The sequence below is a fragment of the Sciurus vulgaris genome (genome assembly GCF_902686455.1).
Source record: "Sciurus vulgaris genome assembly, chromosome: 9".
In the NCBI taxonomy this organism is placed as follows: domain Eukaryota; kingdom Metazoa; phylum Chordata; class Mammalia; order Rodentia; family Sciuridae; genus Sciurus; species Sciurus vulgaris.
In genome coordinates, this window is record NC_136469.1 from 133,298,997 (window position 1) to 133,587,354 (window position 288,358).

At 43.9% G+C, this 288,358-nt stretch overlaps 5 protein-coding genes and 1 long non-coding RNA gene across 11 annotated transcripts; 3 read left to right on the forward strand and 3 right to left on the reverse strand.

The window, feature by feature from the left end:
• Nucleotides 1–503: 503 nt before the first annotated feature.
• On the forward strand, nt 504–136,096 carry FAM184B (family with sequence similarity 184 member B). 2 transcript variants are annotated; one of them, XM_079154253.1, is made up of 18 exons: nt 504–5,935; nt 66,681–67,439; nt 68,154–68,289; nt 69,555–69,682; nt 70,199–70,405; nt 93,273–93,383; nt 94,898–95,005; nt 111,848–111,951; nt 117,177–117,306; nt 118,587–118,799; nt 122,941–123,094; nt 124,316–124,479; nt 125,527–125,699; nt 127,927–128,073; nt 129,781–129,898; nt 131,056–131,160; nt 132,058–132,257; nt 133,770–136,096. In XM_079154253.1, exons 1-18 carry the CDS (start codon nt 5,789–5,791, stop codon nt 133,861–133,863), a joined length of 3,198 nt encoding a protein of 1,065 aa, XP_079010379.1. In that variant the 5' UTR covers nt 504–5,788; the 3' UTR covers nt 133,864–136,096. The 2 variants fall into 2 exon arrangements, with proteins under 2 accessions (XP_079010379.1, XP_079010380.1); XM_079154254.1 differs by lacking the exon at nt 118,587–118,799.
• MED28 (mediator complex subunit 28) lies at nt 67,258–143,038 on the reverse strand. Of its 5 annotated transcripts, XR_013766275.1 has the most exons (6): nt 142,837–143,038; nt 141,819–141,885; nt 140,512–140,624; nt 138,791–139,007; nt 120,347–121,029; nt 118,807–120,064 (listed from the first exon to the last, which is right to left on the reverse strand). XR_013766275.1 is itself a non-coding variant. In XM_079154270.1 (5 exons), the coding sequence occupies exons 1-4, from the start codon at nt 142,993–142,995 to the stop codon at nt 138,810–138,812; spliced, it is 537 nt and encodes a 178-aa protein (XP_079010396.1). In that variant the 5' UTR covers nt 142,996–143,038; the 3' UTR covers nt 67,258–67,370; nt 138,791–138,809. The 5 variants fall into 5 exon arrangements, 4 of the variants coding, with proteins under 4 accessions (XP_079010396.1, XP_079010397.1, XP_079010394.1 ...); XM_079154270.1 differs by lacking the exons at nt 118,807–120,064; nt 120,347–121,029 and adding an exon at nt 67,258–67,370; XM_079154271.1 differs by lacking the exon at nt 120,347–121,029.
• A 14,441-nt stretch (nt 143,039–157,479) lies between these two features.
• Nucleotides 157,480–181,879, reverse strand: LAP3 (leucine aminopeptidase 3). Its single transcript, XM_079154568.1, has 13 exons — nt 181,720–181,879; nt 178,510–178,622; nt 177,168–177,222; nt 176,542–176,647; nt 174,904–175,063; nt 173,494–173,658; nt 170,769–170,927; nt 166,086–166,210; nt 164,659–164,747; nt 163,428–163,530; nt 160,524–160,603; nt 158,438–158,547; nt 157,480–158,024 (listed from the first exon to the last, which is right to left on the reverse strand). The coding sequence occupies exons 1-13, from the start codon at nt 181,819–181,821 to the stop codon at nt 157,835–157,837; spliced, it is 1,557 nt and encodes a 518-aa protein (XP_079010694.1). The 5' UTR covers nt 181,822–181,879; the 3' UTR covers nt 157,480–157,834.
• Nucleotides 181,880–226,989: 45,110 nt separating this feature from the next.
• Nucleotides 226,990–237,794, reverse strand: CLRN2 (clarin 2). Its single transcript, XM_079153069.1, has 3 exons — nt 237,292–237,794; nt 231,450–231,629; nt 226,990–229,209 (listed from the first exon to the last, which is right to left on the reverse strand). The coding sequence occupies exons 1-3, from the start codon at nt 237,542–237,544 to the stop codon at nt 228,944–228,946; spliced, it is 699 nt and encodes a 232-aa protein (XP_079009195.1). The 5' UTR covers nt 237,545–237,794; the 3' UTR covers nt 226,990–228,943.
• A 3,100-nt stretch (nt 237,795–240,894) lies between these two features.
• QDPR (quinoid dihydropteridine reductase) lies at nt 240,895–261,743 on the forward strand. The gene is made up of 7 exons (XM_079154091.1): nt 240,895–241,093; nt 243,592–243,684; nt 247,288–247,384; nt 249,936–250,076; nt 255,987–256,095; nt 258,213–258,296; nt 261,050–261,743. Exons 1-7 carry the CDS (start codon nt 240,995–240,997, stop codon nt 261,153–261,155), a joined length of 729 nt encoding a protein of 242 aa, XP_079010217.1. The 5' UTR covers nt 240,895–240,994; the 3' UTR covers nt 261,156–261,743.
• Nucleotides 261,744–265,899: 4,156 nt separating this feature from the next.
• Nucleotides 265,900–269,535, forward strand: LOC306669480. Its single transcript, XR_013766130.1, has 2 exons — nt 265,900–268,882; nt 269,380–269,535. It is a non-coding gene; the product is annotated as an uncharacterized lncRNA (long non-coding RNA).
• Nucleotides 269,536–288,358: the final 18,823 nt, after the last annotated feature.

Below are 288,358 nucleotides of genomic sequence, written 5' to 3' on the forward strand. Positions count from 1 at the left end.
TGGTGCTGGGGATCTGAACCCAGGGCCTTATGCTTCCAAGGCAAGCACTCTACCAACTGAGCTATCTCCCAGCCCTATTTACTCTTAAGATGAAGTCAAATGTGCTTTTCAAATTGGTTGTGTTTCTGGTATTGGAAAGGTACTTGTGCCATTGACTGCTCTTCACCCACGTGCCTCTTTTTCTCTCAATCCCTGTGTTCCACACCTTTGTTACCCTTAACGCAATCTTAAGATATGAAGCTGAAAACAGTGACAACCAGTCCTGAATCCTTTAAAGTCATATTGCCCACAGGCTGTTTTCAAAATAATTTGTGGAGCTTATAGTGATCTTATTAATATTTAATATAGCCTGTTTTGCCACAAAACATTTCTATTCTAAAATGTCATGGTCCATGATATTATGTTGATATGCTGAAATCTCAGTGGATATGTTGCCATTTTGTGACGAGGGTTTTTTTTTTTTTTTTATTTTGGATGTGAGATAGTACCTTTAACGTTACCCTTAATGATATAAATACCTTTAATAAAACTCTGGTATTAGTTAATATATGGTAGGATAATAGTAAAGTCATAATGCCATTTTAAGCTGCATGTTCTTGCATTCTTCACTCAAAAATGGGAACATTTGACCAAAAAAAGTTTTAAAAATATAATGACATCAGTACTACTCAAAAGCAGAGAGCCATGGGAACATGCTTTAGGGACATGCAAACTGGTCTGCAACAACAGGGATGATCTTCCTGAGGAAGACACACTCAGGCTATGTTAGTCAGCTTTTCATCACTGTGACCAAAATACCTAACAAGAGCAACTTAGAGAAGAAAAAGTTTATTTTGAGCTCATGATTTTAGAGATTCACTCTATGGTTGACTGGCTCCATTGCTCTGTGCCCAAGGTGCGATAGACCATCATGGCAGAAAGGCATGGCATAGGAAGGCTGCTCCATTCATGGCAGCCAGGAAACAGGACACTGTGAGGAACCTGAGACAAGATATGATCCAAGGGCACACATCCAATGACCACTTTATCCAATCATGCCCCCTTGCCCACAGTTACCACTCAGTAAGTCCATTCAGATTATTAATCCATCAAATTGAATCCACTGATGAGTTTATCCCTCTTATAATCTAGTCATTTTACCTCTGAACATTCCTGCATTGGATATCATGCATTCAAAAGGAGCTTTTCAGGAGCCATTTCTAGATATAGACCATGATGGAGACTGACATCTGAATGATGAGTAGGAGTGAGTCCAGCAGAGTAGGAAATATGGCCTTCTAGCTAAAGACCAGTGAAATACTCAAGAATTTGAACTTGTTTTTAGATGAGTGGTGGAAGTGTATGATGAGTAATGATAATAGTAGAGTTACCTGTGCTACTTAACTAAAGAAAATTGCTAAGCAGAATCACTAACCTAAGTCAACTTACCTATGTAAATTTCTACTTAAAAAGTCACCTAAGGTTTCACTTAGATTATCAGTTTATGGTAAGGATTAATTATCCAATAACTGTTGAGACAACCATTTACCCATCCAAGAAAATCTAAGTCTAGGTCCTTACTACATATCATATATCAACATAAATCCTAGCTAGATTTTAAAATTGTAAACATTTTTAAATGAAATCATAAAAGTGTCAGAAGAAACTATGTGTTGTAACTTTTTTATCAGCTGGAGTAGAGGTGGCCTTTCTAAATATGAGGCAAAATCAGATTACATAAGGGAAAAGATCAATAGATATGCCAATATAAAATATTTATAAAGCATAAGAAAGCTGGAAGAAATGGGGGAAAGGGTTTGTAATATGTATGGCAAGCCATGTACCAAAAGCCCCTACTAAGGGAGAGGGTTTTTTAATCTGGAAAAAAATTCAGGCAAAAACATTGCACAAAAGTATTAATAACACTGACTGATCAATTGGTGTTCAGTTATACTGGTTACCAAACAAATGGCATAGGGGGAATATTTCTGTGGAAATACTTTCACACTATGCAAACTCATGTACAATGATATCATGTAAGAATTACCTTAATGCAATGTTAACTTCCAAATGCACTATTAGGCAGGCTATCCCAGATATCATGGACAGGAATCCTCAGATCCCAAATTAAGATGCTCATATCACATGAGCATTACTTAAAACAAAAAAAAAAGTTGGAAAGTTGTAGTGAAGGTTAATAAATTTAAGACAGGGTCCAGCACAGTCAGAGGACAACATTACCTGAATTCTGTGTTACACAGTGTTGTTATGTCCTTATGTCTTTTGCTACATTAACTCTCACCTCTGACAGTTTGGTCATGAGGACCACAGTTGAAATTGAAAAGGGGAAGAAGGGCTTAGCAGTGCTTAGAGTCAATACATACTTGCTGTGTCAGAAATATGCAGGGAAAAGTATGCCTCATTAATGGCCTACTGAGAGCCATGTTTTTAAACTGTGTTTCTGAGGCAGAACACACATGGATACAGAATGGATATCAGTAATGAATACATTTTAGGGATGATAATAGCTGTTAGCAAGAAGGTAGCATCATATGTACCTCCTCACTTGGCCTTTCTCATCCTGTTGGTAAGACTCTCGTTTGTCCATCCTTTTCACATATGATCCCTTGGCTCTCTTTGTCATATCTATACCTATCATACCTTAAGAATTCTGCCTATCTCACAAGCTACTTGTTTATCCATTATACTTAACACATGAATTTCATACATCTTGTTTTTCTTTAGAACAAAATTGAATATTCTTCTAAGACAGTACACATGAAATACTTTGCTTGAAGTTTAAAAAAGAACTATCCAATATAGGATAAATTATTGTATATAATGGAATATGGACTGTTAGAATAGATAGTTCTTTGTATATACAGAGTATTGTCTAGAAGGATCTTCTCCAGAATATTAATATAATTTTCTGTGAATGAACATTTAGGGTTTTTGCTTCTTATTTTTTACAGGTGAGGTTGGGGGATACTATAAGAAGCTGTTGCATTTATAATTTAAAGAAAAGACAATTATGGTTTTAAAATTTTCAGATTGCCAACATTGTTCTATGGAGAGAATATAACCTTTGAAATCAGAGAGACCCAAATCCATTTACTAGTGGTATAAAATTGTGTACTTAGCCAGCCCTACCTTCAGTTTCCTATTCCAGAGAGCAAAGACAGTAAGTGCCTTAGAGGAGGCAAGAACTTGTGCAAAGAATTTAGCATAGTGCCAAGATCATATTAGTGGTCTGGTAAATGTTCTTGTACCCCCATATTTGATACAGTACCCGATTCTCTCCTGCCCTGTATTTCATTCCTGATGGCAAAAAAAGGACATGCAGATCACAGTGCTGGTAAATCCTAGGAGTTGAAAGAACTCTTTCCCAAGGCATTTCAGCTCAAGTTACCTTGATTAGAGTGACGTGGTCTAACAAAGCTGATAAGGGAATCTGATTTTCCCACTGTGTTCCATTATAACGTTGAAAGTATAAAATGCTATTGGAAAATATTTGGGTTCCAGGACTTAATAAAATCATATTTCAGTTATTAAAACTTGGGATTAGATTGCACTTTCACAAACTTGAATGTGTATAAGATCATCTAAGGCAGTGGTTCTCAAGTCTATTCAGACCCAACATCATCTTTTTCATAACATCCATGTTGCTATCTTGAAATTTATAGATCACATACTCTATTTACACACATTTCTTTAAATTGGTATACTCTTGTGACAGTAATGTAAAAGACAAATGCAAAGGAAGTAATTACAATTAAATAATATGTACTTCAATATCTAGATGGTCTGGAATGACTAACTTTATAACAGTATAGTACTCAGAGGCTTGCACACTTAATTGTGCTTATTGACAACCAAATACCAGGAGTTACCTGGCCATTGATGATGTGTTTCTAAAATGGTGAACAACTTTTAGTAAAATTCTGTTCCACAAAGGCTAATTTTCCTGTGGTTTACACAGTGGGAAAATTACTGTAGAATTTGGTGTATATTGATTCTACAGAAAATATTCAAAATATACAATTTGGAATTAATCAGGGAACTTGTTTAAAATGTAGATTCCTGCCCCCCCACCCCCATGCCCAGAGGTTTTTGCCTGAAGGGTACAGAATCTGGCCCTAAAATCTTTTGGTGATTCCGAGTCAGACATTCTGTTTTCTAAAGCAACTCTGGGAAGAAGGTTGTCCTAAAGAGGAGGACCTAAGATGAAAAACTAGAAACCCAAAACCCAGGTTTGCCATCAGTTCTCCTGCAGTGTCATCATTAGTGAAGGGAAAATAACTAATCTAGAAAGGAAAATCTCATTCTGTTTCAGACAATTATTTCTAATTGCCTTGACTTGGTATAAATTTTCTGGGTCAGTTTTCCTCATCTATAAAAATGGGTATTGTTACCGGCAGTATGGAGGGGTGGGACTGTGCTTGAGACCCATTGAAGCTTGATTTGTTTGTAAAGATTATTAAAATTCTCAATAAAAGGCAAGTTTGCAAAATGTATAAACCATATCAGTTCTTTATTACGGTAATGGCATTTTCACTTGTTAGAAAAATCTAATCAGGGTTCAGTCACTTTCCTGAAAGTCCACTGTTTAAAACCAGAGAAAACCATGCGAGGAAAACTTTAGCCTGTTAATCCCTCCCCTCCAAACAAACCAGAAAGGCACGAGCTTTGAAAACCTGACAGGATTCTAGCTCCAGTCGATCCGAGGCAATACCGTGGACTTAGACGGATCCCTTCGCCATCACTGGACTCGATTCACTTCTACTTTTCAGCTCCCTCTGTTACTCTCCTTCTCCAACCCCCCAGGCGCCCTCCTCTCCCACACCTGACACCATCCTTTCTACCTCTGATGACGTTTTCCCTGCGTTCTTACCACATCCTGCACTGTGCGCGTCCTGCGCGCTCTCGTCCCAGATTTCGGTCACTCGCCCCGCTGCTACCCCTTTGGTTTATGCCCTTCGTAGGGGGAATCTCCAGCAATCCTCCCGCGACGTCCCGGCTCCACTCGAGGAGGACTCCCGGTCCAGCTGTGCGCTCCCGCAGTTCTGGCACTGGCGGACACTGCGCCACAGACCCCACCACCTCTTCGCATCCGGGTTGCCGCTCTCCTAGCGTCCCCCCCCCCCCCCCCACACACACACACACACTCCACAAGCCTGTAACCTAAGCTCGGGGATATTGGCACTGGGTTCCTCACCACTATCCCCAGCCGCCCCACCCCACCCCACCCCCCTGCACACTGCCGCGGAGTCCTTTCCATACTTGTCTGGCTGTCGGAGGCCAAGGCCAGCTCTTCCTCCTTGCCCTGGGATGCCCATCTCGGGCTGGGTCCTTCGCCTCCAAGCCCGGAGCCCTGCACCACCCACGTGTACAAGAGCGCAGTGCCAGACCAACAACGCAAGACCGAAGGACCGCGGCTCCTGGCCGCAGAAGCTTTCCGGTTGTAGGAGAAACCTCGAACCCTCCCGCAAGCCGCGCGCAGATAGCGAGCTGCATGTGCTGGGCGCCGGCGCCTCGCCGCAGGGTGCGGGTGCCCGCAGAGCCGCAAGCGAGCGAGCGCGAGCGGACGGAGGGTGGGTGCGCGAATCGAGGAAGGGTGGGCGCATTGGTGGGCCTGGGAAGCAGACACCTCCGGAAAGCGGGCGCTACGCGGCTGTACTGGCGATAGGACTGCAGTGCCACCTCTCCCGAGAAAGCCCGCAAGCTCACACGCCCGCGCGCGTACGCACGTGCACACGGTGGGCAGGCAAAGCACGAGCGAGAGCATTTAAGTGCTGGGCGCCTTGTAGCTATGGCATCTGCCCTCAACAGCAAAATACACCCGCCCGGGACTTGCCCGAGCTCCAAAGCCGATTCCCGCGGTGCCACTGGCTGGAGAATGGACTGTGATCCCGAGATGCACATCAAAATGTGCAAGAAGATCGCCCAGCTCACCAAGGTAAGGTAGGGCGCTGAAGCTGGCGAGCTGCGCGCCCGGGGCTCCTGGAGCCCGGGAGGGAGAGCAGACGCGCCTCCCGGGAGGCCCGTGCCAAATCCGGACAAACTTTGTCTCTGAAGCCAACAGGGAAGGGAAGTAGTGCTCAATCTGGGTGGCTTGACCTTCTGGAGGCAGTATTCTGAAACATTAGAGAGAGAACCTTTGCCAAGGAAACTCCCGCAGCCTGCCTGCTGAGCAGGTGGGCTGTGCTTTCCCAAAGGAGGGGACGTGAATGAATCTGTGTGTGTGTGTGTGTGTGTGTGTGTGTGTGTGTGTGTGTGTATTTTCGTTTGCCATCTATGCTTAAGTGATCGTGCCTGGAATGTTGTGATTTTTTTCAACGCCGTACTTATAGCTGGGAGGTCATGTGAGCACTATTTAAATACTTGATTCATTTATTCCTTCCATTCAACAAACATTTGTCATTTGTTGACAAATGCCAGCAGCTTGTGGCATTGCACTAACACTGGAAGGCAGCCCAGGGGACTTACTATCAAACTGGCTGCAGATGTGTGTAGGAGTGTAAATGGGGAAGAGTACAATTCACTATATAATTATGGGATTAGAAAGGACCTTGGGAGGTCAGCCAGCCCTTCTCTCTTCTTCATCTCAGAGTTCTGGCTGAACCTGCTTGAACTGTGTGCTACTCATGAAGACCAGCAAGAAGATGTCACCGGTGCAGGCTGTTAACCCTCTTCAGCTTCCCGATTAAGGAGCTGCTTGTCTTAAGTTCCCCTCAGGTGCCGTCCATGGGGAACACCATTTCTCCCTGTCTTTTGCACAGGGTTTGGAGCAGTATGCATCTAGCTGTTTGTGTACTGTTTCCTTTTGATCTCCTAATAAACTTCTTAGAGCATGCCTGGCAGTGGAAGGTGGGGGCCAGGTTCTGTCCAGAAGTGTATAGAACATAGTCTTTCCTCGCTATCTCTTCCTCACTTCCCACACCCACTTTTTTGTGGGATCATGAGGATTCTCCCCACCACACACAGTATTTTACAGAAAGGAATAAAGCACAGAGGCTTGGAACAGAACTCTACTAGCTACTTCTCCTGCCCCTCTAGTACACTTCCCCACATTCTTGCACATAAGACTATCTCCAAGCAGTGATTTCTAGTCAAGGGCTGGAAACAGGAGTGGAGATAACCTGGAGGAGGCCTTGGCATGTATGACTGGTACTTTGGATCTAAGCTACATTCATCTAATTAGTGACATCAATCAAAACATTTATGCTGCCTGTAATCCCAGTGACTGGGGAGGCTGAGACAGGAAGATTCCAAGTTCAAGATCAGCCTCAGCAACTTAAGTGAGGCCCTAAGCAACTTAGCAAGTACCTATTTCAAAATAAAAAAGGGATAGGGAAGTGACTCGGTGGTTAAGTACCCCTGGGCCCAATCCCCAATACCAAAAAAAAAAAAATTATTCAAGTACCTGGAAAGGCACTTGGCACAATGTTAGACATCTTCTCTATCTTCAAAGAATCTAAAATATTTTTCAAGAAAAAGTCTTGAATATGGAGAACTAAAAGACATTGCTATATCATCAGTTACTAAGTTGGGTACTTCAGATTGAGTGCTGTAGAAGTAGAAGCAAAAGCCTATATCCTTTGAATATATCCAAATGGGTAGGATATGGCCTATGGACAGGAATAGTTAGGTGAGACTCTGGAAGAAAATTATCCATGAATTTGGTGTTAATTTGTGAAGTGCCTACCTAATATGTGCCAGGCACTATGTTGAATATTGATTCCATAAAACTTAATAAGATAGCTCCTGCTTTTGTGGTATGTCAGCACATAAATAGATCATTCCATATTACATTAATTTAATCATTCCATATTAATTAATGAGTGATTATTCCACTCATTAATATTTATGGTTTAGTTATTATGTGCCAAGCAATGAAGATATAGCAATAAAGAAGGCAGACATGATCCCTGGCACACAGTAGGCTGTGTTTCTTAACTACAGGTTGTGGTTGGGTGTCATGTCATGCCTCTGTTTATCATTTTCTCATACAATTGCTTAAATTAGAAATTTTTGTATTGATAAGCCATCTTTCTTTGTACAGCACACATTTTTCATATCTGCATATTTAATCCCTCCATGAGTTTTATTTTATGTCTCTCATAAGTGAAATTAATCCAGGTGCATTTATTGTGATTATTAATATACCTGGGCTTCTTATTCCATCATTTTTTATTTTCTTCATTACCATTCTTTCTCTTTGCTACCTTTTTCTCCATTCCTGCTTTCTATTGGATTAATAATGCATTCTATATTCCATTAATGAATTAAGAGCTCTGAGTTTTATTTTCATTCTTCTCAGAATTGTCTTCTTCAACATAGATTTTTAAATTTAATGTTTCCTAACAAAGCCATCACCTGATTTTTTCCTACAAAGCAGCTTTGCATACTCTACCCACTTAACAGTCTTCCCCTTTCTCATCTTGACATCAATGACTAGTTATAGTTTTACCTTTTAAATTTAAAATGTTTTTATACTCAAAAGTTCATTGAATTTACTGACATTTTATCAGTTTATCTGCTATCTTTTTTTCTCTTGGATCCAAAGTGTTTATTTATTTGTATTAAATACAAAATAAATAGTGTATTTATTTTGCTTTCATTGTAATATGACAATTTATTTGGATATAAAATTCTACTGGATAGTTACCCATAGCACATTAACGGTAGTACTCTGTTGTGTTCTGGTACAAATCGTTGCTAATTGTTATGTGTGGTTAAAAATTCTGCTGCTAATCTAAATTTGATTTCTTTGTAGATAATCTACTTCTTGCTTCTTAATGGCACTTCAAATTTTTGTTGTTGTTTATCTTCAATGTTTAGCAGTTTCACTAGAACTGTGTTGGTGTTTATCCCCTGCAGACATAGAAGAGTACTTTGTATGAGGATTCATATGCCATCTTTAATTCTGGAAAATTATCAGTGAATTTCTTTTGAAATATCGTTTCCCTTCTATTGCCTCCATTCTCTTTTCTGAAAATGCCATTAGGTTGTATGAGGAAGCTTCCCCACCTAGCCCCTGAGAGGATTTTTTTTTAATTTGTTCTTTTTAGTTATACATAACAGTAGAATGTATTTTGACATATCATACATACATGGGGTATAACTTCCCATTCTTGTAGTAGTGCATGATGTGGAGTTACACTGGTTGTGTATTCATATATAAGCACAGGAAGGTTATCTCAGATTCATTCTACTGTCTGCCTTCCTTCCCCCCATTTCCCCTTGTCCAATCTCATGAACCTCCACTACCTCCCCACCTCTCCCCCTGCTGCCTATTGTGAGTCAGCATTCACATATCAGAGAGAACATCAGGCCTTTGTTTTTTTGGGATTGGCTTATTTCACTTAGCATGATAGCCTCCAGTTCCCTCCATTTACTGGCAAATGCCGTAATTTCATTCTTCTTTATGGCTGAGTAAGATTCCATTGTGTATATGTGCCACATTTTCTTTATGCATTCATCTCTTGAAGAGTACCTGGTTGGTTCCATAGCTTAGCTATTATGAATTGAGCTGTTAGGGCAGTGTCACTAAAATATACTGATTTTAAGTCCTTTGGGTACATGCCAAGGAGTGGGATAACTGGGTCAAATGGTGGTTCCATTCCATGTTTTCTCAGGAATCTCCATACTTCTTTCCAGAGTGGTTGCACCAGTGTGCAGTCCCACCAGCAATGTATGAGTGCACCTTTTTCCCCACATCCTCATCAACATTTATTGTTACTTGTATTCTTGATAATTGTCATTCTGACTGAGGTGAGATGAAATCCCTGAGAGATTATTTTAAAAAATGTTTTTGTCTCTCCATTGCTTCCTGGTGTATTCCTTAATCCTGCCTTCCAGTTTTCCAATCTTATGAATAATTTGCTCCAGACTTTCTCCCATCTGTTAAGTATTAGAATTTTAATGACTGTATTTTCCATTTCTAAGATCATTGTTCCTATTGTGCCTGTTATGATTGATAATTTCCTGTTTAATTTTTATAGCTTAATTTGGGTATAATTTCCATATCATAAAATTAACCTGTTTTAAGTGTGCAGTTCAACATATTTTATTAAATTTATAGTCACTGAGCCATAACTATGACCCAATTTTAGAATGGTTTATTGACTCCAAAGAAACCCATCCCTCATGCCCATTTGTGCCCAGTCCTTGTTCATATTCTCAGCCCTCATCAACCTTTAATTTACTTTTTGTCTCTTTAGATTTGTCTTTTATGGAAATTTCACATCAATGAAATCATGCAATATTTGATCCTTCTCATCTGGCTTTTTTCCTTCTTTTTTTTTACTTAATCACTAAATCTTAGCATAATATTTTTGAGTATCATTCATGTTGTAGCACACATCATTAATTCATTCCCTTCTTGCTCACTTTTTTTATCTCTTGTACAGATAAGCCATGTTTTGTTTAGCTGTTCACCAATTGACCAATATTTGAGTTCCCACTTTTTTGGTCACTTTTTTGAAAAAAAAAAAAAAAAAACCTCACTTTTGTGATCTCAAATGTCAATTAATTGTTAATATGTATTAATTACTTTTTCTTATCCATCTTCTTCAGTAGTTTACACAGTGTCTGGTACATAGTTGACCCAAAATAAATTTATTAAAATTCAATTAAAGTTTCCTTCCACACATTGGCTAAGATTTCTTTCATGATACTTCTTCCTAACATATTATATTTGATTTGTGTATAGTAGGTCTCTTAAAGTAATAAATGCCTTAGTTTTATTTTTAATACTTGACGACTAACAGGCACTCAATGGTAATCTAGTCAGGAAATATTTACAGCAATCCAAAGTCCAGGATGTACATTAAATCACCTGCAGAGCTTTAAAAACACACACCAGTTACAGACTTGACAAGGAAATGCAGTGTCTGATCTTAGACTGGATTCTATCTTAGTGGGGAAAAACACGCTACAGTGTTTGTCCAATGAGATAGTTGGGCCAATTGATAAAATTGAAATACTGATGGTAGAAAAAAATAAAGGCATCTGGAATTGACAACTATATTACATCTCTGCAGGAAAACATTCTCGGGAAATGCACATTGAAATATGTCTTACTTTTGAAAAAAATGTGATGCCTTACAAAGCATTTTATGTGAAAATAAAATGTAGACTATAAAATATAAGCATAGAATAAATGATAAATGGGGCACAATGTGTAAAAATTAGGTGATTCTGAGTAAAGGGAATGTGGATGTTCTGTGTACTATTCTTCTTCTATCCAGTTTTTCCTATGTTTGAGATTATTTCTAAGCACAAAATTTAAAAGCAAAGAAATGAAAAGCATTGGTGCATTCGGGTGCCATTTACAAGGAACAGAGGTAGTGGGGGCAGGTATTGGCATTTTTGTCAAAGCCCTTCAAGAGTGTCCAATATCCAGACAGGGTTGAGAACCACTGATTTGGAGCAATTGAAAGTTTAAGCAATAGAGAGTCTATAGAGGAATTATTTGGGAGCGTAGGAAGATTCAAATCCATTCCCCACTAAAGCCACTGGGAAGATTTCAGTCTTGGGAGCATCAGGCAGGATTGCCCGGCCTGTTCCTGAGCCTGTGGGTGTCTTTGTTTCCCCTTCCATCAGTCTCCATGTGGAGCTCTCACCATAACCTCAGCCCCAGGAGAGGCGGACTCTCTCCTACCCAAAGAATCCCCAGTTCCAACATTTGAGGAGAGAATGTCTTGCCCCAGATACAAAACTCAATGAAGACCTTTTGTCTTAAAACAAGAAAATGAGTGGGAGAGCATGTGGTCCTCCCATGAACCCATCCTGAAGGCCAAAGGTCGACTCTCGGAAACCCAGACCACAGCAGAAGAGGTGAGCACAGCTGTGGCAGTACCTCTCATCTGGAGCAATGAAAGGAAAACTTCCTGGGAGGGAATGAGCAAGCTTCTTAGTGCCAGAAACCATCAAACTCAAAGTAGGAGTAAAATGGGACCCTCTTGGTCACCCTTGTTTCAGATCTCTGCCAGTTTTTTGGAAGACCCTTGTTCTAGAACGACCCAGTCCTAACATGTGACAACTTGCCCCAAGGTGCCATGAGATCAAAGAAAAGGAAGCGAACAGCTCTGGATTGCACAGAGTGCAATTTATCAGGGGACTTGACTGAGGAAAGCATAGTCCCGGGTGGCAATCAGACCTGTTAAATCCATGCAATTTTGGTCAGAAATAGGGGCCTACTTACTGGTTAGGACAAAAGTGACCTCATTCTGGATGTAATGTACCTGGTTTATCTTAAGATAATATCAAAGAGTCAAGCACATCCCTGGACCCAGCATCCATTTATAAAGCCCACATATGACTCTAATGGCTTTATCTATTATGGTTTGCTGAGAAATTATGCAAGAGAAGCCAGTTAGGTTACTCAGGGGCAATTGTAACTCAAGGTGGCTATGGTTATATGGAGCTGAATCCATACAATGCTGCAAGAGCAAAGGTTCAGTCAAGTGCCCACAACTTTTCCTCCTTAATAATATCTTTGGTCCTTATCTTTGTGTACTTTTCAAAGCCTTTATGATACTCCTCATATACATAGCAAATCTGCATCTCAGGGAAGGAAGCATGGTCTCTAATTGATAGAGAATCCAAGGTGCAGGTGCAGGGTGTGGGCTCAGCATTCCTGCCCAATGTCATGTTAGTGTATATTGACAGAGCTAGGACATCCAGACACGGTGTTGTGGGGTTGGCAGGGCTGGGGGGTGTTTCTCTCCTTATGTTTTCATTGCCTCTCTCAGTCATCTTTACTACTTTTCCCATGCAAGGGAGGTGGATATATCTAATTAGTGATGTTGGCGAAGGATCTGGGCCTGTGGAGCTCTTATGCCTGCTCCCTTCTTCTTCACGTAGCAATCTGCCCACAGAAGCACATATTCTACTCTACCCATCAGTTCTACAAGGATAGGTGCAGTGCTGGGGGAGAAGCTGTCCTGGACTAACATTGTGAATGGATTGGTAAGTATCTGAATTCATCTGGCCAGGTACATATAACACAATCTCCAATATTAATCTTATTGGTAATAAGGTGATGTTTTGGTTTCAAACAGCCTCGTGCCTTGGCCTGATATTTCAGTTAGCTCAGTGGGACAGAGAGATTTTATTTTGGGTCTTTCCTAAAAACCCAACAGATAGATCTTAAGATGAGGCCAGTTTTAAGGAATATGGTAAAATATGGTAGTTCAAACTAATTCCTTCATTTGGGAATGCATCCTAACCTGCAGGTGAGGAACTTCTGAATTGCAGTGTAGTATTTGTCTATAGATACACATTCCTTACAAAGTCATGGAGGTCAAAGTCACCACTTCATGCACAGTAGACACAACAAGAGCATGGGGACTGGGTCTCTCCTTGTCCTATGACTCAAACATGGTCTGTGAAAACAGATTAGCAGAGATAGTGATATTGGGTGTGGGGTACAGTAAGAGGTGGGTGGTATAGGGAAGGGGCAGATAACAGAGAATAGCGCCTGCATATAAATCAGAGATATTAAGGGAAAGAAAATTACAACTTCTACTTAATTTTTGTTTGTTTGTATGTTTGTACCAAGAATTGAACTCAGGGACATTTAACCACTGAGTCACCTCCCGAGGCCTTTATGTTTTTTATTTTGAGACAGGATGTCACTAAGTTTCTTAGTTATCTTTTAAAGTTACGTAAATTTGATTCTTTCTTAAGAGAGCTACTTTTTACTCATATGTTTATATTTATAAATTCATATTTATGAATATTAATTTAAAAAGAATAAGAATGCAGGCATCTGGAGAGTGATGAACTGTTTGGGCTAAACTTGGTGTGTTCTTCCTGATCCTAGCATGGCTGGTGTCCACTGAGATGCATCATCTGGGGCCTGCCTGCCAATCCAAAGGGAACAGCTTTCCTCAGTGGGAGCGGGAGTTGGACTTTCTTCCTTGGTTATTGGTCCTGAGGCTTTCTAAGATGGAAGGGCAGAGATGTGCAGGTCATAACCAGTGCCGAGTAGATCTTAAGCTTGACAGATATTCAATTCCCTTATGTCCTAAGCTGGAGAGACTGCAGAGGGTAAGGACTTCTTTCTACCCAGTGGTCACACCAGTAATCTGAGGCAAAGCCAGCCCTTGTCTGGGATGGAAAGGCCAGAGCAGTGTCATAGGGGGTAGGAAGGTCTGTTGCCACAGATATCCTCAACAACAGGCTACCACTGGAACCCTGGGTTTCCGTGATTTAAAGGTATGGAAGTTTTATTACACCCACTGACTCCTTTGCTTCTCCAAAAATATCCTCCTACTTGCAGGAGCATGTTTGGGGACAGATGTGTAAGCATTTCTGTGCCAGTCTGCTTTAGTACTCTAGATTTGAAATCTGCAGATCTGTTTTAACAAGCCCTCTCCATTGGAATCTTAATTTTAAGAATGTAATGCATTGAGTAAGGGAAGTTATCTCTCATGAATCTTTGTTTCATACCATGAAACAGTATGAAGTGTTCCTCTAGTTGAGTGTCCTTGAACCCTACTGACGCCTTTTGCGTAATCATTCTTATCTGTTCATGAACCCAACCCCAACCCCAGCCTTCCTCCAGTCTTCTCTCCACACAGCCAGAATGATCTCAAACCTTCATACCTGGGTGGTAGGAATATAAAATGGTGCAGCCACTTTGGAAAATAGTCTTAATAGTTCCTCTAATGGTTAAACAAGGAGTTATATGATGCTGCCACTCTTTGGCATGCACCCTAGAGAAATGACAACTTATGTCCACACAAACATTTGTACAGGAATGTTCATAAAAACATTGTTCATAATAACTGGAGAATGGAAAGAAACTAAATGTCTATCAACTGAAGAATGGAAAAATAGGTGTGCAAAATACAGTGAGGGGGTACCATCTAAGGGATGTAGGGTTTCTTTGAGGGGATGGTGAGTTCTAAGGTTGATTGTAGTGATAGTTGCATCTCTCCGATATCCAAGAGCCACTGTATTGTACACTTTATAGGTGAGTTGTCTGATATACTAATTATATCTCAATAAAGTTGTTAGTGTTTCTTGTTTTAATTTTGAGTCCTATCTCCTGTTTCGATCTAGTTCTGAAAGAAGTCTCGGTGACTTCACACCATCAACACATAATGAGTCAGTTCACCTCCATTCTCCATTTCTGCCTCCATCCTAGTCCAAGCCACCTTCACCTGTGGCCCCCAGCTCTTGCCATGGCTTCCTAACTGGCCTTGTGGTTCACTCCTGATCCCTCACGTGTGGCAAGAATTATCTATTAAATGCAAACCGGAGCATCATTTTTCTATTTAGAACTCACCAATGGCTTCCCTTGGGATTAAGTTCCAGTTCCCTTGGAATAAAATATGTTCACCTATAATAAATTCTTTATCATGGTCCCTTGAGGTGGCTCTAATCTACCTCTCAATGTCTTCCCCTCCAGCACAAACACCTTCTTTCAAGTCTTCAAATGTAAGGTCACCTACCCCTAATGCATCTGTATTTTTCCCATTTTGATGTCTTTCAAGTGGAGAGTGAGAATCTAAAACACAAGTAAAATGATATAGTTCAGAATCATTCTAAACCATTAAAACTGGTTCCCCTGTCTTCACTTCTCTGTCACACCTAATTTGATACCAGTTTTTTTTTCTTTAGCTACTTACCTTTATTGGGTCCAAAACATTCAACCCAGTTTTCATAGGAACAGCAACTTTCTTTCCACCTGTATATATGATTGATGTACTATGGTGTTTGGTTACATAATTACAATAACAACTACAACTAACCTAAACAGGTGAGAGTGTAAGTAAAGAAAAGATGATGGTTGAATGGGTACTTGTGAAAGATTTTCTGCTTTCTTATACAAAAGTTTAAATTACAATGTTGCCATGATAATAAGCAAGAACTTTGTAAACCTTGAACAATCTGAAGGATCAAGGATGCTGCCTTGAGATAGTCCCTCATTGTCAGCCATTTTGGTTGATTCCAGTTGGTCATTATAATAATCAATATTGTGGTGGTTCCTCTTTTGACTCTGTTCCTACACATGTGCTGGATTATTTCCTGGAGATAATCCTAAAGATTCCTGTGAGCAAAACCCACCTTTGTTACTGGTAGATTCCTATGAAAGACTATGAAGAAGATTGGAAGAGAAAGCAACTGAGAAAAAGAATTATTTAGTGGTTAGTTAAAAAGCAATCAAATAGACAAGATGTGCTGAGGTCCTGACTTGCTAACTGCAGAGCTTGCCTTTGTAGAAGGCATTTATTACAGCTGTCTTCTCCCACAGTCCAAACACTGGAATAGTACCAGAGGGAGCAGCTTTCATAGTTACAGAAACAATGGCATAACACTTTCAAACTACATTGATGTAATCACAGCCCAAACTGTTTGTTCGCATTCTGCTTAATGGACCTGTTTGAAGTTCTTAGCCTCTATGGAAAGAGAATGTTCCTGGAAAATGTCCCCAGGTAGCTCAAGATATCAGAGAAAGGAATACCTTTCTCATAGCTCAGGGGTCCAGTAGAACCAAACATACCAGCAATTCTCTCAGGCACAAGACACTGCCCCTGGTTTCCTAAGAAAGCCTTTTTCTTAGCTGTGGAAACTTCAGGAAGAAGACCCACTTGTGAACGTTTGATATGAACATTAGGAATGATGCTGCTCTCAGACTCCTGAGGCACAGTAAGTATTAAGCAGGTGTTCTTAAAAGGTTATGGCCCTTGCTTGCTTTGGCAGTGCATGTACTAAAATTGGAACAATACAGAGAAGATTAGCAAGGCTTCTGAGCAAGAGTGATTTGCAAATTCGTGAAGCACTTCATACTTTTCTGGGAGTGTTTGCTGTGCTGAGAGCTGTTCTCTCAGCCTGTGGGATGGACTATAAAGTCTCTGAGTCAGAGAAAGGGACTAGGGCTTTCTCCTACAACCTTGTCCCATGGTACCTGACTGAAGGCTGAGCCAGTGACCTAGTTTTTCCTCACTGTGACAAAATACCTGAGAAAAATGATTTAAAAAGAGGAAACATTAATTTTGAGTCATAGTTTCAGAGGTTTCAATCTGTGACCAATTAGACATATTGCTTTCGGCCTCTGGTAAGGCAGAACATTGTCATGGGAGAATGTGGTGGAGCAAAGCTGCCAAGAATCAGAGAACAGGGGCAACAATGGGGGCAGGGGACCAATGGCCTACTTCCTCCAACTAGGCTCCACCTCCTAAAGTTTCTACCACCTTCCAGTAGCTCATTTAGTTATAAATTCTGTATGAACTCTCATAATCCACTTGTGAGATCAAAGACATTATGCTCTAACCACCTGTCAGAGGTCCCACCTCTGAACACTGCTACACTGGGTACCAAGCCTCCCACACATGAACTTTTGGGGGACATGTAAGGTACAAACCATAACAAGAGACATGAGAAGATTGCCTGGCTCTGTGGAATCAATGCAGGCACTGGGGTCAAATAATTTTGAATTCAAATCCATTCTTCTCTTAACCTCTATGTCACTATGGACCAGATACCAAACCCTGCAAGCCTTGAAGTTCATGCTCATTCAGCAGTGTTTATTGAGCATCTTCTATATGCATGTCTTTGTGCTATAAACCAATTGGATATAGTGAATCTCTGTTCCATAATGAAATAAGACTATTTCAGCCTTGAGGCCAGTGGATCAACTTAGTGAAACAGAAGATGAGACAGTATGTGACACATAGTAGCACTCAATTAACATCTATTTTGTTCTCCTTTCCTTTCTTCTTCACCACAGTCTCTGGATTATCAGCTCTTCAAATGCCAAAGGAGGGTCTGAGAAGCCCATGTTGACTTGAATAGAAAATGCTAAACTCAGCTTGGCATGTGCTCTATTTTGCTCTCTTTTATGCCTCCTTCTCTCCCCCTCAGATTCTGATTGCTTTCTGGGGGAATTCTTTACTTTCAGAGCCTATGTTCTACTTTTTCATTTTGATTCTCTGTGATGCATCCTGAGCAATCATCCTGGATGATTTTCCAGTTCACTATGTCTAGTCTGCTGTGTGATCCACACACTGTGGGTCCCTGGTGCTCTTGGATGGCTCCATATGAGTTTGGAAGTACCATTTGTCCTTTCCATATTTTGACAATAGAAAAATCTAATAGGAGTCAGACTCAAGTCAAATTCAAAATGAGTGAAATATCCATCTGTCTAGGTACTTTAGAAAAGTCCTCTGGTGATTGTTTAGAAGAAAGGCCAGTGATCTTTGGGGGAGCAAGGAGCCTACTGATGTACATGATGGGGGACTGGACTAAACTATTAAATGTATTTAATCAGCCTTTCTGAATAGATATGTCTGTTGCAACCATTTCTTACAGGGATACCTGGAAGGTGGTGTGACTCAACACCTGTGTGAGTCTGACCCAGGTACAGGGTTTGGGGGAATGAGGACTTTGGAACCATGGTTCAAGAGGAGGGCCTCAGCAGAATTATTCAACTTTCCTGAGCCTGTTTCTTCATCTGCAAAATGAAAACAAGAACACCCAGCTCCTAGTGTGACCTCGATTGATCTGACCTGTCTGGCTTTCCATTCACTCCTGATCCTTCACTGGAATCCCAGGCTCAGGCCTTCTTGTACCTCCATCCCTTGAAGCTCATTCCTGCTAGGTGAACAGTATTCACAGACTTATTCCAGTGAGTCACTCCCCAGCCACGCAGACCCACAATAATGAAAATCATGTTTGACACGGATTACAACCCATACAATACCTGGGTGTCTTTGGTAACCAGAAAATTTGTTGAGGTGATGGCTGCATATCTGATGCTGCAGCACCAGACAACGTGGGGAGGCAAGCTGCACCTTCTGAATCAAGCCTGTGCATCCAAAGGTTGCAACTTGCCCATCTCCCACAGGTCCTTCCACTTTCATTCCCCCCAAAAAAGAGGAGTTCTAGTGAGCCTGTCCTTTGCGCCTTCTCCTTGGCTTCTGTGTGTCAGCTGCCTGATGAGGACAAGCATTCAGGAAAAAGAGAGGTAAGAGAGCCAGCTTGCTTCCCTTCCCCTCTGCAGTCTGTAGGTGAGAGCACCTCCCCCAGCATGTCCCTGCACCAACCCCAGTCCCTGGACAAGCAGCAGTGGGAGAGCAGAAAGTCCTTGCAGGGTACATCATCAGAAGAAAACTTTCTCTCCACCATGTTGGAAGGACAGCCCATACCCAGGACAACAGCAAGGGCTGGAAGGGGGCTACCAAGAGAATTGCCACCTATACTTCACCAATATGCTGCTGCACGCCATGTCGCTGCCTGCCAACCCCAAAGACAAGCCCTGGAATCAGAAACAAAGTGACTCCCAAGTCTACAGGGGAGACAGACAAAGCCAGTGGACATCCAGAGGACCATAGCCCTGTGAGACTTGGGGCAAGAGTTAAATTGCTCAAGTCAGTACAAGGATTTCCCGGGAGCAGTTCTCCATCTTTCTCCACCTTTTGTGTTCTTTCTCTTAAACAGGCATTACCAAGTACAGGGTTGAAGGCTGTTTGCCTGCTGTTTACACAAGTGTCTTGATCTAGTTGTGCACTCTGCTGATGATGTTATTGTGATTAGGAAGGCAGAAATATTTATAGGTGATGGCAGGGAAGAAACGTGTAGTTAGGTGTTGGGGAAAGAGGAGTTTGGGGAGTAATCTATTCACATTTTGAAGACTTAGTTTGTGTAGTTCATGGTTTTGGTAAGGACAAACCAGAACTAAGGAAATGAAAAAAGAACCTTTTTCTGATTTTTCTTCATTTTCCTGCCAGGGCAGTCTGCCCTTGAAAAAGTATGCCCCTCAAACATCTGCTCTTCCTTGCACTTGCAAACTCATTAATGGCATTTTCCCAGAGACCCAGAAATAGCAAATTCCATTAAAAGGCTTATCATTAAATACAATGCAGCTCTTTATGTGGGAGAAGGATAGCCTCTGAATAAGAGTCCATTAGGGCTGTGGGCTGGAAAAAACGGGTCAGCTTTCTTTTAAGGGAGAAATTAATACAGCAGGCAAGAACCAGCAACACTGCCAACGTTCATCTTGCAAAGCTTTCCCTCTTCTTGCTGCCAAAGTGCATTCATCCAGACTTGCTATTCCTGTCCTCAGCCCCCTGGAGCAAGGCCCATTTGTCCTGAGGAAGACTATCAAATTATCTGGCGACAGCCTAAATAAATATGAGAGGGAAGATTAGAACTGAGTGTTCTGTGTGTGTGTGTGTGTGTGCGCGCGCGCACGCGCATGTGCATTTGCTCATGTATACTGAATGTAATCTAAACCAAGTCACAAAAAGCAAAGCTAATCAGTAACTCATTTGCTGACCTGTCTTTCTTTCGGTGAGTCCTAATATCACTTTCATGAGATGTGCATGACTCATTGCCAAATCCAGGAAGTGCTATCCCCAGGAAGAGCCAATATAGAGAAACTGGTTTTTGATGTAGGAGGTTACTGTTCACAAGGTCTGTCTAATGTCCATTTTCCTCACTGTGACTTAGGCAAGCTGAAGCACAGTACTTGGGGGGACCTTGGTAGCCAAGGTTGACAGGCAGGGGAAAAACTAGCACTGAACAAAATGGGAGCTGGGAAATAAATTGAGAGGAGCCATGGACAGTGTCCAAAAAGCATAAATAACAGAGGACTGAGTAGGGCACATGCCTATCCTGGGAGAGCTGTCCAGCTGTGCAGGGTAGGGCAGAGAGGGTTCCCCCCATATGGAATTGTTCTGAAGCCAGGGGAGTTGGCAGTTGGCGGTACGTGTTCTGTCCAAATTCAGCAGCATCCCCTACCGGCAAAACTGATGCCACAGGAGGGAGTGGGCAGACTGCCAGATTCTTAGCAAACAACCGAAAATGTAAGGAGCCTGTGAAAGGTTCACGAAGATGACTTATAGGAAATTTGATGAGTAGTTGTGCTAGTTTGGATGTTTGGATGTCTAGCAAATATTTGTTTGCTCCTGTCATCCTCTTTAACCCTATGGGCAAAGATTGCTTCCACATCCCATTGATGATGGGCTTCTCTTTGAGACTTTCTTTGGTCTATGGAATATTAAAGGAAGTGAACACAAGAAGAGGCCTTAAATGAGCTGGTGCAGTTTGGTGATTGCATGAGAAGTGTATGCAAGTGGCCACTGTCCTATATCCAGGCCCTAACAGAGCAGACCAGCATCCAGCTTCTAGACTGATCCAGACCTAAATGACCTGACACTTGAAGCCTAGAGCAGATCCATTCAACTGAGCTCAGTTAGGATTACTCAGGTCAGCCACTGTTAAACTCCGTAAGAATAAACGCTTCTGACCAGGTGACTGAGTCGGGGTGGAGGTTTAGTTTCGACGTAGCATTCTTGTGGCATTCAGTCTACTACTGCAGTAGATCTGAAACCCAGAAAAGATGTCTAGACGAGAGACCGTTCTAAGAATCATCACTCATGGGGAGAGTTTGTTTATTCATTACTCAGCAAATATTTAGTACAAACTTAACTCTGTGCTGAGTACCTTCATTTATTAATACGGAGGATACTGTTCAAGATCCTTATAGAAACAGGTCTCTTGGCAGGTTTCCTAGAGAGAATTTTCAGAGTGAGACGAGAAGGCCATCAAAATGGAACCTCAGGGATTGCCAGCCCATGAAGGAAACTTCAGAGAGGTTAAGAGGAGACTCAAGGAAGTGCTTCAGAAACCCAGGGCAGAGAGTCATCTGTCTTTACTGAGAGAAGAGTGTTTATCAGGGACAGGTGGTGTGGAGAGGTGAGACGGATTGAAGTCTGAATTAGTCATTGTTGGTCTGGGTGCCACAACAGTGGTGGACCAGGGTTGGGAGCCTGGTGCAGAGAGCTTGGTGCAGATGTGTATGAGTCTGCACAGGCTGCCATAAGAGAAAACCACAGACAACATGGCTTAAACAACCCTGTGTTTATTTCTCACCCTTCTGGAGACTGGAAGTCCCAGGTCAGGGCGTGGTAGGGCTGAGGAGGGTTTCTTCCTGCCTTGCAGACTTCCCACCGTGTCTTCACGTAGTCTTTTCTTCTGTGCACACGTGGAGAGAGAAAGAACTCTGGGGTCTCTTCCTCTTCTTATAAAGGATACCAATCCTTTTCAGTTTGAGCCCCACCCTTATGGCTTTACTGAACTTGAATTACCTCCTTAGGGTAACCACATGTGAATTTGTAAACCTTTTCTATCTCCTTACTGCTGTTCCTGGGGTCCTCCTTGGGAAGAGGGGCTCCTCGGCTGCATCTGCTTACTATTCCTAGAGTGAGCAGCCTAGAAGGGGAAGACACCTCTCCCTTCTGGCTTCCAGCTCTCCCACTGAGAGTCCTAAGGGCCCTATCAGGCTTTCAGTTTCCTTAGAGTCTCTTCTCTGGGAGAATAAGATGCTTATTTCTGAGGTTTCTGAGCACCTAGGCCAGACAACACATGAGGGCCACCATCCTGAGCCAGTGCTAACAGTGAACCAGGGCCCAGCTGAGGTATTACCTTAGGCCCAGGGCAAAACTTCTCAGTCTGGCCACTATTAGCATTTGGGATCAAAGAATTCCTGACTGTAGGGACTTCCCTGTGCAGTGTAGGATATTTAGCAGTATCCCTGGCCTCAACTCACTAATACTAATGGCCTCTTCAAGTTGTAGCAGCCAAAAATGTCTCCAGATTAAATGCCAGATCTCTCCTGGTCAGGGAGAGGGCTTCCCTCTCAATAGTCACCTGTTAAGAACTGCTGACTTAGGGTGAGGTCCTTGATCATTCAGAGCTGAAGCAGTCTTTGGCATTGACTTTGAAGAGCCTTCAGTTTACTATGGCCAGACTCAACAGGAAATTCCAGAGTCCTCTGGAGAAAGGACATTTGTTCCAGGAAGCCCAATTGGCTCTTATGCAAATATGCTACACTGTAGTGGCCCTTTCTGGTAAGGCGGATTTTCTGAGAAGAGAAGACTCTAAGGATTAGACTCCTATTTTTCCAGGGGTCTTTTAAAATTCAAGTGCTCTGAAAATTAACAGGACATTTCACATGTAACAAGCAACACCAAACAATGCTACATGCATAGCCTGTGTAATAATAATGAATAATAAATTATTTGATGAGAGAGAGAAAAAAGAAAGACAGAGAATGAGAATGGGAATGGGGGCCACCAGAGGGACTTGGTGTCAGAGGCCTGGATTTGAGCATTGGATTGATCTTGAACCTTCATTTCTCTAGAACTTCAGTTTTTCATACAGTATTGATTAACTTATTAATTTAGAAATGGAAGTATTAATCTCCACCTCTTCCATGTGTTGTTTCTAGGCTCAGGTGAGAATTTATACATGAATTATTAACAAAGTGAGCATTTCATGAAATGGTAAGTTGTTTAGGGAACTCCGCATGATGTAGAGAAAGAACCCAGCTGTGCAATAATACCTGAGTCGCATCAGTGTCTGCCACAGCCTTTATGGATCCTTCAAAAGTTGCCTTACAGATTATTTAGATCCTCACTTTTCAGATAATAGAACCAATGTCTGCCCTGGCGTGTAGAGATGGTAACTAAATATTGTGGTGAATGGTTGTAAATTACTGATGGAAATGGCTGAAGATTCTCTTAAATGATCTTTGAGAACCCAGAGCCCAGTATATCCAAGTGTAAGCTGCTTGGTGAGCTGTGATGCTTTGCATGTAAACCTCCACCAGTGTTTCAGGAAAGTCTTCTGCTCCAGACTCCTAGGAAGGTGGTCTTTGAATCCTGGAACCCGTAGCTCTGATCTTTAGGTGGGGCAAATCCCATCCTGAGACGCCTCCTGGAGACTGGAAGCTCATTGTCAGGTACCTCTCATGCCTCAGGCTACTGAAGACTGGGAGGTTTGAATAGTATATGACTGATATAGTGTAGATTTTCTTTTCTCTCCTTATTGAAAAATTTTAAGTTTTTATTTCTTTACTTTTCTTACTCTCTTTTCCTTTTGTTTACCTGTTCCTTCAGAGTCTCTTTCTCCCTTTTCGCGTGCTAACAACCAACTTCTTTTCATTACACTCTCACTCTATTATCTAGAACTTCTATGTATTCTTTTCTTATCCCATTAACAGCTACATCCTACACCCCTCCACATCCTCTTTGTCCTTCATTAGAAACTACAGACCTTATTGCAATCTATATGTTATACTGAAGATAATAATTGAACTCATTCTGTTTATTATGACAATATTGTTAATGTCCTCATAGGGGATATTTGGTATAGGGCTGCATACTGTCTGAACTGGGCACTGCTAATATTGATCTCCCCCTTAAAGAAAAGGTTTTGGAAACCTATAGGGTCACTATAAGCCTATAGGGAGGAAACTGCAATACCCCAGATCTGCGCTGCTAGAGGGGAAGATACATGAACAACACGCAAAAAACAAGGGAAGAAAATGATCCAAACAAACCTAGATTCTACATTAATAGAATCCAGTGACAGTATGGCAGGAGAAATGTCAGAAAAGGACTTCAGATTATACATGATTAAGATGACTCGTGAAGCATAGGATGAGTTAAGAGAGCACATGCAGGCAATGAATGATAATACCAATAAGCAGTTGAAAGAGCATCTGCAGGAAGCAAAAGATCATTTCAACAAAGCAATAGAGATTCTCGAAAAAACAAACAAAAAAAATGGAAATCCTTGAAATGAAGGAAACAATAAAACAAATAAAAAACTCAATGGAAAGCATCACCAACAGATTAGACCACTTGGAAGACAGAATCTCAGACAATGAAGACAAAATATTTAATCTTGAAAATAAAGTTGCCCAAAAAGAGAAGATGGTAAGAAATCATGAACAAAATCTCCAAGAACTATGGGACATCATGAAAAGTCCAAATTTAAGAATTATTAGGATTGAGGAAGGCACAGAGATACAAACCAAAGGAATGAACAACCTATTCAATGAAATAATAGCAGAAAATTTCCCAAGCCTGAAGAATGAAATGGAAAATCAAATACAAGAGGCTTACAGAACACCAAATGCACAGAATCACAGTAGATCCACACCAAGGCACGTTATGATGAAAATGCCTAACATTCAAAATAAAGATAGGAAGGTGGTCTTTAAGAGCATAGTATCTGGACAGTGTCCACCATAGGACAGCATTAGCAGAAGGCAGTACGTTGAAACAATGAACTAATCAGTAAAGCAAAGCAAGAAGGTGGCACTAGAAGGGACTGAAGAGAACAGAAGCCAAAAGACCAATGCTCTGCAACCAGGTAAACCACCTGAGCAGAGACAGAAAATTAAGTCAAATAGTCAGATGCCATGATCCATGTGCCAGTGTTTCTTAACTGTGGAGTCCTATGGAAAGAAATATGTTGTTGTGATCCCTGAGCAGTGTGCAGCTGTCACTCAGGCCTCCCTCCTGCTAAGTGCCATTTAACAGCCTCCAAGAATCTTATTTATCACCCCTTTCACTTCTCTGTGGGAGCACCGTCACTTATGCAATAAAAATGACAACACAGCCTTCTGCAGATGCTTCAGTAGGCACTAGAGGTCAAACCATCTCTTCCTCTTGCCTTGGAAAAAATTGCAGCTGTCACATTTCTAAAACAGATACAAAAGCCAGGGCCAGAGAAAGCCAGCCGTCTAAATTATCTCCCCAGCACAGACAGCTCCTTGGCTATTGCTCCAGGAAGGCAGGCAGGTGGTTGGTTGTGTGGCTGGTTTGCCCCAGGACTCACAAGCCCGTATTGAAAGCAACTGTGGGCTGTTTGAACTTGCTACCAAGGCTGAATAAATGATCACTGGTGGCTAAAGTGACACCAATATCTCTCATGAAGCATTGCTGCTTCTAAAAATATACAGCTACATTCCTTTTAAGGTGGCCTATTTTAGAAACAAATATATAATTAAGTTAGTGCTAACAAAAGGGAACAAGGTTTAGTCCTTTGTGTTTCTTGGGCTGGAAATAACACAGAAATAGTTCAGTCATTCTGACAGTTTACAGAATGGAGACTAGAGAGGCTCAGAGATTTCCCTGAGGTCACCCAGCAGGTTAATAGAAAAGGTTTAGTGGGGGTGGGGAGATGTCGGTAGTTTTGGTTTGGGCTTGCTATGAGACATCCAAGTTTAAAAGTCAAGGAGGCAGTGGGATATTTTTCATAGTCCTTCAAGTGAAAGGTCAGTTTGAGTTATAAATTTAAGAGTGGACACTATTGATTATCTAACACACACATATTTCAAACCTGATTACAGAGTGTGCTGCAGAGACTGAAAAGAAAATTATATTTCCCAGAATTCCTTGCAGCTAAATTTCCTGGTGTGATTTTGGTATACAAATCATGTGCTCTCGAACAATATATTTGTTGTTGTTCATACAACATTTTGCTATGACATTTAAAATATATATAACATTAGAGAGAACTGTTGCTGAGCCTCCAAAATCACAAACGCATGGGAATCCTGCTTCATTTAGACCAGTATCTACTCCCTCATCCAATTATTTTATAGCACTCTCAAAAGTATTTTCATCCATAAGTATTTCCGTGTATATCTCTGAAAGATAAGCATTTTTTTTAAAGCACATCTACAATACCATTGGCACAGTGAAAAAAATAATAGAACCCTAACATCATAAAATATCTGGTCAGTGTTTTATTTAACCCACGTTCTCTTCTAGTACTTGCATCTTTTCTTGATCTTGTCTCACAATGTTTTTGTAGGGTTTTTTTCAAATCAGAATTTAAATAAGAATTTATATGTTCCAATTGGTTGATAGGTCAGTATTTAGTGTATTTTAGGTGTCTCTAATCTATAGTTTTATATACATACATACTCCCTTTTTTTCTTTGGCTTATTTAAGAAACTGGGTTGTTTGTACTGTAGAGTTTCCAGAAGTTTGGATTTTGCTAGTTGTACACTTAAATGCTCTTTAATACATTGTTTTGTATTTCCTGCAAGTTGGTAGTTATAGCTAGGAAACTGGTTAGATTTGAGTTCAAATTTTCAGCAAGAGAACTTCATAGGAACTGTTGTAAACATGCATCAGGAGGAACATATTATCTGATTTTGTGTGTGTGTGTGTGTGTGTGTGTGTGTGTGTGTTGTGTGAGTGTGTGTGTATGTGGTTAGTAGTTGTTTTAATCAGTTTTTTTTTTGTCCCTGTAACCTAAAGATCTGAAAACAACAACATATAGAAGAAAAACCTTATTTTAGCTCACAGTTTCAGAGGTTCAGTCCATGGTTGGCCAACTCCATAGCTCTGCATTCAAGATGACACAGAACATCATGGCAGAGGGGTATGGTAGAAGAAAGGAGCTCAGGACATGGCAACCAGGAAGCAGAGAGAGGGTTCCTCTCACCAGGGACAAAATATAAACTCCAAAAGCATACTCTGAGTGACCTACTTCCTCTAGCCACACACTACCTGCCTATAATTACCACCCAGTTAATCCATCAGTGGATTAACCCACTGATTAGGTTGAGGCTCTCATACTCTAATCATTTCACCTCTAAACATTCCTGCATTGTCTCACATGTGAGCTTTTGAAAAACCAGTAACTGCAAATAGACATCACTGGGTGTAATGCACTGGGGGTAATGGAGTCCTGTGTGGAGTGCAGTGAAGCATAAAGGAGGGGGATCAATTTGGTGGGTAGAGGGATGACAGAATTTCAGGGCAGGGGTCAAACAGATTTGAGAGGGAACTCCATGAAAAACCCAGCTACGGAAGTTGAAAGGCCATTTCAGCATTGCAGACTGAAGCTTGTGCAAGCAAGCTAAAACACCACAGATAAATTAGAAATAAGTGCTACTTTCAAGGGCAAAGGCAAAGGGCTGAAGTTAAGAGAGGAAGGTTGGTGTCGATCACACTGCATTTCAGTTGAGAAATATGTTCACTGCCTGAGTCTTTGGTGTTCTTTTAATTTTAACAAGTGCAGAGCTATCTTGGATTTGGTGCAGGCCAAAGTTGTTTTTTTTTTTTTGGTGATAATATTAGATGTATGAGTGCAGTCATATATCATTCTGGAAATTCATTTGCAGTTCTCATTTACATATCTGACTTGTGGAGGGTATCTTTCTGTCCTTTTTAAAAAAAAAATAGCATATTCAAGTCTGTATGGCAGACTGGTGCAATGCCCTGATACATCTTCTGTATACAGAAGAATACAGGGATGCACCTGTATTCTCAATCCTAGAAATAGGGCTTACACTTAAAAAGGCAAGGTAGCCTGTTGAGATCTTTAGTGGTTCCTTCCCACTTTGAGAACACAACTCCCTGTGATAACAGAAAAACTCAGAACATTGTTATTACTCATTTGTTCATCTATCTATTAACCCATTGCTCTTTAATCCATCCATCCTACCCACTCACCCAAACATCCATCCTTTTCATTACCTCCTGTGCCCATCCAACCTTCTTACCTATCACTCCTCTATCTTTCCTCTTGCCCAACTACGCATCTTCTTATTTCCTTACTCATGCATTATCCCATTAAACCCAGTTCCAAAACACTGGTTTTTTCCCCTCGTACTATCAAACTGTCTTCAAGGTATGACAGCACTAGCCCCATCAGTCCTACCTGTTATAGCTCCTCTGAGATACTAGTACAATAAAAGCTTCCAACCTCAGTCCTCCCCATTGAAAATACAGTCAGTCATTGTATACCAGCAGCCATTGTTACTGTCCATAATGGGCTTGGAATCCATGTTGCCAGGAGCTCCTGTCCCCCAAGCTGCAGATACTATCCCACCACACTTCCACTTGTCTGAACTTGCTTGATTCTTTAGGACCAGTTCTAGGCTAACCTCCTTCTTCAACTGGCTGGACCTCCCTGGAGCCACATCTCTGCTCAGAGATGATCCAACCTGTTGCTCAGCCTTGAATGTTGCTACCAGCCAGGCAACCTACAGCCAGCAACAAAGAATTATTCCATTCCAGATGTCAACAGTGATGAGGGTGAAACACTGCATTAAACTATAAGAACATGAAGCATGATGAATCAAAAGAATACATCTTGTATGAATGTCTGTAAAACGGTTTAGTCTATTTTTTGCATATATGTGACACTGACTTTTAATGTCTTACTAGTGTCCCTAGAATCAAGGTTTGTAAGATTAAAACAGAATCATAAGCATTCAATCAATATTTTTTCCAATAGGTATGATTAAAGAATAAGATACACAATGATGGTGAGGGTATGGGAAAGCAAACACTATTTTAAGCTGTTGGTGAGATGAAACAGTATGACTATTTTCAAAAGCAGTTTGACAATATGTGTGATGACTCTTAAAGATGTTTATACCCATACCCCTTCAATTTCTGCTTTGGAGAATCTGTTCTAAGAGAAAAATCTAAACTATAAATAAAGGTTTAATGCAGATCTTTTTTCTAAACATCATTATTTATAAGACAACATTGAAAATAACATTTCCAACAATAGGTATAAATAGCAATAAAATATTATTGAGGTATATTATGTAATTTTATATCAGTATTAAGTGTGATGTTTATGAAGGAAAGACACTTATATTAATTACAATGGTAAATGCAAAATTGGGGAAATATAATAGAAGACAAACCATGATCATAGATATGAAAATAAATACCTTAAATAAATAACACCTTAAAATACATACCTTTTTGTACCTTATATGTACAAAAGCAACCTGGCAGGAGACACACCAGAATGTTGGTATGACTATTCCTTCATTCTAGTGGGATTAGAGGTGGGTTGTTTTATTCTACTTTTGATTTCTTGAAGGCAATGCACCCATGCTTACCTTTTAAGACAATGAAACTAAATTTTTAAGGATATACAATGATGTTAAGTTTATTATGTTGAAGGCAACAAATGAGAACATATAGCTCATACTAACAATTCAACTTTATATCCATTTCCATTCACAGTTCTTTCCTTTCTGATCTCTTCTGGTGTCCTTTTTCTTTTCTTTTTTTTTTTTTTATTGTAAACAAATGGGACACATGCTGTTTCTCTGTTTGTACATGGCGCAAAGGCATACCATTAGTGTAATCATAAATTTACATAGAGTAATGTTTGATTCATTCTGTTATTTTTTCCCTTCCCCCCACCACTCCCACCCCTCTTTACCCTCTATACAGTGCTTCCTTCCTCCATACTTGCCCCCCTCCCTAACCCTAACTCTAACCCTAACACTAACCCTTCCCTCCCCCCCATTATGTGTCATCCTCCATTTATTAGCGATATCATTCGTCCTTTGGCTTTTTGAGATTGGCTTATCTCACTTAGCATGATATTCTCCAATTTCATCCATTTGCCTGCAAATGCCATAATTTTATCATTCTTTATGGCTGAGTAATATTCCATTGTATATATATACCACAGTTTCTTTATCCACTCATCAATTGAAGGGCATCTAGGTTGGTTCCACAGTCTGGCTATTGTGAATTGAGCAGCTATGAACATTGATGTGGCTGTATCTCTGTAGTATGCTGATTTTAAGTCCTTTGGGTATAGGCCAAGGAGTGGAATAGCTGGGTCAAATGGAGGGTCCATTCCAAGTTTTCTAAGGAATCTCCACACTGCTTTCCAGAGTGGCTGCACTAATTTGCAGTCCCACCAGCAATGTATGAGTGTACCTTTCTCCCCACATCCTCGCCAACACCTGTTGTTGCTCGTATTCTTGATAATCGCCATTCTAATTGGGGTGAGATGGAATCTTAGGGTGGTTTTGATTTGCATTTCTCTTATTACTAGAGATGTTGAACATTTTTCCATATGTTTGTTGATTGCTTGTAGATCTTCTTCTGTGAAGTGTCTATTCATTTCCTTAGCCCATTTGTCGACTGGATTATTTGAATTCTTGGAGTAGAGTTTTTTGAGTTCTTTATAGATTCTGGAGATTAGTGCTCTATCTGAAGTATGATTGGCAAAGATATTCTCCCACTCTGTAGGCTCTTTCTTCGCATTGCTGATAGTTTCCTTTGCTGAGAGAAAGCTTTTTAGTTTGAATCTATCCCAGTGGTTGATTCTAGCTTTTATTTCTTGTGCTATGGGAGTCCTGTTAAGGAAGTCTGATCCTAGACCAACAAGGTGAAGATTTGGACCTACTTTTTCTTCTAATTTGGACCTACTTTTTCTTCTATAATCTGCAGGGTCTCTGGTCTGATTCCGAGGTCCTTAATCCATTTTGAATTTAGTTTCGTGCATGGTGAGAGATATGGGTTTAGTTTCATTCTGTTGCATATGGATTTCCAATTCTCCCAGCACCATTTGTTGAAGAGGCTATCTTTTCTCCATTGCATATTTTTGGCCCCTTTGTCTAGTATGAGAAAATTGTATTTATTTGGGTTTGTGTCCGTGTCCTCTATTCTGTACCATTGATCTACCTTTCTATTTTGGTACCAATACCATGCCGTTTTTGTTACTATTGCTTTGTAGTAGAGTTGAAGATCTGGTATTGCAATACCCCCTGTTTCACTCTTCCTGCTAAGGATTGCTTTAGCTATTCTGGGTTTCTTATTCTTCCAGATGAATTTCATAATTGCTTGCTCTATTTCTGTAAGGTACACAATTGGGATTTTAATTGGAATTGCATTGAATTTATATAGCACTTTAGGTAGTATGGCCATTTTGACAATATTAATTCTTCCTATCCAAGAACATGGAAGATCTTTCCATCTTCTAAGGTGTTCTTTAATTTCTTTCTTTAGTGTTGTATAGTTCTCATTGTAGAGGTCTTTCACCTCTTTTGTGAGATTGATTTCCAAGTATTTTATTTTTTTCGAGGCTATTTTGAATGGGGTAGTTTTCCTAATTTCTCTTTCTGAAGATTCATCACTTATGTATAAAAATGCATTGGATTTATGGGCATTGATCTTGTAACCTGCTACTTTACTGAATTCACTTATGAGTTCTAAGAGTTTTCTGGTGGAATTTCCAGGTTCCTCTAAATATATAATCATGTCATCAGCGAACAGGGATAGTTTGAGTTCTTCTTTTCCAATTCGTATCCCTTTAATTTCTTTGGTTTGTCTAATTGCTCTGGCCAGAGTCTCAAGAACGATGTTGAATAGAAGTGGTGAAAGAGGGCATCCCTGCCTTGTTCCAGTTTTTAGGGGGAATGCTTTCAGTTTTTCACCATTTAGAATGATATTAGCCATGGGCTTAGCATAAATGGCCTTTACAATGTTAAGGAATGTTCCCACTATCCCTATTTTTTCTAGTGTTTTGAGCATGAAGGGGTGTTGTATTTTATCAAATGCTTTTTCTGCATCTATTGAAATAATCATGTGATTCTTAACTTTTAGTCTATTAATATGGTGAATTACGTTTATTGATTTCCTGATGTTGAACCAACCTTGCATACCTGGGATGAAGCCCACTTGATCATGGTGCACTATCTTTTTAATATGTTTTTGTATGCGATTTGCTAAAATTTTGTTGAGAATTTTTGCGTCGATGTTCATTAAGGATATTGGTCTGAAATTTTCTTTCCTTGATGAGTCTCTGTCTGGTTTAGGTATCAGTGTGATATTGGCTTCATAGAATGAGTTTGGGAGGGTTCCCTCCTCTTCTATTTTATGGAATACTTTGAGAAGTATTGGAATGAGCTCTTCCTTAAAGGTTTTGTAGAACTCGGCTGAGAACCCATCTGGTCCTGGACTTTTCTTTGTTGGTAGGCTTTTGATGACTTCTTCTATTTCATTACTTGAAATTGGTCTATTTAAATTGTTTATGTCCTCCTCGTTCAGTTTAGGCAATTCATATGTCTCTAGAAACCTGTTGATGTCTTCGGAATTTTCTATTTTGTTGGAGTATAGATTTTCAAAATAGCTTCTAATTATGTTTTGTATTTCAATCCTGTCTGTTGTGATATTTCCTTGTTCATTCCGAATTTTAGTGATTTGGGTTTTCTCTCGTCTTCTCTTTGTTAGTGTGGCTAAAGGTTTATCGATTTTGTTTATTTTTTCGAAGAACCAACTATTTATTTTGTCAATTTTTTGTATTGTTTCTTTTGTTTCAATTTCATTGATTTCAGCTCTGAGTTTAACTATTTCCTGTCTTCTACTACTTTTGGTGCTGTTCTGTTCTTCTTTTTCTAGGGCTTTGAGCTGTAGTGTTAGGTCGTTTATTTTTTGAGTTTTACTTCTTTTATTAAATGCGCTCCATGAAATAAATTTCCCTCTAAGTACTGCTTTCATAGTGTCCCAGAGATTTTGATATGATGTTTCTTTGTTCTCATTTACCTCTAAGAATTTTTTAATTTCCTTCCTAATATCTTCTGTTATCCATTCATCATATAATAGCATATTGTTTAATCTCCAAATGTTGGAATAGTTTCTGTGTTTTACTCTTTCATTTATCTCTAACTTCAATCCATTATGATCTGATAGAATATATGGTAGTGTCGCTATCTTCTTGTATTTGCTAACATTAGCTTTGTGGCATAATATATGGTCTATTTTAGAGAAGGATCCATGTGCTGCTGAGAAGAAAGTGTATTCGCTCTTGGTTGGATGGTATATTCTATAAATGTCCGTTAAGTCTAAATTATTGATTGTGTTATTGAGATCTATGGTTTCTTTGTTCAATTTTTGTCTGGAAGATCTGTCCAGTGGTGAGAGAGGCGTGTTAAAATCACCTAGTATTATTGTGTTATGGTCTATTTGGTTTCTGAAATTGAGAAGGATTTGTTTGACATACATGGATGAGCCACTGTTTGGGGCACAGATGTTTATGATTGTTATATCTTGCTGATTTATGCTTCCCTTAAGCAGTATGAAATGACCTTCTTTATCCCTTCTGACAAACTTTGGCTTGAAGTCCACATTATCGGAAATGAGGATGGATACTCCAGCTTTTTTGCTGAGTCCATGTGCATGGTATGTTTTTCCCCATCCTTTCACCTTTAGTCTATGGGTATCTTTTTCTATGAGGTGAGTCTCTTGCAGGCAACATATTGTTGGATCTTTCTTTTTAATCCATTCTGCCAGTCTATGTCTTTTGATTGATGAATTCAGGCCATTAACATTCAGGGTTATTATAGAGATATGATTTGGTTTCCCGGTCATTTGGTTCATTTTTTAAATTTTATTTATTTATTTGTTTGACACAACTTGTTTCCTCCTTTATTTGACGATTCCTTTACGATAATTCCTCCCTTTGCTGATTTGCTTCTTTGTTTTTCATCTCTTCCTCATGGAATATTTTGCTGAGAATGTTCTGCAATGCTGGCTTTCTTTTTGTAAATTCTTTTAGCTTTTGTTTATCATGGAAGGATTTTATTTCATCGTCAAATTTGAAGGTAAGTTTTGCTGGGTATAAGATTCTTGGTTGGCATCCATTTTCTTTCAGGGCTTGGTAAATGTTGTTCCAGGCCCTTCTAGCTTTTAGGGTCTGGATTGAAAAGTCTGCTGATATCCGTATTGGTTTCCCCCTGAATGTAATTTGGTTCTTTTCTCTCCCAGCCTTTAAAATTCTGTCTTTATTTTGTATGTTAGGTATTTTCATAATAATGTGCCTTGGTGTGGGTCTGTTGTAATTTTGTATATTTGGAGTCCTATAAGCCTCTTGAACTTGATTTTCCATTTCATTCTTCAGATTTGGGAAATTTTCTGATATTATTTCATTGAATAAATTGTTCATTCCTTTGGCTTGTTTCTCTAGGCCTTCCTCAATCCCAATAATTCTTAAATTTGGCCTTTTCATGATATCCCATAGTTCTTGTAGATTCTGTTCATGATTTCTTACCATCTTCTCTGTTTGTTCAACTTTGTTTTCAAGGTTAAATATTTTGTCTTCAATGTCTGAGGTTCTGTCTTCCAGGTGTTCTATCCTATTGGATATGCTTTCTATGGAGTTCTTAATTTGGTTTATTGTTTCCTTCATGTCAATGATTTCTGTTTGATTTTTTTTCAATATCTCTAACTCTTTATTGAAATGATCTTTTGCTTCCTGTATTTGCTCTTTTAATTGTCGATTGGTGCGATCATTCAATGCTTGCATTTGCTCTTTCATCTCATCGTTTGCTTCTCTGATCATTTTAATTATGTATATTCTGAACTCCTTTTCTGTCATTTCTTCTGCCATGCTGTCATTGGGTTTTATTGATGTAACATCTAGATTTGTTTGCAGCATTTTCTTTCCTTGTTTTCTCATATTGTTCAGGTATCAGTGGACTGCTGAGATATTGCAGATTTCCTCTATTGACTTACAATGTCCCTGAAGATTTCTATATATATCCCCCCTTAGCCTTCAGTAGCCTGAAGTCTTGGAGGAAGTTGATAATGCGGTGCTCCACAAGGAAGCTGCCTCTCTAGGAGTGGTGGCCTTCAGGTGGGGTATATTCCCTGCTAGTGGGCAGAGGTGCCTCCACTTGTTGACCAATGGTCATCCAAAGGGGACCTAGGCTGTGGGCTGAGGCAAGGCCTGTTTGGGCCTGAGTCTCTAGTTTTACCGTCCTTGTGGGGAAACCTCACCCGGCAGGGAAGACTCACCTGGTGGGGAGGTCTCGCTGGTCAGTTCCCTCCTAGAGGTTCCCCTCAATTTACTGCTACCGCCTGGGCTGGGCTGCCTTCCTCTGCAAAGTTTCCAGGGGCCCGGCCCTACCTCCTGGGCCTGGGAGCCTCACCCTTCGCAGATGAATCTCCTTAGGCTGCCCCTCCTCAGAGAATCTGCCCGCAGGCCTGGAACCTTCGCTCCGCCCTAAGCCTGTGTCTGTACGGCTCTTTCACCCAGAAGCCTCCTAGATCCTGGGACCCTACTCTGCACCTAATCGCCTGGCTATGCGGCCCCTCCTCTGAGCAGCCACCTGGGGCCCCATACAATCGCTCTGAGACCCAGAGACCCGCCACACGCCTCTTCCTCCAGACAGCCGCCCAGTATTCCAGTGCGGTCACTAGGAGTCCAAGAAACTCACTGTGTGCCTCCACCTCCCACCAACCACCCGTAGCCCTGGGCAATCAATCACTCCGAGTCGAAGTGACCCTCCCCGTTCCTCCTCCTTCTCCAGTTAACCCCCCAAGTGTTCAGGAGCGGTCGCTCTGAGTGGCTCTGAATCCACGTGACCCGCAGCACGGGTCCTCTAGGCAACTGCCCGGAGCTCTGGTGCGGCCACTCAAGATCAAGCGACCCACCACGCTTCTCCTCCAGGCAGCCCCCCTGTGTTCAGGCGCTATCACTTTAAGTCCAAACAACTCACCACTCGCCTTCTCCTCTGAGCAGCCGCCTGGAGCGCTAATGCAGTCACTGCGAGTCCAAACGACCCGCCGCGCTCCTCCTCCTCCTCCTCCTCCTCCTCCTCCTCCTCCGGGCAGGCCCCGGTGCTCAGAAGTGGTCCGAGTCCAAACAGCTCGTCGCGCGGCTTCTCCTCTGGCAACCGCCTGTAGCTCTGGTGTAGTCACTCCGAATCCAAGCGGCCCCGCTCCTTCTCCTCCTCGTCCTCAGGGCAGGCCCCGGTGTTCAGAAGCGTCGTTCTGAGTCCAAACAGCTCGCCGCGGAGCCCCTCCTCTGGCAACCGCCTGTAGTTCTGGTGCAGTCACTCCGAAGCCAAGCGGCCACGCTCCTCCTCCTCCTCCTCAGGGCAGACCCCGGTGTCCTGAGTCCACACAGCTCTCCTCGCCTCTCCTCCCCTGGGCAGCCGCCGGAGCCCCAGTGGTGGCTCCGAGTCCCAGCGCTGTGCCGAGCGGCCTCCTTTTCAGCACTCCCAGTTGTCCGAGTTCACTGCTCCAGCGAGGGGAGGGGCGTCTCGCCGGCAGCTCTACTTCACAAAGTTTCCTGCTTTCCGGGACCACCGTCCCATCCAGGACGCCTTCCCAACGGGTGAGAGTCACCCGGCTGCTTTGAGTTGGTCCCAAGTGTCTCAATATCTCCTCTTTTGAATCCTGAGTCCTGGAGCAACATGAAATGCAGCCACCCTCTAGGCCGCCATCTTGAAACCTGTCCTTTTTCTTTATCCTATGAATTCCTATGAGTCCACAGACATTAAGATATTAGAGATGCACTTCAGAAGGTCCTTAACCACCTAACGTTTAAAAAAATAATAAGAATGTTTTAATTGAGAACAATTTTTATTGTAATTCTCTTTATTTATTTTTATCTAGCTCATATATTACTTTTATAGTGAAAAATAGAATGATCCTAAAAAAATTATACAGAAAGACTGAAGGAACAAAGTCATATGTCAAATCCAAGGTCAGCTGTGGATCAACTCTGAGAACTGAAAGTGGACAAAGGATTCTGAACCCTTCTGAGGATGCTCCAACTGATACCTGGATCTTCTGGGCCAGGTTAACTTTGGGAGGCAGACAATTTAGGTGGTTCTAATTAGGTAGGCAGTTGCCAAAGGCCAGTTAGTTATTTGTACCCTCCTGGGTCTGTGAGAGTTATAATAAAGCACACCCCAAAGGAGCAAGAGTGGACACGCCACAATGTCACAGAGAGGTTCCTACTGAGAGGCATCTTAAATACTGGCACATATTGTGCTGGGGGAGAGAAAAACAGATAGCATTTGTACTTCTAACTCACCCTCAACTTCTTTTTTACCTTATGTTTTACTTCATTTAAAAAAAAAAAAAAAAACAAAACTGCTCCCTGAACTCCTGAAGTGACATTCCCTGCCCACATTACAGATCTCTAAAATAAAGAACTGTAGATGAGTAGAGGTCCACATGGCCTCCCATAGGCTTCTCTTCCATGGCTGACCAACTCCAGACTCCTCAGCTTCACAGATGTTGTCTAAACATGGAGAATATCTTCACCACATCGCTACCTGTGAAACAAATCTCTTCTCATTTTTTATGACCTGCTGTAATGTTACCAGCTACAAGAAATCACCTTGGCACATCCTGCCCTCTACCCTGCATAATCAATGACTCCCATGGCTTCCCACACCCGTTATAGATAACCAGAAAATGACTTTTATAAAAATTAAGGAAAATTTCAATTGTGAGTCAACATTTCACAGAGTTTATTCTATGTACTACCTGTATCAGAGACATAGGGGTGTTTCAAAAAAGTCGAAGTCTCAGGAGCCACCCTCCTCTTCAGAAAAATTCTCAGATGGTTGGATTCAGGATGTGTCTTTTCCAAAGAGTTCTGAAGGGAAAATTCTGTATGCTGAATTATAAGAACCATTGGCTGTGGCTCACATCACGTATAGAGACTCCAGTCATGAAGGAACTATTTATTGCCATTTGGAACTATGTGCAGAATTACTTACTTTACCTAAGAGGATGTCACCAACACTGAGGTTCTTTACAGTGACAAAAGCCAAGTCTGACAAAGGATCATAGGACCCAAAGGGCTTTGGATCAGAGATCTAAATATACTTTCCTATTTTTTCTCTTTGATAGAATGTGGATAATCTTCTACAATCTTAAAAACAGTTGGAATTTTTGAGGAAGAAGGGACCCCAGAAATTCAGTCCAATAACCTCAATGCTACAGATGAGAGTTTAAAAAAGGATTCCACTTGTGTCAGTTTCAGTCATCCCAAAATTGGAAACCCAGATGAATCTAGATGTGCAAGAGGTTTATGGGGAGAAATGCCTCTAAAACATAATATTGGCGGGAATAGAAGGAGGCAGAAAGTTCCACTGACGGTGATTCAGTCCTCTCACACCTGCGAGAGCAGAGGGAAGGAGGGGATCCCATAGGTGTGATGCTTGGGTCTGAAATGACGTACACAGCAACTCATGGCTGGGCGACACAACAGTGTCCAGAGTTGGGACTTTAAAGGATGATCTGATCATGAGGACTCCAACCTCATCAAAGGGCTAATCCACCAGGCAGATTACAATCTGAATGAACTGCCCGATGGTAACAGTAGACATTGGAACATGACTGGAGTAAGTCGGTCACTGGGGGTGTGTCCTTGGGGACTATATCTGTCCTGGTCTTTTTCTCTCTCTCTGTCTCTGTCTCTAGCTATCTCTGTTTCCTGGCTACCATGGTTGAACAGTTTTCCTCCCTCATGCCCTCTGCCATGATGTTGTGCCTCACCTCAGGTCCAAAGAAGTGGAGCCAGTTGACCCGGTACTGAGACCTCAGAATCCATGAGCCCAAATAAATCTTTCCTCCTCTAACTCATTCTTGTTTGGTATTTGGTCGCAGAGATGCAAAGCTAACTAATACAAGAGGAGAATCCTCAGACTGCCGTATACCCCTGAGGCAGTCTTGTCTAGGCCAATGAGGAGTTCCTGAGCAAAGACTGAAGATTAGAGGAGACACGATGGGCAGAAATAGCCCAGCCCTGCTGCCCAACAGGCTTAGTTGTTGGCTAGAAGCAGCTTAGGGGGAGTCATTACCTTGGTGTGAATATCTCAGTGGATCAAAAGGTGTGAAAGATAGAAGCTGTCAACTCACCATACTCCCTACGTCAGGTTTTCTTAAGGGGAACTCTGAGCAGCTTATCTCCTCCCTTTCCAAGAGACTCACAAAGGGTCCTCCATCTTAGTGCTGTACTTCCAGTCTTGCCATCTCAGTCATGACTTAAGCTGGCCTAACTAGACTCTTTGGATTAAATTTCAAATATTAGAAGAAAGAAATTTTCTTCTTACTTTAACAGCAAAACTATAATAATAAGTTAGGGTAGTGGGTTGCTGTCTTTCTTGTTACATGAGAGGAGCAACACTTCAGAATGAAGAGAAGTAGAATCCAGCAGCACTGAGAGGTGAGGTTGGGGGGGAGAAAGTGTGTGTGTGTGCGTGTGTCATGGGCACACGGACTCCTAGTCCTAGTCCCTAAGACCCTGCCTGGCACCACAAGTTCTTCCTTCAGCACTGGGAGCTTCCTCAGACACATGGGTTAGTGGATTCCCTTTTACTTGGTGTAGTAGGCAGATTTCTCAGATGATCCAAATTCCTAGCCCCTGGATCATACACCTTCTGCCAGTTATTGCATCAAACACTAATTCAGGTATTGCAGTAAGGGATTTTGCACTTGTAATCAAGGTCCCACATAAAATGACTCTAAGAGAGGGAGATTATTCAGGTGAACCTGACTTAATCACATGAACCCATAAAACTGAATCTACGGATTAAAGATAAATCAGATTTGAAGTAAGAACAGCTCAGTGAGGGAGATGGAGAGGCTATAGATGTAAAAATGAAGAGATCCTCTAGTTGCTGAGAGAAGTCCCCTAATGGCAGTTTCACAACCAGAGAACTTAATTTCTTGGAAACAGGTTTATCCCCAGGGTCTTCAGACTTGAGCTCAGTCAGAACAACTACTTGGTTTCATGCAGTCCCTGAGATTGTAAGCAAAGAAGTCAACTGTGCTATACTTAGGCTTCTGATATATAGGACGTATTTTAAGTGACTAAGTTTGTGGCAATGTGTTTACTAGCAATAGAAAGTGAGTTTGTTTATTTTACACTTGAAGAAGTCCCGACTAACCAGTGAGGAGAACATAGCCTCACTTTTACTCCCCCATCAAGATTCTAGAATCTACTGTTCTTTGCTGTTTTACTTGGACATGAATCTGCTTACAGTAGTATCTGTTATTGACTATCTAGTGTGATTAAAGAATCAAAAAACTGCATTTGAATGGGGCCAGAGGGAACCAGAATAGTTCTTGGTTCTAAGGTAAGCTGGGGACACTGAAGGAATGCAGAGGAGAATGGGAGGAAATGGCTGGCAGGAGATGGTGTCTGGGGATCCAAAAGAGAAAGGTCTCCTGACTCGTCTTCCAGCTTCACCTATTTCACCACAGCAGACAGAGTGGTGTTTCTTTTTTTTTTTTTTTTTATAATTTTTTTTATTATTTATTTTAATTAAAAATCGTAAATTTACATAGGGCAATCTTGTTTGATTCATTCTGTTTTTTTCCCCTCCCCCCACCCCTCCCACCCTCTTTTCCCTCTATACAGTCCTTCCTTCCTCCATTCTTATCACCCTCCTATCCCTAACCCTAAACCTAACCCTAACCCTAACGCTAACCCCTCCTACCCCCCCTTATATGTCCTCATCCGCTTATCAGCGAGATCATTCATCCTTTAGTTTTTTGAGATTGGCTTATCTCACTTAGCATGATATCCTCCAATTTCATCCATTTGCCTGCAAATGCCAAAATTTTGTCATTCTTCATGGTGGAGTAATATTCCATTGTATATATATGCCACAGTTTCCTTATCCATTCATCAACTGAAGGGCATCTAGGTTGGTTCCACAATCTGGCTATAGTGAATTGAGCAGCTATGAACATTGATGTGGCTGTATCTCTGTAGTATGCTGATTTTAAGTCCTTTGGGTATAAGCCAAGGAGTGGGATAGCTGGGTCAAATGGTGGTTCCATTCCAAGCTTTCTGAGGAATCTCCATACTGCTTTCCAGAGTGGCTGCACTAATTTGGAACCCCACTAGCAATGTGTGAGTGTACCTTTTTCCCCACATCCTCGCCAACACCTATTGTTGCTTGTGTTCTTCATAATCACCATTCTAATTGGGGTGAGATGAAATCTTAGGGTAGTTTTGATTTGCATTTCTCTTATTACTAGAGATGTTGAACATTTTTTCATAAATCTGTTGATTGCTTGTACATCTTCTTCTGTGAAGTGTCTCTTCATTTCCTTAGCCCATTTGTTGATTGGATTATTTGTATTCTTGGTGTAGAGTTTTTTGAGTTCTTTATAGATTCTGGAAATTAGTGCTCTATCTGAAGTATGAGTGGCAAAGATATTCTCCCACTCTGTAGGCTTTCTCTTCACATTACTGATAGTTTCCTTTGCTGAGAGAAAGCTTTTTAGTTTGAATCTATCCCAGTGGTTGATTCTAGATTTTATTTCTTGTGCTATGGGAGTCCTGTTAAGGAAGTCTGCTCCTAAGCCAACAAGTTGAAGGTTTGGACCTACTTTTTCTTCTAGAAGATACAGGATCTTTGGTCTAATTCCGAGGTCCTTGATCCATTTTGAGTTGAGTTTTGTGCAGGGTGAGAGATAGGGATTTAGTATCATTCTGTTGCATATGGATTTCCAGTTTTCTCAGCACCATTTGTTGAAGAGGCTATCTTTTCTCCATTGCATATTTTTGGCACCTTTGTCTAATATGAGAAAATTGTATTAATTTGGGTTTGTGTCCATGTCCTCTATTCTGTACCATTGATCTACCTGTCTATTTTGGTACCAATACCATGCCATTTTTGTTACTATTGTTTTGTAATAGAGTTGAAGATCTGGTATTGCGATACCCCCTGTTTCGCTCTTTCTACTGAGAATTGCTTTAGCTATTCTGGGTTTCTTATTCTTCCAGATGAATTTCATAATTGCTTGCTCTATTTCTGTAAGGTACACCATTGGGATTTTAATTGGAATTGCATTGAATCTGTGTAGCACTTTTGGTAGTATGGCCATTTTGACAATATTAATTCTGCCTATCCAAGAACATGGGAGATCTTTCCGTCTTCTAAAGTTATCTTTAAATTCTTTCTTTAGTGTTCTGTAGTTCTCATTGTAGAGGTCTTTCACCTCTTTTGTGAGATTGATTCCCAAGTATTTTATTTTTTTCGATGCTATTGTGAATGGGGTAGTTTTCCTAATTTCTATTTCTGAAGATTCATCACTTATGTATAAAAATGCATTGGATTTATGAGCATTGATCTTGTAACTTGCTACTTTACTGAATTCACTTATGAGTTCTAAGAGTTTTCTGGTGGAATTTCCAGGTTCCTCTAAATATATAATCATGTCATCAGCGAACAGGGATAGTTTGAGTTCCTCTTTTCCAATTCGTATCCCTTTAATTTCTTTGGTTTGTCTAATTGCTCTGGCTAGAGTCTCAAGAATGATATTGAATAGAAGTGGTGAAAGAGGGCATCCCTGCCTTGTTCCAGTTTTTAGGGGAAATGCTTTCAGTTTTTCACCATTTAGAATGATATTGGCCATGGGCTTAGCATAGATGGCCTTTACAATGTTAAGGAATGTTCCCACTACCCCAATTTTCTCTAGTGTTTTGAGCATGAAGGGATGCTGTATTTTATCAGATGCTTTTTCTGCATCTATTGAAATTATCATGTGATTCTTAACTTTTAGTCTGTTGATATGGTGAATGACATTTATTGATTTCCTGATGTTGAACCAACCTTGCATCACTGGGATAAAACCCACTTGATCGTGGTGCACTATCTTTTTAATATATTTTTGTATGCGATTTGCTAAAATTTTGTTGAGAATTTTTGCATCGATGTTCATTAAGGATATTGGTCTGAAATTTTCTTTCCTTGATGAGTCTCTGTCTGGTTTAGGTATCAGTGTGATATTGGCTTCATAGAATGAGTTTGGGAGGGTTCCCTCCTCTTCTATTTTATGGAATACTTTGAGAAGTATTGGAATGAGCTCTTCCTTAAAGGTTTTGTAGAACTCGGCTGAGAACCCATCTGGTCCCGGACTTTTCTTTGTTGGTAGGCTTTTGATGAACTCTTCTATTTCATTGCTTAAAATTGATTTATTTAAGTTGTGTATGTCCTCCTCGTTCAGTTTAGGTAATTCATATGTCTCTAGAAACTTGTTGATGTCTTTGAGGTTTTCTGTTTTGCTGGAGTATAGATTTTCAAAATAGCTTCTAATTATGTTTTGTATTTCACTCGTGTCTGTTGTGATATTTCCTTGTTCATTCCGAATTTTAGTAATTTGAGTTTTCTCCCTCTTTCTCTTTTTTAGTGTGGCTAAGGGTTTATCAATTTTGTTTATTTTTTCAAAGAACCAACTATTTATTTTGTTAATTTTTCCAATTGTTTCTTTTGTTTCAATTTCGTTGATTTTAGCTCTGATTTTAACTATTTCCTGTCTTCTACTACTTTTGATGTTGGTCTGTTCTTCTTTTTCTAGGGCTTTGAGCTGTAGTGTTAAGTCGTTTATTTGTTGATTTCTACTTCTTTTGTTGAATGCACCCCGTGAAATAAATCTTCCTCTAAGTACTGCTTTCATAGTGTCCCAGAGATTTTGATATGATGTGTCTTTGTTCTCGTTTACTTCTAAAAATTTTTTTAATACCCTCCTGATGTCTTCTGTTATCCATTCATCATATAATAGTGTATTATTTAATCTCCAAGTATTGGAGAAGTTTCTGTTTTTTATTCTGTCATTTATTTCTAATTTCAATCCATTATGGTCTGATAGAGTACAAGGTAGTATCTCTATCTTCTTGTATTTGCTAACAGTAGCTTTGTGGCATAAGACATGGTCTATTTTAGAGAAGGATCCATGTGCTGCTGAGAAGAAAGTGTATTCGTTCTTTGTTGGATGGTATATTCTATATAAGTCGGTTAAGTCTAAATTGTTGATTGTGTTATTGAGATCTATGGTTTCTTTATTCAATTTTTGTTTGGACGATCTATCCAGCGGTGAGAGAGGTGTGTTAAAAATCGCCTAGTATTATTGTGTTGTAGTCTATTTGATTTCTGGAATTGAGAAGGATTTGTTTGACGTACATGGATGAGCCAATGTTCGGGGCATAGATATTTATGATTGTTATGGCTTGCTGATTTATGCTTCCCTTAAGCAGTATGTAATGTCCTTCTTTATCCCTTCCGACTAGTTTTGGCTTGAAGTCCACATTAACTGAAATGAGGATGGATACTCCAGCTTTTTTGCTGTGTCCATGTGCATGGTATGTTTTTTCCCATCCTTTCACCTTTAGTCTATGGGTATCTCTTTCTATGAGATGAGTCTCTTGCAGGCAGCAAATTGTTGGATTTTTCTTTTTAATCCATTCTGCCAGTCTATGTCTTTTGATTGGTGAGTTCAGGCCATTAACATTTAGGGTTATTATTGTGATATGATTTGTATTCCCAGTCATTTGACTAATTTTTGTTTTTTGACATGATTTGGTTTCCCCTTTATTTGGCTATTCCTTTAGGCTAGTTCCTCCCGTTGCTGATTTGCATCGTAGTTTTTCATCTCTTTCTCAAGGAATATTTTGCTGAGAATGTTCTGCAATAGTGGCTTTCTTTTTGTAAATTCCTTTAGCTTTTGTTTATCATGGAAGGATCTTATTTTATTGTCAAATCTGAAAGTAAGTTTTGCTGGGTATAAGATTCTTGATTGGCATCCATTTTCTTTCAGGGCTTGGTAAATGTTGTTCCAGGCCCTTCTAGCTTTTAGGGTCTGGATTGAAAAATCTGCTGATATTCTTATTGGTTCCCCCCTGAATGTAATTTGATTCTTTTCTCTCATGGCCTTTAAAATTCTGTCTTTATTTTGTATGTTAGGTATTTTCATAATAATATGCCTTGGTGTGGGTCTGTTGTAATTTTGTGTATTTGGAGTCCTATAAACCTCTTGTACTTGGTTTTCCATTTCATTCTTCAGATTTGGGAAATTTTCTGATATTATTTCATTGAATAGATTGTTCATTCCTTTGGTTTGTTTCTCTAAGCCTTCCTCAATCCCAATAATTCTTAAATTTGGCCTTTTCATGATATCCCATAGTTCTTGTAGATTCTGTTCATGATTTCTTACCAGCTTTTCTGTTTGGTCAACTTTGTTTTCAAGATTAAATATTTTTTCTTCAATATCTGAGGTTCTGTCTTCCAGGTGTTCTATCCTATTGGTTATGCTTTCTATGGAGTTTTTAACTTGCTTTATTGTTTCCTTCATTTCAAGGAGTTCTGTTAAAAATATGGAATGCTTCATGAATTTGTGTGTCATCCTTGCGCAGGGGCCAGAGTGGTGTTTCTATAATGTGAGTCAGATCCTGTCACCCTGCTCAAACCTCTCCAGGCTTTCTTGTATCACAAGGGATGAAATGAAGTTCTTCATTGACCTAAAGGACCTTTGCCACCTGGAACATCCCCCTGTCTTCTCATTGCCCCCTCTTCCCCATCCACACTGACCTCCTTGCGAAGCCATCAACCCCACATGTTGCCTATGCCTTTAGGGCTTGATCTTTAAAAAAATGATTCCAGTAAGGACACTTAATGGGCTGGGGTTGTGGCTCAGTGGTAGCGTGCTTGCCTCGCATGTGTGAGGCACTGGATTCGATTCTCAGCACCACATATAAATAAGTAAATAAAGGTCCATCAACAACTAATAAAAATACTTAAAAAAAGAACACTTAACAAGGATATTCACACTTAGCAAAAGTTTAAATGTACAACACTTATTGCTGATTGTAGGTACAATATTATGCCACCATTCTCTAGAACTTACTCATCTTGCTTGACTAAAACTTTGTACCCATTGAGCAACTCCTCATTTCCCCCTTGTCCCAGCTCCCTGGTAACCACCATAGCACTCTTTGATTCTATCAATGTGTCAATTCTTTATGCAAGTCAAGTCATGCCTTATTTGTCTTTCTGTGACTGGCTTATTCCATGTAGCAAAATGTCCTCCAGATCCATCCATATTGTCTAGGGCTTGGCTCTTGAATTCTTGATCACTCCAGAAGTGATCATCCTTTAAAAACCTCACTGCTCACTTTTTCATCTTTGCCAGATCTTTGCTCAAATGTTACTTTTTCAAAGATGCCTCCCTTGACCACCCTGTGTAAAGTCCTAACTCCATGCCCTGAAATAGTCCTTCCTTACTTATATTCTTTTCTTTAGCACTTGTCACTATCTAACAAATTGTTTATTTTACTTATTTAACATTTAGTTATTTTCTGACTCCCCCACTAGAATGTTAGCTTTGTGCACACAAGGACTTGAGTTTGTTTTAAGCCTGCCGTGCCCCAATACCAAGAGCGGTGCTTGGTGCATAGCAGACACTCCATAAATGTTTGCTAAATGACTAATCAAAAGGGAGACATGTGCATAGGGAGAGATATTCCATTATCTTCCAAGGGTAACATTTCTTCTTATGAAGAATTTGGTGGTGAGTATATTCTTTAAGAAAAAATAGTGAGTTAGCTGCTTATTCCCACTGGCTAGAAGAATCCAGGACAGGAACAATAAGGTTTCACAACTTGCTTTTCATGTGGAGCTGACGGTGAAGACTACTGTGAGAGAAAAAGAAATACATGGTATAAAACACGAACCCCCCGGGGCCTGGAGGTTGGCTCTTGATGACAGTTATCTTTTATAAATATTAAGTAAGTGTAATCTCAAAACCACTCACTCATCTCTCCCCGCCTGCTTCCAACTAGGCAGCTGCCACTCTTGTCTGTCTTTTGTGACCTGAACAATGAAACCAACCTGGCAATAGCACTCTTTCCAAAGCAAGATTATGTGCTTTATTTCAAGAATGGAAGAGTGTAAGAACAGCCCACTGGGTCTTAAAAGCTACAGTGAGGACAGGGATTGTAGCTCAGTGGTAAAGTGCTTGCCTAACACACATGGGGTACTTAGTTCCATCTTCAGCACCCCGTAAAAATAAATAAATAAAATAAAGGTATTGTGTTCATCTACAACTAAAAATATTTTTTCAGACAATCTACAGTGAAACATTCCTAACTCTCCCCAAAATATTCTCAGAACTAGAAATATCTACTTAGGTTTATATATGTATGCATATGTATTCATTTTATATTATCCCTGTGGTGTGAATGAACCATTTGATATACACCCATTTATTTGATTCAGCAGGTTTTTGTTTTTGTTTTTTGTTATTGTTTTTTATGAGCTTGTTTTGTGCCAGACACCAGGCAGAGTGCAGGAGAAACAAAAGTGAGAAAGACAAAGGGACTTAGGTTTAGATTTGGCTACACCTAGTGGAACCCCCACCCCCAGTAACAGCAGCTGTAACCCGTACAAAGTTTTTATCTCCTTTATATAAAAGCCCAGAGGTGGGCGAAGCTTGGTGTAAAGTAAACCTGGTGCTGGGAGTCAGGCTCTTTTTATCTTCTTGCTTTGCCATACTGCCCTGCCCTAGAACGCTTCTCCCAGAGGTCTGCTGCCTGGCTACCCTTACATCTCCCTGGAACCTAGAATAACGGATACCTGTGGAGATGTCGTGCTGGTTTCCTAAGTGCTGGTCTTCTTCCTTGGATGGAGGAGGGAGTTGAGGAGGCAGACTCTAATGCTCACCATGGGAAGCTGTACTGCAGACTCCTCTGCCTGGAGGGTGAACTCCACCCGTGGTCATTAGGGGAAGGAAGCCTGGGCCAGGCACCAACACAGAGATGAAGCACCCAGAATCAAATCCAGTATGAATATTTGAACCTAGTTCGGTACAGGAGACTCAAGCCACTTGACCTAAATCAGAGGGTGGATCCTTGCAGGCACAGGGCCATATGATGCCGGGGAAGAATTCAGATTTCAGAGCCAGACAAATTTAGGTTCATGGCCAAGTTCTTTCACTAGCTGTGTGACATGTAACAAATTATTTGTCCTCTTTGTTTTCTCAGTTTAATCCTCTGTAAGGGAGGATAATACTGCTATTATTTATTAATATTACTATTACTAGCATTACTCAGTGAGATGATATCAAGTACCTGCATTTTAAATAGGCACTGTTCCTAGCAAAAGGTAAATATTATAAGCATTAATGATGATGTTGATGATGATGATGATGATGATGATGATGATGATGATGATGATGATGATGTGGTGGTGGCAGGGGCGGTGGTGGAACAAGATCTGGCTACTAGCTGCTGGGAGGCACATATCTAACTCTCCTGCTCACATCTCCAGTGGTCAGCCTGGGCGTCATTCTTCCTACTAATAACAGGCTTTTCCATGTGATAGAGAACAGGTCACAGGTCACTGAATTTGCATATCTCTAACCCTCAGACCAATAAGGAGAAGAGAGATTCTCTCACCAGAGGGCATAACTCCCAGGAGGGGCTTTGCCTGGCCAGTGCCAGTCACTATGGTCAGAGGGTTGGATTCTATCATCAGCCCAGCCTGGGACACTTATTCACACCTGTCACTTATTCACACCAGGGACAAGGGTCAGCTGGATCCTGAGAGTTATTATGTTTTCTGGGAAAATAAATAAAATAGTTGTCATTTCATATACAGCTGTTATGTCCTTTTGTGTAACTATGTGGCTAATTGTTTTTATCAATTTTTTGCTAAATTAAAAATTCCTGGAGGCAGGGACCATGACTTCTGTGTCTTCACATCCCTGAGCATCTAACATGGTACTTGATAAAGGAAGGACTTCTATAAATGGAGGCTACTGAACTGGAACTGACTGGTTTATGAATGAGAGTCAGACCAGAAAATAACAGATTCCATAGACAATGCCCCAGGAGATAAATTGAGGTTTCCTGGGAGTTTTATTTTATTCTTCTCATGAAGAATTTCAAGGCCAGTAGAAAGAACACTGAAAACCAAGAGATAAAGGTGTAGTCATGGCACTTCTATGCAAGTTGTATGATTCCAGAAATCAGTGAATTCTTGAAGCTAAAATTGCTTTATTTATGGAATAAGAATGATTGTGGTGATGACTTCCTCCCAGGCTCAAAATTCTATAAACATATTTATCTTTTTTTTTCCAGCTACTTTTGAACCTCTATTCAATATCTTAGCAATGTTATAATCAAGGTTTTCATTTGTTTAAAGGTAACTGTGTTTACTGGGTACAACTTAGACATTTCATGATCTCTTTTTCAATTGAATCTGAGGACTCTATTTAGAACGGAAAAAAAAGAACACTAGACTAAAAATTAGAAAACAGACTATAGATTCAGTTCTCCCCTGATAAGATGAGGGATATTGGCTTCAACTCTCTGAGCCTCAGATTCCTCGTTTGTACACAACACAGCTAGTGTAGGTTTGGAAAAAACTGAGATTTAACTAACATTGTAAGGTACAGGCACAGAGGAAACAAACTATCTCCCCTTTTTTTCTTTTGGTAATTGGACCATCTTTAGCTTTTGCTGGACACTAGGCAGCCCAGTCAGGGATGGCATTTCCCAGCCTCTTTCTGGCTGAGTGTAGCCATAGGATTAAGTGAAGGCCAGAGGGAGGTGAGCAGAGGTGATGTATGCACCTTCCAGTTCATCCCCAACCTAAGCACAAGCTGCCCACCCGAGCTGCCTCTACTTCCCCTTCTCACCAGACACGAAGGGTGACAACCACAGCAGTGGCCTTGGACCCTGATAACAGAAGATGCATGTTGAAAATTCACAAAGGTGGAGGATGGCAGAACTGAGTGGTCACTAAACTGGTCCACCCAGTTCTGACCACCACACCCTTGGGACTATTAAGAGAATGAATTTCTATGTTGTTTAACCCTCTATATTTGGGGGGGTCTTCTTATAGTAGCTTAGCCTGTACCCTATCAATCACTTTTACTCAAGATCCTACCAACTACAGAATTCAGATTCATTTAGGTGACACTTCTGCTTTCTTCCAGTGTTTTATGTAGTGGTGAAGAACACAGGCTCTGAAATCTGAACAGAATAGAATAATGGTCTGGTTGCTTTCTAGTCATATAACTTCAAGCACTTTACTCACTTCTCTGTGTCTTGGTTTGCCTCTCTATAAAACTGGAGTAATGATGAGATTTATCCACTGGGGTGGTTAAAAGGATCTAATGGAAGAAGGTGTATAAAAATGTTACCACAGGGCCCTGAAAACCCTCAGGTGGTGTTAGTTGTTAATACAATTTTTAACTCTATTATCAGAATCATCATTGCTATGTCACCATTATCATGTACTGATGTAAAACTGGGTTGCTGAGTAACCCAGGGTTGGGGAACCCAATATGACTGGTCACCTATCCTTCATCCAGCACTCTGGGATTCTCTGAGCATCTGTTAGACTTAGTGCATGTATGGTCCATGTTCTAAAGAGGCCTGCTGCCTTTTCGTTCTTTCTGGTTGTGATGTTGTCTGCAGTGTGACTGAACATACCATGAGCTGTGTCGTGGTCTTGCACATTCAGCATTCTCTTAGGAGCCAGAACATCTGAAGTGAGGTAGGGAGCAACAAGGAAAAACGGAAGGCAGAGTAGGGAATGGTTTATTTTTTTCATAATTGTCATCCTTATATTTGCTTCTTGATTATTAAAAAAAAGTCAGTGACAAGAGTCTAACAAAGAAGACTAAAAGTTACCATTAATGAGAAAAACTTTCCCTTTTAATCAAATGTAATATAGGACAGAGAAAAAAGCTTCATAGTTAATTGGTTCATTTAAATTTGGAATCTTAAAATAGTTTTAAATTTTCCTTTCATCATTTTAATTAAACCCATAATATGTATGTTGTAGGGAGTTATGAAAGGCAATGAACAAAATTTTTAAAAATTGAAATCTCCAGCTGTACACCATGACACATGCCTGTTATCCCAACAACTCAAGAGGCTGAGGCAGGAGGGTCACAAGTTTGAGGCCAGCCTCAGCAACTTAGCAAGGGCCTATCTCAAAATAAAAAGGGCTAGCTTTTTCTTTTATTATCATCAAAAGCACCCTGGATTCAAGAGCAGTACCAATAATAATAATAATAATAATAATAATAATAATTCTAAAAAATTAAAATTGAAATCCCCCACTACCTTGAGAAAACTACTACTAGCATGCTGAGATACCTCCTTTGAGTCTTATCTCAGCCCTCATCCTACCTTTCCAGGAATGGCACTTGCTCCCTTCCATACTTCCATGTAGATTCTGTCCCCAGAGCTCTTCCTTGCTGCTGTCCTTGAATTCCCACTGAGGACACTGGCTGTCACTGCAGTACCTGCACTGATTCGTCCAGAGAAAGGGGACCAGCAAATCAATAAGCACTTCTAATATTTGATCTCATGTGCCTTTAACACTAATGAACAGAGGTCCAAACTTAAGGACTTAAAGCACTCTATGAGGATATTAGTTGGAATAATAATGATTATTGCTATGATAACAAAAGAACTCAATGGCTGGGGTGAAGAGTACTAGACAAGTGTGTTTTAACAGAGCTGCAAACACTCCCATTTTGACCATGGACTCACATCCACTCCCCTTGGGAAATGCCAGTTTAGTGTTACCATTTCCTTTATTAAGAGAGGAAACATCATTTTCTAGAGAGGTTAAGGGACTTGCCTAAGGTCACAGTGCTTGAAATGGCAGAACTGAGCCTCAGAACTTGGGTCCTGTGTTGACTGCCCTGTGCCTCCCACCAGCACTCACAGGCCTTCAGCCTGCACCGTCTTTCCGGTTGGATGTTCTGCTCGATCCTGTCGCGTGCTCATGTGCTTCTCATGTTTTGTGTCACAGTAGGAACTAAGTCCTAATTTCTCGTCCTAACTCCTGCAGTTCTGATGTCGATGCCAATGAACCTGGATACTGGATTCACTTAGAAGGCTCATGAACACCAGCTGTGTGAACACCTCTTCTTGCTGACACAGCACCCATTCTTCTGGAACCAGATTTCTAATTTCCTTTGAAATACTGGCCATATATAGCCTCAATCTTCAGACCATGTTGTTGAAGCAGATCAATCCCATTGTTCTGGTTCCCACATGACATGAAAGTAGCCAGGCAATGCATTCTACTCCATTGGCCACAAGAATCCATCAGCATTAAACACGTGACCATGGTCAGGTCCATAGAGTTAGCTGTAAGGCTTGTGTTGGAACTCTTGACAGATACAAGTTCTCTTTCCTAAAATATGCTAAGCTGGTCAAATCTAATCTGAAAGCTGCCTGTGACTATTTTGTTCTACCAAGGAATGAAGGCAGTACAGAGGAATGGTTTTACTTTGACACAGAAAGAGATGGGAGTTAAGATGACGTCCTTTAAGAGCTTGTACCTGATGCTAACAATGGCTCTGGGCTTTTCCCACGCATGAACATTCCTTCAACTCAAACTAGTAGATGCGTGTTTCTGTTTCTGTACCTAGAAGAGTCCTGATTAGTAAATCTGCATATACTAGGATTCAGCTGCTAAAAAAGTAATGATTTTAAAGGAGATTTCACACGTTTTTAATGGACAAAAAAAGATCTGCCAAGACATGCTGCAAAGGCATTATTTCATAACCCTTGGATCTTTTTTCCCTTTTCAGAAATAATGAAGGGCTCTTCAGGAGCACATACTAAAATCCATTTTCTACCCTCCAGCCCTGACAGACGGTATAAGACTAACTCAGGGAACTCATCCAAGAGAAAGAAGACTGTCACCATTTGTGAAAATGGAGATGACTTTACACATAACTCTATTATCCAGCGCCACCTTGGCAACCTTCCAGCTCTTCACCTTCAGAATGTGTTAATAGGACTTCACGTAACCTCTCAGACAGCTATCAGATCTGAACTGAGTGAAAAGAGCTCTGGACTCAGGGTGCATATTTGGTGCTCACTGAATTCTCATTGAAGAACAGTTTCTACTGATTTCTCACTTTACCTTCTGGGATGTGTAAAATACCCAAATTGCATTTTTTTTAACCAGCTAGATAGAAGTAGTAGTGACATGCCTTTTCACCTGGGCAGCTCTGAATGATTCCATCTCCTCATAACACATCCGAATGGTGTCTCCTGTCTGGCATTCAGAATTCTTCTTTTGCTTTTTCACCATTCACTCATTCACTCACTTGCCATCTGTTGAATTCTGGGCTAGGGGGTTTTCCAGGTACTGAGGATATAGTGATGAGTAATGAACATCCCTACTAGCACCTCTTACTGAGGACCTATTGTGTGCCTACTAGTTATCTGGCCCAGTGTTTGCCATTTGGACAAAAGTTGCATCTGTCATGATTCTGCCTCACAAAGCCAGCAGGCTTTGCAGTGGTGAATCTCCCATTGACCATGTCCTACCCTCAGGTATGCCAAGGCAGATTAGGGCCAAGAACCATTGGTGTGGTTGGTGAGGAGCCTTCTGGGAGTACTAAACAGCGCTGTCTAGAGTCAGTCCCTGGATTTAGAAGGAACACTCTAGAGAAGCAAGGACTATAAGTGACATAAAGTAGAATAGTTATAGAAAGGATAATCTGGAGGAAATTATCTCAGAACTTTCTAGGCAGCCTAGACAGTGGTCTTCGTATCAAATGTCCTTCGATGCTGTCACAGTGTTTTCCTAAAGAGTCTTATGCAAGATTGAGTTTCAAAGATCATTTCTGAAGGTACAGACTAACCATAGCCAACACGGGCTCTGTTCCTGACCTGTGACCTGAGGTTAGGGAGTACTCGCACACCTCGTTACAGTCTCAGCAGCAGGACTAGCTTAAATGCTTCTCCATGAAACAGAGGCCCTTAGTGCAAAAGAAAACACATTTGCAGTAACTAGGCTGCTCAGACTAAAACAGGCCAATTCCTATTTCTCCTCAGTCAGATGGAGGCAGCAGAGCCAAGCCAAAGCCTCCAGGGAGGCCTCGGGATCTGTTTCTCCTTCCAGGCCATGTCTCATCTGATGCACTTGAGGATTTACTGATGCAGAACCTTCTGAAGGTATCCTCCCTAGTCTTTAAAAAAAATAAAAAACCACAAAAACTAGAGTTGTTCTGATTATATCTGAGATACACACCCATCAAGAAAAGTTGGAAATCACAGAAACCAAAAACGGAGTGGGGGAACTGATCACCCTTAATCTTACTGGTCATGTTTTGGTACCTTCTTGACACTTTTCTTTGTCAATGTGTATTAATGTGTGTATGTAATTTTTTAAAAATTTATTTTTATTGTACACAAATGGGATGCATACTATTTTGTATGTAATTTTAAAACAAACTCGAATCTATCAATTTTATATATTTTTATCTTAACTTCTTCCTAGTTTTTTGAGATCCTTGCCATGGCGTCTGTCATGGATTGTGTATTCCTATATATTCTCCTGGCAGCACAAGTCAGGAATAAAAGACTGGTTGTGAACTATACTCAGTGTGGAGTTGAGTTCCTTTCATTTCTGAAGTTCAGGTTAAGTGGGCAGCATCTGCCCCATCACTGATAAATTAAAAATCTGACAGAGTATTCAGCAAAACTCCCTGCCACTGCCCCAGAGGCTACATGCAGTCAGAACACAGAAATTCAGCCATGTCTGAGAAAACCATCAGCGAAGATAACCTGGGATCATAAATGGATGTTTGGATTTTAAGGTGTTGTTTGCAGGGGATATTTAGCTTGAAACATACTGTTTATTGACACTTTGTAAATGGTACAGTAAATAGATTGGAAAATATTACAAGAGTTTTTTCTCCCCAGGGAATGTATAGATAATAAAAATTCATTTAGGATGGGCATTCAATGCATTTATATTTATCATGCTGTGGGATTTACCTTGTAAAGCTGCTTTGTGAACTGAAAAGTGCTATGTAAAAATAATGTTAGCACTCATTATTATATAATTTATATGGAAAATGGATATGTACATCTATGTCAGTGAGCACACGAAGTCTGCTTTTAGAATTTAAATATAAGAAATTGTAATCTAAGTGGGTGAATTTGCAGAACTATTATGTCTGCTTTTGCAATTCACACAGTTCTATTTCTATGCATATGGTTATAGGTTTTGATGTTCCTACTTGGATTGCTTGTCTGTCAAAATATTTACAAGGAGAGGTATTAACTTTTCTTTGTTCTTATTCATAAAAAGTATCATGGTTTGAATATGAGGTGTCCCCCAAAAGTTCCTGTGTTAATGCAAGAATAGTCAGAGGCAAAATGATTAGATTATGAGAGCTGTAAACTAATCAATTCATCCTAGTTCATCACTGTAGGCAGGTGGGGTGTGGCTGGAGGAGGTGGGTCACTGGGTATGTGCCCTGGAAGGATTCATCTTCCCTGTGGCCTTTCCTCTTTATTTTCTGTTTCCTGGCTGCCATGTATGGAGAAGTACTCCTCCACCATGCCCTTCTGCCATGATGTTCTGCCTTGTCTTTGGTCCAGAGCAATGGAGTCAACCCACCATGGACTAGACTTCTGAAACCATAAGCCCAAATAAGCATTTTTTCCTCTAAATTGAACCTGTCAGGTATTTGGTCACAGAGTTGAAAAGTAGACTAACACAAGAAATATCATTTACATATATGCAAATCTATTGACCAGATTGGCCAGTCAAGGGAGTTTTCCAAATACTCTAGACAAGTGATTTGAGATTTGAGATAGACAAGATGGTCCTTTGTAGTCCCTTGTAAAACTACCCAGAAAGAAGGCAGGCCTGTGTCCATGTGTAAGTGTTGGAGAGGCTGAAATTAAAAGCCTTCCTGAGGGACTATCCTCATCTTTCAGCTGAGCCTCAGTCTACACTGGTTTGTGAGACACTTGGGTTTCAGTTACTCAGAAGCTTATGTCTCACAGTTCAGTGCCACATGCAGTGTGGCACCTAGCAACAGCTCTCTGATGGGTAATGATGAGATTTTAATTAGCTTCTTGGATCTGTCTAGAAATCCATTCCAAGCTCATTTGTGTGAGCCCAGCCTGGTCTGAGTCCTGTTCCAACTTGTTTCCATAAAAGAAGAGGCAGCAAACACATGACCTTTGCCCTCTGGGCTTCTTTCTGGAGATGCATAAACATTGAAGCTTCTGTGCCCAGGGATGAATCAAAAGCAGTGACCTTGGCCTTTCTATGGTCTGGTGTCTCAGGATGCCATGTTTCTGAGCAGGGGTTGTAGCCACCCCGCAGTCAGGCAGAGCAAAAAATTTTCTAGACTTTTTCTGTCCTCTGCTCCACACCTGAGAATCACTGACCTGCCACTATTTCTTGTCTGCAACTCTCAAAGCCCATTCCTGTCCCCTGCTTTAAATCCAGCTTTCCTAGTCCTCCAAGGCCTCTTTCAGCCTCCATTAGATCCAGACTGCACTTTGCAGCCAGGGCACAGCCCCAAAACTTAATAAATGGAGAGTTTTCATTGCTTCAAAGGGCACAAATCTTGTGAGAAAAATTTCCTTTCTGGAACACACGCCACGGTTTCCCAATATACACTCCCATGTGGCTTTCAAACTCTAAGATCTCTTGGAACTGAGTTTAAAAAAAATGCAGATCCCTGGACTTCCCAAAGACCTACTGCCCACAGCAGGATCTCTGGTGCAAAGCCTGGGAGTCTACATGGGCACCATGTGCTACATACAGAGAATACAGCCTGACCCTTAACCTGGAATATCTGACTCCCTGACCACCTGTCCAGCATTGTATCATACTGTCCTTCCCTCTCCTGCCAATGCCCTTGACTTTGCCCTTGACTCACAGTCTACTCTACTGCATGCCCTTTGTTTTAATCCCTGCTCTTGGGATTAAAAGTTTTGGGATGCTCCCAAACTGTGTTTTCCCCCAATTCCTTCTACCTGGCTAATATTTGCTCATCTTTCCAAACCTAACTCAAGCATTCAGTGCACTCTGATACCATTTCTGCTAGGACAAAGTGATTTTGTTGTTGTTGTTTTCTGTTTTTAATTCTTTTAAGATGAAAATAGTTTATTAATGTTTTATGTAATTTTTAGATCATAAATATGAATTGATAGTAGTTGTACAAATTGATGTGTTTCAGTACGACATTTCCATATGCACATATAGTGTTTTCATCACATGCACTGTCCTAACTGTTCTCTCTTGCTTGCTCCTTTCTCTGCCTGGAAGAAGTGATATTTTATCCGTTCAACAAATATTATATTTACAAATGTAAATTTACACTTACAGAATCCTTTCACATTCCAGGCACTGTTCTGGGATCTAATGGTGAACTCAGCAGACAGAAATCCCCACCTGCATATAGCTCATATTCTAGAAGAAGAGAAAAGCAGTAGAATTGCCAGATAATATGGTAGTTGTATGTATCATTTCCACAGTGGATGCACTGTTTCCCATCCCCCAGCAATCCACGAGGGACTCCCCATCATTTGTTTTCTATCTTTTTAAAATGATATTCAGGGGCTGGTGCTGTGGCTCAGTGGTAGCGTGCTTGCCTGGCACGTGTGAGGCACTGGGTTTGATCCTCAGCACCACATATAAATAAATGAATAAAATAAAGGTCTATCAACATCTGAAAAATGTTTTTAAAAATGATATTCATCTTAATGGATGTGAAGTTCTAGAACATTGTGGTTTTGGTTTACTTTTCCTTAATGATTAGAGATGTTGTGCATCTTTTCATATGTTTATTGGTTGACTCCAAAATTTTAACCTAAGCAATTGGAAGAAAGGAGTTGCTGTGAAATGAGATTAGGGAATATTGTGGGAAGAGCCAGTTTTGGCAGAAATATGGAGAATTAAATTTAAGATGCATGTTGGATCTAAGTGGAGATGCTGGTAAACAACAAGATACATGAGTCTGATGTTCAGGTGACAGATCCGACCTGGTTAAATAAATTTGGGAGTCAGTAGTAAATGAAACATGCATAAAGTTATGCAGTTGGTTGAGATCCCAAGGGAATGTTTATAGAGAAGAAAAATAGCCTGAGACCCGAGCTTTGGGGCACTCCTACTTGAAGGATGCAGATGAGGAGGAACTAAGTAGCCAAACAGATGGAAGGCAGTGGTCAGTAGAAAGATATTGTATTCTGGAAGCCAAGTAAAGACAATGTTTTAAGCAGCAGGAAATGATTTATTTATTTTTTACATTTATTTTTATTGTAAACAAATGGGATACATGTTGTTTCTGTTTGTTCATGGAGTAACAGCATACCTTAGTTCATGGAGTAAGAGCATACCAGGAAATGATTTATTAAGTCAATGCTGCTGAAAAGTTGAACCAGTGAAGACTGAGACTTGGCTGTTGTTACAGCAACAAGGAGGTCAGCTGTGACCTTGATGAGCTATTTGGGTGAATTAATTGAAGTGAAAGGCTGACTGGAGAGGATTCAAGAGAGAAGAGCCAGTACAAATTAGTGATAGTGGGTATAAAAGTATCTGAGGAGTTGCTAAAAAGTAGTGAAGGAAAATGGGGGTGGTGGGATCAAAATAAGTATTTTTGTTTAGGATAAAAATCACAGAAGTATTTTTGTTAATAATAAAAATGAGGCTGCTCCATTAATGGTAATGTAGGAGAAAAGGGAATTACTGGAGTAATGTGATCCTTTCCTCTCTACCTTTTCCTTTGCCTCTTCAGACTTCTAGCAAAGAACTCCAAATACCTCTGAACCTACTGATTGTGTTACTTTTGATCTCTTTTTGTGTATTAGTCAGATTTTCCTGCAGTCATCCTGGGTAACAACCACTCTCAAGACTCAGTGGTTTTAACAACAGTGATTCCTTTCATGCTCAGGTTGGCTGTCGTTCAGCTGCTCTCAGCTGTGTTCGACTAAGCCAGGCTAATTCTAGGCTTCGGGTTGGAGTCCAGGCTACTCCATGTGTATCTTATTCTGAGACCAGTGACTACCCTGAACACACTTTTCTTGTGAAAAATGGTGAAAGCACAGGAGAACAATCCAAAACACATACAGATACATTTAAAGGCTTTGCTTGCAACCAGTCCGTTCATATTGTCTTGGCCAAAGCGAGTCCAACATCATGAGAGAAGAAAAGTAAACGTCATCCACAGACTGGGAAGGGTCATGGTGAGGAAGATGAGTGAAGCGGGTGTGTGTGTGTGTGTGTGTGTGTGTGTGTGTGTGTGTGTGGAAGAACTGTGTGCTGGGAATGCTGTGAAGGGTCTTAGGTTCATTGTGCCATCTAACTTCCGAAGAGAGCTTTGAGGTGTGTGCTGCTTCCCATCTCATAAATAAGGCAACTGAGGCTCAGAGGGGGTCGATGACTTACTCAACTTCTCATCTTTCCTTAGAGGTGGGGCTACCATGTGTGCCCAGGAACAGCAGGCTCTAAAGCAATGTGGCCCCAAGCAACTGAAGTTAACCCCACTGCAAAACAAGACGAAGCTTAAGAACGTTCAATTCGTAAAATTGTTACGTGATTTATTGGAAAATTTATATGTAAATTACCTGACCCAGTGATGTCATACTCTGGATACTCAGTACTTATTACTGCCTTTTTGTCCCCTTTTCATTTCAATTCTGACTCCTGTTGCTAAACTTGATAGAAATGTTTTTCAGGATCTGATGCTCTTAACCTTGTTAAATCTACAATGTTTAACCTCTAAGACCCCAACAGGCTCTGTGCTGAAACTCTCTCTGAAGTCAGACTCTTCAGTGGATTTCTAAACCTCTTGGGAAGACTTCCCCGCTTGCTCAGTATTTCTCTTGGCTGCTAAATTATTCATGTCCCTTGATAGATGCTGGCCAGCCTCCTCCTGAGGAAGTGGGTTTGCAAATGAGGCTTGGACTAGTTTCGGTGATATTTCAGTGCAGTAGTGGATGGTGAGAGAAAGCAGGCAAGCAGATGGCAGGGGAAGGGTTCCAAGTGACCCTGAGGCATCAAGCCCAGAAAGGTGGGTGAGCTCAGAATCTGCTCAGCAATGTCTGACGTTCAGAGTAGGTTGGGGAGATTATATCTCTGAAGTCAAAGGAGTGTTCCTTTTAAGGGGATGGAGTGAGAGGATAGAAGGAAGAAACATGTAATGAGTACCTACTGTGTGTCAGTTTGGAGATGTAATTCTATTTGATTCTCCCAGAAACTAGGTGTAGGTCATCTCCATTTTACAGACAAGAAAACTGAGGCTGAGAGAGATGCAATAACTTGAGCATTTAAAAGATAAGTGTGAGAGAGAGTATATGGCAAAAACCCAAATGAAGGGTCAGTTGGAATGAGTCCAGGGTTGGCGTTGCTTTCCATTGTGCAGAGACCCTGACTCCTCTTATATCATGGTTCCATCAACCTTAGCCCATGGTCCAACATGACTGCCTGGAAATTGAGGAATCGTCTTAGAAGAAGTAATAACACTTCTTATATCCACCTAGCCAGACCTTGGCCAGGGGTCACTCTGAGTTAGAGGAGAAGCTGCGACATGTGACAACATGCCTACAGAAAAGCTAGGACTCTATTTCTAAGGATGAAGAGAGAAACAGATACTTGGTACATCAGCAATTTCTGTTACAAGGAAGGATGAGGACCCCAACTCCCTCAGTTCTACTGCACAGCCTTCCTCATAAGAAATCTCCATTGGGCTGAATGTGCCCCCTGCACAACCACAAGAAGAAGAGTTTGGTTCCATAGCTCCATTCTGTGAGCCAGGCACCATACCACGTCTTACAGCATTAGCTCATTTAATCCTTTAGTTACTTTATAAAACAGGAACTTCAGCATTCCCATTGTACAAACGAGGAAACTAAGGCCCAATAAGATTACACACCAGGGCTGAGGCTGTAGCTCAGTGGCAGAGTGCTTGTCTAGCATGTGTGAGGCACTGGGCTCAATCCTCAGTACCACTAAGAAAATAAAGAAAGCAAAGATATTCTGTCCATATTACAACTACAAATTAAAAAAAAAAAAAGATTACATAGCAGGCGAGGTCACAGCTAGCAAATAGCATCTGTATGCATACATCCACATGTGTGATATCCTTACAGGGGCAAATGGGATCTACACTCATGTGGCACAGTGTCCTTCAAGCCAATGCTAAACACCTGAAAGTCTGAATCGGGCCAGACACTGTGCTAGGTGCACAAGGAGCTATGAAAACACGAGCTGAGATCCCTACTCTTAGGAAACTCTCACTCTAGTTCAACTTCTTGGGCCCAATGTCCATAATATGACATGAAAGGGCCATAACAGCTTTTCCCAAACATGTCCTGAGAAGACAGGTGAATATGATAACTTTCTGTATCTGCAGGAAGCTGCTATGGTTTGAATGTTGGTCTCTCCAAAATTTAAGAGGAAACTTAATGCCCAGTGCAAAGGTATTTATGACATGAGACCTCCACCCTCCTGCATGGCATTAGTACCCTTATAAAAGGACTTGAGGGAGTCTGTTTGGACCTTTCTGCCCATATGAGGACATTTTTGTCCTTTCTGCCACACAGGACACAGCAACAAGGCATTATCTTGGAAGTAAAGAGCAGTGCTTACCAGACACCAAATCTGCCAGCACCTTGATCTTGGACTCTTAGCCTCCAGAACTTTAAATAAATTTCTATTATTTATCAGTCTGCGGTATTTTGTCACAGACTAAAGCAGGAGCTAAGAAAAGCTTTATAAAGGAAGTGAAATCCCTTATATCTTTTCTTGATTGTTTCAATTAAAACTCATTTGCCTTGAATTATACCATTTTTCTTGCATCCTCTCCTTTCTTCTGAACTCTTCTTATTGGCCTTTCTCTAGTCTCAGTCTTTCCCCCTACTTCCACCCCCAATTTGGTCTTGTTTCCCATCTAGCCATCTACTCTCTCTGTCCCTCTTCCCTTCACAAATGTTTTTTGAAGAGAGTAGCACCCATCTATAATCTCCCTTCATTAAATTCCATTTTTTCTTAACCACAGCAGGCTGGATTCTGCTCCTAAAATAGACTAAATACTACCAAATACTCTGGCTTTTTGCTGAGCCACAATTAAGCATCTCACATCTTTTCTCTTTGGATAGGATAGGATAATAAATGTTAGGAGGTAGTGTTTGTTATATAGTCATTAGATGTAAGATGTTGCTGTACATTACCTCATTTAGCTCTCAGTCCAATCCTAGGAGGTTGATATTATTGTTAATCCCATTTTACAGACAGAGAACTGGGCTCCAGAAGGGTTGAATCACCTGCCCAAGATCACCAACTAGGAAGCAAAGAAGCTGGGACTCCAACTCTGTAACCCAAGCTCTTTATCATTTCTCCTACAAGAAGCAAGAAACAATACTTTGTGCTAGGAGAGTGGAAGTGGGCCAGTAATTAGAGTGAAGTTCTCAAGAAACATGGTAGGGAATTGAAATCGCCCCTATGGGGATGAAGGAATAGGGAATTTTAGAACAGGTTGCTTACAGGGTCGGTCCTCAGCTAGCATCTGGGAAATTATTCAATTTCCAGAGGATCCCACTACTCAAACTAATGAGGGTTGCTCACTGTGCCTAAAACGTGCCAATAACATGGTCTGTGCTGAGCACCTGCTTTCCTTCTGGGAGTTTGGAACTTTGACACATGCCAAGTAGAGGCTGCCTGCCAGAGGAGCCCCCAGTAAAAACGCTGGGTGCTGAGTTCTTGACAAGCCTCCTTGATGTTTCACATGTGTTGTCACAACTCCTTCACAGGTGAATTCACTGCACTGAGAGGGAAGCTTCCCCCTGGCTTGCCCTCCAGGTTTCACTCCATGCTCCCCTTCCCTTAGCCGATTTTACTTTGTGTCCTTTGCTGTAAGAAATCATAGCCATGTGTATGACTAGATGCTGGATCCTGTGATGCCTCTTAGTGAGTCACAAAACCTAGGAGTGGTCCTGTGGACTGTCAACATGTTGGGGTAACTACTAGATGCTGTAACAGATAAACACCAGCTGGTCAGTCTCAGCATGGTAACTGATATCTGGCTTATGTCCTCCCAGTAGCGGGCAGTGCTACTGGGTCTTCAGGGCTCAGATGCCTTCCATCTTGAACTTAACCTTCCCTCTAAGTCCTCTCCATTGTCTGCAGATAGGTAAAGAGGCCGTGTGAAGGATACTCATCCTTCTTAATCTTTATGCCTGTGCTGACCCCAAGATGACATGCATTACTCCAGCCACCTGAATTCCATTGGCAACTACTAGGCTATGGTCCTGCTTAATGCTAGGGGCTAGGAATGCGGTTTCTGCTCAGTGGCTGAGCCTTGCAGTAACTATGATAACTTGTGACAATCCCATAACAGATACTTAATATGAATGTACTGTGCATTCAATTTCATACCAAGTACTATGCAGCAACATGCAGACGTGAAACTACTCTTACCTGTGCAGCAACTGACATGCAAAAGGGGATTGGACACCCCAATGAAGAAGGGGGAAGGCTTGCTTCTTCTAGTCAGTCTCCTTCCTACCAGACCCTTTCCTCTGTGTTTCCATAGTAACTGGTGCTAAATCCTCTCAGAGCACTTACTTGTAAGAAAGCATTGAAACTTTCCATTTTCTATCTGTCTCACTGAATTTCATTTTTGAGGTCACAAATCTAATTGTCTTTTTGAGCAGCATATACCTCCAGTGACTAGCACAGAACTTGGTCCATTCAAGATGTATAGTCAATCCATGAAGAAATAGATGGCTGAATAGGCAGCGAGATGCAGTGTGATCCAGTGTGGCGAGTATGTGCTTCTGAGTGAATTGCACTTTCTTATTTATGACCTTGCAAAAGTTACTGAACTTCTTTGAAACTGAAATTCTCAATCTTAGAACAGAAAGAAAAACACCAAATTTGCAGAACTGCCATAGGAATTTTCTGAAATTATGAATGGATATATAGTTTCTATCCATGTACAAAGCACATGGTAGATTCTATAAAAATGGTCTTTATTATTAACACAAATTACAACCAATGTGGTACCAAATTCAACATTTGCTTAGCTCCAGATACATTCTTGGATGGAATCACTAGGAAGCTATAGAAACCACCAGAAACTGACTGAATCCTGTGCACAGAGTGATGCACAGGACTTCTGGAGACAGGGGTCGGGGATATAGCTCAGTTGGTAGAGTGTTTGCCTCACAAGCACAAAGCCCTGGGTTCAATCCCCAGCACTGCCAAAAAAAAAAAAAAAAAAAAGAAAGGAGTTCTGGAGATAGAAGCTTCATTTCATCATGGTGTCCTCCAGGGAGGGTGAATAGGCCAGTTTCTCTGGTCCCTGCCTGGAAGAGAGTTGAATTCATGATTCTTTGGCTGGGGCTTATTCTTCCAAGGCCTCACAAGATACCAAGCTCTGATGGAGTTCTGATTCCTTCATGCACCCTTTTCTGCTGGGGACCAAGAGTGATGAACAGAGAAGACCAAGCTCCTCTCTCATGGAGCTTACATTCTGGGTAGAAGACACACAAAAAATCAATAGCTATCTCACATGGAGAAAATGGAAAATAAGATATTAGGCTGTTTCCTGGATGTTTGTTACTCTTCCTTCACATCTGTAGTCTCTAGGCAAAGTATTATTAAATCTAGTAACACATACCACCTCTTGTGGTGCTCTTTGACCTTATTTGTTTTGTACATGCAAACACACACACAGCTTTCTCTCATATAATATTTCTGATTGATCTCTTCTCTGTGTTATAAATGTCTAAACTCCGAGCTTTCAACTTTTTAAAAAAGTAACAGAAGACCTTTTGTTTTTTTCTAAACTACTTGTTGGGGAATCATCAATGCAAATGCTATTCTTCTGTGGTTGAAGAGGGCGCTCCCATCTGCTTAGCTTCTACCAGGCTCCCTGAAATGAAATGTAACCTCCAAGGAATTCAGGGCCACAAAGATGCAGTGTGAAAACCATGAATGAAACACTAGTAGGAATCTGAGAATGACATTATAGTCTAGTTCAGTAGACAGACTCATGAATAAGGAAATACCAGCCACCAACCAGGGCTATAGGTAAACCGGTGTGAATGTATGTGATGGGGGCTCTTTTTTTTTTTATTATTTATTTTTATTGTAAACAAATGGGATACGTGTTGTTTCTGTTTATACAGGAAGTAACAGCATATCATTTGCATAATCATACATTTACATAGGGTAATGATGTTTGATGCATTCCATTATTTTTTCCTTCCCCCCACTCCTCCCACCCCTCTTTTCCCTCTGTACAGTCCCTCCTTCCTCCATTCTTGCCCCGCTCCCACCCCCCATTATGTGTCATCATCCACTTATCAGTGAGATCATTCGTCTTTTGGATTTTTGAGATTGGCTTATCTCACTTAGCATGATATTCTCCAATTTTATCCATTTGCCTGCAAATGCCATAATTTTATTATTCTTTATAGCTGAGTAATATTCCATTGTATATATATATATATATATATATATATATGCCACAGTTTCTTTATCCATTCATCAATTGAAGGACATCTAGGTTGGTTCCACAATCTGGCTATTGTGAATTAAGCAGCCATGAACATTGCTGTGGCTGTATCTCTGTAGTATGCTGATTTTAAGTCCTTTGGGTATAGGCTGAGGAGTGGGATAACTGGGTCAAATGGTAGGTACATTCCAAGTTTTCTAAGGAATCTCCACACTGCTTTCCAGAGTGGCTGCACTAATTTGCAGTCCCACCAGCAATGTATGAGTGTACCTTTTCCCCCACATCCTTTCCAACACCTGTTGTTGCTTGTATTCTTGATAATCGCCATTCTAATTGGGGTGAGATGGAATCTTAGTTGTAGTTTTGATTTGCATTTCTCTTATTACTAAAGATGGTGAACATTTTTTCATATGTTTGTTGATTGCTTGTAGATCTTCTGTGAAGCATCTGTTCATATCCTTAGCTGATGGGGGCTCTTTAGGAGAACATTTTAAATACCCAAAGGAGCCATGGACCCACTTGTTTTGGTGCCTTCTCCATCGGGATGTCTAGAGGCATATCAAATTTAATACATTCAAAGAGAATCCTTGGTTTTCTTCTCCATATCTATTGCACCTAGTCTTTCCCACCCCAGTAAACAGCTACCTGTTGCTGGGGCCTGTGTTTCTGTGTTCCTTCATTCCATTCTCCACCCAGCAAACTTGTTTTTTTCTTTTGTTTTAGAAATAGAAAGGGTCAACATCCTTGATCCTGGTTTGAGAAAAGTCTTTCACCATCAAGGATGATGCCAAGTGAATTTTTCACAGATGAGCTTTGTCAGACCGAGGAGGGTCTCCCTTCCATGTTGAGTTTTCTCGAATCTTTTTTCCTGTGCCTGTGGAGAATATTGCTAGACTTGGTTTCCTAAGGTTTTTTTGTTTTTTTGCGTTCCAAAGTGTTCCTTTGGAACTAATGAGATCACATCACCTTCTGCTTTAAAACTTCCCTAGATTCCTGCTGTCCTCTCAAAGTCCCCTGTGGATTTTCCTCTCAGAGATCTCTGGGCAATGTCAGTCGATGGCTTCGCTTCCACCACCTTCCCTGCTCCCTCGCTGGCTTCTGGGAGCAGTTTTCAATAATCGGTCGCCACCCAGATCCTCTTTTCAGGCCCTGCTTGTGCTGCTCTGCCTCAGTCTCCAGCGTGAGGGAGCAGCGTCTCTGGTCACAGCCACCCTCCCACACACCCAGCCCCCTTGTCCTAACTGGGCTCTGCTGATTTTCCTGCAGGTGATTTATGCCCTGAACACCCGCCAGGACGAGGCGGAGGCCAGCATGGAGGCGCTGCGGGAAGCTCACCAGGAGGAACTGGAGGGCGCAGTGGCCCAGACCAAGGCGAGGGTCCTGCAGGAACAGGGCCGGGGCAGTGACGAAGAGGAGGCCCTTCTTCAGCGCATCCAGGCCCTGGAGAGCGCCCTGGAGCTGCAGAAGAGGCTGACTCAGGAGGCGCTGGCCGAGTCGGCCACGTGCAGGCTGGAGACCAAAGAGAGGGAGCTGCGGGTGGAGGCGGAGCACGCCGAGCGCGTCCTGACGCTGTCCAAAGAGATGCTGGAGCTCAAGGCCGACTACGAGAAGCGGCTCCTGCACCTGGCGAGCCACGAGGGCCCCCAGTGGAGCCGGCCTTCCCAGGAGAGCCCGGATGCCAAGGCCGAGCCGGGCCAGGACTCGGAGATGCAGGAGGTGCTGCTGGAGGTGGAACGGCTGCGAGCTGAGAACCAGCAGCTGAGCCAGGACTACGCCCGCAAGGCGGAGGAGCTGCAGGCCACCTACGAGCGGGAAAACGAGGCCGTCCGCAAGGCCATGCAGCAGTCGGTGAGCGAGGCCCTGTGGCAGTGGCAGGAGAAGGAGGCCGACCTCCGCAAGAACTTCCAGGCCCAGGAGTCGGCCCTGCAGGCCCAGGTCCGGAAGCTGGAAGGGGACCTGGAGCACAGGGGTCGCAAGATAAGTGACCTGAAGAAGTATGCCCAGAAGCTGAAGGAAAGGATTCAGGTAAAAGGGCCCTATTCATACCTCCCCCAGGGCTCATGGGCTGCTGATTTTGAACACCTACTGTGTGTAAGACACTGCCGAGCACTTGACTTCTGTAAAGTGTTATCTCTATCAAGTTCATTCAGCACGTTATTTATCGAACACCTGTGTGCTGGGCCCTGGGTTATGCGCAGGGGGTGCATGATGAGCTAGACTTGGTCCCTATTCTGAGAACTTAGAGACTTACAGGTTACAGATGAAAAAACAAGACTGAAATTGAGAAGCTTAAAGACTGACCTTGCTGAACATGCAGTGAATGTTTTTGAACTCCGGTCAGCCTAACTCTAAAAAAGTGTGCTCTTTCCATTACAACTTGTCTCCCCTAAAATCCTTAGGACATTTGTGTTCCATCGATGAGTCAGTTGTGTGAGCACCACAAAAGCACAGAGCAGCATCGCAAAAAGGAAAGAGCTGCTAGTATTGCTAATACTTCTTGAGTGTTTTTTTTCTGTACCAGACACTTAATCTCATTTAATCCTAACTAGCAAAAGATTAAATAATGTTCCCAGGGCCACACAACCAATCAGAGAATGAGTAGGCGTTTGATGAACCATGAGGCACTAACTCCAGCCACTCAGAGCTCTTGCTGCGCACTTACCCACCTTTCAGATCTAACGGCTGCCCTGCACCCAGAGCATGTCTCTACAAAGAACTGAGACCTTGCTGTCTATCTAGGACCTGGATGTGCAGCTGAGGGAGGCTCGGCAAGAGAATTCAGAGTTGAAGAGCACTGCAAAAAAACTTGGGGAGAAGCTGACAGTTGCCAAAGACAGACTGATGCTGCAGGAGTGTCATGTGACACAGAGAACTGGTGAGATGCCCTGGAACAAGTCCCTTAAAGACTGGCGCTTGGCTGCTGGGTGGGCCTGGTTCTTCTGGCAGCCTTGAGACTACTGAGGGAGCAGGGAGGAGGGGCAGGGCTGTTTCATCTGGTTGGTTGAGTTTACTCCCTGCAGGGCCAGGTGAACTGACACCTGGAGCTGCTTCGCCTGGAACTCGCACGAGCCAGACACCTAAAAGGTGTGATGTGAAAAGACCCTTTGCCTCCAAATATTTCCCCATCTGAGCACCTTCTTGGCACATACTTTCCCCCTCCATGTTTAGACAGGACTTTGTACTTTAACATTATTTCATACAGTTACATTATTGGGTTGTCCCTATAATTTTGTAAGATAGGCTTTCCACTTTTCATATGGCGATGAAGAAATGAGGCTCAGAAAGGATAAGCAGCTATTTCAAGGTCAACCAAATGGTCAGTGGTAAATCTGGTGTGTGTAGCTCAGAATATTTGACCCCAAGTGCCTTCCACTAGGCTCTCTCATCAGAAAGTTCCTGAATACCTGCAGTGTGAACAGCTTGACAACAGAGGCACAAAATGTGGGCTTTGCCTTCAGGGAGCTTATGGGAATGTTACATTATAGCCAATGGCATCAGGGGCTTGGCACAGGCAGCAGGGGGATAAGGAGTCTGGATAGAAGAAATTGCTACAGGCTGAAATGTGAGATGGAGGACATGTAAGTCGGAACCAGAAGGATGTTGAAGGTATACACTTGAGGTGCTCAAAAACAGGGCATGAGCACCTCAGGGAAAGGAGGGGAAAGTTATTGGTTCTCGTTATGTTTTTTCCTCAACCTTTTAATTCCCAATGAATATACATATATATGTTGGGGAACATGCTGGATTTTTTTTTTTTTTTTTTTTTTTTTTTTTTGCAGTGCTGGGGATTTGAACCCAGGGCCTTGTGCTTGTGAGGCAAGCACTCTACCAACTGAGCTATATCCCCAGCCCCATGCTGGATATTTTTAACCAATAAAAAGTGCAACTAAAAAAACAGAGATTACTCATTTAGGAAGGGAACATATCGCAATGAATTAAGCTTAGAATACTGCTTGAGCAAAAATGAGAATTGCTACCCTCACTGTTCCTGAGAACCAGCAGAGCATGGAGCAGGGATTAAGTAGGGGAGTGGTCCCCAAAATGGTTGACTAGCAGAGTGTGGGACCTGCCTGAAGAAAGCCCTGGTCACAAGGGCAAAGTTAAGAACATCCCAGATGATGTTGAAACTCATGCTTGCAGATGGCGTGAAGCCTGAGAATGAAGTTCTGGGGGAAGTGAACATCTTGGAGGTCCACAGTCTTCACCCTCAGCAGGATCAAAGCTGTCCCAAGGAGTGTTCCCGCACCAAAGGAGGTGCAGATACACAGGTAGTATCTGAGCCCTGGGGAGGGGAAAGTCACAGAAGGCTCTGCTGGCATGAGTTTCAGGTAGACGTCATTCCCCAATCACTCGGAACCAGCACATTCCATGATTTCAAGAGTAGAAGCAAGAGTGGAGTTTTAACCAGCTTCCTGTCAACCCCTTGTCATTTGGAATTAAGGCACTGGGACATGTAGCAGCATTCTCCTAACTTTTATGTCAGCTTCTGGGAAACTGAAAATTGTTTAGGATTCTACTCCTTATTCCCAATCAATACAAACAAGGCATTCTTTAGAAGCTAGTATAATAAGGTCTGGAACATCTAATCCTGTGGCAATATATACCCCTTCCAAAGAGCCCCTCTCCAATAGTGACAGAGTGAAGTCTTTTACGATTATCAAATATATAGTCTTGTAAAATTTATTCACTTTCTGATATATGCATATTTAAATGTTGCAAGACTTGCATGGAAGAGAAGTAGTAATTCCTTGGATAACTGTACAAAGTCCCATTTCTTTCCATAGACCAAGAAAGATGCAGGCGTTGAGACGCAAAGTGTGAAGCAACGATATGAAGAAAACCTTCGTAAAATCAAACATCAGACTGAAGAAGAGAAGAAACACCTCAAAGACCAGCTGGTGAAGCGCCTGGAAGACATGGTGAAGAAGCACACGGTGGAAATCAAAGCGGTTCGTTCATCTGTAGAGGCTGAAAGAAAGAAGCTGCAGGAGGTGAGAACCTCTTCCACAGCCCTAAGGCCCTTTCCTTTCCTTCGTCCCACGTCCTTCCTTTCCTTCGTCCCACGTCCTTCCTTTCCTCTTTAGTTTCTTCTTTCCTTGCCCAAACATTAACTGAGCTCCTGCCCTCAGGGAGTTCAGGGACTTTGGTCTGATCAAGAGACACCCCTGAGATCCATCGTGAGACAACAGGACCCGGAGTTGATGACATGGGGTGCACTTGTGTTCTGTGAGCACTTATTTAACTTAGGGAAATCCTTCTCTGCTCATCCTGAAAAAAATATAGAAATTCCAGCAACCCAAAACTCAGGCCTCAAAGACTACCTAGGTCCAAATCCCCACCCAGCTTTCATCTGGTCCTTAACCGGGAGGGAAATCAGTAACTGTCTGGAGATGTGGGCCGGCTGAAAATAAAAGACTGAAAAAATAGTATTAAGAAATAAAAACAGGGCTAGAGTTGTGGCTCAGTGGCAGAGCGCTTGCCTAGCATGTGTGAGGCACTGGTTTCGATTCTCAGCACCGCATATAAATAAATAAAATAAGGTCCACTGACAACTTAAAAATATTTTAAAAAAAGAAATGAAAACAAAGGACCCGAAAAATGTAGTTTAAGTGGAAAAGACCTGATGGGTCTGATCCTAACAAAGAGAGAAAGCCCACCAACCTTTATTTTATAGAGAAACACATCAAAGGAATTCTTTGTTAGGAAAAGCTCTTTAAAATAAGTAAGAGGTGAGAAGCGGTGGGAAATTGACCTGATGGGGCCTAATCCCTTGTGCAGTAATTTTTCCTCCTCCAGGCAGCTGGTGCCTCAAGACCGTTTAGGCACACTGGTATCTCTCACCCAAGGCTAGCAGGCATCTAAATTCAAAGCTATCAAACTCATAAATTCCATGTCAGGCATGGAATCAGCCCCATTAATAGCGCCCGCCTGCAAATGGGTGTGTCTTTCTATACCTTCACATGGAAAAATTCCCAGATGTGGCTGTTAAGCTGTCCAAGGCTAAGGAATTCAAAGCAATAATTTATTCTCCACTCGACACCCAAGCTCACCCAAGGTGAGCTACTTAATCTGGGCCCTCCCAGAGGGAAATTCTACATGCCTGAATTTTCTCATCTATGAGATGGATGAGGAGAATAACAACATCTTACAGTACTGTGGGGAATAAATGAGAGGATTTATTTGAAGATGCACATCATCTCCCAGCGCCTGGGCCCTGATGGCAGTAGGTAGGTCCAGAAAGGGAAAACAGTCTCTGCTGCTCCACCCCCCTCCACAGCAGAGACAGCTCTTCTGCAGAGAAGGCCTGTGAAGCCTCATCTCTGTTGTTTGCCAGGAAAAGCAACAACGTGGAAATTTCAGGAAAAGAACGAAATGTGGATCAATATTATTATGAATGTGGGTGGATGCTTGTTTAATGCTTCTGAGAAAACTTGTTTATAAGCCAAGAAGGTACAGTTCCAGCACCAGGTGTTCACTGAGAGATAGTCATGTATCTCTGTGGGACACAGTTGTGTGTGGTGGTTAGGAGTAGTGAAGTACATAATACATATGTACTGAATAAATACATGATCTCATGAAAGACCCAGGCTACTCCTGGGCCTAAGTATTGACTCTTCCACAAGCTGTGTAACCATGAATAGGTCACTTAGCCTCTCTGAAAGCTGAACACTACAATGGAGATAAATACTTTGAACATTTGTTATGCCAATTAAATATTATATTGCATATAAACCCTTAGTTCAGTATACAGTATGTAGTGAAAGTTTAATAGCATCATGTGGAATAAAAATATTGCCTAGTACCCATTATACTTTCTACTTAATACTTAAACACATTGAATCCTTCTAGCAGTATTATAAAATTGGTACTTATATTCCCATTTTAGAGATAAGGAAGCAGGATCAAAGATGTGGTGTATTAGGTCTCACAGATAGTAGGTGTTGGAGCTACAATTCAAACCTGACAGCCTGGCACCAGAGCCCTTGGTTCCCAAGCCCTTGGAAGGGTAGACAGCTGTATTGGAAGCATTTTTCTTCCTGTGAGCTATGACCAGTTGCACAAATCCATTCTTTAGACCAAGAGACCAATGCTTTTCCCATTCTGAGTCACGGTTGGCAGGAGGTACAGTTCTTTTCCAGATTACAGGTTGCTCTAGTTACCCGATGGCCAAATCTGACCCTAATTGACACCGATTGAATAAAACTCACTGGGTTTGTTTGGTTTTTTGTTTTCTATTTTCTGCTCAAGTTTCTTTGAACTTGTAGGTTTATAGTTTTGATGCAGTTTGGAGATTTTAAGACATTATTTCTCTTTTTTTTTCTGCTCTGCCCTCTTCTGATATTGTCCCACAAGTCTCAAGACCCTATCCATTTATTTTCAGATTCTTTGTCTCTCTGTGCTTTAATTTTGATAGTTTCTATTGCACTGTCTTCAAGTTCATGCATGTTGTTTTCTGCATCATCCAGTCTTTCTAAAGCTAATTCAGTACATTTATTACTTCAGATATCATGTATTTCAGCTCTAGAAATTTCATTCTGTTCTTAGTTTTTTTTGTCTTCTCATAATGCTTTTTTAGATTCTTGAGCATATTTATAATTATTCTTTTAAAGTCCTAATTTTTATAATTTTTGAATCTTTTATATTGCTGATTTTTCTTCTGATTATGAATCATGTTTCATTGCTTTACATATTTAGTAATCTTTGAATGCTGGTCATTGAAATGTTAAAAATCTGTATTTTGTTGTCAGCCTTTTGTATTGACTTTCATTTTGACTAGCAGTTAAATTACTTGTGAAACATCTTTTCAGATTTATCTTTTATCATGGAGAATACATATACAACATAAAAGTTAGCATTTCTAGACTTGTTTTTAAGCTTAAGGTAAATCTAGAGTAGCATTTGCTCTAGTGCTAATTAAGCTTTGCTATATGTGTTGATCAGTATTAATGTTGTTCTTATTGCCAATGACTGATTCTGAGTGACATTTGAGACTATGTACAAACTGCATGCACTGTGAACTTTATTGTAAATACATTATTAACAAGTACTTTTTCTTCTTGAAAAAGGTTGTCATGTTTTCCCTTAAAACCCCAATTGAGATCTCTGCTTCTAAATTTCTGTGATTGCTCAGTTGTTGTTCCCTTAAAATTTGCTATGGTTTGGATGTGATTTGAATGTATTCCCATGTGCTGGAGACTTAGTCCTCAGTGCAATAGTATTGGGAGGTGGTAGTGACTTTTGGTGGTAGAACCTTGTGCAAGGTAATTGGGTAATTAGGGGTACTACCATTAGAAGGAACTGATGTAGTTCTTGTGGGTCCTCACAACAGGGCTATTATAAGAGTGACTAGCCCTTCCCCAGTCTCTGGATTGCTATATGATGTATCCCTCTTGCACATGTTCTCACCATAATGCTATCACCATGATGTGCTGTAGCCAATGACACACTCACCAGAGAAAAATCAACTTGGCAGCCTATTCTTGGACTTTCAGACTCCAAAACTGTGAGTTAAGTAAATGTTTTTTCTTTATACATTACCTAGTTTGTTAGTCAGCTTTCAGGTATTATAACAAAATACCTGAGGTAGTTAACTTACATTGTAAAGAGAAAAGATTTATTTTGGCTCACAGTTTGGGAGGTTCCAGTCCACGAGCAAGTAAACCCATTGTTTGGGGCCTCTGTGGAGGTGCTTATGATAATGACCAGAAACATGTGATAGAGCAAACTGCTCATCTCGCCACCAGGAAGCAAAAGAGAAGAGAAAGAAGAAGACAGGGTCTCACAACTGTTTGAGGGCATGCCCCCAGGGATCTGAAGACTGCCCTAGGTCTCCACCTAGGCCCCTTCTCTTGAAGATTCCTCCACCTCCCAGTAGCACCACCCTAGGGACCAAGCCTTTACCACATGGACCTTATGGAATATTCAACATTTCAACATAGCACCCAGCCTCAGATGTTTCACTTAGCGAGGGAAAACAGATTGATACAGAAAGTTGGTACTGAGAGGTGGGGCTGTTGTTAATAATGAATACCCAAAAATGTGGATGTGACTTTGAAGCTGGTTGGGGGTAAGAGCCTGGAAGAATTTAAAGAGGAGAAAATGCTTAGAACCCTGTAAGTGGAGCCTAATGGGGGTTTGTGGTGAGGGTTCAGAATAAGAAAAGGTGACTAGTGAAGAGCTAGAATGTTTAGCGGTTAGATAAGTGGCCATGACAGACTGCTGATGGAAATGAGGAAGGTTCCTTTGGACACGGAAGTGAAAACCTCTCTTGCCATATCATTGCAAAGAATTTGAAAGAACTGTGTCTGTGCCCAAGAACTTTATTGATAGCCATATTTAAAAGTGCTGCAGTGGGATACCTGGCAGAGGAGGTGTCTAAATAACAAAGCATCGATGCCGCTGCTTGGTTACTTTGAACTGTGGGCTTCAGGAGTAAGGGCATGACTGGAAGGTGGAAGGTATAATTCAAAGGGAAGCAGAAGGAAAACATTTGGGAACTTCGCAACCTGGCTAGGGAATGAACAAAGAAGAAGCAGGTAAGGGAGAGGCCCAGCGTTCGCTTGCTGAAGTGATTAGCATTGATGTTGGGGAGTCCATAGCAGTCATCATCAGGACAGTGGGAAGGGGACTGGAGGCATCTGACAAATCTGTCAGACTACCTTTTCTATCACAGGCCAAGAAGCCTAGAAGGGCAGAACTGATCCATTGAACGGGTCAGGGGTGCTTTCCACGGCTTGCTGCCCATGGCCCCCTCGGGTTCTGCTCCCTGCTTTCCAACGAAGCCCTCTTTGGTCACTCCAGCTGTGGTTCAAGCAGGCGCAGGCACAGCTTGTGCCACCGCTCCGAAGGGAGCCCAGGTGCAGACACTGGTGTCCACAAGGTGTTGACTCTGTAAGCATGCAGGATCAAGGCCTACGCTGTGAGGGTGAGGGAAGAATGGAGGAAGGATGAATTGTGTAGAGGGGAATGAGCGGTGGGGAGGGGTCGGAGGAAAGGGAAGATAAGAGAATGAGACAAACATCACTACCCTACGTACGTGTCTGATTACACAGAGTGTGACTCTTCATGTACAACCAGAGAAATGAGGGTTTGCGTATGATGAATCAAAATATAATAGAAAAAGGAAAAAAATAACAACAAAAAAAGATCTTTGCTATGACAGCTTCTTGAGATGCTGAGATTTCAAAGGGACGTCTGTGCATGGGAGAAGCTATTGCAGAGATTCTCACTAGAATATCCAGTGAAGCATGGGAGTAGGGCCACTGCTTTTGAGACCCAGGAAGGTACAGCCACCAGCAGTGTGCACTGGCAGCCTGGAACAGCCACAGATAAAAACCACAGAGCAGCCACATGGGCTGCAAGCAGCAAAGCTGTGGGGCAGAGCTCCTCACATGGCCTCCTCTCCTGCCTGGTGTACACACACTTGGAGCTTTAAGATACAGAGTCTGCCATGCTGGGCTTTGGACTTGCCACAAGCCAGTTACTTCTTTTGACATGCCTATTCCTCCCTTTTGGAACTGGTATGTATACACTCTGCCTATCCCTCTGTGGTATGTTGAAGTAGATGATTTTTTCAGATTTTACAGACTCACAGCCAGGAGTTTGCCTTGAGTTGCTGTTAAGAATTTGGACTTTTGAGTCAATGTTAGAATAAGACTTTAGGACTCTTTGAAAGGACTGTTAGTATTTTGATGTGAGAAGGAAATACGTTTGGGGAACCAGGGATCGAATGCTATGGAATGCTATGGTTTGAGTATGATTCGGTCCCTCCAAAAATCAGGTTGGCATTAATCCCCATTGTGAGTGCAAGAAAGCCTGCTTCCCGTGCATATATGAGAGTCGGGTGCAAAGAGGCTTTATGCAAGTGCTCTATAAATGCTGTAAATCAGTGACCCCTGGAGCCCTTTTCTCCAGGGTGCAGCAATTCATACTTCCATAGCATTCATCTCTTTCCATGACTTTGTGGTTGTTTTTCCTTCCCTCTGGAGTTAGAAGAACATTAACTTTCTGTTGAAATTCTCTGGATCACTCTGAGCTGAGCTGGACATGAACATACTTCTTACTAGCCTGTGTTTTTCAGTTGACTCAGAAATTTTGTTTTCTGACAGTAACCCCCATTATTCTGCATCTAAAACAAAACTTTTTAAAAAAATTTTTAGTTGTCAATGGATTTTTATTTTAATTATTTATTTATATGCAGTGCTGAGAATTGAATCCAGTTTCTCACGCATGCAAGGCAAGCGCTCTATCACTGAGTCACAACCCCAGCCCTAAAACAAAACTTATTCATGACAAAAATGATTGCTAAAGTCAGTTATATCTGTTTGTAGGGTTTTTTTTTTTTTTTTTTTTTTCACTTTAGTTTTATCTGTCAAGGTAACAACTGAAGCCCCTGGAAGTTGTGCTGTGTGAAGTTAGAAATAGCCATTCCTTTTTACCAAAAATCCCTATGGCAGGGTATTTTCATGTGCTGTTACAGTAAGCATGTCTTGGCAGAGTTAGTCTCTGGACCACAAAGTGTGTTAAACCAAACTTTCATTCAATACAAAGCTTTGATAGATGAGAAGTAATTAATGAAGTTTTTAAAAATCAGAATTTTTTGCTGAGGGGTTCTAATGGCTGTTTAAGTTACCGCAACTTGTTAGGTATCAGAGGACGATAAACATTGTTTTTAGGAAATTAACTCCCCAAACAACAAACCCTGCATAAGGGTTTCAGGTTTACTTGAGAGGCTATATGAGAAGAATGGAGAAACTTTGGAATGTATAGAGGGAAATAGGGGTGTGTGTGGGGGAAGGAAAGATAATGGACTGAGACAGACATCATTTCCCTAGGTGCATGTATGATTACACGAATAGTGTGAATCGTCATCATGCACAACCATAGACATGGAAAGTTGTACCCCATTTGTGTACAATGAATCAAAATGCAGTCTGTGAAAATAAAAATAAATATTTAAAAAAAGAAGAAAGAAATAAAGAGGCTATGTGCAACATGGTGCTACACATCCCTGTCACATGACTCTATAATCTAATCACGTGGCTCTCTTCTACTGTTTTAAATGACTGATCCCAGGGACAATGCTAAGGGCCACCCTAGGGCCACTGGGCTGGGCTAGGCTTTGCCCCACAGAAAGTGTAAAAATGTCATTCAGATGATCAGCAGCACATTTTTTTAGATGTTCAAATCAAAAGCCAGGGAAGCTGGCTTCTCTCTCACCCCTAACATGTCATCAGCCATCAAGCCTATGCATTCTGTTCTATTCTGATGGTCCTGGAATATCTCCACATCCTTCTGTCCTCTGGCTCCACACTGATCCAGTCAGCCATCATCTCCTGATGAACCAGGTGATAACCTCTCTGCCTCCAGTTTCCCCACTTCGTGAAATCCAGTCTCCCTTCCTGCAGATCTTCTGATAACTCCCCCGTGGTCTCCAGCTTTCCAACAACTCCCTGTCATTTTCACAGCGGAGTTCTGATTCCTTCACGTGGTTTGTAAGACCCCACAAAGACAGGCCTCTGTTTGCCTCTCCCGTCTCATTCCAACCTTCATTCATTCCACGTTCTTTCCTCTGGGCCTTTATGCATGGCTTTCCTTGATGAAGAACGATTTCCTCCCCACTCCCTCACTCACCTGTCTACTGATCTCAGTAATGTGATGTTCCCAGTTTAAACATAGGTCTTTCCACAGGTCTTCCCTGCCCAGCCTAGTGATGCTGGGGTCTGACACATGGCACACCTGTCCCTACATTAGCATAGTTTTTATCACACTGTCTTCATTTCTTATTCTATATAAGCTTTAATAGTAGTACTTAACTGCTGTTCACTGTGCATTTTCCACTGAGATGTGTTGTTCATGACTACACCTGGCCGTATGTGGGAGCGTTATAATGGCTCATGAAAGGCAGTTGTCACATCTTGTCCCAACTTTGTGTTCAGTAATATCATTGTAGTAACTTGACATTGACCACAGTAGGAGTATTTATACCATGAGAATCACCAAATACAATGATTTGTTTTTATTTTTATTTTTTTAGAAAGCCAATTGTTAATCATTTATCAAACCACACTGACCATATCCCTAGCCCTTTATCATGGTAATTGGCATATGGTTGCTCTTCAGTTAATAGTGGTTGGCTGAATGAATAAATGACAGGTTTCCATTTGACTCTAGAGCAGTCCCAGTTATACAGGCCTTTGACCACATCTTGTCCTTCACACCTGTGAAATAGAACAGGGTTCTTGTTCAAGCAGCTTCTCCACCCTAATTTGGGAAGCATCAGGGCTGCCTCTGGGGACACTCTCAGCTTCTCTGTAGCAGAAGTAGGAAGACCTTTCAGCCAGGCCTGCCTCTGTACTGGGTGCCACGCTTCCATAAGAAATCAGGAAAGAAGCACAGCCAAGCAAGCCTTTCCCAAGCTCAAATCTTGACCTCTAAATTTACTGACTGCATGACCTTGGGCAAGTCATTTAACATCTTTAAGCTTCATTTTATATCTTTATAATAAGCTTTAATAGTAGAACCTAAAACAGGAGTTTTTCATAAAGGTTAAAGAGATAGATCATCTGTCAAGTACCCACTAAACGTATGCATTCAGTAAATCTCAGTCACAATTGCTGTGTCTACCTACTCTAAATTAGATCATAAAGGTTCATAATCAGTTGTCAGCAAAGAACAGCTGCTGTCCAACTGTCAGATACAATAGCCTCAAATTCATAGGAAATGGGTTTTCAAGATGGCGGCCTAGAGGGTGGCTGCATTTCATGTTGCTCCAGGACTCAGGATTCAAAAGAGAAGATATTGAGACGCTTGGGACCAATTCAAAGCAGCCGGGTGACTCTCACCCCCTGGGGGGGCATCCCGGATGGAACGGTGGTCCCGGAACGCAGGAAACTTTGTAAAGTAGAACTGCCGGCGAGACGCCCCTCCCCCCGCTGGAGCAGTGAACTCGGACAGCTGGGAGCTCTGTAAAGGAGGCCGCTCGGCACAGCGCTGGGACTCGGAGCAGCCACTGGGGCTCCGGCGGCTGCCCAGGGGAAGAGTGGCGAGGAGAACTGTGTGGACTCAGGACACCGGGGCCTGCCCTGAGGAGGAGGAGGAGGAGCGTGGACACTTGGATTCGGAGAGACTGCACCAGAGCTACAGGCGGTTGCCAGAGGAGAAGCTGCGCGGCGAGCTGTTTGGAATCAGAACGACGCTTCTGAACACCGGGGCCTGCCCTGAGGACGAGGAGGAGGAAGAGGAGCGCGGCCGCTTGGATTCGGGTGACTACACCAGAGCTACAGGCGGTTGCCAGAGAAGGGGCTGCGTGGCGAGCTGTTTGGACTCTGACCACTTCTGAACCCCCGGGCCTGCCCGGAGGAGTAGGAGAAGGAGGAGGAGGAGCGCGGCGGGTCCTTTGGACTCGCAGTGACTGCATTAGCGCTCCAGGCGGCTGCTCAGAGGAGAAGGCGAGTGGTGAGTTGTTTGGTCTTAAAGTGACAGCTCCTGAACACAGGGGGGCTGCCTGGAGGAGAAGCGTGGTGGGACGCTTGGTCTTGAGTGGTCGCACCTGAGATCCGGGCGGTGCCCAGAGGACCCGTGCAGCGGGTCACGTGGATTCAGAGCCACTCAGAGGGACTGCTCCTGAACACCCGTGGGGTTATCTGGAGAAGGAGGAGGAACGGGGAGGGTCACTTCGACTCGGAGTGATTGATTGCCCCGGGCTACGGGTGGTTGGTGGGAGGAGGAGGCACGAAGTGAGTTTCTTGGACTCCTAGTGACCGCACCGGCATACTGGGCGGCTGTCTGGAGGAAGAGGCCTGTGGCGGGTCTCTGGGACTCAGAGCGATTGTTCGGGGCCACAGGTGGCTGCTCAGAGGAGGGGCCACGCAGCCAGGCGATTAGGTGCAGAGCAGGGTCCCAGGATCTAGGAGGCTTCTGGGTGGAAGAGCCGCACAGAGACAGGCTTAGGGCGGAGCGAAGGTTCCAGGCCTGTGGGCAAATTCTCTGAGGAGGGGCAGCCTAAGGAGATTCATCTGCGAAGGGTGAGGCTCCCAGGCCCAGGAGGTAGGGCCGGGCCCCTGGAAACTTTGCAGAGGAAGGCAGCCCAGCCCAGGCAGTAGCTGTAAATTGAGGGGAACCTCTAGGAGGAAACTGACCAGCGAGACCTCCCCACTGGGTGAGTCTTCCCTGCCTGGTGAGGTTTCCCCACAAGGACGGTAAAACCAGAGACACAGGCCCAAACAGGCCTTGCCTCAGCCCGCAGCCTAGGTCCCCTTTGGATGACCATTGGTCAACAAGTGGAGGCACCTCTGCCCACTAGCAGGGAATATACCCCACCTGAAGGCCACCACTCCTAGAGAGGCAGCTTCCTTGTGGAGCACCGCATTATCAACTTCCTCCAAGACTTCAGCCTACTGAAGGCTAAGAGGGGATATATATAGAAATCTTCAGGGACATTGTAAATCAACAGAGGAAATCTGCAATATCTCAGCGGTCCACTGATACCTGAATAATATGAGAAAACAAGGAAAGAAAATGCTGCAAACAAATCTAGATGTTACATCAATAAAACCCAATGACAGCATGGCAGAAGAAATGACAGAAAAGGAGTTCAGAATGTACATAATTAAAATGATCAGAGAAGCAAACGATGAGATGAAAGAGCAAATGCAAGCATTGAATGATCACACCAATCGACAGTTAAAAGAGCAAATACAGGAAGCAAAAGAGCATTTCAATAAAGAGTTAGAGATATTGAAAAAAAACCAAACAGAAATCCTTGACATGAAGGAAACAATAAACCAAATTAAGAACTCCATAGAAAGCATATCCAATAGGATAGAACACCTGGAAGACAGAACCTCAGACATTGAAGACAAAATATTTAACCTTGAAAACAAAGTTGAACACACAGAGAAGATGGTAAGAAATCATGAACAGAATCTACAAGAACGATGGGATATCATGAAAAGGCCAAATTTAAGAATTATTGGGATTGAGGAAGGTCTAGAGAAACAAGCCAAAGGAATGAACAACCTATTCAATGAAATAATATCAGAAAATTTCCCAAATCTGAAGAATGAAATGGAAAATCAAGTTCAAGAGGCTTATAGGACTCCAAATACACAAAATTACAACAGACCCACACCAAGGCACAGTATAATGAAAATACCTAACATACAAAATAAAGACAGAATTTTAAAGGCTGGGAGAGAAAAGAACCAAATTACATTCGGGGGAAACCAATACGGATATCAGCAGACTTTTCAATCCAGACCCTAAAAGCTAGAAGGGCCTGGAACAACATTTTTCAAGCCCTGAAAGAAAATGGATGCCAACCAAGAATCTTATACCCAGCAAAACTTACCTTCAAATTTGACGATGAAATAAAATCCTTCCATGATAAACAAAAGCTAAAAGAATTTACAAAAAGAAAACCAGCATTACAGAACATTCTCAACAAAATATTCCATGAGGAAGAGATGAAAAACAAAGAAGCAAATCAGCAAAGGGAGGAATTATCCTAAAGGAATTGTCAAATAAAGGAGGAAACAAGTTGTGTCAAACAAATAAATAAACAAAATTTTAAAAATGAACCAAATGACTGGGAAACCAAATCATTTCTCTATAATAACCCTGAATGTTAATGGCCTGAATTCATCAATCAAAAGACATAGACTGGCAGACTGGATTAAAAAGAAAGATCCAACAATATGTTGCCTGCAAGAGACTCACCTCATAGAAAAAGATACCCATAGATTAAAGGTGAAAGGATGGGGAAAAACATACCATGCACATGGACTCAGCAAAAAAGCTGGAGTATCCATCCTCATTTCCGATAATGTGGACTTCAAGCCAAAGTTAGTCAGAAGGGATAAAGAAGGTCATTTCATACTGCTTAAGGGAAGCATAAATCAGCAAGATATAACAATCATAAACATCTATGCCCCAAACAGTGGCTCATCTATGTATGTCAAACAAATCCTTCTCAATTTCAGAAACCAAATAGACCACAACACAATAATACTAGGTGATTTTAACACGCCGCTCTCACCACTGGACAGATCTTCCAGACAAAAATTGAACAAAGAAACCATAGATCTCAATAACACAATCAATAATTTAGACTTAACGGACATTTATAGAATATACCATCCAACCAAGAGTGAATACACTTTCTTCTCAGCAGCACATGGATCCTTCTCTAAAATAGACCATATATTATGCCACAAAGCTAATGTTAGCAAATACAAGAAGATAGAGACACTAGCATGTATTCTATCAGATCATAATGGATTGAAGTTAGAAATAAATGAAAGAGTAAAACACAGAAACTATTCCAACATCTGGAGATTAAACAATATGCTATTATATGATGAATGGATAACAGAAGATATTAGGAAGGAAATTAAAAAATTCTTAGAGGTAAATGAGAACAAAGAAACATCATATCAAAATCTCTGGGACACTATGAAAGCAGTACTTAGAGGGAAATTTATTTCATGGAGCGCATTTAATAAAAGAAGTAAAACTCAAAAAATAAACGACCTAACACTACAGCTCAAAGCCCTAGAAAAAGAAGAACAGAACAGCACCAAAAGTAGTAGAAGACAGGAAATAGTTAAACTCAGAGCTGAAATCAATGAAATTGAAACAAAAGAAACAATACAAAAAATTGACAAAATAAATAGTTGGTTCTTCGAAAAAATAAACAAAATCGATAAACCTTTAGCCACACTAACAAAGAGAAGACGAGAGAAAACCCAAATCACTAAAATTCGGAATGAACAAGGAAATATCACAACAGACAGGATTGAAATACAAAACATAATTAGAAGCTATTTTGAAAATCTATACTCCAACAAAATAGAAAATTTCGAAGACATCAACAGGTTTCTAGAGACATATGAATTGCCTAAACTGAACGAGGAGGACATAAACAATTTAAATAGACCAATTTCAAGTAATGAAATAGAAGAAGTCATCAAAAGCCTACCAACAAAGAAAAGTCCAGGACCAGATGGGTTCTCAGCCGAGTTCTACAAAACCTTTAAAGAAGAGCTCATTCCAATACTTCTCAAAGTATTCCATAAAATAGAAGAGGAGGGAACCCTCCCAAACTCATTCTATGAAGCCAATATCACCCTGATACCTAAACCAGACAGAGACTCATCAAGGAAAGAAAATTTCAGACCAATATCCTTAATGAACATCGACGCAAAAATTCTCAACAAAATTTTAGCAAATCGCATACAAAAACATATTAAAAAGATAGTGCACCATGATCAAGTGGGTTTCATCCCAGGAATGCAAGGTTGGTTCAACATCAGGAAATCAATAAACGTAATTCACCATATTAATAGACTTAAAGTCAAGAATCACATGATTATTTCAATAGATGCAGAAAAAGCATTTGATAAAATACAGCACCCCTTCATGCTCAAAACACTAGAAAAAATAGGGATAGTGGGAACATTCCTTAACATTGTAAAGGCCATTTATGCTAAGCCCATGGCTAATATCATTCTAAATGGTGAAAAACTGAAAGCATTCCCCCTAAAAACTGGAACAAGGCAGGGATGCCCTCTTTCACCACTTCTATTCAACATCGTTCTTGAGACTCTGGCCAGAGCAATTAGACAAACCAAAGAAATTAAAGGGATACGAATTGGAAAAGAAGAACTCAAACTATCCCTGTTCGCTGATGACATGATTATATATTTAGAGGAACCTGGAAATTCCACCAGAAAACTCTTAGAACTCATAAGTGATTTCAGTAAAGTAGCAGGTTACAAGATCAATGCCCATAAATCCAACGCATTTTTATACATAAGTGATGAATCTTCAGAAAGAGAAATTAGGAAAACTACCCCATTCACAATAGCCTCGAAAAAAATAAAATACTTGGGAATCAATCTCACAAAACAGGTGAAAGACCTCTACAATGAGAACTATACAACACTAAAGAAAGAAATTAAAGAACACCTTAGAAGATGGAAAGATCTTCCATGTTCTTGGATAGGAAGAATTAATATTGTCAAAATGGCCATACTACCTAAAGTGCTATACAAATTCAATGCAATTCCAATTAAAATCCCAATTGTGTACCTTACAGAAATAGAGCAAGCAATTATGAAATTCATCTGGAAGAATAAGAAACCCAGAATAGCTAAAGCAATCCTTAGCAGGAAGAGTGAAACAGGGGGTATTGCAATACCAGATTTTCAACTCTACTACAAAGCAATAGTAACAAAAACGGCATGGTATTGGTACCAAAATAGAAAGGTAGATCAATGGTACAGAATAGAGGGCACGGACACAAACCCAAATAAATACAATTTTCTCATACTAGACAAAGGGGCCAAAAATATGCAATGGAGAAAAGATAGCCTCTTCAACAAATGGTGCTGGGAGAATTGGAAATCCATATGCAACAGAATGAAACTAAACCCATATCTCTCACCATGCACGAAACTAAACTCAAAATGGATTAAGGACCTCGGAATCAGACCAGAGACCCTGCAGATTATAGAAGAAAAAGTAGGTCCAAATCTTCACCTTGTTGGTCTAGGACCAGACTTCCTTAACAGGACTCCCATAGCACAAGAAATAAAAGCTAGAATCAACCACTGGGATAGATTCAAACTAAAAAGCTTTCTCTCAGCAAAGGAAACTATCAGCAATGCGAAGAAAGAGCCTACAGAGTGGGAGAATATCTTTGCCAATCATACTTCAGATAGAGCACTAATTTCCAGAATCTATAAAGAACTCAAAAAACTCTACTCCAAGAATTCAAATAGTCCAGTCAACAAATGGGCTAAGGAAATGAATAGACACTTCACAGAAGAAGATCTACAAGCAATCAACAAACATATGGAAAAATGTTCAACATCTCTAGTAATAAGAGAAATGCAAATCAAAACCACCCTAAGATTCCATCTCACCCCAATTAGAATGGCGATTATCAAGAATACGAGCAACAACAGGTGTTGGCGAGGATGTAGGGAGAAAGGTACACTCATACACTGCTGGTGGGGCTGCAAATTAGTGCAGCCACTCTGGAAAGCAGTGTGGAGATTCCTTAGAAAACTTGGAATGGAACCACCATTTGACCCAGCTATCCCACTCCTTGGCCTATACCCAAAGGACTTAAAATCTGCATACTACAGAGATACAGCCACATCAATGTTCATAGCTGCTCAATTCACAATAGCCGGACTGTGGAACCAACCTAGATGCCCTTCAATTGATGAGTGGATAAAGAAACTGTGGTATATATATACAATGGAATATTACTCAGCCATAAAGAATGATAAAATTATGACATTTGCAGGCAAATGGATGAAATTGGAGAATATCCTGCTAAGTGAGATAGGCCGATCTCAAAAAGCCAAAGGACGAATGATATCGCTGATAAGTGGAGGATGACACATAATGGGGGGGAGGGAAGTGTTAGAGTTAGGGTTAGGGAGGGGGGCAAGTATGGAGGAAGGAAGTACTGTATAGAGGGTAAAGAGGGGTGGGAGGGGTGGGGGGAAGGGAAAAAATAACAGAATGAATCAAACAACATTGCTCTATGTAAATTTATGATTACACAAATGGTATGTCTTTACGCCATGTACAGAGAAACAACATGTATCCCATTTGTTTACAATAAAAAAAAAAAATTCATAGGAAATGCTGGGGCTACCCTGAGCATAGTTCTTAAACCTTATTAAACCTCTTGTACTTTCCTTTATGTTCTTGCTGTAGCTCTTCTTCTTCAAACAGATGCTTTAATGTATTCAGATGACTCCTGAATGTATACTCCAACCCAAAACTCTCCTCTTAATTCTGAACCTGTATATCCAACTAACTACTTCGATATTTAGCAAATGGCTCAAACTTAACACATGCAAACAAACTCTTCAGACTCTCTCCAAACCTTCTCCCTCTCTCATTTCTCCATCTTTGTCAATGGATGCACCATTCTCCCCTTGCTCAGGTCGAAAACCACGGTGTCCTCTTTGATGGAGTGTTAGTTAGCTTTGTGTTATTGTATCAAAATATCTCAGGTGGTCAATGTATAAAAAGAGAAGGTGTATGTATGTGTGGCTCATGGTGTTGGGGCTATAGTGGGGCAGAACATCACGGCAGGAGCACTTAATGGAACAAAGCTACTCACCTCATGGCTGAAGTAAGAGAGAGGAAGAGGAGGGACTAGGGTCCCATAGTCCCCCTCAAAAGTGTGTCCCCAGGGACCTAAGGACTTCCCACAAACCCCATCTCTTAAAGTTTCCACCACCTCCCAGGAGAGCCAGCTGAGTCCTAAGTCTTTACCACATGGACCTTTGGGGACATTCCTGGTACAAACTATAGCAGACACTTCTCTTTTCAGCCAGTCCTGTCACTCTGCATTCCAAATGCATCCAGAGCTCTGTCATTGCTCACTGCCCACGCTGGGGCCCTGGGTTCAGGCACCAGTATGCCAGCTCGCACCTCAGTTATTGCAGCAGCCTCTGCTACCTTCCTGCTGTCACTGCTGCTCTTCCCATACTGCCCTCTATATCTGTCCCCAAGATAGAAACCAGCAGTGATCTTGTTATTTAGGATTTGAATCATGTCACTCCTCTGCCCACATGTTGCAAGGCATTCATTTTTTCCCTCACCCCTCCCACCCCTCTTTTCCCTCTATACAGTCCCTCCTTCTCCATTCTTGCCCCCCTTCCACCCCCCATTATGTGTCCTCATCCACTTATCAACGAGATCATTCGTCTTTTGGATTTTTGAGATTGGCTTATCTCACTTAGCATGATATTCTCCAATTTCATCCATTTGCCTGCAAATGCCATAATTTTATCATTCTTTATAGCTGAGTAATATTCCATTGTGTGTGTGTGTGTGTATATATATATATATATATATATATATATATCTCACAGTTTCTTTATCCATTCATCAATTGAAGGACATCTAGGTTGCTTCCACAATCTGGCTATTGTGAATTACGCAGCTATGAACATTGCTGTGGCTGTATTTCTGTAGTATGCTAATTTTAAGTCCTTTGGGTATAGGCCAAGGAGTGGGATAGCTGGGTCAAATGGTGGGTCCATTCCAAGTTTTCTAAGGAATCTCCACACTGCTTTCCAGAGTGGCTGCACTAATTTGCAGCTCCACCAGCAAGGTATGAGTGTACCTTTTTCCCCACATCCTCTCCAACATCTATTGTTGCTTGTATTCTTGATAATCACCATTCTAATTGGGGTGAGATGGAATCTTAGTGTAGTTTTGATTTGCATTTCTCTTATTACTAAAGATGGTGAACATTTTTTCATATGTTTGTTGATTGCTTATAGATCTTCTTCTGTGTCTCTTCATATCCTTAGCCCATTTGTTGATTGGGTTATTTGTATTCTTTGTGTAGAGTTTTTTGAGTTCTTCATATATTCTAGAAATTAGTGCTCTATCTGAAGTATGAGTAGCAAAGATATTCTCCCACTCTGTAGGCTCTTTCTTCGCATTGCTGATAGTTTCCTTTGCTGAGAGAAAGCTATTTAGTTTGAATCTATCCCAGTTATTGATTCTTGCTTTTATTTCTTGTGCTATGGGAGTTCTGTTAAGGAAGTCTGATTCTAAGCCAACAAGTTGAAGATTTGGACCTACTTTTTCTTCTGTAAGATGCAGGGTCTCTGGTCTGATTTCAAAGTCCTTGATCCATTGTGAGTTGATTTTTGTGCAGGGTGAGAGATAGGGGTTTAGTTTCATTCTGTTGCATATGGATTTCCAGTTTTCCCAGCACCATTTGTTGAAGAGGCTATCTTTTCTCCATTTTTGGCACCTTTGTCTAATATGAGAAAATTGTATTTATTTGAGTTTGTGTCTGTGTCCTCTATTCTGAACCACTGATCTACCTGTCTATTTTGGTGCCAATATCATGCCGTTTTTGTTGCTATTGCTTTGTAGTATAGTTGAAATTCTGGTATTGTGATACCCCGTTTCTTTCTTCCTGCTAAGGATTGCTTTAGCTATTCTGGGTTTCTTATTCTTCCAGATGAATTTCATGATTGCTTGCTCTGTTTCTGTAAGGTACATCATTGGGATTTTAATTGGAATTGCATTGAATCTGTATAGCACTTTTGGTAGTATGGCCATTTTGACAATATTAATTCTGCCTATCCAAGAATATGGGAGATCTTTCCATCTTCTAAGGTATTCCTCAATTTCTTTCTTCAATGTTTTGTAGTTTTCATTGTAGAGATCTTTTACTTCTTTGGGTAGATTGATTCCCAAGTATTTTTTTTTTTTTTTGAGGCTATTGCAAATGGAGTTGTTTTCCTCATTTCCCTTTCAGATGTTTCATCACTTATGTATAAAAATGCTTTAGATTTATGCATGTTGATTTTATAGCCCACTATTTTGCTGAATTCATTGATGAGGTCTAGAAGTTTTCTGGAGGAGGTTTTTGGATCCTCTAAATATAGAATCATGTCATCAGCAAATAGTGACAGCTTAAGTTCCTCTTTTCCTATTTGTATCCCTTTAATTTCTTTGGTCTGCCTAATTGCTCTGGCTAGAGTTTCGAGGACAATGTTGAATAGAAGCGGTGAAAGAGGACATCCCTGTCTTGTTCCCATTTTTAAAGGGAATGGTTTCAGTTTTTCTCCATTAAGAATGATGTTGGCCATGGGCTTAGCATAAATAGCCTTTACAATGTTCAGGTGTGTTCCTACTATCCCTGTTTTTTCTAGTGTTTTGAGCATGAAGGGGTGTTGTATTTTGTTGAACGCTTTTTCTGCATCAATTGAAATAACCATATGATTCTTATCCTTAAGTCTATTGACATGATGGATTACGTTTATTGATTTACGGATGTTAAACCATCCTTGCATTCCAGGGACGAAACCCACTTGATTGTGGTGCATGATTTTCTTAATATGTTTTTGGATACGGTTTGCCAATATTTTGTTAAGGATCTTTGCATCTATATTCATCAAGGATATTGGTCTAAAATTTTCTTTCCTTGATGTGTCTTTGCCTGGTTTGGTATGAGGGTGATATTAGCTTCATAGAATGAGTTTGGTAGGGTACCCTCCTTTTCTATTTCCTGGAATACTTTGAGAAGTATTGGAATGAGTTCTTCTTTGAAGGTCTTGTAGAACTCGCCTAGAATCCGTCTGGTCCTGGGCTTTTCTTGGATGGTAGGTTTTTAAATGGCTTCTTCTATTTCATTGCTTGATAATTGATCTGTTTAAATTGTGTATGTCCTCCTGGTTCAGTTTGGGAGGAGCATATGTCTCTAGAAATTTGTCAATGTCTTCAATAGTTTCTATTTTGTTGGAATACAGATTTTCAAAGTAGCTTCTCATTATGTTCTGTATCTCAGTGGTGTCTGTCATGATATTTCCTTTTTCATCACGAATTTTAGTAATTTGAGTTTTCTCTCTCCTTCTCTTTGTTAGTGTGGCTAAGGGTTTGTCTATTTTGTTTACTTTTTCAAAGAACTAACTTTTTGTTTTGTCAATTTTTTGAATTGTTTCTTTTGTTTCAATTTCATTGATTTTAGCTCTGATTTTAATTATTTCCTGTCTTCTACTACTTTTGCTGTTATTCTGTTCTTCTTTTTCTAGGGCTTTGAGTTGTAATGTTAGGTCATTTAGTTGTTGACTTTTCATTCTTTTCTGGAATGCGCTCCATGCAATGAATTTTCCTCTTAGTACTGCTTTCATAGTGTCCCAGAGATTTTGATATGTTGTATCGTCGTTCTCATTGACATCTAAGAATTTTTTTATCTCCTCCCTGGTGTTTTCTATTATCCATGTTTCATTCAATAGCATATTATTTAGTCTCCAGGTGTTGGAGTAATTTCTGTTTTTTATTTTGTCATTGATTTCTACTCTCAGTCCATTATGATCTGATAGAACACAAGGCAGTATCTCTATTTTTTTGCATTTCCTAAGGGCTGCTTTGTGGCATAACATATGGTCTATTTTTGAGAAGATTCCATGTGCTGCTGAGAAGAAAGTGAATCCGCTCATTGATGGATGGACTATTCTATATATGTCTATTTAGTCTAGGTTATTGATTGTGTTATTGAGTTCTATGGTTTCTTTGGTTGGATTTTGTTTGGAAGATCTGTCTAGTGGTGACAGCGGTGCATTAAAGTCACCCAAAATTATTGTGTTGTGGTCTATTTGATTCCTGAAATTGAGAAGGATTTGTTTGATGTACAGGGATGCACCGTTGTTTGGGGCATAAATATTTACTATCGTTATGTCTTCCTGATTTATGGTTCCCTTAAGCAATATGAAATGTCCTTCTTTATCCCTTCTGACTAACTTTGGCTTGAAGTCCACTTTATCTGATATAAGGATGGAAACCCCCGCTTTTTTACTGAGTCTATGTGCATGGCAGGTTTTTTCCCATCCTTTCACCTTTAGTCTGTGGCTGTCTTTTTCTATGAGATGGGTCTCTTGCAAACAGCATATTGTTGGGTCTTTCTTTTTAATCCATTCTGCCAGTCTATGTCTTTTGATTGATGAGTTTAGGCCATTAATGCTCAGGGTTATTATTGAGAAATGATTTGTATTCCCAGTCATTTGGGCTTATTTTTGGTTTTTAATTTGGCTTGGTTTCTCCTTTGAGTGGTTTTTTTCTAAGGTAGTTCCTCCCTTTGCTGATCTCCATTGTTGTTTTTCATTTTCTCCTCATGGAATATTTTGTTGAGAACATTCTGTAGCACAGGCTTTCTATTTGTAAATTCTTTTAACTTTTGTTTATCATGGAAGGATTTTATTTCATCTTCAAATCTGAAGGTTAGTTTTCTGGGTATAGGATTCTTGGTTGGCAACCATGTTCTTTCAGAGCTTGAAATATGTTGTTCCTGGCCCTTCTAGCTTTTAGAGTCTGGGTTGAGAAGCCTGCTGCTATCCATATTGGTTTCCCCCTATATGTAATCTGATGCTTTTCTCTCGCAGCCTTCAAAATCCTATCTTTATTTTGAATGTTAGGCATTTTCATTATAATGTGCCTTGGTGTGGATCTGTTGTGATTCTGTGCATTTGGTGTTCTGTAAGCCTCTTGTATTTGATTTTCCATTTCATTCTTCAGGTTTGGGAAATTTTCTGCTATTATTTCATTGAATAGGTTGTTCATTCCTTTGGTTTGTATCTCTGTGCCTTCCTCAATCCTGATAATTCTTAAATTTGGTCTTTTCATGATGTCCCATAGTTCTTGGAGATTCTGTTCATGATTTCTTACCATCTTCTCTGTTTGGTCAACTTTATATTCAAGATTAAATATTTTGTCTTGAGGTTCTGTCTTCCAAGCGGTCTAGTCTGTTGGTGATGCTTTCCATTGAGTTTTTTTTTTTTGGTTTATTATTTCCTTCATTTCAAGGATTTCCGTTTTTTTTTTTTTTTTTTTTTTTTTAGAATCTCTATCTCTTTGTTGAAATGATCTTTTGCTTCCTGCAGTTGCTTTTTCAGCTTATTGATATTATCATTCATTGCCTGCATTTGCTCTCTTATCTCATCCTTTGCTCCGTGAATCATCTTAATCATGTATAATTTGAAGACCTTTTCTGACATTTCTTCTACCATACTGTCATTGGGTTCTATTAATATAGACTCTAGATTTGTTTGGGTCATTTTCTTCCCTTGTTTTTTCATGTTGTTTATGTATCTTCCCCTCTAGCAGTGCAGATCTGGGGTATTGCGGATTACCCCCTATAGGTTTCCAAAACCTTTTCTTTAAGGGGAGATAAATATTAGCAGTGCCCAGTTCAGACACTAATGCTAATCTAGGGGTTTATAGAGCACTTGGGTGAATGCTATTGGTCTGAATTTATGCTAATCAGGTTGGAAAAGTACCAATGCTATTAGTTAGCCCTGCAAGCCCATTCAGGTTTGCTCCACTTCCATTTCCTACTGCTCCTTAGGAAATAGGAGGTTGAGATCTTATCATGAATGCTTGGGGTTCTGGGCTGCAGCACTGGGTGGAGCGGGCATCTGCCCCAGGCTGCTCCCAGTGCGACAGGTCAGCACACCTGGCTTGCTTTAGCCCTGGCTCACCGTGCCTCAGGCTCGTGCTTGCATGGTGGGCTCCAGTTGGCCATGGCTGGTGCTCACTGCCTGTATCCGGCCTGTCTGGGCCGTGACTACTGCTGCAGGACAAGTACTTGCATTCAGTAGGGCTCAACAAATATTCGTTGAATGAATGAATAACACAATATCTACCTAAAGTTCAGCTAAGAGAAATTCACTATATCATCCCATCCTCTACCTGCACAATTTTTCCAGAACTTAAGCCAGATCAAAATGGCTAGGCATCCATAAGAATAATCATACACTTATTTGTTGACCCGTTAAGTGTACTAGGAACAATGTTCAGCATGTAAGTAACAGCAGGTCACGATGAGTTTAAGAATGTGCTAAGATGGGCCGTGCCACTCACTTGGTCTCCATAATTTCCCTTCATCTGGATCCACTCTGTACTGAGGCTCACAGGCTGTTGGAGGGACCACCAGGGAGGCAGCTCTGTGAACCCCTCATTCTGATCAATGTCTGAATCCTGCTGAGATGGAGAGATTCTGTTCTACTTTTAACATTTCCTGCATCTGAGAATGCACTGCGTTTTTAACTTATGAGATACTGAGAATTTTGTTAGAAAATATTCAAGGGTCCACCTCATCCTAGCCCATCCTCCTATATATCATACTTTTTGGTATGGATTCAAGGCATGTTTTCTTTTGACCCTTTTGTACATTTCCGATTCATGTTCTGACAGTGTTTTATGACTAATCTTTTTTGATCACTTTGGGAATACTTCAGGGCATGGACAAGTAAGTGTCCTGTTTTCATGTCTAGAGTGGCTAATATCCTTCTAATCATTGCTTAGGAAGTAGAAGCTCAGTTGGAAGAAGTGAAGAAGAAATCAGAAAAGGAAATAAGGCAGTTGGAAGAAGAGAAAACAGCCCTAAATGTGAAGCTTCAGAACTCTCTGCTTGAGGTAAACCCTCCAAAAATGCAGTGCTTGGGTGTGATGATTTGGGTCCTGGAAGTTTCAGGCTGAGATGCAAGGAGCGTCAGGGACCGGCCCCACCTCCTTACATCCTCAGAACAAAGAAGAGGGCACTGGGCCAGCAAGGCTGTCTTGGGGGCATAAATTTAACTGCAAGTAACAGAAGCCTGATTTATAGAGGCTTAAACAAAGAGGCCTGCAACTCCTCACATGAAAGAAGGATACGGGAGGCAGCCGGTTGACTCTGTAGCTGAATAGAGGTGCATCTGCGGTCTCCCCCGCTCCAGGGCACCATTATAACTTCTGTGGGCCCGAGGCGCCTGTGCCTTCCTGGACTCTTCCTTTATAAACAATAAAATTTATCTTTTATGACTGTGTTGATCGGAAAATGAATATAATCCAGGCTGTGTGTTTTTTTCTTCTGATTTTAAAAGAAATGAAATGTTTTCATGGGTCCTTAAAGGTACTGAAGAACTAGTGGAAGAGGTTGAAAACAAGGCCCCAAGCGCCATTTCTGAGCCTGATTAGACCAAAAAATTCAGAGAGGTGTTCTTTCCCTGCCCTCCCTCAACCTCCCAGAAGAGACCTGTCTCCTGCCATCCCCAGGGGCCCAGTGGAACTGGTTCCTGAGCTCTGGCCCTGCACCACCATCTATGGGAAAATTGTTTTTCTTTCTCTTTTCTTTTTGCTGTGTCTCTTACATGCTAGACAAACATGTACCCTAGGGAACTTTTAAGAATAACAGAAGCCATGTAAAAGAACGTACATACAGGCTGGGGAGATAGCTCAGTTGGTAGAGTGCTTGCCTTGCAAGCACGAGGCCCTGGGTTCAATCCCCAGCACCGCAAAAAAAAAAAAAAAAAAAAAAAAAAATTGTACATATTCATGGAGGTCAATCCAAAGAATGAATGAGTGTGATAGAACAAAATCTGGACTAGTAGTTAATTTTGGAAGTGGGAGAGGATGGTGGATCAGGGAGATGTGTAAGGAGCCACAGTTGTATTTGTGTTTTTACTTCTTCAATTGAGCAATGAGCATTCAGGATTGACTGTGTTCTTGCCTAAGCTTTTTATCTATTTCTGAAATTATCATTTAAATAAAAAATCAATGAGCATGCCATGCTTGTGACAACTTATCAAGAGATGGATTGTGGTGAAAAGTCTCTGTTAAAGAGGCTTCTATCCTAACCCAGGCTAAGGTGAGGCCGCACAGCAAAGAGGTTCGTTTCTATGCCCCTCCCTCCCATCCTCCTGCAGCTCACTCACTCTTTCAATTCCTCCCTTCCTGTTGAGCCCTGATGCCAACCTTCATATTGTAACTGGGCTACTCTGTGCTGCAAGACTTAAGGTGGCTTCGTATATGCTAATGAGACCAGCCCAGTTATTCTGAGTGGGATATCAGGACCACATCATAGAATTTCAGAATTGAATCCAAGATTAATGACCATGTGCGGGAGGGAGGACTTCATTTCATCGCCTTGTGTTTCTTGTCTTCCATTTCAGGTTTTAAGGCTGGAAGAATTTATCCAACAGCACAAGGTGACTCCCTGGAGAGCAGAGAAAAGGCCCCAGGACTCCGACTACGAGCACTGCAGTAGTGTGGAGACCAAGGTGATTTCTAGCTTCATCTGCCTTAGTTAGGGATATTTCTCTTCTCGTTTTCAGCATTTTCTTATCCCCAGTGACACATGCTGATGTTAATGCGCTGCCTGTCCCCCCTCAGCACTGCCAAGTGCCTGGCGGGGAAGAAAGTCACCACAAAATCCATTTGCAAAAACCATGAAGGAAATAGAGTTCTGAGTAATTATCTTCATGGTCTGAAAAAGAAAAAGGCTGGTCAGACTAATCTTCTCTGAAAGCCACTGCCTGGCAGATAGAAGGGCCTTTGACTCTGTCCAGCATTAACCACAATAACAGCCTCCCGCCACCTCCCCACATCCTTGTTCCCATTTACTCTCACCATAGCCCTCCCATGTGAACGTGCCCTTTCAGGAAAGCTTCTGGATGGTAGAAACTGGCTCCTGAATGTCCTGCTCATGGTAAGCTGTTATTTTCCTAGGACTGCCATAATGAATCACCACATACTTGTTGGCTTAAACAGTAGAAATTTATTCTGACATAGTTCTGGTTACCAGACATCTGAAATCAAGGTGTTAGTAGAGTTGGTTCGCCCTGGAAGCTGTGAGGGGTGCTTGACCCAGGCCTCTCTCCCAGCTCCTGGAGGCTGCTGGCAATCCTCGGCTGGCAAACCCAGCCCTCCAGCCTCTTCCTGTCATCACCTGACCTCCTTCCCTGTACAACTGGATTTTCACACGGCCTTCCTGTAAGGACATCAGTCATTGGACCCACCTTAATCCAGTATGACCTCATCTTAATGCATTACATCTGCACAGACCCTAGCCCAAATAAGGCCACATTCCCATGTACCAGGGCTTAGGACTTTATACCTTCTTGGGGGCACAACCCAATCCACAACAGATGCATCGTAGACACTCACTAACATTGTGTGATATCAGAGATGTAAATAGTCCCTGCAAAGTTGGCGTTTGAGTCCCCGGGGTTGAATAACGCTTTTGATTCCTATTTTGGCAGCACAAGTCATAACCCACTGACTTAAATTTTACTTATTTTATTGCTGCCCCAAATGTTCAGTCCACTTCAGACTTTAGGTGGGAAAACACTGATAGAGCTGAGTCTGAACCTTACCATGCTAGCCTTGTGGACTCAGGCACAGTTCGGACAACAGCCGGCATGACATACCTAAGTAGGATGATCCATACTCAACCACATATTCACCAGAGAGGAAGTGAGCCAAAAACCTAATGCACGTAGATCTGAATGATAATTAACATGTATATGGGAGCTGGTCAGTGATGGAGCACTGTTCCCATCTCTAATTTCACTGGAGTTTTACAATAAACCTGCAGTGCACCCATTTTACAGAGGAGGAAACCAAAGGTCAGAGTAGTTAGGTGACTTTTCCATGTCAATAGAGATAAAAAACTGAGTCAGGACTGAAACTACTGACTCTTGCCCCCCATCTCACTGCAAGAGAGATAACACAACCAGGATGCCTTTCAGATACAGTAGTCCCTAACTGTGTGTCTCAGGGTTAAGGAGGTGGCCAGGACTCCCTGGGGTTTCCTGTGACACCAAACTGGAGAACAGCCCTTGAGCAGCCTCCTCATTCCTCTGTGAGCCTGGAGGAGAAGCCTCAAGGAACATAGGTATCTTCTTTGGCAGGGTTGGTACCTTCCTGACCTGAGTTCATCTCCATCCTTTCTGAAGAATCTGCCTGAGAAACATGCAGATATTTTCTTTCTCCCTCCATTTCTTAAGAACCAGCCTCTGAGCTAGCATTCAATACAAAGGTTCCTGGCCCCAGGGACAGCTGAACTTTGCACTGCTTCCATGTGGATTTCACAGAAAAGTTATTTCTCAAATATTCAAGTATCTCTTAGCTCCTCAAAGTGACTGCCACAGGAGGGGGGACCAGAGTTGGCAGGGGCCCTCACGGATGAGGTTGACTTTAAGGCAAGGGTGGTATGCCGGAGACTAAGTACAGTGCAGCTCAGGAAGGTTGTGTTGCAGGCTGTGTTTTCAGGAGGGAGCACAAACACATGGAAGCTCGAAATGTGCAGAGCTGCTGACCAAGGGTCTCACAGTCAAGGCCAGGTTGTCCATGAGCCAGTGCTATCACTGCAACTCAGGGACTCAGCTTTAGCACTTGACTTGCCGTGGTGGATCATTCCTGGGTGTGGGTGCTGAGTTGTGCATTGCAGGGTGTTTAGCAGCGTTCCTGGCCTCTGCTCGCCAAACACTGGTAGACCCCGCCCCAAACAAAATGGCCCAACCAAAAATGACACTAGACACTGCCAGATGTCTCCAGGAGCAAACTTATCTCCGTTGGAGAACCACTGCTGCACTGAAGCAGCAAGTTCTGGGGAAGCCCAAGGCATGAGTGCACATAGAGAACCATGAGCCAGGAGGGGAGCCTCAGCTTGTCCCTTGCTGGGCTCAGTGTCTAGAGAGAAATGTAGACTCTGCCTACGTGGAGTTGCAGGAGGGACCATAACAAATACAAGTCCCGCTTGATTAAATTCAATATGCACCTTACTCATTCATTCCAGGGTCATTTGTGGAATAGTTAGAAGGTACCAGCCTCTGAGCTGAGTACTAGAGCAGGTAAATATGCATAAGAAAATAACTTTAACACGATGTGGGCATGTAGTATAGAATTAAACATCTTCTGTTATGTTTTCTTTTAGGCAACTATTATGCACTTTGCAGGTACTGAAAGCTTTCAAATTAAGTGCCCTTTTCCAATAAGTCGTCTATGTACATAGTACAGAATTCAAAGGAAAAGCATCTGCCCTCCCACATGCTCCTTGTCCTGGGAAAACTACTTGTTTTGTTCTATTTTATTTCTTATATACCCTTTCAGAACTATACTCTGTATTTCAGGTATAATTATAGATATTTTCTCATATATAATAGCATATTCTCTCTGTTTTTTTAAATTATATTTCATACTTGGAAATTGTAACAGTGGTAAACTTCCACACAACTTCACTTTAAAAAAAATCTGACTAATTACCTTTGTACAGAATATAATACATTTAGTCTTTCCCTTCTGGTGAGCATTTAGATTGTTTTAGATCTTTTGCGATTGCTGATCATACTTCAATGGATAGCACCGTAGAGGGCATAGTGGTTTGGCACACTCGCTGACGAACAGCATACTTACTTACTGGATAACATTGGACAAATATTTGACAGCTCTTTGCACCAACTTTCTCATCTGTAACATGGGGTACTACCTACCTCAGAGGGTTTTGTGAGAGCTAAATGAGAATATGCGGCATTTGGCAGGAGTCACTAACTATTCCTGTTGTAGAACTTGCTGGGTCCAGTGGCATGTGAGAGTTTAATTTTGACAGGTACCACCACCTTGCCTCCCACTGAAGTGGCTCCAGCCTCTACTCCTGTCTGCAACACGCCTGCCTGTTTCCATCAACCTCACCAACATAGTGAGTTAAAACGCTTTCTGAACTTCGCCGATTGCAGACTTATAATTTAGTTCAAATACTCGGGGCAGCCTCCTGCGTGGCAGCTCGGCCTCATCTTGGCTGATGTGTGAGCAGCTTTCTGAGTGTAGCCAGACTTCCAGCCTCACAGGAGGATACAGGGGTGGACATCATGCCGAGGAAGTTGGGGGTCTTGAACAACACGAAGATTGATCTGCTGGTGGGACAAGGCCATCAGAACAGGATGATCAGGGACAGCCTCCCCTTGATGTTCTTGATGGGTCAGTGGCTATAAAACTTAAATCTGTTCAAAGACTTAAGGGGGTTTAAGCTCAGGCTCTAACTGTCCTGCTAAAGCACTTCAGTGAGTCAAGAGAGATATAAATAATAACAGCAATCGAGAGCAGAATTTCCACGCCACCCGCTGGACATGCAGAGAGGGTTGCCAAGCCTGGGTGTGGCTCTGACTTGTTAGCTGGGACCTCACTGAACCTTTTATCCTTGTTTCTTATGTCCAGTCCCCGGATTTTCTTAGATTCCTAATGTCATTCATTGGTTTGTGGAAAGCCATTTTGGTCCTCATAATTCTGAAGGAAAACCTTTTTATAGAAGACTCCTTTTGTACCTGGGTCACACTGACATAGGGACAGAGAAGGGTAGAAGTTTTCATGGTTATGTCTGTTTACACTTTCTCCAGAAGGAAAAGGAAAGTCCTTCTGGCAGCTGTGATTGAAATCATTTCACTTCCATAATCCTGCAGGGCAAATGTTAGTATTATCTTCATTTTACGGTCAGGGAAACTGAGGCTTGAAGAGAGGCCAGAGCCTGTGCCCTAAGCCACGGCAGCAATAATCCCTGCCTCCCTGTCACAGAGAATTGTGGTAATGAACAGAAGAGAGCACATGGCTGCACTTCTCAAAGCCATTCAAGAGTCTGTGAATGCAAGGTGTCTTTATGATATCCATCACTGTCCCCTGCAATCACTTCAGCAAAACTCCCTCACACTAGGTGCTCTATTTTAAGATGTACAAAATATTACCTTTGGAAGATTGTGAACTGAACTCGAAAATGACTTTGAATGTTCCCATCTGGGAGATTTCCTGGTAGTGGGTGTTTCTTTAAAATAGAAACGATACAGATGAGTTTAAAATGACTGAAAGATGAAAGGTGAAGAACATAGGTTTAAAATAGCCAACCATTTGAGTTGGGACGAGATTTCTGTGGTGGATGGTTTGGAGCAGACGTAGATCTATTTATTTTTCTGTGCACACTATTTATACTCAGGGCACTTTAGCACTGGAGAGAGCATTGGACTGAAGCTCAGCAGAATGCCCGATTAAGAACCCAGGAGTGCGAATCAAGGGTGGATAACCGGGAAATGTCGGGAGTGGCTCGGGGTTATTCTTACTGGAGGGCTCCCTGTGGTCCAAAAAAAGGTAGCAGGGGAGTGAGTCTATTCCAGGTTGAGTAAAGAGAAGCAGATATTTGAATCAGCATTACTGGGCCTGAAAGTAGTCGTTCAGCCAACTGTTTATTGATCTCCAGGGTCAAGTTCATTTGCAAAATAGTAAAATGGCATGGTAGCACCTTGTGAATGATATAGTTTGATCTAAAATACCAGGTGCACAAAGTCAAAGAGAAGAAATAACTTTTTGTTGTTATTTACATGATCTGATGGAATTGTCAGACCATGCATCTCTCCTCACTGCCTGACCAGAAGGCAGTTGAAATCAAGAACTGTCTTATTAATCTTTATCCTTCTAGCATCTAGTACACTGAAATGTGGCCGATGTTTAACATCTCCTTTTATGTAAACTGGTACGTGACATGATGACCGGGTGAATAGAACGGAGGGCACCATTTTGAGTTTCAGTAATTAAAAAGTGAGATTAGGAACTTTTTCAAAACGAGTCCCTGGCCGGAGGATAATTTAGAAGAACACTGGGATCGTTTCCTGAAGATTCCCACTTGATGTCAGTGGGAATAAGTGTGATCTTCTCTTTCTTTGGGAAAGACTTTGTATTCATCTGTTTTGTGTTACCACAATAAAGTAAGCTAACTTTATAAAGAAAAGAACTTTATCTTTCTCTCAGTTTTGGAGGTTGACAATCCAAGCCACCTGACTCAAACTCTGGGAAGGGCCATATGACATACAGCAGGAGCGTATGCAGCGGGGAGAAAACACACCACGGAATAGGACGCTAGAGAGACCCAGGGATAAGACTCTCACTCTCAAGAATTCACTTCAGAAAATGAGTATTTCCTTCTGAGGGCACACCCAGGACTTAAGGACCTCGGGCCCCACCTCTTAGGGTGTCCATCATCTCCCATGTTGCCTAATTTGGGAACAGCTTTCAACAACAAAGGTTGGAAACAAAAAAGTTGCCCTTGTGGGCAAACCACATCCAAACCATAGCAGACTTCCTTGGCTCTGGTGTCCTGAGGCTGGAAACCAGTGAAGAGAAACAGAAAAGATTGTGGCATTCATTTCCAGGTTCAATTGGATAAAACTCAACAACCTTTGTTTCTCAGGTTTATTTTTTAGTTACTTTTTTATTTTATTGCAGTAAGAACCACAATAAAAGAGATCTACCCTCTTAAGGGAAGTTTCAAGTGTGCAATATATTACAGTTGACTATAGGTGCAATGTTGCACAGCAGATCTCTCGATATTATTTATCTTGACTGAAATGTCATGTATTTTATAGTAAAACCCAATTTCCATCTCACCCTAGTCCCTGGAAACCATCATTCCACTCTGATTCCATGAATTTGATCATTTCAGGTACCTCATAAACACAGAATGATATACTTTGTCTTTCTATGGCTAGTTTATTTCACTTAGCACAATGTCCTCAAGGCTCATTCATGTTGTTTGCATATTACAGAATTTCCTACTTTTTATTTTTTATTTTTTTTAATTTATTTATTTTGATTCATTCATTGTACACAAATGGGGTACAGTTGTTGTTTCTCTGGTTGTACATGAAGTAGAGTCGCACCATTTGTGTAATCATACATGTATGTAGGGTAATGATGTTTGTCTCAGTCTGTTATTTTTCTTTCCACCCCCACCTCTTTTTCCTCTATACAATCCATCCTTCTTCCATTCTTGCCTCCCTCCCATCCCTTGTTAGGTATCATCATCCGCTTATCAGAGAGATCATTCAGTCTTTGATTTTTTGGGATTGTCTTGTCTCACTTAGCATGATATTCTCCAATTGTATCCATGTACCTGAAAATGCCATAATTTTATTCTTCTCTATGGCTAAGTAATAGTCCAAGAATTTCCTACTTTTTAAAAGATAGGTAGTATTCCACTGCATGCACATACCACATTTTTTTTACCCATTCAACTGCCAATGGAAATATAAGTTGTTTCATATATTAGCTACAGTGAATAGTGCTACATTGAACACAGGAGTGCTAATATAATTTAATACTGATTTCAGTTCTTTTGGATAAATACCCAGAAATAAGATTGCTGGATTATACGGTAGTTTTTTGTTTGTTTGTTTGTTTGTTTTTGTTTGTTTTGTTTTGTTTTTTCTTTTTAGAAATCTCCATACTGTTTTCTATATTAGCTACATCATTGTGCATTTTTGCCAAAAGTGTGCAAGGATTCTAGCTTCTCCACATCCTCACACTTCCCTATTTTGGATACATAATGCCATCCTGACAGGTGTGAGGTGATATCTCACTGTGGTTTTGTGTGTCCCTGATGATAAATGACATCAAACTCCTTTGCATGTATCTGTTGGTCATTTATGTTTTCTTTGGAGAAATGTCTATTCAAGTCCTGAGCCTATTTTAAAAGTTGGGTTATGAAGGTTTTCTTTTTCTTTCAATGTTGGTTTGTAGTGACTTCTTACATATTCATAGGTTAACCCTTGTCAGGTGTATGGTTTGAAAATATTTTCTCCCATTCTGTAGGTGTCTCTTTATTCTGTTGGTTGTTACCTTTTCTGTGAAGAAGTTTTAAGTTTTAGTTTTAATTTTAGAATTCCACTAGATTATTTTTTCATTTTTTAAACTTACTTTTGTTGGTGCATTTTAATTATACATTCTAGTGGGATTCATTATACCATATTCGTACATGGTTGTTGTTTCCTTGTTTTTGGTTTAATATACATGAAATATATGTTTATAGTATGAAAATTCTAATTCTAATTTTCATATACATGAAATTACTGCTAAGACCAATGTCATGAAGCTTTTTCTGTATGTTTTCTTCTAGGAGTTTTCTTATTTGAGCCTTTACATTTAAGTCTTTAATCCATTGTGAATTTATTTATTTATTTATTTATTTTATTTTATTTTTTCATTTTATTTTTTTCTGGTGCTGGGGATTGAACCCAGGGCCTTGTGCTTGCGAGGCAAGCACTCTACCAACTGAGCTATATCCCCAGCCCGTGAATTGATTTTTATATATAATGTAATATAAGAATTGAAATTCATTTTTTTGCAAATGGATCTGTGATTTTTCCAAACACCATTTGTTTCCCCATTGTGCATTCTTGGCACTGTTGTTGAAAAACCAGTTGATTATAAATTATGAATTTATTTCTGGGCTCTTAATTCTATTCCATTGGTCTATTGCTTCCATGTATGTATAATGTGTCAAAATATACTTTATTATCGTGTATATCTAAAAAGAATTTTTAAAAAGATTGATTTAGCTATTCATAGTCTTTGATGGTTCCATATGAGTTTTGAGAATTGTTTTTTCTACTTCTATAAAAAAATAGTGTTAGGATTTTTATAAGGATTTCATTGAATCTGTAGTTTTCTTTGAGTAGTGTGGACACTTTAACAATATTAGATCTCTGAAACCATGATCATAGATTTTGTTGTATCTTTTAAAATTTCTTTCATCAGTGTTTATGGTTTTGTGTATAGAAGGCCTTCACCTCCTTAATTAAATTTATTCCTAGATATTTTATCTTTTTGGTGCCAGTGTCAGTGGAACTGCTTTCCAGACTCCCTATTAGACAGTTCAATTGCTAATGTATAGAAGTGCAACTAATTTTTGTAGGTTGATTCTGTATCCTGCAACTTTACTGAATTTGTTTACTGAATCTAATGATTTTCTTGTGTGTGTGGTATTGGGGATTTACCACTGAGCTATATCCCCAGCCCTTTTCTTAATTTTAATTTTGAGACAGAGTCTTGCAAAGTTGCCAGGGCAAACCTTGAACTTGTGATCCTCCTGCCTCAGTCTCCTAAGTCCCTGGAATCACAGGCATATGTCACCATGCCCAGCTAGTTTTAACAGTTGTTATGGCATCTTAATTAGGATTTTCTCTATATAAGATCATGTTGTCTGCAAACAGGGACAGTTTTACTTCTTCCTTTCTAGTTTGAATGCCTTATTCTTTTCCTCCTTTTTTTCTTGACTAACTGCTCTATCTCGGATTTCTAATATTATGTTTGAAGTGGTGAAAGTGGGTATCCTTGTCTTGATTCTGCTCTTAGAGGAAAACTTTCAGTTTTTCACCATTTAGTATGACATTACCTGTGGGATTTCCATATGTGGGATTTCCATATGTGGGCTTTCTTATGTTGTGGACATTTCGTCTACTCCTAGTTTGTTTGTTTTTTTCTCAATGAGATGGCTTTGAATTTTGTCAAATGCTTTCACTACATCTATTGGGACTATTCTGTGATTTTTAGCCTTTATTAATAGTGAATATCACATTAACTGACTTTTGTATAATGAACCATTCTTGCATCCCAGGAAAAAAAATGGTTAGTCAGGATGTATATGCCGTTGGACTCAGATTGCTACATTTTGTTGAGGATTTTTTTTTCATTTATATTTACCAGGGATATTGACCTGTAGTTTTCTACAGGTGTAGTTTTCTATAGGTATCTTTGTCTGCTTTTGGAATCAAGGCAATGTTGGTCACATAAAATTAGTTTGAAAGTGTTTTTGGTTTTTTGGCAAGGGTTTAAGAAGGATTGGTATGATTTTTTTTTTTTTTTAATATTTTGCAGAATCCACCCATAAAACCATCTGGTCCTAGGGATTTCTTTGTTGAGAAGATTTTGCATAGTGATTCAACATTCTTATATCTTATTGGTCCATTCAAGCTTTCTAATTTATCCATTGTTCTTGGTTATCAAGTTTGTTGTTCATAATAGTCTCTTATAATCTTTATTTTTGTGGCATCAGTTGTAGTCTCTTCTGTCATTTCCTGTTTTATTAGACTCTTCTCTCTTAGTTTTGTTTATCTTGTCAAAAAGAAACAACTCAGCTGTGAACAGTGGCATACACCTGACACCCCAGCAGCTTGGGAGGCTGAGGCAGGAGGATTGAGAGTTCAAAGCCAGCCTCAGCAAAAGTAAGGCACTAAGCAACTCAGCGAGACCCTGTCTCTAAATAAAATACAAAAAATGGAGCTGGGGATGTGGCTCAGTGGCTGAGTGCCCTGAATTCAATCCATGATACAAAAAAAAAAAAAAAAAAAAAAAGAAGGAAAAGAAATCTCATAATTTCATTGATTTTTTAAAAAATTTCTATTTTAATTTATTCTGCTTTAATGTATTGTTCCTTTGACTATCTTTGGGCTTAGTTTGTTTTTCTTTTAATAGCTCTTAGGTTGTTTACTTGAGATCCTTCTTTTTTAATGAAGGGTTTTTTTTTTTAATAGGTTTGAACTTTTCTTCTTAGTATTGCTTTTGGAAGTTTTATTTATCTCAAAGAATATTTTAATTTTCTTTTTATTTCTTTTTTGCTATGCTGGGGATCACTCAGGGCCTTGTGCATGTTAGGCAAGAGTTCTACCACAGCTGCATCTCCAGCTTTCTAATTTCTTTATTTCTTCTTTCTTTTCTTTTTTTTTTAAATATATATTTTAGTTGTTGGTGGACCTTCATTTTATTTATTTATATGCGGTGCTAAGAATCAAATCCAGTGCCTCACACATGCTAGGCAAGTGCTCTACCACTGAGCCCAACCCTGGCGCCTATTTCTTCTTTCTTGTAAGACACATCAAGTGGTGATGAAGTCCATCTGCTTTTATTTAACTGGGAAAGTATCTCTTCATTCTCAAAGGCGAGTTTTGCTGGGTACAGTATTCTTGGTTAGCAGTGGTTTTTCCCCCAACTGTTACTACTTTGAATATTATCATCCCACTCCCTTCTAGCCTTCAAGGTTTCTCTTGAAAAATACACCTATTTTCTTAAGAGGATTTTCTTGTATGTGATAAGTAGCTTTTCATTTGCTGCTTCAAAAATTCTATGTCTTGGACCTTGACAATTTGGCTGTAATGTGTCTCACTTGGACTTCTTTGGATTCGTCTTATATCATGTTCTTTGGCTTCTTGGATCTGATGTCCATGTTATTCCCCAGATTGGGAAACTCTTTAACCATTATTTCTTTTAATGGGCTTTCTGGTCCTTTGTCTCTGTCTCTCTCTGTCTCTTTTCTTCTCTGTCTCCCTTTTAGAACTCTCATATGCATAGCTTTGTCCACTTGATGATGTTTCATAATTCTCTTAAGCTTTTTTTTTTTTACTTTTTTTCCTTCTTTTTTATTTTTGCTTCTATGCCTGCATTATTCTCAATGACCTGTCTTTGAGTTCATCCATCCTTTCTTTTGCTTAATATCTTCTAGTGAATTTTTCAGTTCAATTATTGTGTTCTTCTGCTCCATTATTTTCTTTAACACTTTTAAAATATTTTCATCTTTTATCTCTTTGTTGAATTTCTCACTGTTTTCATTCATTTTTCTCTTATGTTAGTGAGCATCTTTTTGAGAGAGAGTTTTAATTCTGTCAGGTAAATCATGTAATTCTGTTTCATAAGGTCATTCTCATGCAGAGATTTAGCTTGTGCTTTTATTTGGAACATCTTTGTCTAATTTTTATTTTCCTTGATTCTCTGTGCTATCTGTACTGTAGAAAAAGCAGGTACTTCTCCCAGTCTTTACAAACTGCCTATACCAAAGAATCCCCTGTTAACCAGCATGGTGAGATTCTGGGGGCATCTATCTCTTTCTCTCCATAAAAAAGAAAAGCAGGCAGCTTTGGTTTTTGTTTGTTCACTCTGTGCTAAGCCAAGGGAGAGCAATGTGTCTGGCAGTCTAAGCCTCTATCTGCAATTCTCCCTACTACTCTGGATGTAGTAGACTTGCCAGAGTTCCATGATGGGCCAGACAGAAGCCAGTCTTCTGGAGAGTCTCCTTGGAAAAGTTGGGGTGCTGGGCATGTAAACTAACCCCTTCCCTCTTCAGGATGAAGCTGAGAGCTGAGGGTATCTTACTAATTATATTAGGGAGATATAATATTTTTTTCTTGCCAGATATGTTTATAGACTTAAACATTTATTAGAAACATTCAAGAAGTTAGAAAAAGAATAATGGAATAAACCCAAAGTAAGTAGAAGGAAAGAGATATGAAAAACAAAATAAATGAAATAGAAAAAATAGATAAATCTGACTAAACATCTGAAAGCTAGCTTTTGAAAAACACACATCAAATTTCTGGCAGACCTGATCAAGGAGAAGGGAAGAAGGAACTGAGAGCAACATGAACAATGGACAGGGATCCCATGACAGAACAGAGACTAAAAGAATTTCACGTGTGCTCTACGTGTGATGTGGCTGGGAGCTCATGTTGATACCTGACGAATCAGCCCTTAGTGTTTTCTGAGCTGCCATGAAGACTGTGAAAGGGAATCTGCAGGATGTCATTTCTCGGCCACTTTATTGACCACTGCTGTATTCGAAGGAGCCTAGGCTGCATCAGGGGCAATAACTCTGGCAAGAGGGTGCCTTAAATATCCCTACCAGCATTGATGAGTTTGGTTTTGCATTCTCTTAGGGTATAGGAGCCCTTTTCTAGTTTCTGATTTCTCACCTAGGGAATCTATTCATGAATTATTGCTGAATTGTCAGGACAAGAAGGGTCTGGGGCATCCTTCCACCATATGGTTGATGTCATTTTTCTTATGTTGATTTTATCTCCTTGTAGATAGTTCTTAACAGCATATTTGCATAAAAATTTTTGAACTCACATCCAGTAAGGCCCTGATACTAGCAGCTGGTAATCATGCCTACATAGCACATCCAAGTGCCTGTTCAGTGACACAGAATGACAGGGATGGGAGTCAGAGAATACAGGGGTCTACTCCTCATGCCACCTCTAGCAGCCTGAGACAAGTCACTGAACATCTCCAAACACAGTTTCCCAAATGTAAACAAGGATGAGAGGCCTTTCCTTCCCTACCTCACAAAGTCATGGGCAGACCTGAGACAATGTATGGAAATAGGCAAATGTGATATAGCTGGGAGCTCATGTTGGTACACAGTGAATCAGCTCTTAGTGCTTTCAATCCACTCCTGTTTCTGGACTCTTGCCCAGGACGCCTTTAAATATAGCAGTGGCCAATAAGGCAGGCCAGAAATTGCTTTCCGCAGATTCCCTTTCGCATCTTCATGCAGCTCAGAGTACATTTTGAATTCTTTTTAATCTCTCTTCTGTCATGAGATCCTTGTCCATTATTCATGTTGCTCAGTTCCTTCTTCCCTTTTTCTTGATCAGGCCTGCCAGAAGTTTGAAGTGTGTTATTTTTTTCTTTCTTTCTTTTTTTCAAAAAGCTAGCCTTCAGATGTGTTGGTCAGATTTGCTTATTTATTTTTATTTCATTTATTGTGTTTTTTATATCTCTTTCCTTCTACTTACTTTGGGTTTATTCCATGTTCTTTTCCTAACTTCTTGAATGCTTTCTAACAAATATGCTTATCTATAAATTTCCCACTGTATATCCTTATCTATGTCTGAGAGTTTTGAAGTTTATCTTGTTTTTAACCTACTTTCTTATGGCTTTCTTATTTTATTGTAATGTCATCAGATAGCACAATCTATAGAATATGAACACACTGAACTGTCTTGAGATTTACTCTATAGCTTAATGCGGGGTCAGTTTTCTAAATGTTCCCTATATGATGGAAAGAAAGCTCTGTATTATATTTGCTGTATAACCTGCAGCCAATTATATATCCTCTCCTGCCTCAGTTTTTTCTTATTTAAAATGGGATGATAGTATCCAGTTCATACAGTTAAGGGCCTAACACATACTATGCATCATATAAAAGTTAGAAACTAGTAGTTCTTTTTAGCTATAGGTTTAGTTTATTAATCTCATTATTCAGGTCTTCTTATCCTAGAAAATTTTGTCAGTTTAGTGTATCAGTTTCTGAGAGATATATATTAAAAATCTCCCATTATAATTATAAAGTTTCCCATTTTCTTTTATAATTCTGAACATTTTGCTTTATGATTTTGAGCTCTGTTGTTAGACGCTTGTAGGTTCACTATTAGAGCTTTTTTTAGTGAATGAATTCTTTCATCGGAATAATTGATGTGTTGAATTTCACCAGTTCATATTTGATGTGATTACTGGTATTAAAATTGTTTTTACCAACATACTTTGGTAAAAATTCTGTGTAACCAAGCTTGAAACCTGGATATAATTAATTACACATCTTATAAGTATTTATAGCACAGTAGTATGCATGCTATTCTTATTTGTTGTTGTGTCCAACTCCACCATGCAATTTCTCCAGGATTATACAGAACATATATTTATAGCAGATGACTCATAAAGCTGTTTGCTAGACTACAACATTTGAACATTTGCTGCTGGACTTTATGAGAATTGGAGATCTCCAAGATAGTTTTAATTCCCAAAATACTGGAAGCTAAGAGGCAAAGGTGGCCCTTTTTGCCTCACGTCCACATGGAGGTTGTAATCTGTCCAGTTATATCATTGTTTGAACCATACTTGTTGGGGCCTGTGACTAGTAGATGTCAACTAACTGAACTTTAAGTTCCAGTTACATACAGAAAGATAGGATTAGGGCTATTAAAAATTGTACTAAAGGGTCTTAATTTACTGGTTTCATACTGCACCCTCATGACTGAACCCTAAAGGTTGGTGAGGGGCTACGGGGCATTAAGAGAAACGCACAAACATTTACAGAGAAAGCTGGGACCAGGTGGGACACCGACCTCTGATGGAGGAACAGTGACCCTGACCTAGCCAGCACATTTATTATGTAGGTTTTATCATTAGAAGGTTTTCTGTCAGAAAGCAAAAGCAGGTAGGCTTGAAGTTTGCAGCACCATAAGCTATTATAATTATCTTGTTATGCTCAGAATTCTCTACCCCAGCATCTGTTATCTGAGCTCAAGGTCAAGACTGATATAATTCTGTGCCTTTGCACAAAACTTCCGCAGGCAGTGCATCACCAGAGCTCCTGGGCAATCTTGTCCTTCACCTTTGCACAGAAAGTTCCCAGAGCAAAACACAGCCACAGCTTCAAGTCACAGCTCTCCACAGTCGTACAATTTATAAGACTTCTAACCTGTATCTGGGGTTACTTTTACATTCATTTATAACCTAGGAAGGGAGAAAAGTGCTCCTATAACTAATTCAAGGTAGAAAAACCTTGAATGTTTTATTGTTATATCCCGAGAAGAGTGCCTGGCACACAGTCAGTTATTAATAAATGTTTGTGAGAAGATTATGGTCCCACAAAAGGTTGTTATGGAAACTTCCAGAGGAGAGAGTGTAACTGCAATGCATGAGATGGCAAAATCTTCAGGAGGAACTGACAGTCAAGTAGAGTCTTGAAGGAGGAACAGATCTGGGGATTAAAGTCTACATCATTAAGGTTCCATCAGAAAAACAAACTAAGGATGATACAGGATACGGGATTAAATGTAGGAACGAGCTGGCATAATTGTGGGACCCAGTTATACATTTGGTGTTCAACTGCTGCCTCTTTGTCTAGTGGCAGGCCTAAAACTGCATCTAATACTATGCTGGGGCCTCTACATGTATTAGTTCATCTAATCCTTGTGATAACCTAAGTAATTTTCCCAGCGTTGCACCACTAATAAGAACTGGGATTTAAACACAGGGAGTCTGCTACTAGAGTCCAAGCTTTAAACCAGAGACTATAGTGAGGGAGCAAAGAATGCAAGCGTCACAGGGAAGAGCATTTCAGGCAGAGGGATCAGCCTGTGCAAGCCCCTGGGGCGGGTCTGCTTGTTTGGAGTTCTGGGCATGTCAGTTAGAGGGGCTTATTAAACATTAAGGACAGTTGGATATACATGTCTGAATATTGGGAGAAAGATTGGAAATAGAGAAGTAAGTTTGTTTGTCATTAATATCCATGTAGCATTTAATACCATGGGACTAGATGAAACTCTGAGGCCTGGGAAAAGGGAGTATTTTTGGAGGAGACTGAGAAGGAGTTGCTGGTGGGATGGGGACAGAGGAGACCCAGGAGAGAGGGCTGTCAGTGGCCCTGCTGAGAGGGCCAGCTAGCTGAGGCCTGAGGACTGTGTGATGTGGGTGTTTCGTTGACCTTAGCCTGTTTGTTGCAGACATTTCAGTATATTGAAGGGTACCTAACCATTTTGTTCCAGGTCAAGTGGGGACAGGAGCTCAAGGTTCCACCCTTGAGCTCAGCTCCACCCAAGTGACCCCAAGACCCCTCCCAAGGTTTCAAAACCAGTCTGAAAACCACATATGCAAGCTATCCAATTCATTTACAGCCGATGAGTATATTCAGGATAGGGAAGACACTGGCTCAAGGTCACACAACTGGCTAATGAGAAACCAGGTTGTAGTTTGTCACTATTTATTTAATAAGATTTGACAACAAACAAATCTGCCCATGCCCTGTCTTAACATATTGTTTTCCCTGGACTGTGGTTGCCATTACAAGTAGAAAAATCAAAATTAAAAAGTCTTTGCTACCCTTACGTCTCTGTGGAAAGGAAAGAATGACAAAATGAGCAAATTCAATGAGTACCAATTCAGAATGCTCATTGTTCCCTCATCATTTCTGCGTTCTCTGCCCATGTCCCATTTCTCAATGCTTTTGACCCTTCAGCAAGTTCCCTGTTTCTGATCCTATGGGAGAGATGCATCACACCACAACCTATGGGATGGGCCTGATAATCAAGACTAAGCTGCTCACACTTACTGCCCTGGCTGTGTGCCAGCTCTGGACTCTGATCCTCACCACAGCCCCACAAGTCAGGCCCAGCAGGGTCCCTCTCTGCAGGCTGAAGTGGTTAAGGGTCAGAGTGCCTTGTTGCATATCCCAACCCTACAACTGTCATGGTGGAACCCTGGGCCAGTACTTATTCTCTCCAACTTCAGTCTCACCAGCTGTATGAACTGCTTGGTAGACTGCAAAACAGGACACAAGTATAAGTGCCTCCAGGATCAGAATCAGGCGCTGTTCTAGGCATTGCAGCATCATGGCCTCCTCCTCCCAGGCCTGTAAACTGGGCACAGACAGTGGAGCTCAGGGGCCTCTTTCTCCTCTGCTCTCTGGTTTGAAGAAGCCCGGTAGAATCAGGGAACTGTGCTTGATCTCTTCATGTCGTTGTTTTTTGCCTTAGGATCCTTGCTCAGAGCTGAAGGAACCCTCCCAGACACTGCCCAGAGAAGAGTATCCAGATAAGCTAGCAGCTGAAGAAGGAACCAGCAGCGACGAAGAAGAAAGGTACAGACCCCAAGTGCTCTAATGAATGAGGACTCAGATTTGGAAGGAGGCGTCACCCATTCCCTCTGTCCTCCGGTACCATGCTCAGTGAGGGAACCTACAGATCTGTGTGTTGTTGGTATAGCTGTGGGCTTTACATAGCCAATCCAGTGTGTTTAATTACCACTCCAAGCCAGAGAGGTTTTGGTATAGTTTAAACTCAAAGAGGTTAGGAATCCTGCCCAAGATCCAGGCCTGGAAAGGTAGGGGATAGGGGAACTTTGTCCCCCCCAGGGGAAGTGCCCCTCTGCATCACCTATACTAGTCAGCTGTTGCTGCGTTAAAGCATCCTCAAATATCAGTGATTCTCATGGGTGAGCTATCTTTATGCTTGGATCAGCCAGGCTCTGTTGGGCTTATGTGCACTTGGCACTAGCTGAGGGTTAGGTGTTATTACTCTGCAACAAACTAGAATTCAAGTTTGTTCCACGTGCCTTCTCATTCTGGGACCCAGCCTGAGGGATGAGCCCCTGTTGAGGGCAGGTTATTTTCATGGTAAAGGGAGAGAGCTCAGAAGGGCTGAGGGAAACATGCAATGCCTCTTAAAGCTCAGTACTTTCAGAACTGCACTCAATTCCATACTTATTCCATGGGCCAGCATAAGTCGTGGGACCACAACTAACATTAACGGGCAGAGAAGCATATACGTCTATGCATCTTAGCCCAATGAGCTGCTTTAATATACCATAGGTAGGTGACTGAGGAGAAATCTCTTTCTTTTAGATTAAAAGTTGGGAAGTTCAGCATCAAGGTACCAACCAATTCAGTGCCTGATGAGGACTGTCTTTACAGATGACCATCTTCTCCATCTTCTCAAATGGGCAAATGGGGAGGGACAGGGAGAGACCAATCTTCCATGTCTATTCTTATAAAAGCACTAATCCTATCATGAGGGCTCCACTCTCCTGACCTAATTACTTCCAAATTCCATCACGACTAGTATCAAATTGGCAATTAGGGCTTCAACATATGAATTTTGGGAGACACAATGTATCCTATAGCACACCATAGCCACAAGAAGTAGGAGAAGAGGACAGGGAGTATTTCTGAGTAAATACAACATGAAACAGTCTGTTACAGCATCTCAGGAGATTCTGATACACAGAGTCTAGGGTACCTCCCAGCCATGTTATTTTGAGAAAGCTTCCCAGGTGATTCCGAGGACACCAGTTATGTCCCACTGCTCTGCACTAACAAATGACATATGTGGGTCCTGGCAGATGACCTGTATGCTCCTGTCATCTAGAAGCTCTCTAGATGATTGAGAGGCAGGGCAACACACAGTCCAGTAAACTCCAGCTCATAAGAGTCCCACAGCACCCTCCAGCTTCTGTGCCAGTCTCTAGGAGGCAAATGAGCAAAATAATCAATAAGGACAGAATCTAGAGTCAGGCCTCCAGGTTAACCACTGGCAGCCATAAACTTTTCCCAGGTAGAACTCATGATATGGGAGGGAAAGAAGGCTCTCTTTCCCTGAAAACAATGGCAGAAATTTCAAGGAGGCCTCCAGTGGGTCCATCCTGGTCACATGTATTTTCAAGATAGTCATTCTTGCCATCCTGCTTTGTTTGGCCAGGAATGTGTCATATGCCCTTCCCTGGGGCCAGCTGCACCCAAGCCATATGAACTAAACAAGGTCATCACTGAATGGGGACAGGCTTTCCCACAAGAGGATGCTGGGCAGACCAGCAGCAATGTGGTAATCACAGCAGCCTTCTACATCACCGAAGAAGGACACCCAACTCAGAAGAATTGGGGAGGCCAGGCCCTGGAGGCTGCTCCCACAAACTTTTTTTTTTTTTTTTTTTTTTGGTGGGGAGGGGCAGTGAGTAGATAAGCTAAGCAATGTAGAGAAAGAAGTGGGAAGATTGGCATCTAAGGTCAGGGACATAGGACAGAACAACGGCAGTGGCTTCCTTTTGGGGGTGGGGTTGCATATTCTGGAGTTACTCTCAAGAGGCATGGGTACTGGGAATGGACAACTGACCTTCTGGGCACAGTGGCTCTAAGACGTGGCACCTTGTCCGCTGGCTGTTGACATGAAGTGGGGGAGAGAGGTCACAGTCAGATTTAACAGGGAGGTGGGTCAGGTCAATCGGCTGTGCCTGCTTTGTGTGGGATGTCAGGCTGGGACCCGTTCCTTAGGATGAGAGAGAATTGGAAGCAGTGGAAAGAGCACGGAAAGGGAAATTGCCATTCGCGGTAATCCAGGGAATAATAATGATGACGAGATAATAATGTTTATTGAATGGTGGAGTGCGATAAGCACATTTAAAGTATGAATGTATTTAATCTTCATAGGTAGACCCCGTTATTAAAGTACTTCATTTGGAAGATTTCAGAGCAACAGAAAAGTACTAAATAACTTGCCTAAGTTTATACAGTCAATAAATTGAAAGATCTGGATGCTCTATATTTTGACTGAGATGTTAATTTCATGGTTGCATATATTTGCTAAAATTCACTGAATTATACACTTGCATTTCACTATATGTAAATTTTACTTCAATAGAACATTTAAATAATAATACATGAGCCCCTATCTTGGGAGGAAGTCCAGCCCCCTGCCCAGGATTCACAGGGAGAGCTCCCCTGCTCCGCACAGCTGCCCTGGGGCCACCTGTCACTCTTGCTTTAGGCTACCCTCACTGCCTCTCCAGCCTTCTCCTAACCTTAGATTTGTTTCATATCCAGATCTCAGACTTTTTTGGTGGGGAGGGGCAGTGAGTAGATAAGCTAAGCAATGTAGAGAAAGAAGTGGGAAGATTGGCATCTAAGGTCAGGGACATAGGACAGAACAACGGCAGTGGCTCCCTTTTGGGGGTGGGGTTGCATATTCTGGAGTTACTAGGAGGCACATGAGCAAAATAATTAATAAGGACAGAATCTAGAGTCAGGCCTCCAGGTTAACCACTGGCAGCCATAAACTGTTTATTGCTCCTTAAAGATGGCTGTTTGTAGAATGAAACAGACAGTATTACCATATATATATATATGTATGATTACACAAATGGTGTGAATCTACATTGTGTGCAACCATAGAAATGAAAAGTTGTACCCCATTTGTGTACAATGAATCAATATGTGTCTGTAAAACTAAAAAAAAAAATTTAATTTAAAAAAGATGGCTGTTTAGTGCATCTTCAAAATGCTTGAAGATAATCTAAGAAAATTAGAATGCAAAGAAATAAAATTTCTCTTTTTAAATGTTAAGTTAGTTCTTTATATAATTCTTACTATGTACCAAACAGTTTCAAGCACTTTGTAGATGTTCAACCTATTAAGCCATATAACAATCCAAGTGAAAGATACAATTGCTAGCCCCTGTTACAGATGAGGAAGCTCAGGCCTAAACAGTTTGAAGAGTTCACTCAAGGCCACATAACAGGTAAGGAGTGGCACTAGAATTTGAAACTGGGCAGTTCAGCCCTGGCATCCAGGGTCTTAGCCGCATGACTCTGCTGCTGCCCCCAGCATCCTGGTCTTCCTTTCAGGGTCCCTGTTGACTGTCTCCTCCTTAATCCCCTGCCTGAGTCCCTGTGCTGGGCCCACTTCTGCAGAGGCCTCATCCTATGTCCTCCGTCACAGCCCAGGGCCCTAAACCACTGAACTCTGGTTCTCTGGACTAACGTCCTTGGCAGGGGAAGCAAAACATCACCCTAGACCATCTTCTTACATTGTCAAACAGGATAAATGCTTAGTATCCCAATGCAAACATTTGAATCTCTCAGTAGATCAAAAGTTCAGAACTGAGGATGCTGGGAATGGGGGAGGGTCTCCTTCAAAAACCTCTGTCAGCATCTTATCTTGAATGAATGAACTATTGTGGCTTTCAATCAGCATTTTTTTGGTTCATGCTTCATATGTGGAGGCTTACTTATAATCCCTCAATTTACACCTGGGGAGAGCTAGTATAAGTCATGAGCAAGCTTTGAAAACCATGAAGTACTGTGTGGGGTGTTATTGTTTCATTTTTTTTCATATAAAGGAAAAGTTGTAAAATTAGACCATAGAAACCTCTTTTATTGGAACTTCTAGGGATCCTCAAAAGAACTCTTAAGCTCTCAAACATTCTAACAGTCATTCATCATTGATTAAGTACCCATTAAAATGGGCATCAGGTAGTTCCTGCAGAATCCTACACAGTAACACTTAGGATGTCTATTCACGTTGCTCTTTGAAAGACTGCTGGTCCAGTCCTAGCAGGGGTCGTGGTGGTCTCAGGTGATGGAGTGGCGTCCGCGAGGTGGAGAACAAAACAACACAAACTCAAGGAATGGATGCTAAGTTCTCAATTTTATTTTTCCCAGCCAGCTTTTTATACATTAAGAGGTAGGCAGTTACACATGTTTTTTCAGAACAGGAAGAAGTCACAAGGAGAAAAACAAAAATATTTTGTATGATCATTACCAGACTAGACAATGAAGTATTCTAATTATTCTAGTAATTGTTTACTTGTGATAACCTATAACTAAACAGTAAGACATATTAATATTTAACTAATCATAAAGTTTAAAGCAAGCTCAGTAGGGTTGAATAAACACCAGTCGTGTGACTACTGCTGTAGTTAATAAATGCTAGACATTTTAAGATAACAAATATATGATATCATCTTATACTGTGTAAACTTAACATTGAGAAACCCCTTCATTTCTTCTGTTCCCTGTTATTCCTTCCTGATGGGGTTGGAATTGTTTGCCTAGTGTTTCAGGTCATCTGAGAGTTGTCAACAGGGGATCGGCAGCTAGAATCTGTTTTTGTATTTTCTCATAGCAATCTTGGTTACTCAGAGTTTCATAGCAAATGTCTAAATCTGAAATCACTGTTCCATAAGAAGTCTGGGTTTTATGTGCTAACCCTGGTTCTGTTCAGACCCCTACTTTCAGGGAAAACACATAAAATATTAATAATAAACCTACACATATTAAGCAAGCAAAGAAGGAAAACCCACAACCCAAATTCCCAATGAGATGAGACTTTGCAAACATCTTTTATTACTCAGTGGAATCCTTGTCAAGCACTGGGGGGAACTGCAGGTGGTGTAACAAAAGACAAGATGTTTCTCACCCACCCCAACTCGCACTGGAGCCCCTCCTCTGAGGCAGAGTAGCTGAGGTGGTATCAGTGTGGTTGTGTCATTCCAAACCCTAGGATCTTCAGTGATTGTGGTCTCCATATCTTCCAAGGATTGAAGTACCCCTCAAGGAGAGAAGTGACCCACGACCTCCACTGGGCTCTGTGCTGAAGGAAAAGGCACCTGAAATCCAGCGTCTGCAGGAGGACTGGCAAAGCCAGAAGGCCAGGCTGCAAGCCCAGGTAGAAGGGCAGCCCTGTGCTGTGTGCCTTCACAGGGAGTGAGGCCCCGCCTCCTCCTACTGACAACTCTGGAAAAGCGCAGGGCAGGTTCCCACTGGAGCCTGGGAGGGCATCATGGGCCCAGGGCAAGGTGGGATTCTTGGTTTTGTTATTGATTTATTCAAAATCTGCCTATTCAAGGGTTGGGGTGTAGCTCAGTGGTAGAGCAATCACCTCACATATGCCAAGCCCTGGGTTCTCTCCCTAGTACTGCCATAAAAAAAAAAAAAAAAAAAAAAAAAAAAAAAAAAAAAAAATCCCCAGCTGTACTCATGGACACCTACTACAAGTCACCGATGATACATCAGACATCAGTGAACAGTGAACATACCAGATAAAACTCCTTGTATTTTATATATAAGGAACACACACACACACACACACACACACACACACACACACACACACACACTAGCAGCAGAGATGGAAACAAAGTCTGCCCTCCAGATATTTAGTTTCTGCAACCTACACCTACAGATAGAAAATAATTTGAGGGTAAAAACTATTTTTGTACTGAACATGTACAGACTTTTATTTCTAGATATTTCCTGAACAATAGAGTTAAACAACTGTTTACACGGTTGCATTTATATAATGCATTTGCAGGGCATTGGGTAAGGAACGAACGTAAGAATAATTTAAAGTATGCAAGAGCATATGCAGAGGCTATATGCAAATACGACACCGTTTTATGTAGTAACTGCAGGTGGACTGGATCCTGTCCCCTGCCGACATGGAGGGACGACTGTATTTTGTGCTTTAGCAGAAGAGGTGGGAACGGACATAAAGTAAGAAACGTAAGAAATAAGCAAATCATGCAGTGCCTTAAGAGGAGATAGGTCTTCAGGAAAGGAGCAGGGCAGGGTGGAGGGGCTGGAGGCCCTGGGGATGGGGAGCAGGGAGTGCGGCTGTAAATGGCAGGTGGGGAAGAGCCTCGGGGAGAAGCAGGATGGAATCAAGGCCCCGAGGGAGGTGGGGGAGGCCACCCTGTGGCTCTCGGAGAATGTTCTGGCTGTATCTTAGAGGGTGTGTCCCAGAGCGTCTTCACCTTCCCGCACGGGTGGCTCTAGCGGAGCCTCCCCTCCCCGGAGGACTTGTCACCGGTTTTCTGGTTTGCCTTTCCACCCCTCGGCGTTGCCACGAGGACGCTCCCTCGCGAGAGGCCCTCGGAAGCTCAGGGCCCGAGGCCACACTCCGGGAGGGCGCGGCAGGGCGCGTCCTGAGGCTCCGCTGGCCCGCAGGTCTCGCAGATGCAGCGCGCGCTGGAGCAGTGCGCCAGCAGCTACCGGGCGGACCTGCGCGAGCTGCAGCAGCTGTCGGACCAGGAGCGCCAGCGGCTGCGGCGCGAGCTCCAGGACAGCCTCCAGCAGAGCCAGGCCGCCAGGGCCCAGCTCGAGGCCGCCCACCAGCGCGCCCTGCGAGCCCTCGACAAGGCCAAAACGCAGGAGCTCAAGGTACGGGAGCGGCATGAGCCGCGCTGCCCTCAGGGGCCCTGCCGTGCCGCACCTGCGTGAACCACCCACTGCCCAGTGCCTTTTGTCCCTTATCTCCGGCACCCACCGTAGTCACACAAGGTCACTATTATCCCATTACCTTTCCCACACGAGGAAAGAGGCCCAGAGAGATTCACTAACTTGCTGAAGGTCACACAGTAGTAAGGGGCAAGGCAGGACTCAGATTCGGTCCCTTAGACTTCGTGTGCAGCTTTCTCCTAACTGCATGCATCCCTGACATAGAGGATCAACTTGCTCTCCCGACTGGAGCAATGTCATGAATGACGCCCGCTGGGAACTTGGGTCAGGCCAGCAGCTAAAGGAGGGAGGGAGGGAGGGGAGCTCCCACTGAGAAAGAGCAGCATCAAGAACTCCCCAAGGCTGGGGAAGCTGAGGTGATGGTCAGCCAGATGATGTTGAATCCGGTTCGCCCTCTGGGCACATTTCATCTAGCACCTTCCACCTGTGACCTCCTGGTGTGGCTTAAACATGACTTTCTCAGGAGACATTCCCTCCCTGTCACCTGGAGGGGTGTCCACCAGTGACCAGAGAAGAGGGAATGAAAGGAGCTGAGACGCAGGGGATCCTGCAGGGTAGAAGGAGGCTGTCTGGAGCTGGCTATGCCTGGAAAGTCCAGCAGTGCACACTGCAGCAGGGAAGAGGACGCAGGGCCCGGAGAGATGTCTCCAGAGGAAAACAACGACGGCTCCTCTGAGAGGTTTGACCATGTCGAAAACTGTACTGAAAGCGCTTCACTTTTCAGGTGTTAGAAGCAATGAGAGGCTTGGCCAGATATCAAACACTGACTAAGCAAATTCTTAAAAATGCAGCAGTTATTAACACGAGGAAAAAGTTGTACAGGCAAAACTTTAATCATAATAGCTTATTTAAGCTCAGCAGTAAATGATACTTAATATACAATAATGAAAATATGGAGTCCATTTCAATATATTCACAAAGTGATGTAACCATGAGAGATGGAAGGAGGAGACTGTATATCTCAAATCACCAGCTACCACAATGGGAAAACAAGTCATAATCTCAAAACAATCCAGACAGAGCAGAATGGAGATACTATGTTTTCAATGGTAGTAAATACCAGGAGAAACTACCAGGAGTGGAGACAGCTTCCTCTTGAGAACGGGATGGGTTGGGGAGCCAGGAGCCTGCTTCTTTTCCTTTCTTTTAATACCTTCTGGTTCTTTATAATATGTGTCTGTATTGCCCTGATAAAAAAGTAAAAACAAGCTTAAAAAAAAAAAGAAATGAGATAATGCACTGAACTGGCTCACATTTTACCAGGTACTCAAAGAAAAAAGTCCCTCGCTTCTTACTTGTCTAAGTCTTTTCCCAACTGGTTTGCAATTGAGAAGAACAGTCTGGCCAATGAGACCCTCCAGGTCTGTCAGCTGTAGCTGGCCTTCCCGTTTGTCAGGACTTTTCCCCTCCCCTCAGGGTTACAGACCCCAGACCCCCACAGAGGCAGAGGAAGCCTGAGACTTTGCTACCTGCGAGGGAGGAGCTCCAGGGGTTCTGGGGGATGGATGAAGAAGGGTCTTAGGCCCAGCCAGGGGAGAGGAAGAGGGTACTCTGCTCATCAAGGGCTCCAAGTCCAGGTGCTTGGAGACTCTAGAAACAGATTAAGGGGATCTTCATTGCTGGCTCCCGTCTGCATAGGGATGGTTCCAAAATGAGACCAAGGAGGTTAAGTGCTGATTCTGACTGGAAGGAGCAGATATCCAGGCATGGCTAAGAGCTCAGTTTTTAAAATATCCACCCTTGCTACTTATTGATTTATTCTACAGATACTTATTGATCCACTGTTGTGAGCTACCATGGTGCTCAGCTTGGGAGGTACCAGATGATTGACACTCTGTCCTCCTGGTACTCAGCTCCAAGGGGACAGGCAGCCACTGAAACAGATAGCTGTAATTTAGTGGGCCAGAGTCACAAGACAGTTGTCTAAAGTACTTTGGGAGCACAGGGAAAGGAAACTTTACACAGTATGGGACATGGAGAGACAGGGTGGAATTGGGACCCTTAGGAAGCCCCAGAGTGACCACAGTCAGAGCAGAACAAACTTCCCATAGAGAATTCACCAAGGAGTGTCCGATGTGATGTAAAGTCTGGGTGCAACCCTGTGTGGTCCTTGCTGCCAGGGGCTTCTCCACCAGACAGTGGGCAGCTGACCCTGCGAGCAGAGACATGGTCACAGGGTTAGAGTTTGCCTCCCTCTTTTACAACCCTGTGCTCAGACTTCTCCATTCCCACTTCACTGGACATGGAAACCACCAACTGGCTTCCTCTGAGCCTTGCTGCAGGTGCTAGTGCCAGTGCCAGGAGAGGGAGGTCACAGTTTGAAGGCGGAGGCGTTTCTTCTTCTCATTAGATAAACTTGCCACTGAAAAGGCGGAATTCCCATGGAGTAAGACGACTTCCCTGCCGCTGCTGGGGAGGAAGAGACAGAGCCTGGGAGGGCAGGCGTTAAGTTCCCGCTGGGTTCAGTGGCTGGCTTGGCTGGAAGGTGGCTGAGTCTCCCTCAACCAGAGACTCATTGTGTTTGGTGAAGTCCCATTTCTCCTTGTTCCTGGTGGTGGCATGGTTGTGGAAAGGGTCTGAGCCCTGGACTCTGCCACCCAGGGGTCACACCCCTACTGCCTTGGCAGGTCCTTTACTTTCTAAGTCCATTTCTTCCTTTATTAAAAGGGGATCGGGTTAAAATTCCTGCATCTTTTCTGTGTGACTTAAGGAAAGCCAAGTCATCTCTAATAGCCTCAGCTTTCTCATCTAAAAGTGTGGGCTGTGTTTTAACTGGAACTCTCTTGATTGCAAAAAGAATAAACCTAGCAGACACTATTAATTTCTTGTTGCTACTGTAACCAATTGGGACTTAACACAAAACAAACTTGTTACCTGACAGTCCTCGAGGACAGAAATTTGAAATCAAGGTATTGGCAGAGCTGAGTTCCTTCTATATGCTCTAGGGAGAGTCTGGGTCTTGACCTTTTCCAGCTCCCAGAGGCCACCTGCCTTCCTTGGCTCCTGGCCTCCTCCTGTGTCAACAAGGCCAGTAGTACAGCATCTTCGCATCTCTTTCCCTCTCTCTCTTCAATTCCACCAGCAAATCTCCAGCCAACTCTCCTGTATCCCTCTTATAATGATTTTGTGATTGAGGCCACCAGATAATTTGGAACAATCTCTTTTCACAATCCTTAACCTAATCACATCTGTCAAGTTTCTTTTACCATGTAATGTAACATATTTAGTTTCCAGAGATTCAGACATGAACATCTTAGTGGTCATTTTTGTACCTATCACAGAAACCCACAGGTGCCTCTCCCCCTCATCCTGGGGAAGATAGAGATTGCTTACTGTTTTTGTCAACTTTTGCACTGCTGTGACCAAAAGACCTGAATAGAACAACTTAAAGGAGGGAAAGTTTATGTGGGGCTCACAGTTTCAGAGGTCTTAGTCCATAAATGGCTAATTCCATTGCTCTGGGCCCAAGGTGTACAGAGATAGTATATCATGGCAGAAGGGACCAGCACAGGAAAACTGCTTGCTCATGGTGGGGTAAGGAAGCAGAGAGAGGGAGAAAGTTGGGGAAAGGGTCACAGAAGTCGTACCCTCCCAGGGCACACCTCCAGTGACCCGCCTCCTCCAGCCATACCCTATCTGCCTATGGTACCAGCCAGGCAGCCCACTGGATCTAAGTTGGACTGTTTAGGTTGCAGTTCTCATAATCTAACCATCTCACCTCTGATCATTCCTGCATTAACAGGAGGTCTCGGAGGCACCTCGCATCCACACCATAATCCCTCAGTGCTTCAATCTGTAACCACTCAGTCAGTGTCTGGTCTCTTTGTCTTATTCCCTTTCTTCTCCATCTCCTAACACTAAATTCTCAGTGAAAGAACTCTGATTGCCCCTGTCCTTGGAACACATGTCTTCTCTGGTCCAATCAGCTGTGGATGGGGGTGAGTTCACATGGTACAAAATGGCCAGTCCATTGCTCGAGCATTCCCTGTAGCCTAACAAGCCCTCCACAAGCAAGCAACGAATGCCCAGCTTCATACCTCCTTCCTCCTGCTCCTGCCCACAGGCCACAGAGGAGCGCCTGAAGAAGGAATCCTGCCACAGCCTCCAGATCCAGCACCAGGCACACCGGCTGGAGCTCCAGGCCTTGGAGGAAAAGGCCAGGCAAGAGCTGCAAGAGGAGCGTGAGAGAATGCAGGCACAGCAGGCTCTGATACTAGGTACACCCCTCCGCAGGCCTGCCAGCACCCGAAACCAGTGGCAAGCCCGGACCCAGGGGCCTGAAGGACAGAGCAACCACCCTGCTCTGCCTTCAACAGCTGTGCGACCTAGGGTGGATCACCCTGAGCCTCATTTTCCTGTTCTACAAAATAGAGCCATTATGTGGATTAAATGAAATATTAAATATAAAGTATCTAGCCTATAAGAGGAGCCTAGGGAATATAAAGATTGATATCATTATTAATATCGAATGTAAGATGGCTGAACCTTCCCAGGGTATTATGGGATTGCCTCAGCCTCTCGCTGAGGGTTCATGCAAATGGGGAGCTCAGGCCTCCAGCCTCCACTTTGGTCTTCCTTGGTCTGCTCTCACAGTGTCCCCAATGTGAAATTCAGCCCTTCTTCTGTTTCCACCTCAGAAACACTCTCACGAGCACTCTGACAGTTAATGGAGGCGTAAAGAACTCTGGAGCCAGTGCCGGGTTTGAAGGCCAGCCTCGACACCCAGGTTGCCTGTGGGCTGTGTGCTTCAGCCTGCTGTTGTGAAATTAAGATAACAGCAGCCTTGTCGGGCTATAGGAAGGATTCACAGGAGTATTTCTCCTGGTTTTGGCCCAGATCCTATTGGGATGACACACCATCTCCCATCTCCATGATCCAGCCAAGACCCCAGGCCCAGGGGAAGGAGAACCTGCAAATGCTTTGTCTCAAGAGTTGACATAAACTTCAAGATTTTCAACATGAGACCCTTGAACCCAGAGGAAGTCCCTGGGTCATTTCATAATTCCTTGTTCTTCCCTTGGCTTCCTGACGTGCACTGAAACCAACTGCTGCCTCAGGATTAGGCCCTGGGCTCAGGTCATCCTGCAGTGGCCAAGCAGGTGGTTCAGAGTTAAGAACGATCTCCACTCCACCACCTACCTGTGTGGCTCTGGGCAACTTACCCTCTGATATTCATCATAAAATGGAGGATGAGTAGGGGTGGGGAATAATATGCAGCAGATAAGATGGTGTGGGGCTTAAATGAGAACAGTTTCAAAGGGTCTACAGCACATTTATTGCTCGATACGTGCTACTCCTGTTTCTGTTATCTTAGAATTAAGTTCAGGGGACTTGACCTGAAGCCCTCGGCAGCTACCCACTCCACCCCATCCCAAAGACTGTCCCTGCAGGACAGACTTCAGCCATGACCATGACCTTCTGCTGTCTTCTTTCTGCAGAATCCCTCAGGCAGGAGCTGTCAGAACAGCGTGCTCTCTGCTCGGAGCACCAGAAGGAGCTGGAGGCGCTGCAGGCCGAGCTGAAGGCTCTGGGCAGCTTGGGCAGACGGCAGGCTACTGGCCCATGTCTAGCAGACAGCCCGGACCATGCCATTGTCTCAGAGGTCAGTGCCCCTGCCCCCACCATACCCCACCCACCCCTCTCTGCCCTCCTGGAGCAGTATTAGGGCCACAGCTGCCAGCCCATGGAGAATAGGCACTGCCTGAAATGGCAGGACCCTTCTCCTCCCCGGGTCTGGGGGATGCTTGGTGGGCTGGCAGGCTTTCATCTTTGAAAAGCAAAAGATGGTTCTTAAGTGCTGCACATTATTTGTAATTCAGATACAGTGGCATCTCAGGGTATGGTGCCAGACACCTCCCATCCCAGACACCTAGTCTGAGTCAACTCCTTGGCATGTGCAGGAGAATTTCTCAGAACACCTCCCTAGACAGACTCCCTGTCTAGACCTCGATGTTTCCATCAAGGTCCAACTTTCTGGCTGGGCCTTGCCCATCCCCCCTTCCCTGCATGTCCTTAAACTCCTATTCCAGCAGGTAGCACAGTGATCTCCTAACAGTCCAGGCCCCTCGCCTACAGCCCATTGCTATGCTTTGGGTATTTGGGCAAAAGCCCAGAACTACTTTGTAAAAAGCTTTCAGTGGCTCCCACTGGGATAAGCTCCAAATGCACTGGCTACAAGCTGCGTCTCCAGCCGTGTGCGTGTGAATTGCAGCCTGCTACGCCTGCTCCCTTTTCTGTCCAGCTTGCCCCAAGGTGGCGGGTGGGGTGGGGGAGCTTCCCCTCATACCCAGATCCCTCCACCCTGCAGCTCCTGGGGCACTTCCGTGGCACTGGGATGCACTGCGGTTCCTGTTCGGCCCTCAGGCGGTACCGTGTAGGCGGGGCTCCAGGGCCTCCAGGTCGAGGGCAAGGCCAAGGCAAGCAGCCTGGCACAGGTGAAGCGCCCTGCTTGTTTGGACGTGCTACATCGTGGCTCGCCTGTTCTGCTAAACTCCTGGCGGGCCAGACCCGGCCAGCTCCAACGCTGGAAATTCAGGCTCCTAGGCGGGGCACACGCGGGCCTCCATCCTCGCTGCAGCGCAGCTGTCCTGTGGTGCCTCGTCCTCCCTTGCACTCCCTGAACGCGCCGGTCCTGTGTGCGCTCTCCTAGGATGCGGGCGGCCCGGGCCCGGCCGGATCCCCGCGGGGCGTGGCCGAGCAGGGGCCGAGCGAGGGCTGCGGGCTGCGGGAGGAGAACGCTCAGCTCCGGGACGCCTTGCTGCGGCTGCGCGCCGAGGCCGAGCAGCACCAGCAGGAGGCGCTGCAGCTCCGCGAGCAGCACAGGTGGGTCAGAGCCCGGCTCAGCTGCCCCTCCGCTGGGGCTCCCTGAGCCTGAGAGGGAAAATGTCCCCGCCCTCCAAAAATACTCCTTACTACGCTAACACTTCAGGGATGTTACTCCTTTGACCGTGCAGGGTACTGGTGTCCTGGGAATCCTAGATCTCCAAGTAGGATTTGGCCCGATAGGAGAGGGAACCCCGTGTCCCTGAAAATCACGGAATTCATCAGACCTTGAATCGGACCTTCCTAGAAGGCCGCAAGTGTCCTCAGCTCAGGCCTTTGGAGACAGTGGTGGATAGTTCAGACAGTGCTGAGCACCCTTAACTGGGTTGTGTGATGTTGATGAGCCAGCTGATCTCTCCCAGGCTGGGTGGTCTGTAAAATGGGGGACCAGGGTAGGTGGCAGTGAGGTGTGTGCAGGAGGCTTGCACTGCGTTGGTTCATTGTGGAGGTTAGTAACTGATCAGTCCTGAATTTCTCCCTCTCCCTGTTGGAAAGTTTTTATTTATTTATTTATTTTTGTGCTGCTGGGGATGCTGCTGGGGATTGAACCCAGGGCCTTGTGCTTGCAAGGCAAGCACTCTAACAACTGAGCTATCTCCCCAGCCTTCTGTTGGAAAGTTTTTAATACAAATTCAATTTCTTTAATAGGACTTTTAACAGGACTATTTAGTTTCTTTTAGAATGAGCTTTAGCAGTTTATAGCTTTCAAAAAAGTGGTAGAGCACTTCCCTAGCAGGCACAAGGTCCTGGGCTGAACATCTGGCACTGAAAAAAAAAAAAAAAAATCTCCCGGAACCTTTGTTGAACATATATTACTGGGTTCTATCCCTAGCATTTCCGACTCATTGGGGCTGGAGTATAATCAGTTAGGTTTTCGTTACCAAAGGAGCTGCTGCTGAGGTCACCAAGTCCATCTTGAGTACCACTGTATGAGTCCTTCGTTTCCCTCTTCATGCAGCAAACAGACAGGTGAGGAAATTTTCAGAGGTCCTGGAGTTCCTCAGGACAAGGGAACTTGGAGAAGGGAATCCCCTTCTCCAGGCAGAAGCACTGGCTGAGATTAACCAAGGAAGAGTGTCCTGTAGCCCCAGGTAGCTCTGAGTACATGGGTTCTCAGGCAGAGATGTCCCCAGGAAAGCGCTGTCAAAACATCCACTCTGGCCCCACCCCAGCTGCAGCAGAGCTGAGGAAGGGCCCGGAATCTGGATGTGGAAAGAAGCCCAAGGTACTCTAATGCCCCGTGGGGAGGGAAGTTGCCACCAGAAGGGTGTCCCTCTGAGTCCTCAGCTCACAGGTGGGGGGAGCAGGGTTCCCACCAGGCTCCTGTGGCTGTGAAGTAACTCAGGTCCCAACTGGGCTGTGGTCCTGAGACCTTCCTCCCAAGTGAACAGCAGACCTGAGGCTCATCTGAGGGATGGCCATGAGCCCACCTGGCCAAGGTGGGACACCTTAGATTCAAATAGTGCCTCACCAACTGACCCTGGGCAGGTCCCCAGAATAAGGAGACTGGCCCAGGGTTGGGACTCCTAGCCACTTTGGGTATAGCTCCCTGTGAGTGAGGAAAACAAGGGTTTTCTCCTGGGAATAAAAACAATTGCATGAAAATTGACATGTCCTTTATGAGGGTGAATGACCCCTAGGGCTCCACCTCTAGTTGTTGGCAAATGATAGCTAACGGCTGAACATGTACTTTGTGATTTCCTGTTCTAGACACATTAGTGCAATTCCTCCTTGCAATAACCCTATAAGGTAGGTGGCACTGTCACCTTCATTTAGCAGAAGACACAGAGCAGGAGTAGCTTGCTTGAGGTCACACAGCTGGTGGTAGAGGAGGCCATGGACGTAGGCAGCCTGGCCCCACGTGCTGCTCTGACTTCATGGACTGCAGATCTCCCAGGTCTCAGAGTCCCAGTGCCCTGTGATTCCAATAGGGAATTGAGCACCAGGTCCCCTTCGCTGCTCCATATGAGGGGAATGTTTTCTGGGGCTCTCCTCCAGGTCTGTTCCCCTTTCCTCTGAAGCCTGCCTCTGGCTCAGGTTCTCCTTCATGGATGCCAGAGTGGGAGGGTGCTGAGAGGGGCCCCTGCTCTCCTCATGGGTATTCTGATCTTAGATTCATAACCTCCGCCAACCCAGGGTCTCCCAAACCATCCCTCTCAGTGGAGCGGGGAGGGGCTGGACGTCCCCAGAGCCTGAGCGGGCCTGGCTGTGCTTCTGTCTACCCCAGGATGCTGGAGGAGGACCAGCAGGCCCAGAGGGCCAGGGAAGCGGAGGTGCTTCGCCAGGAACACAGGAAGGAGATGCAGGCCATGGTGGCTGACTTCAGTGGAGCCCAGGCCCGGCTCCAGGCCAGGCTGGCTGCCCTGGAAGCGGAGTAAGAGAGACCCTGGGCCCCAGGTTGGGAGACACAGCAGATGTGCCATTTATGAAGTGGGCCAACTCATCCTGGAGTCCCTAGATTTTCCTGGATTTTTCCTTCCAGAAAGCCCCTCAGTTCCTGGCAGTTCCTGGCAGTTGAGGATGGTGGCCCTTCATTTTATGAGGCTGCAGGGCACAATTATCTGTGACAATGAGCACTGTTTCATGGGCCTGGTTTACCCCTCGCATTTAGAAAAAAAATCAGAAGGACCTGGGCTACCTTTCTTTGAGCGTTCGCCCTTTTCTGACACACATCATTCATTTAATGTTCACAACAGTCATCTCAGTGTTCACAACAGGGAGAAAGTGTTTTCTCCTGACAGATAAGAAAAGTACGGTCCTTGTGCTTTATTCATTTATTCATTCAACAAGTATTTGTTAAGGGCCTACTGTGTGCTGTGCCCAATTTTAAGCTCGAGTTGTAAGAGGGACAAAAAGACTATGCTTTCATGGTGCTAACAAGTTCTAGATGGGGATTTGAACAAGAAATAGTTAAATACGTAATTTCATAGCAGGCAGTGAAAGTAGTAGAAGGCAGTATCAGGGTATAGAGTGACAAGGAGCATCTGAGAGCCAGTTGGAAGGAGCAGCACATACAAAGGCCCCAGGGCCTGTCGCACAACTAGGAAGTCAGAAGGCTCGCGTGGGTGAATGCAGTGAGGGTGAGTGGTAGGAAGTGAGTGGCTGGCAGAGATCCTGCCCTCAGCGGGAAGAAGCCTGGGTGTGTACAGTGCCCAGGGAAGCCAGTCCAGGACTGTGGGCAGGAGTGACAAATGACATGTCTGATTTACCTTTTAAGAGCATCACTTCTGGCTGCTGAGAGCAGGGGCTGGGGTGATTAACAGACCATGTGGGAGGCCATTACTGTAATATAGGTACAGGTAGGTAAAGCCACTGGCCCGGGACTGCACAGCACTCAGCGAACAGTGCATCTGTCTGACCCTTAGTCCGCACTCTTAGAGACTGGTCTCCACCGCCTCCAATGCAAAATGAATCATCCAAAAGCGGCAGTGAGAGGTTTTTCCAGCCACCATCTAATGGGCGCGTGCCATGTACATTGAATCCTCACAACCACCCCGTTTCCTGACCCGTTTAAAGGGAAAGGAACAGGCCCAAGGGTGACATGCTACGCTCAAGGTAACACAAGTGGGAAAAAGCAGCACAGGGTTAGAGCCCAGGCCATCTCATCCCAAAGCCCTGGGCCTCCTGGGTCCCCTGCTGCCCCAAACCTCCCTCTCCCCTCACCATGGGGGACTTCTAGACTGCCTCCTGCTTCACCTGTCTGCCAGCAGATGGCACCAGAGCCATGTTGGCATCTGGGGGACCTGCTGGCCTTCCACGGGGTGGTGGCATTTTCCTGCCCAGGCCTCTTGCCCCAGCTACATCCCAGCCTCCTGAAGCCTGGCTGACTGTAGCGCCTGTGTGCACACTCAGATCCCTGGTTCCCTGGCCCAGCAGCCCTGGGAGAACTGATGGGGGGCAGACTGGGAGAGGGGTCCTGGGTTCTACACCCAACTTAAGAGTGGCCCTGCACCAGCCTCTGCTGCTGTCCTGCCTTGGCTGGCCAGACTCAGCACATGCCATCCCTCTGTGTCCACGGGGCCTCCCTCCTTTCTGTTGAGTAATCACTCTGTAAGGGGGACTAACTGCCTGCCTTGGACAGACTGAAAGACACCGGAGAGAAGCCAGGGAAGGGAGCGTCCAGGCCTGAGGACCTGCAGCTCATAGGCCGTTTGCAGACCCGCCTCAAGGAGAGAGAGGAGATCATCAAGCAGCTCACGGTGAGGCTGCCCTGGCAGGACAGACGGCAGCAGGGCCCCTGCCCACGCACCTGGTGGGGCACTGCTGAGCTGCTGCGGGAACAGCCCCCACTGTGTGCCTGACCTTTCTCTGGGTGCCTAAAATCTTGCCTTACAAAGGATCCTTCCTTAAAAGAATTACTCACTTTAAAAAATTAGTAGAGGAAAACAGGAGGCACAGAAAACCATTCTGCTTCCAATGGCTTTGCTTCATGTTGAATATTGGTTCAGTTTTTTTTTTTTTTTTTAAATGAATGAGAAAAATCTAGAATGGCTTGCCCCTGAATTTTTGTAGAACCAGAATTTTTATTATTGATCTTCCTGTTGTAAAAATGAGCACCTGTTTCCTAATTAGCAAAACCATTCCCTTGATCCCTTGAAGATAAGTTATTTCCAACTTCCTGATTCTGTATCCTAAAGCCACCAAGGCCTGATGGTCATTTCTTGAGATGCCCCTTCCCTTCATTTACTCCTGGTCACCTGCCTCATTTCTGTCTCCTCCAACTTTGACCAATGACTGAAGATTAGATTATATTGATAAGAAATTATGACTCACTTGCTGAGTGTGAGATATTGTGGTTATGATTTTCTTAAAGAAAAAGAGTCCTTAATCTCTGAAATACATATTTAAGTTTTTACAGATGAAATTAATGACTGGAATTTGCTATAAGAATAATATAGGTGGAGAGAAAACAGTAGGTGATGACATACCTAATAATCCAGCGTGGCCATTATAGTTACAATTGCTTAAGTGGGAGATGGATCTTATTTACCCTCTTTACTTTGTGTATATGTCTACGATACAAATATGAAACAAAAGGTGGTGAGGGAAGGAGGTGAGATCTCGTGTGCACTCAAGAGTATTCTTTCTTTGCAACTATCATTAACTTTCTGCACTAGATTCTTAATTTCAAATGCTGAGAATACTTGCATGGCATAAATTTGCCCTTTCCTTTTCCAAAGGACCCTGGAAAAAAAAGGCATTCCCCAAAGCTCCCATGGCTGGAAGCTCAACTGCCCGCATGCCCTCCCTCCCCGGCCTTGCCTTCTGCGTTCTGCCCTCCCTGACGTCTTCTTTCAGCTCAGGCCCAGTGCTGTGTGCTCGGGTTCATTCAGACTTGGATGTACTGGTTTTCCAGGAAGAGAGAAGATTTCACTATGCTGCATTCCCCAGCGCGATGTCCCATCGGAATCGGTCCTTTTCTTTCAATCCTCACCCAGGGTATTTGACACCTTCCATGAAGGTAAGCTGGTTCTACTGGTTTTGCCAAAGCAGCTGTTGATTTCTTCCTCCTAAAGGAAGCTCCAGCTAGTTGATGTCACTGGCCTGGTATACACTGAGGAAAGGCATTGACCAAAAGGCCCACAGGAATGGTCCACAGTCCTAACAGACAGCCTTTACATCTGGCTTGGGAAGATGAGATGTGGCTTTTATTTCCCATGGGCCTTTGTATTCTTCAAATTTTCTACAGTAAATATGATAACAGCCCTATCTGGGTTTTGGGAGACAGGAGAGATAGTAGGAATTTTCCACTTTATTTCTTTATGATATTTTTGGAATATGTAATGATGAGCCTATTCACATCCAAGTCTCAATATCCTAACACCTCTAAGGAATTAGTATTTTTTTTATAGCTCACTGAACACCCAAATTGACCTGAACAGATAAGATCTCATTTATGATTTTTAACAATATCCCGTTAGTGTGACAAAATGTTAAGTTTCATTGCAGAGATACTAATACATTTTGAGTCCAGGGTGGGTTCAGCTAATGATGAGGGTGGTACACGATCTCTAAACTCTTAAAAAAAAAAAAAAAAATTACCGAGTCTTCTCCAGAGGTTTTGAAAAGAAAATTGACTTGTGTTTTTTAAAATGTAAGAGTGGAGAAAAAGGATTTAAAGGGCTAGAAATGTAGCTCAGTGGCAGAGCACCTGCCTAGCATGTTTGAGGCCATGAGTTTCATCTCCAGAACTGCAAAAATAAATAATAATAAAATAATATTTAAAAGTAACATGTGAGTATATCATGAAAGTTGCTGCCTCTTTCCTGTGATCGCTTTGGTTGGGTGGGCCTTCTTTACCTTTACAATGAAGTCTTTTGTGGGACACACTAATAGAGCTTTCCTCTACTACAAACAGAAGAAGAGGATAGAGGAGGTGCCCAGCCGGGTGGTCAGCGTGCCAAACCTTGCCTCCTACGCCAAGAACTTCCTCAGTGGGGACCTGGGCTCCAGACTCAATGCGCCTCCGCTGACCAAGTCACCCAGCTTGGACCCAAGCCCCAGCTGCAGTCGGCCTTATAAACCTACCCAGTCTCTAGATGCTAAGACTGCCACAAGGTAGGGGTGCAGGGCCATCATTCCATCTCTCCAGGGATGGGCCGGCGGGGGCGGGAGGACTGTGACATTAGAATCCTTTCCGGCACCTGCTCAATACTCCGTATTTGGGCAAATATAAAGAGTAGCAAAACCAGCCCTGCCTTGCAGAAATAACAATTTAGTCTAACAGGAAGATTATGTAAAAGAGGGGAATTATGTCATTCTTTGGAAGGGGTACTATTTCTGGTACCAAATCCCGGAAGGCCTTTTTTAATGGAATTAATTAGCTGAGAACTTTGGTGTGGGTTACATAGAGGGTGGACTGTCCTCACCTGGCCTTGATGTCTGTATGCAAAATCTGGTCCTCATTTTTCTTAGCTGTGTTGCCTTGGCCAGTCACTTGACCTCTTTGGTTCCCTGTATTCCCACCTTGAAAGTGAAAACCATTCCCACCTCCTCAGACTGATGTGAGACTAAAGGAATTAACCCACAGAACATGTTTAGCATAAGACGTGGCACAAAAGGGTTCAGTACAGTTTTCACTATTATTAAGGCTATTTCCCAAGATTTATTGTATTATTTTGGAATTTTAAGGTTTCTAGATCTGTGGGTTTGGTTGACTGTGCATAATGATCAGATGCCACTTCCTTTCTCTTCCCTTGCTTCCTGTTTTTCTCAGAGACTTGTGATTTTCCTGTGTTTACTAATTCTCCTTCCTTTCCAGTTTTCCTTTCAGAGGGCACATATTTTAAATTCTGAGCTTAAAGTTTGCATTTCAGAAAGGGTCCCATCTAAAATGTTCTGTCCCAGAGGCCCTGCCTGCCTGCCTGCTGCCCCAGGGATGAGAACTTTGTGAGTGTGCAGCTGGAACGAGCCCCGTGCTTTCCTTTTATGGGTCCAGCCTGTTTCCCAGCTGTGGCAACTCAGGCCCAGAGCCCCCAAACACCCCTCTGTTAACAGCCAGAGCCAGCCCCTGACTCTGACCATGGGTTTCTCCTAGTCAATATGCACTTGTTTAAAGCTCTTCTGTTGTTTTACATGAAGCTTCACAAGGGCACACAGAGACTGATCTGCCAGGTGTACGGGGGCTTGTCACCTACTGTTTCTCCTTTTCAATCCAGTAGGCTAATTTCAAGGCCTCAGGGAGAGGTTAGAATACACTAGACAGCTGGCAGTATCCACAATGTTCTGCTGACCTATTTTATAGTTTTTAAAATTAAACTTATCTAATTTGTACCTGAATTAAAATAATAAAAGTTACAAAATATATACCTCATTAGTATAATAATAACTACTAGCTCTTAAAGGAAACAATGGAGCAGCAAACAATGGAGAACCTTCTGTTTTCAAAACAGGAACTGGACTTTTCCTCCCCACCCCATTCCTTACACCTGTTTCCAGCCACGAAGAGCTGGTCTCCAGCTGGAATCTTCCAAGTAAAGAAAGAGTTCTTTCCTTGGAAAGGTAATGGGGCATTCCATTGTCTACTGAACAATTTTCAAAATCACAGAAGAAACTTTTGTTTGTTTTTAGGTCACAAGATGGTGAACCAGCCCAAGCCAAAGAAGCCCAGCAGAAACAGGGCTCCCCACACCAGGAGTGGTTTACCAAGTACTTCTCCTTCTAAACTCTGCCTTGAGATACCTCACAGAGAGGACGTTAGGAAACCACTTAAAACATCCGAAGGAATGAACTACAACCAACCAAACCAACACTTCATATTGTTTCATTGTGACACCAGTTCATTAAAAATCTTGATACTAAAGATAAATCAAACCAATGTTATTAAGAAGCACCCACAGGAAACATGTTATTTATGTTCCAGTGACCTACACCACTGTATTTCCAGTGTCCGTGACATTGTACTCCACTTTGTGGGCTGACTTTGTGATTTCGTGGTCTACTTTAAAACTGGTTTCATTTTTCCTGATGCTAGTCATTTCCACTTGAAAAGTTTTCTATGTAAAATAATATAATTCCAAAATACATATCCAACCTCAGCAGCAAGAGGACTAAAATAAAGTTCAAAATAAACAGGAAAGTCAGTTACAAAAAACCCACCTATTTGGAATGGACTGCAGCATGCTACGTTGCATGTTCTGATTTCCTAGGTCTAGGACAGGCAGCAGATTACAGAGGGGCTACACCTACCTCAAAAGGGGCTTTACAAGATTAAACAATGAGTGACGGTAACCATCACAAATTGGAATTTTCTGTAACTGTGCCTCGCCCCCATCATACATCTGTTTCAATGAATGTCATGTCAACTTGTTATTTTGGAAAGTTTCTAGACCGCCTGCTCTCTGAAGTCAAAGATCTATGGAACCCCTGGTCTTTGGTTTTGGGACATTTGCCTCGTGAGGGGTTGCTGCCTGTTGCATGGATTCACAGTAGATCAAAGGGCACTGGGAATGGCTGCTCACGGTGCTGACGTTGCTCAGTCCACACGCACTGTCTTACCCTGGGACAGAGCAATGTGACTCGACAAGACTCAATACAACATTTAGTGGGCAAAATATCTTCTCGATCCTTTGGTGCTGGCCCAGTAAGTGGCCCATAAACAGGCGTTCACTCTGTGCACTGTCAAATCCTTGCTCTTTGAATAAAACTTCAAACGACTGAACAATAAGAATGGTTGTGACTGGTATTGCTTTTCCTTAGAAAGGGAAAATTAGATGAAGACAGAGTTGGAAATAGGAAATTCACTTTAAGCTCAGTCGGAACATCTACAAATAAAAAGTGGCCAGTGACACTTGATACATGTCAATTTGAGAGAAATGCAAGTAAAACAAATCAAGAAGCCAGTAAGATTTTGTTGTTGGTGCTGCAATGCTGGGGACTGAACCCAGGGATTCACTCATGCTGCCAGCTAGTGCTCTGGTATTGAGCTCAGAGTGTAGCTCAGTGGTACAGCACACACTTAACACGTGCAAAGCCCTGGGTTCAAAAAATGAGATTTTGGATTTTTTTGCATTGTGGAACACTTGCATGTACACAAGATTTTGGGAATGGGACCCTAGTCTAAACATGAAATTCACTTATGTTTCATACACATCTTAAAACAGGCTGCAGGGTAATTTTATATAATATTTTTAGTGCACCTGCATTTTGACTACAACTTGTCAGGTGTGGAATTTTCCACTTGCAATGTCATGTCAGTGCACAAAGACTTTTGGATTAGGGACACTCAGCCTGTCTCACATGAGTATAAAGTTCCAACAAATGAATTTTGGGAAAACAACATTCAGATCTTGGCCACAGCACTGTTTTTTTATTTTGTGACTTAAAAAGAAAAAAAAAACTACACACAGGTGGTTTTACCTCTGTGAGTTGAAACATTATCCCAACACTGTGCAACTTGTGATAACTAAAAGCAGACTGCACTTTATACTGCTGTCCTTTGACTCAGCATGATACCTCTGCAGGGACAGAATTATGTTAATTGAGAGACTACATCTGTTTTGACTCCTTTCTTATTTCAAGTGAAAAAGTCATTCAATTTGTAGCTTCTACCCTGAAATAACTATATCTTTGTTAACCAAATCTTTGAATTCTTCTACAATTTTTTTTTGGGGGGACAATTTACTTGAGTATTGACGATAAGGCAGCTAAGGATACACAAATAGAACTTTTAGTTTATTACCAAATCAACCATCCTGAAAGTTTTTACAAATTTATACCCTTACCAGCAGAAAATGAAATTTCCACCCTTTTGTACCCAACATAATGACAACAAAACATGATTTGATAGATAATATTCTAGGACTGGGGATATAGCTCAATTGGGGCTGGGGATATAGTTCAGTTGGTAGAGAGCTTTCCTCGTATGCGCAAGGCCCTGGGTTCAATCCCCAGCACTGGGGAAAAAAAAAAAAAAAATTCTACCAGTCTGAACTGGCGTCATCTGATTCCTTCAATCTCTCAAGAGCAGAAGGACCTAGGGGTGATGGCAATGGCCTGCAGATAACAATGGCAATTAAGAGACATGGACTGCTTCAGGACTGAGTTAGCAGGGAGAAACAGGATTAGATGCTACATCTTTTCAGGCTGTATTATGACAGAAGCTGAAGAGTTCGATGTTCCTAGAGCTCCACTGTTTCTTAACTGGGATAGAAAATAATACATTCATCCCATCAGTTGCCACAGACCATAGACCTGGCCCTTAACTGCTCCAGCTTACTGCCACCTCCAATGCAGTGGTTGTGATTGAGACTTCTGGTCAATAGGCACTGTCCAGGATCCATCTGGACTCTGTAAAGGTGAGGCCGGCAAATTAAACAGCTATGACATGGACGTTTTCAGTATCTTCTAGATTTCTAAGGGTGGCACTTATCTCCACCATTACCCTCAACTCCACCCCCAGGATACAATATGGTTTTTGTTTTCAGTGGTACTGGGGACTGAACCCAGGGCCTTACACATGCTGGGCAAGCATTCTACCAACAAGCCTCACCCCCAGCCTCCTGTGATACTTTTAATCTACTGTCTTCTACTAGCTCTCAGCTGTCTGCCCCACAGAAGGCAACTGATCTAGGACCCAGATCATGCAGAATGACAACCTTGCACAGGGCAGGCACTTCAGCTGCTGGGACAGGAGGGCAAAGCCATCAAGAGGTGGGAAGGGTTACCTACAGCACAGGAAGACAAGGGAAGTCCTGGAGCATGAACTCTGGTTTCTCCCTGAAGAACAGAGCAGCACAGAGAATTTCTATGTTCAGCAGTCATCAAAATGTTATTTAAAAAGATGTTAACAAACTGACATATTGAAAAGTTGTTATTTATTTGACAGAAAACTTCTGAATTAATATAAAGAAATGACAATAACTTGTATACACACTAATTCAAAACATTTTCACTAAGCACCAAGTAGAACAGTTCCCTATCTTTTCACCAAAAACACCTTTATCATTGAAAGACTGCTTCAAACTTAGTTTATTTAGGATTTTAATCAAGAAACCTAAAGCTGCCAATCAGAGCTTCTAATTAGCATAAGATGACCAGGTTAAACCCTTATGAGTAAAAAATAACTTTTAAGTTTCGACCTATACATTCCAACCAAGGGAATATGCTAGCCTCAGGCTGATCAACACAGGTCGGTCACAGGTCCACAAAACAAATATCATCCTCAAAGCGCACAAACAAAATGAGTTTATATATATATATATATATATACATATATACACACACACACACACACACACACAAAGTGAGAACAAAGTATTATGTAAAATACATGCTGTGTATATTCAGTGCCTAATAGGAGTAATGCCTATTTCCCATGAGCATACAATGCAGCAAGGGGCACAGAAACAAATACCACACCCTAACCCACAAGGCAGTGGAAGGAACGAAAGTCCTGTGCCTTGGAATGGAGTGGAGGCTTCTCGACCAGGTGGCATCCAGGCCAGATCAGGAACAAGAGTGGATATCAAAGCTTGTGGGGAAGGATCTTCCTTGTCGGAGAGGACAAAAGAGCAACAGACCTACTGACTACTCAGAAGACAGTGGAGTGTTTATACTGGCTGAAGGGATGTAATCTAAGAAAAGATACAACAGAGAACAGAAAACCTCCTCCAACAAGAGAGCAAATACCCTCCCCAGAGGAATCACAAGCTCTCTATGGAGGTGAAGGAGCCAAGGATCACTCTGCAGGTCACCTTCGCCCCAAGGCCCTAGTCCCTGGCAATCAAATTCATGAGCAAGAATCTTCTGTCATGTAAACTGACTTTTCTTCACCAAAAAGTAAAACAAAAACACAGGCAAACAACACAAAATTCAAAAGAAAAAGAATCAGACCAAGCTTTGACCCCTCGTACTTCACCTGTGTCCCAGCTGTCATGCTAGAGACTGGGTCTGCTTGTTACTCATGCTAGTTAACTACTGCAAGGCACCTAGCATATCATGCTCCTAGTACAGCTCCCCATCAAACAGGCAACACCACACAACACAAACTCACCCAAACAAAAGGCAGCATCAAATTAAGGATCTACTGTGATATTACTACACCAACAGCATATTTTAACCCTTTTTCTGACCCATTTTCAAAAAAATTTACAAAATATCTGTGCTACTATGGAAGCATTACAAACACTGCATTAGATTCCTCTTCTTGAGGTAGTTCAAAGTCTTGAGACAAAAAATTTACATATTTTTCTCTACTATCATGAATGGGTAGTAAATGTTAAAGGACTAAAACCAAACTCCTTCTCCCCTGATTCTGGAGTATTGTAATTTTCCCCCTCAGATAATAACAAACTAACAATTGGAAAAAAGTATATAAAGTCATATAAAAATTTTAAAAACAAGCAAAAAAACAAAAAAGAATCTGTGTCATCAAACTAAGTCTAAACTTTGCTACAAACAAAACCAAATCTCACTTGGTTCACCAAGCCATAAGCATTTTATAAACTAATCAAGTAATTAACAGTTCACAAAAATCAGGGAAATTTTTAGGTGGAAACAAAATTAAGACCAACTCATTCCCTGGCAAATAATTCTTCTAAAATGTCACATCCACACACAGAGGTTTGGTGAAACTGTCTTCAAGAGGCTACTTTGTAGGCCAGACCCCTCTCAGGTCTGCTTCAGAGGCGCAGGGATATTGGCAGAAGCCTGCTCCAGGTAGGCCAAGGAGCCCTGGGGGACTTCAGCTGGCTTTTTGTGCTGCACATTGATGTCCTCCAGCACCTGCTGCCAATGCCTGAGCTTTGTCAAATGCTTCTGCACCAGCGCATCTTTCCGCTGCAATTCATTCCTTAGTTCTGAGACGTCCTACAGATGAAAGTGATGGAGTAAGTCAGAGGGAACTCAAGGGAAATAATGAAGTTCCTGATTAGTGAAGAGTACCAAGAAGCAAATTCAAAATCAAGAGAATCCATTAAACCATATCAGCCCATTCCTCAGCTTGGCTCCAGTTTGACTAATGTAAAGCAACTCCTACAATGGAAGCTGACCACCTAACAACCAGAATTTTTATCTTTAATCATTTTCCTTTTATTCAGTAACAAAAGTCATAAAATTTAAAAAGCACTCCAGGGCGGTCAAAAAGAAAAATCAATTACTTTCTCATCCTGTTCCCCAGCCATCCAGCACCCCTCTCCAAAGACTACAGCTGAGATTAGAAAAAACTAAGAATGTGAAACACATCAATAATTGCTTTGAAGAATCCACAGCAAGCCAGCCAGATGCTGTGGTGCACATCTATAAACCCAGCTACTAGGGAGGCTGAGACAGAAGATCACATGTTAGAGGACTGCCTGGGCAACTTTGAAAGATCTCAAAATCTTTAAAAAAAATAAATAAAGGTAGGGAGCGAGGAGGTGGGAATACAGCTCAGTAATCCTCAGTACCACAAAACAAGAATTCACAGTACTGTCCTAAAATTTCAGATTACAAAGTGTTAAAATCTTATCTTTAAGAGATTTTTATGAACATCAGCATTAAAATCTTTTATTAACACCCAGCCTTAACCACACCTGCATCGTTATGCAAGTTTTTTTAAATTAGGAAAAAATGTAGCACAACAGACTGTTAAGAATGCCATCATCTTATAATTCTCCCTCTCAACAGCTGGTATCATAACCCAAAAGAACCTTTCTGATTAACTGGTCAGTTTCTGGGAGCTTCTTTCTTAAACTACCAAAACCTGATAACTTCAATTCAGTGTTTCTCACTGGGAGCATCAACAGCCTTTGGGGCGGGAGGATTCCTCAATTCTCCACACTGAGGTGGCAGGTCCTGGTCTGATCATTCCTTGTCATTAAAGCTTCCTAGTCCTATGGCAACCCCAACATATTTCCAAATGCCCCACTTTAGAATGACTAAGACCACCCAAATCCTGAGTTTTAAGGAACCATGGCAGATCATTTACTTTTTGATTCTTTGAACAAAATTAAACATACCCCTTTCTATGTGAGGCACAGGGCAAGGCAACCGGGGACAAAGATCACAGTTCCGGTCCAAAATGGGTTTCTGTCTGTATTAATGGTTTTTCACAAGGCAGAACTTTCTATTTAAGAGAAATTCACTGTGAAAGCCAGTGTGTGACAGAAGCAGGCAGAGCTGCTCTGTTGGCAGCTCTGCTTTACACTCCTCACTCCCAGAGGCCCTTTTTGTACAGGTTGTCACAAACGCTGACAACCAGCAGGGCTTCACACTGATCTATAAAGCCCTGACACAGTTCACAAAAAAAGGATGATGTCTTTCATTAAAGCCTAAATGGAATTTTAAGATCTAGTGCTCTTCCTAAGAGGTGAGGAAAAAACTGAGTTTGTACCTCTTTGATAACTTGCTCCGGTTTCTGTACAGACAACTGCAATCTTTTCTGTAGAAAGAAGCATTCTGTCTGTCTTGCAATGTCTAGAAACTTCTGGATACACTGATCAACACCTTTAAAAAAAGGAAGAAAACATTAAATTAAGAAAAACACTAAACATATGTATCGTCCACATAAATGAATAGTCAAACATTAAAAAGCACCTTTCTCATCAATGTAATACAGGATTTTAATCTTGGCGGTAGCAATAATAATGGCTCAAAACTTCCCAGGTGTTAAGCAACATTGAATAGCGAATAATTTGTAAGATAATGAGATGGCATGTGCCTGTAATACCAGCAGGGAGGCTGAGGCAGAAGAATGTGAATTTCCAGGCCAGTCTGGGCAGCCCAGTGAGACACTGTCTCAAAGTTAAAAATTAAAAGGGCTGGGGATGTAGCTCAGTGTTAGAGCACCAGTACCAGAAAGGGGAAAGAAAAGAAAAAAAAAAAAGATATAATTTGCACTTTTATGAGAAGTAAAAGAAACCTTACACAATATGAACACTGTAAGGTCTTCTAATTAAGAATCCAAGATTCAGCAATTAGCATCATGATTTCTAGTTAAAACAGAACATTTAAAATATAGTACAAAGAAGTGAGAAGAACTGACTTCTTTGGAGACACAACGCTGGGGTAAAGGACAAACACAAATGACTTTTCTCTGTAGCACCTGTTCAAAAGATTTTAACCACCTAGCCAGGAGTGGTAGCACATTCCCAGCTACGGGAAGCTGAGGGCCAGCTGTGGTAACCAAGCAAGATCCTATCTCAAGGGCTGGGGTTATGGCTTAGGGGTAGGGCACTCCCCTAGCATGGGTGAGGAACCAGATTTAATTCTCACACCGCATATAAATAAATAAAAATAAAGGTCCATCAACAACTTTAAAAAGATCCTATCTCAAAATAAAAAAGGCTGGGGAAGTAGTTCAGTGGTAGGGCACCCCTGGATTCAATCTCAAACAACAAGGAGGGAAAAAAGATAAGCAATTTGTGAAATTTTTTAAAAAAGCAGTTCACACTATTACTCTTTTTTCCTAGTACCAATAAGAAAAGGCCATTATAAATGGTTCATTCTTAATGACATAACATCTCAGTTAATAAAATGAACAAAAACCCCAGCAATTAATATTGACTATCTGTATATATCTTATTCCCCAGAATAGTTCCCTTAGGGTACACACAGGACTGAAATAAACCAAGTGTAAAATCAGCAATTAAGGAATCTTGCTGAAGGCAAGAACACTGTCTACAAAGAGGGAATTCTTACCAGTTCGAATTTCTTCCTGATCGGTTCCATTGACATAATCCTGACTCACGAGAGAAGCAAAGCAAGCCTGTTCATCAAAACATCAAAAAAGAAAAAGATGGCATCTGCACACCAAAATCTTCCGAGTGAGCCATAACTTCTGTGGTCATTCAACAAGTTAGTGCACATGAGATGACAAGATAGGCCAATGAGGCTGGGGAGATAGCTCAGTTGGTAGAGTGCTTGCCTTGCAAGCACAAGGCCCTGGGTTCAATCCCTAGCACCACAAAAAAAAAAAAAAAAAAAAAACAAAAAAACAAGATAGGCCAATGAAGATACTTGGTAAACTGAGTCCCAAGTAACCTAACAAACAAGAAGCTGGTATTTTCTGGCATCATCATTTATTTGGTCTCTTTCCCTCCACCTGCGCTCTGAGTTTCAGTTTCTCCAATGATAAAAGAAAGGACTGGAACTTGATGGTTTCCAAGGATCCCTCCCACAACGACAGTGTATGATCTCAATATACCCCTTGCACCAAGGGACAACTTCTCCACCTCCCGGGAGAAAGCCGATCTCCAGGGGCGTCATCCGAACAGAAAAGAGAAGCATGTTAAGCAGGAGCCCCTGGAAGGCTTAGGCCACAAGGAGGAAATGGGCAAACTTCCGCAGAAACCTTTACCTTAAAATTGAGTCTTGAGAAAAAAAAGAAAGTTTAATAGCGGCGCTCCGTGAAAAGTTCGCGCTCCGAAAAGAAGCGAATCGGATACGCTAGGATAAGGGACAGCCTGCTGGGACCCTGGAAGGGTGCGGAGGTTGGGCGTTGGGCAAAATTTTAAGTCCACGGGCCTCCGCCAGCCGAAAGGAGTACCGGTCACCCCCTCACAGTGTGGGCTACAGAAAGTGACTAACGTTCTACGAGCCTCATTTCCCATTTGTAAACTGGGTGTTGCGATCGAGGAATGAAATAACTGCGTACGTGCAGGTTGCATTTTGAGGGACGAAGGGAGGGATGGGGACAGAGCCCCAAATCTCGGCTTACCTCGAATGACGACTCCAACTCGTCCACCAAGGTGCTGCTAGAAGTTCTCGGCGCGCCAGGCGCTGCGTGGAGAAGGGAAGCCTGGCCCGGGAGTCCTGGCGGGGGTGGCGGTGGCCCCGGAGGCTGCCCGGAGAACATACCGCCCAGCGGAGCCGCCATGTTTGGGATGGCGGGCCGTGGCCCACTGCGCCTGCGCGGAGCGGCGCCGGTCACGTGCTGTGCGTGGCCACGTGACAGGGCGGCCGCGGGGGGCCTTGGGTTGGGCGCCCGGAAATTGGATGCCCGGTTCTCCAGTTCAGCGCTCTTTCCTCTCAGGGAGGCCAGCTTGCTTTTCCTTGTTTTTGTTGAATACAAGGTTACCGGTTGTATGGGTGAAACCGAAACTTGGTCCTCGTTCTCTGTGTCAATCCAATAAGAAGACAGGTTCTAGAGAAAAAGGAAAAAGAAGGTTTATGGCTTTGCTGGCAAAGCAGAAACACAGGGGACTCCTGTCCCAAAGGCTGCGATTCTGCCCATCATGGGGAACAGAGGGTTTTTAAAGAGGTGATTCAGAGAAAATGAGATTAGGGAAGAGAGATCAGGGAGAAGTTTGGAGAAAAGAAGATCAGAGAGGACAAGTTTAGGGAAAAGAAGATCAGAGAGGAGAAGTTTAGAGAAAAGCAGATCAGGGAGGAGAACTTTAGGGAAAAGGAGACTGGGAGAAAGAAAAACGCGGTCAAAGGATCAAGTGAACCCCTGTTGCATGGGGAGAGAATTAGTCACCAGGGCGGAGAAGCCCCAGAGAGAGGCCGAGCTCTGTGGGACCTGGCTCTGCACTGAGCGCATGGAGGGACCTGGGCCAAGTTGTTCTCCCTCTGGGCCGGGTTTGCCCTTGGTAAAACGAGTTACCCATTCACTCCCCATCCGTTGTTGAGAGTTTACTACTCACAGGTTATAGCCCCAACAAGACAAGTAAGTGAAGCGACTGCCATTGTGGAGGCTACCTGTGTGCTGAATTGGTTTTGGGCTATATATAGTAGTGACCTCTCCGGTTATCAGTGAAGAGTTTTGCTTCCTCACAGGTTGAAGTTTGAACATTAGAGAAGTGGCAGAGGCAAGTGTACAAGCAAGTTTTATTTTTAAAAAATAGTAACAGACTTATCCCAAGAGGTAGAAGGGGGCCATGTCTGGTATCCTGGTATCCCAGGAAGTGAGAGTGTCCTGCCCATTTTATGCATTTTAGACTTACTTTGTTCTTCCCCCTTATCTCTCTTCTTCGTGCCCAGGTGACTATGCCCAGGAGATGCCGGCGGGGGTGGGTCGGGGGGATGGCCAAAAGGCGAGAAGCAGATGGGCAGAAGGAAGGGCCACATGGAGTGAGTCAGGGAGGTAGCAGCCCAACTCCCTGTCTGCAACATTTTGGGAGGGGTAGTATAGGCAGGTAATCTTGGTAATAAAAGGGCTCTGGAGACATTAACGGTCCAATCTCCCAGGGATGGCCTCCAACCTCCTGGACCCAAATCCATTTTCACGTCCACCCAGATTACCTGTCTACACTGACTGCCTGTCTTTAATTCTTGCTTCAGTAGCATCAAAGAGGAAGTGGCGACTGTGATCATCTAGTAACAACTTGCTTTTATCTCATTTATTTTTTTTAATCAAAAGCCTTAATTTTGGTTACCATCCAACACATTGAACCCTCCCTGTCCAGGCACTATTTTATGATCTCGAGGTTATGACTATCACCCCAAATTTCTGAAGGGAGAGAGACAAACATATAGCAATAGCATGGAGGTAAATGTGTAACAGTGGCCCACTTCAGCTTTTGAATACAGTTCTGAAGCTTTCTTTTTACGTTTTTCTTCATATATTTTAGTTTGCATTTTATCCACAAGACTATATAAAATATAATGCATTATAAAGTGCATGGATCAATTCAGGTCATCAACATTGCAAATACCACAATTTTGAAATGTTCTCTACTTTATATCTTCCTACAGTGTTTCTTAAAATATTCTCTCAAATATGTTTCATTTACTTTTTGGTGTAATCAACCTGTTGATTTGAGAATCTTTAATAAGACAAAAATGTACTAAAACTAAAGAGCAATGCTCTAAAATTCGTGGTATTTGCAGGAGTTATTTTACCACTTACTTTTTAAAATAAGGGTTTTATTTTTTTAATTTAATTTTTTTTCATTTTTACAGACTGCATTTTGATTCATTGTATACAAATGGGGTACAACATTTCATTTCTATGGTTTTACATAATGTAGATTCACACCATTCATGTAATCATACATATACACAGGGTAATACTATTTCATTCTACTCTCTTTCTCTTCCCCACCCGCTCCCACCCCATTTTCCTCTACACCATCCAAAATTCCTTCATTCTTCCTTCCCCCACCACCTTCCCTCGTTATATATTGTCATACACTTATCAGAGAAAGCATTCAGCCTTTGTTTTTTTGGGCTTGGCCTGTTTCATTTAGCATGATATTTTCCAACTTCATCCATTTACCAGAAAATGCCATAATTTTATTCTTCTTTATGGCTGAATAACATTCCATTGTGTATACATATCACAACTTCTTTATCCATTCATCAACTGAGGGGCATCTTGGTTGGTTCCACAATCTAGCGATTGTGAATTGAGCCGCTATGAACATTGATGTGGTTGCATCACTATAGGATGCTGATTTTAAGTCCTTTGGCTATAAACCAAGGAGTGGAATAGCTGGGTGAAATGGTGGGTCCATTCCAAGTTTTCCGAGGAATCCTACACTGCTTTCCAGAGTGGCTGCACCAATTTGCAACTCCACCAGCAATGTACAAGTGTGCCTTTTTCCCCACATCCACACCAACACTTATTATTGCTTGTGTTCTTGATAATAGCCATTCTAATTGGAGTTAGATGAAATCTTAGGGTGGTTTTAATTTGCATTTCTCTAATTACTAGGTATGATGAGCACTTTTCCATATATTTGTTGATCACCTGTATATTTTCTTCTGTGAAGTGTCTGCCCAGTTCCTTATCCCATTCATTAATTGGGTTCTTTGTATTTTTGGTGTAAAGTTTTTTAAGTTCTTTATAAACTGGAGATTAGTGCTCTGTTTGAAGTGTGTGTGGAAAAGATTTTCTCCCACTTTGTAGGCTCTCTCTTTATGTTATGGATTGTTTCCTTTGCTGAGAAAAAGCTTTTTAGTTTGAATCCATCCCATTTATTGATTTATTGCTTTTATTTCTTGTGCTATGGGGGTCTTAAGGAAGTCGGTCCTAAGCCAACATGATGAAGATTCGGGCCTATTTTTCTTCTATTTAGTGAAGGGTCTCAGGTCTAATTCCTAGGTCCTTGATGCATTTTGAGTTGAATTTTGTACAGGGTGAGAGATAGGGGTTAAATTTCATTTTACTACATATGGATTTCCAGTTTTCCCAGCACCATTTGTTGAAGAGGCTGTCTTTTCTCCATTGTATGTTTTTGGCACCTTTGTTTAGTATGAGATAACTGTACTTATGTGGGTATGTCTCTGTGTCTTCTATCCTGTACCAATGGTCTACATGTCTATTCTGGTGCCAATACCATGCTGGTTTTGCTACTATTGCTGTACAGTATAGTTTAAGGTCTGGTAATGTGATACCTCCTGCTTCACTCTTCCTACCCAGATTGCTTTGGCTATCCTGCATCTTTTGTTCTTCTAGATGAATTTCATGATTGCTTTCTCTATTTCAATGAGAAATGTCATTGGGATTTTAATTGGAATTGTGTTAAATCTGTACAACACCTTTGGAAGTATGGCCATTTTGATAATATTAATTCTGCCTATCCAAGAACACGGGAGGTCTTTCCATCTTCTAAAGTAGTCTTCAATTTCTTTCTTTAATGTTCTGTAGTTTCCATTGTAGAGATCTTTCACCTCTTTGGTTAGACTGATTTCCAAGGGTTTTTTTTTTTTTTTTTTTTAAATGAGATTATAGTAAATGAAGTTTTCCTCATTTCCCTTTCAAATGATTCATTGCTTATGCATGAAAATGCTTTACATTTATGTGTGTTGGTTTTATATCCTGCTATTTTGCTGAATTCATTTACTAAGTCTAGAAGTTTTCTGGTGGAGTTTTTTGGATTCTGTAAATATAGAATCATGTCATCGGCAAATAGTGACAGCTTGAGTTCTTCTTTTCTTATTTGTGTCCCTTTAAATTTTTTGGTCTGTATAATTGCTCTGGTTAGTATTTTAAGGACGATGTTGAATAGAAGTGATGAAAGAGGGCATCCCTGTCGTGTTCCAGTTTTTATAAGGAAATTCTTTCAGTTTTTATCCACTAAGAATGATGCTGACCATGGGCTTAACATAAATAGACTTTACAATGTTGATGTGTGTTCCTACTATCCCTATTTTTTCTAGTGTTTTGAGCATGAAGGGGTGTTGTATTTTGTTGAACACTTTCTCTGCATTTATTGAAATAAGCATATGATTCTTAACCTTAAGTCTATTGATGTGATGAATTACATTTATTGATTTCTGGATGTTGAACCAACCGTGCATCCCCGGGATGAACCCCACTTGATTGTGGGGCCCTATCTTCTTAAAATGTTTTTGGATATGGTTTGCCAGGATTTTGTTAAGGATTTTGGTGTCTATATTCATCAGCTATATTGGTCTAAAATTTTCTTTCCTTGAAGTGTCTTTGTCTGGTTTTTATATCAGAGTGATACTAGCTTCATGGAATGATTTTGGAAGGGTTCCCTCCATTTCTATTTCATTAAATACTTTGAGAAGTGTTGAAATGAGTTCTTTTGAAGGTCTTGTAGAACTCAGCTGAGAATCCATCTGGTCCTGGGCTTTTCTTTGTTGGTAGGCTTTTGATGGCTTCTTCTATTTCATTGCTTGAAATTGATCTGTTTAAATTGTGTATGTTTTCCTGGTTCAGTCTCTAGAAGTTTGTTGATGTCTTTGATGTTTTCTATTTTGTTGGAGTATGGATTTTCAAAGTAGTTTCTCATTATGTTATGTATTACAGTGGTGTCTGTCATGACATTTCCTTTTTAATCACAAATTTTAGTAAGTTGAGTTTTCACTCTCCTTTTTTGTTAGCGTGGCTAAGGGTTTATTTTGTTTACTTTTTCAAAGAATCAACTTTTTGTTTTGTCAATATTTTGAATGTTTCTTTTGTTTCAATTTCATTGATTTCAGCTCTGATTTTAATTATTTCTTGTCTTCTACTGCTTTGGGTATTGGTCTGTTCTTCTATTTCTAGGGCTTTAGATGTAATGTTAGGTCATTTAGTTGTTGACTTTTTATTCTTTTCTTGAATGTGCTCTGTGCAATGAAATTTCCTCTTACTACTGCTTTCATAGTGTCCCAAAGATTTTGGTATGTTGTATTGTCATTCTCATTTATCTCTAAGAATATTTTTTTTTATCTCCTCCCTGATGTTTTGTGTTATCCATGCTTCATTCAATAGCATATTATTTAGTCTCCAAGTGTTGGAGTAGTTTCTGTTTTTTATTTTGTCATTGATTTCTAATTTTATTTCATTATGATCTGATAGAACACAAGGTAGTATCTCTAATTTTTTTGCATTTACTAAGGGCTGCTTTGTGGCATAACACACCGTCTATTTTAGAGAAGGATCCATGTGCTGCTGAGAAGAGTGTTTGCTCATTAATGGATGGAATATTCTATATATGTCTGTTAAGTCTAAGTTATTGATTGTGTTATTGAGTTCTGTGCTTTCTTTGTTTAGTTTTTTTTTGGAAGATCTATTCAGTGGTGACAATAGTGTGTTAAAGTGACCCAGAATTATTGTGTTATGGTCTATTTGATTCCTGGAATTGAAAAGGATTTGTTTGATGTACATGGATGCTTGTTGTTTGGAGCATAAATATTTATGATCATTATGTTTTCCTGACTTATGGTTCCCTTAAGCAGTATGAAATGTCCTTCTTTATCCCTTCTGACTAACTTTGGCTTGAAGTCCACTTTATCTGATATAAGGATGGAAACCCCCGCTTTTTTACTGAGTACATGTTTATGGTAGGTTTTTTCCATCCTGTGTTCATGATTTCTTATCATCATCTCTGTTTGGTCAACTTTATTTTCAAGATTAAATATTTTGTGTTCATTGTCTGAGGTTCTGTCTTCCAAGTGTCTAGTCTATTGGTGATGCTTTCCATTGAGTTTTTTATTTGGTTTATTGTTTCCTTCATTTCAAGGATTTCTGTTTGTTTGTTTTTTGAGAATCTCTCTTTGTTGAAATGATCTTTTGCTTCCCTGCAGTTGCTCTTTCAATTGTTTATCGGAGTGATCATTCATTGCCTGCATTTGCACTCTTATCTCATCCTTTGCTTCATGAATCATTTTAATTATGTATATTCTGAACTCCTTTTCTGACATTTCTTCTACCATGCCATCACTGGATTCTATTAATATAGAATCTAGTTTTGTTTGGAACATTTTCTTCCCTTGTTTTTTCATGTCGTTCACCTGTCTTCCCCTCTAGCAGTGCAGATCTGGGGGATTGTAGTTTCCCTCCTATAGGCTTATAGTGACCCCACAGATTTCCAAAACCTCTTATTTAAGGGGGAGATCAATATTAGCAGCACCCAGCACAGACAATATGCAGCCCTTAACCTAATAGCCCCTATGAAGACGTTAACAATATTGTCATAATAAACAGAGAGAATGAGTTCATTTATTACCTATAGTATAACAACTAGATTTGCAATAAGGTCTGCAGTTTCTAATGGAGGACAAAGAGGGTAAAGTGTATAATGTAACTGTTAATGGGATAAGGAAAGAGTATATAGAAGTTCTAGATTGTAGAAAGAGTGAAAGTGTGATCAAAAGAAGTTGGTTGTTAGCCTGAGAAAAGGGAGAAAGAGACTCTGAGGAAACTGGTAAACAGAAGGAAAATAGAGCAAGAAAAGTGAAGAAATAAAAATTTTAAAATTTTCAAAAAGGAGAAAAAAAATCTATAATGTAACCATCATACAGTATTCAAACCTCTCAGTCTTCAGTAGTTTTATGCATGAGAGGTACCTAACAATGAGCTTCCAGTCTCCAGCAGTCGTCTGAATGAGATTTTCCCCACCTAAAGATGGGAGCTTCTACTTCCAGGATAATCCAAGATGGCCACACTGGCTTCCAAATGTGTTGCCAAATGGGGAGCTGCAGCTCGGGGGGAGTGGGCATGATCGGCTAGGGGTCCTGGAGGCAAGGTGTGGTTGATACGGTTGAGGGGTCCTGGTGGCGGGGCATAGTTAGTTGGTCCAGGGGTCCTGGAAGCAGGGTGAAGTCAGGCTAAGGGGTCCTGGAGATGGGGCTTGGTCAGTCTGGCTGGGGATCCTATAGCGCCTGGCTATTGTCTCAAAATGATGGCAGCCACTTGCAACCAAATCTGCAGGTACTATAACAGTGGACTTCCTGGCAACAGCAGGCAGCTGGTGATCTGCTGGTGGATTACAGTCAGTCTGCAGGCTACCAGTGGACAATCAGCAGTTGGACCTCAGGTGGTGGGTGATGAGTTGGTGAAAGGCAAGCGATGGGAAGGCAAATGGACAAATGGCAGATGATAGGTGTTAGTGAGCAATCTGCACTCAAAAGTAGTCAATATGTTGGCAGACTGCAGGTGATCACAGTGGACAAATGGGGTAAACAGCAGGGGATGGATATGCAGCAAAGTCTGCCTCAGAGAGAAACAGATACCCTCTGCTTGACAAGGAATGCAGTCTTCCTCTATTCCGCCATCTTGGATCTCTCAATTTTTTAAATTTTTAAATTTTTTAAGTTGTAGATGGACACAATACCTTTCTCTTATTTATTAATTTACATGTGGTGCTGAAAATTGAACCCAGTGCCTCACATGTGCAAGGCAAGAGCTTTACCACTAAGCCACAACCCCAGCCCTGTCAATGGTCTTTCTTCTGTAGCTTCTTCCTGCTGGTTAGGGGCAGAGTCTCATTCCTGTAAAAAGTGGTTCAGGGAGGGCTTTAGGTGGGAGCAGAGTTTTTGGAGCTAGAGGTGTCAATAGTGAGTTGTAGGTTTCAGCTTTGGGTGTCAGGGACTGGTAGTCTTAGAGGAGAAGTGGTTGATTGACCAATTGGTTTGTGAATTTGTGTATCTGATCTTGTAGGAACTTCTGTAGGCAATTTAGCAGGCATGGTCCTGTTTAGGAAGATCTGTAGGCCTTAAACCAACCAAAAATTTCTGAATCTGGCAGTTCTCTTGATAGTTATCAGGCACTCCTGCCTAAGAATCTCTTTTGTATCCTCCAGTCTTACTTATTCTTGGGGCTAAGACAAGTGTACATCCTAAGTCACAGTTGGAGGGTCCCTTTTATTTAATTGGGGTTTGCATTATCTTGTCAGTCCTATAGGTGATGGCTTATTATTTCAAATTAATTCAGGTTGTTTGTTCTTGAAGAAGTGCTTCTGCAAAACATTAATCAGGCAACAGTTATAGAGTTTATAAGGAAAATACAAAATGGAATTAAAAACAGTAAAAACATTTAGTTTGTGTAATAGCTATCTTTCATTTTGACTGAGCTATACATTATATCACATTATATTCCCTGTTTGAGATCACAGTAACTTTACAAGAAAAAACAATCTTTTGAATATAACTTTAATTTTTTATTTTTTATTTTTGAATATAACTTTAAATGGGCTATAGTCTGGCTTATTTTGGAGCCACTCTAACATGCAGTAAGGTGGGAGGCAGAGCCTTATCTCAGGTAAAGTGGGGCTCTTCAAAAACCTTAGGCAAAATGTTCTAGTTTTGAAACTGGATCTTTGCCTCTTTTTAAAATATCATTTCATGAAGTTTACACATGTTGTTTCCTAAGTCTATATGAATGCTGTTTCATACAATATAATATTATGTATAAAACATGAATCAAAGAAAGGCTGAGGGAGCTTTTAACTTTCTAATTGTGTGGCAAAGTGGCAAAATGCTTTCATGATTCACAATATTAACCTTTAAACAAACCAGGCTCTCACTAACTTTTAGAAATACATTTACATTTTTATCCCAGTGTAGAATGTAATATAAAATTTTACATATAGCCTATTGATAACAGGTCCTGTTATAAAACATTAAATGATATAAATGAATCTCCAATAAAATTTACTATTTTTATAAGTTTTTAAATTACCATTACAGACAAGTTTAGTTTGGAGATCAGCAGCTTCATACATTTTCTGCTTTAAAGACTTGTATACCTGGAAGATATGAACACGTTTAATACACAAAGAAAAGTGACCACTCCACAATTACCTTGATATTTTTATATTAACCAAATTTAGTTTTTAAAGAAAAATTTAGACTCTGTAATGTAGTACAATACCCTAACAGTTGTTATTTAACCATAATTGTAGGAGCCCTAATTTTTAAGATTAATCACTCTAAAAAATAAAACTTAAGAGACACAGTGTTGAGTAATTAGTGTTTTTAATAAATCTTTGTCATTTTAACATATAGATTAAAACTTTATATCAGCACATTAGTATTTGATCTTAGGGGAGAATCTTAAATAGCTTTAACTGATTGTCTCACATACATATAACCAACTTAGTTACATACAAACTTGTTGATATTTGCCCTTTACTTTCACACCTTTTTTCTTAGCACTTACTTAGACCCTCATCACATGAGCACTTTCTTGTTCAGAAACATTTTCTTCTCCTTTCTACTAAATATATTTTTGTACCTAGAACCTCTTTCCTATTTGTTGACCCCTTTTCTGTTCACATTCTGAAACAACTCATGAAATTTCTGAATTTAGATAAATTACCCCATTTTAATAAAATGAAATACTTTATGTTATTTACAGTACTCTAATTGAAGCATAGTTGAAACTTTTGGACCCCTTGTACATAGAATCATATCTGTTTTTTACCAGTTTATTAAAACACAAATAATGTTCAAGTATATCACCCTATGGAATTTAAGGAGTTAAGAGTACTTGGTGTTATATTTAAAAGTTAGCAGTTAGCATTTTAACTTTGTAAATTAATCAGATGTCTCTAACAAACACATTTGAGTAATCCCATACATGTCAAATCTATTTGCTTATTTTACTGTAAAAACCAAGATATCAGACTACTGTATTGAAAAGTCTCTGTCATCTGTTTCTTGTTGAAGAAAAGTCCTAGAAACAATGGATTAGACATTTTATAGACATCAAAATTTTATTAGTTTGGCCACCTAGAGAGACTTGTGAGTTATAATTTTAAAGACATTTTACCTTCATTTGTTTACCCAATGTAAATTGAACCTTTTAAAATCATGTGAATTAAAGGTATCTGGATCCATATTTTTGAATTTTAATTCATGAGCGCTCATGATCTATCAATTTTGATATCATATACATGATATATGAACACACACATATATAGACAGACAACTTGATATATACGTAACATAAAAACAAAGACCTTCTAGCTTTTTATAGGTGAATCTCCATTGTGATGTAACAGATGTTCAAAAACTCTACTTGAATAAAAATAAAAACTCTAGTTGATCAAAAAATATTATTGTCATGAGTTTAAAAGAATATAGAATTTAAGGGAAAAAAACAAGAGTCCTGGAAAGATGACATGGTCGTTAATTATTTTAGTAAAGCACCATACAATTTACTGTTGCTGAAATTCAGGTAAAAGATTCTTTTTTCCTTTGGGTTTGAGATTGGTCTCCTACTGAGCCTGCAGGGTTCTTCTATTTACATTTCAATGTAAGCTTTGAGATCTGGAAGGAGCTGAGGGAAATTACTGGTTCCAGCAGAAACTTGAAGCTGAGGGCATTTTAACCATTTTGTTTTTCAGTTGCTAATCGAACAGGTCTGCTTTTGAGAATACAGCTGCTATATTAAGCTCCTTACTGAGATATGTCATTGACTATTGAGTTGATTTGTCCATGATTGCCTATCCAGTATTTTGGGTGAATACTTTTAGGGTTATTTTTCTCCCATTATTAAACAGGTTAAATCTTGCTCTATAGGTAAGCTGAGGTCAGGGGCTTGAAGTAAGGCCCCTTTTAGATATTTTTAAAACATTTAGTATGTTTTGGTCTCACATCAGGGCAGTTGTTCCTTGGTGTAATTTTTTTAAGGAGGCTATAAAGAGGCTTAGCTAATTCCCTATACCCAGGAATCCAAAGCCTGCAGTATCCAGTTATCTGTAGGAAGCATCTGAGTTGCCTATGGTCTGGGGCAGAAGATATTGTTCCATGTTGGTTATTTTTCCTATCCTAGCTTGTGGGATCTTTGAGACAATTGCAATCCTAAATATTGAACCTGTTAATGGCATAATTAAGCTTTCTTCTTTGAGATCTTATGATCTTTATCAGCTAAGAAGTTTAGGAGCTCTGTAATGGCCTCAATATTTCTCCTGTGTGGTGGCACATAAAGAATGTCATCTACATATTGGAGAACAATTACAGATGTTTTATCTCTGAATTTTGCTAAGTCATTAGCTAGGGTTTGTCCGAACAGGTAAGGGCTATTTCCAAATCATTGAGGCAACACTATCTAGGTTAATTGGGATTCATTATCTGGTTCCTTAAAGGTAAACAGATATTGTGATTGAGAGTCTAGGGTATACAGAAAAAGGCATCTTTAAAATCTAACATAGTAAATCAAACAGTAACTGGAATCTAAGATAACAAAGTATATGGATTAAGAACTACAGGGTAGAGGGAAATTACTGCTTCATTAATTATCCTAAGATTTTGGACTAGGCACCACTTCCATTTGTCTTTTGAACTTTTAAAATAGGTGTATTGCGTGGGCTGTTGTAAGGCATTAAAAGTTTCTGCCATTTAGGTTTTAAATGATCTTTAATAAGCCCTTTTATTGTCTTTATGCTCTCTTTCTTTTCTTCTTGGTCTCTATTATAAAAAATGGAAGATGCAAGCTGGAGGAGATCATCCAAAGATTGGTCATACACCAATTTCCACTAAATGTTTTGGGCCAACTGAATGATAAATGTATCCTTTAAAAATAGGTGACCTTCTATGGATTCAGGATCTAGGGTAGTGTGTTTTCTTATCACCTTCCTGAGTCTTTCCATGAAAATAGCAGGACTTTCCTAAAGACCTTATATAATAGTTTTCCAGGATTCCTACTTATCATTTGGATTCATTAGGATTGTTTCTGGGAACTGCCTGTGCTCTAGATGGGTTTCCAAGTGAAGTCAAACACCTGGCATAAGTTCTGAAACATCTCAATATATTTATGTGGTTCCTTCAAAAACCTAATTTTTTTTTTTATCTGTCGTAGGTTGGGGGGTCCTCTTTGATTTTTTCCTTAGTAGTTGATTCCTTAAGGCTTTCTCCTCTCATGGTAGAGACTATTGAGGCCAAGTCTGGTAACATATGAAAGGCACTTTTCTTATTCACTTGTAATTTTGCAGTACACAGGCTAGTAGTGAACCTGGCAATACTGTTAAGAGACAAGCTCCCATCTGAGTTAGAAGTATTAGGGATGTCTCCCTAAGTTTGAGCTTCCATATGGTCCAGAAAAACCCATCTCTAACTATCTGGCTTTGTCAAAGTTATTTGTGGCAAAGTGCTAGGGTTCCAGTTTGCCCTACACTTGAGACCATTGGAGGATTCAGAGTTAAGGGCATTACTGCTTTCCTCCCTGCCACAATAAACTCCTAATTATGAAAAAAAGAAAGACAAAAGTAAAAATCGTGCATTTTTGCCTATTTTTTACCCTGTAAACTAAAGGAATCTCTGGAGGGTGAGGGGACATTTATTGGTTGTTAGACATATAACTCCCTTTTCTTGGAGGGTTTCACAGCAGGGCTTGATTTTAAATGCCTCCTTCTCACAGCTTAAAGAACACAGTGAGCACATTTAAGCACAGGAACAGTCATGGGGAGACTCTAGATGGACTAGTGAAGGCTAACTATGTGAGCAAAGGGAACCTGGGCATCTTCTTACTCATCATCCCAGGTCTTCTTAGCAGAAGGTTGAGATCAGTAGGGATGGGACTTGTCAGCAGGGTGGAAATCAGGTTTTCAGGAGGGTCCTGGGTAGAGGGGTCTTAAGGGCTGGTAGAACCTGGGCCGGAGAACAAGAGGAGCAGAGGGACAGCTTGGAATGGAGGAAGGAGAAGGCCTGGCATAGGGGATCCCTTTCCATTTCCCCAAGTGCTCACAAAAGTTGAAAAGGTCCCTCAAAATGCTGGAATCTAGGGTGCCGTGGAGTGGCCATTTGGAGTCTGAGTCTAAGGTATAGAGGTGCCAAATTTGATTACAAACTAATTTTGTGCCTTCAAGTCAGGGGGTAAGACTGATTGAGTCCAAGTTTAACAAAAGGCAACCCATAGGGGCGTCTGAGGGGGTGATGGAGGTGGCTGCACTCATGGCAAGAGTTGGTAGGAGAAGCAGAGGCGTCCCTGTGTTTTCTTGTGCTGGATGAGAAGGAGCTAACTGTTCTGGGAGTCGTCACTGCCTCAGGACAGTGGCAGCTGGGACTAAGGCCCACGGGGGTTCTCGGTGCCTGGCACCAGGGCTTGAGCCGGGGAGTAACCGAGACCCGTAGAGAAGGATCTGTGGCCAGGGGTGAGGCCCTTAGGACCTACAGACTCGGTTGACAGTGAGGATCAACCTTGTGTCTGAAAGCTGTGGTTGGGGGTGACCCTGGCCAAGCGAGGAACCCTGGAGTGTTGGACATTCCATGGTCACTTCCCAGGGCCCACAGGCCATTTGAGTCAACCAAAGGCAGGGGAATTTACCTGAATCAGCCATGGTGGATGAGAAGTCGAGTGCTGGGTGAAATGGAAGGTGAGTTTGTGGTGATGGTGGGCTTAGACTGGGTATAGGATCCCAAAGCAGCTCAGATCCCCAAAGTGAGAACAAGAGCCATAGGAGAGCCCATCCAGGTCATGGCACCAATGCAAGGACGTGTGCAAAGTCCAAACAGTCCGAGCACCATGCCACAGGCTGGGGCCTCACATAACAGATTTATTGTCAGTAGCACATGGGCCAATCGACAAGGCCGTCCCCCCAGGGAGAGCAGCGAGTCTGTTCTCACAGAGCAGTTTTATCGCCTCAATAGAAATTTTAGTGCATGCTTAGGGGCTGCATCCTGGATGGGGCTGACCTCTACGTTTTACGGAAAGCTAAGTGGTATTGCCTCAGGATTGAAACTTAGGAGCCCTGTAGGTAAAATGGCTTCTGACCTAAAATGGCAGATCTGATGCCATAACTAGGCCAACCAAGTTCTGACAGAGCCAGGCGCAAACTTCAAGGATCGGCACAGCCTTCATTCACTGATGGAATTCACACATCTGATGGACCCACTTTTCTGGTGGAAAATGAGCCACTAGCCAAAGGGGGAGTCTGTGCTTATATAGGTTACACTGAGAGGGGACTTAATTAATGACAGAGTGTATCAGTTTGGACACTCAAGAATTTGAGATTTGGTTTTACTGGCCAGGTGGAGGGTCTGGGGTCAGTGGTCAGTATCTAGGAAAGGATTTGTTCTGGGAAGGATCAATGCTTTCGCCTCTTCCTGGAGACTGTCATTTGAGGCTTGAGGGCTTGTCTCCTCTCTGGAGAGGAAGGTAAGGGGAAAGGGTCAATGCCATCAGTGTTGCCTTCTTCCTCACTCCCTAATGAGCAAGTAGAAACAGATAAGTATCAGAGTCAAATCAGAGAACATCAAAAGTCAGATTTATTGTTCCTTACAACTGCATAGTCACTTAAGTTGCTTGTGTGCCTAGCATCACAAATCTGAAGTACAATTTTTCTTCTCCATGAAAAACAATCACTTTCAAAGGTGATCAGGGAGTTTTTAAAAAAATTGATGTGTGGAATATCTTAAAAGTCTTGTCAAAAAGGTATTAGCTTTACTTTTATAAATCTTTGCATAAAATGAAAAATCAGAGCATATAAATTTCATTTAGTTTTATATTTTAAACACCATCTTTTGTTGCCTTTAAAAGACTTTTATCCCTTTGAAAGTATTTTGAAGCTCCGCTGTCCGATTTGAGCTGCGTGTCTGAACTAAGCACTGTCTTGGCTGAAGCGCAGCAAGAACTCGATCAGGGTCCTTGTGGGTCTCCCGGTCATGCCTTTCCGCAGGTATGGAACCTCATCTTTGTTGGTCATCACCCCTGCTATGTCCAGATGTGCCCACTTAGGATGAGTCACGAATTCCTTCAGGAACGCCGCGGCTGTACAAGCTCCTGCAGACCTAAAGAGAAAGGCCTCGTCAGCGCACGCTGAATGCCTCATTAACTCTGGTCAAACAGGTTCCATGGCTGCAGAGCAAGAGTCAAAGCTAAGGGACCTACTATGAGGTTCACCAGTAATTTAAGCAGTACCGGAAAAATTCTGGATTCCTTTTTCCTACGAAACAACTTCCAATATTCTCCATCTCTTTCCCTTATGGTTTGTTTATAGACAAAATGTAAGCAAACGTGAACATGTGTGAAATACTGAGAACCTGTTGGAGAAATCACCTTGAAAACTGTAGACATTAGAACTAAGCTTACAAGTAAAGGAAATCAAAGATCGAAATTTTGTGTAAAGGGGATACAACTGAAAATAGTGATTTAGGCAATCATGGATGACTGTAAAAATATACCTCTAACTTGTTTTACATACCGATATTTTCCAACGTTGTTAAGATCAGCAAGCTGACAATCTACAACTTGTTTTGTGTAATGTTCAAAGAGAGGCATTCTCCAGACGCGGTCCCCTGTTTCAATGCTGGCCTAGAGAAGAAATACACACACAGTCTTAAGACTAAATGAAATTAGGTTCTGGAAAATCCATGGTGTGTTTGATGCAAGAACGAAAGAGCGCTTCCAACCTGTTAATCTAAAGCACGAAACTCTAAAACAGGTACCAGTATTGTGATCATTAGAGATTATTTAAGAGTTACTGGGGTGGTGGTACATGCCTGTAATCCCAGCTACTCAGGAGGCTGAAGCAGAAGATCCAAGTTTGCAGCCAGCCTTGGCAACTCAGGGAGATCCTGTCTCAAAAAGAAAGGGCAGGGGGACAGGGGGGGAATAGTACAGCACCATTTAGGTTCAATCCCCAGCACTGGGAGGGAGTGTGTGTGTATATATATACAGCCAGGATGTTATGAAAAATCCCACAAATCTGCAGGGCATTTGCTAAAGTCTCAATTTAAATTAATAATCTGGTATTCTGTGTTGGAAACAGGCTTTGTAGGTTTGATTAGAATAAAAGAGTTTCTATGAGGCTGATCACCTCATTGTACCCCAGTACAAAAAAGCACACCTGGATCTGCATCACTACAGTCCCTGAGTCAGGGTATCTTCCCTCCTCTGCTTTCTTCCCTCCCTCTCTCCCTCCCTCCTGTCCTTTCTCCCTCTGTCTGTTTCTCTGTCTCCCTCCTTCTCTCTTTCATCATTTATTGAACTTCTGAGCAGCACGAGGTGCACTGAAATATCTGAGCTGTCAGTGGGCCCACAGGCTAGCAGGAGAGCCGTACACATTAACTTTGTTCAACTCACTGTTGCCAGAAGTCAAAGACTGAAAAGTGAGAAGTCAAGAAGCAGAAATATAAGCTGTTAGTTTAGGACATGAGTGTGTCAGATGCATCAGCCAAAGGATAAAAAGGCTGACTCCATGACAACAGGCTGCAGGTTGCTAACTACTTACTCAATTATGTTTATGCACATACAACTTTGATTTTTAAAAAGTCCAATGTTGTGGATGCCATGATGAGAGGGAGGGACAGTGGGTACGTGGGAGGCCAGAGGAGAGGTTCTGGCCCAGCCTGGAAGGAGACAACAGAGATGAATTTTACAGAGCTTCAGAGGGCAGGCTCCACAGGTGATGAGAGGACAGCTGTGCAGGAGAAGCAGTGCAGGGGGAAAAGTAAGTTCTGGACTTTAACTGAATTTCACAAATATGTTCAGAGACACTCTGTGTTTGTTCCCCATAATTAAGCTCCCCTTAACTACTTGTTGAAGGATGAATGAGCTGTCAGATGGAGCTGCAGAGCACAGCGAAGAGACTGGCTATCAGTGGAGAGGTGCTAGTGGAAGCCACTGGAACAGATGAGCTTCCCCACGAGCATGAGAACATGTGGCCAAGGACTGAACACCAGTCAGAAGGGTGAACAGAGACGAACAGCTCCCAAGGGAGACGGAAGCAACAGGGTGAGAAAGGAACCAGAAGTGAGGGTCATCACAGAAGCCAAGAGCTGAGTGTCTCCAAGGTGTCACAGGGTTACATGCTGCCTGGACAGGCTAGCTTAGGTCGACGGTGGTGGCAGCAGGTGGAAACTGAGGGCAGTGAGTGAGTGTGTGTGTGTGTGTGTACATGAGGTGGTGGGGATGAGGGGAGAAGACCGTGGGCGCCCCCACAGGGCAGCTGACCGACTCAACATGCATTCGTCGGAAGGCCTCCGGTTCCTCACAGAGCTCTCCTCCTACCCTGTTCTACCTCAGGGGCTCTCAGCCATGGCCATGTTATTTGTAAGTTATTTTTAATTCATTCTGAGGCTACCGAAGTAGAAGGTGGTATTTAGGGACATCTATAGAAAATGAAAAGCCACTCAATTGAGTTTATTGCTATGGTTCATTTTCAATTCACAGGGAAACCCACAATATAAAAATCACTTTTAGCACAGGGTGTGCACAGTGCATCATTCAAGGGCTGTAAGAATTTATTCATCATCTCCATAACTTAGGTCTATGTATATTATACCCACCTCAAATAGTTTGTTCCACAGCCAGGATGAGTTGGTAAAGACCCCAGTGGCACCTGACCCCAGGGCTATGTCCATGGCACCTGTGAGAGACAACCCATCGGGTCAATTTCATTCTCTTGTCCAGGCTCCTCTGTCACTCAGACTAAGACTGCGGCCTCTGAACCCTACTTAATGGCTCTCTCATTGTAAAAAGGATAAGCTTACGAAATCACTTCCATATTTAATATCTTCTTATGTCTCTCAAACTAGAATTCACTTTTAATTATTAAGGAAAATGCAAAAAAGGGAAAATAAAACACCATCAAATATCACCATGGATAATTGTTACCAATTTTGGTATTCTAGACTTATTTTAGACTTTTAGTAGTTAAGCTCATACTATATGTGTATAAGTATGTGTTTGTCCTTTTATGCTTTAATATTTAGTCCTCTTTTATAAACAAATATTTTTAATGCTTTTGAAACAGTCCTTTGGATGCAGGCGTCATAATTTACGTACTGTTGGCATCTCTAAATTTTAGCACTGTTTTTTTTTTTTTGCGGTACTGGGGATCGAACTCAGGGCCTTGTGTTTGCGAGGCAAGCACTCTACCAGCTGAGTTACCTCCCCAGCCCACAATTTTTAGCACTTTTAATCACATGTTAATAAGTATCTGGACTTTGCTGCCTTTTGTAAAAAACAAAAACAGTTGTTGTTATTATATCATTTATTTGCTCTATATTTCCTTCTCCAACAAAGTTGTGTCCCATTGGCTGACCTCTTTTTAAAAATTAATTAGCATTTTTTAAAAAAATCAAGTTGAAAATCAGCTTTCTATGATTTCCTGGATCAGGAACAGCGGCTTAGTGCTGCCCTCTCTGATTCTCGGCATTAGCTCCCAGCAGTCCCATTTGTTATCCTCTCTCAGTTCTGGGCCAGGGAATGTCTCTTGATTCTGACCACAGACTTAGGGCCTAGCACCCTGCCTGGCACAATGGAGCTCAGTAAGTAGTTATCAAAAGGAAACAGCAACACTGTCTTTCAGAAATGGGACACCACATGGAAAGTCGGGGGTACAAACCACGAGCCTGCCACAGCCAATGCTCGGACACTGGAATGCTGGAGGACAGAAGCACTGGAGTTGGCAGAAGTTCCACAGTTTCACAAGGTGGCATCTGCTCTCTGCAATGTGAGGTGTATCCGGGTGTCCTCTTAATCCCTACCTGTGGCTTTGCATCAAACTGTTCATCAGCATCTCATCCAAGGAAAACCGAAACTTCAAGACACTACCATGTAAGCTGCTTGATACATTCTGTTTAACTACATGGTGAAACTTCCCATTTTCTTATATTTCTTTGCAGGCAGGGTTAGTAGTGGCTGTATGACCTAACTGAGTAATTCCCTAAGTCGGCATGTGGGAAAATACCAGTGCACACCTCTGACTTCGGGAACTGGGCTCAGACCCACGTGGCACTGTGGACGTGGCAGACCTCGGCAGTCTCACACAGCACCCTGTATTCAAGCCGATTCCTTCCCAGGGAAGGCGGCAGGGCTTTTTCACTATCAGGCAGCTCTAAGCCACTGGGGTGTTGGATTGTATGTGTTTTCCCAGGAAGGTACAGGTAAATTCCATTAGTTATTAGTTAATAGTAAAGCACCATATATTACATATCACTATTTGAAAGTGTGGCCCATATAAAACCCTGTGATTCTACATGACATCGGGGTGAATCCAAGCGGTCGGTGTCATCTGCTCCGTCAACTCATCACTATTCCCAGTCACCTCATAAATCTGTTTCTCTCCATCACTACTACTGCCATTGTCACTACCTCCTGAACTACAGTAATCACTTTTTTAAAAACCAAAAAATTTTTGCAATTTTCAAATATACACAAAAGCAAAGAGAATAATATAAATAAGGGACACATCGGTACCCATTATCCCACATCAGCAATTATCAACTCATGGCAAACTTGTTTCACCAGAATCCCACACCCAGCGTGACCGCGGATACTGTGATATTCATCCTTAACACACACACACCCATGTCCACAACACTCAACGACCGCAACTCAGCCCACAGCCTCGCTGGATGGTGCGTTTCTCTTGGGGTCCTTCTTCAGCCCATTCCTCGCAGTGCCTGGGACACCTCACCCACTGCAGATCTGGCCACAGCATCCCTGCACTTAGCCCTCTTCAGTAGCTTCCTGCTGTGCCTGGCTCCTCCTGTCCTACGCCACCTACCATGGCGTCTGCCTCATGAGACACACAGCACACCTCAGCCTGCTCACTGCAGCCGCGGGGTCCCCACGACGTGGCCTTTGTACAGGATGTGCCTTCGGTTCACTCTGCTCCACTCGGACCCCAGGCTCAAGTCACCCTTCTTAGGATGAGAGGCCCTGAAGTCCCTGACCCAGTCAAATCCCCACACCACAGAGGCTCCCTCGAGCTTAATTCCACTTCCTTGTACTTGTCACCTGCTGCCTTAAACCCTCAGTGTGAGTACCTGGTTACTGCCACTGTTTCCTCCAGACTACAGGCCCCACCTCTGCGTCCTCAGCCACCAGCACAGTCCCCAGCACAGACGAGCTGTTAGTGTCTGCCAACTATGTCAACGCCACTCACCCGGCACAATGACAGGCAGGCAGTGCTTACTCAAGGCCTATGCTCCACCTACAGGATGGGACGGGGCTCATATTATAGTCTCTTTTCAAGTTAATATTTTTTACAAATGTACTCACTTGTCTCCAAAACATTTCTATCAATTTCATAAAAGTTTTCCGTCGGTTTTAAAATTTCTCAGAAAAGATGACCATTAACCTCAAACAAAAATGTAGTGTCTTCACTTAAATAGAAAATGATAAGACAAATATTGACCGTGATAACGGGGATGATGGCTTCTGTCCAACAAAAGCCGCCTGACCTGTCAAGGTGGCTGCATTGATGATGAGCTTCGGATTAAAGGTGTGTGCGTAACAGAGCGCGTCGGCCAGGATGAGCCTCCCTTCGGCGTCCGTGTTATCAACCTGCCAAGAGGGAGATGGAAAAAACAGTGCGACAACAAGAATGACGAATATAAAAACCAGGCAATCACACCAGTGTTGGATTTGAAAGTGGGCAAGAGCTTGGACGACATGTCACCAAGATTCAAAAACATGTCTGTGCTGGGCACAGTGGTGTACGCTCGCCCATTACCCCGGCTACTCGAAGGCTGAGGCAGAAGGATTTCCGAGTCGTGGGGCAGCCTGGGCAATCTAGTGAGACCCTGTCTCAAAATAAAAAATAAAAAGGCTGGGGATGAGGCTCAGTGGTTGAACACCTCTGGGTCCAATCCCGAGTACCAAAATCAAACAAATAAACAAACAAATAAATAAATAAGAAAGAAAGTAAAAAGGGCTGGGGGTGCAGCTCAGTGGTAGAGTACTTGCTCAGCATGTGTGAGCTCTGGGTTCAATCCCCAGTACTGAAAAAGAAAAAAAAAGTGTACTTACAATAGGAACATGTCTAATAAAATTTATTAACCCCTGTGCCAGAGCTGGTGACCTGAGGCTGATGACGCTGGAAGCTGACATGAGTAAAAAAATTCCTCTCCATTTTGAAAACAAAGGGGCTAAAGGGCTTAAGAGAGCTGCGGCTAAGAAGCAGTGGACCTCCAGGCCCAGGAACTCATGCGACTCTGGCAACCCTTTGGAACAGTATGGCTTCTTTTCAGTAGAGGCCTCGTCATCATGGGCAGCGCGTGCATGCATGGGGCCCACGCCTCGGGACCTGCTGCCTGCTGCCGTGTCCCCACAGGGCAGAGCCCATGGTGTAAGACAGAGTTTCCCACCTGAACCTTTAGGATGGAGATGTTTTCATGGTATGGGCATATCCAGAAAATAGCCCACATTTACTGCTTAGCCGTACTCTGCAAGGCTGGTTTCAAATTCATGGTTAATTTGCGTGTCTAGCAAACAGGAAGTGAGAGGAATAATAAAGCAAGAAAAGCACTCGAAAGATTGTGACTTTGCATGAAAACGACCCTGCACTGAAGACACCACCTTCCCCAGAGAGGTGGGGCCCTGCTTCTGGTCACACTCACACCATGGTTAGGTGACCACAATGGGGTTCCTTGAGGAACGCATTGAGAAATGGTGCATCCTCTGCTCACAAACCTGGATTGTCTTCCCATTCTTGGCTCTGACGACATCTCCAGGCTTGTTGGCCTTGCCGCTGGGCATGTTTTCACAAAGAGGAGCCAAACCTATTAGGAGGAATACATGAAGGAATATAGTTGTGCTGGGTCCAAACACACCACCCTTGGGACAGGAGGCTACTGGCGAGCCATCAGAAGCAGGCCAGACAGATGCCACCCTAATCAAGCAACCAAATTTCCTGTCACCAATGACACACTGATGTTTGTCCATCAACAGCAGGAAGTACGTGCCATCTCTGGCGCATTCTTAGCAGAGGACTAACTTGATTCCGATGGAGAAGAAATAAGTGCAAGTTGTGGAAGATGACACCAGCCCAGATTCTTCAAAACTGCCAGTGCCATAAAAGAAAACAGGGAAAAAAGAATTCTTGACTAAGGGCTGAGGTCTTGGCTCAGTGGTAAGCACTTGTCTAGCATGTGTGAGGCACTGGGTTCGAGTCTCAGCACCACATATAAATAAATGAATAAAATAAAGGTCCATCAACATCTAAAAAAATATTTAAAAAAAAATTCTTGACTAGAGAAAACTAAAGGGACATGGTAACCCAATGTAGTGCAGGATCTTTGGTTCCTGGATTTATAAAAATTAAATATAGACGAAATATACATTTTTTTTTAGGTACTTGGGATATTTGAATTGGGTTATTATATTCACCCTTGGAAAAGGTAACAGTATTGTCATTATATAGAATGTCCTTTTTCTTAGGAGTATGCTGAAGTATTCAGGGGTGACACATCATGATGCCTGCAATTTAGTTCAGCAAAAAAAGGACTAAGATTTTGGGTGTGGGTGATCACATACACATGCAAGTCAGACAGTCCCATTTTACCTTCACCATGCAATGGACGTGACACTGGCCAAGTCAAGTAACCTGACCTCTCTCTTGTATCTCCTCTTTCTCTGAAACGTGGTATTAGTAATGCTACACATTCTCAGCCTTGGCTCTGCAAGTTGGCATCCTATAATGCTCAGAGGGGCCATCAGCCTAAGTGCTTCTTCTGTCCCAGGCAATTTCTGTGTATCGGGCATTTACTGGGTCACAGTCCCATGAGACAATGGGTGAATGAGCCAGCAGTGCCCTTTCACCTGACTACTGAGCAGCTGCCACTGGAGACAACCACAGACTTGACATACGTGCCCCTGACTGCTAAACATGTTTTGCAGAAGTAAGACAAATCAATTCCAGTTACAGCCTTCAGTTGCAAAACACATTTAACCCAATCAGCTTGGACATAAAACACTTATCTCAGCTAAATAAGTTCTGCTTGGTGAAAAGCTATTTAAAAACTATCTCTCGATCTTCTCGGATCAGAGAAAACCATGTTGGTTCAAGCATCTGCTGGATGCCGGAATCTCTGCGAGATGCGATCCCTTGGCCCGCTCACCTATGATGTTAATGGGCAAATTGAGCTTCGCAGCAGACACGATGGCTGAACATATCGTGGCAGCTCCTCCCATGTCAGCCCGCATGAGGTCCATGTTTGCAGAAGGCTTGATGGAGATGCCACCACTGTGGGGGAAAAGGACAGCTGCGATATTACCAATGAACATGAAGGCCACTATCACTTTCTTAAAATAAAAAGAAAATGTGGGTTGCCTATCACAAAAAAGCACCATACACCTGTCAGTGGATCTCACATTTCTCAATTTAGAATCTCAACACTGAATTCTTTTAATGTTGGAGTATTTATAAAAGATACAAAGTAATTCCAGGTAGGCTTGTAGGTCATTTTATTTCTATTTGAGTGAAATTTAAGCTGTGCTACTGGAAATGTTACCACATCATAATTCAGTGCTGTATAAATTCAATCTGTTTCATCTCATTGTTCATGTGCCTCCAAAGTTCCTATGTCAATGTAGGAATATTCAGAGGTAAAATGATTGGATTGCAAGAGCTGTAACCTAATCAGTCCATCCTAATTTGAATGACTGGGTAGTGATTGTAAGCAGGTTGGATGTCCCTGGAGGAGGCAGATCACTGGGGAGTGTTCTAGAAGGGTCTGTCTTCCCAGTGACCCCTTCCCTTCCCTCAGTCTGCTTCTGGGCCACCATGTCCTGAGCCACTTCCCTCCACCACAGTCTTCTGCCATGATGCTCCACCTCACCTGGGGCCCAGAGTAATGGAGTCCATTAACCATGGACTACATCTCTGAAACCATAAGCCAAAAATAACTTTTCTTTTTCTAAGTTGTTCTTGGCAGATATTTTGGTCATAGTGACACACACCTGACTAACACTCATTAACTCCTCTGACACCTACACAGATTGTCTTTTCAACAAATTTTATGAATGGATTAACTTATCAAACCAAGGTCACAGGCTATTAAAGAAAGCTGACAAGCTCAGACAAGACTGGGAGCATTCTCCTCAAATCCACATAACACAGGAATCATCTTGCCATCTGACACCTGTACAGGTGTGCTCTAGCCGTTGGAGGCAAAATACAACCTGAGGGAGGAATAGGAATCAGGGAGGGACCTACACAAAGCCTCTGGGACAGCATTAAACACAAGAGCCAGTTTTAATAGGCAATTAGCAAGAACCCAATCTACTTCCCCCAAACAGCCTTCTAACCCGTCAGTGACTGCTGACTCCCATCTGAGAGTCCAGAAGCGAACTGCTTCACAAGCCAGGCACAGAGCCAGGGCCTTCAACTTCGGCAATCTCCTGACTTGTCCTGGTGACTCTTTGGAGAAGTTCTATTCCCTTCTCTGAGATTTTCCTTCCTTGGAAATCAGATCCTAATTAGAAACACTGGATAATTAGACGGTCTGCACTGACACTTCCTTTTATGTACACTTAACCCAGGTGTCTTCTGGGAGAGCTCTGCTTCCTATGCATATGACTGGTCCCAAAGTAGCCACCAACCAAGGATCAGGACTTGACTTTGCTCAGCTTTTCAAATCCTGCATTTTACATTTAAGTCTACTCAAAGTTACAGCAATCAAGATGCTTAGTCACAGGGTACCATGACCAGATGCAGGGTCCAGAGAGAGATCCCAAATTACATGATCAACTGATTTTCTCCTAAGGTGCTATGAATGGGAGTTCATGTATTTTCAACAAACAGTGCTGAAATAAATGAACAGTCATATGATGGGGGTGAAAAATGGAGAACCTCAGGTCTTTATTTCACCATACACAGCAATTCAAAATACATCACAGCCTTAAAAGCTAAAATTGACTTAAAAACTAAAATGTCTTGAAGATGAAAATAAGACTTTGGCATGGGCAATACTGTTTTAGGGCAAAAAAAAAGCATAAATTATAAAATATTGATATTATACTTCATCAAATCAAAACTTCTGTTCTGCAGAAGATATTACTAAACAAATACAAAAGCAAGCCTCAGACTGGGAAGAAATATTCCTAACTGAATAACCTGATAAAGGACTTATACTCAGAATACATATATATATATATATTTATATATATATATTCTTTTTTTTTTTTAAACTTACAACTTTTAAGGAAAATATTCTATAAAAAAAGGGTAAAAGATTTAAACACCTCACAAAGAGGTCAGTAAACATGTCAAGAAATGCTCAACACGATTAATCGTTACAGAAATTCAAATGAAACCTCAAAGAAGTACCACTGCATCCTCTGTAGCGGCGCTACTGGTGGAATGATGGATCCCGTCAGAGGGAAGGGAGCGGAACGCAGGAGTCCCGTACACTGACGGCAGGAACGCAAAATGGGATGACCACTTTGGTCAGACGAAAGAATGTCATTTGAATTGCAAGTGGAATTTGCGATTATCATACAACTTAGTGGCTCCTTTGCCTAGGTGCTTAAAAACCAGGAGAAAGGAAGACGTCACTGCTACACAAACGCTTCCCCACGATCCTGGCTTCACCCAACAGTCTAAAACTGGGAACAACTCGGATTTCCACCAGCTGACAGGTGGACAAGCGAACTGGGCATTTGCAGACAACGGTACGACCACACAGGGGTACTACACAGCAGCGAAAAGGCGCAGGTGACTGATGTGACTGACGATATGTGATGATGAGGTGACTGATGATAAGGATGAACACAGAAGACAAGAGGCCGAGAGAGAGGAGCCAGACAGGAAGGATGCCATCCATACAGATTTCTACAACAGGCAAAACGAATCTATAGTAACAGAAAGATAAGTGGGGCAGAGGTGGGAGGGGATAACTGCAGAAGCACAAGGGGGTTTGGGGGTGAAGGGAATGTTCTGTCCTCTCTTCTCAGTATTGGTTCCTGTTGTGTACATCTGTTAAAGCTCACTTAGCCAAACACTTCAAGGGCGGATTTTAGTGCATATATAAATACTGTCATTCCCTCTCCTAAAAACATTTTTAAGGCTCAGAATAACTCTCCAGTGCATCTCCCATCATCCCGACCTGCTCTGGTGAACAGCCACATGGACATTCTTGCAGTACCCAGAATTTACACTGCGTCCTACCCTGCAGCCTTCCCATGTTCTTGTGCCCTAACACTCACCCCTTGTTCTGCTCAACTAATTGCTCCTGGTCCTTTGCATCTTAAATTAAATCTGAAGCTTCTACAAGGAAGCCTTCTCTAAACCCAAGGGCCTTGCTGAATATTTTTAGCAAGACATACAAATATGGATTTAAATTAATAAATCTCACCCTGAACATAAACATTTCCCTAAAACTATTAACCCTTGATAGTATAAAACCACTACAATAAGTAAGACTTTTTTTTTTAGTACTGGGGATTGAACTCAGGGGAACTTTACCACTAAGCTATACCCCCATTCCTTTTTAAATTTTTTAAATTTGAGACAGGGTCTCTTCCTGATTTTATTTGCTGAGTGTTTTATATATACTTTGGTACAACACTGTATGTGTATATTGTAAATAAATATGCATATCTTAAATGGTGTTTGCCATCTTTTATTGATGGGTGACACAATGAAGATCATTGGGAGACCAATGTTTAAAGAAGTGAATGTTGAAGCTGGAGATAAGTTAGGAGTAGAGTCATGCTTAGCACTGGAGAGGCCCTGGGTCTGATCCCCAGCACCAGAGGAAACGAACGTACAAAAGGAAAGAGAACGAACATTCATGTTTCACATGGAGTTTCTGCATGGCTGCGAAAATGTACTGGGGAATTTGTTTTTTTTTTTGTTCTTTAGCAGTATTCTCCAAAGCAGTTTCTCTAGAACATGACTTCCCAAATCAGGATTCTTTCAAAAGAAAATTCAGAAAATGTGACATTCTGTGTCCTGAGAAGTTCTGTAGCTAAAGAAAACAAAAACAAACCTCACTTGCTTTCTCTAACCTAGTTTTCTGGCCAACTCGCTCTTTGTATGCCTCAGTCCCCAGCCTCCCTCATATTCTGCGGCAGATGCTTCCCATGGGAAATACCAAAATACACTGTCTTTTCCAGTTCAGCCCCTTATTGGCTGGAAAACAGAGATGGCTTCCACTTCCAAGGCACACTTAAGGTTTAGTAAGATTAATGAGGGCTGGGGTTACGGCTCAGTGGTGGAGTGCGTGCCTGGCACGTGTGAGTCACTGGGTTCAATCCTCAGCACCACATGTAAATAAATAAAATAAAGGTATTGTGTCCATCTACAACAAAAATTAAACAACAACAAAACAAACAAACAAAACAAAAATGATTAATGGGAGCTGGACTTTCAGCCCCAGAAAGCAACCTGAAACAAGCAACAGGATGACGGGAAGGCAGCAGCAGCATGATCCACGCAGTGAACCTCTACTAACTATGAGGGAGAATCACAGGGGGACAGAGATCTGAAGACATTGTAAAGACAGACCTGATTTTGACTCCTGGCTCTACTTCTCAGTTATGGGACTCTGAAGAAATTACTTAATGTCTTTGAGTCATGGTTTCCCTGAAAAGCTGAACAGTTTAGAATGTCCACAATAGCCAGCTTACAGGGGTAAGACTGAGGCCAATAAAGTAAAATGCCTAATGGTCTCTAACACATATTACATCCGTGGGAGCATGTGACCATATACCATGCTTATGAATCAAACTAAGCACCAAATAACATAAGAACACACAAAACATTCACCAAAATACAAAGCCCAGACACACCCACGTACCTGTCAAAAGTGACTCCCTTCCCAACGAACACCAGGGGCGGCTCCCCTGCATTGGGGCTGCCTTTGTAGTGGATTTCCAAGAAGACTGGAGGCTCGTCAGACCCTTTGGCTACACTTAGGAATGAGCCCATTTCCTGTTCCTCAATCCAAGACTTGGGTCTAGAGGGCAGAAAGGGGATAAAAAAAATACACTGTCACCTTTATTTCAAGATCATCTAGAAAAGCTCAAAAGTATGTTTGAAAAGTATAATATACAAGCTCGTAAAGTATAACACAGGGGAAGGAGGAATTGCTCAGTGGTAGAGCACTTGCCCACCAAGCAGGAGGCCCTGGGTTCAGGGAAATCAAATCATACACGGTAAGGCTTGGATCATCCCATCTGATCATTTGTTTCCTGTGTATTCTTGGGCAAGTCACTTGATCCTGAGCTGATTTTCTCATTTACAAGAGGTTAAAGATTCTTCAATCAAAAGACTGTAAAATTATTCAGAGAATTTATGCATGATAACTAATATAGTATCAGGTAATAATGTAAAGTCGATAAATAAAAACTCTCCCCCAGCCTACTCAGATGTTTCTAAAGTTTTAATTTATAAGGGATGAAATTAGCAAGGACTTGAGACCACAAGGATGCATGAAGATAGTTAAAATGTTCATTACTTTTGGTATTTCTAAAAATGACCCCCCCCTGGGCCAATCAACCAACTAACAAAACCAACAAAGCTATACTACTCTGACTGGAAGAAAATAGCCTATTTCTTTGCTTTTTTAGAAATGCTGGAGTTCAATCTTTTCAACATTGTCACACTATATTCTCAGAGCTGCAACTGCCATTTGAGATGTCTCTGAAGTGGAAAAACAAGTCAGTTCTTATTTAATTTGCACAGGATCGATGGAGCTAATGGAACAGAAGCAGTTCTCAGTGCAAACTAGAAAACTTGACTCCGTATCATCACTCTCTCCAGGCTAAAGGTCCAAAGGGCCTCGTGTTGATGTCTGGCCACAGTAACTAGGCCTATACTGCCACAGACCAACCAGCAGCAACCCTTCCCAAGGAATACTCCTCCGTGTGCCAACTGTTTGTCAAGAGTATGAAACTAGGATTGCCACCAAACTTCAAAGGGAAAAGAATATAAAGATTAAAAAGTGAATGTCAAAGGAAACACGGCCATTTTATACAGGCATCACAAACTCAGGACTGGATGTTTCATAAAAGCCCGGCCCTTCTGGAAGAATTGTCTTTGCCTCTTTAATGGAGTCCTGCCTACACTGGACAGGGTGTGGTGCAGCTGTGTCTCAGTTTAATGAGTCATGGGCCACCCACACACCCGTCTGATCTCTGGTTCTACTCTTCCCTGTGCTCATCCATAGCCTTGCAGTTCCCAAGGTGCCAAGGTGCAGCGGCTTCTCCACCAGCAAGGCCCAGCCCCGTTCTCGTTGGTTAGCTCCTGAGCAAACATCAGGGCTCTGCTCAGACTGCACGGTCTTCGGCAGGCCCCACCCCGGCCCTAACTATCCCTCCTATGAGAGCGTCCCTTCTCGGAGAACAGGAGCACCCCTGGGCACTCCTATGCCAAATCCCCGGCACGGTGGAAGTGCTGTCACTGATTCCTGACTCGAAGCAGCTCTGGTGTCTTCTCTTGTCAGACAAGGAACAGTCTGCCACGAGGCCTCTCCAGAGCCCACCCACTGCCGCAGGGTAAACACAGGCGAACCTTCCAACCCAGCAAGCTCCAAGTCCTGCGCTCTCTACGTGATGTTTTCTTCATTCTGTCTAGACCACAGGGACTTTCCCAAAAAACATGAATTCCAGTCACAATTAACTACTGGAGAATCCTTTTAAGCCTGAGAAACTACTTTGATAGTGAGAATTCTTTAAATGAAGCCTCTGTCCGTTTATGTTAATCATAAATCTCCAAACACTCCGTCTGGGCTGCTTCCAGGGCTGCAGCGAGATTCCTGGAGTGTGACAGAACCTGAAGGGGCTGACCTGGAACAGCCCAGCACTGACCACAGCTCTCAGCAGGCAAGCCAAGGGACTCCCAGGGGCACAAATTCTCACTCCATAACTACGCTGGACAGGGTGTGGTGTAGAGGCACACCGTATTCTTCAGCGTGTCAAAAAGTGAAAATAGGAAGAATTCACCAAAACAAAACAAGTATGTTCTTCAAAAAGTTGATTAGAGTTGCCACTGGTCCAGGGATTAAATTTTTGCATACAGACTCAGAGGAATAGAACAAGGCCACACAAACTTGTTCACGATGCTCACGGCAGCACTGTTTGCTGTACCCGAGAGGTGGAAACCAGCTCCAAGGTCCATCAACGGATGACTGTGGGGGTGGGGAGATGAGGAGTGAGGGCTAATGGGTACAGGGTTTCCTCTGGGGGTCACAAAAATGTCCTTAAAATCGACTGTAGTCATAGTAGCACACTGAATATACTACAGATCACCATTGCGTCATGTGGTACTCCAATCCTGACTGAACAAAGCTGATACGAAACGTGGACAGCACACTGTGCAGCAGGAAGTCACAGCACTCTCTCAGAGGCAAGCAAAGACAGACGCAAAGAACCTCAGAGGAGCCCTGTCCCAGTTCTGGGGCTGCTGGCGGTCTCCCTGCCTCTATGGTCTTCAGTTACTCCTCCGAATGGAGGGAGCTAGACTTAGGATCTCAAAGGCTCCTGCCTGTAGCATCCCAAAGTCCTGATATACTCCTGAATTACCTGATATGGACCTCTGTTTTACTACTAGCACTTCTGAGATTCTTCTCAATAATTTCAGCAAATCTGGTTGGTGTCATCTCATTGGCTGGAGTCTCCATCAACTGGCGGGCCAAGTTCTGCCCAGAAGCAAAGAGGACTCCTTTCTGCCAGGCCTCCTGATCCCCACTGTGGAAGAAAGCAGAGCTGCTGATCAGTGATCCACAACACTGACCTGCGACCAGGAGAGACTCTTATGTCACAACAAACAAGACAACCACAGATGAAAACTGGCTCACACACAGGACCTGGGTCCATTCTCTGTGATGTGACCCAGGCAACTGGGGGTGCAGTGCAGAGCTAGAAAACTGGCCCTGGTGAGGGCCTGGGGGGACCTGGCTGGGCAGTCTACTTCAGAATCTTCCCTGCACAGGAAGGGGCTGTACTGATGGGTCCTAAGCGAAAAACCGATCACAGAAGCTGAGGGGCTTCTGTGCAAAGGCCCGTTTTGTTCTCCTTCCCTGCATCAGATAGTGCCGTCAAGCAGGCGAGGCAACCACCCAGATATGGAACTGGAGGCTCTGGGGCCTTCTTACCTAGGTCAGGGCTCTAAATCCCAACCAAGTCCCACATAGTAAGAGTCTGCTTTAGAAGAGAAGGCACGTGGGTCTGTGGTTCGTGATCCTAGCTCTTCTTGTGCATGAGTTAACGAGGACAGCGTGGAGAGGGACAAAAGAACAGCTGACAGCTCAGTGGGCCTACCATGTGCCACATGTGACAGGCATCACGCTTTGGGTCAGAGTGCGACTCCCCAGAGATTTCGACTGCTTAGCTGAGGTCGCTGCAAGTAAGTGGCAGAGCCAGGACTCAAAGCAGGCTGACCACCGCAGAGCCCTCTTTCTCCAGCACCAGCTGAGTCAGGGTCACCCCGCCCTCACAGCTCCCCACACCCAAGGTCTCTGAGCGTCTCTAACAGCAGTGACCTTCTCTCCCAGAACCCAGACTAAGGCTGGAATGCAGGCGGCGCTCAGTGGGTCACTGACCACAGGGGCAAAACCAGCTCCCTGCACCCACACAGCCAGGCATTTGGCATAACGCCGGCAGGTGCCAATCCAATGGAAATGATCTGGACTGAAACCCATGGGACGTGTCTTCGTGTTCTTCCTCCCTCCCGGTTAAGAGCCACTTGGTTACAGATTCCCAGTGACCAGCAAGCGTGGAGGAGTCTAGGGAGCCAGGGGGAAACATGCACACGGCAAAAGCCAGGAGCAGAGTCTGGGGACAGTTATCACAAGTTAAAATGGCTGGGGCAACGGGAAGGTTACAGACAGGGCGCACGGCAATGCCAGACACTGAGAGCGGGCAGCTCACGTCCAAAAGACCACGCTGTCAGTCACCAGGCAGTGTGAGCCACGCCGTGGGTCCTTCCATCACCTTCCATGGAGCTTCGCGGACACTGCCGTCTTCTTTTTCTGCTTTAGTTCATCATACTCGTAAAGACCGAGCACAGCTCCTTCTGCCGCCGCCTGGGCATCTCCACAGGGATCGACCTCCACAGAAGAGAGCTCCAGGTCCTGAATCTGCCTGCAGCCAGCTTCAGGAGGACAGAGGAAGCAGAGAATGGGAGTCAGCAAGGGACGGCTGGAGGAGCAGGCAGAGGCGTGGGGCAGTGTGCGGAGGAAGCAGCACTGGGCTCCAACCCCAGTAGGACGACTGATCACTCTGGTCCTCCGTTTCCTCCTCTGGAAAATGAAGCCGGGAGCGCACCTCACAGGCAGAGCGGGGCACAGGCCCACAGATCATCGCAGGGCTCCCCGCAGGGTGGGAGGCCCTCAGCGAGGGGCAGCAATTACCAGGGTCGTTTCTGACCACCAGTGCTTGCGGATGAAGTTTCCCAACCACCAGGGCTTACTCAATTAAACGGGACACAGAAAAGATGGCTATGAAATTACACCCGGGCCGCCTGTAAACCCAGCGGCTCAGGAGGCTGAGGCAGGAGGAGCACGAGTTCAAAGCCAGCCTCAGCAAAAGTGAGATGCTAAGCAACTCAGTGACCCGGGCTCTAATTAAAATACAAAAAAGGGCTGAGGCTGTGGCTCAGTGGTTGAGTACCTGAGTTCAATCCCAGGTACCAAAAAACAAAAAAGAAAATTACACCTGGGCAAAGCTCATTATTTTTTATGTTTACTTTTAAATATTATTTTTAGTTTTTTTAGTTGTATGTGGACACGCCTTTATTTTATTTATTTATTTTTATGTGGTGCTGAGGATCGAACCCAGTGCCTCACATGCTAGGCAAGTGCTCTACCTCCGAGAGCTACAGCTCTGGCCCTGAAAGTCCATTATCAACACAATATTTTATTAAGATTGAGCCAGCAAAAAAGTTCATATAAAAAGTCCCACATAAAAGTTATGAAAGAACCCTTAACATAAACTTTGAACGTAAGTTTAACAAGCGTTTATGGCATACACAGCAGGAGTTAACTACGCCCATTACTGCTGCTTCAGAATGTTCCTCAAGACCTTTCAGCCAGTCTCTGTGGTGAAGGCTCTCGCGGCTGCTCAGCTGAGGTGACTCAACAGCGTCCGCCTCAACCCTTCCAAGCCATCCACCTGACAAACGGGGACCAGCATACAGCTTCTGAGAGTGATGAATGAGCACCCCACACCCTGCTCCCATTTCTCTGAGTTGTACACATAGAACTTCCTGGTACTTAAAAGCTGGGCAACGCCAGGGGAAGCTTTACAGAGGGAAAAAATCCACATGCTGAAACTTCTGGTGAAATACAGCCCTCAGGTCAATGGTACAAAAGTGAACGAAAAGATGGGAGTAAAAGCTCAAATATTAAATATTTGAGAAAATATTAAAAATAAAAATTCCCTAAGCTAACCTCTCTATCTATCATGGGGGCAAACAGATTAAGAAATGGAAATCGTGCTTGTTAAGGTGAATTATTTCTGTGCAAATGTGGTAAGGGTAGAGATGGTGAAAGGACAAGAGATGGGGAAGAGACAATCTTAAAGAGCTGGCCACAGGACTTGATCAATATTAAATGTGAAAAGTAAAGCAACCTGCAACAGCAGCTCTGATGTTTTCTTTGCCCTCATGCCAGTTCTCCTGATCGTCGATGCCAGCTGACCTTTTGCCGAGGCCGACCACCACCACGCTGGGGAAGTCCTGTTCCACAGAAACACACCATTAGCCACTGCTCTTCTTTAAAGTGCTCATTTCCAGCAGAGAGACTCACTGCACACCCACACTATCACTGTAGCCTTGGCACCTTTTTAAAAAAATTTTTTTGTAGTTGTAGATGGACAGAATGCCTTCATTTTATTTGTTAATTATTATGTGGTGCTGAGGATTGAACCGAGGACACCACATGTGCTAGGCAGGCGCTCTGACACTGAGCTACAGCCCCAGCCCCAATCCTCGGCACCTTCTATAAGGTGTTTGAAAGACAGGATTATCCTGTCAGACACAGCCGTGCTGGATGAAGCCTTCAGACTGAGGAACACGACACTGGTAGTAAACAGTGATGTGCCTCTTCAGAATCTTAAATGACACTCGTGCTCAATGCTGGAATAAAACTATATAATCCAATACAAAATTCCTATCCTGATTGGACATCCACAGCACAAGGCACCCAGAAGGTGACCATATTGAGGGTTTATAAAGGAGCATCATCTCCATCTCATACCTGATGAAGACCATAAAAGGTTCGGGTTTTGCCTGCCTTCAGAGGTGGTCCAGATCTAAAACAAAAAGAAATAATTGTTTTGGAAATTTTCACTTTGCTCTGTTTGCTTGGAAATATTACATACACACCTTCAGTATTATCCCAAGATTCTGCTAACTGATTTCGTGGAATTGGCTTCATTTGCATTTTTACAGAATGTTCTCAGGTCAGATTTCTAGATGTAGTACATCTAGCTCAAAAACTGCATAGCCAACTTTCAGATTAGATTTAACACGAATTTACTTAAAACAATGGAAGCAATGTTAGGGCTGCGTGAGGCGCAGCTGCACAGGGGATCTGAGCACTGAATCGCAAACCTTTTCCTCAAAGACACAGCACACCAGCAGAACTCCGTGGTACCTGAGTGGCTGACTTGACAGCCACGAGCCTGGTTTAGAGTCGGTGGGGACTTATCTACCGATGGGAGACTGAGCAGTTTCTTATAAAGGGCATAATGGAGTACCATCAGGGGCCTGAGCAGTGCTTGGTGTGACAGCCAGGAGGCCAGGCTGTTCTGCACTCAAGCAGTTGGCTTCTGGATTAATGACTTAAACACCTGAGAAGGCTCTGACTCCTACTGAAGGACTGATCAGCTGAGAGGAGATGCAGATTCTGTAACACACCCATTAGAGAATGATTAGACTGCATCTGGTAGATTCACACAGGCTATCCATAATATGAATAATAGGCAGCTGCAGTGCCTTATACCGACACTCCTATTTTTGTGAAATGGAACCCGTAGCTCTGACGTCTCCCTACTTGTTACAGACCCCAGCTAATCTAAGAGTGGTGGGAATCCCAGGCCCCTTCCAGACTTGCTGAATGAGAATCTGCATTCTTACTACATTCTTGGGTAATCCACTTGTACTTGTAACACCCGAGAAGCCTTCAAGCTCCAGGCACAAAATAAAAAGGTAGAAGCCTTAGGCTGTTTTTAACTAGTGGTTAAAAGACACAGAGAGGCTGGTGGGAAGGCAGGTGGGGAGGGAGAAGGGAAAGTGAATTTGAGCCAGGAGGGTGGGCTGAGGAAATCTGGTACTTTCCAGATCCTTCTGGACCAGTTCTTCACAATAGGTCTGTGACTGGGTTGGAAACCATCTGACTTCCCAGAAATGCAGACCCACCCATAGTGAAAGACAAATGGCAAAGTGCCTTCCAGAAGCTCTGCACTTTCACTTCCAATTTCATGGCCAAGGTATTTCTGTACATCTTATCAACCTACAATAAACCACAGAAAAATATTAAATATTCCCCTTTGATTTTGGGGAACTTTTAGGAACTGGCACCCCCGGGTAACACTTACATGTTCAAAATCTCTCTCAGCTTTCCAGCCACCAGCTTATCAAAGTTCTCTCCTGCACTTGTAAACTGCAACCCATCTTCTCTGTCTCGGGAATAGATTCCTAAAACAAGGCCCTGAGAACAAGCAAGAAAGATGAGTATAATTGGAGTAGGTGCCTCAGTGGGGCCTGGGAATCTCCAAATTCCAGAAGGAACATGTAATTCTACCAAAGTCCTGTGGCAGCAGCCACAGCCAGCATATGCACTCCACCTGCTTCAGTGATTCAAATTCCAGGGAAGTAAGACTTCCGGCCCCACGCCTGTCTTGGCTTTGCATGGTCACCCCCAGGAAAGCACTCTGCTTTCACACAAAGCAGAAAGAGGTTTTTTGTTGGTTTTTGTTTTTTAAATATCCAATGGTCACCAAGTGAGACCATGAAGGGCTTCTGAACACGTTACCCCAAAATATGCTGCTCTGGCATGTAAGTTACTTTGAGCTGTTGGCACCTGAGAGACAGCCAATGCAGGCAGGGCTCTCGAAAATCCCCCTTTCTTACTTAAAAGCAGGGCATAAAATTTCCCACAAGAGAGGTGCCCTCCCTGAAATAGGGGGGAAATTTGCACCATCAACTAGGAGTCGATGCCAAAATGGACCCTTACAATCAAACCTGCAGAACTACGCCTTCTCTTCCAATAGCATCCCAATATATTCCTAGTCCCTATCCCAACTTAGAAGACAGAGGTCAACCTCCTCATCCCCCACACTTCATTTTTCTTTGTCTAAAAAGGTATAAAACTGTGGGATTCAGTGGCCCGCGCCTGTGATTCCAACCATTCTAGAGCCTGAGGCAAGAGGATCTCAAGCTTAAGGCCAGCCTGGTGACTTAGCAATAGCCGGTTTCAAAAGAAAAATATAAAAAGGTCTGGGGAAGCAGTTCAGTGGTAAAGTATCCCTGGGTTCAATTCTCAGTACCAGGAAAAGAAAAAGGAAAGATAAAAAGCTTTTGGGCCTAATGCTTTGCCAGGTCTTAATTTTCTTCTGCAGGCTCCTATGTACATGTAAAAGTATCAAATTAAATTTCATGTATCTTATCTCAGTGTTAGGCCTACATCTTAGACCCAACCGCAGAACTGAGGGCAGAAGAGAGTCTGTTTTTCCTCCCCTATACCCATCAAAAGCAAATCTTACCAGACATTCTACCACGATAGGTTGAGCATCCTTATCTGAAATGCTGGGGACCAGAAGTGTTTCTGATTTCAGATTTCTTTTTTTTTCCCAGTTGTGGGGATAGAACCCAAGGCCTCCCACATGCTAAGACAGCAATCTACCATTTAGCTATACCCCAAATCTTTTTTTTTTTTTTGGTACCAGGGATTGAACTCAGGGGCACTCAACCACTGAGTCACAGCCCCAGACTATTTGTATTTTATTTAGAGACAGGGTCTCACTGAGTTGCTTAGTACCTTGTTTTTGCTGAGGCTGGCTTTGAACTCGTGATCCTCCTACCTCAACCTCACGAGCTGCTGGGATTACAGGACATGCACCCACTTCCTTTTTATTTAAGAGTCTATCTTGCTCAGGTTGGTCTCAAAATTGGGATCTTCCTGCTTCAGACCCCGGAGCCAAGACATCTCAAGATGGGGACCAAGTCTAAACCTGAAATTCACTTGCTTCATATACACATAGCTTGAAGATATCCTACACTAGTCTTAATATTCTGTACATTGCAACTGCAACCTGTCCCATGAGGTCAGGTGCTGAGTTTTTCACATAACTGTCATGCCAGGGCTCAAAAAATTTAGTAAAATTTGTATTTCAGATTTTTAAATAAGGAATGTTCACCTGTATTCATGGTATTCTGGTCAACTCAGACAGAAAGAAAACAAGTAAGCAACTTTATAAGAAGGGGCAGAACAGAGCAACCTGCCAAGCACTTGGTGGCAGTAGCCGTTCATCTTCACAAGCCCCAGGCACCAAAACTCAAATAAGGAAGTAAACCCTGTGCTATTTGCTTTTATAAAGACTTTTTAAAAATGTTTCATCGTTGCCTTAGGGTAAGGTAGAAAGAACATACACTATTTTCCCCATGTAACAGATAAGGAAACTGAAACCTGGTGGGACACACTAGCCCCTGGATGGTAGCACTGTGCAACAGTCCAGAGACCTTCCTTCTGCCTTTGGTCTGTTCCACAAAACCACACAGTACTTAGATCAAATACTGCCTTTTCTGTCTTTCCCACCAAAGGAAACAGGCTTTCCTCAGGATCGATAACTCTGCCAGGTTCTCAATTTCCTAAGACAGGTCACTCCCCAGGACTCCATGGGATCAAATGGAGAACCTAGGAGACAGGACACTGTTACTGGGGGACAGGCATAGTATTGGAAAGAGCCCTGAAACGCGGTCTAGTCCCTCTGTCATCTGTGATAACTGCAGGGACCTGTCTCAAGTCTCATCTACAGCATCCTTCACCAGGGACAGTCATTTCTTTCTGCTCCTCCAGCATGACTCCCAAGCTTGTGCTCCTTCCACTGAGCCATTCCTCTTTCCAGATGTTTCACACCTAAATAGCGTGATGTGAAGGATCCCTCTTATTTCTCAGGGCCCAATTAGGCTGAGAAGCCTGTTCTTCTGGAAGATGCTTTTATTTCAAGAAATGACGTGTCTCTCTGCAGCGCCCTTTTCCCTGGAGAGGATTTCCTTTTCTCTAGAAACCCTTGTAGGCAAATTGCTCCCGGAGGGCTGTTTTCTGATTCATGACTTCATCAAGGGGGTCTTGGTGTGGAGCCCTGGCCCTGTGGCTGACTGACTCTGGGACAATAATGTCACTATCCCTTCTTGGGTCACATCTAGAACTAAACACAATGATGAATGAAATACGCGCACGTCATTTTCTGGAGCTCAGCGAGGTGGCGGAGGCTCAGTAGAGCGATCTGCACCCGGCGCCTGGGCGTATTCTCCTGCCCAGGGTTCAGAACCCAGCGCCCTCCCGAGCAAGAAGGACGAGCGCCCTGAGTGGGCAGCAGACTGGGGGATCCTCGGGGGCACCGGCGAGCCCACCCCCAGCCCTGCCCAGACCAATCCTGTAAGAGGAGGGAACTTTCCATTCCAGTCCATCTGTGCAACCTGGCGCGGACGCCGCGCACGCTGCGGCCTGGCCGGCCCTGCCCCGCGCCCCAGTGGCCCGCAGGCGGTCCTCCCCGCCGCGCCCGGCAGCGGCCCCCGCCTCTCACCTTCGTCATGTCTGCGGCGCCGAGACCCTGGCCCCAGAGACGCCTCACTCCCAGACGTCGGACGGCAACTCGCGCGGCGGCCGGAAGAGGCAGCAAGATCATCTTTTCGGCGCGTCCCCTGGCGCCGCCCTCCAGCGAGCACGTGGCGCAGGGCGGGATGGCGCGCGCCTGGGGGCGGGCCCACCGGGGTCGCCGGGCGCGCGCCTGGGAGCCCGGACAGGTGGAGGGGGCGGGGCGAGGGCCCTCGGGGCGGGGCTTTCGGCGCGCGGCCTGGAGCGCGCCGCCGGGCTGCTGCTGGGGACCAGCGGGTGCGCGCTGGCGCCCGGGGCGGTGTTGCGGGGACGCGCGGCTTTGGTGGGTCTCAGGGGCGCGCCCACGCGCCTGGGTCCTGGGTCGAAGACGGGGGCTCCCTGACGTGGCTCTGCAGTCCCGACGGACAGCTGTAGAGGGCGGAGCTGCAGGTGGCGACCCAGGAGAAGTGGGGCCGGAGTGCTGTCCACTGGCCTGGAGCCTGAGGCAGGGAACCAGAAGGGGAAACACCGCGCCTGGGCTCGTGGTCAGGGTTGCTGGACACACAACTGGATGGGGCAGGCACGGGCTCTGAGTTATTTTTATTCCTGTCCTTCCTTTTGAACTTTCATCTGGTCCAAGGATGCCGCACTGCTGTTAGCCCAAGTACTGTTTTAAAAACTAGGAGTTTGGGGAGTAGGGCCTAATGTTTTTTGAAAATCTTTTTAAAATTTTCACTAAAATTAAAAAAAAAAAAATACACGACTGCATACAACTCCGGAAAAGCTCCAGGAGGAATATAAAAACCATCTTTAATATTAAATTGATATCTGATCATAATTTTAGCCGAATCTTTGATTTTAGCTCTGAGAGCAGATCGAGGGCAGGGACACGCCAGCGAAACCAGCAGACTCCACCAGGGTCTCAGTTGCAGCAAGGGAAAGACTGTTCCACTCTCTAAGTGCTGGACGCAAAGCAGAGATTTGATCACCCCTTCTTGAAGACTGGGCAGGTGAGCCTGTGGTGGGCTCAGCTTCCACCATGTATATCGTTAGAGTGGAGTTGTCCAGCAAACCGCGAGTTTACAAGGTGCTTACTGTGTTTTTCTGTTAAAAACCATGGGGTAAAAGGGTTTCTAAAAGTGTCTCTGTCCTCGAGGATTTTGTTATTGTAGGGGAGAGAAAACTTAGTCCTTTGGGGTCTTCAACTGGGCCTGAGAATTAAGTTGGCATAAGACAGACAGGGAGAAAAGCATATAAATTTTATTTAACTATTTTGCATCTATCTGGGAATCCTCACAGGGAAATGAGGACTGGGAAAGGAATTAAGTGCTTATATTCTAGGTTGCACAAAGAGTAATAACTGAAAAACTACTTAAATGTACACGGCAGCTAAAAGGACATCAGGTTAATTTCACGAGGTTGGTTGATGCAGATCTCTCTCCACCTTGATTCCTTGTCTCTGGCAGTAGTGCTCTTTTCCTCTTGGCGTGTGGGGAATACATTCCACTGGCGAGTTTAACTCAATTTCAGAAAGAAAAGGGAAGGCCAGAGCGCCCTTTTCCTTTTCTTGTTTTTCAAGCCATTTAAAATTTTCACTGTAAAAAACAAAACAAAACAAAACAAAAAACCTGACCTCACACAACTCTGGGAACCCAGGAAAGCTCAAGGAGGGATACAAAAACCATCTTTAATGTTAAATCAATGTCTGATCATACTTTTAGCTGAATCTTTGATTTTAGCTCTGGGAGCAGGTGGAGGGCAGGGTCACACCAGCAAAGCCAGCAGACGCCACCAGGGTCTCGAATATATTTTGACTCAAAAGAATCTTTATGTCAAAGTGACATATTTTGGGTTGGCGTATTCTGCTATCCTTTATTTTCTAGTAAATATAAAATAGTTTTAAGAAAGAAACTTTTAATAAGAGTTCTGTAGAGTTCTCTGAGGGTGTGTGTAATGGTTTGAACCTGGAGTATCCCCGCTAGGCCCATGTGTCGAATGTCTCACCTCCAGCCTGGGGTGCTGTTGGGAGGTGGTGGACCCTTTAGGAGGTGGGACCTTGTGGGAAGAAGTTAGTCACTGGGTGTGTGCCTTTAAGGGGACATTGGGCCCCCTAGTTCCTTTCTGGCCCCATCAAGTGAACAAGCCTCCTCTATCACACGCTGCTGCCATGATGTACTGTGCCACCACAGGCCTAGAGTGACAAGGCCAAGTGACCATGACCTGAAACCTCTGAAACTATGAGCCAAAATAATTCTTTCGTCCTTATAAGTTGGCGCTCTCGGGTATTTGTCATGGGGATGGGGAGGTGACTAACACTATGCTTGAGTTCTTTCTGTCTCTGCTTCATTGTTGACCAGTGCCGTATCTTCCAGGAAACTTTCCCTGACCTTCCCCATCTCGGTGATGTGCCTCCCCATGCTCCCAAATGAACCTGCCTCAAAGTGTGGTCGCCTGTATCCTCATTGCTTCCCCCCAGGCATCTCAGGAGCCTTGACTTTCATCTTGGGATATTCAGATCCCAGATTTAATGTCTAGATTGTGCCTGGTTCCTGCACGAAGTGCTCAGAAGATGTCTGCAATGAATGCATGATCAAGGTCTAGTGAAGGTAGCGTTGGTAATTAAAGAGCAGGATTGGTGTCGCTTGTGGCTTTCAGATAATAAATATGCGTGCACACACACACACCCCTCCAAATGAGTCAGCAGAATGAGAAGGATAGGGATGATGGAGGACCACATCAGGGTCAGGAAGAGCATGTGGGAAGGTTTTGGCTTGGCTTGGGCTGGAGGGATTAGAACGGCCAGGAATTAAAGGTGGATATAAAGAGGACGATGCTGTGTTAATTGGCTACCTTGAAAGGCAGGAAGCCAAGTTTATTGTGGATGTGGGAGTCAACAAGGAGTCAGTGATGTTCTTTGTAGAAGCTGGGGCAGGTGAAAGCTGTTTTAGTACAATTGGTGGACATATCTGTCCAGGGTGGGGAAAGACCGAGTGGTACAGGGAAGAGCCATGCTTCAATGGGAAACTATGACTCATTCAGAGACACTTTTGAGATTCTCCTACATTATTTTATTCAAGTGCTATGGGAACTCTTCAACAACTCAGTAAATCGTAGCTAGTTCTGAGATGTAGTCAGTTCTGTCTAGAGATATCTAGGTACTGTGCTGTCCAGGAGCAGTTCAAAGGACAGCCTTCCCTCTCCTACAGAAAAACCAGTTTGTCTCCATTTGCCTATTAATTTTGATATGTCTGGCCTATATATGATAGCCATTCTTAGAATACTCTTTCGAACCGAGAATAACAACTATTTGGCTCCTTCGTGGGTTAAATAAAATCTTTAATATGTTCGTTTTTATTTCTCTATCAAAGTCATGATGTTAATTTTTTGGAAAGGTTATTTTTTAATGGCAGATAAGCTAACTGGAGGCATGACTTTCTGATGGAACTTGCTAGTTGACTCCATTTGAGAAATGAAAGGTAGAATCAGGTAGATATAGGCCTGTGGGTATGAGAGCCATACCTAAGTGCTGTGTGAAGGGCACTAACCTCCCTTACTGCTTAGAAGGGAGATGAAGGCATATTTGGTGAATGCGTATTACATACTTCAGGAATGGGACATTAAGGGGAAGCAGGTGGGAAAAAGAAGTTGGTGGGGACTTGAGATGAAGATGCAGATTTTCACAGGGTGAGTTCAACAGCTAGGAGATGGGATGGTTTCCCTAAGCGAGCCATCACAGGCAAGATTAGCAAAGGGAAAGGAAAGAGCTGTGGAAGACACCTTTCATCAGGTGATGGAAGAATCCAGGCAAGAGGCAGAGAGACATCAGAGAGGACAGGAGAAAACTGCCATGTCAACATTGATGAGTATCAGTCACCTACCACTTCGCTAGTCACCCTGGTCAGGCTTCTAGCAGATAGGTTAAAATGTCGACTGGGCCTGGTGGTGCGTGCCTGTAACCCCAGCAGCTCAGGAACTGAGGCATGAGGATTGCAGGTTTGAAGCCAGCCTTAGCAACTTAGCGGTGCTGTAAGCAACAGAGTGAGACCCTGTCTCAAAATAAAAGAATAAAAAGGGCTGGGAACGTGGCAGAGTGGTTAGGCATCCCTGGGTTGCTTAAATTTTAATTAACAATTAAACGGCATTTATTTATAGAGGGAGGGAAGAAACATTTTCAAGTAACAAAAATTGTATACCTCCTTCTCATGTTCAAATTAAGGGAGTTTGTATATGTATTAACCATGGCATACTATTTTAGCTTTTCTAGAACCTCCTTTTATTTTATCTTCATTTATTTTTTAATTTTCTTCTTGGCAGTGCTGGGTACTGACCTGGGACCTCGTGCCTGCCAGGCACCTGCTCTACCACTACACGGTGGTTTTACTTTTGTAATCTCCTCCCACCAAATCCTAATTGGACAATGTTACTCCCTCACATTCCTGAGGAAAATAATGAGTTGAGTCTGTGAGTTGTACCCCAATACGAATCTTCCCTATTCCTGTAGCAACAGGAGATGCTGCAGGACACATCATTATTTAACTAAACACGACTCTATTTTCCTGACTTTTTTTTTTTTTTTTTTTGGCAGCTTGAATGACTAGGTTCCAGCTAATGGGAGGGGGTGGAAGTAAAGGGCGCATGTTTGACTTTCAAGGCATGACCCTGCTTCATCCATCCATCCATTTAAAAGTATCTGTGGAAACTTACTAAACGCCAGCAACTGCTGTAGCCACCCGGAGTACATCAGTGAACAAGAGGAATAAAGATGCTTGCTTCTGGGAGTCTGTATTCAAGTGGGGGGCACACAGCAAACACAGTGACAGCTCGATTGTGTAGTATGTTAGAAGGTGTTAAGTGTTGGAGAAAGAAGACAGCAAGAAGGGGCTGGAGCAGTCGGTGAGGAGGACTGGGGACACACACACAACACGGTGGATCTGGGAAAGAGCTTCCAGGCCAGAGGACGGTCAGTGCCAGGGTCTGCGGCAGGAGCCGGCTGGCACGCTTGAGGAACAGAGGGGAGGTCAGTGTAGCCCCTGGAGGGGATGAGGGAGCACTAGAATTGAAATCATGGACAAAGGAGACAGGGAGGGCTGACCACGCAGGGCTCACAGGCCACTGCAAGGACCTGGCCTTTACTCTGAGCGCAGTCGGAACCATGACAGGAGTTTGCACAGAGGGGAGACATGATCTGCCTTGGAGAGTTTACTCGGGCCTCTGGGTTGAGAACAGTCTGTGTCGGACAAGGGCGGAAACAGAGAGACCAGGTAGGCTGCTGTGACAACCCAGGTGAGAGTCGGACCGCGGTGTCAGGTGGGAGGCGGTGAGCCCCGACGGATCCGGGTGTCTGAGAGGTGAGCTCCTTCCTGGACTGGAAGTTGGGTTTGAGGAATGACTCAAAGACAGCTCCACTCTTTAGCCCTCGTGACTACGAGGAGGAGGTTGCCTTCAGTGTGGAGAGGACCCGAATCCTGACTGGACGGCTGACTGGTCGGCTGAGGCCACGCAGGTCTGCAGGGGAGGGCAGGGGCACCAGCGCCTGCTAAGCATCCAAGTGGCCCTGTGAAGGAAGGAGCTTGATAAATGAGTCTGGAGGAAAGTTCTGGGCTAGAGGAAAACATTGGGGGTCATGGGTATGAAGATGATCCCTAAAGCCATCAAAGGAAAAAGGGTAGAGAGGGAGAAGAAAGGGTGAGGACCAGGAGCTGAGCTCCAGGGCCCTCCAACGCCAAGAGTCCCAAACACGGAGGAAGATCCAGCACAGAATTAAGAGCAACCAGCAGGGCTGCAGGAGAACCAAGTGTGCTTTGGAAGAAGCCCAAAGACTTCCAAAAACTGGGAATGGGGAGAGTGAGCCTCGCTCCCCTCTCTCCTCCTCGCTCCCCTCTCTCCTCCTCTCTCCCCCTCTCTCCTCCTATCTCCTCCTCTCTGCCTTCTCTCCTCCTCTCCTCCTCTCCCCTCTCTCCTCTCTTTCCTCCTCTCTCCTCCTCTCCCCTCTCTCCCCTCTCTCCTCCTCTCCCCTCTCTCCTCCTCTCCCCTCTCTCCCCTCTCTCCTCCTCGCTCCTCTCTCCTCTCTCCTCCTCTCTCCTCTTCTCCCCTCTCTCTCCCCTCTCCTCCTCTCTCCCCTCTCTCCCCTCTCTCCTCTCTCTCCCCTCTCTCTCCTCCTCTCTCCTCTTCTCCCCTCTCTCCTCTCTCTCCTCCTCTCTCCTCCTTGCTCCCCTCTCTCCTCCTCTCTCCTCTTCTCCCCTCTCTCCTCTCTCCTCCTCTCTCCTCCTTGCTCCCCTCTCTCCTCCTCTCTCCTCTTCTCCCCTCTCTCCCCTCTCCTCCTCTCTCCCCTCTCTCCCCTCTCTCCTCTCTCTCCCCTCTCTCTCCTCCTCTCTCCTCTTCTCCCCTCTCTCCTCTCTCTCCTCCTCTCTCCTCCTTGCTCCCCTCTCTCCTCCTCTCTCTCCTCTTCTCCCCTCTCTCCTCTCTCCTCCTCTCTCCCCTCTCTCCCCTCTCTCCTCCTCTCTCCTCCTTGCTCCCCTCTCTCCTCCTCTCTCCCCTCTCTCCTCCTCTCTCCTCCCCTCCTCTCTCCTCCTTTCTCCTCCTTGCTCCCCTCTCTCCTCCTCTCTCCTCTTCTCCCCTCTCTCCCCTCTCCTCCTCTCTCCCCTCTCTCCTCTCTCTCCCCTCTCTCTCTCCTCCTCTCTCCTCCTCTCTCCTCCTTGCTCCCCTCTCTCCTCCTCTCTCCTCTTCTCCCCTCTCTCCTCTCTCTACTCCTCTCTCCTCCTCTCTCCTCCTTGCTCCCTCTCTCCTCCTCTCTCCCCTCTCTCCCCTCTCCTCCTCTCTCCCCTCTCTCCTCCTCTCTCCTCCTCTCCCCTCTCTCCTCTCTCTCCTCCTCTCTCCTCCTTGCTCCCCTCTCTCCTCCTCTCTCCTCTTCTCCCCTCTCTCCCCTCTCTCCCCTCTCTTCCTCTCCCCTCTCTCCCCTCTCTCCCCTCTCTCCTCTCTCTCCCCTCTCTCCCCTCTCCTCTCTCCTCCTCTCCCCTCTCTCCCCTCTCTCTCCCCTCTCTCCCCTCTCCTCTCTCCTCCTCTCCCCTCTCTCCCCTCTCTCCCCTCTCTCCTCTCTCTCCCCTCTCTCTCCTCCTCTCTCCTCTCTCCCCTCTCCCCTTTCTCCCCTCTCTCCTCTTCTCCCCTCTCTCCCCTCTCTCCCCTCTCTCCCCTCTCCTCTTCTCCCCTCTCTCCCCTCTCTCCCCTCTCTCCCCTCTCTCCTCTCTCTCCCCTCTCTCCCCTCTCTCCTCTCTCTCCCCTCTCTCTCCTCCTCTCTCCTCTTCTCCCCTCTCTCCTCTCTCTCCTCCTCTCTCCTCCTCTCTCCTCCTTGCTCCCCTCTCTCCTCCTCTCTCCTCTTCTCCCCTCTCTCCCCTCTCCTCCTCTCTCCCCTCTCTCCCCTCTCTCCTCTTTTCCCCTCTCTTCCCTCTCCTCCTCTCTCCCCTCTCTCCCCTCTCTCCTCTCTCTCCCCTCTCTCCCCTCTCCTCTCTCCTCCTCTCCCCTCTCTCCCCTCTCTCCTCTCTCTCCCCTCTCTCTCCTCCTCTCTCCTCTTCTCCCCCTCTCTCCCCTCCTCTCTCCTCTCTCTCCTCCTCTCTCCTCTCTCCCCTCTCTCTCATTGGAAGGTAGACATGATGGTGGGGGCCAGAGCCCCAACATTTTAAACCACAGGCCTAAGGACACCAGCACCATGGTCACCAGCCCATGGGCCCAGCGAATAATTACGCCTTGGCTGTTACTTAAGAAAGAAACAGACATAGAGCTTATGGGGCCACTGTTATTTCATCTTTGGTATGGCCGCTGAACTTGGATTCTAACTAATATACACAGATAACTTTACACAGTTTTGCTCAAAATCTGTTTTTCACTCCTTTGCCTTGGTTTCAAGCTAGTAATACATTTCACACTTTGTATGTTTCTTTTTCTCACTTGGGTTTTATTTTTTACTTTCCAGACTGGGCAAGATCTGAAGCATAGAGTTAGATAATAAGGTACCTCGTGCTGCGGCTTTATTTGATTTCCTCCAGGGAGGAGACGGACTGAGAAACTGTCCAACAGGCTGTAGCCGAGGAGCTGTTCCTTTATGCTGGCACATTGGGATTAGAAACAACCACCCCCAGGCAGAGTCAGTATCAAGGGGAGTGCTTGGTTTTCACTTGAAGGTACCATGTATGCGCTTCAGTAGGAAGAAATTGATTTGCATTTCAACAAATATATGCGGTGGAGGAGAGGGAGATTGAGTTAACTGGTACCGCATCTCTGATCTGGTCTAAGTAGTCCCCTTATCCACAGGAGATACATTTCAAGACCCCCAGGGTATGTCTGAAACAGTGGGTAGGTTAGCAGCAAACCCTATATACACTGACTTTTCCTATCCACACGTACCTATTGATACCCCCCAGCAAGCATATGAAGCAGGTTTTATTTAAAGGTAGTAACACAGACTTCTCTGTTCATTATGATAAACTTTATGAATTAGGTACAGTAAGAGATTAACAATATTAAATAGTAAATAGAATGACTATAACAATAGACCATAATAAAAGTCATTTAAAACTTATGAATTATTAATTTATGGAAGTTTCCATTTAATATTTTCAGATGTTGGTTATCTGAAACCATGAAAGTGAAAAAATCATGGATAACACTATATTAGTATTTTACAGATCCACTTATGTAATTTGCAGAGCCTGGTGTGGAACAAAAACCCGAGGTCCTGTGTTTAAAACTAAGAATTTCAGGGTGTTAACAGCAGAGAATTAAACCAGCTCAGAACACTGGGAAGCCTGGGAAGCTGTGGAGCTACGGGGTCACCTGCCCGTGAAGCTGGCCCTGCCCCTTTGATGTGTAAGAGGTGTGCTGTGTGGTCAGTCCCTGTACACAGCTCTGGCATTCGGCACTTGGTCACTGATCTCAGTTTTGTAACTTGAACGGTGCAGTGTCACCAAAGCCGGCAGAGGAAGGAGCTTTGCTAATGACTGGGCTCTCCTGGAGAGCTTCCCGTGCTCCTCAGATCAAGGAGCAGAAGGACGTGGAAGATTCTACCGCGTTTGTCAAGGCAGAGGCCCTTCCTTAACATCTTTACAACACCTGCTGCGCTTTATAATTTTGCTGTAAGTTAGGAGTGTTTTCAACTGCAAGCAGCAGACTATCTTGATTAACAGTGATGCAAACTAATAGCAATTTCCTTTTCTCACAAGACGGCAAGTCCAGAGATGGGCTTTTCCCAACCCTAGTTGATTAGTTCAGCTGCTTAGTGCTGCATCTGCTGTCCCAGCTCTTGGTGCGGCCTGTGCCCCAGGGTTGCATGAGGGTGTGGGGATCACAACCACACTCCAGGCAGCAGGATGGAGGAAGGCGTGGCTCTGCCCTCATCTGTCTTTGGTAGGAAGAGCAAAAATAAATTCTACAAGCAGGAGCTAGGGTTGTAGTTCAGTGGTAGAGTGCTTGCCTAGCACCTGTGAGCACAGGTTCAATTCTCAGCACCACATAAAAAAATAAAGATACCATGTGCATCTACAACTAAAAATATTTTTTAAACAGTTTCTACAAGCCCTGATCAGCAGACTTCCACCCATGTCTTGTTGGCCAAAACTGTGCCATGGCTGTGCCTTGCTGCGTGGGATTCCTAGCTCCCGTCACAGAAGCAGACAAGGAGGGAGAGGTGCGAGTGGATGGCCTGTTCACTAAGAGCGGGGTCCAGCACCTCCCTGGTTACGCTTGGTGCTCCTTGAGGGTGGAAACACATTTGTGTGTGTGTGTTCAAATGTGTGTGCGTGTAATTTTATATTTTGTATCCCTAATGCCAGGAAGAGGTTGGATCTTAATTTACGAAATGCAAAATATTGGTGTCATTGATCCAGAGTCAGGTCTGCCCGTTGCATGACAGCCAGCATTTAGAGACAGGAGTTGGTGGGAAGGAAAACCTGTCGTGTTATAAACAAGCTGATCTGGAAAACGGCTGGGTTTTCATCCTAGTGACAATTCCCAAAGAATTCAGGTACCTGGTAAGGTCTTTGTGAGGAGGAGAAGAGGCAGCCGTGAGTTGCAGGAGAGTGTCGTGCTGAGCCCGTGTCTCCCTGCACAGCTGTCTCTGTCCTTCAGGGGAAGTTGTTCTTTCTCTTCAGTCAGAACCTTCTTGCCATTACAAACGACCTTCCTCTCTTCTCCTATAATCCTTTAGATCAACACAGTCTGTTCGTGCAAGTTGAATGTTATTCTTCTTTTAATTAGAGAACAGGATTAGCAAGTCCTGGGCCCATATTTTGATGTTACTTGAAGACCACTAGGTCTTCTGGGTTAGGAAAAAATGAACAGAAATCTTCCGATTTGAAGGTCTGGAACACATTTTTGTTTTATTTTGTTCTGGTTTTTGTCCCCTTTTCCTAGAATAGTTGACTGGAGTAGTTAATATCCCAGTCATTTAAAGAGTCGTTTTGTGTCCTTTTTAAAAGAAGTTACAATGTGGGGCAAAGGGAAAAATGAATCTGTCCCTTCAGAAGGGACGATTTTGCACAGTAAAGCTAACCTAGAGCAGGGTGGCCTACAACAAAGTGGCGTGGTCATTGCCACTGTTACAACAGAAGGCGAGTTCTGCCCAGGAAGTGACAGGGGAGCCATAGCTTATAGACGCTTTATGCAGGCAACAGATGCCAACCTAGTTGGTTCAGCAGGGAGGGAGCTTATTGAAAGGGTGACTTGAGGACCAGAGGAAAGACCGGCGGCAGAACTTCCAGAAACCTGGCTGGACGGCTTCAGGCTAATCTTATGAGAGCCCTCCTCCCTCCGCTTCCGTTGCTGCTTCCATTGCCGCTGCTGACGCTACAGCGCTTCTGCCCTACGAATCCCATGTTGAGGCTGCTGCCAGCCCTGAACAAGAGGGGCCTCTGCTTCCACCCACTGGGACCTCTGATGCCAGGGGAGCCTCCCTCCTCGGAGCGCGCTCTCTGCATTGGAATCCTGCCGAGGAACCTGGAGCCTTGGAGCTGGGCCCTGTGTCTGCCTGGCCCGCCCACTGGGAAATGAGCCTGCAGTTTTCTCCCTAGGGCTATGGGGCTCCCAAGCTGCAGCGTCCCCTAAACATAAGAGCAGTGTGAAGGAGGTGCTGGGAAGCCATCGAACCTGAAAGATGGCCACTGTCCTTTATTTCCTGATGAGGCATTTGATGGCCACACAAAGGCCACAAATGGGAAGGCAGCTGAAAACAGCCAGAGGGGTAAATGGTTTCTCTAATGGTCAGAAATTATTTTGAAATGTGTTATTTCATACATCAGAAGAATAATTATGATGTGTTTGCTACTTATAAAGCATATTAAAAAATCAGATAACCATGAAACCACTACTTAAACCCAGACTAGAAATTATCATTACCATTGAAGTCACCAATCATTCTTTCTCATCTTGTTTCAGAGCTTTATTAAAGGGCATTTACACTGGATGTAATTTTCTGTGATATTCTTCCCTTAATATTTTATTTCTAAGATTCCTCCATGTTATTCCATGCATGTTTAGGTGGCTCATTTTCACTGATGTGTAATATTCCATTGTGCGACTCCAGCTTTGTGTGGCTCTGTTTCCTGTCAATGGACATTTAGATTGCTTCTAGTTTTAATCGCAAATAATTAAATAAGTAGGATAGTCAGAGAGTAAAGCATAGGCAGGCAATTAAGGAAATGGGCCCCCCAAAAGGCTTCTCTAAGTCAGCTGGAAAGTACAGGCTGCTCCACAGAAATGGATTGCCCTGTAGAAACATTCCAAACATTTCAGCCTGCTCCTTTGTCCCAGAGAGGTGGGAAAAGGGAAATTGGAACGGACCTGAGTACAGGCTACAGAAAATTTCAAACACAACAACTGAAAGGGCACAATCGATCAGAATGTTGTGGGCTAAACCAATAGCCTTAGCATTTTTCCAATACTCAGTCAGCATAAATATCAAACAGTGCCCCACCCCCAGCCATGTGAACCCCTAGGCTGGTACTTAAGTGACAGCCTGCTATCACGACCCCTCTTGCTTGCTGAGAGCTCTGTTTCTTTGCTTCTTGCCTGAATAAATACTACTCTTTCACGCTCACTCTCTGCTGTCCATGGACTTCATTCTTTGACTTGGAGAGACAGGAACCCAGAAGGGAAATGCTGGTGGAGCTACTGCTGAGTGGTAACACTGGCAGACCTGGCCTGCCCAGGAAATGACAGAGCTGTGACACAAGTGGGCCCTGCCTGCCATGATCGTAAGAGCAGAACATCAGAAAATTCAGTTTCACAATGACATTGCAAACAAAACAAAAAGCCAAAAACCTCACAAAATTTAAACATTTCTCCTGACTCACAAGTTCAAAATACTCGTAGAGGAAAAGTAGGGGTCCGTGGCTGGTAAGTCCTCAGCCTTATGAGGCAATGCCATTGCCCTGGGTAGGAGTCTCATTCTATCACATCTGAGTCATTCCTTGATCTTGTTAGACCTGATCTTTCCAATCTAGTGGGTGTGAAGTGGTATCCCTTTGTGATTTTAGCGGTGAGGTTGTGCATCTTCACACAGATGTGTTCACGATTTCTATTTTTTCTTTCGTGAAAATGTCCGCTAATGTTTTCTACTCACTTACCATGTGGTATTGTGATGGTTAATTTTGTGTGTCAGCTTGACTGAGCTAAGGGATTCCCAGACAACCGGAGGAACCTTATTTCGGAGTGTGACTGTGAAGAGGTTCGCAGTTGAATCTAGAAGATCCACCTTAGAGGAGAACTAAAGGCTAGCTTTCCTGGGTGTCCAGCTCGCAGAAGGCAGATTATGTGACTCTTCAGTCCCTGTAGTATCATGAGCTAATCCCTCATAATGAATCTCCTTCTTTATTTCTATATATCTATATCTAACCTATTGGTTATCTTTTTCTGAAAAAATCCTGAGTAATAGAAGTAATTTATCTCCTAAAATTGGCTTATAGTTTCTTACATATCCTAAGTACTATTTTCAGTCCAGTATATTTATTTACAACATACTTCTTCCAGTTTGTGGCTTGCGTGCGTGTGTGTGTGCGCTTTTTGAAAAAAAGGACATTTTAATACAGTTCAGTACATTTTATATATATATATATATATACATATTTACACTTATGTAGTCTTTTGTGCATTGTTTAAGAAATTCTTAAAGTCTTACACATATTAGTGACTATCTTCTTATGTGAAAGAAGATTAAGGCTGGTTCTGCCACTCCACAAAGTTGTCAGAAGCTCAGACTTCTCTATTTCTTGTTCTGTCATATGTAGTGTTGAGCAGGTGGCATCCGCTACCTGTCGCCAGAAGCAGAAGTTCAAGCACTTCTTTCCAGCTGCATCTTGGAATTAGATTTGCCAAGGGAAACTCCACAGCGAAGCCCTGGATGGAACAATGCTTTATTCAACAGAGAAGGGACAGAGCAAGACCAGCTGAGCAAGTGGGTGTCGGTTCTTTTTGGTCAGCAGGTCCCCCTGAAGCAGACTCTGGTCAGTGGGCTCCCATGCACCCTCCTCCCTGTGGGACCCTGACTCTAAATCTCTGAGAGCCAGAGGCATGCCCCAGGGCCATCGATGAATGTGCTTAGTTAGGACAACAAAGCACACCCTGAGCCTGAGCTGGTCACGTAAGGTCAAAGCTGGGCCCAGGGTGTGTGGCTCTTTGATCTCTAGATAAGAAAGTGTTCCAGGCCCAAGGCCCATTCCTAAGTGGTCACGGAGAAGAGTCAAAAGGCTTCGCACACAAGACTGACTTTCCCAGCAGTCCACCCCTAACCTCGCTATGCTGAAACAGCAGATAGCATATATCCAGTCTGGCAGGACAATGGCCCACATAACCTGGAGGCAGTACGGGGCCTAACAGCCCCTGGAGCCACCCCTGTGGATACTACTTGCTCTTAGAAACTCTCAGTCATTTAGAGACAGCACTTCATCAGGATTACTAGGCAGACCAGATCCACAGGGATGATCAGTCCTGCCTGGAGGATAATCCTCCACCAGGAACCCTAACTACCAGCGTTGAGCCAGCTGAAGGGAGAAAGAGTGAATCAGGATAGGGGGAGTGCAGGTGGACAGCTGACCACCAGCCTGTTGGAGTTGGGTCTCCTCCAGCCTGAGTCCTACCTTTCCTGAGTTATTGATGTATACACAGCAAGAGGCGTGGACAGTGACAAAACACCATGCCTACTGACAGTGAGGAACCGAGGACAAGCGGGCTATCCATCGCACCTGGCTGGAGAGTTATCCTGAATACCTGGGACAGTCATGTGAGGTATCTCTGCCATAGTCAAAGTCAGGTGTGCTCCATTTTTCCCACGACATGTGTAGAAAATGTCTGTACTCAGTAGGAATCGAAGTAGAGCCTGCGTCGACCCCTCCCCCACTCTAGGCAGGATGCCTCAGGCAGCCCTGAGAGGTGTCAGAGTGAGTGGCCCTTCCAATTTAGAGTGTCGTCTTCCACAAACACCTGAGGACCCCAGATCCCAAACAGCACGCCCCATCTGAGGGTGACAGGCACTCGCAGGCCAGTATTCCCCACAAAGGAACATGTAACTCAGGAGAGCACGTGCCCTCTGGTCCGAGAGAGTTGCTGTGAGTCCCTTGTACGAAGCTTGTGTCCGCTCTAACCGTGTAGGGAACAGCTACGGCTGTTTGAAGTACATCTCTGACTTTGGGTCTATTTATTCTTTTAATTTTATGCCTGTTTTCAAGGTGAGCATCTTGCCTGGGCCACTGGGCGTCCTGTGTATGTGAACCCACACTGAGGAGCTCGCCTTTCATCAGAATGGTCAATGGCCGTTAGGGCCCTGCCAGAGGGGTGGTGGGCCACTGTGGACTTCCTGGGCCTGGGGGTGCTCTGGATAAAGGAAGCGGGTGGCAGATGCAGCAGGCCTCAACTCTCTCCCTGCCGGGCGGCTGTGCTCATCTCCCACGGTGCTCAGCCCAGGCACCCCTGGGTGTCTCGGAGTAACAGGAGGCGATGCCTGTACTTCTGTGGTCGGAGGTGTTCTGTCTGTTACTTGGGGTGCCAGCTGCCCAGGTACCTCACCAGGCCGCCTATCTCAGTCTTCTCAGGGCACCATTTTGCCCTTGTTGCTTGGCCCTGACCTTTGGACCTCACTTACCCAGTCCAGAAGGGAGGCCGCATCCTGTACCACCCTGGCCTGTCCAATAACACTGCCCACACGAATGGAATAACCAGAGGGACCCTCGCCCCTTGGTGCTTCTCGGTGTGGCCCCCACTCCTGTAGAATCCCATTAGAGGAGGCACTCAGGGTGCACCTCCCCTCCAGGCTGGAGCCGGGACCCCGTCTGGGGGGCTGTGGAAGCCTGGACCCGCGGCCATTCCCACGACTGTGCTCTAATGGGAGAAAGGAAAACGAAGGCTGGTTACCCGAGACTGGGACGAGCAGTGCAGTCTGGGAGGTGGTCGTCCAGCCCGCCTCACCCCACCGGCCTCCGCGTGTCCCCACGGGTGCTGTGGTGCCAGGCTTCCCTTTGCTGGGGTGCAGGCTGACGTCCAAGGGCCCCGTGTCCTGTGAGTTGGACTCCCACCCTGGAGTGCCTCCATGGGCCCGCGTGTTACGGGGTTTAGAGCGACCATCATACGGGGAGGCACCCCAGTGTCATGCTGCTTGGGCAGGAAGACGCTCCGCAGTCGGAGTGCAGTCTCGTGGGGCATCCAAAATCATGACACGTGTCCTGTCCAGGGGTGGCAGTGGTGGTTCCCATGTCCATGACAGGCAGGTGGCAACGCTCCAGCCTGAGTACAGGACAATGGCAGAGAGGCGCCATGATAACCCCCTGGCTGAGGTCAGGGGCCCAGTGTGGTCCATGTGCCAGACTGGGTGTGTCCTCGTCCTCAGGTACTGTGACTCAGTGCTCCTCTTTGGATGATTTGGGTCCAGGGGCAAGAACTGCAAGGCTGTACTGCACCTTTGCACCTTGGTCTTGACGTCTCCCAGGACATCCTCGGCCCTTGGCCCGTAGTCACACCTGAAGTGGACTTCCACGTCGGGTCCACTGGTGTATCAAGGGAGTGATTGTGGGTACTCACGGGGCACAAACTTGGTTGGCATGAGAGCCCTGTTCATGTTCTATTTCGAAGTTTCCTTCTCTGTGAACAACCAGGTGAGTGACGTCTATTCATCCTTCCCCAGCAGCGAGCTGCTGCCATCGTCTTTGTCCCAACATTGGGGATCCCTTAACAGTCCAGTCACTCCTTTGCCATTCTCCTGACCAGACAGCGAGGACTTTGGGAATGGGCCATGAATTGGCGGAAGTAGCAAGGCGTGGTGAGAGGAATGACCAGCGTGGCCCTCATCACGCCTGTCACTTGTCCCATTGGATGGGATGTTCATATCCAGTCTCCATCAAAAGACAGCTACATGGCGGCCCTGGTCCAGTGGACCCTGTCTGCTTCTAGTTTCACAGAACCATCCATAAACCTGGCTACACCGTCCACAGGCTCAGCTTTGAATCTTGAATCCCAGGTAGGCAACGGGGGAATAAAGCATCCTCTGTGGGTCTGTTGGTCCCTTTCGGGAAGCTGGCTATTTGTCTGTGGAGCCTGCTAGTCCCTGGGTTCTGGGCCAGGCCTGATCTTAGATGTGCACAGTAGCGGCATACCTCCTCCGCCAATGCATTTTAATTAACCTTCTCTAGACCCTCTTCACAATTGTTCTTGTTAACAAAATATCAGCAAAGATCTCTGCAAAAGGGCTCAAAGTGTTTAGACGCCCCATTTCCTGTTGCTCTGCTCTGTCTTGCAAAAACTAAATTTAACCATGGACTTAAGGAATGTACTCTGCTTTTGTGGTATAATCTGTAAAATCCCTGATTGTTCTAAGAAATGGGAAAAGGCATTTCTGAGAACTCAAAGAAAAAATTACTTTTATGATGTAGATCTCTGCAAAAATGTACACCTCCAATCCAAGCTCCCTCACCCCACCACACGCCATAAAGTTCAAAGAATTTCTAGATTCAGCATTCGGAGAGGGAATTTGTTTTAGGCAAAAGCCCCGTCTGAACTGGCTGCAGTCAATGAACCTGCTTCCTGCTAATTCCTCCGGCGTCCAGCCTCATCTCTCCCACTTTGCCATTTATTTCCATTTGAAGATCAAGTTCTTTTGAACCTGTCCAATTTTCCTGGTAGGATTCATAAGTACCAGAGTGAGGACAGGCAGTGTAGGTCACAGCATCATATGTGGTACTCTGGACGTAAGATGGCTCCGTCTCCACCAGTCCCTGATGGCCGGCAAGGAGTTCTTATCAAGAAGGGGCATCTCTGGCAGCTTACGTGTTCCACTGGGTTAGCCGGCTTCAAAGGTCCCCAAGGCAGTGCCCCGGCCATGGCTTGCTGATTAGTGTCCCAGGCCACTGCTGCAAAGGACCCTGCCAACCCTCATCCTTAACGGTGCTGTTCAGCCCGCATCATTTGGGTCTGCACGTTGCATTTTCAAACAGATGCACCAACCAGGACACCCAAGACCGTTGTCCACGTTTCCCCCTGAACTTTTGTGTCTCATTTTCAGAGAAGAAACTCATTTCAGCGGTTTTGTTTTTCAGCAATGCCACTGCTGATGGTTTTACGTGGAGTGAAAAGAGAACTTACTTGAGGCCTGAAAGTGACCTGGACCAGGTGGTACTCCTTACAAGCCTCCTGGCCATTGTCGGGGGACCCTGGGACACCATGGACATCACCGGCATATCCTCAGTATGGCCAGAGGGAGGCCGGCATCTGAGCCAGGCCATTGTCCCCTCTCCCAGGGAGTAGTCAGCGCCACCCTGGGGCAGTGGGACCGACGGGCTTGTTCCTACCGTGCTGTGGTTTGTGTGCTTGGAGACCTGCTCGCCACCCCCGACTGTCCAGCAAGCAGCACCTGTTGTTGCTCTCAGGAGCACAAGTCTGAGCTCTTCTGCCCACTGCGCCTTGGTATGGGAGTCACCAGGAAGACAAGGCAGCGGAGCGCTGGGTGGAACAGCACTTTGCCTGCAGAGAAAGAGAGCCAGATGGACTGCAGTGGGGGTGTTGGTTGCCCATGGCCAGGAGGGAGCTGGTGCAGGGCAGATGGCCTCTGAGCGCCCCTCTCCTATTGTCCCAGAAGGACCTTGTTCCCTCTCACCTCTGTGCCTCCCCATGGAGACTGAAACTGAGAGCCCAAGGGCCACGGATGCACCAGTTTAAAGAGGACAAGAAAGCCCACCTTCTCCTGCAGTGGAGAACAGCATTTCTCAGGAGGCAATGAGCCCAATCCAGACCCAGCCAGGTGCTTTTATCTCTCCCTTAGGAAATGTTCCAGGCCCATTTTTACCATATCCACCAGGGGGTGGAAAGACTGCGTGAATGAGACTGTTCACAACAGCTAGTGCACAGTTTCTGTACTCATGGTTCTCTGGCTGCTCTGAGTGAGTGCCAGCCATCACATCTGCCTCCCAGTCAGGACAAAGCGGTAAGGCAGCCCACTTTCTTCTCCCTGGGTCATTCTTACAGAGAATGCTTCTGGAAGCTTCCCCAGGAGCTTCTTACATTCCATTGGCCTTCCCTCCTTACAATGAGGTCTTGCTGCCCTGAATAAAACCTGGGTTTAAAACTAACAAAAAAAGGGAGATTGTATATTTAAGCCGCAAGCAATTTCTGCTCCGAATAAGTACTACTCATCTCTCGGGTCCCTTCCCAGATTTAATTTCCCAGAGAAAGTTAATTTCCTGGTGCCCCTACCTGGATCAGGTCCTCTTTGCCAATGATTTTTAACACCTTACCTTTTTCTTTTACAGGGCTTATTACCATGGCATTTAAATTATTCTTATGGTTCTTCTGACATTCTGTGGACCATGAGGACAGGGACTTTGCCTACCTTAATGATGATTGTATTTCTAGTTCCTGTTACATCTACTGACAGAGTGTGTGCTCAAAAAATATTTGTCGAATGTATCAAAAGCCAAAGTCACAGCAAATTTAACTTAAAATTGTATTTTTCTAAAAAAAAAATTGGGTACCTGGGGATTGAGCCCAGGGACACTTTACCACTAACCTACATCTCCAGTCCTTTTTATTTTTATTATTATTTTTTCCTTTGAGGCATGTTCTCACTACGTTGTTGAGGGTCTTACTAAATTGCTGAGGCTGACCTTGAACTTGTCATCCTCCAGCCTCGGCCTCCCCAGTGCTTGGGATTACAGGTGTGCTCCACCACATCCCACTTACCTTAAAGGTCTTACTGGGTTTTTATTTGTAATTCTAGAATTGGACAAAGCCTCACTCTGTAAAATAGTTTTCCGATGAGCTGAACAGAGGAGGCTGATTTTGTAGATGGCAGAAGGCTGAAAAAAGCTGAACAGAGGAAGTAGACTGGCTGGTTTCAAGTTACTTTGTTAGTGAAGGTTAAAGCAGAGGGGACTTGTCAGGCATGCTGGCTAAAAGTGGCCTGTTGGAGGATTTGACTATTTTCTCTCTTTGCCCTGATTTCTTGGAAGTGGCTTGGGGAGGAGGAACATGAGGCTCAAGGGCTAAGTTTAAGTTGGTGAAGTTTGAACGAGAAGCACGGGTATTCTCTGCCTGAGATAAATGGCAGGAGGATCTTCTCCTATCACATTCATGGTTCAGAGCAACAGGGAAGAATCCAACCCATGTGCCCGCAGATCTGACCACACCGCTCGCTGGAAAGTAGCGGAGACCCTTATTTAAATGCATTTACATGTCGAAAGATAGGCCCAGCGAGGAGACCAAACACAATTTTAGGCACATTTTTGACTGTGTGCAAATTGGCACCCGCAGGATAAGAGACAGCCAAGTAGCTTATGAATATGTTCATCTTTGATCCCAAATGTATACCTGCTGTTCACCCTTTAGTGTCCTCGCCACTCTGCCTGTGGGGTAGCCACCTTGCTGTGTGAATCAGCGCTGCAAATAATTCTCCTTGACTCTCTCTTTGTTAACTGTGTTTGGTTTCTATCCTTCACGATTTAAAGGACCCACTGAGCTGGTGACAGAGCTTTCATATAAGTGACCACATTTTGGTTTGGTCTGTTGGGAGAAGTGCAGGAGTTTAAACCAATGACGTCTTATAAATTTCATTTAACAAATGAATGAATGTGCAAATGTGATCCTTTCTGTGGAAAGGATAGAGGCCCAACCAGCTACCTGAGAGGCTGAGAAGCAGGAGGACCCCAAGTTCAAGGTCAACCAGGGCACCTTAGTGAGAACCTGTCTCAAAAAATAAAAATTTTAAAAAGAGGCTGGGAAGTAATTCAGTGGTAGAGCCTAGCATGCATGAGGCCCTGAGTTTGATTCCTATTAACACACACACACACACACACACACACACACACACACACACACACACACGAAGTAGACATTTAGTACCTGGACTTCCTGAAGCCAGAAACCAACATTTTGAGCTTTTCCATCATTCTGCCACCTGGAGTGTAGATAACAGATGGAGCTTCCGGAGCCACACCCTAGGGGTGATAGAGTGAACAGCAGAAGGAGTGTCCACGGTGGTTTCACAGACGTGCTGTGTGAGTCCTACACATCAACCTTGGCTCTTCTTTAAAGTGGAGTGTGGATCCTGGTACATTTCAGTTACTATTGCATGCTGTCAAATCTAATCTTTTTTTTTTTTTTTTTTTTGCCTTCCTTTTCTTTCTGATACTTGGGATCGAACCCAGAGGCACTTTGCCACCGAGCTACATCTTGAGCCCTTTTTATTTTTTTATTTTGAGACAGGTTCTCACTAAGTTGCTGAGGGTCTCATTAAATTGCTCAGGCTGGCCTGGAACTTGCAATCCTCCTGTCTCAGCCTCCCAAATTGCTGGGATGACAGGCATGTGCCACCATGCGCAGCTTCAGATCTAGTCTTAATACATTCATGTGTCTTGGAGATGTCAAGCATCCTGCCCAAGGCCCAGCTGTAGCTCTTAGAAGAGGGATTTGGAGCCCAGCCTGTTGAATCCTAGGGTCTGCACTTTTAATCCCTAAATCACAGGACTTCCAGAAATCTCAGGAAAACATAAGGCAAAGAAATCTGAAAATCTGTGTTGAGATTAAAGCAGCAAATTGGACTTTGTACTTGTCATGAAGAGTTCAAATTATACAATTTATTATCTTCACTATTTCATCACAAGACTCAGAAAGGACTGTCTTGTTCATGCTCTTTTTATCCTGTGGGCTGATGCGAGGTTCTGCACAGACCCACAGCAGGGCAGCTTGCCTGCCAACTCTTTTAGGTCCTACTGTTTTGTCGTGTTGTTGTTGGAGCCCAGGACAGCGTCTGCCTCAATGTCAATGAAGGATGGACTTCACGGCAGCACATGGAGGGCTTCCCAGCAATAACCCGCTGGCCAGTGGAAGAGAAACCAGCAAATGCATTCACCTGAGCTTGTGTGTTTTCTAGCAAATGCCTTTTTTGTTCTGAGTTTCAATCTTGCATTACAGTATGGATTCTAAACCCTACCGAAATAAACTGAGTAAATTTGGAACAGTTTCTGGGGTAGATAGAGCAACTGATCTGCTCTCTAACAGAACAGTGATAGGAAAAAAGAAAGGTTTCTGAGTGAGACAGTCAATGCCTGGAGGATTAAATTGCCTGGAAATCATATGTGTTTGGTTTAATGTTTGATGAATTCACTTATTCTGTGAAGATTTTTCTTATTTAAACATGAAGATTAAACTTTTAATCTCACCATCAGCATGGTGAATCTTGAAGTGAAATGACATTCAAGGATTATATTAAACTTTGCATTTTCCTACTCTATATGGGGGAAGTTAGGGTTTTCGTGATTTGAATTTTACCTTTGTTTTTGTGTATTAGATCATTTTAGGTACACATAAAACTGAAGAGATATATTCTGAACTTTTGTAGAAACTTAATTCCTTCATGTAACCTGTGGCTGGCACAATTTTAAGGTGTTAAAAGTAGCTTATTTTGACGGGAACTTTGAATTTTTCAAGAGGAGTTGGAAACAGCATTTGTTAATGTTGTTTAACACTCTATATTGTTTAGCACTCTATGTTACAAATGCCGAGTAAATTCATAGCTATTTGCAAATGTGAGCTGAATGTTCTAAAACAACGTGTGTGAAGCTCTGAAATTCGTGTTTTTATAAAACAGTCCTAGAAGATATATTCCAGTTAGAGGATATCTCACATGGAAAGATCACTAGCCAATTTGTCTTCTGAGTGGGATGGAACTAGCTGTGGTAATGGTAAGAATCTACTGTGCACAAAACAGAGGCTGAACATTTGTTTCACATAGATTTCTACCATTGACTTTGCTTGTTTGCTTTCTCTCTCTTTCTTTTTTTAAATTATTTTTTATTTTTACAGACTGCATCTTGATTCATTGTACACAAATGGGATATATCTTATCATTTCTATGGTTGTGCACGATGTAGATTCATACCATTTGTGGAACAACCTAGATGCCCTTCGACAGATGAATGGATAAAGAAACTGTGGTATATATACACAATGGAATATTATTCAGCCATAAAGAAAAATAATATTATGGCGTTTGCAGATAAATGAATGGAATTGGAGAATATCATGCTAAGTGAAATAAGCCAATCCCCAAAACCCAAAGGTTGAATGTCTTGCCTTCCTTCCTTCCTTCCTTCCTTCCTTCCTTCCTTCCTTGCTTCCTTCCTTCCTTCCTTTTCCCATACTAGGGACTGAACCCAGGGCTTCTGCGTGCTAGGTGAGTACTGTACCTCTGACCTAGATCCCCAGCTTAACAGGCCCTTCTTGGCCTCCTGGGGGAAGAGCCTGATAATTGGCAGTTGCCCACTTGCACTGCCCAGGTTGAACCCAGTCATTTCACTGGAGCATCCCCAAATGTCAAAACCCGGGCCTTTTCTCTGGGGCTGCCTTTCCACTGGTGTGGAATTTCACTATGTATGTCCATTCATTTATTCAACAAATATTTACCGAATGTCTGCTTTGCACCAGGCATGGATCTAGGTCCAGGGGATACAGCACTGAACGAGACAGGCAAAAATGTCTGAGTTACATGATCCCGTTCACTTCATAAATACTCTGCAGGCTTACCATGTCAGTCAATTTTCTGTTGCTGTGACAAAATACCTGAGGTAATCAACTTAAAAGGAACAAAGGTTTATTTTGGCTCATGGCTTCAGAGGTTTCAGTTTATGGCTGGCTGGTACAGTTTTCTGGGGTCTGAACATCCTCGTAGAGCTCACTTCATGGTCAGGAAGCAAATAAGGGGAAAGAGAGAAAGGGACCGGGTTTCTAATATCCCCTTCCAGGGCCTAACTTCCTCCCTCAGGCCCCACCGCATGAAGGTTCCACATCTCCTGATGGCGCCACAGGCATACGGACCTGGAGGGGACCTTAAGATCCAAACTGTAGCACCTCACGCAGCAGGTGATGACTGAGCGCCAGGAATCCAAGACAAGCGAGAGACACACTCGCTGCCTTACTCGGCGTCTGTGTGGCGAAGAAGAGGCTTGGGGGGGCAGCGCCCAGGGCCAGGACAGCCAGGGCAGCAGAGGGGAAACGCGGTGGGAAGCTCGCCTGAGCCCGCGTGGGGAGAGCTCTCTGGAGGACTCGCGCTGAGGCGGTGCCGGGGTCCAGCCTGAGCAGGGGTCGTGGTGGTCTCAGGTGATGGAGTGGCGTCCGCGAGGTGCAGAACAAAGCAACACAAACCCAAGGAATGGATGCTAAGTTCTCAATTTTATTTCTCCCAGCCAGCTTTTTATACATTAAGAGGTAGGCAGTTACACATGTTTTTTCAGAACAGGAAAAAGTCACAAGGAGAAAAGCAAAAATATTTTGTATGATCATTACCAGACTAGACAATGAAGTATTCTAATTATTCTAGTAATTGTTGACTTGTGATAACCTATAACTAAACAGTAAGACATATTAATATTTAACTGATCATAAAGGTTAAAGCAAGCTCAGTAGGGTTGAATAAACACCAGTCGTGTGACTACTGCTGTAGTTAATAAATGCTAGACATTTTAAGCTAATAAATATATGATATCATCTTATACTGTGTGAACCTAACATCGAGGAACCCTTTATTTCTTCTGTTCCTGTTATTTCTTCCTGATGGGGTTGGAATTATTTGCTTAGTGTTTCTGGTCATCTGAGAGTAGTCAACAGGGGATCGGCAGCTAGAATCCGTTTTTGTATTTTCTCAAGACAATCTTGGTTACTCAGAGTTTCATAGCAAATGAGTAAATCTGAAATCACTGTTCCATAAGAAGTCTGGGTTTTATGTTCTAACCCTGGTTCTGTTAAGACCCCTATTTAAAAAAAAAAACAAAACCCTATTTTCAGGGAAAACATAAAATATTAATAGTAAACCTACACATATTAAGCAAGCAAGGAAGGGAAAGCCCACAACCAAATTCCCAAGGAGATGAGACTTTGCAAACATCTTTATTACTCAGCGGAATCCTTGGCAAGCACTGGGGGGAACTGCAGGTGGTGTAACAGGCTGAGACCCCAACGTTGAGCAGGGGTGAAGGGCTGGTGGAAAGGCCACAGAAGGTGGCTGGGTTTTCCAGAACCGAGAAGGTAGATGTGCTGTAGGGTGGACAGTGAGGGAAGAGGGGACTGGACTGGGAAGCTAGCGGTTGACGGCTGTGGGGCGCGTGGGGGAGCTGCTGGTGGCTTGAACTATATGGTGGCAGAAGCGAAGAAGAAAATCTCACGGAAAATCACCATGAGAGTCAGAAGGTAGATTTGGTGATGGACTGCATTTGAGGAGTGAGGGAAAGGGAAGACTTCCAGCTCCAGCAACATGTGGATGTTCTGCTGGCAACAGAGAGGAGGATCCAGGAGGAGACACAGTCCACACACTGGTTAGGGAAGAGGCCGCAGGGAGCGTGGCCCCATTTGGCATGGGTGGAGTGTGGGCGGCTTCGGACACCCAAGGGAGTGCGCTACGCCCCTGGATGTGTGTCTGAAGCTCAGGCGAACCACCCCGCGGCCACCCTGGTTGTGGAAGTATAAGCACAGGCTGGAGTGAAACCAGGGGAGAGGACGAGACTGCCCAGGAGGGGGGCTCGCCCTTGGAGGCTTGAGCGCCGCCTTCGTGACCTCGAGGAAGTGCAGCACGTGTGAACCAGCAGGGGAAGCAAGACCCAGGTACCAGGGGAGGGCACCAAGCTCCCGATGGAGGGCGGCCAACAGGGTCAAAGGCCGCTGAAAGGCCCAGCGGCAAAAGGAAGGCTGAGAAGAGCCTAGCAGATTGTGCAGCATGGAGGTTATTGTTTGTCTTGCCAAGAGCAAGTCCAAAGGTCTACTCCATCCTCAACGGATTCTATAAAAATGTGGGCTACATCATCTCACGCCTCTGTTCAAAACTGCCAGGTGTGGTAACGCACACCTGTAAGCCCAGAAGCTCGGGAGGCTGAGGCAGGAGGATCGTGAGTTCAAAGCCAGCCTCAGCAACTTAGCAAGGCCCTAAGTAACTCAGTGAGACCCTGTCTCTAAATAAAAAAATACACAGACACACAAAAGCCTGGGGATATGGCTCAGTGGTTGAGTACCCCTGGATTCGCTCCCCGGTACAAAAAAGAAAAAAAACCAAACACCAAAAACCAAAACAAAACCCTCACCAGGCCTTCCCAACTTACTTAGCAGATTTACAGTGTCCCACAAGGTCCTGGAGCAATTACCTGCTGGGCCTCATCTACTATTCTCTGTACTCCTAATGCACTGGTCTCCTTGCTGTTTCTTGAAAAAGTCAAGAAGTTTCCTCCCACAGGGCCTTTGCACTTGCTATTTGCTCTGCCAGGAACAATGCTGTCAGATTTCTTCCAAATGCACTTCTTTGCTTCAGATCTTTGCTCAAATGTCACTTTTTGGTGAGGCTATAGCTGACACTTTAAATCACAGGTCCCACTCAAGCTCTGTCCTTATTTCCCACTTTTTATTCTTTATGTCATGTGTCACCATTTAACACAACTGTTTTGTTTAGTTTGTTTGTTGCTTGTCACTCCTACCCTCTCTCACATTGTGAGGGAAAAAATTGTTCACAGATGTGTCCTAAGAACTTGGGATAATGCCTCCAACACAATAGGCACTTAATAAATGATGAATAAATGAACGATGTAGACAAAGGTGGAAATGGAGAATGTAAGTCAAGGAAAATAGTTTCAGTAGTTTTCACTACTAAAGGTGGAGATATTGCATTTTCCAGTGGACTGTGAGATCTAGGGAAGCTGATGTCTTTTGTTTGTTTATCGTAAACAAACAATAATTTGGAAAAAATGATCGGTTCACAGAAGGTTGGAAAGAATATACAGAGTGTCTCCTCAAACCCTTGGCCGCTTTCCCCAGGGTTGCTTGTGCATGTGGGTAACAGTGATGGTCTCTAAAGCAGGGGCAGCACGCGGGCACGACCTGCTCTGCGGCTCTGTTGTTTACCACATGCAGGTTTGTGTCACCACTGCTGCAAGCCAGCACCAGCCAGCTCCGTCCCACCAGACCTCCTGGCACTACCCGGTGAGCTGGGTTGTCCTGTCCCTAACAACTGGCAACCCCTGATCTGCTCTCCTCTTCCACGGTGCTGTCTTCTCCAGAAAGCGACATAAACAGAATCGTGTGCTGTGCCACCTTTGGAGGCTGACGTTTCCACTCTTGCATATATTGTGGCAGGTTTCTTTTTCTTTTTGGCCATTGGCCTATGCAAGGACATTTTGCCTGTTTCCACTTTGGGGCTACTCTCAATAGAGTCTCTATAAACTTTTGTGGGTGGCTTTAGGTGGACCTAGGTTTTCACTTCTCTAAGGTGAATGCCCAGGAGTCTAGTTGCTAGGTTGGCTGACAGATAAGTATGATATATTTTGCTTTTTAAGAAACTGTGAAACCATTTTCCAGAGGGGTAGTACAGTTTTACACTCCCTGTGCCATTCTTTCAAGGTGGGGGAGATGTGACACAGGGTTGAATGCTGTAGGGAAGGAGCCGGGCACCAGGAAGGGCAAGAGTCACCAGAGTCCAGCTCCATAGGAAGTAGGGAGGGCTCAAGGTTAGTGAAGGGACACGCTATCCAGTAACAGGAAGAGGGAGCCAGTGAGGGGGACAGGTGGCTTGATAGGTGTGGTGGGTGGAAGCCCAGGGCCTCTCCCCTCTATGAACAAGAGAACAACCACAGGCCACCCTGGAGGAGAAGACTCTGCAGATCGACAGCTGCCTGCTGTTGCCTGGAAGTCCACTGTCACAGTACCCACAGGTTTGGCTACATGTGGTTGCTGCCATTTTGAGACAACAGCCAGGACCCACAGGACCTCCATCCAGACTGACTGAGCCCCGTCTCTAGGACCCCTGGCTGACCATGCCCACGCCCTGTGCTGCAGCTCCCCATTTGCCAACATATTTGGAAGCCAGTGTGGCCATCTTGGGTTATCCTGGAAGTGGAAGCTGCCATTTTTAGGTGGGGCAAATCCCATCCTGAGACGCCTGCTGGAGACTGGAAGCTCATTGTCAGGTACCTCTCATGCTCAGGCTACTGAAGACTGGGAGGTTTGAATACTGCATGACTCTTACAATGTAGATTTTTCTTCCTCCTTCTTGAAAATTTTTAAGTTTTTATTTCTTTATTTTTTTTGTTCTATTTTCCTTTTTCTTTTTAACCTGTTTCCTCAGAGTCTCTTTTTCCCTTTTCTCATGCCAACAACCAACTTCTTTTGATTACACTTTCACTTTTTCTACAATCTAGAACTTCTACATATTCTTTTCTTATCCCATTAACAATTACATTCTACATCACTCCCCATCCTCTTTGTCCTCCATTAGAAACTGCAGATCTTATTGCAAATCTAGTTGTTATACTGTAGATAAGAATTGAACTCATCCTCTCTGTTTATTATGACAATATTGTTAACGTCTTCATAGGGGCTATTTGGTTTAGGGCTGCATATTGTCTGTACTGGGTGCTGCTAATATTGATCTCCCCCTTAAATAAGAGGTTTTGGAAACCTGTGGGGTCACTATAAAACTATAGGGGGGAACTGCAATGCCCCAGATCTGCGCTGCTAGAGGGGAAGATAGGTGAACAACATGAAAAAACAAGGGAAGAAAGTGTTTCAAACACACCAAGATTCTATAGTAATAGAATCCAGTGACAGCATGGTAGAAGAAATGTCAGAAAAGGAGTTCAGAATATACTTAATTAAAATGATTCATGAAGCAAAGGATGAGATAAGACAGCAAATGCAGGCAATGAATGATCACTCTGATAAGCAGTTGAAAGAGCAACTGCAGGAAGCAAAAGATCATTTCAACAAAGAGATAGAGATTTTCAAAATCCCGGATGGAAATCCTTGAAATGAAGGAAACAATAAACCAAATAAAAAACTCAATGGAAAGCATCACCAACAGACTAGATCACTTGGAAGACAGAACCTCAGACAATGAAGATAAAATATTTAATCTTGAAAATAAAGTTGACCAAAGAGAAGATGGTAAGAAATCATAAACGAAAACTTCAAGAACTATGGGACATCATAAAAAGACCAAATTTAAGAATTATCAGGATTGAGGAAGGCACAGAGATACAAATCAGAGGAATGAACAATCTATGAAATAATATCAGAAAATTTCCCAAACCTGAAGAATGAAATGGAAAATCAAATACAAGAGGCTTATAGAACACCAAATGCACAAAATCACAACAGATCCACGCCAAGGCACATTATAATGAAAATGCCTAACATACAAAATAAAGATAGGATTTTGAAGACTAAGAGAGAAAAGCATCAGATTACATATAGGGGGAAACCAATACAGATATCAACAGATTTCTCAGCCCAGACCCTAAAAGCTAGAAGGTCCTGGAACAACATATTTCAAGCTCTGAAAGAACATGGTTGCCAACCAAGAATCCCATACCCAGCAAAACTAACCTTCAGATTTGAAGATGAAATAAAATCCCTCCATGATAAACAAAAGTTAAAATAATTTACAAATAGAAAGACTGAGCTACAAAACATTCTCAGCAAAATATTCCATGAGGAGGAAATGAAAAACAACAATGTAGGTCAGCAAAGGGAAGAACTACCTTAAAGGAAAAACTAATCAAAGGAGAAACCAAGTCAAGTTAAAAACCAAAAATAAGCCCAAATAACTGGGAATACAAATCATATTTCAATAATAACCTTGAATGTTAATGTCCTAAACTCATCAATCAAAAGACATAGATTGGATTAAAGAGAAAGACCCAACAATATGCTGCCTTCAGGAGACTTAAATCATAGAAAAAGACATCCACAGACTAAATTTGAAAGGATGGGTGCAAACATACTACACACATGTACTCTACAAAAGTGGGGGTTTCTTTCCATCCTTATATCATATAAAGTAGACTTGAAGCCAAAGTTAGTCAGAAGGGATAAAGAAGGATATTTCATACTGCTTAAGGGAACCATAAATCAGGAAGACATAACAATCGTAAATATTTATGTCCCAAACAATGGCACATCCATGTACATCAGACAAATCCCTCTCAATTCCAGGAATCAAAGAGACCACAGCACAATAATTCTGGATGACTTTAACACACCACTGTCACCACTGGATAGACATTCCAAGCAAAAAGGGGGGGGGGGGTAACGTTCATAAAAGTCCTAAACTAGAAATATCCTAATAACTTAAATGTTCACCAATAATAAATGGATAAACTGTGGTAAATTTCTACAGTAGTATATAATCCAGCAGCCTGTGCCCTACTCTGAGTTATTCCATGATGAACAGAACAGCAGTATTCAGGCTGTGCCCAGCAGTAGTTTGCCATGAGTTACTTCATTTTTAGTACAAGTGCCAAGATAGAATGACTTCATACCTTGTTTGTACAAGTAAACAACAACCATCTGCCTAGCACAACCATAAGGCACAAATAAATACATTAGTCATGCTTACAAAAATGACCACCTGTGAACTTATCAAATTAAATCAGAAGCACGTGGATACATGGAAGTATCAACTCCATATCAGAAAAAACAGGTCCATGAACTTATTAATCTCAAGAGATATAACGCCTTCACCGGAAACCCATAAAAAGAGAAGAATCCCAAAACTGGGTACTATGGCACATGGCACATACCAATCTGTCATGAGATTGGTGAATGTGTCACAAGGTGAATGCATTAAGAGGTTGACAAGGAATGACTCTTCAACTCTGTCCCTAGGTTCAGCTCAGTTCAATCTCCCTGCTTGACACGGCCCACATCAAAACTGCCTGCCATCTGGCCAGGTGTGATGGTGCACGCCTGTAACCCTAGAAGTTCGGGAGGCTGAGGCAGGAGGATCGAGAGTTCAAAGCCAGCTTTGGCAAAAGTGAGGCGCTAAGCAACTCAGTGAGACCCTGTCTCTAAGTGAAATACAGAAAAGGGCTGGGGATGTGGCTCAGTGGAGAGTGTACCTGAGTTCAATTCCCAGTACCCCCCCCCCCCACACACACCAAAAAAAACTGCCTGCCATCTGGATCCTGGCCTAGAATAAGTTCTGAACTCTGACAACTCTGCACCCTAAACAAATTCTTCTGCTGGTTTGTGATCTTATGCACCACCTGCAGAAGCTCTTTTGCATTTGTATCTGCTCTCTGCCATTGCTTGCCCTCCAGCCTTCTAACACCCTATGGCCACCTTGACCTTTCTGTAATACATATACATATATCTATCTATTATTCTATCTATCTATCTACATATGTGTGTAGATAGAGACGTGTGTGTGTGTGTGTGTGTGTGTGTGTAAAGTTAGATGTGCAACCTAAATGTTGTAGATATTAGTAACTAAGATTGGAACGCAATCCAGATTGCCTGGTTTATGAAATCTGGGCCACCCATGAGTATTCAGTGAATTTTGCAACTGATGAAAGTGATGTAGCTTGTGAATTTATTGTTATTTAATAAATTCTGATAGTCTAGAAAGACACGTACACAAAAAAAGAAATTAAGAAAGTCAAAATGCAGGCCATAATGTCAGAAAATTTATAATCCACGTAATCAGCAATAGACCCATATCCAGAATAAAGAAATGCTACATAAATCAGTTACAGGCAGACAATGTGATAGAAAGCTGGGCTCTGGAGTCGGAAGGCCTGTAGCTATTTAGGGTGCGACTATGGGAAGCTTGTCAGTCCTTCTCCATCACAAAATCGGGATATTATTATACCCACCTATGAGGTTGTTGTGAGAATTAAATCCATCAATCTAGATAAGGTCCAGTGAGATGAACAGAGATTTGCCTATCAGAATGGCCCAGCCCTAACCAGCACTGCTTTTGTGCCGTCTGGGTTTTCAAAGCAAGATGGAAGCTCGAGGCGGGGAGTTTGGTGAGTTTATGATCAGAGTGAATGTCGTTGATGTGCCGACGTGTTGGGCAATCCCGCTTCCAATTGCTCGGTTCTCGTGTGCACGTGTGTGTAACCAGGCTGAATGTGTTCCCACCTTGGTGAGTGCAAAGACGAAAGACTGGAGGTTTACCTGCGCGAGGTCCGGAGAGCAATGGAGTCAGGTGCAAAGATGCTCTCCTGGAACAAAGGAAGTGAGGGGATTTGATCAGCGGAGCAGCCTACCAAGGGTATAGGAAAGCACACGGAGAGGCAGGCACATTTCCGCGCATGCTCAGTTCAAGGTCAGGGAGCGCTGCACCACAGGGATGATGGGGAGGGGAACTCTTCTGGGCATGCTCCGTTTAGGATTATACGGAGCCAAGTTTACCCCACCTTGCCCAAAAGTCAGCGTGCTTCCGTGACCCTGGCCATTTCCTCCTAAGTTTCTCCAAAGAGTTTTAGCTAAACCAAAAGGAAAGAGTAACTGAAAGTGTGATAACAGTCTTTTAAAGCTGTGGCAGCTTTCTCTCTGGTTTAGTCAGCTTTTTCACTGCTGTGACTAAAACAACCAACAAGAACAATTTTAGAGGAGGAAAAGTTGATTTGGGGGCTCACGATTTCAGAGGCTTCAGTGCATGGCTGGTTGGCCCCATGCTTCTGGGCTCGAGGTGAGACTGAACAGCACGGTGCAAGAGTGTGGCGGAGGAAAGTGGCACAGGACATAACACCAGGAAGCAGAGAGAGCGCTCTGCTCAACAAGGACAAAGGCAAACCCCAAAGGCATGCCCCAGTGACCCACCTCCTCCAGCCACACTGTACCTGCCTAAATTACCAGTCAATCCCTGTCGGGGTTAATTCACCGATTGGGTTACAGCTCTGGTAACCTGGTCATTTCACCTCTGCACCCTTTTGCATCAGCTTACACATGAATCTTGGGGGACACCACCATAACACCCCCCCAAAGTGTAGGAGTTTGCCCCTATAAGTGCCAGCTATGCTTAGCAGCTAACAAGTGACACCATTAATATGACCCACTAGTCCCACAGTAACTGAGATTCATTCCTGTTTAACCACCAAGTAATGCGATGATTTTTTTTTCTTTTACTATGGTTTTTGTATCAGGGATTGAACCCAGGGGCGCTCAACCACTGAGCTACATCCTCAGCCCTTTTTTATATTTTATTTAGAGACAGGGTCTTGCTGGGTTGCTTAGGGCCTTGCTAAGTTGCTGAGGCTGGCTTTGAACTTGGGATCCTCCTGCCTCCGCCTCCCAAGGTGCTGGGATGATAGGCATGCACCACCATGCCGGCTGCGATGACCTTTATCTGTATTCTCCACCCAGTCATTCTGACACCTTCCTAATGCCTTGGAACACATCACAGCATCAATGGCAAAATCATGCCATTGCTGCTTCTCCCTGTATCACAGCTGGACGATTTCTTACAACAGAACGAGGCGAGAACACAGAATTCACTGTTTCTTGGTTGACTTTAGTTTGCATTAGCGTAGGTGTTTCTCCCTTAGGAAGACGCTTTCCTCACCTTTCCACATGGGTGGTCCTGTGAGTCACTCTTTTCCAGTCTGGTGGCAGAATCAAGTTCAAGGTGCCCAGACCAGGGAGACTCTTCCCTGGCGGCTCTCCAACTGGCAATTTCCTGCATGTTCTGCTCGAGCTCAGCTGGGTTCACTGGTGGGTCTTGTGCAATAGGAGAGCTTTGAAAGCCAGGACCTCTTGGACTGTCAAACAACCCATTTTAACTCCTTGGGAGGTGCCGTGTGTGTGTGTGTGTGTGTGACCATTAATGACCAGAACCACATATGCTGTGAACCCACACTCAAAAGGCGCCTGGTACTTGGTAATTTCCAGGTCTCGTCCTGGACTCTTGGCAACTGAATCTCTGGAGGTGTTGATTGAAAGTTTGCATTTTAAAAATGATTTCTAGGTGAGTCTAAAACTTGATGACTACTGACACCTATGTTTCTGAATCTGGTTCTAGTTAGAAAAATGCATGTCCCGCAACTCAGGTGGAATAGTGTGACAACAGAGGCCAGTGTGTTAGGGTCCAATATCGACCGATCCCCAGAGAGTCAAAGTGCACACACAGTAATGCAAGACACACAGTGAGGTTTCATTGCAAGCTCGAGCTTGGAATGGCTGAGTGGGGAGCGGCCCTGAGCGGTGAGAAAGCCCTCTATTTAAGAGATTTCCTAGCATTCACACACAAGGACCTGTACATAATTGGTTAACATTTGAACAGCTAAACAATTTGTCCCCTTTTGGTTGGGTCCCGCTGATCTATTTGAATCTCATTGGGTCCTGCCAAAACTGAACGGTCCTGGAGGAAGAAGGGAGGAGAGAGGGGTGAACTTATACAAAGCCCGGGAGCCCAACATGTCCTGTTGGTCCTGCATTGTGGCATCGTGGTGATTAAGACAGTTCTTCATTCCTTAGTGTTTGAGCGCCCCTTTCCTGTGGGGGCGGTTTACAGGCCAGTTCACGAAATGGTCTGTTTACCCAAGATGGCTGCACAGATGTTACCCTGTTCTCAACCAGTGGAGTCGAGATAGCCATTGGACTTGAGGCAGAGGGACAGGGACAGGAGCAGGACAGGAAACAGTGCCTGGAACGTGGGGAGCACCAGACTGGGTACTTACTGTCCTGGCCAAAGGGGCGTTGTGCCTCACCTCCGAGAAGTGATGATTCAAAAATGGCTCTTTTTCACCTTTATCAATTCCACCAGTAAATAAGAACGTAGCAGGTCTATATTTTGAGCATTCTCTTAAGATCTGCGTCCTCCTCTCCTGCCTCCCCCAAAGACTGTGAATCAGTGTTAAAAAGCACTCCATGAGGCCAGGGATCTGGCCAGTGCCCTGGGTTTGATCCCTTAAACCACAGAACAAAACAACTTGAGGTAATTTTGGCCATTAGCCAGCTTTGGGAACAACTGAAATAATTCCTCATGTCTGTCTCTATCCATCCTGCCTTCTTTAATCTAGAAAAGAATTAAGGAAATAACTTTATTAATTAAAGTAACTTAGGAAACCAAACATTTAAGTAAATCGATAAAAATACCAGTGGGGTTTTATTCTTTCTTTTCATTTTTAACTTAACATGTATTGTTATAATGATAATAATGTTTAAAAAGGGTGAACCTTGATAGGTAAAACTTGCATTCAGTCCTGACATGGGTGCTGGACCTATGTACCATTTTATATTTCATGAGTTACCTATTAACCAAATATTTTGAGTTTTAGGACACTCTGTTGCCACAGAGGACCATAAAGGAACACTTTTATCGCTGAAGTCTACCAATTACAGGTAAGATGTACGACCTTGAAATTTCTAGTTACTGTCCATATATCTTCCTGAGAAATGGCCCCATTACACTTAGCAATATTGCATGAAATATCTAAAGAGCCTTCCTTAATGAGTTGGAACCTGAAACTAGAATCCAGCATATTAGAATCACAAAAGAATTGTGAGTTGCAAATTGGTCCCCTGGTTCAACCAGTGTCCCCCAACTCCTAGGATTCAGTGAGTTTATTGCCGGTAGACGCCTTCCCCCTAGTGGTCAGAGGTGGTGGTGCAACTTCAGTTTTCAGCTGTGTTTATCCTGGAAGCCTCCTTCACAAAGTACTTGGCACTAGGGCTGTGAGGACAATTGTTATAACACATGTGTTTGTGATACTGGTACATAATAACAATTCTAAAACCATGTTCTAATGATTCTAACAATACGATCAACTGTATCCCAAGTAGCCAAAGCTCATTACTTTTCTAATTTCTAATTATTTCAAATGAAACAACTTATTTTTGATTTACAACGCACAACCATAGAAACGAGAAGATGTACCCCGTTTGTGTACAATGAATCAAAATGCAGTCTGTAAAGGTAAATATAATTAAAAAAATACTCCTACTGTTAAGAAATCTTAAAGAAATGCATGTAATTGTGTTAGTTATAAGTCACCCCTTTTCACAGAAAGCAAGATTATAAGCCAGTATGATTATATTTCCAGAAATGGCAAATTGACACCAAATAGTTACAAGCCTTAGTAACAAGCAGAATAAAACAAAAAGAAAAGATTTGGATACATTATCCTACCATATCCAGGATTTTATAAACAGATCATGCCTAGAAAAAAAATCTTCTCCCTTTTTGAGAGGAATTGGTTTCTAAGAACAGTTTGTACATAATTATAAATTTTTCTTTTAAGAATGTTGCTTTTACACAGTTTTCAAGGATTTTCCCCACAGATTGCATCATTTTCATTTGATTTCTCAACAAGTCTTCTAGGTAGACAGGGAAGGTATTATTGTCATATGATTTCTCACGGCCCAGGAACCCCAGGTGTCTTATCTCAGTGAAGCCCTAGTTCCTTGTCGGCACCAAGGAAGCCTGCACACCTGCCTGCACACCCGACACTCAGCTGCTGGGCCTGGCCTGCCGTCCCTGCTTCCTGCCTGGGCGCCCCTACCTATACTTCTGCCTTCACTGATTCCTTTGCCTTGGCCTGCTCACCTCTTCCTCATTCTCCAAAACTGATGTTTTGATGGAAGGGATCCTTGCATCCCTTCAGGCAGTTCAGACTCTGGCTCCCAGCTGGGGAACAGCAGGCTTGAGGGCCTCAGGGCAGGCTGGGCCTGGACTGTGGGCAGATCGGGAGGAGCTGCATGGGAGCAGTCTGTTAAGAAGATGCTGATCCAAGCCTGATGCTGGGAACTCGCTGCCCCAGTTGACCAGGGGTCTTCATGAGTCCCCCACCCCCACCCAGCAGGGCAGGCTCTTTCCCATTCGTGGCTGGTTATTATGCACTTATACATTTATACCTAACTCAAGTCTCGTTCTGTGAAGCTGGTGCTAACTCACAGAGATGCCAGGTTCCGGTCCCTCACCCACCTTCCTCCTTCCTCTTCCAAGCAGGTTCTGGGCCTGGCTTCAGGGGAGGTGAGTGACTTTGAGGAAACAGAACAGGTATCCCGGTGACTTCGAAGTAAGGACTCGTGCCAGCACACCTGGTGGAGGGCAGAGCCGTGCCCTGTTTTCACATTTTGGCCAACACTAACCTTATTGTAGAAGTCGATTAACCCCGTCTAACCTTGAAAACAGTCTCACCTAAACTCTTCCACACTAGCAACTTGCTGGAAACTAACCCTCACCCTGGCACATGATTCCTATTAATAATTTTATTTAGAATCCCACCACTGCCTGAGCAAGGCTGTGTCAGGACTGGCTTTGTCTAACCGCCAACCTGGTGTCATCATCAAATGCGATGTTTGTGTTTCTGACTCCAAACAATGTCATATTCATCTTTGTATCCCCAGGATACAAAGCATCATGCCGGACATTGAGTAGTGCTCCCAAAATATCTGTGGAAAATGGAAACAGTCAGATCTATGGAAGAACAGGGCAGGGGCAGGCAAAAGAATATCTGGAAATATTTCCATGAAGAAACTTTTGTTGGAGGAGGTAGAGGAGTGGAGGCAGAGGAACAGGTGAAGGGAGGTCGGCTGAGTCCGTCATGGTCGATGCTGGTAATGAGTCCCCGGGCTGCATTCTTGGAGTCACTGTGCTTTAAATACATTCCATGTGATTTCCAATAAATGCTAACGCAAAAACAGGCCCGTGTTTGTTCACGGTGAAGGACGGGAGGAGGAAGCTCTGGGACAGTGATGAGCGAGGCCGCCGTGGAAGCTGGTCTGCTCCTCTCTCCTCACAGTGGCCCTTTGTGGGGAACAATGGCGGGCGATTTCCACCTCTTCTGGGGAGACTTCCAGACGAGTAGGTCAATGGCTGCGGCTGGTCACTTCTGGAGGTGGGGCTCACAGATTCCCGAGAATAAAACCTTCATTTAGCTTCAAGAGGGAACATTCGAGTAATGAAGCAGTCATCGTCACATGTCATCCTTTGGCTCAGCATTTGTAAACAGAGTCATCTATAACAATGGCCTGAGAAGGGCAGGGAGAGGCTCTGGCATTGTCTGAAATGACAAGCCTGGAAATTTCCACTGCAGGGGGATGTCATGGGACTCGCTACTGATAGAGCCACCAACACAGATAAAAAGAAAAGTACATACACATAAATAAGCTTGATATTTTTATTTGAAGAATGCAGAATGAAAATGGAATCCATTTGGGTCGAGGGAACCATGATGGCTTGGAAAAAATGTTGAGTATTGCGATATTATATCAAGCATGGATGAACCTTGAAAACATTAGGCTGAGTGAAAAAAAACAGTCATAAAAGGCCACATATTGTGTGATTCCATTTCTACAAAATGTCCAGAGGAGGCAAATCTTCAGAGACGGAAAGTAGGCTCATGGCTGCCTGAGCAGCGAGGAGAATGGGAGACTGCTAATGGGCAGAGTTTCCTTCTGGGGTGATAAAAATGTTCTGAAACGGGTGATGTTGCACATGACTGTAAATATACCAAAAACCATTCAGCTGCATGTTTTAAATGGCCCAGGTTTATGACGTGGAAATTATATCTCACAAAAGCTATTGAAAACAGTGGCGTATTGGGATAAGAGCATTCTTTCCTTGAAGTTGTCTTATCACATCGATGTAATTCATCACATTGTGTTTTCATTAAGCAATACAAAATTTATTTTCATGCAGTAAAAATCCAGCAAGGGATTCACCAATGTTTTAGTCAGTTTTCCATTACGGTCATTAAATACCTGAGATAAACAACTTATAAAGAGAAAAGGTTTATTTAGGCTCACAGTTTCAGAGGTTTCAGTCCATGGCCAGTGGGCTCCATTGCTTCTGGACCTGTGGCCAGGCAGCACATTATGGCAGAGGGTGCTTCCCTCATGGCAGCTAGTTAGCAAAGAAGGGAGAGAAGGGAGTGGGGTGACAATCTCTCTTCCAGCACATGCCCCCAGTGCCCTATCTTCCTTCCACTGGCCCTCCCTCCTGAAGGTTCCACCTCCTACCTTCAGTGCCACAGGCTGGGGGCCATGTTTTCAACTCGTGGGCCTTTGTGGGACAGTTATCCAAACCACAGAACACTGATGATTCTTCCCTCAAAGCACTGCCATGGTGATCCAGGGCTGGGGCAGGGAAAGTACTAGAAGAGACTAGACTCTTGCCATGATACAGTAAGAAAGTGTTCAGAGGGTGGTGGTGGCGTACCAGCAGGAATGGGAGTTAGCTGGAGGAGCACTTGCTGCTCAACACTGGGACAATTTGAACCTCAAAATAAATGGTAGTAATGGACCGTGAAGCACAGAGGAAAAAAATATATGAACAAACAGGAGAAAGTTCTTCCTCACAGAGGAGGCCAACAGTCACAAGCGCGAGGAATAATGGACTCAGGGAGCGAACCCATTGGCAACCTCCGATCGTTTCAGGCAAGAATCATCAGTGAGTCTGATGAGGAATGAGACGTCTACATAGTCTCAAAGTATCTCTGAACAAGACGCTGACTGAGCGGGATGGGAAGAGTAGTAACCACAGGGAAGAAAGCTGGTGGGCAGCCGTACCACTCTGGTGGGAGATGTGGGTAACGGGGCAGGCTGTGCATCTGTGGGGGCCAGAGAATGTGGGAAATTGCTGAACACTCCTCTCAAGTTAGATGCAAACCTAAAACTGCTCAAAAAATACAGTCTAATATGCACACACAGAAATGGGAATAGATGAATATATACATATATATAGAGAGGAAAAGTTATGTTTTGAAGCAGTTCTTTAGAAGAAAGTTGCTTAATGTGTTGCAAATTGCCAACAATATGTATACAAATAATCCATTGTGGAAGATAATATTTAGAAAAGAGTACAGGAAAATATACAAAGAAATCATAGAAATGGTTACCTTTTCAGAATGAAATTGAAGGAAGACCCTTTAAAATTGTGTTTAAAACACTTTTTAAAAATGTATTTTAAATACCTTTTTTTTAGGAATAGTTCTGTGTGCTTGGAGTCCACCAATGAGCCAAAGATTGACATTGATCCATCCCTGTCTCCCTAGAACTAATGTTCCAGCTGGGGAAGACGAGCAGTGGACATGCGGATTCCCTAGATTGTTGAAAGATAAATAAAAAGAAGGCACGGAGCAGGGGAGGAGCAGCAGCAAGAGTGGGAGGCGCGTTCTAGAACTGAATGGGGAAGCATTTGGTAGATGACATTTGAGGCAAGAATCAAGGTCACAAGAGAAGTCAATCTCCAAGGTATATGACAAGGCAGTTCCTAAAACTGTCAGATGGTGTCATTACTGAGGGTAAGGGTCTTTTTGCCCTGACAAGATTTAGAATGAAGTACAAAAATATTTAAAAGAAGCAAAATCGAGGTATTGCTATTTTTGAGTTTCGGATTCATGTCTGCCCATTATTTATGGTGCTGGTGAGGATGCAGAGAAGTTGTTCTGCTGGAGAAGTAGGAGAGCCTGGTGATTCCAACCGATGGGGAACCACAGGATGCTGATGGAGCAGGGGACATTTTAATGTTAATTCATTAGATTTGGGAGAATTATTGATTTTTGTTAGTTAATCAAATTACTGAGAGAAGAAATTAAATAAATTCATAAGGCTGTTTCAGGGTGTTTATTTAGCTACACTTGTAAATGGGACCAAATTATAATCAAAGATTCTCTAAAAGTGATCATTAAAATTTGCTAGCTTTATAATTAGGATGCAAAGACTTGTAAGTTGACCTTCAATTTGAGGAGGAGTGGATTCTGGGTGAATGTATAACTTAAAAAAATTGAACTTACCTACTTCAATGTGTTATTTTTATTTGTGCTGAAAGGCATAGAACCTGACATGGAAAATTCGAAGAAGCCATGCATTTCTCCTTTTTCTTTCCAAGGGACTTACTGATGTCGCCAGAGTGATGTCAGCAAAGAGATCTGAGGCCCTCTTGGTGGAGAAGCGGCACACCTAGAAGACAGTGAAGACTTGTGATCCCTTCATGTTCAAGGATTTTTCCCCCAATCAGTGAAGACTTGTGATCCCTTCATGTTCAAGGATTTTTCCCCCAATCAAAAGAAGGTACTAGCACTATTGGCACAGAAGACCCTTAAAAGCAGGTGTTTTAAGTGGCTTAGCTGATTATTCAGCACAAGGAACTTGTTTTTTTTTTTTTGGTCATGCTGGGGATTGAACCCAGGGCCTTATGCTTAACAGGCAAGCACTCTACAAGCTGAGCTATATCCCTAGCCCAAGGAATTTTGCTTTCAAAAACCAATGTAAAACTTGGAGTAGTTTGTTTTGGAGACAAACACCACCCCTGACAATACAGGAAAGAAAGAGTCTGTACCTGGGGAGCCATTTCTCAGGTGGGCCAGTCCAGGCGGAACCCAGGACGAGCACCACAGAACAGTCAGGGTGTCCTCCAAGGCCAGCCTGCCACCCGCTAGCGTAGCACAGAGGGAGTCTGTGGGCCTGGTGTGAGCGTCTCCTTTCCGGGAGGATGAACAGTGGCCTGTGAAGTCCCTCCTGCCTCTACCCCCTTGAAGTTTCTCAGGTTGAGAAATTGTTATGAGAGAAGAAAAAAGAACGCAGTACATCCAGTGTGTTCTTCCCAAAGAGTAAACAGCAAAGGAAAAATCGCTGATGCCCTGCAGTCGTTTGTCATTGTTGCTTATAATTTTTCCCAAAACGAAAAGCACTAGAACAAATAATTACATATCATAGTTTTATATTTGTTTTAATAATCATCTTTTAGTCATCTTTTTTGCTGCTGTGATTAAAAGATTTGATCAGAACAAGTTTAGGGAAGAAAAGTTATTTGAGGGCTCACGGTTTCAGAGGTCTTAGTCCACAGAAGGCCGGCTCCATTTCTCAGGGCTCAAGGTGAGGCGCAAGAGTGTGGCAGAGGGAAGCAGCTCACATGGTGATCAGGTAGCAGAGAGTCTCCACCCACCAGATACAAATATGTGCTCAAAGCCACGCCCAATTCCCACCTCCTCCAGCCAGCCCTACCATTTCAGTTACCACTCAGTTAATCCCCTTCAGGGATTAAATCACTGATTAAGACTCACAACCCAATCATTTGTCCTCCAAACCTGCTTGCATTGTCTCACGTGTGAGCTTTTGGAGGATGCCTCACATCCAAACCATCACATAAACCAAGAACTCAGCCATGACTATCACAGAATGCATATATAGTCAAAATGTAGTGGAATTGGTGGTTGGAATCTTCACAATGTTGAATTTTCAGTGCAAACGTAGCATCTCTGGTCACGTGGGTGATCACACATTACCCAATGACATAGCTGAAAACCCCTGCTTTAGTGCCTGGCATACAGTAGGTGCTCTATTCATTACAAATGGGATTGTTTTATGTAGTGTTCAAGCATCTGAAAATCTCAGAGTGGGAAGGAAAATTAGATGTCACCTTATGCAATTTATTTTAAAAATGAGAAAATGATGTTTCTAGTTCCTGAGCTCAAAAACGGGGAACAAGAGCATCCTTCACAGGGTTTTTAAAAGGGTGAAGTGAGATGCACATGTGGAGTACCTGGCAGGAACTGGCAGGCGGCAGGCACTCAGCAAGGGTTGAGCCTCACCTCCCACCTCGGGGCTGTATTTGCTAATCCTGTTGACGTAGCAGGGAGAGTGAGATCCTGCGAGCGAGGCAGAGCAGAAAACCCAGTTTATTTGGCAAGAATTTCAGCTGTGTCACAGTTACACAGGTTTCTTAGTTGAATGACCACAACTAACAGTGACGAGGATGGAGAGCAATCTTTCATACTTAGAAAGGCCATCTGAAATGGGAGCTGGAACTTCCCTGGTGGCTCTGTCCCCAACATGGCTGTGTCCCTCGTCAGCATCACAACTTGATATCAGCTCTGAGACTGAGTCCTCTGAGACTCCCTGGGCTCTCTTTGTCTCCCTCTGTAGCTTCCAAGGATGCCTCTGGCATGATACGCAGGTATTTGAAGTAGGTGAGCACCCCAAGCCTAGCAAGTATTTTCTAAATTGCAAAGGTAATCTATTATTAATGATTAGCGATTCGTACAATTTTTTTGTTTGTTAGTTTTATCTAAACATTATCTTCCTTTCAGGAATATTGTTAGAAAAAGAAATATTGGTTTGAACAGATTTATTGTATCAGGTGTAAAGAATGTCCCTCCAAAATATTCTAGATGATGCGGGTGGGTAAAAAACCACAAGGTCTTTGTAAGAGGCAGGCAGGAGCATCAGAGCCACCATATGCACGGTGAGAAGCTGGAGTCCTCGGACTGTCAGAAGGAACCTTAGTAGTAGCAGCCTCTAGAAGCAGGAAAAGGTGAAGAAACGATTCTCCCCCAAAGCCTCTACCAACACCAAGATTTACCCAGGAAGACCCACTTTGGACTTCTGACCTCCAAAGCACTTAAGATAATAAATCTGTGTTGTTCTAAACCACCATCCTTGCAGTACTCTGTGGCAGAGGTTCTAGAAGCTAATATAATTGTCATTTTTGAATTATGTTGCAAACTTTCGCTGACGTATACATTTGTTCTCCTTAAACATCAATTATTGATCAGTGACCTTATACTATAGAACATGGGATTTTTTAAAAAATAAAAAGAGCTAGCATTTTTATGACATGCTTTTGGAAGTGTGAAAGTTGTTTACTTCCAACTTTATAGGATTTCGTATTTTGCCCGAGAGAAAAGTGTATGTGTAACGTCACTGCCCAGATTTGACGTGGGAGGGTTCTTGTTTTCCAAAAGTCTGACTCATTATACATTTTATTAATTATATTTTCACTAGTAAAAATCATGTGCTACTCAGTTTTTACAAAGTGAACATAGAGTATCTTTTTTATCAATACTTAACTACTTTTCTTAATTTTAATTAGGAATTATTGGTTTTTTGGTCCCTCAAGCTAGAATTAGTGATGATAGTAATAATCATCATAGTAATAATAGTACATAATAAGTATATAAATATAGGTACGGGACAGATTTCTTTAAAGGACATGTGAAAATCAGTCATGATTGTCACCCTCTAACCATGTCATAAAATAAGGCAACAAGTAGCATTTGGACTCTGCGGACTGACTAGGGGTTGGGATGGTGGGGGCAATGGTAGGTCAGGAGAGCCTATCTGAGCACTGCACAAGTGCCACCTCTGGGTGGAGGCAGCCCTGAGGGCGCAGGTCGCCAAAGCTGGAAGACCATTGCCCGGATTGTCCCCACACTTGCATCCCCTTTGGGTGGGCATCACTTTCACAGCAATCTGCTGAAGTCTTGGTGGGGGGGCTCCCAGTTTTAAAATGGAATTTATGTCATATGTGGATTATTTTCTCTTGGCACAAGAATCCTTTCAAGTCTGGAATAGGCGTGAATCACTTGCTAAGAGGGAACGGAGAAGTGAAGTGCCGCTCACTCCAGGGGGCAGAACACCGACGACTGGGAGGGTCCCCTCGGCTCCCGGACTGGGGTGCGGTGGCTTGTGGCACAGCCTGGGATAGATGGATGAAGAGGTCAGCTGGAGGGAGGACCTGGTAGCCAGCCAGGGGTCTCTAGTCGGGGGATCCAGGCTGTGACTGGGCTCTGACCAGTTTCAAGAGAACGTTTCACAAATTATTCTGAACTCAGACTGTTCTGCGAGGTTAGCAAGACAGGGAGCATCTCGGTGGATGGGAAACCAAAAGCTCAGCTGTGTGCCCCCCAGAACCAGCTGGAGGTCAGGGGCCCCTCCTGGGAAATCAGGACACATGTGCACGGGCCTAGAACCATCTTCAGGAGAAGGCAGGCCAGGGAGGTCATCCGAGAAGCAGCCCTAGTATCCCAGAGAGGCTGCTCACCACTGGAAGGGATGGTGTCAATGAGCAGGTTGGGTTCAATTTAAACTGGATCGGGAATTTATTTACTCATAAAGTGACCAAATCCGTCATAGTCAAAAGAAAGGGGAAACCTTTTCTCTATGCCCTTGAGTAATAATACAAGTAGATTTTGTGACCCAGATGTCCAATCTCCCTTCTCCCTCACCCTCTGCTAAATCCCACTTAGGAATCTGTTCCGTGGTATCCCTGAGAGACGGTCCTCCAGACTGAACCTGAGTTTCTCCGGGACGTTGTGGTTGCCACCTGGTAGATCATGGTTTGAAACTTTAAGGTCTCACTGATGCTGATGAAAGGCTTTCAAAGGCTGTGGCCTCTGTCACTAGAGACAGGCCCACAGGCACAAAGGCCTGTGCTTTGACTGGGTGGCACACGTGGCCTTGACTGAGTTCAAACCCAATTCCACTGTTAGAAGCAAAACTGAGTTCACTCAGTTTCCTTTTCTCAGTGACAGTCTGCACGCAGCTCAAGGCAGTGACTTCTCAAAGCCTGCAATCCTGCTCGTGTTTTTAGCAGCTACATCACAAGCTACCTCTGTGTGAGCCACCCAGCTGCTCAGAGAATGGACTCTCAGGAGGGCTGGGATTTGTTTGTAAACTGCTCTACTCGGAGCTCCTGGATCAGTTTTGAGACTCTCTCTCTCTCTGTGTCTCTGTCTCTCTCTCTCTCTCTGTATGTGTGTGATGGGAGATTAAGCCCAGGTCCTCATGCATGGTAGGCAAGTGCTCTACCACTGAGCTATATCCCTAGCCCTTCTTACTTTTCAATTTCGAGATAAGGTTTCTTATCCATGCCTGGCTCAACACTTGTTGAGTGTTGAGGTCCTCAGATACTTAGTAGGTCAGCTATTGTCAGATTCTTCTGAATTTATGTTTTTTAAGCCCATCAGCTGGAGTTTGTGTTCAACTTGTTATGATACTGACATTTCTTGTTTTCGGGCAGCATGGCGTCTATTGCTATCTTTGGATCCCTCTCTTATTATATTAGCTTCCGTCTAGCCACATGCCATCTGAATTAGTCCACAAATAATACTGATGTTGTGCTTGGGAAAGGGACAGATGGGCTTAGCAGGGAATTGTAAGCATTTAGCACAGAGGGGTGCTGTGGAAACTTCCAAAAGTCATCAAATCAGGTGTCTTTTTAGATGTAGTTATTTGGGGGGAATTAGGTAACATTTATTTGGCATGAAGACAGCAATCCTGGGAAAAGACTCAACCCAGCTAGTATCATAGAACAATGAGTCGGTAGAGTTGGGTACTTGTTTTAGCCAGGGTTCTCCAGAGAAATGAAGTCATAGGATGTGCCTGTGTGCGTGTGTGTGTGCATGCACAGGCGGCCCTCCCTGTCCATGGGTTCTGCATCCACAGATTGAATCAACTGAGGATCAGAAATATAGTTAGTCCTAGGATAGTTATCTGTACTGAACACATCTATTTTTTTCTTTCATGATTCCCTTAACAAAATAACAAGTGTTTACATGGTATTTACATTGTTATATGCATTGTTACCAGTAATCTAGAAATGATTTACAGCATATGGGAGGATTGTGTAGGTTACATGCAAGCACTATGTACAGAGGAATCGATCATCCATGCATTTTGGTCTTGGAACTAATCCCCAGAAGATACCAAGGAATTGAACAGAGAGAGAGGGTTGGAGGAGGGGAGAAAGGGAGAAAGACAGAGAGAGGGGGGGATTTTTTGGATTTGGTTGAAATGGTTGTGGAGGCTGGAAAGTCCAGAATATGCAGGGCAGGCAGGTGGGCTGGGGACTTGGGGAAGAGTTACAGTTCAAGTGCAAAGGCCACGTGTTGGCGGAATCCTCTGTCCTCCTGGGAGGTCAGTCTTTTTTCCATTAAGGCCTTCAATTGATTGGATCAGGTTCACCCATATTATGGAGCGTAAAACTTAAATGTGAATCTCATCAGGAAATATCTTCAGAAAAACATCTATGATAGTGACTGACCAAATATCCGAGTACCACAGACTGGCCAAATTGACACACGAAATCAACCATCACAGCATTATTTAGGAAAGCCCAAAACAAAGCAAAAGGGTTTCTTCAACATGTCAACTAGAGCAGCGTTCTCATTCCACTGAGTGTCCATGTGCCTGTGTGCCCTTCTTGGAATTTTGGGCCCTGTGCCTCGGGTCCTCTGTCCTGACGCACATTGCAATGCCCTTTGCCAACCTTGTTTCCTTCACCACTGGAAAGAGGCCACTCATCTTTCACGGTGCAGATCAGATGTTGGCTCTGTGACACTTGCTTCATGCCATATACCATCCTGAAGCTCTAATTCCTTCCTGGCTCCTGTATGCCTGTGCGATTTCAGCAGTTATCATATTGTGTTGCAATTGCTCATCCATCAGATGACAGGTTAGTTTAGTGGTTAAAGGTATAGATCCTGTTCCAGACCTCCCAGACTGAATTCCTGATCGCAGCAAGTCACCCAGCTCTCCATGTCTTAGTTTTTCATCTGCCAAATGGGGCTACAATAGCACGTACCACCTGAGTTTTCAGAGGATCTAACAAGTTAATGTGTGCAAAACTCTCAGAACAGTGTCCAGGACATAGTAGCCACTCCAAAACTGGTAATTTTCATTCTTAGTGTTATTGTTGCTATCTGATTACTGTCATGTAGGAAGATTAGGTGTTTTTCAAGGACCAAGACCTTATTACTATATTCCTCTTCACACATTCCCCAAATACTGTGTGAGATCGACCAAGTGTCTCTGGACACTTGCTGGAGAATATGCTACCTTATATTTGTAGAGTGCTCTGTCCCTGACATTATCACCCACGTAAAACTCATAACAAACTTACAAAGTTATTACCATTCCTCTTTACAGACGAGGAAACTGGAAAATGGACACTAAGTGAATCGTCCAAGGTCACACACAGCTGGCAAGTGGCCGAGTCTCCAAGTCCAACTCCAGAGGCATGAGGGAGACCGCAAGTGTTTGGGGTTCCAGGGAAGTCTTACTTCCTGGACCAGTGCCCCATCCCAGCCTGCTCCCTCCCACCCTTCCTACCTCCAAGAACAGGGACATTAGGGAATGGGAAGACTGCCAAAGCTGAGGTCTCCCTCCCACTGGGGGACTGACTTAGGAAGGGCGTGAGCAGGAGGAGGCCGTCAGTACAGGATGTCCTCGGCCGTGACTGTGGCCTCTTCGATTTTCGTCTTGATCTCAGGGAGGGGAATTTGACTGATGGCCACCACCACCAAGTTTGCCGCGTGGGCTGACGCACTGGCCACGCAGATCCAAAATGACTCTTCATACCGCTCCTCCACCACGACAAACTGGAAGAGCTTCTCCTGGAAGTTGGCAACTCGCTCCGTCAGGTGGTGAAATCTCACCGCGGCCATGAAGCTGGTGATGGCCAAGGCCACCGCTCCACCTGAAACCCAAAAGCTGCCTCAGTCACTGTCGCTTTTCACAGTCCTAACAACTCTATGCGAGGTGGCATTTCTGTGCCATGGGTAACAAACTTGCTTTGGGTTTAAAAACCTATTAGGGCAATACAAATTTTAATTTGTTTTAACAAAGCTGCAGCAAACCCACCCAGCCTGCCGGTGATGGGTGACCTGTGTGGGAAGGAGCATAAGCTTTATGTCAGATGGACTTTGAATCCCTTACTCAGCGCCATTTTTCTTGGGGATCACTTTGGAGAGGTTCAGCCTCTAACATCTGGGATGTCTGTATGGACCTGAGGACTGTGGGGAGGTGACTTTCTGCAGGTGGTTCTGCCCTAGGGCTGGACTGTTATGTTCTTAGCTGCTGAAGTCCTTCGAAGGGGGAAGGGAGGTAGGAGGGGAAGATGTGGAATTCCCAGCCTCATTTACCTCCTTATCGCTTGCTTAAAACTTCGATGTTCTTGGGTCTGTCTTTTCCTCTCTCTCACTGGGTGTATCCCCCTCCCTGTTCTGATCTAAACTAATATTTTCAAAAATGCATTTACTATGCTTTTATTAGATTATTACATCCTCACCAAGGAGAATTTGGACACCAGAGATAACTGTAATGATGGAAAACACAATTTACTTTTATCCTAAAAGCCAGGAATAAACACTTTGAACAGATTAGTGTATTTGGCTATATTTCTTTCCCTTTCATAAATTGGTATGATGGTGCTCTTACTTTAATTTTAAATTTGATTTTTTCCCCTTCACTTGAACATTTTTCCATATTGTTAAATGTTCTGGTACAGCCCAATTTGGAAATGGGTGCAGAGAATTTTATTCTGGAGACACACTGTACTTTAAGCATGACCTTATTTCTGGAAATCTAGATGGCTGCTAGTTTTGATATTGTAAGTTGTTGCAGTGAATACATTTATGCACATCTTTGTGCTCTTGTTCTATTATTTCCTTAGCACAAATCCCTGTATGGAATTGTTCAAAAGCTATTCACATTTTTATGGCTTTTGACACTAAAGTTTTGTCCAACTGCTTGTTTTTTGTACTCTTATCAGTAGAATTTGAGAGTCTTGTCTCTTTGAGGAAGGAAATTAACAGAGATACGCATGTATTTACTGAGTAGGAATGAGAAATTTTTATATGCCAGCCATTCTGAGGGTCCATACAGAGAGAAACAGGACACCTTTGGTCTAGACATGGCCAAACCACGTGCATAGGTAAATCTGCAGGAGCCAGCACTGTAAGCATAGGCAAGGGCATGGTAATTGTTTCTAGATATTACATTATGATATATGATAAAACAACATGACCTCCTTTTATACTTTACCGTCTCCTTGTATTAAGTAAAGGTGGTGAGGGGTTATTGCCATAGTGATCTTCTTAGCCCTCATTTTGTGGGACTTCATTATTTTCATTACAGATGATTTGTTGAGGGCATAATTAAATATGAATCAATTTCTGTGTATCAGTATGTTCACATGCATGCTTTTGTTTTGGAAACGTTTTTGGTTTGGGAAATAGGTCACAATGGTTGCAAATAAAACCACTTCTCTGAGTGTGTAATTTACAGGCTCTTCATCTGTAAATATGGGTCTGACAAACCTCCTCCTAGGGATTATGAGACTTAAATAAGGAATGGAAAATCCCCAAACCCAGGCTTGGCACTTAGTGGATGCTCAGTAAGCGGCATCTAGCATCAGGACCTGGAATAGAGAAGGTGTCTGAGGAGGCGGAAGTGACAGGGGCAATTCAGCCATCAATAAGTCTGGTCCACAGTGCTATCTACGCCCTGGGGGTGGGTGCTCTAAAGACACTGGAGGCTCAATCTCTCTTCTCCGCCTCTATACGGAGCCTGGAAGGACCAGCCTTTTACAGATGGTTCTGTTGCTTACATCGCCCTCCTCTTCTGCCATTGGTGCTGGCTCCGTCCAGCCTCAGCTTCTTACCCCTCACCATGCCCACCTCTCCTGTCCTGGGCTCTCTGTCTTCTACCTTTCCCCTCACCCTGACCTCTCCTCACCAAGTGAAGAATATTCTAACAACATAGTTCTTTATTGTGAAAAACTCTGTGACTTTTAGTAAAGAGGGCATTCCTGGCCACCAAGTGACAGCTGGAGGCTGAAGGTGGACATTTAACTTCCTCTACTCTTTTCACCCAGCAACTTGGAGCCTGCCTGGTGATGGTGTGGACATGAATTTCTGTCCCTATGGGGCTTCTTACCTGCCAGGACATTCCATAGGCAGATGCCTCCAGGGCCGTTGACTGCCCGGTAGGGGACCTGGACCATATTGAGGATAGCAAAGCCCATGCTGACCAGAGCCAGGGCCAAGGCCAACAAGAGGAGCAGCAGAATTGTCAAGTGGAGGCCTGTATTGAGCTCCTTCACCAGGTGCGGAAAGACTGGGGAGAGAAGACACAGCTAGTATTTTAGTCAGAGCGTGGTCCTTTTCAGAAAGCCCAAGCTGCTTCCCATATGGGCTTTGATGGAGAAGACAGCAAGCTCTGGTTTTCCAGAAGGAGTTTTCCTGAGATGAACTCTTGACCCCAGAGTTCCCAATTGTCAGTTGACGAGCAACCTTTTCTTCCTTGGAGTGACCACAACATCACCGACCTTGTGGCTCTGAGATCCGCTGTGCACCGAGGCCCGTGAGCCCTGTTGCTGCCTGGGCAAGGTGGATCTCATTGCCCCCAAGGACAAAGGACGCTTAATCCTTGTGTTGCACAATATTTTACGAAAATATTAATTTTCTGTATGAGTGTGTCAGGATGATTTGGTGAAAGATTCCTTTCTATTTGTTTCCCATTTACCACCAGTACTTACCGTGAAGACAAAATGACATATTAGAGCCCTTCAAATGTTGCCTGGGAAGGCAGCGTCCCAACATCGGCAGCGGTGGGTATTGCTGCTCTGTTTTACCCTCTGACTTGGGAAGAGTCCCGTGGCCTCTCTGAACCTCAGTTTCTTCATCAGTACAATAGGGATAGTGATGGTTGCCTGCAAGTTGAGGGTGATCAGCTTTTGCTGAGCCAAGTCATGGGCTGAGTGTTTTAGATCCGATACCTCATTCAATCCTCATGATACTGAAATGACTATGATCTTACCAACTCCTTTACTCACAGGCTTGGAGACATGAAGGCTCTTGCCTTTGGGCAATGTGCCCCTAAAGACTACATGGGTTATGGTCTAAATACTAGAGGGTATAAAGAATTTCAAGTCAGTTTTTGCTAATTATAAATGAAAATGAAAGAACTCCTGAGCATGTGTCTCTGCAGCCACTCCAGGGTTTCCGCTGAGCACCTCCTGGTGCAGCCTGGGCCCAGCGGGGGAGCCTCTGATTCGACTGGCCAGCCCTCTATGGACCCCATCCCTCCTCCGGGCCAGAGCTAAGGCCTTCCTTGTCCTACTCCTACTACTCTGCCCTTGCCGGCTGCCTGCCTCCCTCTATTCATGAAAGTTGCCATCTTCCAAGTCTGACAAGGAAGGTTTTGTCCTCTCCTTAAGCTGTCCTTTCCACCCACAGGGCCTGTACTCTGTGCTGACGTCCTTAGTTCTGATTGAACTTTCTTTCCAGTTTTGTGTTTCCATTTATTGTTATCTCACTGACCTTGGAAATTTTACCTGGGAAGCTGAGCTCCTTTCAGGGAGTTTGACTTCCCAAGGGGGCAGTCTTCCCTCTGCCTCCCTTCCCTTAGATTTTATTTTTCAGTCTTTCAAATCCTCAGCTTCTTTTTATTCCAAAAATGGTTGCTGACACTTGATTACCTAATTATTCTGTTGTCCCTTTCTCAATCGTGAAATCCTGAGGACACACAACTGGCACAATAATCCTCACCAAATCCTTAACATGGAGAATAGTCACCTGCATGATGGCAAAGTATAAAATATCTGCTATTACACCGTATTGAAGATGGTGTAGGGAAGAGGCACTCTCAAACCCTGTAGGGATGTTAATTTCTACCACCCTGTAAGAGGGCAATTTGTCAGCATCTATTAAAGCAAGTTCTCTTTCAGGAATTTATTTTCCAGGCACATTTCTACACATGCTCAAAGCAGTATATGTTGGATGTTCATCACAATAGCAAAAGACGGGAGAAAAATCAACATGTGAATCAATGGGAGATTGATTTAATAAGTTAAGGAACAACAATGCAATGTAGTTTTTAAAAAGAACTAATCATACACACATGATGATCTTAACCTATATCCAGATGAATTTAATAAAAAAACTGAGAAGTAAGCCTGTTAGAAGGTGGGGGAGAGGGAATTTTGGTTGTATGGAGGGAGGTAGAGAAGATGATCCTCAGCCTCCATCCTAGGAAGTGTATAAATTACATTTTAAAAAAATCTTCATCGGTAAAGGGTGAGTCTCATCTAACACCCACACTCACGTGCTACAAGCTAGGCTCAGATCTCCCGGGGACTTCAGAGCTTACTTAGGATGCTATTTGGTATAAACTGAATTCTTGCCTCTGGAGTTTCAGGGCATTGGTTCTCTCCATTTTTTTTTTTTTTAATTAAAAATCTTTTTCAGTTGTTGATGGACCTTTTTTTTAAATTTACTTATATGTGGTGCTGAGAATCGAACCCAGTGCCTCAGGCATGCTAGGCAAGCACTCTACCACTGAGCCACACCTCAGTCTCTTTCCATTTGTTTTGGAGGGTGGCTCTACCTGTGGTCCCGTCACAAGTACTGCCCCCAGAGAGCAGCTGCTCACTTCCTTCCATGTCTGTCCCATTTCTAAGAATTTTTGCTATCTCTGAAGTTTGTTTCCAGCCTGAAATGCATGACCATAAACAGATGATCCATACATAAATGACGACAGCTACCTCCCTCAGGTGCAAACTGTTTGCAGGCCCCGAACACACATTCTTTCTTTTGTGCTCATGGCTACCCTCTCTCACTCTTACAGATGAGGAAACTGAGGCTCAGAGACGATAAGTCACTTTGCCAAGGTCACACAGCCAGGAAGCGCTGCCTAAATTACTCTGCTGCAGGGCTTATAGTTGAAAAGTCAGGAAACTTGGATAACTAAAGGTTGAAAATGTCAGTAGTAGTATAGCTTGAATTCACGAAGTTTTATTTTGCATTGGAATAAACATTCTTATTTTGTATGCTTTAGAGCTACCTTACTTGAATGTCAGAATTGATTATTCTATCAGTATCTGAAGCTTAGATAATTTGTTTGCTCCTGATTCCAGTGAAGTGTGACAGTCTCTTTTGTCCCAGCAAGGCAAATAAGCATGACACTGGAAGTCTAGACCCCTGGGGGAACACTTGTGGGGTGGGAAGAAGGGAGAGAACCCAAGAACTAAAAAACACAGCACACCTATTACGTTAAATGCTTTTACAGAAGTTATTCCATGTATCGATCTCTCTGATCCTCAGTTTATTTTCATCACACAATGAAAGACTAAAATCTTTCTTCTAGCATACCAGGATGGAAGGAAATGAAGCTCAGGGAAGAGCCGTGTGCCTTGCTTACTCTTCCTCTGTTTCTCCTTCAGTACACGCGGTTGGAGGGAGGCACTTGTGACTGGCTTGCTCCTGCCTTCCTAGCAGGATCCAGCCTGTAAATCCTCTATAACGTACTTGAATGTGTGGACACTGCTAATGTTTGTCTATTTCTTTCTCCAGCCACCCAAGAGTAGGTTAACTTGTTTTGTTTTCAGAAGGTCTAGGTATAAAGAAAGATCTTCACCTTTCATGATGAATAGTGATTGGGTTTGCCCTGTGATTGATGGGGAAGTGTTTCTCTTGGGGAGTTCCTGGGAGACCTCTGTAATGGTGAGAAGGGAGGTTGTTTGTAAATAAGACCTAGTAAAAACTCCCTGATCATAGGTTACAGAGCACTTTGACATCCTTCTCTTCACCCATCTGTGCAAGGGATATTTTTCTATAGATCAACATTAAGTGGCAGAGGTTGGTAAATCCTGACTCCAAGTCAGAGGTGGGAGAGTCAGATACACCTGGTAGCTGCCTCCAGGCTACATTGTGATGGAATAAAAGGCTCTAAATCTAAAGGAAACTAGATTTGCACCAGAGAACATAATAATGGATGCAGTGTCCCCAAAGTGCAGCAGTAAAGTCAGCTAATCACAAGGAGGAGCCTGGCCTCAGGCTCCCCATGAAAGCTTTCAAAGAGAATCACTAGCAAACTGAATGTCCCTCCTCTGGGAGGACCTGGGGCAGCAGGAAACCAAACATTCTCAGTAACTGTGATACTCACGGCCAAAGATAAAACATCCTTCGAGCCTCTCACGCAGTCTGGATGCCTCAGGGACCAGACCCTATTAGAGGAACCCGGAGGCACGGTGCCCCTGGGTGTCTTTTTGAGAAGGAAGAGGCAGAACAGAAAGGAACATTTATTGAGTTCCTGCAAACAGCAAACAAGAAGTACTCGTTTACTATGGCTTGTAACTGAGGCAGTTTAAATTTCTGAGGGCTGGGAATGGAGGGGGTCTCATCCTTAGGTTACCAGCAACACGTGAGGTCCAAATGATCACATCTCTTCCGGTTTCACTGACTGGCTCAGTGGCATTCTTTGCAGCCAGAGGATCCAGTTTAGAATCAAGAGCTGCATATAACAGTGCACTTCCTTTATTTTAATTTCTTTGTATTTATAAAGCTTTTAGGTTATTGATTCATTGATTGATACTGGGGTTCAAATTCAGGGTCTTGAGCATACTAGGCAAGTGCTCTATCACTGAGCTACATCCCCAGTCATTTTTACTTTATTTTGAGTGGGTCTCACTGAGTTGCCAAGGCTGGCCTTAAATGAGAGATTCTCCTGCCTCAGTCTCTCAAGTTGCTGGGATTATAGGGATGCGCTGCCCTATCTGGCTTTAGGTTATATTTTTAATGGATCTCTTTTTCTAATACTCAGGTTCAATTTAATTGCTGAGTAAATAAAAATATGCTGAGATGCTTCCTGACTAAACAAAACAATACCTTTTCTTCATGTATACAAAGGATGACAATTTGCATTACATTGGTCAGTGGGTCCAGCTTTTCGTTTTTATACGGGGGAAGATATGTACCCTGGCCAGGGTTCTAAGACTGTGACAATTCTGAAATACAAAAATCAAGCACTAAATAAAACTCCTGAGGCTCTTGCACCAGCCCAGTGCTCACTAAAGGCTTTGCAGCTCACTGTTCTCACCTGCATTCTAATTTTTTGATTCTAAGGGTTTATAGAATGTTGTCTTTTTGGTTTTGCTTTTCCTTCCTGGAGGACTGTCCTAAGCGGGCTTAGATGCCTGCTTCACGTCTTTGAGGACTCTGTTGATATCCTGGGTGACTCTGATCCAAGGCTGAACTCAGGCCAACACCAGTGTGTGCTCACGTTCCCTGTGAGCGGTCAAGTGCCCTGCCTGGGTCTCCCCACCAGTAGAGAGCCACTGTGCCTCAAAGCTGGGAAGGCTGATCCCATAATTCATGGGCAGAGGCCCTTTGCTTTTTCTGAGACCATGAAGCTTTGATAGAAATAGATGTGGATGCAGTTGCCACGTTTCCAGAAGGTTCATTTCTGCAGATGGTCTACACCTGTGAGTTGTGGTGGAGGACACCAGAGTCATGTGACACGCATCTGGCCCCTGGTTCTGCTGTTTCTGGCTGAATGCCCTCAGGCAAGCCATGTAACTCCCCAAGCCTCAGAGTACTCCTCTGCGGAATGGGAACATTAATCATTCTTCCTTCGTCAGTGTGTTGTAAGGCTGAAGAGAGACAAGCTGGGTGAAGCCTTTGGTGGAATGCTTGACCCCTGTAAGCATTCAATATTTTAATATTGACTATTAAAATTTTAATAGGTATTATTAATAGAGGTAAGCTACAAACATATATAAATCCCTATTTGTAATGTTTCTATGTGCCTGTATTAAAATAAAGGAAGGAAGTGAGTCTCTTCCTGGTAGTGAACGAGAAGCCCTAGCACACTGCAGACTTTGACATTTATGCCCGAGATGGAGGCATCTGTCAAATTCCGCCTTTCCACATAAGCACCCTTGCAAATGAAAATAAATAATACGTGTCTAAGTCAGTTTGCATGCCCCCAATATACTCACTGGTGAATTGAGACCGGCGGCCCCCGAGCCCGCACTGCCGCACCTTACACCCTCGGAAGAGCCCGTAGTAAATGTCCCCAATGAATTTGACCAGCTCTGGATCCGTGGCGTTGACCAGATCCACTCCAGTCTGACACAGGATTTTCCCACTCAGCCAGTGGGGCACTGCCAGGGCTATGATGATCAGTAGGAAGGAGGAGAAGCTGAGGAGAGATGCCAGCCCATACCATGCTTTTTTGAAACATCCAGGCATGCTGGAGGGTGCAGGTCATCCCCAAGGCCTCCGGGTAACAGCTGGGGTTGTTGACATCTTCTGGACACCATTTCAAGATTTTGAGTCCATCCCTTCGTCCTCCCTCAGTGCCGGCCTCCACAGTCCGGGCTTACTACAACCACATGCAGAAGCCTCTACAGAGACAGCCTTCCTCGGCGCAGCGGAGTGTGTTACTGATGGAAGTAACCCTATCTCTCCCACCAGACTAGGGTTTCAGCAGAGGGTGTAATTGTTCCTCGGTTCAAGTATTTAAACAACTCTGGTTTGGACCTTGTACTGACAGGGATGTTATTAACAAGCAAAACCAGGCAAACTTGACCACGAAGAGATACTAACCCGTCTCAAAAAATGTATACAGTAGAAGAAAAACAAAGATGGAATGATGAGCTCTTGCCTGTGACCAGCAGGGCACAGTATCAAATGTCGATCTCTTTGATGTGTGCCCTGGCATTTCTTTCTCTAAAATGTCACTGCTCTCAGATCCCTTGAACTGTTAAAAACACCAGGAAATGAGCCGGTTCTCGAGGATTTAACTAAAATGTGTAAATTGGGGCTTTATGGATTTATCACTGGGTGACTCTGACAAGGGTAAAATTGCAATATGAATCTATTTGTGGACCCTGATACTTAACATTCCTCTCCCCCTTCCTCCATGCTCCATGCTAGCTGAAATGTGACAAGGAAGTGTGTGTATGTGTGTGTGTGTGTGTGTGTGTGTTTAATATGTCAGCAAATAGTGGTTACACTGCTGGGGTATTTATCTCTTTTAAAAATGAAGATCTCTCTTTTCATTTTAACCTGCGGGTTCTAGGGATGAATTATTATCTACTTTCTATTTTCTACTATGGCTTTTTAAATTTTGACTTTTACTGTACTTCTGAATGTCAAATTAATGTCACCTGTGACTGGCAACGGCCACTCTGTCAATACCCTAGGGAACAAAATTGAGCAGATATGGCACAGTAAAATTTCTTATTTGGTCATAGAAGTCTGGAGGGGACTCAAGAAGGTGCAATAGTCTTGGAATTTCGTGAGGGATGTGCTAGGGTAGCAGAGAGATGTGCTATAGAAATAATAGCTTCCTTCTTCATATCGGGGGCTCACATCCGTGGTTGTTCTTCAGTGAAAGTAAAGAACAACATTTCATCAGCTTGCATGGGGCTTTACCACATGCTCCATCACCCCAAAAGCTCCACTAGCCCTTTTTGGTAGGGAAGGGGAAGAGATGTGCTGTCCCAGTCATTTCTATTATGGGTAAACTGGTTGTCAGCACATGGACTGTAATTCAGGTCTTTGAAATACAACAGCTCATCTGCATCCCAATGACCTTGAAATAGTAAACTTGTTTCCAGTAATAAATGACATAAAACATAAAAAGCCTTAAGAAGACTGCTTGGCAATGGACTACTACTCAACCACAAAGGGAAATGAAATGATGGCATTTGCAATTAAGTGAAATAGGCCATCCCAAAAAAACCAAAGGCCAGATGTTCTGTGATATGCGGATGCTAACTCACAAGGGGAGTGGGTGGGAGGGAAAAACAGAAGTTCATTGGATTAGACAAAGGGGAATGAAGGAAAGGGAAAGGGAATGGGAATAGAAAAGACAGTAGAATGAATCTGACATTGCTTTCCAATGTTCATATATGAATACGAGACTGGCGTAACTCTACGTCATGTACAACCAGAATGCAAAGTTGTACTCTATGTATGTACAATATGTCAAAATACATTCTACTGTCATGTATGACTAAAAAGAACAAAATAAATAAAATAAAAATAACAAAAAAGAAGACTTCTTGGCACTTTGATAAATGATCCATGTTAGCTAACATTCCTACTTTAATATTAAGCATGCTTTCAGAAAGCAGGATGTGTGTAATACCTCGGTGTCACTTTTTTTTTTTTTTTTTTTGCCCTAAATAATGAACCTCTGTTAACTTTCGGTGTTTCAGGGGTTAAGAAATCATCTCCAGGAAAAACCTATGGGTAACGTTATTCTCAAGCCCTGGGTGTGCTGATTGGAGGTGTGGTTAAGCAAACTGGCTGCTGAAGATCTGGTCCTCTGGGCGAGAGTCTGAGACTGTCACACCTGAGTTTTCTGCTGGGTCCTGGGATTGTTCAGTGGAGTAAAGTGAACTAGTGCACAGGTCACTTACTGGCATTGGCATTCATTGAGCTCCTATCACTTAGCTGTGGTCCTCTAAGTACTGTTGTATTGCACAGAGAGAAACTAAATGACCTTTCTGTTCATTTGCTCTTGACTGGCTTGAAAATCACTAATTTTGGAGGTTGCACTGTTGGGCAAAATATTAATAGTCTCCCACTAGCTTTATTGTAGATCACACCTCTGACTATGGGTTATGATTCCAGCAGCTGCCTAGATTACTCTTCTGGGACTGAAGGCCACTTTTGCTGAAAACAACTCTTCTGTCCGGCTGGCAGATGTCTGATGAGACTGGAAAGGATGAAAGGCTTGGCACCTGTCTTCACCCAGTGTGTCTCCTTCCTTTTCTTCTTTGACTTTGGGTCAGATTCGACTCAGCACTGTACGTAGACATGCTGATCATCTGAGAACTGTTTTGCCTAAAACTTTATAATATAAACTATAATATAGGGTTAACTTGACCTCGACTCCCCTAGTCTTTATCCTGGCTTTAAGGCTAAAGACAGCTAACAGTCACTATGACCAGAAACACTAAATCATGAAAGGAACAGAAAAGTAACGTGGCACCTGGGTTCCTATGAGACTTCCACCTATTCCCAGAAAAGACGTGCATATTCCTACAACAGCCTCTTCCTCTATCTTATTATTCATATCCTACATCTCCTCCATCCATCCCCTGGAGTTGAGAAGCTGACTGTGTGCAAAACAAATCCTTTTTCTTCGGCCACCAAATAAAGCCATCCCCTTCCCTCCTTCCCTCCGGTCCTTCCATTCCAACTCTCCTTTCTTGGATACTGATTTTTCCTAAGGATGTGCTTCCGAAGGGTTAGCTAACAGCATTACCTTTTGCAATCTTTCCCAAACCCCAGGGGGCCAGACTATTACTCACTCCTGAGGAAACTCAGGCATGGAAGTCGCTTAGGCCACACGGCTATCAAACAGTGGGGCAGGCAGAGTCCGCACTCTTAGATAAATAACGTGTTTCAGGAAGTTTCTCCAGCAATGGACTTCCAGGTCCGCGCAGCAGCACCTTCCCGCCCTCACGCGCCTGCCCCGGGCTAGACCCTCCTGGGTGATAGGCGGCTGAGAGGCGGGGCTTTGCTGGTGTCCCCGCCCCCGGGGCGGGGCGGATGTGGGCGTGGCCGCAGGCGCAGGTCCCGGGCGGCCGAGCTCTCCTGGCGGAGTGGAGCGCTAGGCGGCGCAGCGGGCGCGGCGCTAGGGTCACGGCCTGGGGAGCTGCGGAGCCGGCGGGGAACAGCGGCATGGCGGCGGCGGCGGGCGAGGCGCGCCGGGTGCTGGTGTACGGCGGCAGGGGCGCGCTGGGCTCGCGATGCGTGCAGGCCTTCCGGGCCCGCAACTGGGTAATGTGGCGGGTCGGGGGCCGCGGGCCTCTGCCACCAGGGGCGGGCACTGTGGTGACCGGGCCCAGGGCTTCTGGTACAGCCGGGAGGGCAGCCAGGAGGAAGCCAGGACCCCAGTGCACCTGGGACACGGATGCCTGCCCGTGCCCGCACAGGTCTGCAAAAGCAAGTCTCTGTCTTGCAGACACGCCGGCCCCAAGAACGGGGCCTTTGCGCTGCCAGCAGGGTGGTGGTGGAGGGTCTGCTCCCTGGACCCTCTCTGAGCCCAGAAAGTCGGGATGAATTCTTGAGGGGGAAGGAAGAGGAGCTGGGGTGAGAATTTAGGACGCCTCTAGATTTAGACTCCCTGTTGTCTCCAGTTGCTAGGCCCATGACGGTGAATTGTTCACTTAATGCCTGCCAACCTCAGTTTCCCCATAAGTAAAATGGGGATTAATGATGGTGTTTACCCCTCCAGGGAGTTCTGAGGAGTAAATGAGATAATTGCTGTTGTTGCAGGTAGATTATTTGACTCACCCGCCAAAAACTATATAAATGCTAGTTATTATTGATGTTACTGTTACCACTCCTGTTCCTTTAGCTCCTTTGGACCTGCGGGTTTGAAGACAGCCGGCAGCTGCTGCCAGATTCTTTACAAAGAATATTTCAATTACTTTGCATAGCCAAGTGTCCAGTCTCAGACGCTGGCAGGTGGAACAGGGCCGAGGGGAGGAAGTCAGGGACTCTTGAACCATCTGGTCAGCAGGGTTTAGCACATGGGTCTTCTCTGCAACTGCCACTTGCTTAGAAGTCTGTCCTGGAGTTCTGGGGCACCTTCCTGGGAGTTTAGTTAGCAGAGGCAGGGAAAGTTAGCAACCTGGGAAAGGGAGTCCCCTTGAACCAGAGGGAGGGTCCCAGAGTTTTCTTCTCTCTCAAAATTTGGTACAGGAATATGCTTCTAAAGGATTCCAAACACACCTTCCCCTCCTGTCACCCACCTGCTTAGAATCTGGGAAAGCTGGTTAGGGTGTCTTCTTAGGTCTGCAGAGATGGGGGTTGAGATGCTAGCATTGAAGTAATGTCTGCTAGGGGCTAGGCACTGCGCGTCTCTGCATGGGAGCGCTCTGACTCCTAATTTCATTTAGTCCTCCCTGTGACTTTAATGGGGTAGATCTGTTAGTGTCAGTGTTGCAGATGTGGAGGGCTGTGCTTTTGCTTGGCAGGGGGCACTTTGGTTTCCCTTCCACTGGGGTGGAGTCTGATGAACTGATTTACCTCTGACTCTTTCTCCCCCTCCCTTGTTGGCTCCTTAGGGAGGGCTGGAATGGAGTCTTCTTTGTCTCCGTGTTCCCCATGGCTTGTGGTGTACAAGTAATGAGAGTTGTTGAGTGAGGCTGTGGTCACAGCTTAAGATAGAGATATTGACCTCTGGGGCCTTCAGACTGAAGGACCCTGGAGCTTTCTGAGTAAGAACCCTGGTCTCCTGAGCCTGGAGACTTAGCATCCTCCATTTCATGGCATTCTTATGCTAACCCTGTCAGTCATTAAGGACCCACTCTTTATGGGTGGGGAATGGCCGCAGTGCTAGAGGCCTTAGAGCCCCTCAGTGGCCCAGATAGCATTCACTTTCACTCCCAAACCCTCTGCCATAGACAGGCATCCTCCAAACTGCCAGCCTCCACAGGAGGAATCTGGTCAGCCACGTGCTTTCGTACAGTCTAAGAGCTAAGAAGGGCTTTATATTTTAAAATGGTTAAAAAAACAGAAGAACAATATTTTGCGACATGTGGAAATTATATGAAATTCATATTTCAGCATCTGAAGATTTATTGGAACACAGCCATGCTCCTTCATGTCCCTATTGTCTGTAGCTGGCTATGCTCTGCTGCTGTCATAACAGATTTGAGTGCTTGCGACAGAGACCATAGGCCAGCAAAGTCTGAAATGATTACTCTCTGGTCTTTACAGGAGATTTGCTGACTCCTGGTGTCTCTAGAAGTGAAGAGAAGTGAGGGGAGGAGGAGGGGTGTTTGGAGGGAAAATGCACTGGGATGAGGTGAAGTCTGGGGCTAAAGTCGCAAGTCCCTGGGAGAGGTCATTTGCCACTTCCTTCTCTCATGGGTTTTCATTTACACGTGGAGCATCTTTAAAGCAAAAGTCCGAAATGCTCCAGAATCCAAAACGTATTTGAGGGCCAGCATGATGCCCCAGTTGGAAAATACCATGCTGTGAAACTTTGTAGCATGTACAAAATTATTGAAAACGTCATATGATATTACCTTGAGGCTAGGTATAAAGTATGTATGAAACATAAGTGCATTTTTGTTTAGACTTGGGTCTTCTTATGTATATGCAAATATTCTAAAATCCCCAAATGTCCAAAATCTGAAAAATGCATTTTGGATTAGGGATACTCATCCTGTAAGCCTCTTTTCTGTCTCTGTTTCCCCCATTTCTGGGTGTGAATCTTAAAGGAGTAACAACTTACTGTCTCTGAATCAAAATTTTTTTCTCTCCAGTGGGTTGCCAGCATCGATGTGGTGGAAAACGAGGAGGCCAGTGCTAGTGTGGTTGTTAGGATGACAGACTCCTTTACTGAGCAAGCTGACCAGGTAACTCCAGAAACAGCCCCCAGCATTCTGGCTGGGAAGCCCCAGGGAGGGCTTTCCACTGACTGTGTGTTCTTTTTTTACAGGTATTATTTCTGTAATTATGAAGGTGATTTGTGCTCATGGAAGAAAATTTGGACAAAGTGATAAAATTCAAAGATAAATCATATAATCCATATCTGAGTAGCTCATTGTGGCCTGTTTTCTTGCCTTTCCTATGCATACTGTATTGTTATTACTTTTGAAAGTTGAGGTAATTTTGCATTTTATATACTGTGATCAACTTCTTTTGTTCTTTTAAATTTATTCTGTAATTTAAATTCTTCAGCACATAAAAGAAAACCTCTTTGGGATGTATACTTTTTCATATTGGTGATTGGCCACAGTTTTACTCATTGCAACTTACTGTACACTTCGGTTCTTTTTTGCAGATTTTCATTTTCCTTTTATTTTTTATTATTTATCAAAAATGGTGTGGTGAACATCTTTGTCTACATAGTTGATTTTTGGTGTGTAGTCTACAGTGTGAAGTTACCTAGTTCAAAGGATGACTGTTAATACAGATTATTTTAAAATTAAAAAATTATATGAATGTCATAAAATAACCTGAACACAGCTATATAAATATACAGGTAAACTGTAAAATGCTCCATTTTCTCTCTAAGATAGTGATATTCCCCAAACGGCATCACTGTTAACTGTAGGGATGTTTGGGGGAAATATTTTAGAAGCTCTTAGGCAGCTCTGCCTTTCTGGAGGGACCATTTCGAGTTGCCGGGAGGACTCTGTTGAGTGTCCCATGCTGGTGCTTAACCCTCATGCCTCAGGAAACCTCCAGGTCATTCTGCACGATATACCATTTTTTCACAACCATTCATGACGCAGGCGAGTGGGTCATTTTATGGCTGCGATCACTGGGTTTCAGACATGAAGTGCCATGGTCAACAAGCTAGTTCCCGGTGGAATCGGGACAAGGGTTCTGACACTAACTTGGCTTCTAAGTGGGTCACCGTTTCCTTTTCATGTAGTCTTATGGTCTTAATACTGTTGGGTGTTTTCTGATCCTTGACTATTTTAACAAATTCAAAGACTTTTTAAGGTGATGTGTGTGTGATGCTGAAAATACAGATAAGCAAAAAGACGAAATCGTTTATAGTTCCACAGTGCAGTTAATATATTTTAAAGTTCTTTTCCAATCCATCTCTCCAAAACATATGTATGTAATTCTAAAATATTTAAGAATAAAACTGAGCATAACTTGTAGCTCATTTACTCTTTCTAAAGCATCAGATTGATGTAGGGTAGAATTAAAAGCCAGATGAATTTATTATAGAACATAGTCATCTTTTGCTATCCATGGGGAATTGGTTCTAGAACCTTCTGTGAACATCAAAATCTGCAGATACTCAGGTCCCTTATATAAAGTAGTGTAGTTGTTGGCAATAACCTGCACAGCCTCCACATCCTTTATGCCCTCTAGACTACTTATAAGAACTAATACAGTGCTAAACTAATATTTGTTGTACTTTATTGTTTAGATAATGATGACAAGAGCAAAGTTTATACGTGTTTATTACAGATGTAGTTTTCCCCTTGAATATTTTCTGTCCAAAGTTGGTCGAATCCTTGGATGTGTAGCCCACAGGTATGGATGACCAACTGTGTTTTCATTGTTCTTACCTTCCTTTAATATGATCCTAATGTTTGCTCTACTTAAGTGATACAGATTAACCTTAATGAGTTTAATAATGAAATTGACTTGCCTTTTTTAGTTGCCAGGCACTGTTCTGAGTACATTATTTACTTTAATACATCTAGTCTCCATAACACCCTCAAAACAAAATTTCTAATTTTACCTCCCTTTTAGAAATGGGGAGAGTGAGGCACAGAAAGACCCTTGGCATTTGCCTAAGGTCAAATAGGTAGGAAGTGGCGTGGTCTGAGGCACAGAAAGACCCTTGGCATTTGCCAGGGTCAAACAGGTAGGAAGTAGCGAGGTCGGGATTTGGACCTGGGCAGTGGGAGTTTAATGACTGTTATTCTTTTAACCACTGTGCTAAGCTTCCTCAGATCAAACTACTGTCATGTGAACAAAGTAATCAAAAAACTAAATGGAAAGGCAGTGCCCAGGCTTGGCAAGCAGCACGTCTTTTGGGTGTGGGTCTCTGCAGTCAGTGTCTCCTTAGTTCCTGTTATCTGCAGGTTCAGATGTCCTTGTGGGTTTTTGACTGTGGATGTTGTCCCCACCTGAAACTTGACTATAGAGTGCATCTGTGAGACAAGAGACTGAGAAATGCCTTAGTTATTATGGGCTCAGCTTTTAAAATGATGTATTTCTGGCTCAACAGTGTGATAGTCATTTTTTAGTTTTAATGCTCTACAAGAAGAAATTCAGTCCTGAGACATGTAAAATTGGTCAATGGGCAGGAAATTCAACTAGTGACAAGATTTGAAGTGAGAAAGACACTGAATCTATAGAAGATTCTTGAGCAGAGAGCAAAATTTAAGCGGAGGGAATTTAAATTTAAATTTAAATTTTATTGTAAAAGTGAAGTGTAATGTTTTAAAAAGAAAAAGAAGTCAAACAGGTGCATGGTTGCTGGCTCCATGTGTCCCTAAAAAGTAGACCATGCCAGGTTATGCATGGGTTCTGTGCATGTGCAGAAGCTGACCCAGCTTCTAGCAGCTGGCTCTGGGCTCTGGACACAGCTTCAGAGAGAAGGGAGGGGCTGACGGGTAACTCAGAGCCACAGGAGGAAGGTCAACAAAAGATGCATCAGGTTAGGTAGAGGCCATGGAAGATTCGGGAAACTTCTTAAAACGAAGTTAGGTGAGGCGTGTAGCCGAGGGAAGATTGGTCTCCACTGGCAATTGAAGGAGCAGTTGAGTCCTCAGACATTTCCTGGGAAGAGGTAACGGACTGAGGTGTTGCTGGAGAGACACTGGGTCTTGATTTAAATCTTTAGAAGACTGATCTTAGTGTGCGCTCGGGAGGCATTACCTCAGCCATTCTAGAGAACCCAGGAAGAGTTGTGGTCCTTGGCCAGAATGGCCTGTCTCACCAGATTGTTCTTTTAATAAATTGGAACAAGAGGGCATGAATATATTTTTTGTTCTTTAAAATTTCCAACAAATATAGATCATTAAAATGAACCCCATGTACTCAGTATTTACCAACATTTTACCATTGACAGTCTTTTTTTCTTGTGCTTAATTTTTGACATTTTTCTGTGAGTTACAGTTAAAGGAGTTTTTGTTTTGGGGGCAAAGTAGAGCTGATTCTCTTCTCAGATTATGATTCCATGATTTGGGAAGGAAGTCTGGAGTGGAATTCACTAGAATGTTAGCTATGGGCCATGAAACCTAGGTTTTAAATTATTATGAAGAGGCTCTAGATTGCTTATTGAAAATCCCACTGAAATGTAGTTGGGCTTCGCTATTCAAAACACTCCTCAGAGGTGAGTCTTTCCATCTGGTATCTCTGTTAATTGTCAGCACTATAAACTGACTTGAAACGAAGAGGAAGAGAAACGGAGGCAACTGTCGGGATGCAGGCTATCTCGGGCTGCCTTACCGCTCACGCGTCTGCTTGTTCCCTTGCTCAAGGTGACTGCTGAGGTGGGAAAGCTCCTGGGTGAAGAGAAGGTGGACGCCATTCTCTGTGTCGCTGGAGGATGGGCTGGAGGCAACGCCAAATCCAAGTGTGAGTTCTTTTCTGAGTTAATCATTCATTCCTCTCTGCTCTTTGTCCGGCTGATGTGGATCAGGTGATGACTAGATGCCAGGCCAGCTGTTTTTCTGTATGTCTCCCAGAATCTTTACAATAGCTCTGTGACTTAGTGTGTTTTGTGCTGCTACAACAAGAATACCTGAGAGTGGGTCATTTATAAAGATCAGAAATTTATTCTTACAGTTTTGGAGGCTGGAAAGTCCAAAACTGAGGCTTTGGAATCTGGTGAGGGCCTTCTTGCTGCATGATCCCATAGTGGAAGGTAAAAGGCAAGGGAGCATGAGAGAGGGGGTGGGTGGGGGGCGCCTGAGCCCCCTTTATCAGTTACTGACTCCTGCAGTAATGACATTAATCCACTCATGAGGACATAATCACTTTTAAATGTCCCACCCCACTTCACTGTTGCTCTGGGGGTTTAAATTTCCAACATGTGAACTTTGGGAGACACATTCAGACCATAGCACCATCATTAATGCCTGTTTGGAGGAGAGAGTTAGCATTGAGTTTAAAGCTCAAAGTGGAGACAGAATGAAATCAGCCTTGCTTCTGCCCAGACTTTCAGGGTTTATTCTATTTAGGAATTGGGGATATACATGAACTTGACAGATTATTCTGCTGGTCTAAAGAATTCAGAGGTGAGCTTTTGCTGAATCTGATTACATTCTTAAACTTTTTTATTATGAACATTTTCACACATACAGAAAATGCACACAAGGTTATCAGGCTATTTCACCAACCTGAGTACCCCATAAAATACCAATCTCACATTTAAATGTGGCTCACAGAACTTCAATTCCTCTTGAAGTGACTTTCTTTAGTAAGTGTAAAAGGGATGGTAAAATTAGGAAACTTCCATTTTCTTTATTGATTGCTGTGTTTGAGGAGGCTCTGACAGGGTTTATAAGGAGGCTCTAGATTGCTTAATGAAAAGTTTGTGACACTGTTATGCCCTCCAAGTAGACTCAGCAGTTGTTAACATTTGCTGAATGCTCGCTTGCTTTCTTGCATGCCTGCACTCTGTGTATTGCTTTTTTGTTAACCATTGGAAGGAAAGTACGTGTCACCTCACTTTAGCATGCACCTTTCCCAACAGTGAGCCTGTTTTCCTACATTATGCTGACACCATTGTACCTATGAAGATTGACAATAATTCTATAAAATAATGTCAAATTGCAAACTGTTGCTGTTTTTAGTCTCTTAATGTAGACTTATCTCCCCTGCCTCCATGAGGCTTTGTATTGAGTCCCAGGTAGTTTTCAGAATTAGAATGTCCCATGTTCTGGATTCCACTGAATTCTCTAAGGTGTCATTTGATGTGTTCCTCTACCAGTGTTCCCTTGTGAACTGGAAGTTAGGTCTAGAGACTTGTTTAGATTCAGGTTAAACATTTTCAAGGTGGGAGTTCTTCCCAAGTGGTCTTGTGCACTGAACATTACATCACATTGGAAGCCCAGCATGTCAGATGACCCTGCTCATGGGAATGTCAGATTCGATGCTTGGTTGAGGTGCTAAGCGTCAGACTTCCATGTTTTCCTGTTTGCATAGAGTATGTGACCCATTGGATTGTATATTGGGACTGCGTGTGAGTACGCTCATCCCCTAATGATTTTAAGCAGCTGTTGGTGACCCCTGCCTAAAGCCATTATAGTGACAGCTGGAAAATGGAAGTTTTCTGATTTTATCATCTCTTTTACACTTATTAGCCAAAGCCATTGAAAGAGGAATTGAAGTTCTGTGAGCCACATTTAAATGTGAGATTCTGTGTTTTGTGGGATAGTCAGGTTGGTAAATAGCCTGATAACCTTGGGTGTATTTTGGAAGCAAGAAGTGATAAACGTGGGTCCAGCACATTTTTTCCTTGTCTTTTTTAGTAGGGAAATGCAATCCCTGGTGTGTGTCTGCTGCCCCTCTATCAGGAGGGCATTCTTTCTGGATCCTGGGGTTCCATGTGTCCTGTAAGTCGCCCCTTGGTGGCGTGACACATGTTGCCACTTGTTCCTCCTGCCTCTCTGGCAGAGGGCTGAAACAAGTGTGATGAGGTTCTTATTTCAGCTCCCTTTGACGTGTTTCTAAAACTGACATTAGCCTTTCAGCCACAAACAACGTAGCTCTGACCAAGCCCCCTTTATGGCTGCGTGGTAACATTCCTTGGATTTTTAGCAGATAAAAGCCCACGTAGTCATATAGGTTTTGTTTTCAATCCGACGCCTTTTGTAAAGTGAAACAATCTTTGATTGATGCCTGTGCAGCAATCTGGTGACTCCAGATTTACTTGCTAAAATTCATTGGCTAAAATTTTCCCGGTTAACAGGTGAGGAAGCTGAGACTTGGTGGTCACATGACTGGGTTTGAGCCTGTGCCTGCCTCTCTGACTCCCCAGCCTGGGCTGCTGCTGTCAGACCCTATTGTGGATGGGGGTGGGGGACCAGGGAACTGGGGGGGCCTCCTTGAGTTAGGGCTACATGGGTCAGGTTCTGCTTTTGGTTTCTCCTCTGGGAATCTGAACCCACATTTTTCTGCTCAGCTCTCTTTAAAAACTGCGACCTCATGTGGAAGCAGAGCATGTGGACATCGACCATCTCCAGCCATCTGGCCACCAAGCACCTCAAAGAAGGAGGCCTCTTGACCCTGGCTGGTGCCAAGGCTGCCCTGGATGGGACTCCTGGTAAGCCTTTATTTTCCAACTGTGGAATGGGAATGTTTGCATTGTGTGCCAGGGCTGCTGGGACTTCATGGGATGAGGAATATTAAAGCCCTTTATGCACTCAGGTGCTTTACTGTTGGATGGATTTTATCCCTTTTATGCGTGACTCTTCAGTGTGTGTGGGGGTCCTGATCTTTTCATTTGCATTTATCCTTATGTTCACAGTGGTTATGGAATCCTACAGTCTGGCACCCCCTCTCTGTCCATTATCTGTGGTCCACCCAGGAGTGAATGCTGTGGTAGATATTCCCTGGCAGATAAGCAGGTGTTATCATCATTGCGCGTGGTCACCTGTCCCAGGGAAGGAGCTCAGCAACTGGAAGTTGCTCATCCACTCTGGAATGAGAGGCCAGGAGTGGATTCTTCATTCTGTTTTCTCTGACCAAATTTCTGCTGTTGTTTCCCCAATTGTACCAACAGTGACAATAATATCCAACTTGAAGAGTCACCCTAAATCTGTAGAGCTGTAGACAGTAGATAGTGCCCAGCGTGTGGTAGGACCGGTACATGGAAGGTCTTGCTACATTCACATCAAATGGTCAGTCTTGTTATATTTACTCTTTGCCTTCACACATACCCTCATTTCATCCTGGGGTGGGTACACCGTTGGCTGTTTCAGTGTACCGGTCAGGGAGTCGAGTGCATTGTCCAGGTTCATACAGTAGAGATGCAAGCTTGCTTTGAATGAAACCCATTTTGCACTCTTTGCTCTTTCTGTTACATCGTGCACACCCCATTGTCCTTTGCATTTTTCATTCCCTGGGGCTGCCGTACACTGGATGGCTTAAACAGGAAAGATTCGTTTTGGGGGCTGGGGAGATAGCTCAGCTGGTAGAGTGCTTGCCTCTCAAGCACAAAGCCCTGGGTTCAATCCCCAGTACCACACACACACAAAAGAAGATCCGTTTTCTCACAGTTCTGAAGCTTACAGGCGGCTGCCTTTTCTACCTGTATCCTTGTGGTCTTCTGTGTGTGTGCCCTGTTGTCCTCTTCTCGTCTTCCGTGTGTGTGCCCTGATTTCCTGTCCTTGTGAGGACCATATTGGTCATTTTAACATAATCATCTCCTTAATGACTCTTTCCAAATACAGTCACATTCTGAGGGGCTGCTGATTAGGACATCGTCACGTGACCCTGGGGGATGCACATCGGCCCATTGCACAGGGCGAAGTGCACAGAGGGGAAGGAAGTGCCTCCTAAACTCTTTTTTTTTTTTTTTTTTGAAGGAAACTTTTGTGGATCTAATGACCTTGGGCACATTCTCAATTTTAATGTAACTCACTGAACTGTGAAGTCTTATTAAGTAGTGGTTTTTGCCACTCATTTTCTTACTACATTTCTCAGAGGATATGATTGTACAAGTCCATGGCTGTTGCAATAATTAAATCTGTTTAGATGTTAGATGTCCGTTTGGTTGAGGTCTGATTTTATTAAAGGTGACATAGGCCAGAGGCACTGGAGACTAAATACAGAAATGAATAATAGTTTGATATTTAAAAACAAAACCCTGGGACTGAAAGACTAATTTTTCTAAAGGACAAAGCAATATTCTCTCCTTTCCTTTGGTTAATAAGTTTAGAGGGTCCCCGACTTTGAATAGTGTTTCAGTTTCCAGTTTTTTGACTTGCAATGATGAGACGATCAGGTGTTCACTCTCAGTACAGTATTCAACAGTTTACACAAGATAGGCTCTTGTTAGATGATTTTTCCTGACTACAGCTTATGGAAGGACATGAACGTGTTTGAGTCAGGCGAGGCTGAGCCATGCTGTTTGGTAAGTCAGTGTGCTAAATGTGTTTTCAACTTGGGGTTTCAGCTTAGCATGGCTAATCAGGATGTAGCCCCATCATAAATTGAGGAGTGTCTGCATCCTCCTTTATGTGCCCGCAGGGCCCTGGAAGCACCCACACTTACAGTCTTCCGTGGAGACTGTCACACTTACTTACTATCACATATTTGGCAAGTTACTTAACCACTCTGAGCCTCAAAATAACAAATTTTGTTATTTGTGAAATGAGGATGAATAGTGATTCTCCTGTGTATGGCTGTTGTGACGTGTGTGCATCTTGATGGAGGTAAATGGCTTAGAGGGTGTTGCGGCGAGTCTGTAGACAATGTGAACTCTTAGTGTGTGCTCCGGGCTTACTTTTGCCCCATTACTCCTGCTTACTACAACGGACATAAATTTGTCTTTAAACTCTTAGGTTAGATATTAAGCTAATTCGAGGCATGAGATCGTTTTGTTGTTGTTGTACTGGGGATGGAACTGAAGGCCTTATTTGTGCTAGGCAAGCTGAGCCATGTCCCCAGCCCCTTTTAATTTTTCTTTTTGTGACAGAGACTCACTGAGTTGCGCAGTCTGACCGTGAACTTATGATCCTCCTGCTTCAGCCTCCCAAGTAGCTGGCATTGCAGTCCTGTGCACCATGTATGACGAGTTATGACATCTTTCAACTTTGGTTCAGATACCCCCCCAACATTTGGGGAAATCTATACTTTGAAAGTAAATGATGAATCAAGCTTAATACTCCCTCAAACTCAAGAAGATTTGTTAAAAAATGAAATATTGGCTTTTGCTTAGAGAGATACTGAGTAGATGTCCCCCCTCTTTCCAGGGTTGTATGGGAGGGCTGTTTACAAACTGGAGGATAAATATACTAAAGCAATGGGACCACTGTGCGGTGGTTGGCATCTTTGTAGGGAGCACACTGATCATTTTATAATTTGGAAGAAAGTGTTTATCTTCCTAGCGAGGTGCACTTTTTTTTATTTTGCAAAGTAGGTCTTACCCACTTTGTGTGTCCAGAGGTGCTGTTCTGTAGAGCTAAGCCATTAGGGTTGCTGGTTGCTTTCTCCCCTTCCCTGGATTCCCTTTCTGTTGTTTGAATGGAGTGAAAAGAGTCTTGGGACTTTGCTGAGTTTGTCATGTTTTTAATCCACGGTTGGCTTCTTGACCCCTGATTAGAAAGAGAAGTGCAGGATGGGGAAATACTCTCCTTGTGCTTCTGAGTACTTTTTGAGACCTTGACCCTCTTTTGCAATTCTTGGTGGTTGTGGAGGCTGGTTGGTGGTTGGTTCCTGGCTGGGCTGTGGCGCCCCTCCCCCTGGGCCTGGCTTTACGCAGCGGTGCGGTGCTGGGGTTTTTAAGGAGGCTGCTGAGGTCTGGAAGGAATAGTGGCTTTCTGAAGGAGGAGGTGTTGGTGGGATTACCTGTGCTCACTGTTGCTGTGATAGCAGTATCCAGTAAGCAGCTGCAGTTTGTGTGCAGTGGGGAACACAGAGGGGAGGGACACCCCGTTTCTACCACGTCTGTCAGGCAGACGAACACACCCTAATAAAAGGCATCTCTCGCTTCAGGCCGCAGATCCTCATTTTAAATAGTGGGAGGGAAGAAAGACTTACAGGTAGCATGATAACATATGTCAAAATTGGCTCAGGTGGTGTGCCTTGCACACGTATAGCTTATTGTACATCAGTTAATCTCAGTAAATTTGTTAGAAAACAAGTATAATGTTTTTAGGCATCTACCTTGTTCGGCTAGACTTATTGGGTCAAGCTCTATATGCATGATGCCACTTTGTCTGCAGAGGTACCTAGGTGCAGTTGTGGTCACTTGATTACAGGTGAGAAAACCAAAGTTCAGCAATGCTAGGTGACTCGTCTAAGACCACTCGGCAAGGAAGTAGTTAGGGGGGTAGTAAGTAGCAGATCAGTGTGGGCGCTGCACTGATCCCTCGACTCGCTCATTGTACTGCGGTCTTGTGGCTGGAGCGGTGCTGGTGGCGTGAGCATGCGAGACTGCTCTGTTCAGGGCTCAGCAAAATGCCCTGCGGGAGGGGAGCCCAGCTCTGGGGAGATTTTGTGGCGGGACCTGATTTGATCAGGGTCTAGGAGTTTGAAAAGAACTTATTTCATCGCATAATCATTGCCACTGCGTTAATTAGATTCATGAGTATCCTGTGCATCCTAATCTTGCATCAAAGGCAGCTTAGTAATAAATGATTTTTAATAAAAAAGATTTTTAATATAATAAATAAAATGGCACAATTTTTTATAGCTTAAATAATGGTCATACCCCACTTTTTTGCAAAAAAATTTGGCATAAAATCTGTGACAATTATGCAGTGAAATATGTAGAACTTAAGGGAAAAGGTGAGAAGGCAGTGCATTAGTTTTTATTTAACCAATTTTATTAATCAGTTTTTTAAATTGAAAAAAACGAACCAGTGCTTGCAGAAAGCGTCCACGTGGAGCTGAAGGAGATACAGTGAGTAGGGAGATGCCCTCCCACCCAAGCCCTGGTCCTGCCGCTCTCCCTCCCCCGCTCTGCCAGTCTCGCCTCTGAGCACCCTTCTGGAAGCACCTCTGCTCTGTGTGCACCCGCACGACTCCAGTCCATTCACGTGTTTAAAACAATAATTCAGTGGCTCTCTAGGTGCTTTTTTCACTTCCTCGTAGATTGTCCTGTCAAAGTTAGTTTGTCTGGAATCCTGAGAAACTAAGGGTCGGTGGAGGCATTGGCCCAGCTGTGATGAAGCAGAGTCCCAGGCAGAACTTCAGCTTCACGCTTTTTTGAGGACCCACCCTTTGATGAAGCCCCGTTGTCCACCCTCACCTGTTGCTCTTTCCTGATAAGAGTGATTGAAATACTGAATGCCACTCTCTGGATCGGCCTACACTGTTGACTGACAATTAAGGCCCCTACCTCTGGAGCTTACCTCCTTCTGGGAGTGAAAGAGCCTGTTTGAGATATAAGATGCCTCCCTGTACAAACTGCTAGTGACGTGGGCATTGGTATTGCGTTTAGGGGGAATGAACTGGAGGCTGAAGGGCACGCTGACATCGCCTGGTGGTGAGGAACCACGCCTGGGGCCAAACCCTGGCCTGGAACTCAGAGCCTAGTTCCTTTCCTGTGGGCTGTGGGACTCCTCCTTGGAGCTGGGAATTTCTTCGTATTCCTAACACTGGATCTATGAATCCACACGTAGAAGAGGCTCCACGGTGTGAGGGTTCAGTGGGGTTTTGGTGTCTGAGAGCAGGCAGCCCCTGGCAGCTCCTCCCCAGCTCTGGCTTTGTAGGCAGTGGAGTGGTGGCAGTTGGGCCCAGTGGTAGTAAAGAAATAATCCAAGGCCAGAATTGCCAGTCCTGTCAGAATGAGCACAGGCAGCTGTTCCCCATCTCTGGTGAGGAGGGAATGTTTTCAACAGCTGTAGATTCCTGCCGATGCCAAGAGGAAGAATGTGCGCCTGCATGGTAGGATGAATGATGGAGAGCTGACCTGAAGGGTGCTTTCTGCCTCAGCTCCCAGCAGAGCAGCTCCCAGGCAAGCGGGCAGCTAGTCCCCTACACAAACCTGTGCTTCCCGCCAGTCAGAGGGGCTGTCCCTGATGGGGTTCCCGAGGCCTTTCATGGATACAGCCTCCTTTGATCCTCAGCCTTGTGAATGAATTGGGATCAGAGTTACCACTACTATTTACAGGTGGGAAAACAGGCCCGGGGGGGTCCGTGATTTTTAATCATTGGTAAAACAGGAGAGCCCCACTTTGTGAATTCTGAGTCCAGGATCCTTCCCACTGCTTCCTGTTACCAGCTGGGGAAGAAGAATCTGTAGTGGCACCAATGATCTCTGTGCAGCGTGTGTTCCTGGAGACTGGCCAGAGGCTACAACCCCTGCCTGCCTGCCTGGCCCTGTCCCCTCTTTCTCTTTGCATGCTCTTTTGTGTGTGTGTGTGTGTGTGGTGCCCTGCTTGAAGAAGGGCAGATAGAGCTGTTGATAAAGTTTTAATGAACCAGATGTACAAAGGAGATCATACATTCTGTGGTCACTCAGGAAGCCAGTGGTAATCAAGCTGTATTTTTCCCCATTTCCCAGGGATGATCGGCTACGGCATGGCCAAGGGTGCTGTCCATCAGCTCTGCCAGAGCCTCGCGGGCAAGAACAGCGGCATGCCACCCGGAGCTGCTGCCATCGCTGTGCTCCCGTAGGTGCTTGGGGGTTTCCCGGCTGCCATTCACCTCTGCCCACCTCTGTCCACCCCTGTCCAGGGCCAGGAGTTGATGCTTGTCAGGGAGTCACTTTCTGCCAGGAACCTGTATGTGCATCTTCTCAGGTTCTAAAATCCACCAGAGACCCTTAAGATGCTTGTCTTAGTCTTCTCAGAGTACTTGAGGTGGGTGATCTACGAGCAACAGAAGTTTATTACAGTTCTGGAGGCTGGAAAGTTCCGACTTAGAGTGCCAGCAGGTTTGGTGTCTGGTGAGAGTTATTCCTCGCAGATGAGGCTCCTCAAGACTCTGTCCAGTGCGTGCAGACGAAGCCCTCACGACCTCATCATCTCCCGAAGGGCCCGTCTCTTGATCGCACACCTGTGGATCAGGGCCGGGTGGCGGTAGGCAGCGGGAGGGGGCTTAGGCCTGTAGCATGCTCCTGCAGCCTTTGGATTATATTGGTTTGTCCAGATGGTTGACTAGCTGGTGGGATGGGTCTGTCCTTTTTGCCTCTTTTTTTCCCCTTGGTTTCATTTTTTTTCTCCCTGCTTCCTTTAAAAGTAGCCTACACATTTTACCAAACGTAGCTCTGTTGTTCATGTTGTTATGAGATCTGTGTGTGTGTGTGTGTGTGTGTGTGTGAGTGTGTGTGTGAGTGAGTGTGTGGAGTGTGTGTGAGTGTGAGAGTGTGAGTGTATATGTGAGTATGTATGGAGTGTGTGTGTGAGTGTGTGTGTGTGAGTGTGTGTGTGACTATGTGTGAGTGTGAGTATGTGTGTGTGTGAGAGTATGTGTGTGTGAGTGTGAGTGTGAGTGTATGTGTGTGACTGGGTGTGTGTGTATGTGTGAGTGTGACTGTGTGTGTGAGTGAGTGTGACTGTGAGTGTGAGTGTGAGTGTATGTGTGTGACTGAGTGTGTGTATGTGTGAGTGTGAGTATGTGTGTGTGTGAGTACGTGTGTGTGAGTGACTGTGTGTGTGAATGTGAGTGTATGTGTGTGACTGAGTGTGTGTGTATGTGTGAGTGTATGTGTGTGTGTGAGTGAGTGTGACTGTGTGTGTGTGTGTGTGTGTGTGTGTGGCTGTGCATGGGTGGAAAAGTGAAGGAGGGTTTGTGGGAGGATATGGGAACCATGGCTCTTTTCTGCCTGTGATCAGGAAGGAGGTCCCCAGTTAGTGTCCCATGCGGTGGCAGCTGCCTTGGCAGTGGCATGTTCCTTCTCCCTGCAGGAATTCCAGCAGCAGCTGGCCTGCCTCTTGCCTCCAGTCCTATGAAGGGACACTGGGGCTGCTCAGAGACCTCACTGACCACCTCTCCAGTCCCTCTCAGTTGTGAGGATTTTCTGTGAACACCCTGCAGCTATTTTGAGTGATTCCTGAGGCCTGCATGTTTTGGAGAGATTCCTACATGTGTGAACTCTATATGTTGTTGCCAAAAATTCCCAAGATTTCATGGAAAGTGGATTTGTACTTAAATGTTTAATATTTTAGTATTCTCATATTTGAAATAATGCTATTCCACTTGAATCCTTGGAAATGAGTCTGCTATACTTTAGGGAGTGTTTGGAGACTTAACAAAACAATTTACTTCAGTAAAGACTGTCTGTCTTTAAAATAAAGGCAGGCCGGGTACTGTGGCTCATGCCTGTAATCTCAGCTACTCGGGAGGCCGAGGCAGGAGGATTGTAAGTTCAAAGCCAGCCTCAGCAACTTAGTGAGGCCCTAAGCAACTCATGGAGACCCTGTCTCTGATAAAATATAAAAAGGGCTGGGGATGTGGCTTGGTGGTTAAACCCCCCCTGGGTTAAATCCTGGGTACCAAAAAAAAAACCAAAAACGGGAAGGCAGAATGTGGCTGTTCCCATCTTGTTCCTGATGGCCTCAAGGGTGAGTTGTAAACAGCCTGGTAGAATTACACTCAGGTGTGACTTCTGTTAGTGTGGACAGCTTCTGGTCTCTCTGGTCATCCTCCTGTCTGATTCTCAGATGGATGTCTGTTGGTGCCAGAGACTCACGTGCTAATGCTGCATGTTCGCACGTTCCTGCCCAGGAGGACTGGGCACCTGCTGTAAAGGTTATGCACAGATGACACACTTATCTCTGCATTGCAGGGTCACCCTGGATACGCCGATGAACAGGAAGTCCATGCCTGAGGCCGACTTCAGCTCCTGGACACCCTTAGAATTCCTAGTCGAGTGAGTATTTCAGAGCCACTGACTAAGCAACCCCCAGCCCTCTGTCTCTGCCTTACATGTGCCAAAGGATAAGCCCATGGTCTCTCGGATCATCAGTAATCCAGGGGTGGCCTTGTGAGGTCCCTGGGCCTCTGGGGATATGTGGCACCTCAGCATGAATCTAGGGTAGGTGGATTTGAAGCTAAGCAATGGTGGAGGGGTTTACAGTGGGACATGAATCCTGGCTCCCCCCACCCCACTGTCCAATCAAGCCGAGAATGTTAACGGCTGTAGGCCTCAGCTTGCTCCACTGTATAATGAGGCCACAAAAAGGGTTCAGAGGATGAAACATGGTGTGTGCTGAACCCTTGGCAGAGTGTTGGACCCTTAGCAAGTAAACTCAGCTCCTGTACTGTCATTGCTGATGTGACCAGGGACAGCTGTGTAACCATGAGACTGAATGGAAGTCTGGGATCACGTGTCAATCTGTTGAGCCATAGACCTGCAGAAAGCAGTCTTTTGCTGAAATCTTTTGTGAACATGGTGGCATTTGAGAGCTCACTGGACAAAGGGTTGATTTGCTCTTTTTGCTTTTCTCATCTCGGTTTCTCAGACACCTCTATTTCATAATCCTGAATTCATAGAGCACCCACTTGGGCCAGGTGCCCCCTCGGCCATGGGTGCAGGGGGATGATGAAGCTGCAATCCTGACCTCACGAGCAGCCAAGAGCTGGAGGCCACGACTGTACTAGCTGCTCGGATGGCCACAGAGATGTTTGCACAGTGTGGCTGTGCTTGTCTCATTTAAATTAAATTGGGAGACATTTGGGATTTGCATTTTACATTTGAAACAAGTACCTGCAGTGTACTGGTTACCTGCTGGTGCCAGGCGGCCTTCTGAACACTGCATTGCAATTATTTAATGCTCATGGCAGACTTGCCTCACTTAAGGCTTGGGGAATTGGGGACATTGTGGGGGGTGAGTAACTTGCCTAAGGTCACACAGCAGAGCCAGGATGGAACCCAGGCAGTGTGACCACCAAACCTGTGGTCTTAATAAGTAGTATGTTGACAGTGTTTCTGCCCCTGCCAGGAATCAGGCATAATGCTTTGTGAAAAGAAAAAAAAGATCGAAGTTGTGGAAGAGGTCAGCTTTGAGTTATGATGCATTTGAATTTCTTTTTCTCTTCTTTTGGCAATGCTGGGGATCAACTCAGGGCCTTTTTTTTTTTTTTTTTTTTTAATCATTATTATTATTTTTTTAAGCCAGTGCTCCCAACAGCACTTGAGAGGGCCATTGGTCTAGGACCCTGACTCTAGATGGAACATCTGGGCTCCCATGTGTGAATTTGTGCTGAGCCAAGACCCCAGAGGGAGGGCCATCTCAGGCATCCTTGGTCTAGAAACCGTGTTCAACCACTTGCAGTATTTAAGAACTCACTGGACCAGTTGATGGGAAATCTGCTTTGAAGTGTCTGAGAGCATTACGTTCTTAGCATCCGTGGTAAGGTTCTCGCTCATCCACTCCAAGTTAAGGAGAAGTAAGACATTCCGAGACGTGTGCAGTGAGCACAAGGACCTCTCCACCTCCCAGGTGACCGTCTTCCCTGCGGGACCAAGCTCTGCCTGCCCCAGGCCAGAGGGCCACAGCACTGTGGTTGTCGACAAGTCCTGTAGGCCTCCCGTTTCTGAGCCTGCACTTCTTTTGGCTCGTTCAGCCCTCAGGAGTCTGAGAGTTGACCATTTGACCACCAGATCTAGCCTAGAAGGTTGCAGGTGGGCATGACAGTGTCCCCAGGACCTCTGGGTACTTTCTAAGTTAAGAAGGCCTCAAGGCCCAGCTGGTGAGTTGTCAGACTCACTCTAATGTAAATGTTCTGTTTTTAAAATGTCCCCTACTTGTGGCTATTCCCCGTGAATTCATCGCGTCCTTTTTCAGGTTTGTCTCCTAGAGGTCTTCCTGGCTGCCGCGAGCAGACTTAGCTGCCCCTCTCCTCAGTGCAGCTGTTACCTGCTCTCAGTGCAGCGCTCAGCATGTTTGATTGGAATAGTCTGGTTTCTGTTTCTTTTATTTTCATTGCTTGGCACAACTGTGGGTAGCTTCATGCATGTTTGCTTAAAAAAAAATTCATTTCCAAGGAGGTGTAAAATGCAATGAGCCCCCTTTGTATCTGTGGGTTCTGCAAATGCGGATTTGACCAATCTTGGGTTGAAAACATTGGAGGAAAAATTTGCTTCTGTGCTGAACATGTGCACATTTTTAAACTTGTCTTTATCCCCTGACCACACCGTGCACCAACCGCTTACATAGATTTCACTGTGCTAGGTGTCTAGAGATGATGTGAAGTGCATGGGAGGATGTGTGTAGGTTACATGCAAAGGCTGTGTCATTTTATATAAAGGGTTTGAGCCTCTTTGGATTTTGGTGTCCTCAGGGGTCCTGGAACTAGTTCCTTGCTGATACTGGGGGAGCCTCTATTATGCATATGTCTTTCTTTTAAATTAACTGAAGTCCTTTTTAATCACTTAAGGTCATATCTCTGTTATAAAGAATTTTAACAATGCAGAAAAATAAAAAAATGTTAAGGTCACATCAAATTTTGTCTCTTAGAAATTAGAACAAACGAGCGACTGAACTCCCTGGGACGTGTGTCTGGGACGACCAGGGGCCTTTTCACATCTGCTACTGTATGTCACCCTCTAGCCACTGATGTGAACGTGAGTACGCTCAGACTTTTGCTTTGAAAATGTAAAGCTTCTTTTCTCTCTTCTAGAACCTTCCATGACTGGATCACAGGGAAGAATCGACCCAGTTCGGGAAGTCTAATCCAGGTGGTGACCACAGAAGGAAAGACTGAACTCACCCCAGCGTATTTTTAAGCTTCATCTTCCGTGCGTGGGAGGGGCCTGCCGCAAAAGTCACTAACCTGTCTCAGCGTGGCCGTGTCTGGCCTGTGTCTGGCCTGTGTCTTATGTAACCCTGTTTGTGGTATGGGATTGTGAGTCCTGGTTTTCTCTCGCCTAACGTTCATTTGTTCTCCCAGGACAGTGTAGTATGCTGATGTGAAATAACGTGTGATGGGGCCTGCAAATAGCATGCCAGTCTGTGCTGACCACACGAGGGTGTCTCTGCACAGCCCGTGTCAGCAGCATGCTGGAGTGCTTTTGGGACACTCGTCTGCCCGTGACAGTGGCTGTTGTCTCCACTAGTTGAGTGATTTCTTGGTATCGGATCATTTTGAGAGCTGAGATATTTTTGAATGTCAAGTTTATGTCATAGATGTAGTTTTTGTGACCTTTAATTAAACTGCCTTAAACCTACTTTTGTGGTGTCAGCAAAATCCCCTGGACTCTGTCATGGTATCCTTTTCTTGTGCAGTTGCCAAGTGTGCCCTGGCCTAGGGCTAAGTGTGCAAGAGAACTACTGATAAGTCTTTCGAGTGTTTTTCCTAATAAATGCACTTCATTCACTGTGTCGTCTTCTTTAACCAAACTGAGCGTTACATACGGTTGTCACGGGTGGTGCAGCAGAATCACGGGCTGCCTGAGGTCTTTTCGTCTGGTGTTCTCAAAGGGGATGGGCAGTTTTTTCCACACAGTGGCTGTCTTTGGTACATCTGACTCTGAGGGTGGTGGCTTGGCCCTGTGCCTTTAGAAGTGCCTCTTCAGGTGATTCGGGCTGGTGGTTACATTGTGATACACTCCAGCGTAGTCACTTTGCAGGTGAGGAATTAGGTCCAGAGAACAATTACCATGGTTGCCAGTAAGTGCCAGGACCAAGCCCAGAACCCGTCACCAGACACTCCAGCTTGTAAAGGCCTATCCTGTATGTTTCTTCTTCTTCTTTCTTTTTTTTTAAATGTGTGAAATTCACATAAAATTAACCAGATTTATAAAATAAAATTAAAATCAAGGTGAGCAATCCAGTGGCATTTACACATCTACAGGTTGTACAACCGCTGCCTCTAGGCCCAAAATATCTTCATCATTCCAAAATAAAATCCAGCGCCCTCTCAGCAGTTCCTTTGCATTGGCCCCATGGTAGCTGGGATGGGGACAGTATTTCACTGTATGTGTATAAACTGCAGTTCTGTTTATTATCATCCTTGGTAGACATTTGGGCTGTTTCCTCCTGTTGGCTGCTATGAACATTCATGTACAAGTATTTAGACACCTGTTTTCAATTCTTGGTTAAATACCAGGGAGGGAGGTTGCTTGGTTTTATGGTCATTTCTTTGCTTAACTTTTCGAGTTTATTTAATTTTTTTTTTTGTTCTCATCACTATTCTGCAAGGTGATTTTTTCTTACTATTACAGGAAAGAATGTGGGAACTCCCAGACAGGTAAGGCTTCTTGTTCAAGGTCTCCCAGCCGGAGAGCAGCGCACCTGGATCTGGAGCGCAGGTCCAGCTGCTGATAGCACCTGTGTCGTTGCCCAGTCCCTCCCAGGCCCAGTCCCCCATCTCATCCTCAGACTATCTGGAATGGGGGCTGGGGTGGTGCTCAGCAGTAGAGCCCTTCCCTAGCCTGCGTAAGACCCTGGGTTTCATCCCCAGCACTGGAAAGTAAAACCAACAAACGAATACCTAGGTTGGATGGTTTCCATCTGATTTGAGGAAACAGTAAGTTAAGTGACTGGCTCAGGGTACACTTCGATTCAGGAAAGCCGCTAGTTTTTATTCCTCTGAGAAACCAGACCTAGTAATAATGATTGATGTGTGTTTTTTATCAGCAAAACTGAACATCATGTCAACTGTGCAGGAAAAATGCTTGCAGAGGCCAACTTAGTTATCACAGAGAAGGCAAGGAGGTGTGGCTTTGGAGCGGAGAGGCAATAAACTGGTAACTGGAAATATACTAAATGTGTGTAGAGAAGAGAAGACGATCAAGAACTGAGTTCTCTAAAATTAGATTAGGAAGAAGAGAAAAATTAATAGAGGACATGGTACTAGTCCATTTGTGCTACTGTGATGGATACCTGAGGTTGGATAACTAGGAAAAAAAGAGTTTGATTTAGCTCACAGTTCTGAAGGTTAGGACCTGCTTCTTGTGATGGGGGCTTCAGTTTTAACACGGGAACCCTTGGGGGACATACCCAAACCATATCCAAGCCATAGGAGACACTGATGAGGAAGAACCAATAAGGCAAGAGGAAAGCTAAGGATGTGGTGTCATAGGGGTGTCAGGGGTACAGTGAAGAAAGTGTGTCAGGAGGAGAGAGTGAATGGCAAGGCTGAATGTGGCTGAGAGGTAGGATGGAAGCTACAACTGACCGCTGTGACCACTGTCCTTGTCGTGGAAGGTCACTGAGATCCTGACCAGCAGTTTCAGTGGAGTAGTGGGAGGACAAAGATTAGAGTGGGCTTTCGAGGGCCTGGGGGGAGGGGGATTGGTGTATCGACACTTAACTCAGTTTAGATACTTTGTGGAATCATGACTTTTATCCTTGACCAGAATCTAGAAAAATCTACCAGGTTTTGGACTTGCTTTGTTCTTATAGATAGGTTTCTTGCTTAAATCATTTCTGGGGTAGCTGATCTGAAATGTAATTTGAAGCCTGGCTTGTGGATTTTCAGGTTCTCTCCATCCAAGCTTGCCCGAAGAGGCCTTGCCCCTTGGTGCTCATCTCCTGCTGTGTTCCTGATCGTGGCTTCTGCAGGTTCCTCAGGTGCTGTCCGTCTGTGGTCAGCCTACTCATCCCTAGAAGCTGAGGGTGCACTAGTGTCTGGGAACGGTTAGAGCTGCGCTGCATGTCCTCGGTCTGCAGAGGACTGGAGGGAGCCACTGTTGTCTGTTCATTAAACAGTTACAACTTTTTCTTGGCAATTTTCAGTTTGAGTCTCACCTACCTCCAGGAGCAAGGCAGAGTAATAGAGGACTGAGGAAGACGGTCTGAATTTGGACTCAGCTCTTCTACCTACTTGCTGTACAAAAACCTGGAGTACACACATTAATCTCTCCCATTCTCAAAGGGGAAATGAGGACAGTACTGTTGGTGGTCTCCAAGGATGAAGCAAATGGATGCAAGCAAGGGGATTGGCATATAGAAGTGCTCAGAAAGTTTTGATTGTTATTATTCATCTTTAGAGCAACATATGGAAAATGGTAAAGTTCCTCCACATTGTATTATTGCCAAATAATTTCCCTTCCTATGGATGTATCATATCTACCCATCCACTGGTTGATGAGACAGTTCTTTCTGCTTTTGGCCGTTAGAATTATGCTGTTATGAACATAGGTCTGCTAATTCGTTTGGATAGGTACGTTTATTTCTCTCGGGTATACACCTAGTAGTGGGATTGTTGTGTATTAGCTGTTTAACCTTTTTAGCAAGTGCTAGACTGTTTTCCAAAGTAGCAGCACCATTTCATACTCTCACCAGGAGCGTATGAGGGTTCTAGTTTGTATGTGCCCCAGACCTACACATTATTGTCTGTCTTTTTGTTATAGTCATGCTAGTTGATGTAAAGTGGTTTATCAGTGTGGTTTTGATTCCCTCACTGAAGGGGTTGAACACCTTTTTATGTGCTTTTGGCATTTGCACATCTCCTTTGGTGAAATGTCTGTTCAGATCTGTTAAGTTCCTCTAAGAACAACTTAGAGGAGGAAAAGTGTGTTTGGGGTTCATGGTTTCAGAAATTCAGTCCATGGTTGACTGACTCCATTAGGCCTTTGGCCTAAGGAGAGGCAAAACATGAATGGCACGGTGGAGGAAAGCTACTCTGCTCATGGCAGCCAGGAAGCAGGGAGCAAGGAGCTGGGACAAGATATAGTCCAAAGAATACCCCCAGTGACCTTCCCTCAATTGCATCCCACCTGCCTACAGTTACCACTCAGCAGTCCATTTAAATTATTAATCCATGAAGTGGATCAATTCACTGATTAAGTTACAGGTCTCATGATCTAATATTTTACCTCTGAACATTTATGCATTGCCTAATATGGGAGATTTTTGGGGGGAACACCCCTATCCAAACTAGAACAAGATCCTTTGCCTGCTTTTAGTGGTGTTGACTTCTTATAGTTGGATATTTTTATATAATTATTCTGGATGTAAGGCCCTTTTCAGATATGTGATTTGCAAAATTGTCCCCCATTCTGCAAGTTTTCTTTTCACCACTTATTAGTGGTGCCCTTTGAAACAAAGTGTTCAATGATTTTTATCTAGGACCTGAACTTTTGCATATGACTGTTCCAGGGAACCGAGACAAGGACACTGGATGAGGTAGACTGATGAGGAAGTTAAGGTAATGAGAAATTAATTTTGGAATCCAAAATTCCATAGCTAGACTAGAAGAAAGCCAGGATTTTCACTGAAGTTTGTGGGATTCCTTAGCCCTGCTCCACACTAGGCTTTGTGGGGACATATTAAATGTGGCATGATATTGCACACCTTGGTCCCCCAGGTGTTAATGATAAGGGGCATGCATGGATCATCTGCTTTGAGCATGGAGTTTTCCATTCTTTCTTCTGGGTGCCTCTGCCTCATGTATCTTAAGGTACATCTTCATTCTCCAGGACAGGGAAAGGTTTTGCAGGAATGTCTTTTCCTCTCTTCAGTTCCTCACTTGCTCTTCCACATTGGAGGAAGGGAATGGACTCATCTGATTGGAGTGAGTGGGAATGAAGACTTGACCAGGGCAAGTCCACTGCGTGGGCTTTGGGCTGTATGGGCCTAACTTTCCTGCCCTTTCCTCGTAGAACTGATATATTGCCTCCTGTCTTTTTTTGGTCTTGGTTCTTAATCTTTTTGGATTGGTTAGGAACTTAAAGAAGAGAAAGGATGAAGATTAGATTCTCCTTCATTCCTGAAGCACTATTTCTCATTTTGCATCTATACACACTTGGTTTTCAGTGAATGTGGAATGGGTAGACAAAGAGACAGGCTTGGAGAAGTTAACTATTCTGTGTGTTCCTACTAAGAGATGAAAGTACGGCAGGGCTGTGAGGCTGAATTTAAATCCCGATAGCATCCTTTGTGGTTCACCTATGGGGGCCTGCCAAAGACTCCAGACAGCATCTCTATCTGCCATTGTTACTTCAAGTGCCATTGGAATTTTGGAGCAAGGCCCCCTTGTCAACTGCATACCACTGCCCTTCTTGGCCTGCTACTGGACCTTAGTGAAAACTGAATGATTGACCATGGACTGCTAAGTTGCCATGTGACCTAAGCTGCCCATCATGAACTGGGTGATACCTGATCCACCAAACTGCAAGTTTGAATATGCACAATAGCAATCCTTCATCAAATAGAGTTGTTAAGGAGAAGTGTGGTCATTGCTATGACTTAAGCATTTGAAACTGGTTTATGGGAAGAGTTTGGAAAAAATATTTGATGATGTAGGCTGGAGAAGCCTTCAAATGTTGTAAGCATAGCTTTTCTGGTGGAAGGTCAGAAGACCAGAATGCCAATAGTAATGTGGACAGTAAAGACTGTGCTCCTGAAGTTTTAGAGGGGAATGAGGACTCTATTGGACACTATTGGGAGTTGGATTAGAGGCCATTCATACATTCTTTGCATTCTAACACTGAACTTGTCTACACTTTGTCCATGTCCTGAGACTGAAGTTGAATTTAAAGATGATGAACTAATTAGTTTGGAGAAAATTTCAAGGGAGTACAGCAATTGAACTGTGGTATGGGTATTGCTGGTGACTTTTAGTGAGGTTTACTGTGATAATGAGAAGCAGAAGGCAGAGATGAAAGATTTTAAAAGCTTACAGTTTGACCAGAAAAGCACATGTAAAATTGGGACCAAGGAAAATATGGTTGGTGAAGAGATTACCTTCACTGAAGGAAAGCTAAGTATTTTGTTGAGAGATTGTAGAAAAGATGCCTTGAGGGATTTTAGGAATCAGCAAGGCAATACTCCTTGCAGGCTCCAAGGTGTAAAAATGACACTACTCTGGGGAGGGACCACGGGTCGCCCTGCTACACAGGGGTGCCTGGGAAGCTGTTTCACCAGAGGCAAGTGCCAGTCTTCTTCAGCGGGTGCTTGATTGCTGCTGCGATCGCCTGAGGACATTGGACTCCAGTGCCTTCACTCTTCCAAAGTGGACTCTGACCAGCGGTTCTCCAGGGATTTTCTGGCCTTTGGTCTCAGACTGGGGTTGCGCCATTGGTCCTTCTGAGGTTAGAGCTTTTTGGACTGAGCAGCTACTGGTTCCTCCAGTTCTCCAGTCTGCAGACAACCATTGTGGGACTACCTGACTTCTGATCCTATAAGCTAATCTAGTAAATCCTCTTTTATAATTATTCGTATAGATAGATAGATATCAATAGATCCCTGTGTTGATACCTATCTGTTATCTGTCTCCTGTTCTGTTCCTATAGAGAATCCTGACTAATAGAGATATACCAGAATATCAACAGGGAGGAGTCCCTGGATGTGGTGGTCACATTTATATGAACGAGTTGATGCCTCAGCACTGGTTGCTGCCTTCTCTTGGAGAAGTTTGGTTCATTTCCTCATTATTTATTTATTTGACCTAATTAATTTATTTCCCATCTTGCCTTTGGACCCTGTGTATTTTGCAAAACTCTGCATCCCACTATTGAGTTACTGGTGATGTAGCCAAGTGGCTGACATGTACCAGCAACCACAAGTGCTAATTCACAGACTGACTGGCTCTCCCTCTCCTTCACTCCTGGGTCTGTGGGGATGAGGATAAAACATGTGCCTACGTATGCCGGGCTCATTCTTGCTCCTCACATCACTTATTCCATCTTCGTGACTGCATAAGGCAGGCACTGCTATTCCCCATTGTGCAGGTGAGAAAACTGAGGCACAGCAAGGGAGAGCCAGAGGCCCGACAGCGCACAACAAGTGGCTTTTTCTATTTGTCTTTTGTCATTGTGACCAAAATACCTGACAAGAACAACTTAAAGGAGGGGAAGTTTCTTTGAGGCTAATGGTTTCAGAGATCTCAGTCTGTAGACAGCTGGGCCTGAGGCCAGACAGCACATCATGGTGGAAGGGCCCAGTGGAGGAAGGCTGCTCAGCTCATGGTGGGTTCAGGAAGCAGGAGGAAGGAGAAGGGGCTGTAGGGCAGAAGTCCCCTTCCAGGGCACAGCCCCAGTGACCCCGCTCCTCCAGCTGTGCTCCACCTGCCTCCAGTTGCTGCCCAGTCAGTCCATTCACACTAGGATGGCCTGATTAGGGCTCAGCTCTCACAGTCCACCGTACCTCTGAATATTCCTGCATCAACATAGGTGCTCCTGGGGGCCACGTCACATCCAAACCATGACAGCGCAGAGCCAGGATTCCCTCCTGGGAGGACAACTCCGATCTCTTCACCAGCATTTTCAGAGTTCGCACTTGGAAGTTTCCTTTGGACTAGGAAAAGCTGATCTGTTGTAACTCTGAAAGTTAGGAAATGGACCCCAGACTACACCAGTGTTTTCTGATCCAGGCACAGCCAGAAGCTCCATGGCAGCAGGGGGACAGATGCTCCCTCCCCTCCCCTTCCCTATTGTCTTTGTGTCCCTCAGCCTCTAGGATTTCACATGGCTTTGTAGCCCTGTGAAGTGCTATCAGCAGTTAAAGGCTGTGTGTGGAAGGCGACCCTCCTCTGAGTGCTTCACTGAAGTTTAGCTACTGGGCAGGTGTTGGAGGCCGCTGCCCTGTAGGGCCCGCAGTGGTGGCTGGCCTCGCCCTATGGCGCCGAGAAGCCCAGCTGCAAGTGCTTTCTCTTGGCTGACTGATCTCCTCCGCGTCCGTGCTTGGCTCGTGATCAGTACATGTCCTCATTACCCACCATTAAGTCTCCACGAGCCAAACGCCTGACCCATTAAGGTGATTGGCTGTTACATCCCATAAAGCTGTGGACTTTGCGCGGCGGCGGGAGCAAACAAGGCAGAGCAAGCAAGGCAAGGAGGGCAGGCAGCAGCTGCGGGACGAGAAAAGAGGAGAGGCGGCCGCGGCGCGACGAGAGAGGAAGAAGAGAGAAGTGACAGCTGCACGACAAGAGAAGAAAAAGACGGCAGCGGTGGAGGAGGAGGAAGAACCAGGCACTCGGCTCAGAAGCTCTCCCATAAAAATAAAGACCTTAAAACTTCATTTGAGAGCCGAGTCTTCATTGTACTCGCCGGAGGAGACAGGCAGGAGGGGAGGGGGTTGGGAGGCTGCCTTTTCTTTCCCCACCCCGGACTCCGAAGGCTTTGCGTGCTTCTTCCCTCTGTCGCGTTGCCTCGTTCCCTTCTCATCCCACAGTTCAAGCATTGCTTATGGGGAAAGTCCTTCCTGGCCCTCTAAGTCAGATCCTATATTAAAAGTGTTCCTAGAACTTTCCAGAATGGCAGTTTTACCATGGCTCCTGTGGCGTGGTATCTGTCGGCCCCCCATGAGCCCCTAAGTTGCAGGAGCCTGGAGAAGTGCTCTCTGCGCATTTTCCTTCCTCTTGCCCTGCTCTCTCAAGGCACAGTGCCTGGAGTGGGGCCAGGTGATGAAGTCTGAATGGGAAGAGTGCCCTGCAGAGCCGAGAGACTGTGGTCCTCTCGCCACAATGGGGGGGATGGGGGTCTGCTTGACCTTGAATCGCGTCCTCTCTAATGGTCTGGGAGCTTCAGCTCCCGGTCAAGGTCCTCTTGTCATCTTTGTGCCCTAGAATTGCAGCAGAGTGACACAAGAGACTGGACCCAGGGTGGCCCAGAAACACGGGTACTTTGGGCCAAATGAGGCTGCCACTACTGGACTGCAGCTCACCTCTGACTTGTGGCCTGGTCGTTGCATTTGAAGTGACTTAGGAGTGGTCCCAGTGCCTCTGCTTTAGTGAAACAGCATGAACATCAGAATTGACCATCTTAATGCTGAATTGTTTTTGTCCCTCTAACTCGTGTCTCCCTGACACATTTCCCTGTGTCCCTTCAGTGGTTCAAGGCTCATACCCACCTTTAAGAGGTACAGACAAGTCTCCTAGGGATGTGCCGGTCACCCAGAAGGGCTAGCAGTTTGGTGCTTCTTTGAATGAATAGTCACTGTATCCACTGTGGAGGAATGGATTTTTCTTGGTAAGAATTTCATGTGGAATTTTTTTTAAGATCATGCTAAGTGAAATAAGCCAAACCCCCAAAATCAGAGTCTGAGTGTTTTCTCTGATTTGTGGATGCTAATTCACAATAAGGAGCGGGGATGGGGAAGAATGGAGTTACTTTATATTAGGTAGAGGGCAGTAAAGGGAGGGGAAGGAGTTTGGGGGTAGGGAGGATAGTAGAGGGAAACAGACATTATCACCTCAGGTACATATGACCGCATGACCCATGTGATCCTACAATATGTACAATAAGAAAAAATGAGAGAATACACTTCATTTATGTATGGTCTATCAAAACATGAATACATTCTACTGTCATGTACAACTAATTAGAACTAATAAAAAAATAATTTAAAATTAAAGAAAAAACAAAACAAGACAGAAGCAAATTTATTTCTACAATAGGAACAGACGCAGCACGCTGAAGGACTTTTCTGACAGCACTTCTTTGCAGGGTCTGCTCCGTGTTTGTTTGCATATCTGACTTTCCAAACCAGACTTCCTGGGAGACTGTGAAAGGGCTTGTGGTAGGAACTCGGTGGCTGGGACACAGTGGAGACTAGGAAACGCCTATCTGAACCAGGGTTCTTGCTGCTGGTGGTGGGGGCGTTAGCTGCCTGTGACTGCAGGTGTACAAAGGAAAACCTCAGAGGAGAGGTTTTAAAATGTCCACTTGGTGGAGCTGTGAGTGTGGGTGTTGCAATTTCCAGAGATGCTGCCTCTGTCTTCCCTTTCCTCTGACTTCAGTCAAAGAAATCATCTAGGCAGCTTACTAAAAATGGGCTCTGGAACTCTCCCCTATTCTGATTCAGGGGTTGTGTGGTGGAACCAGGTATCTATTGCTGTATAACAAGTTACTTAGTGGCTTAAAAGGACAGTACTTACCTTTCATAGTCCCAGTTGGACAGGAGGTGGGGAGTTATTTATTTAGGGGTGTTTTTGTCTGTTTTCTGTTGCTATCAGTGAATACCACAAACTGGGTAATTTATAAAGAATAAAGGTTTGTTTACTTCACAGTCCTGGAGACTGGGAAGTCCAAGAGCATGATTATGTCATCTGCTAGCATCTGTGAGGACCTTCCTGCTGTTAATGACCTGGCCCAGAGCGTCACATGGTGACAGCTAGCAAATGGCTAGCTTGGGCTTCTCTTCCTCCTCTTTCTTACAGAGTCACTAATGCCATGAGAGTGGGTCCTGCCCTCATGACCTCGTCTAGTCCTAGTTACCTCCCAAGACGGCACCTCCCGATTCATTATTATGTAAACGTGGGGATTAAGTTTCCAGTGCACCAACTTTGGGGGGGGCTGCAGTCAAACCATAGCAGGGGGTTCTAGTTCAGAGTCTCTCCTGAGCTGGCTCTGAACGCCAGCTGGGGCTGCATTCATCTGAAGTCTTGACTGGGGCTGGAGGACCCATCTCTGAGGGTGCTGCCGGTTGGTTCCAGGAGCAGGATATGACAGAGGATGTGCTGGCCCGACTCAGGTACACTCGGACACACGGCTGGCCTTTAAACGCCAGCTCTTTGCTGGATGTACTACTGTTGGATTCTCTGATGACAGCAGCCCCAAAGCACAGTCTTCCCCTCCAGCAGAGGTCACTCTCAGTCCCAGGCTTCACTGGTCCCCTTCTTGCTGGGTCACTTGTCTTTCCACGTCATGTCTCTTTCAAGATGGTTGGAGGTTGGCTCCTTTCCACGCATGGCCCACAGCTGGGCTATGGGGAGACTTGAGGACTCACCTCTCCTCCTTCCCCCCTACTAGGGGCAGGGGAAGGAGAAACACCAGCGGCCTCACAGCTTCCTCTGGGGCCCTGGTCCTTCTGGCTTCTCGGTCTCCCTGTCAGGCCAGAGTTGGGTGTTCATGGAACTGACCATGCGTCCCAGCCTCTCTGGCCTCCCCACGCCCTTCCCTCTCCTTTTGGTCGTGCTGAGGATTGAACCCACCATTGAGCTATATCTCCATCCCTTTTTTTTCTTAGTTTTGAGACAGGGTCTCACTAAGTTGCTGAGACTGGCCTTGAACTCAAGATCCTCCCCTCTCTCAGTCTCCCAAGTAGCTGGGATTACAGGCGGGTGCCGCCACCCTGGGCTGGCTTCCCAGGCTCTTGATGGGCCCTGTGCTGATGACCTAATGCTTTGCTTGGGAATGTGGGGACTGGGTCCTATTCTGTGCTGAGCCTTTGGCCATCAACAGGAAATCGGACACACACCGAGAGCCTTTCAAGATCCTGTTCCGTCCCTCCATGCCCCAGCTTTGAGATGGTCCCCAGGAGCCACGAGCTTTCCGCTTGGTTTCCCCAGAGCTAAGTTGGACGTGGCGTGGCAGTGCTAGGGACCTGCTCGAAGAGGCTCTTCTTCCTTTTCTGTCTTGGATCAGAAGCCATGGGTCACCCTGGACCCCCCCCCACCCGCTCCCTGCTCCTGCTCCACGGCCCCTCTCTGAGCCCCGCCAGCCCCTCTCCGACGTACTCCTGGGGCACGTCCTTCCTCCTGCTCTGCTCTCTACACTCCGCAGCCCTTCTGCAGCCTCTTCTCTGTCGGCTGGGGTTCAGATGTAGAATGTGCCCACCCATATGTTAAATGCCTGGTCCCACTACTGGGTGGCGGTGGGAAGGCCTTGGCTCCTTGGGGCCTTCTCTTGGAGGACTTCCACGCAGCTCCGAGAATTCTCATGAGATGGTTGTTATGAAAGCAGCGGGCCCGCCTTGCCTCTGCCCTGCCTGTTCTCTTCCTTCCTGCTCCTGTTGAGATGTGACTGCTCCTACACATGCCATGATAAGCCACCATCTGCCACTCTCAATAGAGGCCAAACAACTGAGGCCACCTAATTATTTTGGCCTTTCAATCTCCAAAACTGGGCTGAAAACCTCTTCTTACTTTGTGGGTAGCCTGCGTCAGTCTGTCATTGCAGTGACCGAACACATCACCCTGGTTTAGCTAGCTCCTATGCCTAGCAAAGCCCTCTCCTCCAGGAACCTTGAACAATGAAATCCCATCTCTGTCCGAAGGAGGGGCTGGACTATGAGCCCCCTTCTCCTGAGCCGCCCGTGTGCACCTGTGCCTGGCCTCCCTCCTCTGCTCACGTCCCATTCTGGACAGTGGTTTGAGTAGGTGCCAGCTGACTGCTCTTCCCCAGGTGTCCCGCCACCTTGCCTCTGTCTCTGGGTTTGCCTGACGTAGAGGCACATGGTGGGCACTAACATGGGCACAGGCGTGGGGGGTGAAGCTAGTGCTCCAGGGGGCTGCTCTTGACACTGGGAGACAGCTGGTGGAGTAGGACCTTCTGTCCTCCTTGCAGTCAATAGGGGACATCCTCATGCTCCTTAGGAGTCCCCGTGGGATCAATCTCCAAATACCCAGGGTGATCCAGCTAAGTAAACCCGCTGTGTGGGCTCCTGTCCGCCCTAATTTTCTCAGCCCAACCCTGCTCTCTGGGACACCTCCCCAAATCGACTAATGCCTACAGTCCTTCATCTTCGCTTTTTTTTTTTTTTTTTTCACTGGGGCGGAAGCAGGACTCAAGCTATTTTTAACTTGTTAGCAGCCTTGGTCAAATTGAAACTATAATAATTCTTTGAATCTCCACTTCACTACAAGGTCTTGAAAGCCGGGCCTGGGCCTTATTATTTATTCAGATAGTTCATAATAAATACTTGTTAAATAAATGACTCAGAGGCAGAAAGAACATGATGTGTTTGCAAATTGCAACTCACAGGCTCTGGGGGCGTCTGACCTTCTTAAGGTACTTTTCACGCTGTATCTCATTTAACTCTACAACCACCCCAGGAGGCAGGTGCTATTTATTATTGGCCCTTTACAGAGGAAGAACAAGCTGAGAGGGGCTAGGTGACTTACCAGAGTCACACAGATTGCGTGGGGGCTTGTTACTATTCCAGGAGTCATGGCGAGGGTGCTGGTGGGCAAGGGCTGCATCCGGAAGGACTTTCTGTAGTACTAAGGTGCATCTTGCAAGCTGCGTGGCACCGTGGAAGGCTGAAGGCATTTTCCCGTTGTGGGCTTTCCCGATTCCTTGCATTTTAAAAGACACAGCAGTTGGCAGCATTTCCACAAGGGGGCAGACGCTGGCAACAGATAAGGACTGGGAAACCAGCCTGGGAAACTGGGTTCAGTGTTCTCTTTCCACAGGGACCTCGCGGGGACCTCTGGGTAGATCAAGGATGACGGTCACGACCAGCCTTCCCCTCTTGCTGTGCCTTCCTGTCCCTTTCTCTCGCCCTTCCCCCATCCCTCTTTTTTACCTTCTTCACTGGAGTAGAAACAGGTTCAAGAACATAGCAGATGCTCCTGATCATCAAGTAGTTGCTTCCAAATCATTATCCTTGCAACCTCTGGACAGTCCAATGTTCAAACACGACACGCAAACAGCCATGGCACCCCCACGCCGCATGTACCCCAGAGGGCGTCTCAGCCTGGGACACGGTCCCGTCCCCTGCTGTTATCCCTCAGAGTCCCAGCACAGATGCCATCACCACCTTAGAAATGCTACTGATTCTAAGTTGGGCCCAGCTGTCACTTGTGTGGCACCTACTGTGCGCCAGGTTGGTGCTGTGAGATTGGGCATGTGTTACCTCACTAACTCTTCACATTCCTAGTTTGAGTTTAGTAGGTTTTTTCACCTGTTAGCAGACAAGGGCATGAAATTGAAGCCAGAACTGGGGACAGGCAGTTAGTATAGAAATAGGGGATGGGGTCAAATGGGGGAACTGGAGGCCATGAAAACCATCTGCCTCTGGAAGTTGGAGACTGTCCCTGGGAGAATGGAATGTCAACCATCTCCAGAGCCCTTTGATGACCAAATTTACCTGCCCTTGTCAAGGACTGCAGGCAAGGAGCTGCCAATTAATGTCCCCTGGGCCCTTACCTGCCTGAATCACTTTGGCCCTCCCCCTGCCCATCGCTTTTCACTTTTTGCATCTCATCTGCAAAAATAGGCCTAGTCACATAGGCAGGGAGGAGAGATAAGCGGGGAGAGAACGGAGAACAAAAGAGACCTTAACCTATAAAAGATGTAGGTGCGCTCACTTCTTGGGATTTTAGAACATCAACCATGGCCCCCTTCTCCCTCCCAGGAGAAGTCTGTATTATTGCTACTTTTAAATGAAACCTGCTTAATCTGCTTGCCTTGGCGTGCTTCTCTAGTGTTCAAACTTCAACATTAGAGGGAGCAGAACTCGTCACCGGTCAACGGGGTCTCAAAATCTCAGAAAGTTTAAGATCACACCATTGGCAGGTCATGGAGTCATTGCTTAAAGGAGATTTTTGGACTTCGAGTGTTCCTGCCTTGAGACCAACTGGGTAGGCTGATTTGTCACCATGCAGTGTGGGTCTGAGTCAGAGTGACCACGGGGAGGGGTGGTGATAAAGGGCCCCTCTGTATTTTGATGTCAACTAGGTGTGATGCACAGGAACTTCAGAGAGAACCACCAGGACAGGGCGGGGGTCGGGGGCTGCGTTCCTGACACTTCAGCTTTCAGATCCACATGCAGGTGGAGCGCTAAGAAAGAGGGGCAGGCTTAGGGACCAGGGAGTGGACACCGACGAGGGACCCTGTGGTCTGGACACCCTGCATAGCCACCTACTGCCCTTGAAAGCCCTGGCGGCCGGTGCAGGCCTGAGGCCCAGGCGAGATGCTTATTCTGTTGAACTCCTGTTCAGAGGGGGAGGCTAGGGAGCCAGAGTATCAGAGTGACCAGTCTGAGGCCAGCGGGTGGAGAGCCTTGTGGAACTCAGCCTCCCATCCCAAGGGCCCCCACTGCCCCCTGCCCCAGAGCTTTCCAGAGCAGGGCGCATGCTGTGCAACTGGGACTTGTGAAGGAGGGCCGGGGCCAGGTGGGGGGTGGACACAGGTGGATGCTTTTTATTAATACTCATGCGTTTTCTTAACGACCACTTCAAAACCGTGATTCCGTGGCTATTATGGTTGCCCTGGGTTGAAGCAGACAGAAGGTGAACGGTGGATAGGCTTAAACATGAGACAACGAGTACACTACAGGACGTGTACAGCTTTCCGCTGCTGCTGTAACAAACCACAAACCACAGCTCAGCGGCTTGAAACCGGTTGCATCTTCCAGTCACGGAGGTCAGGTCCTGAGCTCCAGGTGTGGCAGGGCCTGGGGATTTCAGTCCTTGCCCCTCAGCCTCTCGAGGCCGCTGCCTTCCTTGGCTTGGGGCCCCGTCTTCACATCACTTCCACCTCAGCCTCTGTCGTCTCCTCTGTCACCCCCTCCCTTCTTATTGTGACCTGCTTGTCTCCCTCTTAGGAGGAGCCTTATAAATGCATTTGGCCCAGCTGGATAACACAGGATACTCCCTCCAGTTCAGCTCTTCACTTAATCACAACCGCAAAGTTCCTTTTTCTGCAAAGTCACATTTTCGTGGGTTCTGGGGATTGGGACCCAATCCTTTTGGGGCGGGGAGGCATTATTTCTAACTTCTAGTAGCACAGTAGACAGAGATGTGAGGTGTGAGTGCAGGGCAACAGCAGCTCTGCTGAGGGGCTGAGGCACCTATGCAGAGCTGGGCATCTAGTGTTTTCATCTGGAGTGGTTCTCACACTTGCTGTGTAGCTTCTTGTGCTTGGGAAAGTAGATTGTGTGTGTGTGTGTGTGTGTGTGTGTGTGTGTGCGCGTGCACGTGTGCTCACTAAAAGAAATCCCTGGCTTGCACTGGCTAAAATTCTCCCTGCCCACTTCCTCTGACTGAGGGGAATGCTGATGTCCATATCTGCATCTTGAGGGACAGGCTGTGGCACACCGTCTGAGCAGCAAGGCACAAACATAGGCCATGGGGGAGAAGCACGTTGCCAAATATCTCAGGGGGGACCTGGGTCTTCCCCCACATTACCCTAGTAGTGTTTCCTGGAATCTCTGCGATCAGACAGGTTATGCTACGACCTTAAAAGGTCCAGCAGGGATGTGGGTCACTTTTGCGTGACTCCAAGGCTGGTTCTGGGATTTGTTCCTGTGGACAAGCTGCCTGTTTGCAGCCATTTGGGGACAGGGAAGTCTCACATCTCCCTGGACGTCACTGCGGCATCCCCTCCACCTTCAGAACCAACATTAACAAGGTCCCTGAGGACTTGTGAGGTGTGGAGTCAAGACGGCCGACTCTGGAGGGTGAGGGCAGGCTTAACGCGTGCTGTGCTGTAGAGCAGGCAGGAGGTCTTAGAGGGAGCATGAAGGGGAGGGGTGGGGTGTCAGGAGAGCCAGGGAAGTGTGGGACGAGGGCCAATCCAGGGGAGACCCGTCAGCTTTGGCAAAGTCAGGCTTCTACGTCCCTCAGCGACCGGGAGAGGGACCTTGTCTCCAGGTGCTGCTGGAACAAGCAATACATTCTTTGGGCAGCCTTGGGTTTTCTCTGGCAGGCCCTTTAAGAAGGACCTAAGGGATGCTGCCTCGAATGGTTGGAGATGACGTCAGACAGACATCAGTGTGCACAGCAGCACAGTTCACAGTAGCTGCATTATGGACCCCACCCAGGTGCTCATCAATAGATAAATGGATTGTGGTACACACACACACACACACACACACACACACACAATGGAGTTCTACTCAGCCATTAAAAAGAATGAAATTATGGCATTTGCTCGCAGTCAAAGGTTGAATGTTTTCTCTCACATGCGGAAGCTAGAGTAAAATAAAGGAAAGGGGGAAGGACACGATTACATAAGGAACCAGTCATCTTCAAATTAATGGACTAGGGAAAGGAAGTGCAGTAGACCAGGGGAAGGGGAGGGGAGGGGAGACAGGAGGGAAAAGGGGATCACGAACTGAAGTAGATTTCCACGCATGCATGAGTTTGTCGGGAGGACCTCAACGATGTATGACCATAAAGCTCCAATAGAAAAAAAGAAATGACATCAGAGTTTTGCTGGGCCTGGTGGCACATGCCTGTAATCCCAGTGGCTTGGGAGGCTGAGGCAGGAGGATTTGAAATTCCAATCCAACCTCAGCAACTTAGTGAGGCCCTAAGCAACTTAGTAAGACTCTGTTTCAAAATAAAAGATAAAAAAAAAAAAAAAAGAGAGAGAGAGAGAGAAGGGCTGGAGGGCTGGGAGGTGGTGGCTCAGTGGCTGAGGGCCCGGGGTTCAATCCCTGGTACCAAAAAAAAAAAGAAAGAGCTTTGTTCAAGTCTTTACAGACCACGCCTGAGGATCCGTCAAGACAGGGTTCAGGGGAGCCTGGCTTGAGTTTGGTTAGGGAGAGAATCTTGGTCAGGAGCATCCTCAGGGTATCAGATGCGGTCCTGCACTGTTCCCAAAATATGTTCCTGAGGAAACCACTGTCTTGGGATGGGAATAAGTTTCCATGAAAATACAAGTTTCCATCAGCAAGGAAAATACTGAAAATCAATCATCTACCTTCCTATCTATCATCTGGCATCTATTTCTGTCATCTATGTATTGGGTATATCTGTGGATCAACTGCCATCAATCTCTGCTAACATCTATCTGATATCTATCTATCTATCTATCTATCATCATCTATCTATTATCTATCAATCTATCTATCATCCATCATCTATCGTCTATCTCTACCAATCTATCGATTCCCTGCAGACCTTCTCAGAGCCTTCCATGTGTGTACTGGGAATCTCCAAGCAGGGGATTTCCTTGGGGATCGCTATCTAGAGAGGTGGTGCCTGGTGCCAAGCAAGTGCTCTGGGAATGTATGTGGCTGAATGAACGAAGGAGTGGATGGATACTCTAGATGTTGGCATCTGCCAGGGAAAGAGGGCATCCCTGATCACTGGCAGCCCAGAAAGGTAGTAATGATCAAGCCGAGAGGTGTAAACATTCACTATGCTCATAGCTACCATTAACTGAGTGGTACTCACTGTACTCTGGTAGAGGCTAGATGCTTTCTTCTCGTATCTTTCTGGCTAACTCAGTCATTTGTAGGCCTGGACTGTATGGTAATCATCACAAAGCAGTTGTGATGGTCTGACGGAGACGCAGCCTAACCCTGATCACAGTACGGGAGGCCACAGACCTGCTGACCCTGGAGCCACTGGAAACGGTGATAGTTAGAGGCAGGTGTTACGCATGATTAGACACCACTAGTGGGCAGCTCATTGTAAGATGCAGCAGGTATGCCGGCTGTCATGCTTTCCCTGGGTCGGGAGCACTGGTGTACAGTGTGTTGTTAAGTGAAAGCAGGCAGCCAGGTTAGGCTCTAATTAAACGGTACCGTTGTTATTTGAAGAATAGCAGCTTAGTGTTGGCATCTAATTGACTTTTGTCAGCGGATGGAATTAGCCCATTTAGCCACTTTGGACTGATACCCGTGTATGGCCCTGCCTGAGAAAGCTCCTTGACTTCCGGGTTGAGTCGGAACAGAGAACTGGATGCGGATGAGGGTGTCACTGTGCCGGGGAGGGGTCGCGTCCTCTGGTGTCCTTGGGGCCTCCATCCGGGCTTCATGAGCAATCCGAGCTTTTTCCTGGGCAGTCTCAGAGACAATGCTGGGGGTGGCATGACGGGCACCGGGAACCAGGGGGCTCAGTGGCTCCTGCATCTGCACAGTACCTGGTAGTTCAGGGTGGTCGCGGCCACGTGGGGTCCACCTGCAGACCTTTCAGGTTCACCGTGCGATCTTGCACCCAGAGCCCCTGATGTCAGCTTCCCCGTCTGCAGAGCGAGGCACTCGCACCTCCCTGCCGTGCACTGTGAGGGTGGGAGGGACCTTTTCTTGGAAGGTCAAGGGCTCAGGAGCTCAGGGCTCCGCAGCCACTGGCTCCCCTTCCCTAACACCCCTTCTGAGATTAAAGAACAGCTTAGATGCAACCAGGAGGGAAGGGCTCCATCTAGAGACAGGTCCCCCTGTCCCAGAGGAAACGGGGCAACACAGCGAGGGGTGCCCACCCGGGTGAAGCACGGCGGTTACACATCGCTCCACGTTTGCAACGCTCTTCTCAGGACCACGGGATGACCTTCTTTTCCTACCAGTTTTATGCACGTCGACATTGTTTATTCTTTTATTCTGTAGACATCCACTGACTCTGTGGGTAGTGTGAGTGAGGCTGGGTGGTCCTTAGAGGAGTGGGGAGAGCCCAGGTTCTTCATTAGCCAAGCATTTTGGGAAAAGCATTTTAGCCTTCATCAGCCTCTGCTTCCACAGCTGTAATATGTGGAGACCAATATCCACCTCATAGGATTGTTGTGATGATTAAGTGAGATAATATACTGCAGTGATTGAGATAATATATTAAAATATAATTAATCTCTGTATGATCTATATGCATATGTATGTATAAAGAAGTTGGTACTCAAATCTCTATATCTATATTACTCTGTTCATTGCTATGACAAAACACCTGACACTGGGTAATTAATAAAAAAAATTGTGCTGGAGGTTTGGAAATCCAGGCCCAAGATGCCAACAGATTGAATATATGGCGAGAGTCAATCTTTGCTTCCAAGAGAGCACCTTGTCACTGCATCCTCAAACAGCAGGAGTGGAGGCGGTATCCTCACGTGGCTGAAGGCAGAGGCAAAAAGGGCTGAGCTAGCTCCCTGCAGCCTTCTTATAAGGTTACCAATCCCATTCCCGAGGACAGAGCCCTCCTGAAGGCTCTGCCTCTCGTTACTATTGCACTGGGTGAATTTCCAACCTCCAGTCTGGAGGACGCAAATGTCCATCATAGTGACATCTTCAAGACTAAAGCTCCTCATGGGCAGGGGAGGTCTTCTTTAGAGAGACCCGGGGTGTCACGGCCGAGTGGCTGAGCTCTGGAGGCCATCCTGGAGTTTAAACCTCAGCCCCATACCTACCAGCAAAGTGTGCATATCTGGAACTCAGTTTCCCAAACTTGAAAATTAGGACAATAATACGACTTCCAGGGTTTTAGGAGAATTCCATGATACACAATGGCTTTCTGCTTATGGGGCGGGAATAGTTGGTAATAGAATAATTCTTCCAATGGCGACAGACACAAGCTGGGAAAATTACAGAAAAATAGCTCTTGGAAGGTGTCAGAGAACAATCAAGATAGTGATGAATTTTGATAATACCTTATTTCTTGATCCAGGTAGTGGTTAGGGAGTGAAAACTGATTGAACCGTATGCTCATGAGTGTTTTCCTATGTAGGCTACATAGGAAAATTTACCAAAAAGTGGGACAGGATGTTAGAAGCCCTGATTAGATACCTTCATGGTCCCCCCGTCCCTGGACATGCTAACAGAATAAGTTTTATTTTGAAGAAGTGTAACTTCTTCAATATGTGAATGAACTGTTGGCCAAAGTTGCATCTGACTTTTCAAACGCACCAGACATGCTGGCAGATGTGTGCGTGACGCCCTAATGATCACACACTGTCACTAGCGGCTTCTCCAAGAAACATGCTGCTTCCACTGAAATCCAGGCAGTGGACTTCAGAGGAGAGAACCCTGAGCAGGCAAGGGTTTTCCCTGTGTTTATGATCAAGCAAAGAAGAAGAGCATTTTAATAAAGAAAATCCAGCTGTTGCCTTATGAGGAAGGCACCCTCTGCTTGGTACCCTTGAACTCGAGGACTAAGTTGGGAAGAAGGCTTTCAGGAACTGGGCTTCTGCAGGCGCTGTGCGCAGATCATCTGCAAGTGGGGATGCTTCATTGCCTGAGGAGAGAGGGCCCTGAGAGCCCACCTGCCCAGGCCCGCCCCTCATCTCTTCTCCTCCTGTGTGGGCTCTTCCTCTGCAGGACAGAGCAATGCCTGCTCTTGAACTGTGACCCTCCAGGGTACCAGTTTTAGATGTAGAGGAAACCACTAGTAAGAATCGAAAGTCAGCCTTGCATGGCAAAAGCAATAAGAAGAGTAGGCCACCCTGAGCAGACCCTTAGCTGTGTCTCCTTCCTGCTTTCCAAACCACCAGCCAACGAAGGTCAAGATCGACAGGAGGTCAGAATCAAGGTCAGAGTCAGTGATCTGCCTCATCTTGTGTGTGTGTGTGTGTGTGTGTGTGTGTGTGTTTATCTTTTTCATTTGGGATTTTAGTGATTTCCCACTGGACAGGTAGTTGAAGAACCTAGCTGGCTAACCCATCAGAAACCAATGTGTCATCAATATATGTGTTAGTTCTGGCTCTTCAGTGAAAAAGAATCAATGGGAGCTGGCGTGGTGGCACAGCCTGTAATCCCGGTGACTTGGGAGGCTGAGGCAGGAGAATCTTGAGTTGAAAGCAGCCTCAGCAAAAGTGAGGCCCTAAGCAACTCAGCGAGACCCTGTCTATAAATAAAAATACCAATAGGGCTGGGAATGTGGCTCAGTGGTCAAGTGCATCTGAGTTCAATCCCTGGTACTCCCCCCACCAAAAAACAAACAAACAAACAAACAAACAAATAAATAAATAAATAAAAAAGAATCAACAGATTTTGTAAGGAATTGGCTCATGTGAGTATAGAGATGGAAAGGCCCCAGATCTACAGTTTGGGAGCTGGAGACCCAGGAGAGTTGATGACGCCAGCTTCTGTTCAACAGCTGAGAGGCTGGAGACCCAACACAAGCCAGAGTTCAGTCCAGGTCTGAAGGCCAGAAATGGACAGTGTCCCATCTCAAGCAGTGTGACAGGAGCAGTGACCTCTTATTCTACCTTTTGGTTCTCTTCAACTGATTGGATGGGGCCCACCTACCTTGAGGAGGGTCGTCTGCTCTTTTAAATCTATTGATTCAGATGCCAATTGCTTCAAAAAATATCATCACATATGACCAGAGTCCTATTGGGCCAAATCCCTGGCCTCCTACGGCCCAGTCAAGTTGATGCATAAATTAATCATCAGTATATTATCCAAAGAAAGCTAATTTTATCCTTGCGAGGAATTCAGCTTCCTGTTTTCCACTTATAAAATCCTATATGTATCTTGTCATTTCTTTATTCAGCAAATACCTTCTGAGACCTACTGTGTGCCAGGTTCAGCTTTGAGTGCTGGGGATACAACGAACCAAGTAGTCTCATTGTGTAAAAGAAATACACACTGGTGTTATCTGAACACTGTGTACAGGGCTCTTGACAATATATATAAAGTCAGATATTCGACTGTCTCAACACTAGGTTTATCTAGTATAAGTTTGTTACTAAAAACCACCATAAAAATCATAAGACCTGCATTTTTCTCTTTAGTTGTAATTTTGACAATGCATTTACAAATTGCAGGGTGTTTCTCGATTTGTTTCTGTTTTTGTTTTTCTACAATTGGACATGTAGTTGATCATGGTACGCCCCATGAGTACCTGCACAAAGACATAATAATCTCCATCTCCATCTCAATTCTATGACATTTATGACATTTACATTTCTTACTGGAGTACCCACTTTCTAATTTGGGGGTTTTCACTCATTATGTGAGCCAAGGACCCGATGTTCTACAACTTTACCAAACAACCTGATGGCTGATCTTTACGTCCTGACTGTCATGGGCACTTGGTTAGATTCTCCATGAGCAGCATGTTATCTAACTGTGGGACAGGGTGCATCTCTGGCCCATGCCCTAGGATGAACCAAGTAGTCTCATTGTGTAAAGGAAATACACTTTGGTGTTATCTGAATAACAGTCTGTTCAATGAGTTATGAGAGAGAGGCGGAGTGGATGTGGTGGGAAAGATCAACATGTCACAGTGAATATGACACAAAAGAGATGATTAGCATCTTTTTTTTTCAAATTTCAACTTATTCAAATGGAACTGCAGTTATTCCAAAGAATGAATGAGCTCTTGATTATACTTTTCAAGTAATACAAAGTCTAAAACGATGGTAAGTCAATAACTTCTAAGTTCTAATTGATTTGGAGTGATAAGTGGGGTTCCTTTTATCCACTAGATGGATGTGAATTCAGATACCCACTTCCCATTACTACTAGTCCTGACCCTGGGCAAACTACTTAACTCTGAGTCTCAGTTTATTTGGTTGCAAAATTGGAGTGATACTAACAATCTTTAAAGGTTGCAAAAAGGATAAAATGGGTTATTATTTGTCAAGAGCAGAGAGTGGGAAACTTGGGGACATCATAATTACCTAAAAAATACTTGGTCTCCATTTCATGATGTTAGTATATTTTAAGAATTCAATGATTATTTCTGGCAGATGTTTTATTCATAATCATAAGGGGTACGATATTAAAATAAAATTAGTTACTGAAGTTTGAAAGAAGACTGAAAACTTTTTTTTTTTAAAAAGGAGAAAAAAGAAAATCTACTGTATAACAGTCATATACTAATGAAACCTCCCAGTGTTCAGTAGCCTGATGTATGAGAGGTACCTGACATTGAATTTCAAGTCTCCAGCAGGCGTCCCAGGATGGGATTTGCCCCACCCGAAGATCAGAGCTACGGTTTCCAGGATTATCCAAGATGGCCACTCTGGCTTCCAAATGTGTTGGCAAATGGGGAGCTGCAGCTCAGGGGTGGACGTGGTCAGCTGGAGGTCCTGGAGACAGGATGCAGTTGGTCCGGCAGTGGTCCTGGAGGTCGGGTGTGTTTGGTGTGGTTGTGGGATCCAGGAGGCCGGGTGCAATCAGTTGGTCTGGGTTCCCAGTGACAGGGCACAGTCAGTTGGTCTGGGGGTCCTGGCGGCAGGGAGCAGTCAGTTGATGTGAGGGCCCCAGAAGCAGGGAGTGATCAGTGGGGCTGAGGGATCCTGGAGACGGGGCTCAGTCAGTCTGGCCAGGGGTCCTACAGGGCCTGGCTATTGTCTCAAAATGGCGGCAGCCACGTGTAATCAAACCTGCAGGTACTGTGACAGTGAACTTCCAGGCAGCAGCAGGCAGCTGGTGCTCCACTTGCAGTCTGTGGTCAGTCTGCTGGCAGCAAGAAACAGATATCCTCTGCTTGAATCTGGTGTTGTGGAGCGACAAGGAACGCAGCCTCCCTCTAGACCGCCATCTTGGATCTCAGAAGGCTGAAAACTTTTGAACTTTATTTTTTTCTTTCTTTCCTGGCCATGAAACTCCAAGGCAGAATGTTCCAGAATAACTATTTGCCTAAGTTGGTTTTTTTTCCTCTTTAGCCAACTGGTTAGAACACTTATGTAAACAAATCACACCTCAGTAAGGAGCCTGGTGGTGTGTAAGGGAGGGCACACGCACCTCCCTGCAGAGGGTTCTGCTGCGGGCACTGAGGACACCGGTCCTGGTTCAGTCCTCTTAGGTGGTCCTCCCTGGACCTGGGATGCCTGTTCTAATCTGTTCCCCTCAGGCCCAGCAGCAGTTCACGTGTTGTGGGGAGGAGCGTGTGCCTGTTAAACCACCCCAGTCCTCATGAAGTCTTTAGAAGTGCACGTGATCCGAGCTCACGTGGCTTTCCTCCTCTTCCTGGGTTCTCAGGGGATGACACTTCTTGCCGGTAAGTGGGAAATGTGCCTGGTTTGGCGGCAGCGTTATGGCTTATGCAATGTTACTTGGGAGCCCAAATGTGGACCAGGCCAACGCGAGAGCTCCACACTCTCTTCAACCTTGTCCTGAGAGATTTGAGCCACGAAGGGAGAGTCACCTGGAGCCTTGAGTTCCTGCATGGATTTTGGTTGCCCTGGCCACCCACAGTGGACTCTGCCAAAGTGAGAAATAAGCACAGATGGCATAAACACTTGGTGTCAGAACATGTGATGTCAGTATATTCGGGGCCTATTTGTTAGTACCCTATAATCCAGTTTATCCTGATTGTTACAGCCTTTTGGGGGGACATTTAAAATGAGCTAGGGAAGATACCATACTACCAGATAGCTTGGGATTCTGTCCAACTGTCCTGTCTTAAATGATGAATGATCAAGGCTGGAGGGAGGGGATGAAGAGAAGGAGAACAATGAATTTAGACAAGCTACAGAAGAATTGCGATATAAAAGAATGCCCGATTATCTTTTTACTGAATTTTGAATTGGTCTGAATCTTCTTGCACTCCAGGGGTCTCAGATAAATTCTGAACACTTTGCCTCTCTCAGAGGAATCCCCTGAAGGCCTGTGTTTTCAAAATGCCTTGAGGATCACTCACAGCTGAACCCAGCTACGTGTCTGTTTGTGGCTAAGCCCCTTTGCAAGCAGAGAGTGTTAATCACAAGACTTCAATCCACTCTTCTTCCTTCACTGGACGTTAACAGATTTGGGTTGACAGATACAGATGCGGGCTCACCATACATCAAGTCTCTGTGTGTGGCTCTAGGGACACAAAGATGAGTGGGGCATGCTCTCTACCCTTGAGCAGCTCACCATCTAGCAGGAGAGAGAGGTACTGACATCAGTAGTTACAGAATGAGTTAACCCCGGGGAAGAGCTTCAACAGAAGTGTAAACAAAAGAAGCAGAGTCCAGGGGAGGGAGGGACCCATTCTGACTGGGGGAGGTATGTGTTTGAGCTAGAACTTGAAGAGTGACATTGACCTTGACAATTTTCTGTGAGATATGAGGAACAGCCAGTGTTGACTATCTTGCCTTCAGATCCTTATTCCTATGCTGTGGAGATACTAGCTCAGGAGATGTGTAATTTGGACATTTTCAAGGCCCAGGTAGCCAGAGGTCTGGGATAATGGGGAAGTAGCAATAACATTATCATCAAATATAAGAACTTGTTGTATATTTTGCTAAATTGCTCTTACTAATGTTTTATCAAATTTTTTTCTGCTTCCTGCACTAAAAATCCTAAAAAGATCTTGCTACAGAATTTAACCCATGCTTATACACATTTGATGCTTGACCCTCGTCAGCCTTCCTGATGTGGTTGTGCTTCCAAGATGTGGATTTTAAAATTCGACAACAGTGGATACATGCAAGAGGGACAGGAGACCCAGGATCTTCCATGACTTATAAACATCAGTTTCTTAAACTGATTCCTAGAACACTTTTTTGGAACTAGTAATTGGTGTGATATAAAACAAAAGGTTTCTATGATGTGTTTTCTGTCATTGTGCCAGCTGTCCATTTATTACCTCTCAGCTTCAAATTCACCCTTTAGTACCCGCTTCGTGAGGACGTATTAAGCATCTCTTTTGCAGTAAACATGGAATTTGGCTTGGTCAGCAGAGGGCACCAGCAGGACACTGCAGGAGGGGTGTGTCCTCTTCCTGGTGCTCCTGGGCCTTTTGTATCTGATGAACTGGTGCCCACTCAGTGCTCAGTCCCAGCTGCATGCCTGGAACGTAAAACTCCTCAGCAAGCTCACATCCTGGGGACCAGCAGGGTGACCAACTCACCATGCACCTCAGGCTGTGCACTGTCCTGATAGCGATGGGCTCTGGATGGCCTGACCACCTGGCCCTCTAGCCCCCTGCCCGCTAAGTGGAATTTCTACTTGCCTGGCACTGCGGGCCAGCTCTTGCCTGGCAACTTGTGGAGCTTCGGCCATCCGGCCAGCTGCAACCACACCAATCCCAGCGAGGCCTGAGTCCAGCGTTGGGGGGAAGCCCCCTCCCATGGTTGTGTGTCCTTGGGTGTTCTTCCTCAGCCCTAGAGCATTATTTAGCATTCTCTCTGCATCTTTATGTTTGCTCTCTTGTTTCATGTAGTAAGAATTCATATTAACCTTTGCCCTGTACAAGTCACTGTAGGGCTCTGTCTCCTCGTTGGACTCCGACTGGGATAGTCAGGATACACCACAATAACAGTTCTCAAAGATTTGTTCTTAGAGTACCTTTATACTTGTAAAAGTATTAAAGACTTCAAGAGTTTCTCTTTGCGTGGGTTATGTGGGTATTTACCATACTAGAAAGTAAAATCGATTCCTTAAAAAACGATGCTCGTTCATGGAGTTACGCAGATCTTGAAGTGCTGGCACGTTTCCTTGTACAATATCAAAAACCACATTCATTCATATTACAACTGATCTCATTAGACAAAATCTGGGGATTAGAAGCTGTCAAGCTCACAGTGGAAGACACAAATTTTCCAAAATCCCAACATTCACTTAAAAACCTGAAGTTTATCATTGGCAAGAAAATGTTTGCTGAATAATGAAATCTGAATAAACCTTACGTGCCTGTCAGTCATCTTTTCAAATGAGAAAGATAATCTAATGAAAAAGTGGCCAATTCAAGCTTGCAGACGAAGGCTCACAAGCGCTTTTACTTAAGACAAAG

What these genes read in the sequence shown, in the direction of transcription:
- FAM184B (XM_079154253.1), top strand. Translation starts at nt 5,789, where the DNA reads ATGGCATCTGCCCTCAACAGCAAAATACACCCGCCCGGGACTTGCCCG. An exon ending in TTCAGAACTCTCTGCTTGAG is followed by an intron (nt 93,384 to 94,897) that starts GTAAACCCTCCA and finishes CTTCCATTTCAG; the next exon opens with GTTTTAAGGCTGGAAGAATT. An exon ending in CTGGCTGCCCTGGAAGCGGA is followed by an intron (nt 128,074 to 129,780) that starts GTAAGAGAGACC and finishes TGCCTTGGACAG; the next exon opens with ACTGAAAGACACCGGAGAGA.
- MED28 (XM_079154270.1), bottom strand. Translation starts at nt 142,995, where the DNA reads ATGGCGGCTCCGCTGGGCGGTATGTTCTCCGGGCAGCCTCCGGGGCCA. An exon ending in AGTTGGAGTCGTCATTCGAG is followed by an intron (nt 141,886 to 142,836) that starts GTAAGCCGAGAT and finishes TTTGATGAACAG; the next exon opens with GCTTGCTTTGCTTCTCTCGT. An exon ending in CGGAGCAAGTTATCAAAGAG is followed by an intron (nt 139,008 to 140,511) that starts GTACAAACTCAG and finishes TTTCATCTGTAG; the next exon opens with GACGTCTCAGAACTAAGGAA.
- LAP3 (XM_079154568.1), bottom strand. Translation starts at nt 181,821, where the DNA reads ATGATCTTGCTGCCTCTTCCGGCCGCCGCGCGAGTTGCCGTCCGACGT. An exon ending in CATCAGAGCTGCTGTTGCAG is followed by an intron (nt 175,064 to 176,541) that starts GTTGCTTTACTT and finishes GTCCTCCTGAAG; the next exon opens with CTGGCTGCAGGCAGATTCAG. An exon ending in AAGGGAGTCACTTTTGACAG is followed by an intron (nt 166,211 to 170,768) that starts GTACGTGGGTGT and finishes TTTCCCCCACAG; the next exon opens with TGGTGGCATCTCCATCAAGC.
- CLRN2 (XM_079153069.1), bottom strand. Translation starts at nt 237,544, where the DNA reads ATGCCTGGATGTTTCAAAAAAGCATGGTATGGGCTGGCATCTCTCCTC. An exon ending in CCGCCGGTCTCAATTCACCA is followed by an intron (nt 231,630 to 237,291) that starts GTGAGTATATTG and finishes TTCTCTCCCCAG; the next exon opens with TCTTTCCGCACCTGGTGAAG. An exon ending in CCTATGGAATGTCCTGGCAG is followed by an intron (nt 229,210 to 231,449) that starts GTAAGAAGCCCC and finishes TTTGGGTTTCAG; the next exon opens with GTGGAGCGGTGGCCTTGGCC.
- QDPR (XM_079154091.1), top strand. Translation starts at nt 240,995, where the DNA reads ATGGCGGCGGCGGCGGGCGAGGCGCGCCGGGTGCTGGTGTACGGCGGC. An exon ending in TTACTGAGCAAGCTGACCAG is followed by an intron (nt 243,685 to 247,287) that starts GTAACTCCAGAA and finishes CCCTTGCTCAAG; the next exon opens with GTGACTGCTGAGGTGGGAAA. An exon ending in CCCTTAGAATTCCTAGTCGA is followed by an intron (nt 258,297 to 261,049) that starts GTGAGTATTTCA and finishes TCTCTCTTCTAG; the next exon opens with AACCTTCCATGACTGGATCA.